We start from the raw sequence: 249,946 nt of genomic DNA, 5'->3' as shown, positions 1-249,946 counted from the left end.
AGAAGACATATCAGATGTCTTTATTTGAAAAGGTCATAGTGGATGATAGGTATGCGATGGTCAGAGAGTGATTTGGGGGGGGGAATAAAAAGCACTGGAAAGTACTTAACAAATGATTTATCCAAAAATCACCATTCTCTGGTCATTAGCAACCTATCCCTGTCATGAGCATTCCAATGATAATATAGCAGCTGCACAGCACATATGAGAAATGTCTGCGGCAAGAGAGTGGATATCTGGGGTGAAAACTGAAATGGGCTGGGATGGTGTCCCTAGCCTCTGAGGGAGGAAATCTGAGGATTCCATTGTATCATTCCTCCCAAAAAAATTCATTGAGGGTGCATTTTTTCCTTCAGGCAATGGAGGCTGACCAGGAAATCCAAGAGTCCTCAAGAATCCCAAGGGTCATCCATACAGAGGTGCCGTGTCTCTGCAGCTGCTCTGTCCCCTGGTAGATCTCAACTCCCTGACTACAACTGCCTCCAGGACTCCTTGTGGCAGGGGAGCTAGTGCTTTGCAGAAGAGATAATATAGCGCCAGGTTTCGTCAACTTTTTCCCTGAAATGCATATGGGACCAGATGAAGGATGATGTGCATATTTCCTTGGAGCTTAAGCACTGAAAACTTTGGGTGGGCTAGAGTTTATTTTACTGCCCCTCTCCTAATGCTTCAGCACTACCCCTATAGAACAGTACACAGACAGCCAGAATTCAGTCATTGAGGATTTTCAGCATGTATTCCACAGAGTCAACCTCCCCACAATCAAGTAAAAAAAAGAACGAAAGGAATTAACTGAATTCTTAAGTATCAACTTCGTAAAGTTTTATAATGATTGTGACAATGCGGATCTGGCGGAACCCAACTGAGAGTGCCAACTCAGGACAAATTGCTCAAACAGGGCAGTTACAGCCCAAGGCTGGGGTTTCTTCCACCTCTAAGGCAAACCAAACCAGCCAGACTAGGAGGACTTCGGTCTCACCCCCTGGCTAACCGCAAGTCTCACAAGCAATCTCCTTAGACACCCCAGTTTCCCAGTATTACCACCAGTGCCACTCGTTATGGGGACAAATGGTTATGAAAACCAATACCCCAGTAAAAGAAAAAGGTTCTCCTGATCCCAAAGGACCAAGCCCCAGACCCAGGTCAATATACAAGTTAGATCTTACCCACAAATCACGCTGTTGCCAATCCTTTAGAATCTAAAATCTAAAGGTTTATTCATAAAAGGAAAAAGATAGAGATGAGAGTTAGAATTGGTGAAATGGAATCAATTACATACAGTAATGGCAAAGTTCTTGGTTCAGGCTTGCAGCAGCGATGGAATAAACTGCAGGTTCAAATCAAGTCTCTGGAATACATCCCCCGCTGGGATGGGTCCTCAGTCCTTTGTTCAAAGCTTCAGCTTGTAGCAAAGTTCCTCCAGAGGTATGAAGCAGGATTGAAGACCAGATGGAGATGAGGCATCAGCCTTATATAGTCTTTTCCAGGTGTAAGAACACCTTTGTTCTTACTGTGGAAAATTACAGCAAAATGGAGTCTGGAGTCACATGGGCCAGTCCCTGCATACTTTGCTGAATTACAAGGCGTATCTGCCTTCTCTCAATGGGTCCATTGTATAGCTGATGGTCCTTAATGGGCCATCAAGCAGGCTAGGCAGAGCTAGCACCAGTTTGTCTGGGATGTCACCCAGCAGCATAGCACAAGTTTGAAACACAGACAGTATAGAGCCAATATTCATAACGTCAACTACAGAATTGATTCATACATATAGACAGCATAATCATAACCCATACACCATAACCTTGTCTTAGACACCCCATTTGACCCCCTTTACACAAGATCTGGGTGCCACTATAGGACCTTGGTTGCAACAATGATCTATATGGTCCCAGAGTATATCAATAACGTCACACCCCCAACGCAAAATTGATGCAGGAAGGGATGACACAAACATCACTGACTGCATCCCAAGAGCTCCCCATCCTTGGGTTTATCTCACTATGGCTAGTATCAGGGTTAGGCACTATGGCTTAGCTGGCTAAAGAACAACCGAAATGGTTTATCAAAATTGTGTTCAACAACATGATTGAACCTCTTTACAAACAAGGTAAAACTTGGTTAGAACAATAGTGGATTGGATCTGCTCTTGCAGCATGGTTCCTGTATGTCTCATGTGACCTTGCCAAGAGCTAAAGAAAACAGCTACTTTATCCATACAAGCTCGGGCAAATGTTTGGAACCCAATTAACATCAAATAAATGCAGATATTAATGATGTTCATAGTACAGGAATCTTGGCATTTAGCCATGAAGGCAACATGGTAGTGTGCCTTAGTTTCCCTTCTCATACAGTACATTAGGTCTGGAATGTCTTTTCTCCTGTGAAAAGTTCCAATACTGTTTACAGGCATCAACTGTGAAACATTAGTATAGCAAGGCCTTTTAACATAAAGTGTGTTCTCATGTATTCCTTTTAACATGTTCAAGGGATTTTCCAACAGATTAGGAACATTGTACATTCTTACAGTTCTTGGTAATAGCAACACATCTGTTACAAAATTACCATTAGCATTAACAACAAATCCATTGCAAGTGTCCATCTACAATCATGGTTATCATGCCACACCTTTGGCTCAATACCATTGGAGTTTGGGCATTTTAGGGTTAACCTGTGGCTTTCCTTTGCAAAATTCAGTTTTCTCTTTCCTCCTTGTCCTGCAGGATCACACCCTGATTTTTCTTGCTTAACAGAATTTACTGGCTGATGGGGTGGGCTCTCTGTGCTAACAGCTATTAGCAAGTCCTTCCCCTCCCAGCCAGACAAGTAATTTGCATTACCACAGACAGAAGCCAGTCCACCAGTTTTCATATCCTTAACTGTTATCATTTCCAAGGCTGGACTCTGTCTTAAAGAGATACCACACAAATCCAAAGAGTCTGAGGGTGAGAGTTTGCTTGCTCTCCCCTGCATCCTCAAGCATTTAGCCATAAAACTGTTCTGCTTTGAAACACCAGTAACCAAATCTGTCCTCAGACCCTGAAGCACAGACTGCTCACTTAAAGAATTAGAATGGAGACATTCCTGTTCCAACACCATTGTCTTCCCAACAAGCTGGCCACACACAGCCACTCGGTTATAGGGCTGCTCCACTTTCTTAACAGCTCTTACTCCATCTGAGACCTTCTCAAAGCTACCCTCACTGGATCTTTCGAAAGGAAAGTCAGTGGATCCATTCACAACAGAAAATTTCTGGCTGTTAGGAACTGAAACTTCCTTGATTAAATTACTCTCACACCCTTCATTTGCAGGGAACTGCTTGCACAAATTACCATGAGGATTCCTTTCCCCAGGAGCTTTTTTAAGCAGCAAATCACCCCTCACTGAAATTCTGCCCTTACCCTCTTCACCTAGGGCTTGCTCTAAAGGAACACTTTCCTGAGCAACAACAGACTTTTTCTGGGTCTTACTTACATCCAGGATCTCCTTTGGCCCATCAGGCAGATTTCTACACAATCTCCTTTCAGGCAAACCCATAGACTTCCTAGATGAAAGGTTAGAAACATTTCCCTTTCCTTTGCCACACACAAGTTTAGGAATCCTTTCCTTCTTGCTACAAGTTTCCACACCATCAGTAGGTAACACAACCAAATCACCTGCATGCTCTCCGTGTGCCCCGGCTAGGGTATTACCCTGATTAGACAGTGTTGCTACACCCTTTACCAACCACACACTAGCAATAGGCAAAATACAAGCACCAGAATTGTCTGGTCTCTGGGATTTTGCTAATACACTAACTGTATGCAACTTAGTTACAGTGCCATTCTCCCCAGCAGACACAGACTTAGGACCATTCCCTTCCTGGGCTTTAGTTGAATTCAGAACCAACTTTGAGACAACTGCACTATTCTCAACCATCACAGGCTGAAAGGCACCTTCTGTCTGCTCCACAGACAAAGAAGAGCTGGAGACACCTTTTTTACCAGACACATAGCTCGGGATTTCATTTCCCTTGTCCCAGCACACAGGGCTGTTCACAGACAACTGCTTGGAGACTGAGGTAGCTTCCTCCATAGGCAAGTCAATACCCCTGACAGACACAGGCACATTTCCTTCACTGTCACTATTCTCCACACAGGAAACAGGTAAGGTATAGGGACATTCATCTTCTCCTCTCCCTGCCTTCCCAAACTGCTGACTAGACAAAGCCATCAGCTCACAAGGCCGCCTTGGCTCCTCCAAACTTTTCCTGCCTTCCTCTCCTTTGTCCCAGCACACAGGGCTGATTACAGACAAAGACTGGGAGAGTGGGGCAGCTTCCTTACCAGGCACCTTGCCACTCCCAGCAGATAAACTGCTCTTTTTACTACACTGAGCCACTGCCAGCAAATCACAGTTACCCTTTTCAGATTCACTTTTACAAGCTGTACTAGCCACCAAAGCATCACCCATCAAAAATCCACCCTTTCCTTCCTCAGCTAGGGCTTCCACCTGACCATCCTCTTTAGTCTGCTCCAGAGAAACATTTTCCTGCCCAATAAGATTTTGCTGCTCTTGATTTAACTCCAGATTCACTTCTGAGACACTAGACCGACATTCAGAAACTTCATTTACCGACAAATAGCTCTTCTCAGACAAACCTTTGGAGCAACCCTCCCCCGGCAAATCATTGCCCACAATAGACACAGGTTTAAGATCATTCCTGTCCTGTGACTGACCACCTGGACTGAACAAAGCTTTAACATTTTCCCCAATCAAAAGATCCTTAGGCAATAACTTCCTTACCCCAGCTATAACCTCATGCTTAGCACCATTCCATTCAAGGTGGATTCTGGCTAAAGGCACACAGACAGTAAACTCATAGAGGACTACAACATTCACACTCTGATTTGGTAAATAATCTTCCTCTTTGACAAGATCTGCTTTAACAAGAGTGATGTTAGAAGTCATAATTTGCCCTACACAGCTTTTACCATTGACTTTTACATTCTCTGTGAATCTTTCATTACCACTCCCATACAGAACATTGGCACCAGCTATGGAGTCACCCTTTACTGAACACACAGTAAAAGCATTTACATAAAAGGTGGCAGAATTGGGGTACATTTGGTTACACCCAGACAACTGCTCAGAGTTATACAACATACCAACATTGTTATAAACTGGACTTTCAAGAGGATACAATTTCTGCTTTTCTTCCCTTGCTTTTTTGACTTGGAGCTGAAATCTTTGCACTTTTGCCTCAGCTTCTAGTTCCTGCAATCGAATTTCTGCCAGTCTTTGTTCATGTTCAAGTTGCAGTTTACTTGCTGCCTTTTGCTTTTCAATTGCTTCTGCCTTTTGATCACTGGCCATTAACAGATCTCTCAGTTCTTGATTTGTAGCTTTCTTTCTAAAGCTTATCCCCTTTTCTGAACACAAATCTTTCAGGGCTTTTTTGTCAAGGCCCTCATATGCTCCTTGCTCACCCATTGCAATTGCTCTTTAACCAACCAAACTCTCAATCCCAAAATTCAAATTTGGATAACGTGGGGTTCTGATCCAAAGCTTAATTGACCTGGTTCTGTGGATCCTGCCGACTACGCCACTGTGACAATGCGGATCTGGCGGAACCCAACTGAGAGTGCCAACTCAGGACAAATTGCTCAAACAGGGCAGTTACAGCCCAAGGCTGGGGTTTCTTCCACCTCTAAGGCAAACCAAACCAGCCAGACTAGGAGGACTTCGGTCTCACCCCCTGGCTAACCGCAAGTCTCACAAGCAATCTCCTTAGACACCCCAGTTTCCCAGTATTACCACCAGTGCCACTCGTTATGGGGACAAATGGTTATGAAAACCAATACCCCAGTAAAAGAAAAAGGTTCTCCTGATCCCAAAGGACCAAGCCCCAGACCCAGGTCAATATACAAGTTAGATCTTACCCACAAATCACGCTGTTGCCAATCCTTTAGAATCTAAAATCTAAAGGTTTATTCATAAAAGGAAAAAGATAGAGATGAGAGTTAGAATTGGTGAAATGGAATCAATTACATACAGTAATGGCAAAGTTCTTGGTTCAGGCTTGCAGCAGCGATGGAATAAACTGCAGGTTCAAATCAAGTCTCTGGAATACATCCCCCGCTGGGATGGGTCCTCAGTCCTTTGTTCAAAGCTTCAGCTTGTAGCAAAGTTCCTCCAGAGGTATGAAGCAGGATTGAAGACCAGATGGAGATGAGGCATCAGCCTTATATAGTCTTTTCCAGGTGTAAGAACACCTTTGTTCTTACTGTGGAAAATTACAGCAAAATGGAGTCTGGAGTCACATGGGCCAGTCCCTGCATACTTTGCTGAATTACAAGGCGTATCTGCCTTCTCTCAATGGGTCCATTGTATAGCTGATGGTCCTTAATGGGCCATCAAGCAGGCTAGGCAGAGCTAGCACCAGTTTGTCTGGGATGTCACCCAGCAGCATAGCACAAGTTTGAAACACAGACAGTATAGAGCCAATATTCATAACGTCAACTACAGAATTGATTCATACATATAGACAGCATAATCATAACCCATACACCATAACCTTGTCTTAGACACCCCATTTGACCCCCTTTACACAAGATCTGGGTGCCACTATAGGACCTTGGTTGCAACAATGATCTATATGGTCCCAGAGTATATCAATAACGTCACAATGATAAAGAAACAATACTAATAGCTTCCTAATCCATACACATTATCTTCACAGTTATACACAAGTCTAAACAAATTAGATCTAAACAGGTCAGGCCCCACAGAAACCCAGTGGGAAGTAACTCCGAGTTCCAAATGCTGAGGTTGAGTTCATCTGAGTCTGAGTTAGAGTCTTTGTTCATCAGCTCCATCCAGTCTGCTGAATCAAAAGCACTTCCCTTTTCTTGCTTGTGGAGCTTTCCAGTTGGAACCCACACAAATCTTTCTCTGCTGGGCTGTGGAAATCACTCCATCAGTCAGTTAACTAATTAACCAACCAATCAATAGTAAGTGTGTGAATGAATAACTCTGTTATAAGCAAAATACAAAACTGAGAATAGCAAAATATAGACGACTCTTTCCCCATCGCCAGCTTTAAATGAGAAAAGAGGAGGTGAACCAGACTGGTTAAGACAATTTCACTAAAACCAAACAACATTCAAGGTATAGAATTCCCCTTTCTATAACTAACACTGCCAGGGCTTCCCTGTGGGAAAATTACCAATATCATTAATTTTCTACAAAACGCTTCAGGGGTAGGCTTAAACAACCTGCTTTTTGCTTCTATGTCTGAACTTCTCCCAACTCCTGTCTCACATCAGCCCTGACTATTTGACCTCAGTAGAGTCTTAATCAAGCTACAAGGAGCCTATTGAGCATGCCCAAAACTACCACACCCAGTCCAGAAACTTCTGGGCATGGAATCTCCTAATTGTACATCTGCAAAGCAACAATGACTCGGCACAGCTCATTCCTCTGCCCCACTTGCTAGATCTCTTAAAGAGATATCTCCCTATTAGGCATGTGGGTTACAGCAACCCTGTGCATGAACTTCTTCTGGATCATTAATGTCTCTCCATTAACTTAGTAGCACGTGGTTTCCCTCACCCTTCATCCTGGAGACCAGTTATATCACACAACATGTCTACAGCAAGCTGGTCTTCAATAGCCTAGACACTGCAGTCCTATGATTGTTCCTGCATCTGGGTTTTCTACCTAGTACCACGTTCCATTCCTGCCAGCTTTAATCCTGCTAACTTTATGCACTTAAATCTCTGGTGATATGTGGTGTCTGTGAAGCATATTATATGGATAACACATTTCTCCCATTGTTTCAATCTCTTGGCTGTTCAGTGCTCACTTTTGATCTATGTCATGTTCAGGGCTTACAAACAAAGAAGTTAGATAAAAAAAAACCCCAAAGTGCTCTTGCTAGACGGTTGCAACATAACGCTATTTTATTTCTTAGAATTTAGAACAACACCACACAAGAATCCAAAAACAAGGCAAGCTGTTTCCTAAGGCAGAGAGGTAAAACTCATCTCACCTTATTCTAGACTGTCTCTTCCCATATAGTCTGACTCCAAGATGGCATGCTGCCCTACTGAGCCCCATAGCCTGAAAGCAGGACCAGGAAACCTCCCCTCCCCCTTAAAGTGATAACTTGCAATTCCAACATAGTGCTCAATATGCCACAACCTGCTGTTGCTGCCTACTGGTGTCTAGATGGATTCTAAAGTGCTAGTATTAACAATATGATTTTCTGGCTTATCTTAAACCAAAGGTAAAGGGTACCTTGCAGTGCTGCAGTTATGAATAAAGCACTTCCTTGTTTGTCCCAGGTAATGAGGACTAATAGAGCTCTTTACTGATGGATATGGATTGGTATGTGCCTTCCCAAGGGAGGCTAAGAAACAACTCCTTGAAAATGTGTGGATAAATAGTATTATAGGAATTACATTTTTTTTTACACTTTTAAGAACATCATAAAGAAAGAACTAACCAGAATTATCACCCAGAATGGAAACTTCACTCAAATCAAATAAGTGAGTTATAGGTTTAAAAGAGTTTAAAGTTACTAATCTGCACGGGAATTTGCACTTCCTGGTTCTGGTTGGGTTAAGCAAGGCATTAAAATATTGCTGGTCATGTCTACCTCAACTGTAATCAGAATACATGAGAAAGCTCAAGATTTCCTGTTCCCTCTTAGGCACAATCCTGATAACCCTTATTTGCATGAGGAAAGATTTATTCACATTAATAGAGGGTTGCAAGATTGGGCACAAGATTTCCACCCTTTTCAGACCAAAGGAGCTCATATAGTTTGGATAAATTGCATCTCCACTTTTGGTTGTTTATTTAAATGAAATGGAACCTTTAAACATTGTGGTTCTCTCCTCACTAGTCTCAAGGTCTGCCGATAGACACTGGGTATTGATATTTGGATGGAAGAAACTTACCTATTAAGTTCCTTTAAAAACTTTCTATAGTAATATTCATTAATCCTGTTGCAACATTCAGTTTTCTATGGTATGTTATTTGCTGCATAAAGGAATTGTGCCCAAGTTCCCTTGGGACCTTCACTTCCCTAAGCAGTAAAATAAGATGTGTTATTGTTTAATAATGGCATACCTAGACACTCTGAGACAAAAACGAAATGACCTGAAGCATGCAAGTGTGTATTACCCAGTAACTAAAACCATAGACTGTTTATTGGGATCATAAAACTGATACTTTATGACAATTGGTTACAATAGTATTGTATCCTCTACTAAAGTGGTTTTTATAGTAAAGTTACATACGTATCATAGAAGGGTTAAGTACAGAATGACACTTCTGGCATTGGATCACTCAAAGGTCACACATTTGAGTTCCATACTTGCCCTCAGTATAAATAAACCATGCTGATGGTGTGGTATTAGGAGCATAGCTTACAGTACCGCCAGAAGCATTGTCCTTAAGATGAGATATTACATTAACGTCGCCTATCTCTGTGGATGGTGACTACTTAGATAGGAGTTAAAGATCAAATAGCACTTTAAAAAAAAATAAAAAAAAAGAAGAAGGATATAACTATGGGGGAATTTTCAGAGAGGGTAATCTAGTTGCACAGCAGAGAACATGAACATTCAGTTCTGAGTACTCAAAACTTCAGGGGGATTTTCAAAGCCACGGGTTGCTGGTATAGAAGTTCTGAAAATTCAGCCCCTGATCTGGGAACTCAAGCTGTATGGACACTCTGACTCCAGCTGAGCACATTCCATTCACAGGTTTCGCTACCAGTTAGTGTTCAGACTCAGACACTGTTGCCCAGTGCTAAGCTGACTTCATCCATAGCTGCCCAGCCTGATACTTTTTATGGGGGGAGGGATAGCTCAGTGGTTTGAGGATTGGCTTGCTAAACCCCAGGTTGTGAGTTCAATCCTTGCAGGGGGCCAGTTAGGGATCTGGAGCAAAAATCAGTCTGGGGATTGGTTCCACTTTGAGCAGGGGGTGGGACTAGACATCCTGAGGTCCCTTCCAACCCTGGTATTCTATGATTCTAGCCACCAGCATCTTCAAAAGGCAGCTGTCACAATAGATACTGCTGTGCCCACATATTGCTAAATATAGATTGTCCCTCCCTACACTACTTTAGCCCTCAAATACTGGACAGAAAAGCAGACTGAATCTATATGTTATCACTAGGTAACAGAAAGCACCTACACAACTCAAGAAACAAAGACATCAACGATGCTAGCACTGCTTCAATGAATATAGGAAGTTAATCACATCCCTCATATTATGCCTGGTCCAGGAAAAAATGTTGCAGATAAGGAATGTACACCAGATAAAGGGCCACCATAACAGAACATTTAGCCCAAAATGATACATTACAATAAAAACACAAGTCTGTGTTGGTAACAGGGCTCCACTCACTATGCTGGCACCTCCTACTGCCCATCTTGGGGATTAACTCTACAGGTCAGTACACCCTGTCCTATTGGTGCCTCACTTATGCTCTAAGAAGCACAGTGGCCTCTTCAAGATGCAGCCCTTCATCCATGTCATGATCTGTACTCCCCTCTTCCAGGAGGGAGTATTGCAGTTCAACTGTCCCACCATTTCACCAGTAGTGACTGCAGCCAATAGTCCATCTACTTCCCCATGGCCTCTTCACTCTTGCCTCAGGGCCTCAGCCGGCAAATCTCAGCAGTCAGCCAGGAGCTCTCTGTAGCTCCTAGCAGCACTACTCTGTCCATGATGGTAGCTGCCTTCTGCCCATCAGGCACCCCATCCTCCCTCTTTAAGTTCCAAGGAGTAACTGACCCAGGTCTGCCCTGCAGCTCTTCTTATATGGGCCTGCCAGGCCCTGATTGGCTGCTCCTCTCAGCCCCACTCTAATTGACTGCCTCCAGTGCATTCTCCCTATGACTCTATTAATCCCTCAGAGGTCAGAGGTCAGTGTGGAGCCAAGGCCCCATCACAGTCAAGAACCATCATTTGCCAATAGCATCTCAGATCAGTGAACATCACAATGGCATGATGGACTTGTTATAGTCACTTCTGATCTGTGACTTTGTGGTCTTATTGGAAACCCACACCCTGAGAAAAAGGGCTGAACCAGGCCAGAGAGGCTGCGCGGATCACCAGCCAATCAGTGAAGGCCTGTGGAGAGCCAATCAGGGCAGGAGAAGAGGCAGCCAATCAGGACCAGGTTAGGACCTATATAAAGGCTGCCTAGGGGGGAAAAGTGCAGTCACTCCCTGGTTAGCAAGGGAGAAGGACTGGCTCCTGATGAAAGAAGCTACACCTTGGACAGAGCAGTGCTGGACAGGCTTGGGGGAGCAGATAGGAGCTCCGGCCCATTACCTGCCAGGCTGCAGCCCTGCTGAAGAGGGTTGAGAAGGTGTATAGGGCCAAAGAGGAAAAGGGAGACTACTGTTAGAGGGCCCCTAGGTTGGAACCTGAGTAGTGGGTGGGCCTGGGTCCCCCCCTTTGCACTGCGCCTCCTTGTTAAGAAGAGGGGCCAAGATAGACTGCAACTTGCCCCTGAGATAAGGGGCTAGACTACAGGGTTGTGATTGGCCAGTGAGGCAGGTGCAGACAGAAAGACTGCTGTTAACAACAACCCCCCTCCCCAGAAAGGGGTGAGACTAGACTAGTGGGCACTGCTGGAGGACAGTGTCCTGAAGTGGACAAAGACTGTCCTGAAGAGGGCACTGCTGAGCAGGGAGCAACACGGGTCTCAGGACAGCAGCAGAGATGATGGGCCAGACACCATGCGGCGAGGGCACTCCGCAGCAGTTGAGAGCTAACTCCCAGAGTGACCAGTAGGAGGCACCAGTGGTGGTGAGTCAAACCCTGTCACAGACCTGCATATGAGACATGGTATAGGGGAGGGGAAATGAAATAGGTTGTAACACAGTATGTTCTGTTCTTGTTGCAGGAATGCTGAGACAGGGCCAACAATGACCAGGGATGCCATCAGCATGGAACCCTACTCAACATTCTTACTCACTAGATATCTGCAGTTCACTATGGGAACCAGCCACCTTTATAATCAAGTTATTTAAAATAGTAATACTGGTCCACATTATGGCAGAATTTAAGCAGAGTGCTGTGATAAAGTATCTGTTCAGGAACTAATATGGCCATGATCACTGTAGTACCTGAATATTGTGCTGTACATCAAACAGACACTATTTTAGAAAACACATCAACCTATGCAATATAACCTTTGTGTTTCAATGACTTTCTGTACTTTGGACCTCTAACTTATATTTAAAAAGTATAATTAAAATGGAAGAAATATGAATGTAGGTGATTTTAAGCAGCTGGTAGCAATTTATTTAGAGGATTTATCAAAGGTGTTGCACCTGGTTCTGCACTGTGTGATTGTCAATGGTGCATATCAAGCAGTCAAAATTCAGTTCAAGAAACAAGTGGCATAAGCAGAATTTACTTGCTAATATTCATGTTGTTCCTCACCTGCTGTGGGACTCAAGATCTGCTCTCCCTAAGCAAGAAACTAATTTTCACTTAAGGGAAAATTAGCATAAGTGCATCAGATGAAAAGTAACATGGGCAGGAGGGTTTCAGTTTAGGAACTGGAAAGAAGCCCAGATTTTCTGGGTTTTGCTTTCCATATGAAAGCTCTGAGATGGGCATGTTAATCAGTCTAGGCCTTTTTCTGCCTAAACATACACATTATGTCATCCCAGTGAAACAATGGATTACCTTTATCAACTTGAACAGAGTTTTGCCCTTTAGCTTGACTTTAGGGAAAAGATGACAATGTAGTACACTAAGGCTGGGACTTTCAAAACTGGTCAGCACTAGCCTAACTCTGCTTACTTTGACTTCAGCGGGACCAGAGATAGACCAGTGCTGAGTGCGTCTGAAAATCCCATCTTAAGTATTCATATGTTGGGAGATGCTACTAGTATTAATGGCTTTGTGTGACTTTGTGCCTAGGTCATTCTTATCCAAATACCTAGCAAAATTAAAGAGGAGAGTCACTGTTTACAAATTTTGCTTTATAGCAAGCAGACATTGCTTGGGTCAATTATCTGGAACATGGACTTGAGGTTTTATACTGCCAATTGTCCCCATAGTATCTGAGCCTAGGACACCAGAGGCTCCATGATGGCCAATGAAATTAGTTTGCAAAATTAATCATTTTACTATTTTCCTTGAAAAATTGCATACAGGGCATTATCCATCTACCCCAAAATAAGCTAAAGCAAAATGAACTAGGACTACTAAGGGCTACTTATGTATCTAATGTGCTAAGCACATATTACGGAAGAGTTTGGGTGAGATTTTGTTGCACTTAGTACACATTACTAGGCAGCTGCACTTTTACAACATAGCAAAGAATTAGGGCTGTCACTTAATCACGGTTAACTCATGCAATTAACTCAAAAAATTAATTGTGATTAATCACACTTATAACAATACCAATTGAAATGTATTAAATATCTTTGGATGTTTTTCTACATTTTCAATATTGATTTCAATTACAACACAGAATACGAAATACACAGTGATCACTTTATATGATTATTTTTTATTACAAATAAAATGTAAACAAAAGAGATAGTATTTTTCAATTCACCTCATACAAGCACTGAAGTGCAATCTCTTCATCGTGAAAGTGTAATTTACAAATGCAGATTTTTTTTTTGGTTACATAACTGCATTCAAAAACAAAACATTGTAAAACTTTAGAGCCTATAAGTCAACTCAGTCCTACTTTGTATTCTGCCAATTTCTAAGACAAAAGGGTTTGTTTACATTGACAGGAAATACTGCTGCGTGCTTCTTATTTACAATGTCACCTGAAAGTGAGAACAGGCATTCACATAGCACCTTTGTAGCTGGCGTTGCAACGTATTTACATGCCAGATATGCTAAACATCTGCATGCCCCTTCATGCTTCGGCCACCATTCCAGAGGACATGCATCCATGCTGATCATACTCGTTAAAAAAATAATGCATCAATAAAATTTGTGACTGTACTCCTTGTGGGGAGAATTGTATGTCTCCTGCTCTGTTTTACTTGCATTCTGCATATATTTCATGTTATAGCAGTCTTGGATGATGACCCAGCACGTGTTCGTTTTAAGAACAATTTCACGGCAGATTGGACAAAACGCAAAGAAGGCAAAGAAATGTGAGATTTCTAAAAATAGCTACAGCACTCGACCCAAGGTTTAAGAATCTGGAGTGCCTTCCAAAATCTTTAAATGGGTTACCAAAGCAAAACCAAGGCTTATCTTAGTGAGACTAACAAAATACGTTTTCAGTTTCTAGGCCAAGCCATTTTGTAGGTATGATGAATTTTAAAAAAGCATTAGTCTGGTTTTTAAAAAGTTTACTGTAGCTAAACTCTGAAAGCACCATAACTTTAAATATCTTTGGCTACATCTACCCTGGGGCTGGGGTGTAATTTTCTCCTCAAGTCAACATAGTTGTGCTACCTCTCATCAAGCTAATGCCTTAAAAATAATAGTATAGCCTCGGTAGCATGGGTAGCAGTGAGTGGCTACATGGGTTAAGTGCTCCAAGTATATTCCCACAGGGTCCAGGCTGGTTTGTGCTCAGTACGGCTAGACCTTGCTGCCATTTGCCACAGCCCATGCTACTGAGGCTGCCCTGCTATTTTTCACAGGCAAGCTTGTTGAGAGCTAGCACGAGTATGCCTGCCTGAGCTGGGAATCACATCCCATGGCTCCAAGTGTACACATACCCTCTGTTTGATTTTTATCAGACTTCACAGCTCTTCTGTAGCCTAATCCTGAGATGTGCTGAACAACCATAACTCCTGTTGCCTTTTGCTGAGAATTGTGGGAAAGAAACAACTTTCAGGATCGGGCCCCCTCTTTCTTTCTTTGCACATTTCCTCTCTGACTCTTCAAAGACAGGAAGACCTAATCACTGAAAACAATTTGTTCAGGTCCAAAACTAGTGAAGATGATTTGCCTTTGTTTTCTTCTGCTCCTTATGCAAGACCCATCTGTTAATTTCATTGATGTCCATCTCGCTCAAGGTTTTCCCTGACCAGTGTTAGCACATCAGATCACATAGGTCAGAATCAAAATATGAAGAGCTTTACAAAGTGGTATTTTGAATTTACCCCTTGGACTATGGCTTCTGCTCCTCCATTGTTAGATTCTTCATGGAAACAATGAGCCAGTAATTTACAAAACTCGGTGTTCATTATTTAACTGAAATCTCTTTTCTTGTAACTAGAAGAGAGTTATTACAAGCATTCTCCATGGAGGTGAATTGCATTCATGGATGATTTAAATCACGGAAATCAAAGGGGAGATGGGAATGTCAGCAAATTGGAATTTTAACAACAATCAGAGTTAAACTTGTTAGATCAACTAGAATTTTAACTTTTCTTCACACAATGCATAGTCAACCTGTGGAACTCCTTTCCAGAGGATGTTGTGAAGGCTATAACAGGGTTCAAAAAAGAACTAGATAAATTCATGGAGAATAGGTCCATCAATGGCTATTAGCCAGGCTGGGCAGGGATGGTGTCCCTAGCCTCTGCTTGCCAGAAGCTGGGAATGGGCGATGGAATGGATCACTTGATGATTACCTGTTCTATTCATTCCCTCTGGGGCACCTGGAATTGGCCACTGTCGGAAGACCGTATACTGAGCTAGATAGACCTTTGGTCTGACCCAGTATGGCCATTCTTATGGATGGAAAGAAGGAAGGCAAAACTAAAGGAAAGAGTTCTTTAACAATGGGAAAAAATAGTTTCATTATAGACAGATCAGTTAAGTCCACAACTAATATGATTTTATTTATAATATAACTCTATTTTACTACAATGTTGAGTCCTTTAAATTATATAATTCCCACGGGGTAGGTATAGTTGAGTGACAGTATAACAGGACTGTGAAGAGAGGCTGACAAACTCTGACATAATTGCAGGTATCTTCCTGGAATCACATTACAGTGTGCACACATAGTAACCACTATGATTAAGATTGCAAAACAGTTTTGGTTACACCCATTATCATCACATGCTTCCCAAACCTTTCACCTTTTTGGTATTAAGTTTTCTATACATGGGCTCAGATTAAGCCCCCAATTTTTAAGTGGAATTCTCACTGATTTGAATAGGGAGTTCTACTTAAACACTGACCACACAATAAGGTTGTTCATTTTTTTTATTTTATTTGAGCAAATTCCCTTCAACTGCTTTTGAGTTATGAGAGGGTGGAAAAATATATATACTTTTTCTCAGCCCGGTGCTTTGACACGGCCATTAGTCAAAGCTAGCTGACGTTTGAAACTTGACATGGACGTAGAGGTCACTGAGGACTAGTGCAGTTGTTTGGCTTGAAAGAACTGGAGTAGCTTTACATAAAATATAACTGCTTGCAAACTGTATAGTGAGCATGAACAAAAGGAAGTTTTGTTGTCTGTGACAGATTGACATACCATAAATGTGTAACCAGTAATTAATGGACCCATTCCTGCTCCCATCACAGTTCATGGGAAAGTTCCCAGTGGCTTCAATGGTGCTAGATCAGGCCTCAGGAACAAATCTGTCACATTAAAGGACCTTTTGAGTTCTGTTGACAACGAGCCTGATCTTGTAAAAATGCACTACCCATGAAGAGCTGAGTCCTCAACTCCCAGCTGCTGGATCTCTATACAAGGTAAAACTATCTTGAATGGTGGGATTGCAGCAAAAAGCAAGTTCTAACTTTTTTCTTTTTTTCGGGGGTGGGGGGGGTAGGGGGGAGTGGAGTAATAATAAAAGTTTTCACCATGGTTGAAATTACAGAGAGAGTGTCTCCAAAAACTTCTGAAATACTGAGAAAACCTTCATGAATTCCACAAAGTTGCTAGTATTCTTGATGCACTAGGAAATATTGCTGATATCACAATGCACTTTTGGAAAGGAGTTACCTTGTTATAAGTGCTGTCTATTGGGAAAAGAAGTTAAGTGAAAGTCCTTTCTGCCAGTTGCTAGTGGTTTTCCAAGCTTACGTTAAAGTGTTCAAACAGTGAGCTCTAAAGCACTTTGAGGCACCCATTCCAAAAACCCTTTAGATCATTTTGGTGACTGTGATTTTTCTATATAACATTTGACTGTTCCCAACTGTTTTTGGATCAGCCATGGGAGGTAATATATTCTTGTTATTTTCTATGGCTTTTTACAGGTTTGACTCCTTTCTTCAGGCTATTTCAGCCTAATTTCTTTACTGAAGACTTTACAGACAAGACCCATCTGTTAATTTCATTGATGTCTGATGCCACCTGCTGGAGGAAATCCTGTAAGGTAGTCTGATTCCAGGGAATCTAATCAATGCTCTCTTTGATTTCAGCCTGCCTATTGGCTGCTCCTGCTAAATGCTTTATAGGTGAGTTTCTGCAGTTCCTCATAATTAAGTCCTTTTGTTGACCTAAGTGACGTTTGTTGAGAAATGTATGAAAAGGCTCATTTTTCCACCTTTCTTATGCCGAATATTTCAATTTTAATTTTAAATGGCATAGTAATATTCTTAAGAGTTTGCAGAGTTTATTTTCTTTTTCTTTAACAAGGCGCACAGGCATTGAATTGATGTCTCAAGGGCTGTTCTCTTAAATGACTTAACTCAGAAAAGGGACTTAATCATGTGACTAACTTTGGGCACCTGCTGAAGCCCAGCCCTAATTGAGTAAAGCACTTAGGTGCATAAGTACCATTGTGAATAGGTGCCTAAATCTGGGGTTTAGGTGCCTATGTCCCAGTTTTAGGTTCCACTGCGATCCACAAAACTCCTGCTGAATCCTATATGCACCTAAACTCACAGGGCACCTAAATTTCTGCCCCCGCAAACTGACCAATATTACTAGCAGAGCTAGCTGTAGCTGTGTGGTAGGTAACTCATCCCTGTAGAATTTCTTTCACTGGGTATAAAGGAGTTGTTGACCAGCTCTGTGCTGCTCTCTAGCTGCTTCCATCACTGGGTCTAGGGCAGGGGTGGCCAACCTGTGGCTCCGGAGCCACATGCGGCTCTTCGGAAGTTAATATGTAGCTCCTTGCATAGGTGCTGACTCCGCGGCTGGAGCTACAGGTGCCAACTTTCCACTGCTCAACCCCAGGCCCTGCCCCCACTCCAACCCTTCCCTCACCTTACCTGCAGGAGGGTGAATTTCACCTATTAGGAACAGTGTTCCTTTGAATATGGGGCTTGAAACCTTGAACTAATAATACATTGTCAGTAAATCCCATGACACACACACACTGAATGAATTTAATATTTTAATAAAAACATATCACACTGCTCATTATTGCCTCTGCTTACAATTAATTGTAGGTGCTGGGTTCTTTTCTATTTAATATTCTGTTACATTTTAAAAAGGAAGTTATTTTCTGCCATAATTTACCTTCATCACAGGAGGGCATTGCAGACTTTTTCTTTAGCTAAATTTCCTGTTTCAATCAATAATTTAATTTAATAATTTTTGGAGGAAGTCAAGGGTTGGGCTTATTGTTTCTCTGTTTAAAATATTTCAAATGTCATGTTAAATTACTGTAGTACAAGTTTTGGTAATTAAAGCTATAGTACAGTGTGCACCTGATCCTGCTTTCTCCCATTATTTTAAATGGGAGTTTTGCCCTAGCAGTGTAAAAGGGCCTTAATGTGGATGCACATTACATATATACTCACTTTGATACCCCTCTGTACTATCAGAGTGGTATAAAAGGTCCTTAGTATAATTGTGAAATCTGGCAATAATAGTTTATACACATGGATCATTGTGGTTTTGATCTGTCATTATCCACAAACAGAATTATTCTAGTTCCAACACACTCATTGAATTAATAGGCACAAAACCAGACCTGCACAAAACCCTGATCTCATATCATCTATCTGACATCTCTTCCTGGATGGCTCACTGTAGTGGGGCGGCTGCCCCACTCCCTGAGATTATGGGCTGCACACAGCCAATGGGAGAAGGGCTTACTGGGAGCCAATCAGGGCCCAGGTTGGAGACAGCTAATCAGGGCCCAGCTCAGCCCTATAAGAAGGCTGCTCAGGGAGAGGAGAGTCAGTCTGTCCCAGGCCTTTAAGAGGGGAAGGTCTGTCTCCAAAGCAGAGAGACTAGCACCGCGGACAGCGCAGTGCTGGCCAGGCTCAGGGAGCAAAAGGGAGTTCTAGCCTGAGGCCTGCCAGGCTGCAGGCCCTGAAGAGAAGCCCCTAGTGGGTGCAAGGGGCCGTAGGGGAAGCGGCCCAGGGAAGTGGGCAGACGGAGGGGAGAGAAGGAGGACAGCGAGGCTGCCGCTAGAGGGTCCCTGGGCTGGGACCCAGAGTAGAGGGCGGGCCTGGGTCCTCCCTTCCCCCCCTTGCAGTACATCCAGCCATTGACTGTAGGGAGCGGCCATTACAGACCACACCAGACCCCTGACAGGAGGGATTAGACTTTGGGGTGTGTGGTTGACTACAGTGACTGGGACATAGAGACTGCTGATCAACAACCCCCACCTCCCCGGAAGGGGGTGTGGAAGGACTAAGGGGCACTTTTTCTAGTATTATGAGATCACAAATTCCAAAGCTATGAAGCTATAGGCCTCAGGAAAGGGTTGAAGTTTTTGGTAAACAAGGGAATTGTTCACAAAATCATCATAAGAGTCAATCTGCTTCAAGTGCTTAAAGATCTTCAAATCAAAAGTCTGAAATACAGCATTAGTTAGTTAACTATGTTTCAGTGAAAGCTCAGGGCCAGATCCTCAGTTGGTGTTGTAGTAGGAAGAGAGCCTGAGACATAAGCCCTGGTATCTGAGACCTGAGCTAAAGTAATGGTCAAAGTTTTGCTAATATAAAGCAAAGTCAGGCTGTGAACTAGAGGCAGGCCCTGCTCACAGAATTTGTCAAGAACAGGGCTGATATTGCAGAAATATACATTCCCAAGAAGTGCTGGGCATAAGAATATATACACAAACACATTCCAGAGAGGTGGTAGCAGAACACCTCGATACCAACACATTCCCCAACGATAACAGGAACATGTTGACCCATCTTAAAGATAAAGTCAGGATGACAGCATGATGGATAGAGATGTTTTGGTTGAACCAACGTGTACAAGGTAATGGGTGGCACTTAGCCACGTTGTTTGTACTGGTGTATAAAATGGAGTCTCAAAGGGAGTGTCTTTGGCCAGCTAAGGGGGGGAATGGAAAGTTCTGCCATTCCATGAGCTGCGTCCATTGTCATGGGCATAAATGTCTTAATATCCCCGTAGAGTCTGGCAGGTGCTATTAACCGTGCTTTGTCGACAATAAACCTGGCTGGCTGCCTTCAGACCTTAACAGATCTTGTGGTTATTGGGTGGTTCATTTGAGGTCTGCTGTGCCAGCTGTCTGCGCAGAGCTGTGATGGCGCGTGCGCACCCTCCCCCCCCCATACATCTGACTACAAGTGTAAATAGGTGCAGTTCCATTTTACTTCAGTGCAAAGCACCCAGAAAGCTGCTCTAAAGCTATTTGCACATGGGAATCTTTAGGTGGCAATGTACCTAGTTCCCCTCAGCCACCCCTCCCCATTTGATTTCCATTCTATCAGTGGAGGGAGGGAGTAGATTAGGGACTGTAGTGTCTTGGGATAATTCTTCTGTCTAAGGTAAGAATATTCTTTTTGTGGTATGAGAGTATGGTACAGTACTTTTTTTATTTTATTTTTTTTATTTAATTATTTAATTAATTTTTAATTATCTCCTAGAACTGGAAGGGACCGTGAAAGGTCATCGAGTCCAGCCCCCTGCCTTCACTAGCAGGACCAAGTACTGATTTTGCCCCAGATTCCTAAAGTGGCCCCCTCAAGGATTGAACTCACAACCCTGGGTTTAGCAGGTCAATGCTCAAACCACTGAGCTATCCCTCCCCCCTCCCATCCCCCTTGTCCAGGTCAAACACGTAACATTGTACTGAGGGGATGAGTAAGAGGGGTATTGCTTCTGCAACTCACAAGCAAGGATTTTTCCATGCAGGGGATATTTTCAGGCAAGATAGGGTGACCAGTTGTCTCTCCAACAGTGTCTGCCCAAAGCTGAATTTTTCTTTGAAAAGTCTGAGCTTAAAAAACTTTTATTTAAAAAAAAAATACAAGGAGAATAGAAAATACTCTTCCCCTTGTAAATTTGTGCAATATTTTTAAAAATATTTTCTCTGTAGCTGAAACAGCTAGGAATAAAAGTAGAAATTTGGCTTGGAAATAGCCCTCACTAAGGGCTATTTGATTTGATTTGGCGGAATTAAAAATTTGATTTGATTTGGCCTAATTAGAATGCTTTGAAAAATCACAATACCGTTTCATTTTTATATTGTCCTAGGGACAGCACACTGATGAAACAATTCATACAAGAATACCTTCATGATTTGTAAAAGGCATGAAAACAGCCATTAATTTTTTATTTCAACATGTGTGCAGTTTAGATGATACAAAGCCAAAACTGAAGATGCCTGTAATTATTAAATTGCTCCATTATCTTTCTGGATACCAAAGCTAAGCTGACTGATCTATAATTCCCTGGGTTGTCCGTATTCCCCTTCTTATAGATAGTTACTATATTGTCCCTTTTCTAGTCGTAACCGATGCCTGCTCAATGTGGCACTCTGTCTCCCTCTAGCAGTGGGTAGGCCAGCTAAAGATTGGTGAGTGTGCTACAGCTTTGTCTTTTAGCTCAAGCAGTAGAGGCTCATGCATTAAGCTCAAGAGGTCCCAGGTTTGATCCCTGCTGCTGATGCCCGTGTGGGGGTCAGCATTACCTAGTTCTTAAAGATAATTGTTAATGATTCCGATCTCTTCAGCCAGTTCCTTAAGTAGTCTAGGATGTGTTTTGTCAGGCCCTGCCATCTTGAAGACATCTACCTTGTCTAAGTAATTCATAACTTCTTTCCCTCTTTTAGCTTTAGCTCCTACCTTTATGCTGATGTTCACAGTGTTAGTTGTCTGATCACTGCTAACCTTTTGGTGAAAACAAACAAAAAAGGCATTTAACACTTCGGTCACTGCTGTGTTTCCTGTTATTGTCTTTCCCTCCTCACTGAGTAATGGGCCTACCTTGGTCTTCCTGTTGCTTTTAATATATTGTAAAGTGTTTTCTTGTTACCCTTTATATTACTAGCTAGTTTAATCTTGTTTTGTGCCTTGGTCTTTCTAATTTTGTCCCTACATGCCTGTGGGCTGTAATATTGTGGTCTAATTTCGGTTGTTGTGTTTAGTGTACGGGTGCTGGGTGGTGTTGGTGACCTGTGATCTACAGGAGGTCAGACTAGATCTGGTGGTCCCTTCTGGCCTTAAACTTTATGACTCCGATTCTGAGTAGTACAGCTGGTATGCCTATACATTAGAAATTGAAGTCAATGGAACTACAAACATGCTTAAAGGTAAACGTGCTTAAACACATGCATACATTGGGGGCGTTGGGTTTGTTTTTGTTTGTTTGTTTGTTTGTTTGTTTTTGCGCTGAACTGGGGCCTTGGTCTGTATTCATTAGTTTGTCTAAAACTCAGATTCAAAATTACAGGTCAGAAAATAAGCTAATTATTCACAACGTGTACATATAGATTCAAATCGGCCTATAAGACACAAATGCAGATGACAGGACAAAAATCACCTTTTTCCTACAAATGCATTTCACAAATTGTTAATCCTACTTACTCCATAATGCAAGGCAATGATCACTTAATTACAATGCAATAAATGGCAACAGTACAGTTCAATTTATAGTGACTACAGGATTAACTCCAAAATATGTTCACAGTGCCTTAAAAAAGAGACTATTTTAAGCCAGGCTGACTCTACGGTAAAAGGAGTAGAATAGCATATGTACAGCTCAACTGGAATAGATTGATAAGTGCCAAATTTTCAGCAGGTCTCCAGAAACCCCCTCCTCCCCCAAAAATCTGTGCATGCAAACCCCAACAGTTGCATATCCTAGTAGGGTAGCTAGGAAGGCTGTGTGAAACTGGTGGAAAAACTCAAGTGAAAATTTCCACCAGTTTATTTTATTCAGTTTTCACACCCAAACTTTGCAAGATTTTGTAGCCTCTCAAAGTTTGGGGTTCTACAAAGATTAATTTGTAAAACCCATTTCAAGCTGGAAATTCTGAGCTTTCAAATTGTTGCACATTAGAGTTTTCTAAAAAGTATCACAGCAGCCATCTGTTATTATTAATTATTATTATTTGCATTATAGTAGCAGGCAAAGGCATCCAACTGAGAAGGGCTGCATTGTTCTAGGCATTGTACATGATAAGAAACAGCCGCTGCCCCCCAAAAGCCACAGTCTAAATAGACAAGAGACACACAAAACGAAAGGGGAAATAGAAGCACAAAAAAATTTAGTGATTTGATGAAGGTCACACAGCAGGTTGCTGGCAGCACAAGGATTAAAAGCCAGGTCTCCTGAGTCCCTGTCCAGTGCCCACATACATGGCCTAAATGTATTAATGGGCAATTGAGAGCTCAATCCTGAAAAAACTGTTGGATATAGTGCTTGCTACTATAAGTAGTTCCAATTAAGAGACAAAGAACTGTGTCCACATGGTAACGAAGGGTGGGGAGTTTAAATACAGTGAATGTGTGTAGCAATGTAAATTTCAGTACTTTGATGGGAAAAGTAAAGTGAGATGAAGTGTATGAATTAATAAATGGAACAGAGCAAATACAGACAAAAATTAATTTGAGTGGCAGGAGCTACCTTTGTTTACAAAATACTTTAAACAATGCTGTTACTCAAATATCAACTAAAATAACAACATAAAAGTTAAAATGAGATTACTTTGTTTTCTGAACAGCTCCCCTGGATAAACAGCAAGAAATGTAAAAAGTACTTTTAAAAATAAGGCAGTGAAACTTAATTATTTTTGGCAATTAAATTTTGCTGCTGTGGCAGGTTAATTGCCTGATCCTCACTAAACCTTGGGATCTTCTTAAATTCCTCCTGTTTCTTGAAGAAAAGCTGGGCTAGAATATGATCTGCTGTGGCATGGAAGTAGTCATCCATATCAAGGGTTTGCAGCTGTCGGAAATAAATTATTTCCATTTGAAATATGGTATTAGATCATTTTCTAAGACTATTAACAGCACAGAATATTAAAATACATTGAGTAAAAAGCCACATAGCTCTCATAAACTATCGCACATACAATAAAAAATATCAAACAATAAAAAGCATAGCACTTACAAGGCACTTTTCATCAAAGCTATTAAAATCTTAACTATTTATCGACACACTTTTTTTTTGGACTGGGAACAGAGAAAGTTCTGAGCTATGTGTTTAAGAATGTTTGTGTTCTTTGAAAACCAATAGTTTTTAATGCTAAAAATACACGTAGATTATTGAACCAGAGAGATTGAGTGTGTGAAGTTATGCACTTAAACACACACACACACAATGACTGGTTCATGAGTTGGCAATACTTAAAAGGGTAAATGTCCTATGAGATAAGGAACTAACCTAGAATAGCAGTTGCTTCCACACTCCTTTGCTGGATATCAGGATCACAGGATATGTGTAATCACAGGTCCATGGCGCCACCCATGCTCACCATCAAGCATGTTGGCCTGGTCAATTCTTGTACAGATCCCCTTTCTGTGGTGCACAGGGGCTATAGTGGCCTTTTCAGGCTAATCCACCCACAGCATGACCAGCAGACAAGCTCTCTCCCATGCGCGCGCGCACACACATACACACCAGTACATAGTTTCTCTCCTCTTTTTTCCTCTCCAATGTGGTGCTTTAGTGGTGCCTCATGAAGGCCCTTCACACCAGAAGTGAAGCTCACGGTCAGTGTAGCTGACGGTTACTGGCTGTGTAGCAAAGCATAAGGCAACCAATCATGGAATAAGTCCAATTTATGCTTCCCCTCCCCCCCACTTGCTTATAGAATAACTGCCATTATGAATTCTCACCTGGTTGCCCGTGCTGAATGCTAGAATCATAAGCAAATCCTCATCACATGTGCTTTTGATATAATGTTGTGTTCCAATGGGGAAAAATACAACATCTCCAATGCCAATGTCAAAGTCGGTGGTAATTTTAGATGAAACAATAATTCCCACCTAAACAAGAGATGCAGCAATTATTCCTTGCTGTAAAATGTTCAAATATCCAACAGTACATGCCAAGCCCACTCATCATAAGATTAATTAAGAATTACGGCTCCAATTCTGCACTGAGATCTGCTAGTGCAGACCCAATGACGTCAGTGGAGCACCAGACAGGCACAGATATCCACAGGGGAAGATTGTGGCTATTATTATTCAACTTCCCATATGGGGAAAAGGGGTTCATCAGAAGTTTCAACTTCTTTGCCTTGGCAGAAAGATTATTAACATTATGAATTTTGGAAATATGTGGGTCAGCTCACATGAAACGCAGGACCCTTAAAAAGAACCTTTAAACCTTTTTGTTTTTCAAAGGGTTGTGACCACTGCTGGACTAAATGTTTGGTACCTTCACCATCTCTTACTTCCCTTCTTTCACATCAGATCCTTTTGTTGTGTTTATCAGCTTCAGTTTAAAGAGGGTGATTTTCGATTATGATCTTATTGTATCTTTGTTTGTTTGTATTATGTCAAAACAGAGCCTCAAGCATCCTGGTAAGTCATGTTAATTAATACTAATCAGAGCAGTAAATGATTATTTGGGCCTTCCTCTTGGCATAAAATCAAGACCACCCCTTTTCCTTTCTATATCGTATTTACATGTGGTGATAGGGACATAGTGAAACATTTTCTAAATCTTGTTGCAACTAACTTCCCCTGCTTAGGACCTGTTCCTCAGCAGTGTTGAATCAACAGGATACCCTCTTATTTTGTCTATTCTCTTTCTAAGACCATAAGAATTCCTACTTGAAGCAGCTTGCTGCATTTTCTCTGAATGCAGAACAATAATGGGCTAAATTTTTCTCTCTGTTGTGGTAGTGCAACTTCTTTTTGACTTGCTAGAGCTCCATCAGCATATCTCAGAGAAAATTTAACCCTAAGAGGAAGGGTGTGGATTTTGGAGTTTTACAGTACAAACGAGAATCAGAATTTTTTCTGAAAACATTCCAATCCTGTAGTCCTAACTCAGACAAAACCCTCATTTAGTTTATGTAACAAATTACCTTTCCACAGCCACTAATGACGTAACCCATCTCGTTAGCATTGAAATGAAAATGAGGTTGCCGTAGTCCATTGCTGTATATCCTGATAGTTGCTAAGGTAAGAGAATTTTCATGCTGGAAGTCAAAATAAGCACAACAGTCAGACAACAGCCCATATGGCAACATCTTAGCTGTGTGTGACAGTGATGATGAACTCACATGCTTTGTAAATGTTACCTTACGTTTCAGCAACGAGAATGCTCTACTGAATATACGTACCATTTGCAGTGACTCACTGAAGATTTTCTCATTGTCATTTAGACCCACTCCATTTTTGCGAAAGCGAGCCCACTGAATTACTCCTCCTGAAAGTTTGAATTCTGTTGAATCTGAATGAATGATGGTTAAATGAGAATTACTAGAAAATATTCCCTTATGTTACTGGTAATTTATTGCCAGAAGATTTGCTTCTAGCTAATGTTGCTTGATTATCAACCAAGATCATGGGTACTCGCTGGGGACTGAATTTGGGACATCCAGTGCTAAAAGCATAAGCATCTACCTTTAGCTAGTTAATAGATTCCTATCCTTTGGGAAGTAGCCGCCAGTGCAGGATGCATAACACAGACTGATTAGTGGTTTATACTTGCATGGTACCCCACTCTGACACATGCAAGCAGCAGTTGTACAAACAATAAGAAATCTGAAATCAGAATTTCTTCTTGAGTTTAAACTAAAACTAGTAACTAGCAATGTATTCATTGATATTAATGGCAACAGTGAAAGCTTCTTTCCAGCACTCACCCATTAGCTGTTGGCTCAAACTTTTTATCATGAGAAGTATTTGTTCTGATAGCAATAATTTCAGCTGTCCTGAATCCTGCAAGATGCTTTGTCATTAGGAGTAGAGGGTGCGCAGCATCTCCCAGGAAATGCTCAGGACCTTGCAGGATTGAGTGCATGGTGTGTGATCATCATACAGTAGTGGCTGGATCCACTTTATACAAAATATTTTGAAGATGATAAGGTGGTGTTTTCTATACACCTTCCATAGATGGACAACTTTTCACCTTAAACCGGTCAGTCACACTGACAACATTTTCCATGTGCCTGAATCAGATAGGCCCTTATTCACAAATTGATGTTAAAATGCCTGTAGTATTCTACCTTGAGCATACTAAAAGTCCTAGGAAATTGTAATTGTTGCCTTATTTCCTTTAGGTAATTTGGACTTCTTTGTGCCTACAATGGTGTTCTCTATTCATTCCCTGGCACTGGCAGTCTAAGGAGTGCCAACGCATTCTCCAGACAGAGTTGCCTTTGGCTCATTTTGCTCTACCTCCCCTGAGGACAGAGTTCAGCTTTCCCTGGAGTGCACCAGCCAATTCCTCAGGTATATCAGGGACCCATCAAAAGAAGTTTTATTGGCAATATACAAAAAAGAGAAAACTATAAAATAAAAAAATAGTTAAATACACCCACTCCATACTACAGTGAACATCACAGACTGGCACTTTCCTTGAAGTTACAGAAGAAGAGGTTGCTTACCTTGTGCAGTAACTGGGTTTTTCAAGATGTGTGTCACTATGGATGCTTCACTTCAGGTGCTAATGCGCCTCCTGAGCCATTGATATGAGATTTTCCATTAGCAGTGTCTGTTCGGTCTGCACATGCACCCTATTCCTCCTCATGTCACACACCAAGGCTATACAGGTGAACTGCCCTCAGTTCCTTCTCTACCCGACTGTCGCATGGAAAACAGTCTGAAGCAGAGGGGAAGGAGGGCAGCTGGAGGGACGCTAGACTCAAGGTACCTGTTCCAGGGCCAGAGTCAATGGCGCCGCATGGGTTGTTGGAACCACAGAGTGGCCCGACTTGGGTTGCACTCTACTAGAATCCCTCTGCCCCGCCAACCTTGGTATTGGGGATCAACCTCTATCGGTCTTTTTCTGCTTCTTTCTTGGCACCGATGATAGAGAGCAGTGCTGAGGTTCCCTCACTGAAGCACTATTTTTCAGCACCAGGGATGATGGACAGTGCTGAGTCTCTTGAGAAGCAGGAGAGTCTTTTCTCAGTGCCAAAGAGAAGGAATGGCGCTGAGTCTCCCAAACAGTAGCCAGGGCACTCCTTTTTGCGGTAGAACTACCCGGCTCCAAGGGAGGTCAAAGTGCTGCCTCCATGATGATACGTCTGAGCTAGTCTCTCTACTCTTTTTGGTGTGGTCTTTGGTAAGTCTTTGTAGATCTTACAGCGCTCCCACACGTGAGTTTCCCCCAGACATTTAAGGCAGATGGAATGGGGGTCACTCACAGGCATAAGCTTGTAACAAGAAGCAAACGCTTAAACCTCAGAGACTGAGGCAAGCTCCGGTACTAGGCAGGGATTAATCCAGCTGAGTTAACTATTTACCTAACAACTGAAACTTAATTACTAAGAATAAAACATAACTATATACAACGAGGTTAGAAAATCCACTGAGGAGTGCTTACGAATGCAAGGGATGAGGCAGTTCCAGTGGCCATCAGGGGCAGTAAGAAGGAACTGAGGGGGCTGCAGGTCAGCGGGACCTTTTATACCTGCTCTATGAGCGTGCGACTCCAGGAGGCAACAGAGCTGAGGCGATGGATATCACTGGGGGGGGGGGGGGAGACTTTCCACTGGCGGTGCTCAGGGTGAGCGCACACCTACATTGGAATGGACATGAGCAAGCACTCAAAGAAGAACTAACCTATGCAAACTAACCCTGAACAAACAGCTATAGAAAACTGTACACAAGATAGCCAAGGCACACTCAAGGTGGACAGGCTAAGGCTCTGTCTCCTGCTGAGGCGGTTGAGAAGGAACTGAGTACAAATCACCCCCACATCCCTATGTAGCCTCAGTGTGCAGCATGAGGACGCATGCATCGGCCAAATGGACAATGCTAAAGGAAAATCTCTGATCAAGGGCTCGAGAGGGCCATACATACCTGAAGTGGAGCACCTTTAGGGGAAGGTGCATACTTGAAGAACATTGCAAAGTCAGCTGCATTTATTGCGTGGTAGAAAATGGGACTGGTTTCTGAGAGAGGCTTCCCAGAGAAGCTTTATGATCAGTTCTATACTTCAGTTATAGGTCCTAATCATTAGAGGAGTAAGGTTCTGGAACAGCCTCCCAATAGGAGTTGTGAGAGCAAACAATTGGTTTTAAGAGACAGCTAGAGAAATTTATGAGTGGGACTGTGTGATGAGGTTGCTTGCCATCGGAGGGAGGTGGGGGCAGGACATGGCAGCCCTGGGAGTTGCTACTAAAATCTCATGCTTTGGGGCTTCAGCTCGTCACCTACAGAGGTAGGAAGGAATTTCCTTCCTTCCTCTCAGTGTATTCTGGGTGGGTTTTGAGGGTGGTTTTTTTGTGTGCATGTCCTTTCTCTAAAGCATCTGAGATGGCTATACCTGGAGATGGGACACTGGATGGGATGGGTCAGTGCTCTGAGATGGCAGTGAACTTTCTCTCATCTGCTTGGCTGGCTGGTGCATCTCAGTCCCTCCTGCTCCCTGCCTGTGGCACACCATAGCTCAGTATCCTGAAGATGATAATACTTTGGTCTAGTTTCAGTTGCTGGGTTTAGTTGCTGGGTACAGTTGGTGGCCTGTGATACACAGGAGGTCAGACTAAATGATCCGGTGGTCCCTGCTGGCCTTGAACTATGATTCTATGACCTGCCTTTACATGGCATTTTTTCTGTGACATCATGTAGTATCTGCTCACTAGAGCACAAAGAACATCTTCAGTTTCAACATGTGAATTTATGCTAAACTATGGCCCTGTTTCTGTAACACAAGGCAGCCACCTTGACTGCTAGTGCAAAACATAGCTGGCATATCTGACTAGGGGATGGCGCCTCTGGTATAGCTGGACCTTCCAATAGCCTAAAGCCAGCATGGCCACTTTATATGGCACTGATATACAGTCTGTGGAAGGCATAGAGAGCTTGGTCAGGGAAAAGGGAGCATGTCTGGGGTATCAGTGGAACCTGGCCAATTCTCAGCTGAAATAATAGACCCTTGATGTATTACATAGATGCAGCTGCATTTGTGTCGTATAGGCAGATTTGAATCTATGTATACTTTTTGTTTTTGATTAAATAATTAGCTTATTTTCTGACCTGTAATTTTGAAATGGGAGTTTTTAGACAAACTAATGAATACAGACCAAGGCCCCAGTTCAGGAAAAAAACCCACAAAAAACAGCCCAATGTGTGCATGTGTTTACGTTTGTAGTTCCATTGATTTCAATTTCTAATGTATAGGCATACCAGTTGTACTACTCAGAGTCAGAATCATAGAGTTTAAGGCCAGAAGGGACCACCAGATCATCTAGTCTGACTTCCTGTATATCGCAGGCCACCAATACCACCCATCACCCATACACTAAATGCAACAACTGAAATTAGACAACATATTACAGCCCACAGGAGACTGCCTGAGGCCTCTGCTTAATATTGTCCATTTTATTAATTTACAAATTGTTTCTAGACTATTATATTACTACTTCTCCCCTCTATCACATTTAATTTTTACTCCATTTTATCAACAGAAGAACGGTCATACTGGGTCAGACCAATGGTCCACCTAGCCCGGTATACTTTCTTCCAATAGTGGCCAATCCCAGAAGATTCAAAGAGAATGAACAGGACAGGGCAATCATCAAGTGATCCATTCCATCATCCAGTCCCAGCATACGATGGTCAGAAGGCTAGACACCAAGAGCAATGGGTTGCATCCCTGACCATCTTGGCTAAAAGCCATTGATGGACCTATCCTCCATGAACTTATCTACCGGTAATTCTTTTTTGAACCTAGTTATAATTTTGGTCTTCAGAACATCCCTGACAACGAGTTCCACAGGTTGACTATGCATTGTGTGAAGAAGTACTTCCTTCAAAACAAACAGATACCCCATTTATATACCACGTTCTTAGTTTGTACCTTTGAGATTATAGAAGTATCGCCACACTAGCTTGTCTGGAGACTGCACATAGCTGGCATTCTGAACAAGCTCTACTAAGTTTGGTGGAAGGTTAATGGCTTGATCTTCTGTTTGTTTCTTGAATGTTCTAATAAAATTCACTCCACCTTGAGGCTAAAATACACACAATAAAAATGTTATGTTAGCAAATGCATGAAGCAAACAGGGAAAGTAGAGCTGCTTGATCAAGTAATGTGCTTTTCATCTTTAAGACATACTGAAAGTCTGATCTGATAACACTTGCTGCCATGCATTATCCCATATAATTCCTAGCGCTATAAATATTTTAACTTGATTTTATACTTTGTTCAAATCCTAAAGAGATTTGAAACTGAAACAAAATGTAAGTCCTCTCTCACCTGGGTAGATGCTACAAATTGTTTGCATCCTCACTATAGAATGCACAGTTTCCACCATGAGAACCTGCAGATCCCCTGGATCCAGCAGATACTATGAGCCTATATGCTGGCTCCAGAATAGCAGTGGCTTCAGGGACTCTTGCCCCACTGTGACAAGGACTAGTTCTAAGGATATGAGAGGACACTGCTATTCTGGGAGCATACAAATCCTTCCAGCCGGAGACAGGAGATCCTCCAAAAATTCATAAGGTGCATGGTTTGGCCATTTTTGATTACTTTCAGCAAGACAGAGATGTATATGCTACTGTTCAAACCTTTAATGATCTTGCTGCTATGTCTTCTGGTGTAGAGAAAAACACATCATCAACATCCAAGGTTTGAAGTTCTTCATGTGTTGTAAAAAACAGCAGGAACAAACAGTCATCTTCGCCCACATTCTTTACCCAATGCAATGTGTTTTTAGGGAAGAAAATCACTTGGCCTGCGGTAACATTGTATGTGGTTACTATGCTACCACCAGCATCAACAACACCAATCCAGGCACTACCCTGAAACACAGGCAGAGCGACAGAACACAGTCATGAAAGAAACAAACAAACATTGTTTTTTCCATAGTGAGCTCATAAATTGTATTTGCCTACATTTTAATAATTCAAAAATATATGTGACTGATAGTAGCCCACTCTGATGACAGTCCCACTCTTATTCAGGTTTTGAGAGACCAAAGCAAGAATAGTGCATTCAGCAATAAATTGTTGGAAGGCCCAATTACTTTAAGAAACACTTGATAAATTTTTTCTCTCTCTCTCTCTCTCACACACACACACACACACACACACACAAAACATTAAGTTGCTTAAACAAAGCTATGAATGTTATGATTATAGTTTAAGAAGATTCAAACTACTGGGGATAAGGATCATGTGTCTGTGAAATGTCTTGTACAATTGCTCCCCAATCCTGACTGGGGCCTGTAAGTGCTACTATGATATAAATATTAAATACTTAATAATAAAAGTATTGTTAGTATTCTAAGTATAGCCAAGAGTCAATTATTCAAAATACATAATGCTTTGTTTTCAAAATTATGTACAATCTCTAATTATTCCTCACAATACCCCATGAGTTAGTACTTTAAGTAACTTTTACTATTCCCAATTTACAGATGGAGAAATGGATAGTCAGAGGAGATAAGACAAACACTTTCAAATTTGGGTGCCTAATATTAAGCACCTAATTCATGTGCAGGCACTCAGATAAGTAGCTGAATTTTTAAAAGTGCAGAGTACACAAAATTTCCACTGACTGCAACTATTACACTTTGGTTGTAGCTGTGAGTATATAGTATGTCTGCAAATCACGCCATTTAAGAGCATAATTTCAGGCATCAAGGTTTGAAAATGTGACACACGTTAACCAGTGATAATGCCGTCATTATTATTATTTAGCATTTCTGTATAAGGCCATAGGTTGGCATGATGCTTTACTCCAAAAATTACAACAGCTGAAATTAAAATAATCAGATTGTACCTTTAGGAGAAAGCCATGTTCATTGGCATTAAAGTGCCAATGGGGGGCCCGGAGCCCTTTGCTCTTGATCCGTAATGTTCCAAAAGTCATCTTAGATCGCTGATTGTTGATGCTTGTTCCAAATTCCATTTCTTCATCACTCGGATAATCCTTTACATCATACCTAAATCTTGCCCATTGAATATCACCCCCAGGAAACTGAAATACCTAGCAAATCATAGACATAAGTTATTCTTTATAAGTATTGGACAAAGGCAAGGCCAGTGGGGAAATGAAGGGAAAATATTGAGGGAATATTTCAGAACATTACTTTATATGTAGATATGAAATTTGTGGAAAACATAGTGAATTTTTGGTGAGGCTTCTCTCTCTATGCGTTTACTACACTTTTGATGATCCCACACATACCTTTATACATCAAATTGCTATAATTTTTTTTTTTACAATGATTGATAAGGAATGGTTTTAAGGACAAAACTCTCAGAAAAATTAGTGGCTAAGAATCGCTTTATACATACATCAAACAAAAAAAGTGGAAGACCTGGGGTGAAATCTTAGCCCTACTGAAGTCAATGGAAGAACACCCACTGACTTTAGTAGGGCCAGAGTCAATCAGTGTGTATCTGCTATCAAAAACTAAACAAATATAAGGCTGACATGGCCTATCATCACCTTGACCACACTACTTTTATGCTGTACTCCCTTCCCCCTTCTCTTTCTTTGTCTTTTTAGACACTGATTCAGGAAAGCACTTAAGTACATGCTTACAATTAAGCACATGTGTAAGTACCCTTCCTAAATAGAATGTTTTCCTGAAGCAGGGTCTTAGATTGTAAACTCGTTGTGCTAGGGACTGTTCCTTCCCATTTATTTGTACTCTATCTAGAATAAATCCAGCAATTTTAAAAAGTCACCTTACATTAGGGAAGTGTATTACAGGACACTGTAATCTTGAAAACCACATTTTTTGTATGTTTGCACCTCCTATAGTTACATCTAATGCCTAACAATATCAGAACTGGAAGAAATTAGAAAAAGGCAATTTTTTGCAATTTTTTTTGTTCCTTTAATTTGTATATTTGACAGCACTATATATCAGTTTAACTGTCCACTGTCTAATCAATCATCTTCTCCTTTGTGGGGAAACCCTTAAACATGAACACGGGATCAGAAAAATCCATATAAATATACTTTTTAAGGATTTAAAAAAAGAGTCAGAACATACACTTTAACATCTGGCTCTATGAAAACTGGAGTTCTAAAATTGGTCAATTTTTAAAAATTCAATAAGTTTTGAAATACAGAGACTAAACTCTGAAGTAATCTGTTTAGTTTGTACATGAACTGCAATGCTATAAGTCCAGCAAGGTGAGTGAGGCTACTACGGCCTAAAATGAGACCATCACATTCAATTTTATTTGTGACCAAAGAATACATTTTAGCTCGGTTCTCAAGACTTCCAGTTTCAACTAAACGGCTTCTATTTGTATTCAAGCTTTCTGAAAATGTTTCACATTGTGTAATTTCACTGCTAGATTTCAAAAGCTGACTTCCTTTTAAAACTCTGTAATTTTGGTTATTTAGACATCTAATTTGTAGGTGCAAATAATGATATGTCCAAAAGATGTAAATTGCATTTTGGATTATTTATGAATCATTATCTCTTTGTGCCTGCAATTCTGGGGGCAGAAAAGGAGAGAATCAAAACAAAAAACAAAAAAACAGGCCAGTCTGAAAATTTGCCCCTAAACAATAATATTGTTTTGTAAGAAGAACAACTGCTACCTTAGATTTACCCAGATGATTCAGAAACTGGAATTTGACATCTACTCTTTTTTTGTCTGACATTGTTATTGGTGTTTTTGGAGAGGTTATTTCATGCTTTTGACTGTTTAGCTGTGTCAGAAATCCAATGTTTTTAATGTAGACCGAGGAAATAATCAGCACTCCTATGATGGTGGAGATGAAGCAGGCCAAGAGACAAACTAGAAAGATGTTCATTAGTGACCAGTGGCTCTTTCTTTCCTACAAGACATTTTAAAAAACGAAGTTATTAGTTAGCAATCAGAACAACAGTTAATGCAATGGTACCTGTGTAATCAAGACTGGATACCTTTCCTGAAGATATGCTTTTGTCAGACAAGTTAGTGGGCCCAGTATAGGAATAACTTCATGAAAATTTTTTGGCCTCTGTTATGGTCCGACTAGATGCTCTAATGGCCCCTTCACACACTTCACACAAGGGGGCTGATACCACAGACTTTATTCATGAGTTACACATGTATTCTCTCTATCTATCTATCTAGGAGTTTTCTTTAGTGCCCCTCAATGTGCAGAATAGAGCCTAGATCTCCCTTGGAATATCAATACAAGCTGCTAATTTTCACAAGAAAGTGAGATAATAAAGAAAAGCAAAAGAGCTACTGAAATTTTCACCAGTTTTACGGATTAAGCTACAAACTGCAACAAGACAGAGCATCCTTTATACATTAAGCATGGGTTGTTGTTTTTTAACTATTTAAAGGGATGATGAGATGAGATATGTTTTGTATAGTTACTTTTTTAATCCTTTGGGAAAATGTAAAGTCCTCAGTGTATTTTAACCTGGTTAGATCCTTAATGGTCACTTTTCAAATTGTACTGTTTAAGCTTTCAAACCACTGCTGCTTAAACTTCTGCTGCCCTTAACAATATAAGATAACCAACATTTTTTTAAACTTTGTCCACCCTACTCAAAAATGGAAGAGGTTAAGGTGGTCAGGTAGGCCCATTAACTGCCCAGGCTTCACCTGGAGAGGTGACAGGGAGCAGGGAATTGATAAGGAGGCTCTGCTGCTGGACAGGAACTGGAGGGGCCTGTATAAAGCACAGGTGCTAAGAGAAGAAAAGGGCTGCAGGAGAGTTGTCAGCAATCACTGCCTGGGAGAAGGGAGGTGTGCTTTAGGCTATGGAGATAGGGTGACCAGGTGTCCGGTCTTCAACCAGAACAACCCAGTCGAAAAGGGCCCTGGCAGCTCCGGTCAGCACCGCCAACCATGCTATTAAAAGTCCGGTTGGTGGTGCTGACAGTTTCAAGCGGATTGCCCCAAGGGTTGGTCCTGGGGCCGGTTTTGTTTAATATCTTTATTAATGATCTAGAGGATGGTGTGGACTGCACTCTCAGCAAGTTTGCAGATGACACTAAACTGGGAGGCGCAGTAGATACACTGGAGGGTAGGGATCGGATACAGAGGGACCTAGACAAATTAGAGGATTGGGCCAAAAAAAAAACTGATGAGGTTCAACAAGGACAAGTGCAGAGTCCTGCACTTAGGATGGAAGAATCCCATTCACTGTTACAGACTAGGGACCGAATGGCTAGGTAGCAGTTCTGCAGACAAGGACCTAGGGGTCACACTGGACGAGAAGCTGGATATGAGTCAACAGTGTGCTCTTGTTGCCAAGAAGGCTAACGGCATTTTGGGCTGTATAAGTAGGGGCATTGCCAGCAGATCGAGGAACGTGATCATTCTCCTTTATTCGACATTGGTGAGGCCTCATCTGGAGTACTGTGTCCAGTTTTGGGCCCCACACTACAAGAAGGATGTGGAAAAATTGGAAAGAGTCCAGCGGAGGGCAACAAAAATGATTAAGGGTCTGGAGCACATGACTTATGAGGAGAGGTTGAGGGAACTGGGATTGTTTAGTCTGCAGAAGAGAAGAATGAGAGGGGATTTGATAGCTGCTTTCAACTACCTGAAGGGGGGTTCCAAAGAGGATGGAGCTCGGCTGTTCTCAGTGGTGGCAGATGACAGAACAAGGAGAAATGGTCTCAAGTTGCAGTGGGGGAGGTCTAGGTTGGATATTAGGAAACACTATTTCACTAGGAGGGTGGTGAAGCACTGGAATGCGTTACCTAGGGAGGTGGTGGAATCTCCTTCCTTGGAGGTTTTTAAGGTCCGGCTTGACAAAGCCCTGGCTGGGGTGATTTAGTTGGGAATTGATCCTGCTTTGAGCAGGGGGTTGGACTAGATGACCTCCTGAGGTCCCTTCCAACCCTGATATTCTATGATTCTATGAACTTCAATATAGAAATGAATTTAGTTAAATCAGTTGAATTTGTGTGTAAACTAGCCCTAAGCCTTCTGCTATCACATCTTTGCTAAGTGAAGCGAGGCCATGGTGATTTCTTGAGTGAGTATTATGTTTGCCAATTAGCAAAGTGAAAATTAGGAAGATTTTATTTTATTTAACTCTTTATAGTATATTTGTGTACATGATTTTGCTATACCATGAAACAAGATGTTAAGCCCCAACCCTGATTCTTATTTGATAAAGTTCTAAATAATTGCAAAAGAGAAACTTACCGGTACCTCTTGCTTTGTCTGTTCTTTCATATTTGAGGAACTCTGTATTTTCTCTTCTTGCATTTCAAATCCTGGGTTCTCCATTTAAAGAAACTGGAACAGACTTTTGTAAAAAAAAAAAATCTGATTGAAAAATAATGTTAATTCTAATTTGTGCTCAGTACTTCTAGAGCTGCAGCACCAAGAGACAACTAATTTTAATGTTGCATAGAAATAGTAACGACACTTAGAATGATCTTATGTATAAACTGGTTGCAGTTCAGGAAGTCTCCTTTTCTAAACTGTCACAGGAAAGTTCTGCCTATTTCCAAATTCAGGATTGAAGTTACTCAATTCATTTCTGCATTACACAAAATCCGTGAGATGACAAGACAGTAAGACAGACAGGTTCTGTTAACTGAAGACTGTGGGGAACTAACAGTGGACAGCTCAAGCAGTAACAGCAGCATCATGGTGAGCTGGGAAGCAGTGCAAAGGCAACAAATGGTCTGCTCCTTTCCCTGTGAAGAGCAGCTTCCCCCTACTATGAGAGTCATTCCCATGATAATGATGGACGAAATATTTTGGGTAAGGACACAGTAATGAAAACAAAAGAAAAACAGTGAACAACTGTACTAGAGCACAATAAAAAATTGTCTCAATTTTCAGACACAGGCATCTGTTGGATAACAATAAAGATATTCCTGAATCATTACTATTACTTACATCGAGAAAGAAAAACTGACAGAACGATAACAAGTGGCAATGATGGCCCCGAGAAAAAAAAAAACAGTTACCTACCTCTTGTAACTGTTGTTTTTCAAGATGTGCTGCTCATGTCCATTCCAAGTAGGTGTGTGCACACCGCATGCACAGTCATCAGAAGGTTTTTCCCCTAGTAATACCCGTCAGGTTGGCTATGGAGCCCTCGGGAGTTGCGCCTTCATGGCAGTGTATGTAGGTCCCTGTTGACCCACCACCTCTTCAGTTCCTTTTTGTTGGATACTCAGAGTGGGAGGTGGGTGGGTCTTGGAATGGACATGAGCAACACATCTCAAACAACAGTTACAAGAGGTAGGTAACTGTTCTTTGAGTGGTTTCAGAGTAGCAAGTGTTTGCTTGTGTCGATTCCAAGTAGATGACTCCCAAACCTAACCTAGGAGGTGGGGTTGGAGTTCATAGAATCGCTGTTTGTAGCACCACTCTGCCGAATGCTGCATCGTCTCTGGCCTGCTGTAAAATGGTGCAGTGCAATGAAAAGGTGTGGATCAATGGCCATGTCACTGCCCTGCAGATGTCTTGAATAGGAACTGGTGCCAGGAATGCAGCTGAGGATGCCTGCGCCCTTGTGGAGTGTGACGTCAGCGCAGGGGCAGGAATCTTTGCCAAGTCATAACACACCCGAATACAGGACGTGATCCAAGAAGTGATCCTTTGGGACGAGATGGAAGCCTCTTCATCCGCTCCGCAATTGCAATGAAGAGTTGCATTGATTTTCTAAATGGCTTCATTCTTTCAATGTAGAAGGCTAATGCTCGTCTCACATCCAGGGAGTGAAGCATTCGTTCCCTGTTGCTCGCATGCGGCTTAGGAAAGAACACTGGGAGAAAAATGTCCTGGTTTGCATGGAATTGCGAAACTACCTTTGGGAGAAAGACAGGGTGTAGTCGCAACTGCACCTTGTCCTTATAGAAGACCTTATATGGGGGCTCCAAAGTTGAGGCCTTAAGCTCAGACACTCTCCTGGCTGAAGTTATAGCCACCAAGAATGCTACTTTCCAGGAAAGGTAGAGGAGGAAGCATGTTGCTAAAGGCTTGAAAAGAGGTCCCATCAGTCTGGAGAGCACCAGGTTGAGATCCCATGGGAAAATTGCCTGTCTTACTTAAGAGTACAATCTCTCTAGGCCTTTGAGGCAGTGGCCCACCATAGGATTTGCAAAAACAGAGCAACAAGCTGCACCGGCATGGAAAGCTGAGATAGCGGCCAGCGGCACCTTTACTGATGATACCGACAGACTTTACTGTTTCAGATGCAGCAAACAGTCCAGGATAAAGGGAATCGATGCCTGTAAGGGTTGAGCGTCTTTTTGTGATGTCCAAATAGAGAAACTTTTCCACTTGGCCAAATAAGTGGCCCTGGTGAATGGCTTTCTGCTACCAAGGAGGATCTCTCTAACAGGGTCTAAGCATATGAGCTCTGAAGGGTTTAGCCACAGAGTTTCCATGCCATGAAATGGAGAGACTGCAGATTGGGATGCTGGAGGTGGCTGTGGTCCTGCGTGATCAAGTCCAGGACCAGGGGCAGGGTTATTGGTGTGTCCACCAGCACATCTAGAGGGTGATGAATCAGTGTTGGCGTGGCCACGCTGGTGCTATTAAGATCATGGATGCTCGCTCCTTTCTGAACTTCACAAGGACCTTGTGTATAAGCGGGAAGTCCAGGAATGCATATAGTAGATGATCCTTTCAAGGGAGGAGAAAAGTGTCAGAGTGAGCCCAGGCTGTGATTCAGGAAGGACCAAAACTGGTGACACTTCCTGTTGTATTTTGTTACAAAGAAATCTATTTGGGGAAACCCCCACCATTGGAAGATGTTGATCACAACATCCGGGCAGAGGGACCATTCGTGATTCTGAAATGACCTGCTGAGATGATCGGCCAGTTCGTTCTGGGAACCTGGAAGGTACAATGCCTCTAGATGTATCAAATGGGTGATGCAGAAGTCCCACAGCTTGAGGACTTCCTGGCAGAGGTGAGAGGAGCGAGCACCACAGTCTGTTTATATAGAACATCGCTGTTGTGTTGTCGGTCAACACTGATACACACTGATACCAGATGGTCCTGGAATGTTTGGCAAGCAAGGCGGGCCACTCTTAGCTTCCTGACATTGATGTGCAACAAAAGTTCTGCCTGGGACCAGAGGCCCTGAGTCCTCCTAAGTGTGCCCCCCCATCCCATTGCCGACGCGTCTGTGACTAGAGACATTGAGGGGTGGGGTCTGCACACACCACTTGCCGGTTGAGCCACCTCAGGAGGGACTAAATAACCGGAGGAGGAAATGTAATTAACTTGTCTAGTTGGTCTCAGGATGGCCTGTACACTGAGGCCAACCAGGCCTGAAGAGGCTGGAGACAAAGTCTCGTGTGTTGTACTACATACGTACAAGCAGCCATGTGACCAAGCAGCCTCAGGCCCTAGGGTATCGCCTTAGGTCCTCTATGATGGCACCCATAGTTAGAAAATGGGACTTCAGAAGGAATGCTTTGGCTTGACTGGAGTCTAGGAGAGCGCCGATTAACTTTATCCTCTGGGTAAGGGTTAGAGTTGATTTCGGCACATTCAGCATTAGCCTGAGCTCTTTGAAAGTCAATCATATGAGGTTCACGTGCTGTTACACCTGGGATTTGGTACAGCCCTTGACAAGTCAGTTGTCTAGGTATGGGAAAACTTTTACCAGTCAGTTCCTCAGGTATGCATTTGGTGAACACCCGAGGGGCCACTGATAGCCCAAGGAGGAGAACCGTGAACTGATAATGGGTGTTGTTGTTGACCCCGAAGTGAAGGAATCGTCTTTGAGACGGCACAATTGACACGTGGAAGCATGCATCTTTCAAGTCGAGGGTGGCGTACCAGTCCCCCGGATCCAGGGAGGGAATAATAGAAGCCAGAGAAATCATGTGGAACTTCAGCTTTTTCACGAATTTGTTGAGGTTCTGCAGGTCCAAAACGGGTCTTAGCCCACCTTTGTCTTTTGGGATTAGGCAATATTGAGAATAGAAACCCTTGCCCCAGAACTCTTGAGGGACCTCCTCTACTGCTTCGATGTCTAGGAGCACTTGCACTTTCTGTATGAGAAGTTGCTTGTGAGAAGGGTCCCTGAAGAGGGGTACGGGGTAGGGGGGTGGGAGGGAGGAAGGGAACAGAATTGGAGAGAATATCCCAATTCTACCATGTGCAAGACCCACTGGTCTGAGGTGATCTGGGTCCAGGCCTGGCAGAAATGGGATAGATGATTCACAAAACAGGGAGAAGGATACAGGATTGCGGCTCATGCATCGCCCCTAGGCACACCTTCAAAAGTTTTGCTTGGGAGCTGAAGACTGCCTCGCCGAGCTCTGGCCCCGGTTGGAAGAGGGCTGTGGAGGCCTTCGCCTATTACTCATACCCCGGTTCCTACTATAATCTTGTCTTGACTGAGAGGGGTAAAAGCATGGTATTCTGGATGGTCTTGATCAAGGGTAAGGAACCCTTGAAGGGCCCTCAGGTGTTAGAATGTCCACCATGGGATCCGTTTCTTCTGACACCTCCTCCGCCTGGAGGCCCAGATTTTGTGCTACCCTTCTGAGTAGCTCTTGGTGGGCTCTATTGTCCATGGCTGGCAAAATGGCAGATAAGCCTGCTACTGCCTCGACCAGGGAGGAAGAGGATGATGCCCTTAGCAGCACCGCGTCCTCCTGACCCTCCGACTCAGAGTCCTCCCGCACTGATACCTCCTGCGTGGTGGCAGGTACGGTACCAGCCCTGGTCTTGGTCTCAGTGTTGGCCTCAGTGATGGAGGTTCTTGCACCATGGAGCATGACAGGGGCTCCTGCCTGTCTAAGGCGATAGATAGGGATCTGAAGCTTGGCTCCCACCTTGGTGATACACCCACAGGGTCCAGAAAGTCACTTCGTGGGCACCTGCCACTGTGGTGGCCAGGGCATCATGGGAACTTGCTGTCTGTCCTCTTGCCTCGAACAGTGGCAAGAGCAGTGCCGGCTCCATCTGGAGGTGTACGATTCCGGCTCCAATCCCAAACATGAGTCTGACCTCGGTGACCACAGTGGTGCTGAGTGGGACAGTGCCGAAGAGTGGTGCCGAGGGGAGGGCGACCAGTGCCTCATCATGGCAGGTTTACCCTTAGAAAGCACGGCTCCTCTGTGTGGTGCTGGTGCTGGGGACTGCAGGGCCCTGACCGCTATGAGGTCCCTGGCGGCCTCAAACCTGTCCGGGGTGGATGGAAGATCCAACTCCCTTATTTGGCCCTCCCGCTCTGGGGAGTCCAACAGGACCGGACTCAATGGACCTGCCTGTGAGGCCGGAGTCAATGGTGCTGGTTTCGCTGGAGTAGGGGCTGAGTGTCCTGGCACGGGACGCACTCCGTAGCCACCTTCGTGCTCCACTGCTCTGACTGTGGGCAAACGCCCCCTCTCAGCACTCTTCTGCTTTTTGTGCAGCTTTTTGTGCGGCGAGTGCGAGCAGTGCCGGGAAGCCACAGAGCTCATCTTGGGTATTGGAGAGTAGCGGTGCTGTGGGTCTCTAGACCCAGAGTTCTTGTTGGCACTGCAGCCTCCCTCACTGAGGCCGGTGCACTCCCCACCAAAGTGCTGGGCTTCAGGCCCAACACGGGCTCTGCCGGCTGGGGACGAAGAGCCAACTCCATAAAAAGTTTCAACCTAAAGTCCCTCTCCCTCTTGGTCCTTGGACGGATGCCCGTACAGATTTTACCTTATCATTTTGGTGGGCTTCCCCCAAGCACTTTAAGCAGGAGTCATAAGCGTCTACCCTGGGCATAGGCTTCTGGCAGAACCCGCACAGTTTGAAGCCTTGAGACCAAGACATGCCCTGGTCTCCGGGAAGGGGCAGGAGAATGTGGGGGGAATAAATCCCCAGAGAAATTTATCTAACTATCCTATACTAAGAACACTAAAGTCACTCTAATTAAACTATTTACAGGTACAACTAGGAAAGTCCACTAGGGGATTGCTGACCGTAGAAAGAGAGTGAAGAAGCAGCTCCAACGACCGTCAGAGGCGGTAAGAAGGAACTGAAGAGGCGGCAGGGACCTATATACACCATCATGAAAGCGCGACTCCAGGGGGCTCCACAGCCGACCCTATGGGTACTGCTAGGGGGAAAATCTTCCTATGACTGCATGCAGCGCGCACACACCTACTTGGAATCGACATGAGCAAGCACTCGAAGAAGAACTATAATTCTGCTCCAATCACATTAACCCTTTGGTATATAAGCAGTCTGCATCTTCGCTGAAGCCTGAAATTAAAAGCGTGTCTAAATTTTTGCACCAGTGTGGCCAGATCGATGCAGTGTAAATCCCTAGTGCAGATAGGCTGCAAAAAAGGAGGCTTCCACCGGTAAGTCGCATCAACACAGCATATTACATTTACATTAGTGCATCTAGGAGTGGGTGGTTGGATCGGTGTAGCTATGGCAGTTCAAAAATCCCTAATGTATTCAAACCCTGAGTATTAGGCACACCCTCCCACCCCTTAGGATGGGAGAGGATGAATGAAATTGCAAACAAAAATAATTATATTTTATTAATCACAGTTTTGTTGTTTTTTAAGGGTTTTTTTATTTATTTTTTATTCAAAGAAAAAATGCAAGGGAAAACCTCAACATTAGGGTAAAGATAATATTAACAAAATGTCAATTTCTTGTTTGGGTTTTTTTTTTAAACTTGTTTGCACTTTTAAATATAGTTATAAGAATGTGATAGCAAAAATGTTTAAAAATAAAAATTTATGCATAAAGCTAACCAGACAATTTCAACAGGTTTCCATGTTTTTAGCAGGTTTCCACCTTTGGCTCCCAAACATACCAAAGCATCATGAAAGTTTAATATCCTCAAAATATTTGCATGGACCTGTATTTAAAATTTATTTTGGTTTAATTTTATACACTTTTCTTTTGTTATGTTATGTTAATGGGAAGCAGTGGTGGTTAAAGATTGTGCTTCTAAACAGTTAACAAGAGTGAAGTTGGTATCACAAGCAAAGTAACTCTAAAAAGCTTGTTATAATTATGTTACTAACTCTTTTGCTGAAACAAACTGTTCAGCAAGGGAAAGCAATACACCTTCTCATGGAAGATTGTGAGCATCTATTTTAGCCGTTAAGCATTACATTTAGTATAAAATATTAGTAATGCACCTCAAGTGAAAATGAATGTCTATACAACAATTGCAAAAGTATAGCTTGTGTATAAAAGACTTGTTCCCTATTACATAGTAAACACTAAATTAATCTGTGTATTAAATTTGGGTTACTAAAAACAAGAGAAATGTAAAAAAAAAAAAAACTTTATTATATTAACTAACTTAGGAACAAAGACACCAGAAAATATCACACCACAAAGACACCAGAAGATATCTGTATACTGTGAAGAAATCCCCCAGCATCAAGAAAAGAAAAATGAAGTGCTGTATGAATGAGAGACTCGTCAAATACACCTTTATCTACCATATATGGACAATTAATTTAACAATTAGCTAAAAACCACTAGCTGGACCAGGATAAACTGTCATTTAATTTCAACTTGGTTACTGTGTAAAAACAACTCTATTATTGCTGTACTACTGTATTATCATTGTACTATTGCTATATTGTATCATTACTGTACAACATTTACAATGTGCATAACCTTGCTAAACTGTTTAACCAACACACAGGTAAAAATCAACACATGGATGGCAGCAAACAACATTAAGGCAAGGAAAAAACAAATTGGTAAAGAAATTAAGTTACACAGTAACTATACTTGGGTAAACAAATTTCATGTTAGTACCCATCATAATTTGGGTTACTGACACTGCATCCTAACTAAGACACGTTATTCAAAACAATCTTGCTCAGTGTCTGGATACCAATACTACATCTTGACACAGCAATATTTGATAAATTGGTTACTGTCCACTCAGTAAGTTATCTGGAAAACAACATCCATAAAATCAGCTGGATCTACGTCAACTACTTGTGTATCACGGGGCAATGCAATCCATGGAACAGAGAAGTTAGCCATTCCTGTTTCCTGCCCAGCAAAGCTTACCAGAGGGTGACAACCAGCAGTAAGGGTGACCCATAACATGAATGCACATTATTGGGTAGTAACTAATTACAAGACATTTATATATATATAAAGACCTCATTTGTAGTGCCACTACTCCAAATTTCTGTTTTACTTCTCATATACATAATACTGTGGAACACACTATAACAATGCCTATCGCAGTATTTCAAAACACTCAACCAGGTGATAACTGTAATTGCCCTATTAGGAATGTGTTTCTATCTGTGTCACCAAAGTAAAAGGTCAGAGTACAACATCAGACTGGAAAAACATGGTTATGCTTGGACATAAGGTGGTGTCATATGTACACATACATACTATACATATATACTCATATATGCTAAAAATATATATCCATATTATTCATATATATTATTTGGGAGTGCCTCTAAGGCTCAGTCATAATACTACATTCCTCAGGCATGGTCCCAGGCCCAGCATTCCCAGGCCCACCACAAAGGACTTGAAAGAATTGGATAATAAAATCTGTCTACCTGTCATACGAGGAATGTGCAGACTAAGGACAGGGGGCATGAGTGTATGGATGGTAAAATGAGGTAACCACATAACAGTGTTTAGCCCACTGGGTTATCTTCAGTCCATGCATTATGCTTTTCCGGGATGATGGGTAAACATCCTCTCCATAAAAAGACAAAAAGTGTGGGAATGTAGTAAGATGAGGCCCTGAGACATAAACCCTTGGTATCAGAGGCCCGGTATGATGCGTAACCTGTTTGTATTTGTGTATAAGAATGCATCCCTGAGTGGACGTCTTTGTCTGGCCTGGGGGCAGTGGAGAGTCCTGCCACTGATTGAGCTGGTCCATTGTCAGGGGCACATATTCATAGTATGTCCTGTAGAGTCTGCAGGGAACTATTAATGTGCTTTATTTGACAATAAACCTGCCCGGGTGCCTTCGTACCTTATTAGAGTCTGTGGTCACTGGGGGTTCTCTCAGGGTCTGCTGTGCCAGCGATCTGCAGAGCCAGGGCAGCACACAGAGGGAACACACGCACGCAGTTGACAGAGCAGAGCACCACACTACACCGGTGGCATCTGACGACAGATGGATTCCCTCCACCAGCATTTCTGGTCACCAAATTAATTCTATGTGTAACATACAAAATGGCAAAATAAGTTACTCATATAAAAAACTCAGTGGCCTAATAGTCAGATGAATGCATAGAATACTTTCCCCTTTAAAGGCTGTCAGTTCATTTCTGTCTTTGCCAGAAGCCAGTTCTTTGCTTTTGTCCATCTGGTCACTGCCGGGGTTTTTTTTTTCAACTGTCATTGGAGGATAAAGACTCAGTTAAGTCAAATTCTGACTACACCTTTTTGTGTTAATTAATATTATTGTTTGTTTAGCACTGACAAGTCCACCTGGGTTAAGAACTACAACACATTAGAGGTGATGACACCTTCTGTCCAACCTTCTGGCTACCTATTAATTTACTTTCCATGGATGAACACTTCCTTTTTCTAACCACTCCAACTACATGCTGCCCCACATGCATGAAAGGAGCTCCCATCAACATCTGCAAAGCTACCTCAGTATCATCCTTCAAACTCTCCTTTTCTCTTAGGCCACTGGTATGGCGAAGTCTCTGCCTATCATGCTGATAGTCAAAATAATCTCGTCTGTATCCATCTGTTGTCTCTTATTTTATACTTTGATTTTAAGATCTTTGGGGTAGGGACCATCTTTTTGTTCTGTATTTGTGAAGTGCCTAGCACAATGGGATCCTGGTCCACAAGCAGTGCTCCTAGACATATGGTAATACAAATAATAGTAGTATTCTGTAACCAGCTAACAAGCAGCACATTGGTTCAAGTTATCCAGGCCTCTCTCATAAAAGCTGAATCAAGTTTCAATAAAATAGTCACACAGGTTTTAATTCCAACTTCTCACGCTGGTTTCCATTAAAATTGCCCCATCTGAACAGTTAGTTTGGTCCATTTTAAGGCTATTTAGGTGCTTAAATGATACATCAAAACATCTTAACATCTCAGTAAAATAATCTTAATGTTCTAGGAAGCCATAGAGGTTAAAAGATTGTAAAGCATTGCACAGCATATAGAGAACTTACAGCATGAAAAAGCATGGCCAATTCTTCTTCAGCTATCCCTCGATGCAAGGATGATGTCTGCCAAGGGGGTTCATTGGGGGATTTTTAGGTAGCTGAGGAGCCCAATTTGTGCCCTGCAGATTTTCCCATAGAAGTGACAGGCGTGATCTTGGAGGAGACATAGTTGTTGGCTAGAGTGTTGTGCCCTTTCTGTCCTCCTTTGTTGCTTCTCTGTCTCATGAGCATGTCTGTTCTCCTTAAAGTGGGCTGTGGCTTGGTGTATCGTGTGGCACCACTGTGTTCTGGTCCACGCCGAGTCCTCTCAATTTGTTGGGTTGATGCCTCCCTTTTTAAGGTGTACTTTCAGTATGTCTTTGAAGCTGCCCTCCACGAGCCCTTCTTCCCTTACTTAACTGAGAAAAGAGTACTTGCTTCGGGAGGTGTCAGGCATAAGTACACAGGGGACAGCTCAGCAGAGTGGTATTTCATGACCTGTGCTTTTACACTGCTGATGTTGGCTGCAGAGAGAATGCTGATGTAGTGCGCCGATCTTCCCAGCTGATCCCAAGAATCCTCATGAGGCAGTGCTGCTGGAACCACTCCCGCTGCTTGAGATGTCGTCTGTAGGTTATCCAGAACTCACACACATAGGGAAGGGTGGGGATGACAACTGCCTTGTAAACCAAGATCTTGGTGCCTGTTTGCAGATCCCTATCATTGAAGACTTGTTTGAGTAGTCTTCCAAAGGATGTGCTGGCATAGCGGCTCCTGTATTCGATTTGTGTGTCAATGCTAGCTGTTTGGGAGAGGTGGCTGCAAAGGTGTGGAAAATGGTCCACATTTTCCAGGGGTTCTTTGTCAATGGTGATTTGTGGAGTACAAAGAGTAGTTTGTGCAGATGAGGGCTGGTAGAGTACCTTGTTTTTCCCGTTGTTGAGAGAGAGAGAGACCCAGGCTGTGACAGGCATCTGCAAAAAGATTTAGGGTGCTTTGCAGGTCAGCCTCAGTGTGTGCGAGGATGACACAGTCATCTGCATATCTCAGTGATGCCAATTCTTCTGATCTTAGAGTTTGTTTGGAACCATTGTAAATTGAGGAGTTGGCCATTTATACAATACTCAATCCCAATTCCGTAAGGAAGGTGGTCCTGGATGAGAATCAAGATCATGGCAAGGTACATAGAGAAGAGTGTTGGAGCTATGACACAGCCCTGCTTGATACCAGTGCGAATTAAAAATGGTTCAGTCTCTGAGCCGTTGCACAGAATGGTGCATTCCCTCATAGAATAGTCTGATGATGGAAATGAATTTCTGTGGGCAGCCAAACCTACACAGCACCTTCCATAGGGCATCACGATTGATAGAGTCAAAGGCCTTGGTTAGATTGATGAATGCCATGAGCAGTTCCTGGTGTTGCTCTCTGCACTTCTCCTCAATCTGTCATGCCACAAAGATCATGTCGGTTGTGCCTCGAGATGGCCTGAAGCCACACTGTGATTCAGGGAGAAGTTCCTTGGCAAGGGGGAGGAGGCAGTTTAGTAGGATCCAGGCAAGGATCTTCCCTGCAATGGAGAGGAGGGCAATACCTCTATAGTTTCTGCACAAAGATTTGTTCCCTTTCTTGAATATTGTAACAAAGTTGGTGTTCTTAAAGTCAGGTGGAATTTCTTCACAGGTCCAGATTTTATCAAGGAGATGGCAAAGACTGGGCTGGAGCATTGTTCCACCAGTTTTTAAAACCTCAGCTGGGATGCCGTCTGGGCCTGGTGCCTTGTGATTTTTTGTCTTGGTGATGGCATGCCAGGCTTCCTCAAAAGATGGAGGATCAGCAAGATGTTCCATTGCTGAGCATCGGGGAATGAACTCGATGGTGTCTTCAGAGACTGAATTCGTGGTTTAGTAGGCTCTCAAAGTGCTCCTTCCAGCTTTGTTTAATGGCTGCATTGTCCTTGAGGAATGTAAGGGGATTGGGTCTTTGGAGCTTAACCCATATATAGCTTTTGTCGCTTGATAGAAGCTTCTCATGCCATCTTGGTCTACAAAACTCTGGGTCTCAGAGGTCTTCTCTTGCCATCATTTGTTTCTGATGTCATGTAGCTTCCTTTGGATGTCCGCTTTGAGCAGGTGATAGGCCTCATGTTTTTGTTAATTAGAGGAATCATTTTGCTAGTTACAGAATGCATTTCTTTTCTATTGAATTAATGCTAGGATTTCTTCGTTGTTTTCATCAAACCAGTCTTGGTGCTGATCAGTGGAATAGCCTATGGTTTCAGCACATGCATTGTGAATGTTATATTTAAGCTGATCCCGGTGCTCTTGAATGTCAGTGATGTTGTCAGACAAGTTAGAGAGTTTCTTAGACAAGTGTTGCTGGAAAGTCTCACAGCAGGCTTGGTCTTTAAGTGCTTTGATGTTGCACCACTTTCACTTAGTCTTACAATTACATGAATGGTTTGAGCATGCTTTTCAATATATGGACTTTTTTGTATAATTTGCAAAACTTGAGTTATACGTTGTTGTCTATAGACAACTTCAAAGGCTTGAAGACTATTGGAACTTTTTTATAAGCAGCCTGACTGATGCTTAATATGCCTCTTTGGCAGGTCAAAGAGCTATTGTTTCTGTAGATCAAGTATTAATTCCATTCTACAGTTTCTAAAGTTGAATCCTTACAGTTCCCTGTAAGCTGCGCATTTGGGTGGCTGCCCAAGAGAGATTCAAGTGCCGCCCAATTGATTAGCAGAGCGCGTACATCTGGCAGTGTGTGTTCAGGTGCCTCTCCCCTGCTGCTTTGCAGCCACATTGCTCTGTCCTGCATCTTCTCCCAAGAACCCCCTGCTGGCTGTGCAGAGTGGTGGGGAGAGGTCAGGGGGAGCAAGGTGCTGATGTCAGGGTGTCCCCCTCCCCCCATCCCTGTATCCCATCTCTGCAGAGCAGGGGAGAGGGGACAGCCTGTCTCAGGAGGACTCGGAGCTGCTGCGGTCTGAGGTTGGAACAGTGATTGAGTGCCTTTCTTAAAGAGACAGCACATGGTTTCTGAGACATCCCCAGCAGCCAGCTCACCCAGTCTCTCTGTCTGCATGTGTGTGAGAGACAGACAGACAGACAGACACACACACACAAACTCTCTCTCTCTCCCCATGTACCCCATCTCTGCAGAGCAGGGGAGACAGGGTTCAGGACAGGTTTCAGTGAGTGCCTTAAACAGCATACGGCATCTCTCAGAAACTTCCTCAGTAGCCAGCATACAGACCGTCTCTCTCTCTCTCTCTCTCTCACACACACACACACACATACAGTCTCTTGCACACTCACCTCCCAACACATACCTGTATTATTATTGTTGTTACTTCTTGGTGTAGAAAGATGAGGCCCTGAAACATAAACTCTTGTGTCAGAGGCCCAGTCTGAGGCCTGAAGCCTGAACCAAAGTACTTCCAGGCATTGCTCCACTTAGGAAGGAAAAATCAGTTTCACACATACAGAGTGGGAGGAGACTGTCTAGGAAGGAGTACGGCAGAAAGGGATCTAGGGGTTATAGTGGACCACAAGCTAAATATGAGTCAACAATGTGATACTGTTGCAAAAAAAGCAAACATGATTCTGGGATGTATTAACAGGTGTGTTGTGAGCAAGACACGAGAAGTCATTCTTCCGCTCTACTCTGTGCTGGTTAGGCTTCAGCTGGAGTATTGTGTCCAGTTCTGGGCACCGCATTTTAAGAAAGATGTGGAGAAATTGGAGAGGGTCCAGAGAAAAGCAACAAGAATGATTAAAGGTCTTGAGAACATGACCTATGAAGGAAGGCTGAAAGAATTGGGTTTGTTTAGTTTGGAAAAGAGAAGACTAAGAGGGGACATGATAGCAGTTTTCAGGTATCTAAAAGGGTGTCATAAGGGGGGGGAGAAAACTTGTTCACCTTAGTCTCTAAGGATAGAACAAGAAGCAATGGGCTTAAACTGCAGCAAGGGAGGTTTAAGTTGGACATTAGGAAAAAGTTCCTAACTGTCAGGGTACTTAAACACTGGAATAAATTGCCTAGGGAGGTTGTGGAATCTCCATCTCTGGAGATATTTAAGAGTAGGTTAGATAAATGTCTATCAGGGATGGTCTAGACAGTATTTGGTCCTGCCATGAGGGCAGGGGACTGGACTCGATGACCTCTCGAGGTCCCTTCCAGTCCTAGAATCTATGAATTGCTAAGCAAAAGCTGGGCTGTGAGCCAGAGGCAGGCCCCACTCACAGAAGTTAGCGAAAAGAGGGTTGTTAGAAGCAGGTGCATTCACATATAAGTGCTAATAAGAGGAACTTGTGCCAAGATGGCACCTGGACAGCCCGATACGAGGACACTCCACAGAGATAACAAGGAACAGGAAGGTGCATCTTAAAGACAGGGTCAAAAGGACAGCATGATGGATAGATCTGGTTGTTTGAAACACGATCAAAGGGGGAGACAGCACCCTAATAAGCCAACGGGCTGTACCTCAGTAGGAATGAGTAATCTGTCCTGTAACTGTATAAAAGTAGGTCCTGGAGTGCACATCTTTGTCTGGCTTAGGGGGCAGTGGAAAGTCCCGCCACTGACTGAGCCGGTCCATTGTCAGGGGGCACAAATTCGTAGTATGTCTTGTAGAGTCTACGGGGAACTATTACTGTGCTTCGTTTGACAATAAACCTGGCTCGGGTGCCTTTGTATCTTACTAGAGTCTGTGGTCTTTGGGCGTTCTCCTACGGGGTCTGCCGTGTCAGCTATCTGCGCAGAGCTGGGGCAGCACACAGAGGGAACACATACGCAGCCGACTGTTAACATCAAACAAGAGCAGAGCACCACACCGCTAGCTGCTGACACCACATGGTACTTCCTGTAATGCACATATATTCTCTATAATTTTATTCTTTCAAAGTGTGTTATTTTAGTTTTTTGACGGGTCTGTGCATTTCATAATTTTTCTCTCTTACACTTACATTTAATTGTTTGAGTTCTAGTGAGTTCTAAAATGCCTAACCTGTCCTGGCTGGAGTAATTATCCTATTGTAACTTTTTAATATATATCTAGGTTTTTTGTTTCTACCGGTAGCGCACATACCTCAGTGCACATAAAATTTATTCCGCACATGGATGAAAAAATTAGAGGGAACATTGACCCTACCTGTCAATTTCCTTTTTCTTTCAGTGTTGTAGCCCTGTCAGTCCTAGGATATGAAAGAGACTAGGTGCGTGAGGTAATCTCGCTTATTGGACCAAAGTTTTGAGCTCTGAAGAAGAGCTCTATGTAGTTTGAAAACTTGGTCTGATACAAGATATTACCTCACCCAACTTCTGTCTCTCAATTTACTTTTGTAAATTTTCATTTAAGGAGATTTAGTTACCAGGAAGAAACTCATTACACAACCCTCTCCATAAAATTCAATCATCCTGAGCTACCAAACAGATTGACTGAATCAGAAATGATTTTACATAATTATTTTTTACAAGTGAGGAGGCACAATAATTACTCTCATAAAAAGTCTTCTCTGACAAATCCTCATCTTTTTAAGCATGATTCTTTATTAGGATAATTTTCCTACAAGATGCAAAGGTGGTATTTAACCAACTATAATGCTCTCTCTTTTCTCCAGGGAAAATATGTTGTAACCACATATTCTAGTCAGCTCATATGAGCTACTACTATGACTGGCGCCCACTAATCTGCATCAACATAGGGGATCTAAGATTTCTTTATCCAAAAATGTATTACTATTCCAGTGGAGAGATGTGCACAACCTGTTTGGTTGAGTCTGCTTTGGCTTCTAAATGTATAACATTTCTGATTGTAGGCACTTGTTACCCTGTGGCCCATTTTTATGGAAAACTCCTAGTGTCACTTTTCTGTAATATCAAATGCTTTGGGATTCTCATCTTGTATTCAAATACATGGAGAGTGGTTGTACATTGTTGCTTTCTATATTACTGCTTTTATTTATTTTTTTGAAAATCAGCAACAATTGGATGTGCTCACCCTGTGCCCTATTAAAGGTATACTGACTTCTAAGCTCCTCAGAGTCAAAGGACATCATTCTCCACTGCTTTAACCCTTATGGAAACATTTATACCCACACCAAATAAATGCAAAGTGTACAATGCTAAAAAAGCAAAATGGCAGTTTTACATCCACTTTGCAGATATGAATGACTGTGCAAAGCAGAGGAGAATCAGGTCAAAAACACCTTCCCTGTCTCTGTTTTTCCTTTGTCACACTATATCTATGGAAAAATGGCATATTTCCTGCTAAGTCTCGAGATCTTCAGTATAATCATCTTTGACAAAGATAGACCCTACCTAGTATCTGTATTAAGACTACTACATTATCTGGTATGGTCATTGGTGTACTTACAATGTATTGCTTTATAAAAGCTTTTACAGACAATCTTTTCCAGTAGAACAGTCCTCTCATTTATTGGACCCTGATTCTACATCCAGACATTTTACTCAATGCATTTGTGTAATCCAAACTTCTGAACACATGCAGAGAGCCAGAAGTTCTCATTTTATGACAATCACCAGACTTCTTTTTGCAAAGTAACAGATACAGTAAATTGGTATTTAAAGTCATCACAACTATAGGTTTTCCCATCTACTTACTCATTCTTAACTTGCAGGGAGCCAAGAGGGGGAAATTATTAGTTCTCTTTTCTATTACTAATCATCCTATTTTTTTCTTTTAGTATCTTACAGTTCTTCAAAGTGGCAGCTTTGAGTTTATCACAAATCTGTTGTACATATGAGACCTCACTGTACATGTGACAGGGGCTTGCTAGAAAATTCTGTTTTCATTTGGAGATACGTATGTTTCATCTGGTGTTTTATGTACAGTGAATTTAGTAATGATACAATGTTGGCTTGATAGCCTAGAAGACTGGACTAGTAACAGAACAGGTACAGCTTACAGAGCTGTTGTAAAGGCTTCCTACAAATGTCTTGTCAATATACCTCAACCCAGACCTTGAGGGACCACATATAGGGGTGTGGTGACTGCTCAGATTTCATTCCCATCCAATTCTTGTCTTTTCAGTAATAAATAAATTTAAAAAAAAAATCACATTTTAACATGGACACGAATTCACACACAACTTGACTGACACCAACTTTTTCACTGACCATTGACAGATGGCATTACTACCCTGGGACAGATTTAAGCACACAGACGCAGGTCAAAGGATTTGGGCCCAATTCATGAATCTGGTACATATCCTTTTGTGCTGCTCTACCAGTTTGATAGGGCTATAAAACAAGCAAAGTAGAAAGCTGGGAATTCCACTGTATACAGGGAATGGCTAGAGTATCTCTATCCACCTCTATCCCGATAGAACACTGTCCTCAGGAGCCTAAAAATCTTACCGCGTTATAGGTGAAACCGCATTATATCGAACTTGCTTTGATCCGCCGGAGTGCACAGCCCCATCCCCCTGGAGCACTGCTTTACCACGTTATATGCGAATTCGTGTTATATCGGGTCACATTGTATCTGGGTAGAGGTGTACTTCTATTCTCTGATGGAAGGGCCCATTGGGGCCATAAGGAGCTGGGTTGTAAGATGCAGCAACACTGAGATTCCTAGATCAGGGAACTACAAGAATGGCATACCCTTTCTTGGGTCCTGTGTGAAGCAGAGCTTGGCTGGACTTAGGAATTAGGGCCGCCTTATACTTTTATTACCAATATACCAAGTCAGCCCCTCCCCCACTTTCCAACCAGCTATTTCAATTATGCAGGACTAGTATAAAAAGCAGAACCATGAAGGCTGGCACTGGAAGGATCTTGTTGGAACCACAGGCATTTATATATATTGTGTGTCAATTAAAATGTGTAAAAGCTATGCTTTATCCCATATGTTAAGTGGCTTATTCTTTACTTCCACTCACAGATACTCCACTTTACTTAATAATCAGACATCTTTCTTTACTGATTTGGGTTTAGACTTTACAGGCTAACTGAGAAAACGTGGACAAAAAGTATGCACTTGATATCAATAAAGTGTATATATAGTGAATCATAACTGCTGACAATATTTTTAATCAAAATTCTGCAAATGACAAATACCAAACAATGTTTTCATGTGAGCTGTAGATGTAAAATAGTATTTGTTAACACTTAGCCACAAGCATGTACATAGTGGTGAAGAGACATAATGAGCCCCTATCTAATTAATTAAAAATATATTTATTTCATTACCAATTTACCAATATATATCTTTAGAGACCAAATCAGCTCTTTTCTAGGAAGTATGCAACAGGCATAATTTAAATACAGAATTCCCACATCCTGGCACTTGAAAAATTTCATGCTTGTTTTATTTTTAATTTCAAACATCATTGCACCAGGCTTCAAGTGACAAACTAGCTTTTCCTTGAATGATCTATTTAACACTGCTCTAGCCTGAAGAACTGATGCAGCATTCTGGAACTTTTAAATGCATTCTTTTGGTTCTTTTCAAGCTTCTTTACTGACTTGGTTTGAGGGGATTTTATACAACTGTATTAGTACAAAAAGGTAAACTGACCTTTAGCGATTAATCTCTCAACTGACAAAGTGCATGGAAGAAAATGCACAGCTATGCAAATGCATGCTTAAAAAGGACTACTTTTCAAAGTTAGGTGATATTATTTTATGGCACTTCTATCCAAAGAAATAGGTCACAGCTAGACTCATTTGGCCTCTTGAGGAACTTTGGTATTTCATCCTATAAATCTGTCATGATATTGTCTTACTGTAACTAGAAATAATGGTTGAAAGGGGATTACATGACTTGTATTAGAGAAATGCCTGAGAAGGGTTTCTAGAGTTAGCAAATTCAGTAATCTGAAGGCTTTGCTCCTGACTATAATCATGTCAAAATAAAGTTCTATCAGAAAGCAATGATCCCAGAGCTTTTTTGTAATATTGTTGCAAAGCCTTCCTGTTTGCGTAAGTTTATAAGTTTCACTCTTCAGTTTCCTTATTTCTATCAATTTTGTAGCAGAGTGTGGGGGATGTAATGGGGCTGCTGAATGTGGCGTAGCATTTTGAGTTTCTGAATTTTATTTATAGACCACAGAGCCTTTTCCTTGATGGTTGCTCAAGTTATTTTAATAAAATAAATATTCTTTATAGTATCGGTCTTTCCAGATAATATTAGATTTTACTAGATTCTATATGTATTACTCATACATTTTGGAGTTTTCACCTCAATGCTAAAAAAAAAAAAAGTGTAGAAATCCTGTATGGTACTTTTAAAATAACACACTTTTCTCAAATTTATAAAAATAAAAATATATTTGACCTATGAAACTGCTCTCAAAGAAAAGTTAATGGTTATTATACAGGTACTAATATTTTAAATTATATAGACTGCTCAGTTTCCAACACGGTATTTCTTATTTGTAGATTTTTTTCCTTTCCATCTTCTTGATGATAATCTTTCTGATCTTGTTTGCCACTGGTATCATCAACTAGGCCTTTGAGCCGGGACAAATGGTGTAAAGCCCTATATTTAAAACAAAACAAAACAAATACCCCACTCTTATCGATAAGTATATATTATGATTTAAGTTACGTATATTTAACAGAAATGGCAGTACTTCATTAACACCACTTAATCAGTTTTGAGGCATCTCTTTAATACATATTGACATGTAAAACTGAAAACAAATTAAACATTTTGTTAAATGCTGATTTAAAGGGACAATTCAACTGTAGACATACTTTCATGACACTGCATTTCTTCATTTTTTCTACAGATGTCTATTTTTCCTATTTATAACTGTTAAAAGCAAGAAAGGACGACATTTTAGTCTGCATTATATAAAAAAACCTCAGCTTCTTCTAAGATCAATGATTTTGCCTAGCGACATACTTAATACTTTAAATTTTATAAATCTGAATTGCCAACTTCTGGCTTGATCTTATTTCCATTTTAGTCAATGAGTTTTAATGGAGAAGACTGGTCCTTTCTTTTCATTACTTATTTAAGAGAATGAGATAGTTTATAAAAAAAGAACTGCAGGGTGATGTGTGGGATGGTGGTGGGGGTCTCCACCAAGTATGGCATGCAACTCTTTGTAAAAGGGACAGATCTGTGGCTTGGCACCATATTGTTGGCCTCCCTGGCCTTGTGACACGTCTGCTGATGTTTCTTTGCTTTCTCATAGCACTGCTGCTAATCCCTGTTGTACCCTTTCTTCTGCATGCTCTGTGCTATCTGCTAGTAGATGTTCACATTTATACTGCTGTTCCGTAGCTGTGCCTGCACAGCCTCTTCTACACACAGGCCCAGGAGATCCGGTCAACTCCAAGTTGGAGCATGTAGCCAGCATGGTTAGCTGGGCAGTTGCGCACAACAATGGAGAGCTACCAGGTGTGCCAAGTTGGGCAATTAGGAAAAGGCATTTCAAAAATGTGCAGGGCTTGAAAGGCAGGGAAGTGGGATGCCTTCCGGTCACTGTGACCCCGGGGGGTGGAGTTCACAATTGTGACCAGAGTGGTCAGTTTCAGGCATTGTGGGACAGCTGCCGGAGGACTGATAGGGTCAACATAGGTAATGCAGTGTCTATATTCACGCCGTGTCAACCCCAGTACATTGACCATAGCTCAGTTGCCACTTGGGGAGATGGCGTTACTATGTCAGCATAATGGAGTGCTTACTTCAGTGGGAGACAAATTTAAGCATGCACAAATGCACAACTAGGTCCATGCAAGGAGGCTTACATTGCTCTAACTTTGTAGTGTAGACCAGGCTTTGGTCTAAAAGTCAAATTAGGATGCTAAAGTAGTGCACTATGTTAGGAAATTATTTCTGTACCTAAGTTATATTTTCACTTTTTACATTTTACTTTTATTTAACATTTAACAGTGAAGATGGACAGTTTGTCGAAACAGAATTATACTCTAGCAGTTATTAAGTTAAAATGATTCTATTATGAAGTCTGTTTTTTCCATTCTGCCTTTTGGCGTTCAAGAGGTTTCCAACCAATTTATGAGCATTTATTTAAATGGGACTCGTGTTTATTTCATGCACAGAAAATGTTTTCTCAAGTAAGCTATTCATTATGATGCTTCCCTGTCATGCAGCAATGAAGATTTCCCACACAAATTGTTTTCTGGAAGGACCAACTCTATGGTTACTCTTGATGCAACAGTATGCTTCAACACACACATCATCAAATTACATTGGCTACTTTTCCTACCACACTGCATTACAAGTTCATATCTAATTTTTCTGCCCACGATTCCCTCCAAGTTTCTTTCTTCAACCCATCGAAAGTTATACTCTAACATGGCTATTCCACTTTTTTAAAAACTGTTTTCTAGGTGGAATCACTTTTTTAAAAATTTCCTTGTCCCATATTTCTAACTTCTCCAAGTTTTTATTACTTCAGTTTTCACCTGCAAATTTTATAAGACTCCCAGAAGAAATAATGTAAATATTATGATAAAACCCTACAGCAGCTCACTAGATACTCCTTAGATCCATAAATTGCTATGTATTTTTAGTATTTACAATTAACTTGTGTTTATACATCAGCTAGTTTCCAATCCATGTGATAATTCTCATATCCAAACTAATTTATATTATTTTTCCAAGCAAGACTTTGAGACAGGAGAAATTAATTATGCGGAGTAAGAGAATTAGTACACTTACCTTCGAAGGGACTTAGTAATAGGGATCACGACATTGTCACATTGCTTTAATTCAGAAACTGCTTCTTCTGAAAGCTTAAAAAAGAAATCTGTCAAATATAAACAAATGACTAACAGGACAGATATGAATAGTTTACATTTATATAGCATCTTTCACCCCATAGGGTCTCTGACAACTTTACAAATTATACACATACTATAAGGATCAGCTTGTTCGCCACTGAATCGAGCTTTGTGGGTGAAGTAGAAGAGTTTAACACATAGCAACATAACAGAGTCTTCAATACCTGTTCCTAATTTGCATCAAATTCACTTGAAACCGCAGAAAAATTAAGGTAGCAAAATGTAATTGCCTAATTCAAAATAGGGTAAGCATAGTATGGATAAAATTCCTTGCCCTGGTGAAAATTGCCATGTCTGTTAAGGAGTGGTCAAGATATTTTTGTTAGAACACATTATGCATGCAAGACAGCATCTCTAGCAGCACAGTGCACAACTGCTGGCCTCATTGGAAAAGTGTTTTAATTCACCTTCTGAATTAAACACTACTTGTAGCACATGTTCTTTGAAGTCTTCCATCCAGTTACTGACCTGCTCCAACATGGCTTTGGGAGATAGGACAGGATACTAGCATAACGTGACAGGCACACGGTAAGTAACAAGTAGGTAAAGAATTTCTTAAACAGATTTTATTAAAACATTTTGTTTCTGTAATATAGGACAATTAAATGCATTTGAGCATGACTTTTCTTCATCTAAATATATGCTTAGAGGCTTTCCACCTTTCTGATGCGATTATAAAAAAGCAAATCCAAATATTAGGTAATGTATCCCTTTAATCTGAAATGCCATGTTTCTCATGGAAATCCTTCTTTTCTTCCTGTGCCTAAGAAGATACTGTATAGGGTGAAATTTTCCTATTATATTCAAAATCATAGAATCATAGAATATCAGGGTTGGAAGGGACCTCGGGAGGTCATCTAGTCCAACCCCCTGCTCAAATTCCCAACTAAATCATCCCAGCCAGGGCTTTGTCAAGCCGGACCTTAAAAACCTCCAAGGAAGGAGATTCCACCACCTCCCTAGGCAACCCATTCCAGTGATTCACCACCCTCCTAGTGAAAAAGTTTTTTCCTAATATCCAACCTAAACCTCCCTCACTGCAACTTGAGACCATTACTCCTTGTTCTGTCATCTGGTACCACTGAGAATAGTCTAGATCCATCCTCTTTGGAACCCCCTTTCAGGTAGTTGAAAGCAGCTATCAAATCCCCCCTCGTTCTTCCTTTCTGCAGACTAAACAATCCCAGTTCCCTCAGCCTCTCCTAGTAAGTCATGTGCTCCAGCCCCCTAATCATTTTTGTTGCCCTCCGCTGGACTCTTTCCAATTTTTCCACATCCTTCTTGTAGTGTGGGGCCCAAAACTGGACTCACTACTCCAGATGAGGTCTCATCAATGTCGAATAGAGGGGAATGATCACGTCCCTCGATCTGCTGGCAATGCCCCTACTTATACAGCCCAAATTGCCATTAGCCTTCTTGGCAACAAGGGCACACTGTTGACTCATATCCAGCTTCTCGTCCACTGTAACCCCTAGGTCCTTTTCTGCAGAACTGCTTCCTAGCCATTCGGTCCCTAGTCTGTAACAGTGAATGGGATTCTTCCGTCCTAAGTGCAGGACTCTGCACTTGTCCTTGTTGAACCTCATCAGGTTTCTTTTGGCCCAATCCTCTAATTTGTCTAGGTCCCTCTGTATCCTATCCCTACCCTCCAGCGTATCTACCACTCCTCCCAGTTTAGTGTCATCTGCAAACTTGCTGAGTGCAGTCCATGCCATCCTCCAGATCATTAATGGCAAATGGCAAAAGATACCTCATGTTGGCTTACATGTTCAGTCTACAAAGCAGTGTGTTTGAGTTAAACAGATCGAATTACTAGCCTTGCACTAAAAATGATGGAGACCCCCTTCAGAGGCACTGTAGTAGCTAGCACGAAGTTTTGAAGACAACTGGTGAGAGGAAGTATTCTGGTTTCATGTAACTGAGGAAAAGAGAACTCTCAAACTACTAAAGGTCTGAGAAAGAGTCTGAAGCAGGGAAGGATGCACAGATGATTCGCATACAGTTGTGTGTAAGCTGAAACAGCGAAGAACACTTAAAAATATTAATACACAAAGATATTAAACATTCTAGATCTAAAGCAGACATTTGAATTCTAGAACCAATTAAATGTATGAACAGACCAATAGATGAGTGAAAGCTTGATTAAAAAGAAACAAATTTAGAGCTAGATAAAGGATAGAATAAAATATCTCCAGATACCTAGCCCTGTTCTCTTAAATACAGTATACCATCTATCCAATCTAATATGAAAGAAACCAAAAGATGAGAGTGGGACAGGAAGTTGGACATAATCTTGCAGTCTGATGTGGCAGAAAGAGTCAGTAAGAAATTATGGACTACATGTAAAGAGTCACATCAAAAACATGACAGTTTTTGTCCATATGGTTTGGGTGGTGACCACATTTGGAATATTAATTTCTGAATATCTCTTTATAAAAGATATTTTGATAAATCAAAGTTCACTAAAGAGGTAAAAATAAAAAAAGGGTGTGGGGGGGAGAAACTGACTTCGACCCCAATTTAGGAACACGCTTAAGAACATCCTAATTCAATAAAGCACTTAGGCACGTGCTTAGTGATAAATACGTGCTTAAGTCCCTTTGATTTCAATAGGTTTAAACATGTGTTTAAGTGCTTTCCTGAACTGGGGCCTTTATGGGAAAAGGATTAAAAGCAGACCACCAAAAAATTTTGAATGGGAGTGTGTACCCCTTTGGAAATCTTAAATATAGTCTGTGGACCCCCAGGGGTCTGCAGAACACGGGTTGAAAACCATGGTAATAATATGTACAATATGCCTAACGTTTAACAAAGGAAGGGCATATTTTCACTCTTCAGATATTTGTACCCTGTTAACACCACGGAGGAGAGAGAAAGAGAGAATGATGTAGGGTGGTCCAAGGGACTACGAGTAGTGGTTTGAAATTAAGGGGGAATTGTAGGCTGAATACTGAGTATCAGGAAAAAAACTTCCTAACATGGAGCTCCATTAGGTTCTCTCAACACAACTGGTACAAGTTCCACCACTTGCGACAGAGTTACAGTAGACTGGATAAAACAGTAGAAAACTGGGAATAATACTACACTGTCAAATATATGAACCAGAAGACAAAACAGGTCTTTATCTCCAATTTGAATGAATATGGGTAACTGTGCTCACATCTTTGTAGGCTGGTTCTTACAAGTACAGTCCCACAGAAAACTTAGACAGGATAGTAATATCAATAAGACCCAATATCAAGAAGAAACTGCTTACTTTTTTAAATTCATCATTTTGTTCAGCAGTTTTATTCTTGTTAAAGCTTTCATGAACTGCTTGTAGGTTGAACAACATTAGCTTTAAAGCTTCAACTGGCCCATGGTGGTTACCTCCAGAAAATGTATTTTCCTAAAACCAAAAAGCAGAAAGATTTTAGATCTTGCAATGAAACAAGAGCTGTAACATTTTAAAAATCAGACCTGCTACTTTTAATTTTTCTTTAGGACAATTTGATAGTTGTGACCTATGTGGATTTTCCACTACTTTTTTGTCAGACTATATAGAAATAGCATATAGAGGGCCTCATTCCCAACTACATCAATTTTATGGCACTGTAGCCCATGGAACCAACGTAGGTACAGTGCAGTAGACCTTGAGTAACAGAGGGTATGTCTACATTGCAGCTGGCCCGGGTTTGCAGGGACTGGCCAAGGGGCTGTTTAATTGTGGTGTAGGTATTTGGATTTGGGATGGAACCCAGGCTCTGGGACCCTCCCACCTTGTGGGGTACCACAGCCCGAGCACCAGCTGGAACCTGAACATTTAGACACTGATTAAACAGCCCCATAGCACAAGCCTACTGACATGTGCCAGCCACGGGTGTGTAATTGCAGTGTAGACATTCCCAAAAGGCAGAATCAGGTCTAGAAATGATAAAGTAATACAGGAATTGCTCTGACAGCAAGTTGGTATCGAGATCATGCTTTTAGTGTGTCTTGTCTTTATTTGATAGATGTAAGTTACACTAATAATGAACATAGCTGGGCACACAAAAATTCTTAACTCCAAATATTAATTTTAATAAAAATATGATAAGTCCAGAACCAAACTCAATCCCACATTCACCCATAACATGCACAGCATATGTTTCCCAACATTTGGAAAGTAAACACCTTGGAAAAGAGTTATTTAGAACCTGAACTGTGAATTTCCACATTTTCTAACTGTGAATGTTTAATTTTAGAAGGGACATCAGTAGCTTAAGAACAATCACCTCTGTTTGAAAATTATTTGCCTACTTTTGTTAACAAGTAACACTTCCGATTACTATAGTTGAAAGATGAGAGGAATTTTTTTTTAAATTGTGATTTATAAGGGAAAGCTATGAAACTTAACTAGAGAGTGATCTTTGCATGGATTTTTTCCACACAATAGATGCGATAAAAACAAAAAATATATAGGAATGACAGAGTAGGTTGCAACTGGCCTGGGAATGGCAAAACATGTGAAAGGAAGCATACAGTCAAATACACCTCTACCCCGATATAACGCGACCCGATATAACACGAATTCGGATATAACGTGGTAAAGCAGCGCTCCGGGGGGCAGGGCTGTGCACTCCGGCGGCTCAAACCAAGTTTGATATATCGCAGTTTCGCCTATAACGCAGTAAGATTTTTTGGCTCCCGAGGACAGCATTATATCGAGGTAGAGGTGTATAGTAAAAATCTTAAATGAATCAAACTGTACCATAGAATCTCTATGGGAAGAAATTCCATGTTTGAGTAATAGAAGTTTAGCAGTAGGAATATCTACTGACCATATGATTATCCTCTCAGTATTCTTGTCCAGCATGCATCTTCAAGTCTTGAGTTTTCCCTTCAGCCTCCTCTCGCCTTCCCTTCATCATCTGCTCAAATCCCCTTCTAAACTCAACCATTATTTCTAGCTGCACCACCAAACCTAAGATCCTCTCTTCCATCAAATCTATCAAGGGACACTTCATACAAACGAATCACCTTTCAGGCACCCTCTCCAGAATGATGTACATCCTGCAGCTTCCACACCAACCTGTCTTCATTGTTTCTTCCATTCTTTAGGTCTTTGTAGCTGTCATTGCCTCCTAAGCTCCCATAAACAACAAGCAGAACAAAAAAACCACACACAAACTAGACACACCGTCCCCCAAACTCCCACAACTCCCCCGTTTTCACAGCTCCATTTGATGGTTCCTGTGCCTCTGGTTAGCCAGTTGGCTGCCTTTATACGTCTGTATATGTTTGTTGAGAGAACCATGTTTTTATGTGTGTGTGGAGAGAAGCAAAGCATTAGATCACAGCTAAACCTTGATTGGGGGTAGGGCTTGCCTAGCCATGATCTAATGCTCTGCTTCTCTCAACACACTGCCCCCTACCAAACTTTACAAACTGAAAACAAACTACCGAGCAAACACATACTCTCAAGAACTCATTCACTGCCCCTAAGGACCAGGGGCTTGGTCTCCTTTTTCCTACAACAGATCTCCACTCAAACTACCATTTTCACAATTGTTTGCTGGCTCCTGTGCTGCTGCTCCTTTGGAGGAACCATGCAAATGAGTATATGTTAATCAACTCCAGCCAATTTGCCCTTTGAAATTCAGCAAGGGGAGGTGAAGAGTAAAAAGCAGAAGAAAGGAGTAAATGTGATTTGGAATATCGCTTGGAAGTATTTGAAATTGAGGGGAGGTGTGAATGCTGGATCAATTATCCAAAGAGGATCGGGAGAATGTTACCTCATATGTAGATAAGGAGGTGGTGAAGATGAGTTGTCACCTCATATGTAGAGGAGGAGGTGGAGGTGATCGAGAGGACTAAAAGTGTTGAGACTTATCCAGGAAACGGGTTTCAAGGCTAATAAAGAGAAAGCCCAACTAGAGCAGAGGAAAGTGAATTATTTGGGGGGGTGACCTTAGGGGACCAAGGAATTCAGATAGATCCACAAAAGGTGAAATCATTAATGAATTTACCAAGGCCAGAGGATTCTCATGCGTTGAGGGTGATGTTAGGTGGGTTTAACTATTTAAGAAAACACATCTGGAATTTTGCCACTATAACTTGACCCTTGTGGCGTTTACTAAAAAAATAAAGTAGAATGGGAGTGGGTGCCTGAATAAGAAAAAGCTTTCTGTAATTTAAAACAAGCTTTGATGCAAGCTCCAGCATTGAAATTCTCAGAAATAAACAAGCCATTTGTGATTACGCTGGCAGCAACCCAACGAAGTCTAGCAGCGGTATTGCTGCAAGAAACTGACAGGAAGTTAATACCGGTAGCATATGAGCCTAGATTAACCCCTACGGAGCAGCAGTTTGGGATCCGTGAAAGAGAATGTTTAGCTGCTGTGTGGGCCATTGAAGCTTTTGCTTTGACTATTGGCACAGTCCCTATTATAATACAAACAGCTCACTCTCCCCGAAGTATATTTTAATCAGGAAAACTGCAGGGGAAAGGAATATCATATACCAGGATGGCCCAATGGACCATGATGTTAACTAGCATAGATGTTACTTATGAGAATAACAAACAAGCAATGGTGTTACCATATGCTCTCCCGATGGAAGGAGAGGTGCATGAATGCCCACTTCCAGAAACTGAACCAAAGTTAGTTGAAGAAGCGCCCCCAGTAGAAGAGGAGGAAGAGGGTACCCAGAAGAGGAAGAGGAGGTATCAGTTACCCAGTGGGTATGGGAGTTACCAATAGAACATAAGAAAATGGAATTTAAACTGACACCATTGAAAAAGCCAGAGACTAGGTGGATTCTCGTGTGGCTCAAGACAGTAGATTATGGAAAATCGGAGATAGAGTAATATATTTGAAATGAACATCGAAAAATCAGGTCCTGGAGTCTAAATAGGTCGGACCATTTACCATGATGAATAAAATTTCACATACTGTAGTGCAGATTAAAAGGGAAAGTGGGTCCACACATCACAATTAAAGTTATGGCCTAAAAATTAAATAATGTTCCTTTCTTTTAGTTTATTTTACAGAGGGAAAGGAATGCCCAATTGCACTGGAAATTATCCTGTACGGACCTTGGATTTGGAGTGAGAATGCGGTGCTACAATTTTTGTAATGGGTTTATTGCTTATGCCTCCTTTGCATTTTGTGCTTAGTAGAAGAATTGTGCTGTGTGCATTATATTTTAGGAAGAAAAAAAATATACTGGAGCTCAAGCGAAGATAGAAGAGGTTAGTGTAAGTATTTAGAATAATACGGCCGGAAGCATCGGACATTATTCCTATGGAATAAGGGCCATGGCTTCAATATTGAGGATCCTCATAATTCAAAAAGGGTGGAAATATGGTTTTTGGCGGTTATGTTTTTTAAATATTTGGGGATAGGTTGGGTTTTTTATGTTTATTAATCAGATACCAGTAAACAAGATGATTACCTGTTCAGTTCATTCCCCCTGGGGCACCTGGCATTGGCCACTGTCGGAAGACAGGATACTGGGCTAGATGGACCTTTGGTCTGACCTAGTAGGGCCATTCTTATGTACAAGAGGAAATACAATACATAACTAACCTGTGGAACTCAACTGATTGACAAAAGCTATTACTGAGGCTAAGAGATTAGTAGAATCAGATATTTATATGGAGACCACCACTATTTAGTTACATCAGATAGGAAAAACGTTAAAATATAGGATAGAAAATTCAAGCAACTAATGAAACAATTACTATTACCAAAAGAGGTTAAGACCAACTGCTATTTATTTGCAATTCTTGATCAGAGGGGTCAGAAAGTAGGGTTCAATCATTAAAATTATGTGACTATTTAAAGTCATTACAATTTTTCCTTTTGCTGTTAACTCATTATTAAAGCTAGAACAGAAACCAATTTACAAGTGTTCCTCATGCTACTATTTATTGGGCTTATGTACTTTTAATGCCCATGTTAGCACATGCACTAGAAACAACTTACAGAACTGTAAAGGGTTATGATTTCCTTTAAGACTACTATAAGCAAGAAATATTACAAAACAGGCAAAATTCAGCTTAACCTACCTGATTGTCATTATTTAAACAGTCTTCAAGGAATTCATTTACAATGTTAGCCTTGGGTGATTGTAGAGCGTTCTCATCTTCCTCACAGTGTACAGGCACTGGAGGTTTGCTAAACAAAAAGTTAAACATGCAATTGAAAGTATGAAACAGCTTTACAAACTCAAATTGCTATAAAATACATTCACATGTCATTGGAACTAATGTTTCATATGCTTATAAAATATATAGATAACAAAAAGCTGGGAGAGGTTGCAGAGGACAGGATTAGAATGATGCTGATAAATTGGAGAATTGCTCTGAAACCAACAAGATGAAATTAAATAAAGACAAATGCAAAGTACTACACTTAAGGAAAAAAAATCAAATGCAAAATATAAAGTGGGAAATAACTGGCTAGGCAGCAGCACTGCAGAAAAGAATTTGTGGGTTAGTGGGTCACAATTTGAAATTTAGTCAACAGCATGATGCTGGGGTGTATTAACAGAGGTATGGTACATAAGACACAGAAGATAACTGTTCCGCTCTACTTGGCACTGGTGAGCCCTTCAGATGGAGTACTATGTCCACTTTCGGGCACCACACTAAGAAAAACAATGAAACTGGAGATAGTACAGAGGAGAACAACAAAAGTGCTAAAATGTTTCAAAGACATGATCTAGGAGGAAAGGTTGAAAGAATTGGGCACGTTTAGTCTAGAGGAGAAGAGGCTGGGGTGGGGAACATGATAAGTTTTCAAATATATAAAAAGTTGTTTTAAAGATGACCATGATCAATTGTTCTCCATGTCCATTGAGGGTAGGACAAGAAGTAATTGGCTTAGTTTGCAGCATGGGAGATTTAGGTTAAATATTAGGAAAAAAATCTTTCTAAACAGCTAAGCAAGGGAATACGTTACTTAAGGAGGTTGTGGAATCCCCATCATTGAAGGTTTTCAAAAACAGGTTAGACAAACCCTCAGGGATGGTCTAGGTACACTTAACCCTGCCTCAGCGTGTGGGGATGGAGTAGATGACCTCTTCAGGTCCCTTCCAGCCCTACATTTCTATGCTCCCATGCCTACCCTAGCCAAAATGTGATTCAACACAAGTTCAATTCCACCACTGGTACTGACAGGTGAGCCCTGTCTGCACCACTTTCCACCACTGGTGATTAAGTTCCACTTTTTCTGTGTAGACAAGACCTTCATAGTCATTTTAAAAAAGGAGGGGGTGTAGTGGGAAGGAAGATGAGATATTAACATTTTTTACTATAGCTTTCCACTATACCAAATTCGGTCTGCTCCCTATATTTGGAACAATACTCATCTACCAATGCACCAAGAATCTTCGCTCTCCTCTTTCAAATAACTCATCAAAACATCCTATTTACACCACGGACTCTTTTCCTGTGTTAGCTAATCCTCCCCCCTTGACTTCATTTTCAAATCAGAACATTTAAGGTTACTTTCCCTTTCAGCGTAGGTCACATTATTTGGTCCCATAGAAGACAATCCTTTTCTGTCAGACAAGTGGGATTTTACATCCAGGACTATTCCAAACACCCAGTTCAAGAATCTAAACCCATCTCTGAAGCTGCCCAGGAGCCTCCACAGCTATCAACTTCCCCCCCCTAAACAAATGAATAATGTGTCAGTGTGTTCCCTTACATCAAAACTTTTCTTGCACTAACAAAATTTACAAAAATAGTGATACAGAAATATATCAAAGTGGTTTTAGTGAAAATAGAAACCTGATAATTGATAATATGATTGAACAGGAGACAGTAATGTACCACCTAATATGATAAAATATCTTCTAAAAACACTCCCTTCTCTTTCCTTAGCATTTATATGTGAGCAAATCATGCTGATCTAAAATGATCTGTAGCGGTGGTTCTCAACCTGCGGGCCGCTTGCAGCCCAATCAGCACACAGCTGCGGTCCATGTGACATCCTCAGGGCCATACATGTTATATATAAAAGAGAGAACCACTGATCTACAGCATACACACCACATTGCCTAAGTACGATGTGATACACTTTCAAGAACAAATTGTTCTAATGTTTATTTTTGTTTACTCACAAAGCAACTGGAACATTTTCCCAGGATCTTTCTGCTTCCAGTATATCTACTGTGCAAGGGCTGCCATCATTTTTCAGAGCACTTGATAAATTCTCAACAGAAGACTCTAGAGTTCTCTTTGCCTTCAAGATAAGCAACTCAATCTGGTCATCTAAAAACAAACAAACAAACAAAAAAACCCCACAACACAGTATCACCAGTTACTATACACCAAGATTCTTCAAGTCAGCAATTTCACTTTCATTATTACATGATACTGTTCAGACTTATTCTAAATAATTTGTAAGACCCTGGAAATAGCCGGTCCTCTTTCACAGACAGCCTCTTAATATGGAACTATGAGACTAACTCTAGGCATCTATTTTTAAAAATCTTGTCATATGATTTTATAAAACATAAATAGGTCTCCATTCCAAGCTCTAAGTCCCCAGAAAAGTCTCAAATACAGTGGACTGCTCTTCCCAACATCCCAGAAGATAAAATAACCTCTACAGTAAACAAAAACTCTTTAGCCTTCAACCCACCTCAACACTTGGGGAAAAGAGAATTCCAAAGTTGAGTATCCCTCACAAAGAATGCCCTGACAACTGTCTCATGTTTATAGTGGGGGACCTCCAGCATCAGTGCCTCTGCTGATCTTTATTGTGGCTGTAGGGCAGGGGTCGGCAACCTCTGGCACGCAGCTCACCAGATGAGCACCCTGGCGGGCCAGGCTGGTTTGTTTACCTGCCGCGACCGCAGGTTCAGCCGATTGTGGCTCCCACTGGCCATGGTTCGCCCCTCCCGGCCAATGGGGGTAGCGGGAAGCTGCAGCCAGCACATCCCTTGGCCTGCGCCGCTTCCCGCAGCCCCCATTGGCCTGGAGTGGCAAACCGCGGCCAGTGGGAGCCGCGATCCGCCGAACCTGCAGATGCGGCTGGTACACAAACTGGCCCGGCCTGGCAGGGTGCTTACCCTGGCGAGCCGCGTGCCAGAGGTTGCCGACCCCTGCTGTGGGGCATATCATTGTTCAATTGCATATCTGTGTCAGATGTGAATTGAAGGGAATATTAACATAGCCACAGCCTTTCCAGGCAGTCAGATGTTTCCTTCCATAACTCACTTATAGAATACAACATTCAAGATTCCTTAACTTTATAAAGCACTCTGATATTAAGATCATCTAATCAAATCTATGTTAATATTGAGGGTTCTCAAATGGCTGGCAAATAGGTGAGTTTTCCTCTTCATAGTGTTACATAATAGGTATTTCAAGAAGTTCTGCTTACGCACACACCATATGTAATTACATACAAAAATTGCATTAATTAGGTTGCAAAGTCAAGCACTCGAAAATTAGGAAGGGACAGATTTACGTTTTCACGTGCAACCCTAATTCAACTACCTGTCCAGCCAGCCTCTGGACTGAGTGAGGTAGGGGTCCTGTGAAAAAAAATAATATGTGATAATATAATTAAAAATAAATATACACCAAGGGGTGCAAACTAAAGTTATGCAGGCATCTGTAAATGACATTTCCGAACTTCTGAGTGCTTGACTTTGTCATCTAAAATAATAGGTTTAATTAGATTTTATATGAATTTCCTAGGGGTATTTTTTTTTAAATAAATCCAATCCCAACCATACATCAACACTGCAGCACAGACTTTTACCCCTTGAGCTACATGACTAACCACATTAGCTAGCAACAGGAAAAAGCTGTTGGGCTGCTGGCACCACATGCTGGGGGATTTATGAATGGAGTCCAGATCAGCAAGCTGCTCCCGACCCTGGGAATTGAAAGAGCACCCACTCCACATGATGCTCCCAGGGAGGATCAGAAACTGGACACAAACTGGCTATGGGGTAAGCTTGGCTTTCTCATCCCCTAAGGAGTTGAGGGAGCTACAGCGCCACGTTGTGCCACCTGCAGGGATAGGGCGCTGAGTCCTTCTCCCCATATCGCACAAGTGGGCACAGTAATGTCCAGCTCTCTCCATTCTCTCCTGCTACAGTGGCTCACAGGTATTCTCAGTGCAGTATCTGCTGCTGCTGTTTTGGGAGAAACTGGCAGAGGCTGGTCACAAAGGCAAACCAGCTAGAAGCGTGAAGTCAAGGTGCATAAGTTAAAACAGTGTTAACCCCGTATAGGTACTCTCATTTAGGAGTAAAGTGCCCTTTGTTCACTCTAACTTAGAGAATGTTAATATTATGGACTCTACAGCGGCACAGCTATAGTGCTGCAGCTGTGCTGCAGTAGCACCATAGTGTAGACACTTTCTAGACCACCAGGTTTTTCTGTCTCTATAGTAAATCCACCCCCTCAAGAGGCGTTAGCTAGGCTGATTCAAGAATATTTATAGTGTATCATCGAAGTCCTCCAATAATAATTATAATTAATGGAGATATCCTATCTCCTAGAACTGGAAAGGACCTTGAAAGGTCATCGAGTCCAGCCCCCTGCCTTCACTAGCAGGACCAAGTACTGATTTTGCCCCAGATCCCTAAGTGGGGCTCCCTCAAGCATTGAACTCACAACCCTGGGTTAGCAGGCTAATGCTCAAACCACTGAGCTATCCCTCCCCCCCTAAATACTCAGGAGCATGGATTTTTCACCACTCCCCCATGTAGGATAGGTGTGAATAGTCTTACTGTGCAGCGGTTCACTCTGCGCAATATAGCAGGAGCATGTTCGGTCATGTGTGACTAAAAGAGTAACATTTTGCATTTAACATTCTCAAGAAACATTCAAAACAAATCATGTGTAATGCAGTTACCTCTGAATGGCTGTTTGGACTGTCTTGAGAGAACATTGCCAGGTTGGAAGTCTGTACTTGGTCTGACATATCGGCAATTTCCTGTTACTTCACTGTCACCTGTTGGCTCCAGATAACTATTTTGTTCAAAAGAATTGCAGTCTAATTTATTCACAATGTGTTTTTTTTTCATACTCTCACACATTTGTGAAGAGGAAAATTCATCTTGCATGTTCAATGTTTGAATAAAACTTTGATTAGCTGAATCACATAAAAGGTTATGACTCTTTAGCCAGATTGGGTACTTGAAATCAGGAATACTACTTATCCCTGACACATTCAAGTCAGACTTATGGCTAGTAAGCCACCTTGGATAATTCTTGACAGAAATGGACTCAGACTGTTGTTGAAAAAGGCAATCCCCTGCATTTTCTTTAGAAAATATAGAATTGTATTTGAGAGATTTATACACATTGTGTTTCTCTTTGTCAACGTCTCTGTAATGATTTCGATTATCCACAGCGTTGCCATTGTCTTGGAAATCAAAGTCTTTTTCAACATCAAATGAAGAAGTCTGATAAGGATAGAAGGCAGGTTTTTTCAGTGACTTCCTAATCCACTTGCCACTTTGAAGCCCTGACCCAGAAGGACTCTTGTGGATAAAAGGCAGTGATCCATCTGCTGGAAATGCTAGTAGATCATCTGTGGTGAGACTAATCAAGTCTGGGTCACAAACAGTTTGTCTTATAAAAGGTGAGGCAATGGAGTTGAGTTTTACTTGCTGGTTAAAGTCCTCCAAAGCTGAAAAACAAAGAGACTGTTATATATTTTCCTAAATTTAAAAAATGCATTAAAACCATATATTTAAAAAAACCTATAATAGATACATTTTTACATTACAGTTCTTTTACTAAATTACAATGTGAATATTGTATACTGATGTTTCAAAGCATCACAGTCTATCAATTCTGACTCCACTTCTCTCAAAATATTGGTGGCAAAAATGAACAAAATAAAATCATTTAAAACTTTTGTCTTAAAAGTCCCCATGAGTCAAGATACTCGTGTTATGCCTGTGGAACTGTAGAGGGGGATGGTTATGGGGAAAATCTAGCATCTTCTTTCTGCTGTTTATATGATTCATAAAACCAAAATGGTGCACCATTCAGAGAAGTGTTTTGACTATAAATAGCCGCATATTTCAGACATCACCTGGATTGGAGGCATTATGGATCTAGAGCTTCATTTTGTTTGATGCCCAGGAAGATGCAGCTTGGCAGGGGGAGGGGAACCTGGGGGAGTTCTCAGTGAGATACAGTTTATACACCCCAATGCAAACATCACCAGAAAGTTGGTCACAGAGCAGAGGGCTAAAAACAATGAAAATACCGCTAAAATATTGATACCAAGAAGTTCTCAAACTCCTAGAAGGAAGGGGATCTAAGCTGCCATCTTTGTTTCACTGCAGAGGCATAAACTCTGATACAAAGTGGTATGGACAAACCTTCCTTTCCCCAACAGCAGTGCATTCCTCTAAAATGGTAACCTAGGATAAGGATAGGGTATACAAATCATCCTCTACCCAGAACTTGTTCATATGCAAGATCCAAAATGGAACTACTACTACTAACTGTTCTCCCTGTAGGATGTTGAATCCCCATGCTTATAAAGGTGGGCCTCCCAATGCAAACCCCTAGAAACAAATCTTGGCATATATTAGCAATAAATATTCCTGTTAGTATTTTTAGGACGTTAAAGTTGTGTCAGTTAAATACTCACTTTCTTCCTAAAACCACTTAATTACTTGGCTTGCATTCCAACTCTAATTTCTGCTCAGGCATCCCACAGTCACTTCTGTGCCTGACTACAATTTGGGTCACAAATATAAGCCCCCTCCCAAAAAAAAGTTAAATCAAAAGCTTGCAGCCTACCTATCCCCAAAAGAAGCTCTTGGGAAGAGCTTTCCTAATTATCTTTTTTGTAGTCACACAGACAAGTCTGCAATTTGAACTCTATTTGTGTTAGCTGTTTAAAGAAGATGGCAATAAGGATTTTTTCATATTTGTATAGCACTCTATAAACTAAAACAAAGATCCTTAGCCAGAAGGGAACTTTTTTTTTTTCTTAAGTTTGCTCAACTACATAACCTCCCCCTGTCTTCTGTCAGAAATACTATTAATCACCCAGGGCTTGTCTATACTTATAGCTCTGCTACAGCATTTAGTGAAGACACTACCTCACCATTGGGAGAGCTTCTTCACCTGCCTGAGAGGCAGTAGCTATGTTGATGGGAGAGAGGCTCTCCTGTCAACATAGGTCAGTCTACACTGGGAGTTCAGTCGGTATAACTGTGTCACTCAGGGGTGTGGAAAATACAGCGCTGGGGTGGGGATGAAAGGCTCAGGGCTGGGGCAGAGGATTGGGATGCAGGGGGTATGAGGGATCCAGCTGGGGGTGCAGGCTCTGGGGTGGGGCCAGGGAGGAAGGGCTCAGGGCTGGGACAGAGGGTTGGGTGCTGGGGATGAGGGCTCTGGCTGGGGGTGCAGGCTCTGGGGTGGGGCCGGGGATGAGGAGTTTGGGGTGCAGGAGGGTGCTCCAGGGCTACGGTGGGGAGAGAGAGGACTCCCCCCAGCCCTCTCTTCCCTCAGTAGCACCCGAGCTCGGGGGAGGGGGAGTAGGAGAGGCCCCTCTCCCTGCTGCAGCAGCTCCGAGGCTGGGGCCACAGGATAGGTGCCCCTCTCCTGGCAGGTCCAGGCCAGGGGTGGGTTCGGGCCGGGGAGGGGTGCTTCGGCCAGTCCAGGCACAGCAGAGTTGGGACCGGGGGAGGGCTGTCCCGGCCGAGGCAGGTTGGAGACCGGGCTAGGTTGGGGCCAGCTGCAGCAGGTCCCTCAGGCGGGTTCCCTAAGTGTCTGCATGGCGCTAAGAAGGCTGCTGCGCAGCCGCGCAGCTTACAGGGAACTTAGATAACAGCGTAAGTTTGTACTGTGGACCAGGGCTGAGTACTCTATTTTCAAAGAATTGCATTCGTATATAAACATGAATTACACAGATTTTAGGTACACACGTGCACAGCTGTCCATTTTGCCCATAATACATTTCAAATGATGATTTACAGGGCGCACAGAACTCATAGGATGCTGAAACCTTTTCAGCAATTAGCTTTTTAATTTTAAAGTTTTATTGGGACACAGAATACAGCTAACTCCAATAGAGAGCGTCCAAGTTGCTATCATATGTAAATTGTAGCTGTTATCACAACATTATGTAGCACCACAAGTGCACATGGAGTTTCACAGACATAAGACAGTCTCTGCCTCCCCCCCAAAAAAATCTTACTATTTGAATACTGTAGGATCTAGCATCAGCAAAAGAAACAGAGGTGTCCAATTTTAGGGCATGCCTTCCTTCAAGGTTAGGCATTTTGCTAATCCATCCGTAATATTTCAGGCTGAATAGTGACTATACATGAATATTAAAGCTGATTCCCTGTCTACCCCGAAGTGCAGCAAGTATATTAGAAGAGAAAAGTAGAATTGAAAGGACAAGACAATAGCCTGCAGCTACAGAATGTCAGCCTGTGATTATACTAGAACTCAGAAGCTATGCAGGGTCAGAATTCAGTCTTTTAGAAGAGATTTATAAAATTGAGATTCTGATGCCATCATTAAAGTGTATTCTACCTTCCTAGCCAAATTTCATTTTAGGTATTTTTACTACCTAAAATCTTCCAGCAGTTTCAACTGCATAATGTGTTAATCTACTGTATTAAACACATCCAGTCTGGCAAATGTAGAACGTGCAGACATATGCTCAGTAGAGCACCACCAATGAGGCTCAGTGCCGAATTGGGGGCTCAGTTTGTAAAGTGCTTTCAGTATCCAAGGGAAAGAGAAAATATTTTCACTGAACAGAAAAAGTTGTTTTTAAACAAGCACTAGAATCACAAAGCTATTAAACAAAACTATCAGCCTTATCTAACCATAAACAAACTGCATGCCACTAAAACAGTTTCTCTAATTACCACCACCAGAAACTCTAGTCAGAAACACCTGGAGATGTTTCTGACTAGAGTTTCTGGTGGTGGTAATTAGAGTTAACTTGAGTTTATTGGCACTCAATTAACTAACACAGCTGTAAAGACTAATGCAAAACTTCTACAAACATTTGTTCCTAGTCATGGTGCAGCCAAAAACTCTAGTTCAGATAAAGCAACAAGTAAACCCCAACTATCTGAACTGATAATACCACCAGCATCTAAGAGGTGCTCAGGCAAATTAGTTTTATATAATTCTGATATTACTCTAGGAACAGAAATTGAATCCTTGTCAAGATCCAAGTTTAGGCACTGATTTACATTATTACGTTCTATACATGCACATCATATATTGTGTAGATGATTTATATTTAATCAGCTGCAGAGCAGTAAGATTATTCCTGTACCTATGTCTGTGTCATCAGCCCACTATCCACAAATCTATTTCCCCACAGTGATTTATCCTAACATTCTTAACCTCTGATTAGCTCCAAACATCAGTTACTCATTAAGTTGTTCTACCATATTTTTTTTTCCTCTTTTCCCCCCCAAATGTAGAATTTTCCATAAAATTACACCTGCTTAAGATCCAGGACATGCAATATTCACTGTGGTATCACTGACAGGTTTTCTATTTTTAAAATAGCATTTAAGTCCATTGTGTCAGTGACATTTGCCATCTGATAAGGATACTTTTCAGCTTTTCAACAAAACTCAACACTAGTTTTTGGCTAAGAGCTCAATCTCTCAGATCTCAAAAACATATTTTCTGGGGTCCCCAGAAAGATATTTTGATTTCCATTAAGCTCACCACTGTTGGACTGATAGTAACTAAAGGCACTACAGATCAACGGATACACGACAGTAGACCCAATAACTTCATTTTAAAAAAAGTGAGAGCTTCAATCCTACAAACATACACACCCTCACTTTAAGAATGAGTAATCCCATTGACTTCAGTGGTATTACTCACATTCTCAGTTTTAAGCAGGCAAGTAAGTGATGCAGGATTGGGATCTAAAACAGTGTTTTCATATATAATGTGTGGCATATATAGAACAGTGGTTTTATTCACTCCCATGGTAAGACCTGCACTATATTTATGTATATGGCAATAACAGCTATTCCAAATATAGAGTTTAAGGCCAAAATGGACCACTAGATCATGTAGTTAGTGCCTGTATATATTACAGACCACCACCACACTAAACCTAACAACTAAAATTAGACCAAAATTCTGTAGCCCCTTTATAATCCACCACTCCAGCAGTATTCTACCTTTTACTTATATTTGCTTATGATTTCAAATCTTGTTTTATTTACAAAAGTTTCATTTAATCTTTAATATGAAAGTAAGAGGTAAACAGCACAGTATGGAAGTGCAGTTTCACCCCAGCCCAGTTTGCAGTCCAGGAGATCAGGTTCCTTTACACACCTAAAAACTTCTACAGATAGGAGATGAAACTGAGGAAGTGTAGTTAGCAGACTTCTTCCACTTCCACCATAGATCTCTAATTTCAAATTTAGATGGTTTTATTTTTAAAAGACTAAATATAAAAACTCATTTTTACTGAAGACTAACTATTACAGAGAATGAGAAGCATCACTATCTAAGCACCATTCATTACACAATATATGCTTACAATTTGTTATGTAGCAAATATTCATTAAATCAAATAGATTTCATCTACAAAACAAGTAATTAAGTTATTGATCAGTGTTAAGACTTTTGACAGATTTCAAATCCCAAAAAGGAATTAAAAATATTAAGTCTCAATAAGATATCTATAGCCATACATAACAAAACAAGAACAGACTGAAAATTGTAAAAGATGACAGAACCAGTTCATGAGATGTTCTCTTTAGGGATATGTCAAAATATTAAACAAAACCACAATTTAAGCTTCATTTACAGGAAACATACCGTATTTTTGTACAGAAGCAAACTTTGCTGACTTATCTTTAGGAGTACTCTGACCTATGCAGATTTTTCCAGTGCTTACTTCTGAAGACATAAGACTTTGGTCAAAATCTTCAATATAAGCCTCCAAAGCCTGAGATGCAGAGTTGTATACCTTGTCTTTGTATTGAATTGAGCTGTTTGAGTAACTACTGTTAAGGCTGCAGCTTGCTAGGAGAGAAGACACAGTAGATTCAGGCGAGTAAATGCTGTCTTTTTCAAACGAGCATGCCATGGCTTTTATCCAAATGACTAATGGAATCTCCTCTCATCTTTCTGAAGAGTCTAAGTAAAGAAATACAAATATAAGCAATATATAACCTGTACTGAGATATCCTCTCATACACTTTACTTCCAAATATCTGTATTTAATTTTATCAAGCATCTGTATGTTTATTACCAGTAAGAGTTTCACCAATTTTGATAGTTGCACTATTTAAAAGCCAACAGATTCCATTCAGCAATTTTAAGCTTTTATTCAGCTAAAAGCCAGACATTCAATGTAGCTCTTGACCTCAGAGCTTTAAAAAATAAAAAAAGTTTATGATTTATACATGTATGAGTAGGCAATATCAGAAAAACAAAAGCATTCAGAGCACAAAACAAAAAAGTCTGCATCTGGACAAAGAAAAGTGAAAGAATCTGAGTGTTCATATCCAAAAGGCACCTTGCATGCTGTACGGCCACCACACTGTTAAACTAGCTTTTTCTGTTTTTTAATAGTATAAGCAAGTGGTTCAGTTGAATATACCACAGTGATAAAAGCACTGTCGTTGCAGAAATTCAAGAACAGTTTAGATGCAATAGCACTGGGAATGGTGTATTAAAGACCCCTGCCAACTACAGGTGTGGGTGACACTGGACAGGCTCTAAGAGCTTTTAAGGTCCTCCGTCCTACCTATGCAATTAAGATCAAGCCAATTTATCACAATTCCATGGACTGACATTTACTGAAGGGTCATAAACACAGACTAGCACTAAATGCTGAAGCTGGGATTTTCAAAGACGCCGAAAGGAATTAAATCCCATGTGAAATAGGCACCTCGCTTCCTTTAGGCTTCTTTGAAAACCACAGCCTCGCCCAAGCTGGCGCCTCACACGAGAGGCAGGGCTGTTGCCCAGCCCCGACCCCCACCGCCCCCAGAGACCTTCCGCCCCGCTGCCCGCTTCGCACCTCGCTCCGGCCGGGGAGGCTACAATGCTGAGCCCCAGTGGGGGGCTTGGACACCCCGCGGGGGCTCTAAGGCACGCATACCCAGCCGGGACAGTCAGCAGCGACATCTACTCTCCTCAGCACCCCAGAGCCGCCGTTGCCGCCCGCTAGTTTAAAGTACAACGACACTTCTTTCAAAATGGCGCTTGGCTAGTCACTGCGCAGGAGCACCCGGTCGCGCTCCTTCCTGGGAGTTGTAGTTTACCTCCTCCGTCTGAGCCAGCTGGGGACTACAACTCCCAGAATGCCCAGCGGGCCGTTGCCATACATCGCCGCGGTAGGCGCACGCTGCTGTGATGCAGAGAGCTGAGCTGGACTCTGGGTGCCCTGCTCCTGTGTGCCAGGAAAAGGATCCACTCCTCGCTTAAATCCCTCCTGAAAACTTACATCTTCAATGATGTCTGTAATAGAGGACCCAATAATATGTTATTTGTCTATCCACCCATCAAGCCGAGCCACTAAAATGTGCCTACATGCCTAGATCACCCCACTGGCTGCACTGAGTAACCCTCCTCTTTCTTCATCCCACCGCCATGTCCCCGTTGCTGTCCGTGCAGATTATGTACCTCTCTCTCCAGGGCCTTATATGGCCCTCATCGCAGTAACAGTGATTGCGATACCATCGGAGCACCCGCGCACACCTGCCAGGGGCGTGAAAGGTGTTGCCGCGGGAAGGGTTTGCAGCAACGCCTTTGCTTTCCTCTACCCCGCTTGCGCTAGTGTGAGGAGCGGACCCCGCCAGCCAGGCCTGGGCTGGGCGGCGAAGTGGTGCAGCAGGGAGGTGTTATGTCTGACAGACCCTGCCTGGCTGCTGTGGGCGAGGCTGAGCTCCCTTGTCTCTTGCCTGCCCGCGGTTTGTGCCCGTGGGTCGCTCCGGCCGGAGGGTGCGGGCTGACCCCGCGGCGCACACAGTGGGCGTGGCTAGGCAGAGCTGGCGGGTGGGTTCCTAGCGAAGCGCGCGCGATACCCATCCCGCGTCAGCCAGCGCCGGGCTGAGCTCCGCGTGCGGGCCGCTCGGGGAAGGGACGGGAGCTGAGCGGCTCAGTCCGCCTCTCCGCTGCGGCGGCTGCATGGAGCTCCCGGAGGAGGAGGAGGAGGAACTGGATTGGCTTTGCCCGGAGCCTGGCGGTCCTTGGAACCATGCGGCGCCCGGGAGAGACTCCGCCACCACGCTCGGAGCACAATGTAAATGCGGGCCCCGCGGGCCGCCTCACACCGAGCACGGGCGGGGGGCTGGAGCTGTTGCCGGCGGGGAGAATCTGGAGCCCGCCGGGCGGCCAAGTCAGACAGACGTCGAGAGCTGGGGCCTGGATACGAGTGTTTGTCCCGCCCGGAACTGAGCGACTCCCCCAGGGATCCGTTCTGCCCCCTAGCAGCGTTCCCCCGGCGCCCCCCTGGTTCCCCCCCTTTCCCCCTCCTCCCTGTTTCTCCCTCCGTGTCCCCCCTGTCTCCGCACAGCGCCCCTCCTATCTCCCCCTCAATGCCCCCCCCCATCAGATTTTGGGGCTAGTTCAAATGTGGAGCTTGTCAGAAGTCGACTAACTTTTTTTTATATAATTTTGATGGATAATAACAATGCTTATTTTTAAGCATTTTCTTAGGTTTTAGCAATTTTTAAATTTTCACATTTGGGGGATTTTTTGGGGGGGGGCTATAACAATGTGGGCTGTGACCGAGAATAATATTTAATGAAAGTAGACTGAGTGAGATTTAAAAAGTTAAAGCTTTGTAACAGTTAAAACACACATTGCCAACATCACCTGTCAAAATATATAAAGTAAATATTCTCAAATCACACACTAGTAAGTTCTCAAACAGAAATGTTGTTACTTTGCCTGTCTGTACATTTCAGTTATTATCAATGGAAATATTTTTGTTGGTTTATGTGTGTATGGGGAAATCAGTATTTACCTACACAAATGTAATGCCTCCAAACCTATTTAAATGTTGACAGTGTAGCTGAACTCAGGCATCATATTTGCTTGTAAAACACCACATCTGCTTGAAGATAATATAAATAATATTAGCTAGAAAATGGTGCTGCTCCCAGTGCTCAGTCCTGTTTCACATTAGGAACATGCAAAAAACCAATTCATTGAAATTAGAAACCTTGGCTTGAAGCAGTTAAATGTTGCACGTTTCAGCACATTCTCATATAACTTAAAGTGCATTCCCTTTCGTCTAAAGAAAACAAAACAGAAGTTTCCAGAAGGGGGGAAATCTGATATTTTTTGCGTATTAAAATGTAGCTTAGTACACTTTTTTCTTAAATGTTCCTAAGAAAATTTTCATCTTTGGGTCAAGAACCAGCATAACTGATTTAAACTTTAAGAAATATTTTTTTTGAAATTATATAGTATGGGCCTTGCTATATAATTTAAAAATATATTTCTATAAAGTTTGCTCTTTGCACTTGACAGCATTTTTGCTCTCTGGTTGATGATCGGTTGCATCGCTCATGGGCTGCTAGTAGGTGGAGTTCATGTGTGCATTCTTTCATAAACAGGTTTATTTATTTAAACCTGTAGCAGCAGAAAAGCTGAAATTGTAGAGATACTAGGCAGGTGTATTCTCAGAAAGAGGTAGGAAGTATGTTTGGTGTTGTCACTTTTTTGTGCCCACCCACTGGATGCTTCTAAATAGAGCAGGAAAATTCTTATACATTTTCTAGCATTAATTAAAATAAACCAAGGCATACAATATAAAGGGTGCTGTATCAAAAATATAACTTAATAAAATTATGCAGTAAAAAAGAACCGAGGTGGCACTGGCCATCTAAAAGAGGTCTTCAGGATGTAGTCAGCAGTATCTTTTACTGATACCAATCCACTGTGCCAATTGGCTTCTGACCGAATTAATGTACAGTTTATAAACTCTCTACTTTGCCACACAGTGCTTGGTTTCCAAGCATAGTTTTCATGTGTGAGACCGTTTGCTGCATTATTGACAAGGGTAAGAAGGATGTTATCATCTCTAAACTTGGTTGTATATTTTCATTGCAGCAGGTCATGACAAGACTGTGCCATCAGGAAATACAGCGCACAGGGTAATTGTGCATACTGACCTGGACTGCTTTTATGCACAAGTAGAAATGATCCATAATCCTGAATTAAGAGACAAACCTTTAGGTAAATTTATATGTTGCTGTTTATTGCTGTTTGGTTTATGTTTATGTGGTTGGGCAAGACAAAAATACTTTTTTTACTCATACTCTGGTCTTTCATAGTTTACTTCATTTGGTTGTAAGGTTCATTTGAGCTTAAAGCTGTTGGTACTATTGCATGTGAATTTACTAATCAATGGAAAAAAGAGTGAAGTAAATATTTTTTAATGATTTTTATACTAATGCAGATGTGCCCATGTATAGATCAGGTTGCATGATAAGGGTCAAAAGTAGTGAGAATACCTTTTAATAAGTGAAAAATGAATATGGCATTTAAGAAAAAATATTTTATTACCATAAAATGTTCTAAGAATATGAGCAAGGGTCCTGCTTCCTTCAGTCTTGCACAATAAAATTAGTGTGTATTTCTTCTTAAAAACAGTATTAAATTTTTTACTGATTGAGGGATTTGCATTACAGGCTTTGATAGCAAAGTGTAAATCAGTGGCATAGAAGTACTGTAATAAACAAGTGACTCCTTAAAATGTGTTATGATTTTCTACCTTTGTTTCCAGGTGTTCAGCAGAAATACTTGGTTGTTACCTGTAACTATGAAGCCAGGAGACTTGGACTTCAGAAATGTATGTCTGTCAAAGATGCTAAAGAAAAATGCCCAGAGCTAGTGCTAGTTAATGGAGAGGACTTGACACGATACAGAGAAATGTCATACAAGGTTACAGGTACAGGTTAACAGTTTTTTAATAGTGGGAAATAAGTACTGTACATATACTTATTATGGTAAAAATATTTTCCTGCATAAACATTTCTGATTTTATATGAGCTTTAGAAAATTGTCATAAGGCTTGTAGGGGATGCCATCTCTGTCTCTGATTCCATCAGATTTCACAAACTAAGCAGTTGGGCTCAGTCATTATCTAGATTAGAGGTGCATGCTGGATTCAGCCAATTTGGTGAATTTAAATGGCCTGCATGACTGTCATAACTATAAAGGGAAGGGTAACAGCTGTCCTGTGTACAGTACTATAAAATCCCTCCTGGCCAGAGACTCCAAAATCCTTTTCCCTGTAAAGGGTTAAGAAGCTCAGGTAACCTGGCTGGCATCTGACCTAAAGGACCAATAAGGGGACAAGATACTTTCAAATCTTGGGGGGGGGAAGGCTTTTTGTTTGTGTTCTTTGTTTGGTTGTGTGTTCGTTCTCGGGACTGAGAGGGACCAGACATCAATCCAGGTTCTCCACATCTTTCTAAACAAGTCTTTCCTATTTCAAACTTGTAAGTAAATAGCCAGGCAAGGCGTGTTAGTTTTCCTTTGTTTTCTCAACTTGTAAATGTACCTTTTACTAGAGTGTTTATCTTTGTTTGCTGTACTTTGAACCTGAGACTAGAGGGGAGTCCTCTGAGCTCTTTAAGTTTGATTACCCTGTAAGGTTAATTTCCATACTGATTTTACAGAGATGATTTTTATCTTTTTCTTTAATTAAAAGCTTTCTTTTTAGAACCTGATTGATTTTTCCTTGTTTTAAGATCCAAGGGGTTTGGATCTTGATTCACCAGGAGTTGGTGGGAGGAAGGAGGGGGGATGGTTAATTTCTCCCTGTTGTAGATCCCAGGGGGGTTGGAACTGTATTCACCAGGAGTTGGTGGGAGGAAGGAGGGGGAATGGTTAATTTCTCCTTGTTTTAAAATCCAAGGGGTTTGGATCTGTATTCACCAGGGAATTGGTGAAGGTTTTTCAAGGCTTCCCAGGGAGGGAAAATTGATGGTGGCAGCAAAACCAGAGCTAAGCTGGTAGTTAAGCTTAGAAGTTTTCATGCAGGCCTCTACATTTGTACCCTAAAGTTCAAAGTGGGGATCCAGCCTTGACAATGACATACTAGGACTCTGCAGAATCTTTAATGTTAATATTTTTCAAATGAAAGGTAAGTTTCAAGGCATCATGGCTGCAGAGAGAACCTTCCAAAAATGAACTGAGGGGAAACTGATGTCATGACATCTGCCTGAGACTGCAGATAGCCTGAGTCAGTGACTCAGAAGTATGAACTCCCCTGTCCCTTGTTAATCTTCTTCAAGGGGTTGATAATGAAGTCCACAGGATTGGGAATTTGGAGTTGCTGCAGGGAAAGAATTACAGAAGTTAAAAACTTGAAAACTCACAAAGAGAAGAGGGAAAGGAGCAGAGAAAGGAAGTAAATCAAACGGCAAAATAGCAGTGGCCTACAGGGAAGCAGATTTTTCTCATTGAGTGCTGAAGAGAGAATAAGGTATTGAATAAATACATTTTAGTATTACCTTGCGGCTATATTCTCCTCTTGAGTTCTGTGCAAATTTCTCATTTAGTTAAGTGGGAAATCCACTGTGGATTGTAGAGAATATGAAGTCCCAAGTTTACATTATTACACTAAGTGGTTATTGTCACAATTTCAGATCAACTGCACCTCTGACTCCCTGTGTAGTTTGCTCAAGGGATGTTCCCTTAAGTATCAGGGATCTAGCCACCACCTCTTTCCAGACCGGGACCTGCATCCCTCTCCCTCCAGACCTGACATAGGCTGCAGCATCCTGCAATTCACTGTGATTATTCCCACAGGTCTTCCCTAACTCAGCTCTCTCTCAAGGGCTAAGACAGTGACTTACCAGAGACCAAACAGCCATATGCAAAGCACAGTACATTTATTTTAGGACAAAAATATTACAGAGAAAACATAATAAAACAATAACAAGTCTAAACGCATACTTTAGCTTACTAGAGATACCCCCATTCTCCTTATGGAGACTCCATGCCATTCCAGGGTGCAATCCAGACTAGTAAGGGGTGTCACCTCCTGCCTTGCAACCTTGGGTGCCTCACAATGCTTTGCTGCTTAGGTCCCACAAACAGCCCTGTAGCATGTAGGTAACACCCTTCGTGTCTGTGTAGCTGCTGTCCTGGTCCAGCAACTCTGACCCCAGCAGCCTGTCAGCAATATGCCAGCTACACTCTAGCTTCCAGCAGCCTTGGTTACCACTTACAGAGTGACACCAACACACTTCCAGTCCCGGATTTTCCCCAGAAACTTGTGTTCTGTAATGCCCAGCCCTCTCCTGGACAGTTCAGATACTAGAGATCTGTTGCCCCTGTAAGGGATCAATGTACGACAGTATGGTACTTTAGAGTTACTAAACAATTCAGTTTAAAGATATCACTGGATTAGTTTTGATTAAATAATAAAACAAGTTTATTTAATTTCAAAGAGAGGGTTTAAGTGAGTACAAGTATAAGGTACACCTCTACCCCGATATAACGGTGTCCTCAGGAGCCAAAAAATCTTACTGCGTTTTATAGGTGAAACCGCGTTATATCGAACTTGCTTTGATCCGCCGGAGTGCGCAGCCCCGCCCCCTTCCTCCCCCCTCCCCCCGGAGCACTGCTTTACCGCGTTGTATCCGAATTCATGTTATATCGGGTCGCGTTATATCGGGGTAGAGGTATATTGAAATCACAAATGGCTACAAAAGAAATAAAGCTTAAATGCTTTCTAATAACTAAAACTTAACAAACTAGACATGGTTCAAGGTGAAATCCTTACCACATGTTCCCAGCAACTGGGCTGAACAAATTCTCAGGTCAGAACCCCGCCCAAAGGCTGGTTACTTTGCCTTCTGAAAGAGCGAGAGAGAGAGAGGGATAGAGAGTACCTGGGGTGTTTTTCAACCTCCCTTTTATAGTCCAGTCACCCTTTGAAATGCATTTTCCTGTGGGTTACACCTAGATAAAGTTCCTTCCAGTTCTGAGGATGGAGACATGGGGTCTTGTGGTGAAAGAGGTTCCATGTTTGTTAAAATACAAATCCATCTGTTTCTGCCCCCCTCTGCTGCCAAAGAATGGCCACTTGACCAGGAATTGCCAATTGACTTTGATGACACAGGGCTAGAAGCATCAGTTTGTCCTTCATCTTCAAGAAACTGATTTACTCACTCCCCAGACTTGTGCAGTAAACACATTTCAGTCAAAACTTCATCTTAGGTTCATAACTTTACATATAATGTTACTACATGTTTTTCACCATGACATTATTGACCAACAAGTTATTAGTTTTCAAGTGATACCTCACAAGGCATATTTTGTACAAAGATTATTTCAGTGGTGTATAGGCAGTGAATACAGGGGTGCATTTGGTCACAGACCCTATTGGGTTCCAGTCTTTCAAACACTTAAGGAGGGTCTCCTTCTTGGTTAAAGAGTCATGTCAATTTGTTGGATCAAAAGCAGGGCTTGGTTTGAACCAGTATATGCAATTCATCATGGGGTTGGTTCCTTTCTGTAAGAATTTACCCGTCCCAGAGTCTAGTAATTATGCCCCCCCAGCAATTTTAGATCCTGGATGTAGCTCGGTAACCTTCCCCCACCAGCCAGCATACAGTCCCTGGCTCACTGAGATACAGTTGAGACAAGGTGGGTGAGGTGTAATATCTCTTACTCAGACCAGCGTCTGGTAGTGAGAGAGACAAGTTTACACAGAGCTTTTCTTCAGATCACCTTGTCTCCCTAATGTTCTGGAACCAACACGGCTACAGCAACAGTGCATACAACAATGAGAGATACAGTTAACATTTATAAAGTGGATACAGTAGTCTAAAGATATGCCTGTTTGTCATACCTGTTCCAGTTATGAACTTTGCTTTTTTCCATAGAGCTATTGGAAGAATTCAGTCCACTGGTAGAAAGACTTGGATTTGATGAAAATTTTGTGGATATCACAGAGTTGGTAAAGAAGAGACTAGCACAGCTGCAGAGAGATGGCTGTTCCAAAGTGTCTGTGTCTGGTCATGTGTATAATAATCAAAGTGAGTGGTTATTCCCTATTTTGCTAAAATATTGTATTAAGTATTGTTAGAATTTAGTACAAAAAGTATCTTGATAATTGAATTTATTAAACTTTCAAAACTGCATGAAAACACATTTCCTATTCAATACAGCAGGGGTCGGCAACCTTTCAGAAGTAGTGTGCTGAATCTTCATTTAATCACTCTAATTTAGGGTTCCCTGTGCCAGTAATACATTTTAACGTTTTTAGGAGGTCTTTCTATAAGTCTATAAAATATAACTAAACTATTGTTGTATGTAAAATAAATAAGGTATTTAAAATGTTTAAGAAGCTTGATTTAAAATTTAAATTAAAATGCAGAGCCCCCCGGACCGGTGGCCAGGACCTGGGCAGTGTGAGTGCCACTGAAAATCAGCTCGCGTGCCGCCTTCGGCACGCGTGCCATAGGTTGCTTACCCCTGAAATACAGTATTGTCTGGAAAACTTTTATTTTCCCTGTGGTTAGACTACCAGGAACTGACTTGCAATATACTATAATTTCACATGAGAATCTCATTCTTTTGAGTGGAATGTGTACCTTCGTATATTAATGTCAGTGGAAGTTGGGCATGCACAGTGAGTTGGGAGACTAGATTCTTTTGTTTATGTGGTCTTCAAAAAAGACAGTTAAATGTAGAATTAAATATCTTGTTTGATTGAGCTTGAAGTCACAGCTTTCATGTTAGCTTATGAAAATTTAGTTTTAAGTGTGTGGCTACTGTGTGTCGGCTAATTGAAATTTTCATCCAAAATATCCTTAACGTATAACGAAAAACAGAGCAAAGTTTTGCTATACGGGATGCCTGCGTGGGAGACTTATACTGAAGTCACTGGGGGCTGACTGTAGAACTTGGACTGATTCATATTCTCCACTGGGATCCTTGTAGCTCACAAGTGCCCACAGTTGGCATAGCAAGATTTATATTCATTTCATAAATGAAGGAAACGAGCAGTTGATTTTTACCAGACCAGATGTTAATATCAACTGTTGCTATAATTTTTAATACAGTTCTGAGAAAGAACTGCCTTAATAAGATCTCATTTCATTAACATTCACACTTGAGTAACAGAGATGGACACCTTCCAGTTATCTTAATTAAACGAATGTTGTACTCCTAAATCTCTAATTTGTTTACTTTTTCCTTTGGTTATATTGAGGCAAGAGTCTGTTACATGATGATATTTAAATATTCTTCTTTGACATCTCTTAAAGATTTATAGAGTGCATTCATCCTTAAAGTGCTTTCCAAACATTAAGTAATTCTCACCATAATTCTGTGATGCTAGAGTATTACCCTTTTAATTTTAGAGAGGAAGTAACTGAGGTACAAAGAGGTTAAATACTTACTCCATGGCAGTACCAGACAGAGAACCCAATAGTCCTTACATTCAGCCCTTTGATCTACACAGTAGACCACACTCTTTTCCATAAAGTTTTTAATGGGTTATAAGCATAAGAATCTTCTTATTAGTGAATGGACCTGTAGTGATGTGAGTGGTCATTGTATGCTGAGAAGTGACCACCTCTTTTTTGTCTTCACAGCTGTCAATTTACATGATGTTATGCATATAAGACTTGTCATTGGATCTCAGATTGCAGCAGAGATGAGGGAAGCCATGTACAATAGATTGGGTCTTACAGGCTGTGCAGGAGTGGCCTCTAACAAATTATTATCTAAACTAGTATCTGGCACCTTCAAACCAAATCAACAAACAGTTCTTCTACCTGAAAGCTGTCAGGACCTAGTAGGCAGCCTTGATCACATCAGAAAAGTGCCTGGTAAGATATTGGTGCCACAATCTTTCATATAGACATTGTGAGAATTCATAATTTTAATATACACCCTAAACTTTTAAAACTGAGAGAATTTTAAAATCTGGGTTTTTTTGTATTTATATTTACTTTTTGCATTTTACTCAAACTAGTCAATGAAACTCTACTAGTTTGTACTTCTGTTCTCCAGTCCATGTCACTTTTGGTTTTGCGGTAACACAAAAGCGTTTGGGTTGCAAATACCTAAAAAGAATGTATAAATCTCAGACTGTTTTCATTGAAACCCAAACATTGATATTGACATACATACTTTTGGGGGGGAAAAAATTTTTTTGCTCAGTCCTAAAATGTGGGTCTCAATTACCTGAAACTGTTGCTTCAAAGAACTTCCAGTTCTATAATTAAAATGGTTATATTTGATAACGTCTAGTTTTATATGGCAAGACCTTATAAATATAATTTATAGGGGAAAAGTATTTTAGTTTATTAACCAAATAATAAATTAGTTTTTAGTATTTTATGTAATATATAAATTATAAATACAACTTGCTAAGCATATCTTAATCTTTTAAATGACTTTCCTGTGTACTGTATTATTTTGTAAAGAAATTTTACTCACGTTATCACACACCTTTTTCATCTAGGGATTGGCTATAAAACTACCAAGCGCCTAGAGTTGCTGGGTCTCAGAAGTGTGCGTGATCTCCAGACCTTTTCACCTGTAATACTAGAAAAGGAACTAGGAGTTTCAATTGCTCAGCACATTCAAAAGCTCAGCTATGGAGAGGATGACTCCCCTGTGGCCTCCTCAGGACCTCCTCAGGTACAAATGACATATGAAAATAGTTTTTCAGAATGAGAAAGATTGCACTCTTTGAGTACAGTTTTGCTGAGCTAGCTGAAATCCAGTGAGAATGAACAAAGCAGTTGTCATACTGGATCAGACCAGTAGTCCATCTATTCTGGGATCCGGTCTCTGACAATGGTCAGTACTAGCTGTTTTAGAGTAAGGTACACGAAATCCTACAGTTATGGGATATCCTGCCACCCAGGAAAGTGGTTGTTGTTTTTTTTTTTTTTTCTGTTTTTCCCCAACTCCCCCATAGCTAGAGGTTGGCTTATGCTGTAAAACATGGCAGTTCATATTCCTTCTAAAATTATTTTAATTTTATTTATATTTACTATTATAACTCAGGATATTTTTGTTACCTCTATTAATGTCTGATCCTTTTTTGAATCCTGCTGAGCTCTAGGCTTAATGGTATTTTGTGGCTATGAGTTCCATAGGTTAATATGTGAATTATGTGGAAAAGCGATTCCCTTTTATATCTTTTGAATTTGCTTGGTCACTTGGTAATACACAAAATTAAAAGGACTATTGCATTTCTTACAGTCCCTTAGTGATGAAGATTCTTTTAAAAAATGTTCATCAGAAGTGGAAGTTAAAAGGAAAATTGAAGAACTACTTGCTAACCTTTTAGACAGGTGACTGTCTTCATTTGTTCTTATTGCTGACTGATTTTGTGACCTGAAAGAACGTTGGGCATATGTAAGGTTTGTCTCATATTTTGCAGAGCATACTGTGGGCTCTCCTATCTTCAGAATGCTGCCCCTCAACCCCACCTGCCTCTCTAACTACTTCCTCATTACCTTCTGCCCTTTATCTCTGAACTTGTGAAATGTGCCCTCTACAACTGTTGCCTCAAATTCTGCTCCTGCAACTGTATCCTGCTCCTCTCCCCAAGTCTGGCTTTCACCCTCTCCACTGCAACTGTTCTCACCAATGTCTGTAAGCTCTTCCATTCTTAACTCCTCAACCTTTCTGTTGCTTTTGATACAGCTGATCATGCTTTCTAATGGCCTTGTCTTCCTTTTAGCTTTCATGATTCTGACAGCTCCTCATTCTCCTACATCTCTGATCATCCTGCGTTGTATCTTTTTGTGTGTCCCCTCCAGTCTTTCTTCTATTCTCTTGGTGATTTCATAGGCCTCCTCTTTTTCTCTCTCTACCCTGTCCCTGAGTGATCTTATCCACTTGCATGGTTTCAGTTACTATTGTTATGCTTCTGTCTCACATCTTCTTCTCCACTTCTGACTGCTTCCCTTGGTTTGACCTTGCATCTCAGCCGGTTTCTCTGACATCTCTTTAATGTTGTGCCATCAACTTAAGCTTAACGTGGCCAAAACTGAACTCCTTATCTTGCCTTCTACTTTTCTGCACAACCACAGACAACACCATCATCATTCTTGTTACAGGCTTATAACCTTGGGGTCATCTTCAACTCTTCCCTGTCCATTACCACTCACATTCAGGCAGTATCCAAATTCTGCTTCTCCCACATAATCATCAAGATACTTCCATTTCTTTTTGTACAGACAGGAAGAATTAATTCATTCCCCTTATCTCCTGTCTTGATTACTGTAGCTACCACAAGTATGTCTACACTTCAGTGTAAGCTCAGGGTTTGAATTCAGGCTCAGGCCTAACTCGCTTTCCATCTAGACACAAATTGTGCTAACCCAGGGCTTGGATCCAGGGTTCCAGGACACCACAGGGGTGGAGGATGTTAGCCTTCCACTCTGCCAGGTAGAATTGTTCCCTTCAATGTATTTTCTAGTACGGTCATTCTCAACCTCTTACATACCAGGACTGCCTTTTAATACTGGGACCTTACTACCACTTAGCAATATGGGATGGACAAGATGGTTGCATCTCTAGGTTGAGAACTATATTCTAGTACTTCTAGCAGTCCATGTCTAAAAATCTCAAGCAATGGGGCTTCCACCACTTTCTTTATTAATGCAGAGATTTTTTTCCTTAAGTGAATAAAACAGTAATTTTTTTTCTATAAATCTTCAACTGTGTGCAATACAAAACAAAAACTATTTATTGAAACAATTTGTAAAAAATGTGAAGAAATAAATAGAGGTGAGTTAGGAAGAAATTTCAAGTCAGACTTGAAATTAGACGAAGGTTTCTGACCGTCAGAGGGGTGAAATATTGGAACGGCCTTCCGAGGGAAACGGTGGGGGCGACGGACCTGTCTGGTTTTAAGATAAAGTTAGATAAGTTTATGGAGGGAATGGTTTAATGGTAAAACATAGTAGTCAAGGAAAGCCAAGCAATGGTGGGTAAATAGTATAATGGCTAACGGGGTCGGGCTGGAGACTCTTGCCTATATGCTCGGGGTCTTACTGATCGCCACATTTGGGGTCGGGAAGGAATTTTCCTCCAGGGCAGATTGGCTGAGCCTCTGGAGGTTTTTCGCCTTCCTCCGCAGCATGGGGCAGGGATCTCTAGCAGGAGGGTCTCTGCCGATTGCAGTCACTAAAAACAGGATTGGGGACTTCAACAGCAGAGTCCAGGGAAGGGGTAGGGACGGTTTTATGGCCTGCAGCATGCAGGGGGTCAGACCAGATGATCATAATGGTCCCTTCTGACCTTAAAGTCTATGAGTCTATGAGGAAGCACTAGATGGTATCAATTGGGGAAAATGAGGCAGGAAAGAAATTAAAGCTAAAGCTTCTTATGTTCTATACTATTACCATTATTTTGTTTCACTTTCTTGATGGATTAAAAAAGATATACATTACTTACTTTCAAAGCAATTGGATCAAGTATTTGTAAAGCAGCAGTAATGTTAATTGCACTGCACACTTTAATTTTCTTCAGAATATCTAAAGATGGAAGAAAGCCACATACAATAAGATTAACCATCCGTAAATTTTCATCAACTAATAAATGGTTTAGTCGGGAGAGTCGTCAGTGTCCTATTCCCTCTCATGTCATTCAGAAATTTGGGACAGGTAAGCGCTTTTCTGAAGTTTTGTTTTCAGAAAGTATTTGGTCAGTTGTTACTTTGGTGCACAATATGTTGTTTGAAATTTTAACCAGGGTCTCTCTAACTGTAGAGATGCCCAAGTATTTGGCACATTCATAGGAACAGTGAAATGATACTTCCTTCTCGGAAAGAAGGTTTATCAGTCTATTAATTTTAGTATCAATAAAGTTGCAGGTATTAAGCATAACCTTTGTTTTGCTTTGTTACTTTAAATCTAGGTTTCTGAACAATGTTTCATATACTTCAAATTAAAAAAAAAAAAAAGTATTACATTGATTTTATGTGATAGATGTACCTCAGTGAAACCATGTTAAAAATACAGGACTTCCTGGCAGGAATAACTTTTATTTAATAAGTAACAAAGTTGTTAACTCAGCCTTAGGGTGAGCAGACAGCAAATGTGAAAAATCAGGATGGGGTGGGGAGTAATAGGAGCCTATATAAGAAAAAGACCCCAAAATCGGGACATCTGACTCAGCCTTGCAAGATTGTTATGGGAGTTTACTAACCCAGGCACAAAATATGCTTGCCTGCCTTTTACCCTGATGTTGAAAAATTAATTAAATGTAACTCATCACTGTCCAAAAACAAAAGAGAGAGAAATTGCATGCAAGGGATGAGTGAGTGAAAGGAATTTTGTATGGCTATAAGATTTCAGGATCTTTCTGAATCACTCCTTATCCAACAGTGTGTGACGTATACAGTCTTCCTCCTCCTGAAGCCAGGGTTTGTCCATCCTAAATAGAGATCACAGTCTTTCATTTGCCACTTCATATGGAGTTTATCTTATCCCCATATTTGACCAATCACTTCACTACTATTCAGTATCATTATGTTTTCTCTAAGTATAGGGTTTAATAAAATACTGTAATCATAGATTTCACCTCTGAATCCAGTCTAGACTGGAAGAGACCAAAAGTTATTGCCATCTGATATGTCCACACTCTCCTGCGTAAAGTAAATAAGTGGTCTCGGTCTAGATATTTGTTGTCAGATAGCCATATCACACAAATTGTCGTTGTCATTAATTGGATCCGTTTGAAGACGATTTAATAGAAATGGAGAGTGAGCTACTCTCAGTTGTATAGAAAGGCCTTTTCCATTTGCAGGATGTTAGTTTAATTGTGTTTGTTTAAATTGACCACTTTTCCAATATCACATCACTTCTCAACAGAGATGGCAGGACAGAACAGGAGAGCTTGTACCATTAATGTCTATGCTATAGAGATTCTGTGGGCATGTCTCTAGGGTTGTCAGTCTGGCACTTCTTGCAATCATAACATTCATTTCAGAAAACCTTTTTAAGTGTCAAAAACTGTAAATTTAACAGCCTCTTTATTTTCAGATGATCAAATAAATGCTGCCTTACTTGGCATAGCTGTAGTTAAAATCCCTCACGTTTCCTAAGAACTGAGATTTTTCAGTGTATTGACCAATTAGGGCAGGGGTCTCAAACTCAAATGACCATGAGGAACACATGAGGACTAGTACATTGGCCCGAGGGCCGCATTACTGACACCTCCCGCCGCCGCCGCCCTCCACCCCTTCCATGAGGCCCCGCCCCTGCCCTGCCTCTTCCCACCCCTGCCCTGCCCCCATTCCAACCACTTCCCCGAAATCCCCACCCCAACTCTGCCCCCTCCCTGCCCCAAGGGGGTTCAGGAGGGGTGTGGGGTGTGGTGGGGGCTCAGGGCAGGGAGTTGGGGTGTGGGGTGCAGGATCTGGCTCGGTGAGCCTGCCCTGCCCCCGCAAGAGGCTGGAACGTGGGGAGGGGGGGCGGAGGGGCTGTGTGTTTCTGTTGCTTGAGGCAGTGCCGCCAGCAGTTCCCATTGGCCCCGGTTCCCTGTTCCCGGCCAATTGGAGCTGCTGGGGGCGCTGCCTGAAGCAACAGCCACACACAGCCCCTCCGCCCCCCCTTTCCCATGTTCCAGCCTCTTCCCGGAGCTGCGCAGGGCAGACAGGCAGGCAGGGAGCATGCCCTGCTCCTGGTGCACGTCCAGCCGGAGCCGCTCTGGTAAAGACAGGAGAGGGCGGGGGGGCTGTGAGGGGCTCGCGGGCCACAGAAAATGGAGACCCCTGAATTAGGGTAAATGCCAACTTATTTTGCATTAGTGCAAAGTGTTGAAAGTCCAGACTCTCTCATGCACAAACCTTAATTCCATTTAGCCCCTTATAGAAAGGTTTAAATTAATTCTGCTGTTTGTTTCCATTTCATGTTCAGGAAACTATGATGTTGTGGACCCACTGGTTGGTATCCTTATGAAATTGTTTAGAAAGATGATAAAAGTGGAGATGCCATTTCATCTTACCCTTCTGAGTGTCTGCTTCTCAAATCTTAAAGCTCTGCCTAGCCTCACCAAAGGATCCATAGGATTTTATTTAACTCGGTTGTCACCCCCTTCAAGTTCTGGCAAAGTAAGTTGAAGATTATTAAAAACTTATTTTTTAAGTTTTATAAAAAGATTTTTAAAAAAAAAAATTTATAAAAAGATTATTAAAAAATCAATCAAATCAAGTGCATTAAATTCAGACTGAGACTAATATATATATAAATACACTCTAGTATCCTTAATGATTTTTAAATACTTTAAGAAGTTTTATAGTCCCAAATATCATCTAGGTAGTAAAAATGAAGAACTCTGTGGGCTCTCCTGAGTACAAGCTATTTACAAGATGTGTTTATGCTATCCTTCTTTGGGATAGCATAAACAAAGGATACTTCTTTGTTTTCAATTGCCATGTCTTGAATGGGACAATACTAGGCAATGAAAGTTTATTACTGTCAGAAAGAGAGATGAGCTTGTGGAGCCAAGGTTTTCAGAAGTGGATGCCTAAAATTAGGTTTCCCACAGACTTTAATGGGAGCTCTTCTGCCTGCTCAGCACGTCTGAAAAATCTGTCCACTTAATTAGATGCCTAAATATGAAGTTAAGAGCCTGATTTTTCAGCATCCATTTTTGAAAACCTCAGTGCTTCTGTAATGTGTGATCTATAGGTCATGGTGGAACTGAAGTGACCTAAATATTTCTTTCCCTCATAAAATATCTTTAACTGTTTAGCTTGAATTAAATCTTGTTAAAGTGCCCTTAATTTACCTTTGTGTACTTAGAATCATAGAATATCAGAGTTGGAAGGGACCTCAAGAGGTCATCTAGTCCAACCCCCTGCTCAAAGCAGGACCAATTCCCAGCTAAATCATCCCAGCCAGGGCTTTGTCAAGCCGGGCCTTAAAAACCTCCAAGGAAGGAGACTCCACCACCTCCCTAGGTAACGCATTCCAGTGTTTCACCACCCTCCTAGTGAAATAGTTTTTCCTGATATCCAACCTGGACCTCCCCCACTGCAACTTGAGACCATTGCTCCTTGTTCTGTCATCTGCCACCACTGAGAACAGCCGAGCTCCATCCTCTTTGGAACCCCCCTTCAGGTAGTTGAAGGCTGCTATCAAATCCCCCCTCATTCTTCTCTTCTGGAGACTAAACAATCCCAGTTCCCTCAGCCTCTTCTCATAAGTCATGTGCTCCAGACCCCTAATCATTTTTGTTGCCCTCCGCTGGACTCTTTCCAATTTTTCCACATCCTTCTTGTAGTGTGGGGCCCAAAACTGGACACAGTATTCCAGATGAGGCCTCACCAATGTCGAATAAAGGGGAACGATCACGTTCCTCGATCTGCTGGCAATGCCCCTACTTATACAGCCCAAAATGCCGTTAGCCTTCTTGGCAACAAGAGCACACTGTTGACTCATATCCAGCTTCTCGTCCACTGTGACCCCTAGGTCCTTTTCTGCAGAACTGCTACCTAGCCATTCGGTCCCTAGTCTGTAGCAGTGCATGGGATTCTTCCGTCCTAAGTGCAGGACTCTGCACTTGTCCTTGTTGAACCTCATCAGGTTTTTTTCGGCCCAATCCTCTAATTTGTCTAGGTCCCTCTGTATCCGATCCCTACCCTCTAGTGTATCTACCACGCCTCCTAATTTAGTGTCCTCTGCAAACTTGCTGAGAGTGCAGTCCACACCATCCTCCAGATCATTAATAAAGATATTAAACAAAACCGGCCCCAGGACCGACCCTTGGGGCACTCCGCTTGAAACCGGCTGCCAACTAGACATGGAGCCATTGATCACTACCCGTTGAGCCCGACGATCTAGCCAGCTTTCTATCCACCTTACAGTCCATTCATCCAGCCCATACTTCTTTAACTTGGCGGCAAGAATACTGTGGGAGACCGTATCAAAAGCTTTGCTAAAGTCAAGGAATAACACATCCACTGCTTTCCCCTCATCCACAGAGCCAGTTATCTCATCATAGAAGACAATTAGGTTAGTCAGGCACGACTTCCCCTTCGTGAATCCATGCTGACTGTTCCTGATCACTTTCCTCTCCTCTAAATGTTTCATAATTGATTCCTTGAGGACCTGCTCCATGATTTTTCCAGGGACTGACTTAGCTATAAGTGTGTCTTCAAACACTGGAGTGCTTTACTTTCCATATGCTTTTAATTCCTAGACTGAACAGGGTGAGTTAAGGGTAGGATTTCATCTTCAAATCTCACTTATATCATTTAAATCAACTATGATGTGTTACTTTAATATAGATTTTTTTTTTTTTTTTTAATGGAAATATAGGGAAGTTGACAAAAACCATGGTTGAAATCCTGGCCTCATTGAAGACACTAGTAAAACTCACACTGATTTCAGTGGGGCTAGCACTTCACCCCAGATGTCTATATTTTTTAATTCTTAGTATTTGTGAGTCACTGTACTGTTTATCATTTAAGATCTACTTTGTATTTAGAAACTTGAGGTTAAATTATCAAAATTATGGTCCTTGGTTACATACAAGTAATCATGACTACATGTCACACATTTATACAGGCAAACAGACACTTGTCTATAATTATCAGTATTTGGTATGCAATTACTCCCTTAGGTGAGATGTGCAAAGTTTATATCTTTGTTCTTGGTTCTCTCCTTTTTTCACGGCACATTTGTCCATAGCTGACCACTTTCCTTCCACAATATGTCATACAACCTATATGCAGACATTCAGCTCTGATACCTCCCTATCCTGACTTCTCAGGTGTCCATGCTCACATATCTTATCTTTTCTCTGATAATTACTTGTACACACAGGCTCATTCTTTTTTTCTGGGTGCAACATAATTTGGTTTGAAAGTTTTTCCCTTTTAAATTTTCTTTAGGTGCTAACTTTAATGATACAGTCTGTAAATAAGTATTTAGGCATATTGAAAGACTTTGATTAGCTGGGCTGCCAGACGGTACGATGAGATGCCCAGTTTAATGTTGCTTTTGAAATTACTTGTTTTACAACCCCAGCAAAACTCTTTAAATATCTGGTCTGTTATCTATCTCTAAGTACTGTGCTGAATAGAAAAATCTTTGTTGCCAGATGATTCAGTGGTAACTTTTTTTGTATGTGGAAGTAGGATTTAAGGGATCACTATTAATAAAATTGTATTTATGACAGATATCCTTTTAATCAGTTAATATTTTTCATATGCACTATGTAGCTAAATAATATATTTTGTGCTGCAGAAAATGGAAGGTGTTCCACAAGACCAGGTGAACTCCTGCAGTTTTGTACCAGATGGAAGAATTAGAAATACAAGAACTAGAGAATCTTCACTAGAAACCAAAAGCTGCGCAGAAGAACATGGAATTCCTGTTTCCCCAATTCATTTGCCTCCTGCTGGCATTGACCAGGAGGTCTTCAGTCAGCTTCCAGAAGACATTAAAGAGGAAATTATTTCTGACAAAACTGGGCAAAGGATCCATACAAAGAATGTTTTGAGTCAGCCATTACCTTTTTCTAAAGGAGCACTACCATTTTTTGCACAAGAACAAATGCACACTACCCCGAATTCCAGAAGAGCAGATCATAGTATCAGCAGTCTGGTATGCAGTGAACATTTCCAATCTACCAGTGAGCTGGAGACAGCCATGGTACACAGGCCTAATCCTAATTGTATTCTCAGTCTACAGGATCCTCCTGAGTACCCTGAAAGTGCACTAATAGATGACTGTATGGAACAAATACCTAAGGAATCACTGAATTTCAATAGCACTGATTCAATTGTATTGAATATGCAAAGTCAACATTTTCTTCAGCCCCATAGTTCAGACAGACAAGAGCAGCCCATTGGAGCAGCCTCTCAGGATAAAGGTCAGAGAGAGCAAGCGTCAGGAGAAGGAAGAATTGTATTTCCTCCTAATGTTGACCCAAATATCTTTTCTGAACTACCTGCTGAAGTGCAAAAGGAACTACTGGCTGATTGGAAGAATCTAAAACCTGTTTCCAAAATGCATATGAATAAACCTTCTGAAAAGCTAAAAACAAACAAAGGAAAAAAGACTCTGGTGAACACAGCACCGCATTCTAACAGTTTATTAAGGTATTTTAAACCAAAATGATTATATACATAATACAGAGATGACTGGTGTAAAACATTTGTGATAAAATAAGGAGGTAATACAATCATATTCATGCATTAAAGAAATGCACTATTTTAAAGTGTAATGCGACAAAATAGCATACAAAAAGGAACAGACCATCTCAACAATAGTGTAAAACTATTGATAATTCCTTTAAAAAGTGATTAATACTATATATTCTTGTGTTAAACTAGCAGATTAATGTTTTATTTAGTCCAAAGAGAGTCACAAGGGAGACTTACTTCCCCTAAAATGCACATTAGGTGTGATTGAATCCTCCAGTTGTTACTACACGTACTAAAACATTGCAATCCAGTTTGAAACACTTACACTTGTTCTTGTATCAACCAAATGGCATCCGTTAGGGCATGGATGTTCTTGCTGTTAAAACATTTTTTTAAACTCAAAATACAGAAAATACTGACTTGGATGGTGGGGCTTGTGAAACTAATGGAATATAGAGAAAAAAGTACTGCTTTCTTAGTAGTTACAGTCCCTAACTGCTAGAGGTAAAACACATCGGTAATGTGAGCAGAGCATCATGTACAGCCAGTTCTAACTCACAAATAGGCTTTTACTATTTGTAGTTGGAATAGCCACCAAGACAGTTGTCAGCATTTCCAGCCACTGATTAGGCTAGGCTCCAGTTTGGCAAGATACTTAAGAACGGAACTACTTTACTGATTTACCTCAATATGGATTTAGGAATACAGATGCTCCCCAGGTTACGCAAACCTGACTTACAGAAATCCGGATTTACGGAAAAAGTTCCATAAGCTTTTTTTGCATAATTGTTGAAGTATAATTTTAAAAAAATCTTGGCCAATGAAGACTGATTACAAAATTGATGTTTAAATGTTAGCTAATTATTCTTGCAAAGTAACTTGTAATAAACGCATTTACAGTTGTTAATACCTTGCCTGTTTTATTCAAGATAAAATAACTTTGAGATGTACTAATCTAATGAGATATTTTATTATTAAAATGCCAATGCTTTTAATTCTAGGGCAAAATCAAATTATGCTTAAATTCTAAATACTGACTAGTTCCTGAGAGGAACATACTAATTGACAATTGCTATATAACAAAATTCTCACAATAACTTTACACAGTAAATGAAGTGAAAGTGTGTTACAGAACACATCACTGTATCTTTAGGTTACAATGAAGTCTGACTCTATTTTATGTGTTTTGATGGCAACTCGGGCTCTGATTTAAAAAAAAAAAAAAAAAGCAGTTTTCTTTAAAAATAGCAAACTGTACTGTTATGCTTAGTCATTATTTCTGCTATGAACAGAAGTACATGAAATTAAACTACACATTTACATTCTCTATATACAGCACACTTACAATATTAAAGATCTCAAATTCTTTAATTTTAAAATGAACTTAGGAGACAGCTGCATATGATTTATATGTATACAACTTTCCTCTTATGTTTGGCATTGGTGTATAATTCTTTAGCATCTTTATTCCAGACCTTGCTTCAGTGATTAGATTTATGCGGGTAGTAAGCAATGCTATCTCCACCACTGACTGTAGGAGCATTCCTCCCCGTTCTGGCTGGATAAACACAATTAGTTTGGAATGTTCTGGATTCCTGTAAGAAAGGAAACCGAAGCTTTAAAATAAAATACATATTTATCCAACAATGAGAATTCTGGAGAGGAATAAATCTTTGAATATGATCTACAAAATGTATGTCCTGAAATATCCTCTCTATTAAAGTGAAGGGATGTAGCATATACAGAGTTAATAGAAAATGAGCTTCAGCAAACCAGTGTAGCACATGCAAGTCTCATGTGATGGTGCTCTCAATCACAATGTCAGAAGAAGCAGGTCTGAGCCACAAAGTTGGGATCTACAATCAAATCCAAAGTGTCCCCAAAGTACAACTAGTACCACAGAAATTCACATATATGTCAAAACCAGATCAGTTTTAATTTTTGTAGGTAGAAGGTTACTGTATTTCAGAGACCTTGCTTTATATAAGACATTAATACTTATTTCGGCAAGGGTGAACACACATCCATAAGGGTTTTTATGACCCTGGATGCAAGATGGAGATGGGGGGCATTTTTGATAGCCCACACTGACAGCTAAGTGAGCAAAAACCAGAATTAAAAATGAAGAATCTATTGATTAAACAAGTTAGTCATGTTGACTTGAATGTAGTTTTTAAAAAGGAAACATCTCTTTCCCCAAATGATACATCCACCTTTACCCCGATATAACGCTGTCCTCGGGAGCCAAAAAATCTTACCACGTTATAGGTGAAACCGCATTATATCGAACTTGCTTTGATCTGCTGGAGTGTGCAGCCCCGCCCCCCTGGAGCGCTGCTTTACCGCGTTCTATCCGAATTCGGGTTATATCGGGTCGCGTTCTATCTGGGTAGAGGTGTATATTGATAACTCTATAAAGTTTTTTGTATTGTATTTCTAGCAATTACATTCTAGGCTAGATTTCAAAAAGATATCTACTGATTTTGCAAACAATTGCCCTAAATGCAGATTTCTAATAGAGCACGTATGTTTTGACAGGAATGCCTATTAAAACCACCTTTTGAGATTTGATGCTTTATGTCCAAGACCATAAGGGGTGGCAGTATTTCAGGGCAGAAGAGTCACTCAGCTGGCAAACATCAATAATTAGTAAATACAACTGGGGGAGAGGGGAAGGAAGCTATGCTTGGTGTGTGTTGCACCTTAACTGCAGTGGTCTTCACAAGGCCACTGTCATGCTGTATTATGTCAGACATAGTGGGAGATAGTGCTTGAAAAATGTACTTATTCAGTGATCAAACCAAGTACCCAATGTGTAAAACACCTTATGCTGCCATCACCCAAATGCCACACCCACACAAAGGAATGAGGACTAAAACAGAAATACCAGGAGTACTTGTGGCACCTTAGAGACTAACAAATTTATTAGAGCATAAGCTTTTGTGGGCTACAGCCCACTTCTTCGGATGCATATAGAATGGAACATATATTGAGGAGATATATATACACACATACAGAGAGCATGAACAGGTGGGAGTTGTCTTACCAACTCTGAGAGGCCAATTAAGTAAGAGAAAAAAAACTTTTGAAGTGATAATCAAGATAGACAGTTTGATAAGAAGTGAGAATACTTACAAGGGGAGATAGATTCAATGTTTGTAATGGCTCAGCCATTCCCAGTCCTTATTCAATCCTAAGTTGATTGTATCTAGTTTGCATATCAATTCCAGCTCAGCAGTCTCTTTTTGGAGTCTGTTTTTGATACAATCAATATATGTTCCATTCTATATGCATCCAAAGAAGTAGGCTGTAGCCCACAAAAGCTTATGCTCTAATAAATTTGTTAGTCTCTAAGGTGCCACAAGTACTCCTGTTCTTTTTGCGGATACAGACTAACATGGCTGCTACTCTAAAACAGAAATAATACAGTTGTGCCCTGCTTTTTGTGTGTGCACAGTATTTACTTGTAGCATTTAATCAACTTTCTATTTAAATTTTTTTTTTTACGTAACAGTGGTTCCTACAAAGATGGAATGGCTGGACCTGTTACTTGCCCTCTCTAGCCTCCCAGCTGATATGTGGCCAAATGGGTGTGTGAGGAAAAACTGACTCAAAGAAACACTCTAAAGGGAACTGTTAGTCATCTTTATTTTGTTATACCCAAGGTCTGCCACACAGTCTGTTTTTCAGTGCTTCCTCGATGCATGACGGTACCGGCCGCTATGGAAGATGGACCGCAAAGGAAACAGATTGTGCTCTTTATTCTGTACAAGCCAGCCTCAATGTTAGTAGTCCCAAAAAGCTATTTTCTGCTTTTTTTAGTACTAGAAATATTGAATGCTAATTTTCCTGTTTTAGTAGAGGACTTTAAATTTTGTTAAATGGAGGCCTCCTTTATACTTAAAGGCTAACCAAACATTTTTTGTTTCCTTTGCAATTCACCTTTAACAGGTAAGAGCTGATCCTCCTCTTCAGAGACTGTTTATCACATATTTTGTGTTCCTAACTTTTAGTGAGATTGGCACTAGATCTAAAATCAGAAGTGGGCCAAACAGATGCTGCTGTGCTAGTACAATGCAATACCAAATCAATCACTAGGTTGTCCACAGTATCTGAGTTTGGCATATCTGAAATATCAGCACAGCCTCCAGTTAAATTTCAAACAAAAGCTCAGAGGAGTGGTCTAATTGTTTTTTATTTTATCCAATGTACAAAGTGTGTCTGTGCAAGCTTCCCCCGACTGCCCCTCTAATGTGCCTCTCCCCCGAAGCAGAGGGATCTCGTTTGACGTTCTTCTCTGTCCATTCAATCCTTGGCATCTCTGAGGCTGTCACCAGTGGTACAATTAAAAGTATTCATTGTAATATGAACCCTTGTCGACTGAGAAATGAGCAGAGATTGTTGAAGCCATTAGATGGTAATATTTTTAGTCACTGTCAACATTCATACATTATACTATAATGCAATGTTTTTCAAAGTGTGGGTTGGGTCGCGGCATGTAAGGCACTGGGTCGCCTTTCTCTGGTCAGCATCGCCGACTGAGACGTTAAAAGTCCCATTGGCGGTGCTGCTCAGCTAAGGCAGGCTAGTGCCTACCTTTTCCGACATCGGGCTGCACCCTGGAAGCGGCCAGCAGCGGGTCCGGCTTTTGGGCCGGGGGACCACGGGGCTCCGCGCGCTGCCCCTGCCCCGAGCACCGGCTCCGCACTCCTATTGGCCGGGAACTAGCCAATGGGAATTGGAGGGGGGTGCCTGCGGGTGAGAGTCAGACCTGCTGCTGTCTGCTTCTGGGCGCGGCGCAGTCCGTGGTGCCAGGACAGTCAGGAAGCCTGCCTCTGCACCCCGGCTGCACTGCTGAGCAGGAGACACCAGAGGTAAGTCCGCACCCCAATCCCCTGCCCCAGTCCTGAGCCCCCCAAAACCTGGAACCCCTTCCTGCACCCCAAACTCCTCATCCCTGGCCCCAGAGCCCTGATCCCCTCCCTCACCCCAACCCTCTGCCCCAGCCCTGAGGCCCCCCCACAAACCCAGAGCCCCTTCTGCACCCCAAACCCCTCATCCTCGGCCCCACCCCAGATCCTGCACCCCCTCCTATACCCCAGCCCTGAGCCCTCCAAACCCGTAGTCCCTCCTGCACCCCAAACCCCTCATCCCTGGCCCCACCCCAGACCCTGCACCCCCAACCCAGAGCCCTGACCCCCTCCCACATCCTAGCCCAGAGCCCCCTCCCATTCCCTGAGGCCCCCATTCCCAGCCCCACTCCACAGCCTTCACCCCTGCAGCCCAACCCTCTGCCCCAGCCATGAGCCCCTCCCACACTCCAAACCCCTCATCCCCAGCGCCGTTGGGTCATGGGCATCAACAGTTTTCTTCAACTGGGTACCCAGAAAAAAAGTTTGAAAACCACAGCTATAATGGATCACAAGCTGCAGATAAGTCAATAATGTTTGGAATTGCAATATGTCTAATATTCTGGAGTATATTAACAAGAGTGTTGTATGTAAGACATGGGAGGAAATTGTCCTGCTCTGCTTGGCACTGGTGATGCCTCCGCTAGAGTACTGTGTCTAATTTGGGTGCCACACTTTAGGAAAGATGTGGATAAATTGGAGAGAGTCCAGAGGAGAGCAACAAAAATGACAAAAGGTTTTGAAAACCTGACCTATGAGGAAAGGTGAATAAAACTGGGCATGTTTAGTCTTGAGAAAGGAAGAGTGAAGGGGGCCTTGAAAACAGTCTTCAGATACGCTGAGGGCTGCTATAAAGAGGATGGTGATGAATTGTTTTCCATGTCCGGTGAATGTAGAACAAACAGTAATGAGCTTAATCGTCAGCAAGGGAGATTTAGTTTATATATTAGGAAAAACTTTCTAACTATAAAGATAGTTAAGCACTGGAAAAGGCTTCCAATGCAGGTTGTGGAATTCCCATAACCAGCAGTTTTTAAAAACAGGCCAGACAAACGTGTTAGGGATGGTCTAGGTAATTTATCCTGCCTCAATGCAGGCGGCTGGACAAGATGACCTCTTGAGGTCCCTTCCAGCCCTACATTTCTGATACTGGACACCTAGAGGTGAATGTTTCCATATCTAATCAGGAAACACAAAGTTAAAACCTGTAGTAAAAGCTTTATATAAAATTACTGTATTACCTGGTCAGTTGTTTCTAACAGCTTATAGGATTGTAATGCTTTGTTCCACTTGGCTCAGAATTCAGGAAGATACATACAAGGCACATTCTTAATTATCCCTTCTCCACGGTATCTAGATTTTGTACAAAAAGAAACATCTAAAAGTTATTAAATCATGTTATGAACTGGAAGAAATAACTTTACAATATTAAATTGTCATTGTATGGGCAAGCCATGTTACAACTAGGGACAGCATGGAGATGACATTCAATTAAAAAAGCAAGTGAATTATTCTACACCTGATTTATTCTTTTTCCCAAATAGCATTACATTCTTAATACCATAAAAGATTTTTTTAAATTTTTTTTACAAAACTATTAGGTTGGATCCTGTAGTTTAAATATACATTTCCTTTACTGTATTCATCCATTAACTTACCTTTCTAAATCTTTTAACTGTTTTTAAATGGATATTTTTAGCCAAATTAGGATTTTCATTTCACTTTGACAGGTATTTGATCATAAATCTCCTCCAGAACATATGAACAGCTCATGCGGATATCAATGGGAGGCATATATACGGCAAGTGCTATACTAGAAACTCAGATGTCATTGCTAAAACTTCTAGCAACTATTTACTTATAAATATTTTCGATGAGTATTTGCTATTAAAATATAAATTAAATAGCATAATGACATACATCTGCACAAAGGTAAATGATGAAGTGCTAAAGAGTCATAAGACTAGGTTGGACATTAGGAAAAAGTTCCTAACTGTCAGGGTGGTTAAACACTGGAATAAATTGCCTAGGGAGGTTGTGGAATCTCCATCTCTGGAGATATTTACCGTAAGAGTAGGTTAGATAAATGTCTATCAGGGATGGTCTAGACAGTATTGGGTCCTGCCATGCGGGCAGGGGACTGGACTCGATGACCTCTCGAGGTCCCTTCCACTCATAGATTCATAGATTCTAGAAGAGTAATAAAAATAACATTTTAAAAAGTACACAATTGAAAGGAGCAAAACTATATTTAAAATGGATTACAAGGAAAGGAGTGCAATTCAGGGAATTACCGCAGCAGATAAAACAAATTTGTGAATTGCTATGAGACTTTTTGACACATTGTTTTTGGGGGTGTATGTAAAATATTTCACTGAATCAAGTCTATCAGTGAGTATATCAGATAGAGGGGAGCTGCCCTGTCTAGGCATTGGGATGCCTGTGCCTTTAAGAACCCAGCCCTAGGAAGCCTGTGCTGAGACCTAGTCTGTCCTGTGAGAGAGGAAATAAAAAAGCCCCTCTGCCCTTAACCCTGTTTTTGCACACATGGCAGGTAGCTTATCCCATCAGGGTAACTGTCACTCCCCTCTCTGTCCCTCCCCATGCAGGGGTTTTGCCACCCTCTGGCAGCCCCTCACCCCTGGGTTTAACCCTGCCTGCAACTCCCCCTCTGATTTTGCCTCTCTCCTGCCCCTGCCTCCAGCTGCTTGACCCCCCTGGCCAGTTAATTTCTGCCCCCTGCTCAAACCCTGCCCACCCACTCACCCTCCCCCCCTCCGATTTGCCCCCTTTAATCCCTGTTAAGAGCAGGCAGCAGAATCTGATTCCTAGTGAGGGCAGCAGCTTCAGCAGATGTTACTGAGCATGCTCAGTTGGTGTGCTCCCGCACTGTAGAACATAAGCAGCAAATTCTGTCAGAGAGAAGTTTCTGACACTACAAGCAAATTAGCACAAAATAACACAACCTGCAACTGCTAAAGAAACCCCTAAAACTGTCAGTTATAAATAGCCCAGTTGGGCTGGAAAACCACAGTCAATACAAAAGAAGTTTACAAAATCACAAGAGACAGCCCTCATGAAGCCAGTAGGTTAATTTGTTATTAGTCATGTTTCATTTGGGCAGCGTGTGATGACCTCTAGTGGTGTGAAAACCATAAAGGTATCTTTCTCCAAACTAGGAAATGAGAGATTTAGGGAAATATATTTCTCTCCCAAGTATCAATTATGAAGAAGACATCATTGGAATAAAGATTTAGATTGTTGGCACATTACAGTACATTGTCAGAATGTCTTCCTTGTTAGGTCTTGTTGCTGCAACATGTCATTGATAGTAATGTGTATCTTCAACTAGTGCTAACTTTCTTATTTTTGACTCCCTACAGCTACAGATCGTCTGTTACATTAATTTCAAAAGGCTAAATGAGAGGTCTAGGCAAATTGTTTTCTCTCCCTTGAACATAAGAACGGCCATACCAAAGGTCCATCTAGCCCAGTACCCTGTCTTCTGACCATGGCCAATACTGGGTGCTTCGGAGGGAATGAATAAATCAGGTGGTCAGGTGATCCATCCCGTCACCCATTCCCAGCTTCTGGCAAACAGAGGCTAAGGACTCCATCCCTGCCCATCCTGGCTAATAGACATTGATGGACCTATCCTCCAGGAACTTATCTAGATCTGTTTTGAACCCTGTTATAAGCTTGGCCTTCCCAACATCCTCAGGCAAAGAGTTCCACAGGTTGACTGCATTGTGTGAAGAAATACTTTCTTTTGTTTGTTTTAAATCAGCTGCCTATTAATTTCATTTGGTGACCCCCTAGTTCATGTGTTATGAGTAAATAACACTTCCTTATTTACTTTCTCCACACCAATCATGATTTTATAGACCTCTATCATATTCCCCCCCCTTAGTCATCTGTTTTCCAAGCTGAAAAGTCCCAGTCTTATTAATCGCTCCTCATATGGAAGCTTTTCCATATCCCAATCATTTTTGTGGCCCTTTTCTGTACCTTTTCCAATTCCAATATATCTATTTTGAAATGGGGCGACCACATCCACACAAAGTATTCAAGATGTGGGCATACCATGAATTTATATAGAGGCAATAAAATATTTTTTATCTTATTATCTATCACTTTCCTAATGATTTCCAACATTCGGTTAGCTTTTTTGACTGCTGCTGCACATTGAGTTGATGTTTTCAGAGAACTATCCACAATCACTCCAAGATCTCTTTCTTCAGTGGTAACGGCTAGTTTAGACCCCATCATTTTATATGTAGAGTTGGGATTAGGTTTTCCAATGTGCAATACTTTGCATTTATCAACATTGAATTTCAACTGCCATTTTATTGCCCAGTTGTCAGTTTTCCTAGATCCCTTTGTAACTCTTCTCAGTCTACTTTGGACTTAACTATCTTAAATAGTTTTATATCATCTGCAAATGTTTCCACTTCACTATTTACCCCTTTTCCAGATCATTTGTAATATGTTGAACAGTACTGGTCCCAGTACAGATCCCATGGGGGACACCACTATTTACCTTTCTCCTTTTTGAAAACTTACCATTTATTCCTACCCTTTGTTTCCTATCTTTTAACCAGTTACTGATCCATGAGAAGACCTTCCCTCTTATCCAATGACAGCTTATTTTGCTTAAGAGCCTTTGGTGAGGGCCTAGTCAAAGGCTTTCTGAAAAAAATCTAAGTACACTATATTCACTGGATCCCCCTTGTCCACATGCTTGTTGATCCCCTCAAAGAATTGATCTCCCTTTACAAAAACCATGCTGACTCTTCCCCAACAAATCATGTTCAACTTTGTCTGATAATTTTGTTCTTTACTATAGTTTCAACCTATTTGCCCGGTACTGAAGTTAGGCTTGCTGGCCTGTAATTTCTGGGATCACCTCTGGAGCCTTTTAAAAAAATTGGCATTACATTAGCTAACCTCCCATCATCTGGCACAGAAGCTGAATTAAATTATAGGTTACATACCACAGTTAGTATTTCTGCAATTTCACATTTGAGTTCCCTTTGTGTCTGAATACTTTTAGCTCTATGTCTATTTTGGGGTTTTCTATCGCCTCCATCACCATAGAGCTTTAAGCACTTCTCAGGTTAATTAGATCTGCATAGAAGGCCTTTAAAAAACTCCATGAAGTTGAGTTATGGGGATATATTCAGTGATTATTTGTAGTGAACGTTTGGTGGTTCTTAAGAGACCCATGATAAAATTCTACTGAACTGTGATAGACTTCACTTCTTGGGTTCTGTTAAATCATCCCTTCTACAGACAATTTATTACTGTGATATATACAAATAAGCAGAGCAAATGTGTCTACTTTCAAATGAATCAGGGCGTACAAAAAAGCAAGAAACTTAAAAAAAATAAATAAATCCTAAGGCAGGATACTCCACTGCCACCCCAGTCCATTTCCAACAATGCTGTAACCAAGCAGAACTCTGGTGTACTGTTAACACAGACAATATAGTTTTCAAATAGGTAGTATAAAAGTTCCCAGTATACAAAGCTAATATGTTTGTTTTCCTAATGATGTTGCCTCCTTCCTCTGTTATGGTTACAATGATAAAGTATGTGTGTTTAAATCAGGAGTGGAGGAGGGAAGAGGAAATCAGTAGACTAAATTAATTAACAGCTTCTCCCTTTCTCTCTGTAAGCATATGCACTGTGGGTTATAGAGGATCCATTGGGGACACATTTTTCTGGCAATACATCACCAGTATACATCCCTGACCGTGTAGCGGTTTGGTTATCCACGCTGCATGTGAACTGAAAGCTGTAAGGAAAATTGTGTTCCAACATGTATAATAAGCTCTTTATGTTCATTCATAACTTTACTTTTTAATCCTTTTTTCATGTAGCAAAATTCACAAAAAAAGTGGATTTTTGAGTGTTATAAACCGCCAGCCAACACCCCATCTTCTATTGCGACACTTTATATTTCAGAGGATGCAAAATAATAGATTTTAAGATGACCATGAGGAAAATATAATCCCAATATATTACTATTGAATGTAATGCCTATGGCTGCAAATTGTTCAGCATCCTCTCCCTCCTCCCCACTAACTGATGGCCCTGTTAGAGTCCTGGCTATGAACTGCGTAATTATGGCTGCTCCCGGATGCATTCTTTGATCTGGGTGGACTTGGTAATGCTACAGCATTCTACGGTCCTTCAAGCATCGGGCACTCTGGCTACTCTAGGAAGAGTTTTACAATCACTCGTTCAGCTTGCTACAGCCAGGGGTGCGGGAGCAATTTCTATAGTGCGTGTGCGGATGATGGAAACCATGTCCTGTATTTAGTGTCTGCTAGTACTACTTCCAGCCGGGGGTGCAGCGGCACCCCCAGTTCCAGCACTGCCTCCAACTCCTGAGACACTAGCTTCCTTGGCTCCTCTCTATGGTCCATTTGCCGTTGGCAGCCGCGCAGGGCCTCTCAATGGTTGCTCTGGCCTTTCTGCAGCCGACTCCGTGGTCTACAGCTTGGCCGCTCTGGCCCCCCTAGAACGCGCTCTATGACCCCGTTCGGGAGCCGATGACACCGGGTTCCAAGGCTCAGTTACGGAAGCGGCTGCCCGGCGAGTAGGCAGCTGCGCGCGCAGCTCGGGCTCCAGACTCCGAGGAGAGCGCGGCGGTCGCCATCGCTAGGGGGTCCCGGCCCCGGCCGTGTCCGGGCACCATAGCGCCGCTGCGGCGAGGCCCTGTCCCGCTGCCGCGTCGGGCCCCGGGTCCGGTGCATGGAGAGACGGGGAAGGATGGACTGCCCTGCGCTGCCCCCCGGCTGGAAGAAGGAGGAGGTGATCCGCAAGTCGGGCCTCAGCGCCGGCAAGAGCGATGTCTACTACTTCAGGTACCGCCCGGGCGACACCCGCCGCCCCTCCCGACGGGCCTGCCGGGACAGGCCCCCTCTTCTTCCCCCCACCTCTCCCGGGACCGGGCTCCCCCCCCCTCGCTGCCCGCCACCGGGGCACCCCTCCTGGCACATCCTTCCTCCTTCCCCGGACAGGCCCTCCCCGCCACCGGGGCGGCACGCTCCTCCTCCCCCCTCTCCACTCCCACGGGCTCTCCGCGCCATGCAGCTGACTCGGGCGTCGTGCCCCCAGCCACATCCCCCCACGGAGGAGATGCAACTCCCAGTATTGGCTTCAGCACTAATCCTACCAGGCAGTGCTCCCACGGGGGCCAGGGTCTGTCAGACAGACCCCCTCTGCCACTTCCGGGTCCGGGACCCCCTATGCGGCCCCCTTCCCTCCCCACCCGCCAAACAGGGCCAGAACACCACCACTCAGACTTGCACTTGCCCTTCCTCCGACATACTGTCCCCATTCCCTCTCCCCCCCGACATGTACACATCCACGGGAACAGGACACTTTCACATTCTCACACGTCATTGGGAAGAACTGAAAGCCCGTGACTTGTTAAAAAACATATATTCAAGAAGTCACGTTCAGGCAGCCATGTCTTTGATCTGCAGATAATTAGTTTGGGGAAAGTTGACAGGTTGTTCTCCTGCCTGTTTTGGCCTGCAGAAAGCACTGCTTGCTTAAGTCACAGCACCTGTCTTCCCCTCAACTACAACTTCTTCCTGTTGGTCAAACGAAGAGCTTGGATTGATCAGGCCTGAATTAGTGCCAACTTGGGACATATCATTTTACACTCCTCCCTCTTATGTATATATTCTTATCTGAATTCTGTGTACCTGCATTTGCAAATTCAGACTTTATATTACAGGTGTGGTGGGCATGCACAGGCTGTTAACAGTGCAGATATTTAACTAGAGAAATCATCAAGCTTTGTTTCTGAAGCAGGAGTATTGTAAATTTGAATTCTGAAGCAAGGGCTTGGAGAGCTTGTACTGCAAGTGCAGCTATCAGCTGCAGTTTACGGTTGCAGTCCTGCAGTGCACTCCTTGCGGATGGACTAGTTGCAGCACCCCCATTGACTTCCATATGGAAGAGCCCGTGTGCTCATGCAACATCCCATTAAAGTCAGTCATGGTTTGTCCCCAACAGCTTATTGCAGAATCAGGTTCTAAAACACTTATAAATCTTTGACGCTAAATGAGCCCCTGAGCAATAGGTGTTGCTTGTAAAAGGTGCAAGCTGAATTGCTCTTGATTTTTTCCTTTTGGGAAAATGAAATTAAATGGAATGCTCACAGCTGTGCCAAGAGAAACACGTCATAAACTTGGATCTCTTATTTTAAAACCAGTATTTTTAAACTTAGATTAAATACTGTTCACAAGTGAGTTTTTTTCATTCTAGCAAAATGTTGATCAGTTTACTTGTTTTTACTCTCGATTCTAAAGTTGCTGAACTCCTTGAAGAGTTCACTTTTAGGCAAGCAAATTGAAACACTGTTGTAAATTGAGTATGTGAAAACATGGGTGTTAGATGGACAGTTTCTGTAACTATATTCGATACTACTGTTACAATTGCGACAATAATACAAAAAACCTTTCATTTTACTCTAATTCTTTGTAGGTGTCTCATTAGAGGCACTGAAAAACAACTTAGTTCTTTTCTCAAAAGAGAAAGGAAACAACTATAAGTCTTGGTGCATTGGCGTGTAGAACATACAGTCAGTCACAAGTCCCCACTGCTCTATGTTAAAGGAAACTCCCTTCTGTTATGGCCAACCTCTTACCCAGAGCGCTTCTATTTATGGCTGTCTCTAATGAGTCAAACCTGAAGGCCTCTCCCTAACTTTAAAGTAGTGTTTTGGGGCAGGGCTGACTCTCTTCTCTTAGCCCGGCTAAGGGCTTAGCCTTTTCACTGTCCTATTGGGGGCAGTTTATTTGTCAATTTATTTAGAAGCCAGTTTTTATTAGCATTGCACATAGGGTCATTTGACCCATCATGTGTTGCCACTAAACAAAAGAAGCATCTATACATGTGGAAGGGGGAGCACTGATTTCCATTAGCATTTTAAATAAATCTTATTGGAAACCTCTTTATAAAGGAGTTTCATTTGCCATTGTTCTTGTGTTACTGTCTTTGTCTGATTTGAGCTACTAACCGTACGCTAATATGGTGGCAGATGATTGGATCACGATCAGCTTTTCCTTGCTGTAGTACCACCTTATTGTGAAGCCAATCTGAAAGCTTAAACTTGAGGCCCTCAATGTGATTCTTATTTTCTAAGTCAGTCCTTGTTGATTGTGGGCCTGGAGATGCACTTTACATGTAAAGTCACTGTTTGCAGATTTAAATGCCAGATTTTGCTTAAAATGAACATTTATTCTGGACAGTATTATTTTAATAGGAGCATTTGATTCAGAACAACTAAGTGATTACAGATATATCCTCAAACAACCATTTGGAAAAACACTACTTAAACAGTTTACTCCTATGTAACTGTTTCTATCTTGCCAGAACTCTGGGGATCTTAATATGCTCAATTTTCTGTATTTTAGGTCCCTGGTTAAAATAGGGGGAGGACAAAACAGTTTAATTGAAATAAGCATTATGGCCAAGCTCTGCAAAGGTATCCATTGATTTCAGTGGAAGTTAGGAGCCTAAATACCTATGTTCATCTGGGCCCATACTACCAGTTTTTCACCCTGATTCTGCAGTGAGCTGTGTGTGACCTCATTGTGGCTCTGTGGTGAGCTCACTGCAGAACTGGGGGCTTGTTTGTTTTTTCTAAAGGCAAGAAAAAACAGGAAAAAGTTTTAAAGCAATTTCAGTAGCATAACCAACTAAGTAAATGATGGTGGCTAAGCAGAACTCTTACAGGATCGCAATATGTTGTAATCAATATGATATACATCTTGAAATCCACTTTGGTACAGTATTGCATTACAGACTTTTAATATCAAATTCACACAACATGGTTTGGTAATTTGTTGGTCATGTGAACAAGCTGATAATACAGTGTAGACCCCTCGAGCACTTTTGTGTGGGACAGTGTCTGCCTTTCTTGTAGATTTATGCCAGTTAGTCCTACTGATTTAATTTATAACTTCTATAATCCAACTACTTATTTAAAATATGGGTGGGCTGGAAATACTGCTTAAGAAATACTGTACCAGATGAAAATGTAGTTTTAATTTTCATTAGTTGTGCACTGTGGTCCATATCTCAATAACAAAAAGTTTTTTGCTTATGCTGGAAGCCATAATAAGAAACTCTGGGTTTTAAAAAATATATATTAAAGATGAAGAGGATTATAATCTGGTTTTTAACCTAAAAAGTCTGCCTTTTTTATCTGGGAAAGAATTAAGAGTAAATGGTTCAAATTTTAGGACTCGTTCCAGCATCGTCAGCACTTAGGCAGATCTTCTGCCAAACCACCACAAAATTGAAATAAAAAATTTGCCAGGCAACTCGTGGCTTGCAATTTGGTGATTTCATTATACATGTCAGGGCATTAAAAATTGAGCAATTATTTATGTCAGGAGGAATAGTTTGTATTCAGTCACTTGCTATATGACCTTCAATAAATCATTTAACGTCTCTGTACCTCAGTTTCCCCATCTCTAATAGTACCAGTCATATAGGGATGTTTGGATAGCTAATATTTATAAAGTGCTTTATAATAATCAGATGGATGGCACTAATGAAGTGCTAAAGTATAATTATATTAAAAATATGGGGGGGAAACAGGATTATTATTATTATTATTATTAATAAGAAAAATAAGTAGCCTGCCTTCACTTAGTGCCGCTTTGTATATGAATACAATGTTGTTTTTGTTTTAATCTGTGGATTTATAAGACATTGATTTGAAAAGTAAAGGGAAATAGTAATGAGAATACAGGTCATGCACAGTAGATTCCATATTCTCGGCTCTGATCTTGCAGATGGTTACAGTGGGATGTATAGCACTCGCACTTACATTACACACATTCTTAACTGTATTCCTTTGGAAGTCAAGAGGACTACTCACGCAAAATATATAAAAAGTTTGTAGTAGTGTTTAGCACATTGTGCAGCGTTTGTCTAGGAAATGTAACTTTGTCTAATTCCATTCAGTTTCAGCTGTGAGGCAAATGTCAGTAATACCATATTTAAAGTGAAAGAAAATCCAGTAAGGTAAATCAGCATGGGCCAAATACATTTAAACAGCCTATGACTCTAGGGTTCTTCAGTGATGCTTTCCTCAGGGCAGCTCAGAACTAGCTACTGTTACCCCTCTGCCTTAGAGAGAGTGAGCTTTGCTGGAAATTAGACTGCATCAGCTCCATTCCACACCAGTCTTGACTGCTTCACCAGCAAAATCCTCAAGACTCTGCCAATCTTAACTTTGTCTTGCTGGTAACCATCGGTCAACCCCAGTGCCTGAGTTCCCCAGAGACATCTCTCTGTAGTGTCCCGTCCCGCTTAAAGAGACAGTGTACACACCCGCCTGCTAGGTTAGCTGAGAACTTACTCTATACGTCAATATAGTATCAGTGACATGGCTAATAGTAAAACTAAAAATAACTTTATTAATACAGGACAGAGATTTAAGTGATGCTAAGCAAGAGAAAAAGAGACAGGTATGATTCCAACAAAACAAAACACGCTTTCTAGTGACTAAAACTTACTAAAATTAAGTTACCATTTTTGTGTAAGCAGTTTTCTCATTTACATCAGATTACCAGCAACTCTAGCACTCCAGGTCAGAGGATCCTATTTTCACAGAATCAGAGGGTGCTGTCCCCTTTTGTTCCCTAAGTGATAGATAACTAAGGAGTTCCCTTTTCTTCCTCTTGTAATTCAGAAAACCTTTGAAATGTATTCTTTGAAAAATAAACCCTGACAAAGTTCCTCTCCCCTGGTGCTTGTTTTTCGGGGTGCAGGAGCCAAACCCCCTTTTTATCTGTCTGATCAATTCGCTTTCTTGATTGGCTTGAATACTTTGTTAACTTAGATGCAAATGTACTTCCCTTGTCTCCAGTTTGCAAAGCTGGACTCAGACAGGTAAATCCACATTCTTTTGTCTAAGGAAGGCTTGTTTATCAAGTCTGCCCCCAAAACATATTTTAGGAACATATATCCAGCACACATTCATAACTCTTCACACATTATCTCTGTGTACATCACACGTGATATTTGTGAGCAGCATGTCACCAGTTTTTTATATACCTACTCAATACATTTATTTTAGGGTATAGTAATATTGTATACAGCAGTTGATTCAACTGCTTATTCTTTGGTGTTCAGACCCTCTGTTCTCCCCTGTGGTATCTGGACTCTGATTGTCACCTCTTCTTAAAGGAATGAATGAATACATTGCTAATGATGGCAATTGGGTATGAAGTGATTTTTATCATGCCTTTTACAGTTGTATTTAATCTGATCTTTTAAATCTAAATTAACTATTGTATAAAAGATAACAAACTTTCAGGATTTGGCTGTAGCCAAGTAAGATTAATGTTTGATTAGATACTGAAAAGTGACTTTTATTCGATAGATCTGTTCCCTTTGTGCATTGAAAGCCAGATCTTATTTTAATGACAAAAATAAGTTTTGTACTGTTTTTTTCCTCCTTTTAGCAAAACAGAGCCAGAACAAGTGTGGAAATGTGAGCTGCATTCTAGTCTCTCGTGTATCATCAGCAGAATTGTCTACTTTCATTTTCAATGAGTTATGTTTGTGCAAACCATTGAAAGAAATGGGTTTGCACAGGTATCGCTCATGGCATAATTTGATGATTATGGCCGTGCACAGGTGTCACTGAGGGCCTAGTTTGGCCTGCAGAGACTTTAATTGTGATGATACATTGGAATAAAAAATGCTGCTCTTTTGTAGATAAAGGTTATAGGCTGATGTTCAGGGAGGAAAAAAAATCTGTTGGTAAACTGAACCTCTTTGATACAGAAATCATTATGACAAGAAACATGGCATCAGAGAGAAATTTTGGAAACCTGAGATGCCATTTTCAGAGTAAACCCACACTTTAAATTTTTAATTCCATATTTCAGGTTGCTATCTGTAATATGTATATGTTTTAATATGCACATATCCATGGATAAATATATTAGTTATTAAATGTTTGAGATTTGATTAAAAATAAGAAATATTTGAAATAAAGCAAAAGATTGTCCTGCTCTATTGAAACAAAGTAACCGCCTCTCCTTCATTAGACATGTTTATTCACTCTACAGTGCTAAAAAGTGCAAATGGCATTTGACAGTTAAAAGAATACATGAATTCAATTTGTGGTTATATTGCCAATACCATAAACTAGATTGTAAGTTTATATCATGGTGGATGGGGTGGATAATTACATCAGTACCTAAAAAAGAAACAGGTCTTTTCTTGAATAGCTTTGTAACAGATAATCATAGACTTCCTTTGATTCTACAAATTTGTGGTAGGAGATCTTTCTTTCTTTTTTAAATAAAAGCTTGTTGAAAGTGAAATTATGGGGGAATTTCATCGTTGTTGGACATGTGGCTCCCCAGAGTGTGTGTGTGTGTGTACGCGTGCATGCATGTATGTATATTTTGCTTATGTGCCTCATCTGAAATCCAAACACAGCAATAAAAATGACTCTGCACTCATCTACACTATATATTGCTGTGTCGATTTGGGATATGACTTTGTTTTTATTTTTAAACCCAATATAGCTATATGAACCCTAATATGGATGCAGTTTTATCTGTATAACTGTGCTTATATGGTAAACTTTATAGTGGTTTGAGGCACTGAATCCACACTAGGAGGATTTTGCCAAAATATTTAGACAGCAAAACCATCCTAGGGTATGTCTACACTACGGGATTAATCCGAATTTAGATAATTCGGATTTGAGAAACAGGTTGTATAAAGTCGAAATGAGTGCGGCCACACTAGCACAGTAATTCGGTGGTGTGCGTCCAAGTACCGGGGCTAGCGTCGATTTCTGCACCGTTGCACTGTGGGTAGCAATTCCATAGCTATCCCATAGTTCCCGCAGTCTCCCGCGCCCATTGGGATTGTGGGTTAAGATCCCAGTGCCTGATGGGACAAAAAACATCGTCGCAGGTGGTTCTGGGTACAGCCTCACTTCCTCCCTCCCTCCCTCCCTGCATGAAAGCAACGGACGGCAGACAACCATTTTCGCGCCTTTTTTCCTGGGTGGGTGAACACTGCAGACTCCATACCACGGCAAGCATGGAGCCCGCTGAGGTCAAGACAGCACTCATGAATATTGTAAACACCTCGCGCGTTCTCGTGGAGTTTATGCTCAGCCAGGACCAGAAAAACGAGGAGAGGAGGCAGCGGCGGCGGCAGCGCAGCAACAAGCATGATGAGGACATGGACACGGACACAGAATTCAGTGAAACCACAGGCCCCGGTGCTTTGGAGATAATGTTGTTAATGGGGCAGATTCTATCCATGGAACGCCGATTCTGGGCAAGGGAAACAAGCACAGACTGGTGGGACCGCATAGTGTTGCAGGTCTGGGACGATTCCCAGTGGCTGCGGAACTTTCGCATGCGTAAGGGCACTTTCATGGAACTTTGTGACTTGCTGTCCCCTGCCCTGAAACGCCAGAATACCAAGATGAGAGCAGCCCTCACAGTTGAGAAGCGCGTGGCGATAGCCCTGTGGAAGCTTGCAACGCCAGACAGCTACCGGTCAGTCGGGAATCAATTTGGAGTGGGCAAATCTACTGTGGGGGCTGCTGTGATGCAAGTAGCCAAAGCAATCACTCAGGTGCTGCTACGAAAGTTAGTGACTCTGGGAAATGTGCAGGCTATAGTGGATGGTTTTGCTGCAATGGGATTCCCTAACTGTGGTGGGGCAATAGACGGAACCCATATCCCTATCTTGGCACCGGAGCACCAAGCCACCGAGTACATAAACCGCAAGGGGTACTTTTCAATGGTGCTGCAAGCACTTGTGGATCACAAGGGACGTTTCACCAACATCAACGCGGTCTGGGCGGGAAGGGTTCATGATGCTCGCGTCTTCAGGAACACTACTCTGTTTAAAGGGCTGCAGCAAGGGACTTACTTTCCGGACCAGAAAATAACCGTTGGGGATGTTGAAATGCCCATAGTTATTCTTGGGGACCCAGCCTACCCCTTAATGCCATGGCTTATGAAGCCATACACAGGCAGCCTGGACAGGAGTCAGGAGCTGTTTAACTACAGGCTAAGCAAGTGCAGAATGGTGGTAGAATGTGCATTTGGCCGTTTAAAAGGTCGCTGGCGTTCATTATTGACTCGCTCTGACCTCAGCCAAAGAAATCTCCCCATTGTTATTTCTGCTTGCTGTGTGCTCCACAATCTCTGTGAAAGTAAGGGGGAGACCTTTATGGCGGGGTGGGAGGCTGAGGCAAATCGCCTGGCTGTTGATTACGTGCAGCCAGACACCAGGGCGATTAGAAGATCACACCATGAAGCGCTGTGCATCAGAGAAGCTTTGAAAACCAGTTTCATGGCTGGCCAGGCTACCGTGTGAAATATCTGTTTGTTTCACCTTCATGAAAACCCTCCCCCTTTACTGACTGATTTTCTGTAAGGAACCCACCCTGCCCCTTCCCCCAGCTTTCTTTCAAACCAAATAAAGTCACTATCATTTAAAAATCATTTATTCTTTATTAATAGATTAGAAAAAGAGGGAGGGAACCCGGGTGGTATTTGGGAGGAGGATTGCTGGGAAGGAAAAAGCCACAAAGAAAAGGTTAAAAAAATGACAGCCTTTTGCTTGGGCTGTCTACTGGGGTGGAATGGGAAGGTGTACGGAGCCTCCCCCCCCCCCCCCCGCGTTCTTACACGTCTGGGTGAGGAGGATACGGAACATGGGGAGGGGGAGGGGGAGGGTGGAACAGGGGCTGAAGCGGCAGTCTGTTTTCCAGCAGCCGTTCCTGAACCTCCACCAGACGCCGGAGCAGCCCCAGCGTTGCATCCTTCATCCTCTGGTCTTCCTGCCGCCATCTCTCATCTCGATCGTCCCTCCTCTCCTCACGTTGGTCCCTCCTCTCCTCACGTTGGTCCCTCCTCTCCTCACGTTCACTGACTTCTTTCCTATACTTTGAAACTGTTTCCTTCCACTCATTCAGATGAGCTCTGTCACTCCTGCTGGATTGCATAATTTCAGAAAACATCTCGTCTCGCGTCTTCTTCTTACGACGCCTTATCTGTGATAACCTTCGGGATGGAGGAGGGAGGCTTGAGGAATTTGCAGCTGCTGTAGGGAGGGGAAAAAAGAGAGAATTGTTTTAAAAGCTACATTTTGCAGAACAATGCTTATACTCTTTCACGGTGACCAACACTGTTCACATTACATAGCACATGTGATTTCTGTGCAAGGTCGCATTTTGCCTCTTAATGCTGAGTGCCTGTGGCTTTGCTGCTAGAGATCACAGGTCTGGGCAACAGAATTCGGCTTGCATGCGGCCATGGTAAGCTTCTGCGCCGTATTTTCCCACATACCAAGCATAGCTTGTAGAGTGCTGCAGAAGCCTGGCCAATCTCAGCCAGTTGGGGGGGGGGGGGGCAGTGTGGTGGGGCTTGTCTGGGCCCCTTCAGGCAAGTAGAGTGCTGCGGTTTTTCTGTTAACATTCAGCAGCACCAGAAAACAAACTAACCCCCCCCCCTCGCCATGAATTCTCTGGGATGATCACGATACCCCTCCCCCCACCGCGTGGCTGGTATCAGGGAAGATCCCTGCAGGCACCAAACTACCCCCCCCCGCCACCGCCCCCCCCCCCTCGCCATGAATTCTCTGGGATGATCACGGTACCCTCCCCCCACCGCGTGGCTGGTATCAGGGAAGATCCCTGCAGGCACCAAACTACCCCCCCCCCCCCCGCCGCCGACCCCCCCCCTCGCCATGAATTCTCTGGGATGATCACGGTACCCTCCCCCCACCGCGTGGCTGGTAACAGGGAAGATCCCTGCTAGCCAAACGCGAAAAACTCAGGGCCAATTTCCCATCTGCGCTTGGCTAACTGCAGGGAAGGATTTATTTTCCGCCACAGGCAAACAGCCCAGTAGGAACGGCCACCTCTGTCCCCTTAATTAAGTTCCCGTATTTCAACCAGGTTACCAGGAGTGATATCACTCTCCTGAGGATTACACAACAAGATAAAGAACGGATGTTGCTTGAATGCCAGCAAACACCGGGACCATACGCTGCCAGGCTTTGTCAGGCAATGATACCAGATTACTTGCTGCAAGCATGGCGTGGTCAAGTGTCCTACCATGGAGGAGGGAATAAAGATGCGCTGCCCAGAAACCTTCTGGCAAGGCTTTCGGAGTACCTCCAGGAGAGCTTCATTGAGATGTCCCTGGAGGATTTCCGCTCCATCCCCAGACACGTTAACAGACTTTTCCAGTAGCTACAGACTTTTCCAGTAGCTGAACTGACCGCGAATGCAAAGTCAGGCAAAGTAATCATTAAAAACCGTTTGCTTTTAAAACAAGTTTTATATTTTAAAAGGTAAACTCACCTGAGGTCCCTTCCATGGGGTCAGAGTCTTGGGTACTGGCTTGGGAGGGTACTTCAGTCGGGGTGATAAAAGATCCTGGCTGTTGGGGAGAAGGGAGTGCTGTGTGCTCTCTGCAAGCTCATCCTCCTCCTCCTCTACCCCATCGGCAGAATCCTCAGGCGTCGAGACTATCCCCGACCCAGAATCCACGAACAAAGGTGGGGGGTAGTGGTGGCAGCCCCCCCTTAGAATTGCATGCAGCTCGGCGTAGTAGCGGCATGTCTGCGGCTCTGACCCGGAGCGACCGTTTGCCTCCTTTGTTTTTTGATAGGCTTGTCTGAGCTCCTTGACCTTCACGCGGCACTGCTCAGAGTCCCTATTGTGGCCTCTCTCCATCATGCCTTGGAAATTTTTTCAAAAGTTTTTGCATTTCGTCTTTTAGAACGAAGTTCTGCAAGCACTGAATCCTCTCCCCATACAGCGATCAGATCCAGTACCTCCCTCACGGTCCATGCTGGTGCTCTTTTTCGATTATCAGCCTGCATGGTTACCTGTGCTGATGAGGTATCTGTGGTCACCTGTGCTCTCCACGCTGGGCAAACAGGAAATGAAGTTCAAATGTTCGCGGGGCTTTTCCTGTCTACCTGGCCAGTGCATCCGAGTTCAGATTGCTGTCCAGAGCGGTCACAATGATGCACTGTGGGATAGCTCCCGGAGGCCAATACCATCGAATTGCGGCCACACTAACCCTAATTCGAATTGCTAAAATCGATTTTGGCGCTACTCCGCTCGTTGGGGTGGAGTACAGAAATCGATTTAAAGGGCCCTTTACATCGAATTAAATAGCGTCGTTGTGTGGACGGTTACAGGGTTAATTCGAATTAAAGCTGATAAATCCGAATTAAAGTCGTAGTGTAGACCAGGCCCTAGTGTAGAAAGGGCCTTACATTTTTCTACATATTAAGAAGTTACTTTAAAAACTGAACAGTTTGTTGTCCACTAAAATTGAAAAGTAGCTTTTGTTTCTTGAAAGAAAATGTAAACAAATCAAGATCAAGTAGTGGCTTTACTTACCCTGCTATTGTTTTGAAAGTAGCACTTTGAGATTAACAATCTCTTTAATAGATTCCAATAGGCTTTTTAAGGGCACGTCTTCACTGGCAACATCAAAGCGAACGTGGTTTGTGTAGTCGCAGCATAGCGCTGGTGCTCTAAAAAACTCACTTCCATGAGGGGCATGGCTACCAGCGCTGGGGGCATGGCTACACTGGCACTTTACAGCACTGAAATTTGCAGCGGTCAGGGGTGTGTGTTTTTCACACCCTTGAGCGAGAAAGTTGCAGTGCTGTAGAGTGCCAGTGTAGACAAGCCCTAAGTGCAACTACAAAAGCTGGACCAGTATAGGTACCATTGCTTTGACACTATTTTGGTACATAGGTAGATAGACATTGCTTTGACACTACTTCTGGATGTTTGTTTTGTGGTTTGATACTAAAGCAAATATTTAGGTGTTCCAACAACATTCGGATTAGCATGATTCTGTGCTCTTCCAAACAATAGATAGTTCAACAGCTTTGCATATCTCTTTAATAGACTTACTTGCGTAATTACTCTTAGTTTGTTTACTATTAGCTAAGTCCCCAGTCCTGCAAATGGTACTGACCCCTGTATTCTCAGGGAACCCTATTCGAGTCACTGGGGCTCCACAGAGGTGCAGAGATCCACCTGCATGGAACAAATTGTAGCATTGGGGGCTAAATATATGTAATTTGTCTCCTACCCCATCTGTTTGGCTAAAAGTGCCAGCTTCCACCACCTGTGAACTTCTTTCCTCTGCTCCTGTCTATCTCTTTTCCACACTGTTCCCAATTCACTGAATGACTTCCTTTTTCCATTTTATCAAGCCACCACTACCATCTCATTCTTCATATCTGTTCTAAAACTCTCTATTTCTCTTTTGAATCCTATAAACTCACATCTTATTTAAAAAAAACAACAACAAACCTGTATCTTAACATCTGGATTTCTAGTATTTTCTGTTTTCTTAAAGACCTTTCTGTTTTGAAAGAAGTTATATAATGTACAGTGATACACATTGTTAATGCTAAGCAAACAATAGGTAATTGTTACTGGGATTTTCTTTAAAGTTTATTTAAGAAATTATATTTTGATTCTGGTGGATTGGTCAATCTTTCTTAACTTAGGAGCAGCAGCAGCAGGCATTAGAATTTACTTACCCATGTTACCTGACCAAAAGTTTCTAGCAGCAGTTCTGCTACCCCTGTAGAGATGCATAATATTAGGTTCAAGTGGCCTCTGGGTTTTCTGTCACATTATTTAGCTTTAACATCCAGTCTTCCTTTTGTTGTCTGTCCATTGAGGGATAAATGTCACCAAGGAGGCTTCATCTTTCACGAGACTGAACAATTAGACATCAGGTTGCTCTTGATCCAAATTGGGCTGTGCAGCAGGACTATATACTACTTAGGCAGATTCAATAAATATTCAGAAAGTGTGAACGGCACATGTGCAGTCCTGACAGTAGTAGCTGTGAGGCGATGGAGAATGGTCAGTTGCCCTGTGGGGATGGCAGATGCACAAGGAACTGTTAGAGCTTTGAGCATGACCAATGCACATGAAATCTTTGGAGTCTGTAGCTATTAAACTCTTAAAGTCTCTACTGAATGTGAACTGCAATTTTTTTATCAAAGGCTTATAACCTGGTGAAAGTTGGATGGATTTTCATAGGGACAGCACTGGCACAAAGACCAGATTACAAGTCCCTGCAGCAGAGGATGGGGATGCTAGAACTGTTCAAATAAGATTGCCTCAAGCTGAATTTTTTTAGAAGATTTCAGCCAAAATAGTTCAGCCATTTCTGAGAACAAAGCTAGTGAATAATATGTTGTTTTGCCCATAAATTCTGGCAGACACCCAATGTCAAAAATTTCAGCCCAAATGGTTTAATAGTTGGCATAGTTATAAGCAACTGAAAACAGGGTCTTAAAATGGGAAGTTGTTGGGCAACCTTAATAATTTTGTAATGTACATCTTGAGTCTTGGGGGTCAAATAGACTAACCACCCTGTATATTACTGAATTTCACGTCACTGTGAAATTTTAAATTGTACTATTGCTTGGCAGGTCATTAGATTATTGGGGAGGAGATGAGAAAATAGCTCTGAAAGACATATCTGTATTTACATAATTTGCATTTTAGAGGCCTGTATTGTTTTATAGTAACTTTAACCCTCCCAGTTGATTCGAGGTGTTTAAAACTTCATTTTGAAGTAGTGTATATTAACATCCAGCCATTCAGTTTGTAGGGGAAAATATCTTCACCTTTCAGTCTAGTGTAAGTCAATTCTAGACTTCATAATATTAGTGAAAATGTTATTTTAGATGTTATTCCAGGTAAAAATTCTTTATTTTGTGCATTTTAATTGGTCATGTTGATATACTGTGTGTTGTGTTGAATATACTGTGTCTAAAATTATGGGTAAATTTAGAACACTTCAAGTGTTAGTGTATATATCAAACCTGAGATAATGAAGTTTTTATTTAAATAGTAATGCAGCAAATGCAATGTTTATTCGGTATAGAAAAACTTTATTGAACACTGACTTCAGTTATGCCTTTTTTCTTCTTAAGATATAAACATTGTTTCCTTAATTTGCTTTTTTAGTAAAAGTACGCTTCTGAATATTGGAGAACTCTTGTTTGTTTGTTTGTTGGTGCACATTAGTTGAATAGTTTATTTGATGTTTTTTCTGTCTCTTGTATAAACTTGAATTTGGTATTTTGCATACACTGGGCTTCATGTTTCTGTATAATTTAATTTAATCTTGGAAATCCAAATTCTCTGTTTTTGGGACACACTTTAATTTAATAAAATACTAATGCTTCCTCCCTGCCCCAGTATCCTAATATAAGTCATGCATTATGACTTCTGGTTGCATGAATGAAGTCACTGTAAAATCATAGAATGTTTATGATGTCTGCATAAAGGCAAATTGTATTAGTTCTCTTCCTAGCTGTGTAAGTTCTCTTTAACTATTTTAGGAAGCTATGTTTAACTTTCCCACATATGGAGATCTATTTAACAATTGTGAACCTAGTATGTCTCATTTTGAGCCTTTATGTCCTGATTTCAGAATAGCAGCCGTGTTAGTCTGTATCCGCAAAAAGAAGAACAGGAGTACTTATGGCACCTTAGAGACTAACAAATTTATTAGAGCATAAGCTTTCGTGGACTACAGCCCACTTCTTCGGATGCATATAGAATGGAACATATATTGAGGATATATATATACACACATACAGAGAGCATAAACAGGTGGGAGTTGTCTTACCAACTCTGAGAGGAGTTCTTTATGTCCTGAGCATATCTAAAAGTTCTAAGGAATCTTCTGATAATTCAATGTTCCATTAACTGTGAGACTGTTTACATATGCCCAATACCACATACATTCTTTGCTGCTCTGAAGAGTGGGACATATGTGCTAATTATCTCACTTATGTTTCAAAAACTGTAAACGTTTTTGAAAGGTAGATTCCTGGTGTCACAAACTACTGTGGGATAGCCATTAATCACTTTCCACTACTTATAGCTACAATGGTAGGCTTTTCATAATATGAATTAGCAAAGGTATGTGGTATTGGGAAACCTTGGAAAGCTATCTTTTCAATCAATTTTTAAATAATTTTTCAACAACACATTACTAGCATATATTTCAAACAAGGAACTTTCCAATGGCCTTTGAGCCATCTGAACAACCATGGGATCTCTATAAAACTTTTATTATATTGTACTTTTCAGCATATGCTGCTGTAAATTGGGAACAACTCCACTGAAGTCAGTGTATTTACACTCATATGAAAAAGGTGCAAGTGAGAGGCAGGCTGGTCCAGTGGTTAGAGTGCTAGCCTGGGACTTGGGAGATACAGATTCAATTCACTGCTTTGCTGCTGTCTTCCTATCACTTAGGCCCAGATTTTTAAACGTATGTAGGCATTGCTGTGCTCTGCATTGCTGTGCCTAGCTGACTTTAGGAGCCTATGTGTCATTTTCAAAAGAGACTCAGGTACTTAGGAGCCTTTTTAAAATGAGGCTGAGGGGTTCTCTACATGGGGAAGTTACTGCACAGTGAGTAGGGTTTGAATTTAAAATGCACTAGGTACTCCATACTATCTCCCTGTTCGACCACCCTTACTGCACACTAAGAGCGTTTGTGCACATTAGCTCTTTGGAAGTGCCTGAGGGCATTTTTAGTGTGCAGTGTGTCCACATGGGGAGTGTACAGGATTCCCGAGGTGTAGCCTGGGACTGGTGTGCCCCTTAACTCTCCATCTTGGGCTGTCTCTCACAATGCTTTGCTAGCAACAAGCAACAAACCCCTCTAGGTGCTGTTATCACTCAGCACAACCACATATGGAGCCCCATACCCAACTAGATTGCATGAATGCTCCCAGAGCCACTCATGAATCACACAGAGAAAGCCACCAGCCAAATCCCCCCAGCTCTCAGCCTTGTACCTCAGGAATATACTGTATCATTTTGCATGGCTCAAGACCCTTTCTTGAGCAATGCAAGTTTATTAATTGGTTCACCACTTCATCAATGGAAAGTGGATATATACCAGCCTTTGTAAACCTGAGCAGATTTACTGAGCACTTCAGCCAAAGTCACTGGTAAAGATAAACAGTAAAACAAATGTATTGATTAAAAAAGGTAGATTTTAAGTGATAATAAGTGATAGTTACCAAATAAACAAAATAAGCACACAATCTAAATCCTAAACCTGTAAGACACTAGGCGATTTTTAGGTCAAGCAGTTTACTCACCCCACTTGATGTTACAGTTCATAGTACACAGGTTTCACCCTTGAAACCTGAGCCAGTCTCCTCTGTTGCAGTCTTCAGTCTTCTGAGTGTCCTTGTTGCTTGCAGTGTAGGTGGAGGGAGGAAAAAAGGCCAAAGGGGATCATAACCTTTCCCCTGATACCTCAAAGGGCATGCTTGATATTGCATATAACAGTTGTATATAGATTAGGAATATGGGGGGTTACAGGGTGCTTCCCTGAAGTATAGAGTGTCACAGGGAGGTAATGTGGAGTTGCTAAATGTATACCTTGGCTCACTTCTAGGAATGCGCTCAGGCAGTTTAGCTTGATAGACCTCTAGAGTGCATTAATCTTATGCACACACAGGCACATTTTGTGGGCAGTAAGAGTGTCCACACTGCTGGGGGCGTTGTCCCCATGTAGACAAGCTCTTAGGCTCCTAAGTCAGTTAGGTGTTGCAATGCCTAAGTACCTTTAAAAAAAATCGTTCAAGTCTCCATCTGTAAAATGGGGATAATACATTAAAAAGTGTGGGACCTTTGGTTGCTATGTTAATGGGGCTGGGTAATTACCAAAGATAAATATCAGAATCGGTTTATCCTGTGCGTATAGGTCTTTCTGACAGCAGCAGAAGACAGAAGCTCTGAAATGTGAATGTAAAAGCATAGAAGCTGCTACAAGAGCTGTATTACCTGGGACCAATCTAACTTCTTAAAGTTGTCTAGGTTAGGGGATTCTCAAACTTTTTCTTTCTTAGCCCTCCCCCTTCCATCCCCCCCCCACCCCCCCAACATGCTGTAAAAACTCCATGGTCCGCCTGTGCCACAACAACCACTTTTTTTCCTGCATATCCAGTAGATTAAAAGCCAGGGCTGGCATTGCGGGTAGCAAGCAGGGCAATCGCCTGGGGTCCCATGCCTCCGGGGCCCCCACAAAGCTAAGTTGCTCGGGCTTCGGCTTCAGCCCAAGGCACTGGGGCTCAGGCTTTGGCTTCAGCCCCAGTCCTAAGTGAGTCTAATGCTGGCCCTGCTCTCTGGCTTATTTTGGCAGACACCCTGAAACCTGCTTGTGGGCCCTGGACCCCTGTTTGAGAACCACTGGTCTAGGTTAGGTTGATAGTTTCCCTTAACACCTTTCTTTCAAGCAAAACAGCTTGTTATGCACTTTACTGGACTTCACACTCCAGAACTTTTTATTAGGTGTCTGGAGAATAGATTTTGTATGCCTCCACTGCACACCCTTCAGGTACTGATCAATATTTGATAATAGGCTCATTTGAAAATCCCAGCCTAAGGGAGCCAGGCACATTACTCCCATTGAGTTTCACATTTCTTTAGACTCCTTTTGAAAATCTCAGCCCTGTTGGTAAAAGGAAGAGGCAAAGTGCCTCATCTGATTCAGAAAGAGGGAAGTGAGCTTGGCAAGTTATGTTGCTTACGATTTCTAGTCAGATTTTATATTTTGGGAGGGATGGGGACTAACTCTTCTGGCTTTTGTGTGTTGGACTTATCCTCAGAACACATCTTCATCTCTCCTTTTAGTGGTATGTTTGTAGAAAGAATAACACTTGAAGGTTCTGTAGGGATATGGAGTATTAGATCCTGCTTATGAAATAGAAACTTAAAGCCTCCATTTCTTTAAGTGTCTTCCTCAGCCTCAAATAGTCCCCCGTGGTGCGTTCCAGCAAAAATCTAACTGTATCATTTGTTCCCACATGAAGGACAATTGGTGGATTCTTTCCTGCTCCTATTAGGATCTTCTTCAGCTTCAGGTCCACATCCCTTATCTTAGCTCTCGGCAGACAGTACGCCCTTCTGTTCTCTGGATCAACTCAGGAGACGGGCCTCTCCATTTTTCTGAGCAGGGAGTCCCCAGTCTCACAGACCTGCCTCTTCCTGGTGTTGATGTGGGTATGATTCTCTGGCCTTCCCTCTACTGTTTTTTTTTTTCCTGGTTGTAAGTCCTCTTGTCTTTTGTTCTCATTTGCAATCTTCTGAGAGTCATCCTTGATCCTCTTGGGGCTCTAAACTCTGGGTGTCTCCATTGATTCTTTCCCTCTTCTTGTAAGACTAGCCACTCTTCTCTTCTTCTTCCTTGAACTCCCGTCTTCTGTTACTGCCTGCTCTGCCCCTTCTTCATTTTCCATCTCAGCAAACCTGTTTCTGAGTTCTATTTCTCCTTCACTAGCCAGTCTTTTTCTCTGCCTGGTTCTTGAAGTCACATGCTTCCTCTGGCCACTTACCTCATCCAGCAGTCTACCCTCCCAGTTCTCCAGTCCAGCTTGCATCGGTGAGTCTTGAGTTTTCTCTTCAGCCTCTTCTTGCCTTCCCTCTATCTGCTTAAATCCCTTTTGAAACTCAACCATGGTTTCTACCTGTGTCTCCAAACCTCGGATCTTTTCTTCCATCAGCTCTTCAGGCAGCACTTCATACAAACGAAGCACATTTCAGATACCCACTCCAGGATAATGTGCACTGTAGCTTCCACATCCAGTCATCTTCACTGACTCTTCCATTCCTTGGGTCACTACCACTGCTGCCTCTGTAGCTGTCCTCGCCTTTCCTCCTAAGCGCCTGTCAAGGAGAAAAAAGAAAACACACATACGCACATCCCCACCCCCAAATTCCCAATCAGACTCCCCTGTTTCCAGCTCTGTTTGCTGGCTCATGTGTTGCTGCTCCCATTTCTTGAAAATGTTTGAGATTTTGAAACTTGGTGGTTGAGAGAGACACCTCCCGCCAGTATAGCATATAGCACAGTGATTAGGGCACTCACCTAGGATATGGGATACCTGTGACGCTTCCCGGGGTAGCCAGGGCTGTGAGGCACCTTGCTACCACCTGCCCTCAGCATGAGGAAACATTATCTGTACTTGCTGGGGGTCAGCTCCCCAACTCCACAGGCAACACAAGAACTTTGCTCTAGGCCTCTCAAGCCTGCTGTCTCCCTTGGAGTGTCTAGCCCCCGTTCTGCTGGACACTCCCAGTATTCACAGATCTGCTGCTTCCAGAGAAACAGATATGTTTTTGTTGAAATCAAGTATAAGGTTATTTAACAAAGCATAGAGATTCAATTACTAGCAAGTAGAAGTATTGGAAACATATGGTTACACATGAAATAATATCATAACATACATTCTAAAAGCTAAACTTAATTAACTAGATACTCTGAATGTTCTGTGAAGTAATGCTCATCCTTGCAGGATTTTACGGTCGGGTTTGGCTCTGATCCTCCTTTCATAAGACAAGTACACTGTCATCTTGCCTCCTAGGTGAAGGATTCTGTGTGTGTTTCCGTGCATCCCCAGACATACCCAAACAATCCTTTGTCTTTAGTCATAAACAGGCCAAATAAACTAGTTTGTTTCATCCTGTGAATTTCCTCTTTTATAGATTTCACAAACTTTTCTTTTGCCTGTGACTCATTTTGCAAATAGGATGACATTGTGAGACACACATGACCAGACAGGGAGATTAACATCTGTTACCTTCTGCCTGAAAGGAACATGTCTCCTATTGACCTGCTTTATCTCCAAGACCTTAAGAACCTTCAGTATAGATACATAACTCCTTATATATTATCAATATATACATTTTGCAGTGATTATGGTGACAGTGGGCTACTGGTTCTTGCTAGAGACCTCACATGCCGCCTGTTGGTGAACGATTATGCATATATCTGACCCAGAGAGTCCCCATAAAACTCTATGCAGCCCTGGTGCCCTCTGCCAGTTGGCACCAAGAGGTCCCTGGGTCATGTCACTGCTCTGCCTGATTTAGAACCTGGGTTAGGTGCGTGCCCAAACCACTAGATTATTGGCTTCTGGGGTCAGTGGCTGCGTGTTTCTGGTTTTGACCAGAAATACCATCCTAAAATTGAGAAACCTTTCTGATGAAGTTTAATTGAAATTAATACATTTGCGCAAAATGTTCTGGTTTTGAAGATTCAGAATTTTCCATTGGAAAAAATGTTCTGGCAAAAAATCCCCAGCTATCTGTACAAGAGAATAAAGGTGACACAGAAAAAATGGAAAAAATAAGTGTTTCACCTAATTTTTTTGCAAAGCGCATATAGGTTTTCTGGATTCTTTTGTAAGGTTGATAGCTACTCACTGAATCCATTTGTTCATCCCCAACTTTAATAACATCGGTTAAAATGTCTATACATATGCACTAAAAATCTATAAAGCTATTAATTATTAAAAGCATGGTTTTGGAACAGAGAATATAGACTTTGATTGCAGGGTTGTTGCTAGTTTTTCTCTTCTGAGTGTCACTTTCATGTTTGTGAATAAAGCTGGGAGAGCAATTCACAACAAAATGACTTATCCAGCAAATTCACCTCTCTTCGTTTAGTCTGGGGTACGCAACCTATGGCACACGTGCCGAAGGTGGCACACAAGCTGATTTTCAATGGCACTCACATTGCCCGGGTCCTGGCCACCAGTCCAGGGGGCTCTGCATTTTAATTTAATTTTAAATAAAGTTTCTTAAACATTTTAAAAACCTTATTTACTTTACATACAATAGTTTAGTTATATATTATAGATTTATAGAAAGAGACCTTCTAAAAATGTTATAATGTATTACTGGCACGCCTAACCTTAAATCAGAGCGAATAAATGAAGACTCGGCACATCACTTCTGAAACGTTGCCGACCTCTGGTTTAGTCAGAAAACAGGAAATTTGGCAAACCTTTGTACGCAGAAATTTGCTCACATGGTCAAAGTGTCAAATAGTTTACGTCTTTAACGTGAAAGTTTGTTGCCATATAAGCAACTTGCTTTTGTGTCTGATCTTTGATGCAGTATTTTTTCCCACTGATTGAACTTAGAGCAATGACAGCCAGCCCTAGAACTAAAAATGTAGGAAGTTATTTTGTTTTCTGTTCACATGTTAGCTTGGATTTTTTTGTCTATGTTGCTGGTAGTTTACCAAAGCTAGAAGATGTCCTCATTTTTTCCTGCACCCACATTTATGATTGGCTTCACATTGTAATGTCTTTTTTCCCTATTGAGCAGTGCTTCCACTCGTCCTTTCTGTTAATTCTGTCTCTCCATAAGGCTGTATTATTTCAGATAATACCCATTTTCCTATATTTGTCTTATTTAGCTATTCCTTTGCAGTATACATATTCTACAGTGCTGAATATCTTGTCAAAAATGATTTTGAAAGAACAAACCGCTTTAGGCAACTTCTGAAGTGCTTTGTTTTTGTTAGTTTCCAGTGCAAAGCAGTCTGTCTGAAAATATCACCATGTTCTCAGTTAATTTAATTTGTGCATTTCAGTATCCTGGTGGCTCCTGTTTTTCACTGTATCATTGTTCAATAAGAATGCTATATTGGCACCACATATGACACTTGATGATTGCTTTGATCTAGTAAGAATATTTTATCCATGTTTCACAGCTATGCTGTGAGGAAGTCACAAGTTACTGTGTCATAGACCAGGAGTTTGTTTATAGTCTCTTAATACCTTGTTTCTGCCACACTTCTAAGCCTTATTAAGGCAGACTAATTTTTTCTAAGTTGACTTTCTTTCAGTGAATAATGGCTTGGCCTGTGGTCTTGAAAAGAGGTGCATTTGGGCAAAATCTTGTGCCCACTGGAGCTCCATTTAAGATGGTGGAGAGCTGCATGGGTGCAGGAGTCCATCTGTGTGCACCTTATTGAAAGTTAAGGGCTGTAGGTAGGAGAAAAAGAAAGTTCTGTAGCATTCAGAAATAACATTGTTTTAGGATGATGGTAAACCAAATGTTTGCAGATGGTGCTCAAAAGAGCAGGTGGGAATAGGGTAGAGTTGATAATTCATCAGCCAAATGGGGCAAATGGAACAATTCTAATTAAAGCCTCAGACAAAATATTGCTACAAATAGCATCATTTCATTTACTATGGTACATGCTGGTCCAAAGCTGTAACTATTCGCTTCATATCATACATCATTTATGTTGCTGCTTACTTGCTTACTGCTCAGTTTTTTCTCCACCCTTTGATACCAGCATTAGTGAGTGAATTATGTATATGGCGCCATGCTGTATTATATCCTATTTTTATACATTTGTATCAGTCTAATGGCATTGGAGATTTGAGATGGTTGGTGCATTAATGATTGGGTTTAATGGATGGTCAGTTGAAGCCTAGTCTACTGCCCTACATCTTGTACAGACCAAGTGACTTCCTGCAGTTGGACAGAATCTAATCTCTCATTGCGGGCATTTTATACTTAACTAGAGTAGCTGAAGCAATCATTTAGTTTGAATTTCCATTTAAAGATACCTTCCAAGCCGATAGTGCATACTTGTGTCCATCAGCCTGAAACATAGGTTAGAACGCTGAGCAAAGGATGGGACTGGATTTTAGATGAGCGATGATACCTCGGCTCAATTGCCTAATACATGCGTAAATACACCATAATGAACATGATGCATGGAATAAAGATATGGAAGCTTCTTAAAGTATCGATTTAAAAAGGTATGAAACCTGTTCTAAGAAGTCAAAGCTGTATCATTTCGTAAAACAAAACATACTAAAGTGTTTTCTTCTTTTTAGTCCAAGTGGTAAGAAGTTCAGAAGCAAGCCTCAGTTGGCAAGATACCTGGGAAACACTGTTGATCTCAGCAGTTTTGACTTCAGAACGGGAAAGATGATGCCCAGTAAATTACAGAAGAACAAACAGAGACTAAGGAATGATTCTCTCAATCAAAATAAGGTTTGTTAGTAAATACACTGTGTTTGAGTGTATCTATGCTACTTCAGATCCTAAAATTGCCCTTTCCTCTAGAGCATTTAGCAATTTTTCTGCATAAAGCGGCCTGCTGCTCAGGGTTGTGTGTGTCTGTGTATATTTATCTTTTTAGTTGTCATGGAGGTGTAGATTTTTTTTTTTTGATAGAGACAATATTCTGCTACTACAAGGAACAACCAAGGTGAGGCTAAACCTGGAACATCAAATTTAAACAATAATTCAAGAGTTGGCCTCTGTGTGTGATTGAAAACAAATTTCAGTGGTGTTCATCTGATGACAGATAAGGCTTAAAGCACATTTCTAAATTAGACCTGTTAAGTTAGTTTGTGTCAAGAGATGATCCTGTTCACTTGTCCAGCTTTTGCCCTTGTTATGTTCATCTTCCTGTTCTGAGCTAAAATGTTTAATATTTTTTCATATGTGCCAGGAAGCTTGTCTTTTGAGGCAGTTACATAATATTTATACAAATGTTGGTGTCTTTTAAAATTATGCATCCAAAAGAAGCAATTTTTTTAAAGATGGGGGTCTATGAAACGAGACCGCATCAGGCTTTTTTATTAATAGGAAAATATACTCCTTTTCTGGATAGGGGTTAGGAGAGAAAAAAGGAGGGGTGGGGGGGCTAACGTACAGACAGGCAAAGATAATAGATGCAGCATGTTAGGAAAATGACCAATAAAGCCATGGCTGCTGACACCTAGATACCATAGTGACCGATGCAGTAAGGATGTTTATACTGTAAGGATTCTCTCCAAAAGTTGTCTGTTGGGTTTTTAAAACAAGTTGCAATGTTTTCATTTAAATTGGCAATTATATATTTGGACAGTGCATGAAAATGCATAATAAGCTGCATCTGGTTTCCAGGACATGAATTCGAAAGATTAAATTAATGGCAGATGACAGAAGGCATGGACCACACCGTTCATGCTGATCTTTTACATTTAATGTATGCGTTTAAAAAAAAAAAAAAAAAACACCACTCCACAGACATCACTTTTTTGGAAGGGCAAGTAATAGAGGAGTAGTACCAGGAAACTAATTCAGTGAGTTATTGCAGAATTTTATATATAAAAGTCTGGGCCACATTCTGATATTTACAATAGTGCAAATTGCAAGTAATATTCTTGAAATCACAGAAACTATCCTGGGTTTACAGCAGTGTAAGTGAGATCAGAATCTACCCTACTGTTTGTTCAGTTTCTTAGGCAAATATTATTTGTTAAGATCCTATGCTGTTTAAAATCTGTACTTTGTGGGCTACTAGATTATTTCTTCAGTAGTTATTTCAGTAAAAAGGACTTTAAATTTAATCTTGAAGTTTGCTATTTGTGAGTTCTAACGCACAGTTGTTAGAGCAGAGAGATATGTGGTGTTCATCTTCTAGTAAACCTTGCAACTGAATTCTTATACAATACCTCTAACACATTTACCTGGTCATATTTGTGCATACATTTATTCACACATACTGTACTACATGTTAGTCTTGTACAAACAGTTTACCATGAGTGGTTTCTAAATCATTTGCCTCTGTTTAACATTTTTTTGCAAAGGACAAAGTATAAAATTGCAGCTAAGCTGTCTTTCTCAACCATATTGAGGCAGTTAAATATATAGCCATCAATGGCTATTAGCCAGGATGGACAGGAATGGTGTCCCTAGCCTCTGTTTGACAAAAGCTGGAAATGGGCGACGGGATGAATCACTTGATGATTGCCTGTTCTGTTCATTCCCACTGGGGCACCTGGCATTGGCCACTGTTGGAAGACCGGATATTGGGCTAGATGGACCTTTGGTCTGACCCAATATGGCCGCTCTTATGTTCTATGTTCTTATATACAGATGGTAATGGAAAAATTCTGTTTAAAAAAAATAATTTTCCTCTGCCATCATTAATTGAACATATTAGTTAAGTTTTATGATATCTTTAACTTGAAACCAGCATGTAGATATTGCAAATAAGTTTTCTTCTTCTTTGTGCTGTTAGCATTTATGGGTCACTTACAATCTGTCATCTGGTCTTCTACACAAACTGCAAGGCATCCTGGTTAGATATCAGTGCACTTACTGAACTTGCAGAATTAACCATAAAACCCTTTTGATTGATGGGCTTTGTCGGGGGTAGGGAGGAAGGAGGAGTTTTGCTTCAATCTTACAGTAATCTTTTCAAATAATTTGTAATGCCTTTAATTTGGACATTTTAACTATTTAAAACTATTTTGCTGGTTTGAGAGGCTCCCGAAGAGAGAACGGAATAGGAGATTCAGAGTAGTTTTGAATAAGAACTAATAAACACAGTTGTTTGCCGTTACTGTTATGCTGTAAAAATGCCTTCCACGACCCTTTCAAATTGGTGGTTGGCTTTATTTTGAAAGAAAAGTGTATTAGACTACTTTCTAACCAAACATATGTAATGAGTGACTTAAGGATCATCTGGTTGGAAAGGCTTGGAAATAATATTGTGGGAACTTTCTAAATCATACTCCGTATGAAGTAGGAAAAGTGGATGGCCTTCTGGAAAACATTTCTGCTAGCATTGAAATATTATATAAAGAAGAATACATTTGGAGGGACATATATGTGGCACAACGAGGCCTGACAGATTATGTAATACCTTAGTTCCTAGAAGGGCAAAGGGACTTTATTTGGAGAGAGCTGCTTTTAAAGGATGTTAATCAAGCAGCAGCAGAACTTGGCAGAGAAGTCTTTGACCTTTAAACCCATTCTGATTAAGAATATTGAGCTTTCTTTAACAAGTATATTGGTAACTGAATACCATAACTTACTTTGTTTCTTAAATGAAGTGATGTTTATTAGACCGTTTATAGACATTTCATTACATTTTACATTGTGTCCTTTATCATGAAGGATTCCAAAGTGCTTTAAGAATTTAGACTATGTGAATTACAGAGGTGCTACTTCATCCACCACTAGGATGCAACTATTGGAGCATAATCCAACACCATGAAATGAACTATGGATGAATGCTAGTTTATGGTTTCATTAAAAATTCTCAGTTTGCATTCTGAAAATCAACCGCACACTGTACTGCATAATTATAATTAATTATGATTTTCTGAACATCCAGAAGTATGCAGGGAGCTGCATCAAAACAAGTAAAGCTGAGTTCCCTGTTTACTGTTTAGGGGACTGACCCAAAGCCCACTGAAATCAGTGGGAGACCTTAGGCACTTCCTCGATAGCCCACTGAAGTCAGTGGAAAGTACAGATATGGCATTAGAAGTGAGAATAATAAGGACACAAAAAGCAGGCTAGGACGAGGGTAAGGGCATGGTTACAGAATACTTTTACATTGATTCACTCGTCGCTTGAACAGTTCGACAGACTCCTGCTAGCTGTCAGACTAAACCTCCTAGAAAGTGGTTGATATGGAAGAGCCTGGGAACTTTCCAGGGCCATGGCACCACAGAAATTTGAAGCCCAGATCATCCCTGGCTGACTTCAGGCTAGTTAGGTGTCTGGTAAATCTTATGTTCCCCCATAGTTAATACTTGTTTCGCATTTCTCTGCAACTATAAGGTCTAAAAGCTTTTTAAAAAATGAAATCTTAACAACTCCAGAATTTGATTGCTTAAGCTCTTGCATTCCCCAGGGAAAGCTTCCTATTCACTGCTTTTAAGTGTATGTGTGGATTCTATACGAATTATCACATACACAAACTACAATAGCTTGTTATTTGCCTCTTAGTAGTGTACTAGAGTATCACAGTTTGTTTTGTTTATCCCTCTCCTGAGTGACTATAGAAAGATATCTAAAGAAACATGTCTTTAAAATAAAAGTTGAAACTAGAATGAGATGAAAGATTACACAGTACTTGCACAGTATATTTCATTTCACTGAATAATTTGAGGGAAACACTCAAAAAAAACCCCTCAATTTGCATGCACAAAATGTCTTGAACACACAACTCAAAATGTCTGTTATTTATTTGTTTGCTTATTTTTAAGTGTCCCTGGTTGTTTATAATGTAAAAGTTCTAAAATTTCAAAGTTTGTTGGGTTTAAAAGTCTCTGGAGATAATGCCAAAAGACTTGATATTGTCTCAGAAAAGCTCTGGAAGACTGGTGTTCATGTCTATGTTGAAAGTGCTTGTGGAATATAATACGCTTAGAAATGATGGGGCCAAATTCATCCATTATCTTAACTCCATTGACTTCAGTGCATGCTTTAGATCTGTGTCATTTGTGAAAAAATTGGTGACAACACAGTATTTTTAAAATAAAAAAATCCCCGTTTTTGATGGAAACATTTATATTCATTAGCCTAACACAAGTTACTCTTATTGGATGCAAGGCAATCTCAAAACGTCTGATTTCTTTGCCTGCTAGCAAATTAGAGGTACATAATGTAAGAACATTGTTGCATTTTGGTGGCCCTCATTGTTCAAAGCTGCTTTACTGTATTAACAAATGCACAACAATATTTCAGACTTCAGCAAAAGCAACCTAATGCCCTCAGTCCACCATGAAAATTCCCAGCCCTTCCCTGTTGGAAACATCTTCAAAATGAGATTTGCAAGTTACCATGTGTTAATTTGTTACCATTCATTGGGCTACTACTTAGGGCATGTCTGCACCAAAACACTAAGCAAAGTTGAGGCATATCAATTAAAGGTGTGAAGTCAGTGCACCTAAATTAAAAATGTTAACCCATGTGTGGGTGCTGTAATTATTTTGCTGCGACTTAATCCTTCTCCAAGAGGAGACCACTTTATTCCTGAGTGAGAGCATGGGGAGGGCGAGGGGGGGGGGGGGAGGGGGCAAGAGGGTAATGACTTCCTACTTGTAAACACAGGATGTCCTTATATGCAATGCATGGACATCCAAACCTGCCAGATTACTGTAGCTCTGGCCTTGTGAAAGTGAACAAGCAATTTTGAGATCTAGTTCTACAGTTTGAAAACTGATTGCTCAATAGGATGTGAGCAATAAATGACACACTCGTGAATGTTTTCAAAAGGAATCCAGTAAAGCTCTATGGGTCTGACATGTCATTGGCAGCAATATTTAGAGGATTCATTATTATAACACATGGCACTAATACAGGCAAGGAGATCACAGTCTGTAAAAATCCCTTCTACACAGGGAGAAGATTTCTCAAAGTAGACGCTGTTTAATTGCAAACAAAGGCATAACATGATTCAGTTAGAAGCTCAGAGACACATTCAGACTAAAAATAAGAAATTTTTGTAGAATAAGAGCTATAGACTTGTTAGGGGTGCTGGTCAGGCCTTTAAGTAGAGCAGCTGGTATCCAACCCAGGCCTTCAAAGGTTCTGGATCCATGTTCCTTACTGAAGGAAATATGACTCAGGAATTGTAACTCAATATCAGTTTCTATTTTATAAATTTGATTAAAACTCTAAAACTAAAGTTTAATCAAGAAAACCTATCACCAGAGCTAACCTTAATAATATTAAACAAAAATAAAACACTATGAAACTATCAAATCAAACAAGTTAATATTGGAGGTAAATTATCAGAGGAGTACAAAAATAATCCCCATATAAATTCTAAGGAGTTTAAGAATGTGGCTTTAGTTGAGATTTATAACCAAACAAAAGAACTTCACCAAATCAATTATTATCTATAATTCGCATCTGGTTAAGTATGTATATACTTACATTGAACCTTATATTGAAACCAGTTATTCACTTCTATCTGATCTATAACCTCAGAGCCAATTATAAAGCTTCCTTCTTACATGATTTTCCTCCCTTCCAGAACAGATACTATAAATACAATCTTTAACAGAACATTCTTGATAAGCACAAGTTTAACAATTATTATTTATCAGAAATTACAAATGACAATATAAAGTCTCTCAAGACTTTTTAAAACACAGAACATACTTTATGGGAAAATATTTAGGGCTGTTTAATCCTGGGGAGCTTCATTTTTTTCCAGCGCCTATCCTGTGTGGCTTTATTAGGTGTCAGCACAGATGTGTGTGCATCCAGCCACACTTTCACTTTTACACCCTGAAAAAGGCTGGGATGTTCTTAGTAGGGTCAGTGTTTTCTGGAAATTGGCAATATTGCTGCGTTTTTTCCCTGAAATTACCTTTCATTTCTGGAATCATCGATTCCTTAAGATTTTCTACCTTGTGCTTCAGGCATTTGAGCCGTTTCCTACCAATGTCTAAATGATTAAACATGAGGATAGTGTTAAAGAATTCAGCAAAGATATGTTCCATATGGATGGAGGGAAGTTATTTTGTACAATTTGCAGCAAAGTTCTTGATCAAGTTAAAAAGGACTGCATAGTCAACCACATTAAAGGTCCATGTCATGTTGCAGCAACAGAAAAACAGAAAACGAAGGGCAGAGAGTGGCGAAGTGAGAGTAGCGAAGACACATTTCACAATTACTGGTGTGCTTGCATGACAAAATGAAAATCAGAAATACAGGGAAAAGGTAGTACCAAGAATGGGTGGAGGTCTGTTGCAGTGCAAACATCCCACTAGAAAAACTAGACAATCCCCAAATGAGAGAATTCCTAAACAAGAACATATGAAATGGGGCCTGTATCCCGCAAGGAAGTACACTGAGATGAGTCCATCTTCCCCACGTCTTTGAACTAAACAAGCAACAACTGATTGTTGAATTGAAGGATGAGCATGCAGCTATAATTGTGGATGAATATACAGACAGCCTACACCAGTATGTTGCAAATGTTCTAATAGAGCTGATGCAGGTTTCAGAAGATTTCCCAGCTGCTACCAAGCTCATAGAAACAGTAGAGTTAGAACATGTTAAACTACTCTACAGTTGCACAAGCTGTTATAAAGACCCTTGTACACCATGAAATTGACTTTTTGAATGTAGTGGCTTATGTGACAGTAAATGCAGAGTACATGTAAAAGTCATTCAAAGACAGTTTAAATGGCATTTTAAACAACTGCATTCATGTGCCTGCTGGGCACACATTACAGCTTTACTAGGTGATTGCTGGTGCCATTTGTATACGGAAGTGGACCGTCTGTGCTCTAACAAAAAAGCTGTTCTTATCGACCTTGGAGTTGAAAGTCCGACATTACCACTAGAACCAGTTGAAACAAGATGGACTACTTGGTTTAAAGCTGTAGATTAAAGCCGTAGACTATCACTGCCATCATGTGGAGTACTACAAGGGGTTCATTGCTTGGGAAATTGAATTGGAGGAACGACTGCCGTTTTAGAGGAGCTAAGTGTTTTATTGCAGAGTGAATTGCTTGTGGCAAATTTAATTTGTATTGAAGCAGACGTAACTCCACTTGTTCTTACACCACTTAAGTTTGAATCACGGTCGACATTACCAACAGAAGTGTACAACGTTGCATCTGATCTGCTGGCAATACTTCAGTACAGAAGACAGACTGCACTGTACAATCTCAAGCGTCAAGTTTTTCAGAGTGGTGCAGAGAAATTGCAGGGGTATTTAAATACAAACAGGCAGCATATAGATTTTTTTCGTGATGTGAGAATCTTTGATCTCAAGCAAGTTTGTGTACTCTCCTGCAACTTCAGTGACTATGAAGAGAATATGGCGCTGCGGAGTTCTGTACCTGAGGGTGAGCGAGCAGTTTACTTGAACATTGTAAATTAACTTCCTAATACCAATGACATTTGTCTCTTCAGTTTTTGGAAAAGCATGGACAAACGTTTGCCAAGACTTAGCCAGATTGCTCATGTTGTTTTGGCAATCCAGTGCAATTCAGTTGATGCTGAACACAGTTTCTCCAATCTTGAACAAGTGCTAACCCCGCAACATTACTGTATGTGATTGGAAAGTATGAAGATGTATGCACAAATGAGTTTTAATTTATCCTAAGCGTGTGTCAGTGAATATTTGTATGCTGATATATGTGATATACAGATATTTGCAATAAAATGTTAGTTTAAGCAGAAATGTATTTTTTATTGCAAATTTCCCCTTGCTGTTAGATTGTTGCATAAAACAATAATCCAACTTTCATTTTAATTGTATAGTCTTGTGTGGCAAGAATTTTGTTTTGTATTTATACTGATGATCACTTAATACATTTTTTTAATGTTCTAAAACTGACAATTTTGGTTTTTGAAAAAAATTGTCTGTAAATGTAATGTAGGTTACCGCATTTTTGTGCTGTAAATGATTACATATTGCTCAGGTTTGTCGATTACCTGTGTGTTTGGGGGTTTTTTTGTATTAATTTAATGCATATCCAAAATTTCTGAAATAAAAAGTTTTGAAAATCTGAAATTACTCTGTTATCATGGACGAAAACACTGGCCATAGTTCTTAAGTATGTGGAGTGTGTTAGCCAGCAATTCATAAAATATTTGGTATTTTCTGTATCTCAGAAGTTTTTTTCAACCTGTGACCACTTCCAAAATATCAAGCATAGGACCACATGTGAGAAAACTAGCATACTCTTATCTGGATCATGTATCCTAAAAATATGTGATGCAAATACCTGAGCACAACAGAGCCAGTCGTGCAAACATTCATTTATCAGTAAAATAAAAATAAGTTCACACTTATGATACATTTTTATGTCCATTTTCTCCTGAGCTAATCTAAAACCAGGGCAGTTTTTTTCATTCTTCTTGGAAACAAGATTTTACAGTAAGTATCGTAGTTTGGAACTAGATTATAGGTTAAACAGCTTATCTTCTAAAATCTCCATATTGATAGAGAAGTTACTTAAAGCACACCAAGATGAAACCCATTCAAAATATAAATTTTTTAAAAATCTAGATGGTATTGATATACAAACAAGCTATTTTCACAGTAGTGAGGGTAATTAGCTATTAGAACAGTTTATTAGGGTTGTGAGGGTTTCTTTGTCAATTAATGTCATTTACTCTAAGATTTAAATTGTTTCTGAAAGAGATGCTCTAACTCAATTAAAGTTATGAAGATCCTTGATGCAGGATATACTATGATCTGTGTTTATGTAGGAGGTTCAATTAGATCATATTGGTCCATTTTGGTCTTAAGATCTGTGAATTTCTGAATAATACTTTTGTTTATTAGAACCCTAAATTACTTGTTTTGAATATTGGAAGGCTTAATTTGTCTTTAGCTTTCTGACAATAGCTCACTTTAGCAACAAGTCATTTAAATAAATAACATATTTTCCAATAAGGAAAAGTGGGCTCTCATGCTGCTTTATTTCTCCACGGCATAGAAACTTCTAAACCTCACTTTTTTCTTTAGAATAAGTGAGTTGGTTGAAAGGTTAGCTATCCAAGAACTCATTAGTGCAGTAACAACAAATTCTTTCACAAATCAGTAAAAATGGGTTAATCCAACAGCAATCTGTTATACGGTCTTTGCTAATCCTTTTTTTTTTTTTTTTTTTAAACAGGGTAAACCAGACTTAAATACGACACTACCAATCAGACAAACAGCATCCATTTTCAAACAGCCAGTAACCAAAGTTACCAACCATCCTAGCAATAAAGTAAGATCAGATCCACAACGAGTGACTGAACAGCCACGACAGGTAAGAAGGTCATCAGTTCCCTGTTGTTACCATTCAGAAAATGGTATTGTGACCTGAGATCTAATTGGCTTTGGTTTAAATTGAAGACAGAATAATTTGCATTCCAGGGGAGATTTATAGCCTTAATGTGATTTCTATTAAGTATCTCTTCTTTTTATTAAACGAAGTGTAGTGGAGAAGAAACTGAAAAGGCTTGATTCCATGCATGTTAAAATAAGTGTGTAGGAGGCTAACTCTTTAATCCGTACCTTCATTCATGGTTCTACAATTAGAGAATTTCACTTAGTTATAACACTTTTTAAAAACATATCCCTGTATTTTGACATGAAGCATCAAACTTCATTGTGTTGTCCTCCTTACAGCATTTGTTTCTAAAAAGTTCAGTTTTATAAAGGGGAGGGGATAGAACATACCTTTGTAAAAGGCATTTTACTGGAAGAAAGCTTTACATAAAACATTAAAAAATGCTGTTTTGTGTCTCTTAAATTCATTAAATCCCCTTTAAGGAGACTTTTGATGAATGCTCATTTTCAGAAAATAGTAGAGTATATTATTATAAACTCTGTTTTGTACAGGATTTCATTTAGATCCCTTTCTTTATACTGATGTTTGATCCTCTCTTCACACCAAAGGGGTCTTCATTTGAAAAGAAATGAACAAATGCAAGAACTATCACAAGGAACTCCCTGTTAGCTAATTATTAGTGCTCTGTATATGTGAGTGAGATTTAAAAACAGTACCTGAAGGATCAATGTAATCTTATTTATCAAGTTCCTATAAGGTTGCTACCATCAAATTAAGATGCCTTATACATTGGCTGTTTAAGAAGAAAGTACTACAGCACTTATTTATGTATTCGGGACACTCTCATGGCCCCTTTCTTATTATAGAACAGAGGTTAAGTTCTGGGGACAAACATGCTTTTAACATTCATTCCATATGAAATCCAGACTACTTCTATCAGCATTGCTCCCTCAAGGTTCCTGTGTGCAGATCTTTTAAGAAATAGTTTTGACCTATCACACATGATTGGGCTTTGTTTTCTTAAAGAATCTACCTAAAGAATTTGGATCCTACATCCTGTGTAGTGTTTCTTCCTCTTCAGGTGAGCCAGAAAAGAAGAAATTTGGAGCCATATTGGATCATCTTGTTATAGAGGTCTTTCAGCAAGATTTGAAGGTCTCGACTTGCCTCACTGTTGGTCCCACGAGGTTCAGCAGGGGCCATGTAAGTGTATCACATCCAGATCTAAAAGATACATAACTGCATGGGTCTACAGCCTCTTATCACCACGTATTCTTTGGGTTTCCCTTGAGCGACTACACTTCCAGTGCCAGGCTTTTCCTTTCAGTGTGGCTGCTGCACCACTAATATTCACCAAACTGGGTGGCAGTTATAGCACCTTCATTCTAGAGAAATGGATCTCTGCCAGTTCATACCTTGATGACTGACTCAAAACCCTTCCCTGGTTGTCTGCTCCCCTACCTCCCATAAATTTAGTGATTGAGGTCTTCTACAATTAGTCCCTTGATCTTTATGTGAAAGAGAGAGTAATCTCTCCTCCTAAAGATTCCCATTATAGATGACTTTCAATACTCAATTGGGCAAGGTCTTTGCCTTCTAAGAGAGGGTTTAATAAATTAAGAAGATGGAATGAGATCTAAAGCTAAGCAACACCTGCTATATTGGACATCCTGGTTACTTTTGAACAGATTCCAGTCTCATCTTTTAAGCATCACTTCTTGGTAAGAGGACACACTGAATAAAATCACTAAACAAAATGTTGGTGTTCTGAGCAGAAGAGGTTTCTATAAAGATCGGTGACATTTTGTTTTTGTTTTTGGAGAGTTGGGTTTGAAATGGTTAACACCCCTCTTTTCCCCCTCACCCCCACCCCGTTTCCCTATTTAGTGCTGATTTTAGACCAGAATTTTAGGGCTGTTGTTAACTTAAAGCAGTGTTCTTGTTTTCTCCAATGCACTTCATCTCTTTGGAATGGTCACATAGATCCCAAGAACCTGGAGACGTCACTCTTTTTTGTAAATTTGACTTCTAAAGCACAAGCTGATGTGGCTTCAGCTTGTCTGCAATTTCTCTGGGTCTTTAAAGGCACTGATTCTAGCTTTTTCTTCTGTTCAGTAAAGCTCATGTGGTTCTGGGTAGTGCAGAGTTAACAGTATGCAGAAAATCCAAAAAGCTTAAAATTCATAGTGTTGCAATTGCTTGACTAACCCTGTGATATGTAAACTCACTAATCTGGATTGGTGGGGTACAGTAACAAAAAATTACCCTTTTCACAATTGCCAACATAATTGATTTGAGGGAACCAACCATGGAAGTGAAATTCAGCTCAAAGATATTTCCCACCATAGTATTTGTATTCCTTTCCAGCCTGTCTGTTATTAGATTTTTCAAACAATACATTTGGATTGTTGTAAAAGTCCCTGCTGGAAAATTTTATAAACAGTACATTTTTTTATTATGGTGCAGTAAACAAAGAAGTTAATTTAAAGTATCTAGTATACAAACTTTCTTCCAAACTATGTCTAGAGACTTTCCTGGTACAACAACTTAGAAGAAGAAGAAGAAGAAGAAGAAAAAAGGAAGGAAGGAAATAATCTGGAATCCTAAAACCCTCTTTAAAACCTAGGGATGGGTTTTCTTGGTTGAAATATTATGCAGATAGAAGCAGACTCTCCCAGCACTTCCCAATTAACCTCCAGATAAACTGTGTTAGAGACTGAGTTTATAAAGACTTTCCTGTGCTTTGTGTTTCAGGAAAGTCGCAATTCAAAACAGACAATAGATGACTTATTATTTACATTGTAACAAATATCAGTGCAATAATTTGACAATTGATTATATGCTTTTCATATAGGACATCTAAATCTCTTAGAAATTAGTCTCCTCCATGGAAAAATAATCTGTCACGTGATGATGATAGAAGTCTTTTTTTGTATATAAATTGCCAAATGGTCCAGAGGGATTTTAACTCACTGTGTGCAATTGCACATCTGCAATCACTTGCATATGTGTGTATGCATATGATAGGTTTTATCCCAATTGTGCTTTTGAATCTATTTGCACACTCAAATTCTGTAATTATGCACATTCTACTGAGTACAGAAGAAGTCCAATGGAGTGCTTAGGCCCTGCTTACTTTCCATAAAGCAGGGATTTGGTTCCCTGTTAGGATCTTTTACAGGACAAAATAATGAGGCAGGATTGGATACTGACAGTTCAATTAGACTCTGAGAGAACACCAGGGTTTCCCAACATTTCATATTATAGAGCATCTCTTAGTAGTGAGGCAATCTCATGATTACTCTTTCCAAATCAAAGTGAATTCCTCCCACATACAATCAGTTTCCCCGCCAAACAAAATCCGTTCCACACTTTCCCCCACATACACATTCAAAATAAACTCCCACTGCTGTTGATGTTTCTACCCCCATGAGACCCAAACGGGTACAGTTTTCCCCCATGCTAAAACTCAAGTTCAATCAACCTACTACCTTCAGGTGTCCTGGTTTCTCTATGCCTACTTGCCTCACTATTCCCCTACCCCAAATCTCCCTTTAGGTACCTGACTTTTTTTTTCTAGGTACCTTGGTCTGGCCTCCTTTCTCTTATCTACTTTTTTACCCCCATCTACCTCCCTTCTCACAATAGAAGTTGAAACCAGATTTTGCCAACATTCCTTCTCAGCCTGACTTTTCATGTGGTGGTCTCAATGGCTTCTTTCTGTGGTAGCTATCCCCTTAGTAATCCCAGTAGTTTCTTTGTCATGTGATAGCCTCTCTGGTGGCTCCCTAGGTGGTGTTGCAGTGAGATTTCGGGCAGCAGCTCCTTCAGGTAGCAGATCTCTCTGATGGTAGCTCCTCCATGACCTTGTAGCAGCAGCTTCCTCCTTTTATGGAGCAACAGACCCTAGTGGCATCTGTGGTTCTATGCTTTTAGCTGTCAGGGCAGCAGCTGCACACAAAGGATGGAGCCAGGATCATCATGAGGCTGCGCAGCTCGTCATGTGCCACTGAAAAAGGCTTTTAGACCACAGTTCAGGAACATCTGGAAAACATCCAACCCTTAAGTTCTTGGTTCTCTATCTTACTTGCTCATCAAGAAGCAGGAATTCACACGAGGGTGTGAGAAGGTAGAGCTGCACATCCAGGGTTCCCAGATCTGTGTTGTATCCTTAAGTGGGGACTGAGTCTATTTATTGAAGACTGAACCTTGCTGACAAACTACCTTTCTTCCCCCCCCCACTGCTGAACCAGTGAATGCACTTCCAACTTCTATGAATTGTTTTAAAATCTTCAAACAACTTTTTTTTTTTTCATACACTGACACCAACCAATCCAAAGGTACTTTGCTAAAACTATATTTGTCATCAAAGCACAGTGGTGTGTTTACCCGCGTGCTGCCAAACTTCAAGTCTGTCTCATTCACACAGTCCTCTTGTAGCTATTTCACTCTCTTCCTAAATTACTCACATACCCAAAACCTGTTTTGGGGTCTCATTGAGGTGGCTCAAAGTAGTAAAGTTACTCCTTTGATTTTTATTTTTTACTACTTGCATTTTGTAGCATTTTGTTTCCCTTCTTGCAGGCTTCATTTTCTTGCCTGTTTCATTACATTGACCAGAAACCCTCAGTCTTCCAGTCATTGCTGCTTATCTTACTGCTTCAGAGTTGTACTGCACTCAGATTTGGCTGAGGTTAAGCAGTCAACCTTGGACTGCTACCCAGAATCACTGTGTGGATGAAAAATGTCAGAATAGCTATTGACTTCAAGAGCAGTTTCATCAGTAAAAAGCAGAAAGCCTGTTTCCTCATCATTGCTGAAAGCTAGTATGATTTTGCTTAATGTCAGGAAACTGCACCTTCTCCCAACTACTGCTCTCTCCCTTCTCATCCAAAAGGACACCAGATGTGGTAGTACTCTATACTGTGGCAGTACTCTCTACCCCGCCACATACTTCCTTTTGAACCTGGAGTAGGGGTTCCCAGAAAGAAAAATAATACAGACCAGTGGAGACCCAAGAGCTAGACCTCAAGTCTACAGGCAATAAGTTAGCCAATCAGTTGCTTAAGTTAGTACTGCTGCCTATTCAGTATTTCACATCTGACTGTAGAATATTCAATGACATGTCAAACCAAAACTCCTTTCTTCTTCATGGATTTCAGTATCCCTGCCCTATAAGTGTCTGCTCTGTTTCAATCTCAAGAGGTTACTGCTCCAAGGTATAATCAAAAGCTGTACTATTTGTGAAGCACATGTTCTCTCCTTGAAAACACAGGACTCCTTGGTGCTAACTAGCCTGAACTTTTTGACCTCCAGGGCATGCTACAAAGTCCACCTGTTTCTTCCCCCAAAAGCTTGAACACAAGTCTCACTTAGTGAATAGGGATTTTTATGTAGTGGATATTTTGAGACTTGACCAGTTATCTGCTGGAATTACATGAGTGTAGTGCCTTTAAATATAAGAAAGCCTAGGGCAAATATTTTGTTTGTATAATTCAGGATGGATTGATTTAAATCAAAACTAGTTGAATCACTGATTTTAATAATGATTTAACTCAACAAGCAGAAAACCTAGATTTAAATAATAGATTTTAATCATATTGTGCATTTGTACTTTTTAGGTATTTTCCTAAAGAAAGGTTGAGACTCATTAATTGGTAACTATTAAAACATGTTGATTTTGCAAAATCAACATAGCATTTACACTAAATTTGGTGCTTTCTTTTGCTAATCAGGAGGATACACCATACACATACATACACGCTCTTTAAGTAATTATATATCATAGTTATTCAAATTCCTAGTTTTTACATTTTTATTATGTTAGAAAATGGTGAATGATGTATTCCTTATTAACTAGGTGATTAATTTTTTTACTTGTGATTATTGTGTCAAGCCCAAGTTGGATAGAAATTCAAATTCCCTTAAAATGCACCAAAACAGCATTTTGGTTTTATGCAATAAAAATATTAACTTAAACATTTTTTTCTTATTCAAACACTTATCAAAACATGTTTTGCAGTTAAAACTGATTAAAGGAAGTATTTGTAGTTAGTGAAATTAACTGATTTGTGGTCACCATGTCCTTCAGGATTTTAGAACTAGTCGATCATACTCTCTCACACCTAAATGTTATTCATAGATTGGGAAAAAGAGAGCAAGCTTTCCTGCCTTTAACTCCCAGTTTGTTTCTGAACTTTGAATGAACTAGTCATTGAACTGAAATAGGTTAATAAACTGAAATGAAGAAAATATTCTCTCTGCAGCTGCAGAAAAGGCTACTGCTATCTAACGCTGGTTTAGCACTTCAGCAAACTCTGGTTCCAGGTGCTTGGTCAGTGACTTTCTCTTTGTGGATTGACTTTCTTTGAAACTTGGGAGCAAACATGTAATGCTTATACTATTTTTTGTATTTAAATAATTTAAATAGATCATAATAAGTTATCAATTTCAAATTTATTTTAAATATTTTTTTAAAAAATAAACCTCTTTAATTTAAATAAAAATCTGTTTTACATAAAATCTGATTTTTAATGTTTTAAAATATTTTTTTATCTATGCTGGTATAATTTGAGATAAGTGCTAATCACATTTGTCTTGCCAGTGTTTCAGCTCGGAGCCTTCACATTTCATTTGGCTTAAATAATCCATGAGAATCTCTGGACTTTTGAACATACACAGCTTGTTCACACAGTCTAACCAGAAAAAGATCCTCTACCATGGGAATTAAGGAATCAGATGATATATCCCAGCTGATGTCTTAGATCCTCCCAAAATGAAATTCCGAAAGGGGTTGACTCTTTTCACTTCACCCACTTTCCTCGGGATAATCCTGAGCAATAGATGGGCCTTGTAACATTCCCTAAGGGTCAGATGTGCTCACTGAAATGAGATTTGAACTCTGACTCTGCAACTAAGCAGGAAAAGTAGTACAGAATAGGATGTAGTGGCTGATCCTGAGTTGAATAATGTATTAAATTAAAACCATTGGATGTATTTATATTGTTATGAGCTGGGTGAATCCTTGTTGTGGTTGAGTTAAAACCTAATTCAATCTGATATGTGAACACACCCTTAATTTGAAGAGAGAGTTTCAGGGGCCACACCAAAAATAAGGCCTAATAGAGTCTGCCCAGAAACTAGTACGATGTTTTGTCTCAGAGAGAGAGAACGAACAGTGAGAGAAAGAGGGAGAAGCAAGAAAGTCAAGCAGAAGCCTGTGGGCTCAGTACGATTTTGGGAAAAGCTAGAAAGAGATTTTGCATCTGTTGGCTAAAGAGATTTAGAGCTGTGAGCTAAAAAAATTGCTCCTTTTGTTCTCAGTTTCTCCTGCATTTGGAGAAGCAGGACTTTTTTACATTCCTTATAAATATATGATTGCATCAAACAGAATACCGGACTTCCATTTTCCAACTGAAAATGTTCCAGGGCATAGGCGCAGACTCCGCGGGTACTCAAGGGAAAAAAATGGTGGGTGCTGAGTGCCCACTGGCAGCCCCCCGAGCAGCTCCTTCTGCTCCCCCCCAGTGCCTCCCACCCGCCGGCGGCCCCGCCGATCAGTGCCTCCTGCCTGCCATGGATTAGCTGTTCCACGGCGTGCAGGAGGCGCTGGGGGGTATGGGGTGGGACATGCTCGGGGAGGGGCTGGGAAGATGTGGGGCAGGAAGAGGCAGAGGTAGGGCCTTGAGGGAAGGGGTGGAGTGGGGGTGGGGCCTGGGGCAGAGCCAGGGGTCAAGCATCATCCCACCCTCCATGGCACATTAGAAAGTCGGTGCCTCTGTCCCAGGGCCCTGAAATTTGACTAGCTGCTCAGATCAAAAAGGGGCATCAGTATTAGGCCCCAAACTACTACTTTAAAAGTTGAATACATGGGACAGTAACAAGGATGTCCGTATCTTTTGTACCGACTGCTGCTCTTGGATGTAAAAAAAAAAAAACCCCAAAGCAAATGGAAGGCAGGTTATGAAGTAACAATTTACACCCCCAATCCTGCAAATTGCTTCAACCAGGCAGAATCCCGTTGATGACATTGAGACACTGAATAGACGCAGGGGTTTAGAGTAACTTGCACAATTAATGTCTGAAAGGTTAAATTAAAAACCTTATTTGCACTTAATATAAATCATACCAAAGGATTTGTTTTTGACAAATAGCTAATTAATGGGACTATTTTAGTGGAGTGTCTTTAAGTGTGTTAAAGTAGCTCTTTAAATTAGTTGTTCCCTTAAAAATACAAGCACTTTCAACTACATCTGCAGGTACCTCCTTTAATAGATATAGAAATCATGAGTCATACATTTATTGTATAGGGATTCAATTTGGACACTCCTGTATTCTTCACTAAACATTACAAAGTGGAAATCTTATCTTGCTGGAAAGGTCCTAGGAGGCTTCGGATCTTTCCTTATATTTATTCGTATTTACTTCCAGCTTTTTCCAAGCACTGGAATATATATATTGTAGAGGAATAGTCCTTCTTTTCAGGGGGATAGAGTAGATGACCTACTTTTTTAAAATTATTGTTAGAGATTTCTTTCTTAGAGATTTCTGACCTCTGGATTGGTGGATGTCAGCAAATGAGAACAGGACAATATTTCATCAACTGGAAACTTGTGTTCTGATAGCTTAAATGGCCACAGATTTGAAGCTGAGAATGCTCCATCTGGAAGTGAATATTTAGTGCTTTTTCTTTATCAGTGAGCATCTACTTTGGAAATTGTACACTTAGAGCTGACACTCTGTTTGTTGTATGTTCATTAGTAAAATCTTGTAAATGGTTTTGGCAGATGGTACCTAAGGATTATATTGTAACAATTTTCCAAAGCCATTTTCTGATAAGATTTTTTTTAAACAACTCTCAAAAACTGATAATATATACGAACAGAGCACAAGTATCCCTAAGAGCTTACTGTAAAGGTGTGAGTTGCCTATTCTGTTTTTCCCTTGGATTGTTGGATTGTTAACTCTTAAGAAGTTGGAGAAAGAAGGGCCTCCCCGCCTCTTCCACGCAGAGTTCCTGTTTCCATCTAAACCTTTTGTGGAGACTCTAAATCATGTATTGAACTTCTTGATTTAATACAGTATTGAACAACTTCACAGATTTTGTGATACTTGGTCAAATATGTCTTATTAATCACAGAATACATACACGCATAAAGTTTGACTTGGTTGTAGGGATGTTATTTTCATGACATTTCCTTGTGCAGTTTTATTTCAGAAGTGCAGGTCTCCTCGACCCCCTTTTTACAGATGGGGAACTGAGGAACAGGGAGACAAAGCGATTTGCCCAAGGTCACATGGGAACTCTGTGGCAGAGCAGGGAATTGAACCTGGCTCTCCTGTATCTCAGGCCAGTGCCCCAACCAACTGGTCCCTCTTTCCTCTCTATTAAACTGTATAGTAACTATGGGGGTGGGGGGAGGAGAATCTAAATTTCTAACTATTAATGCAAGGAATATCAGGAAGAGAAATCATTTCTGTAGCTGTCACCACAGAAGAAGGATTAAAGTGTAGCTTTTCAGTAATTAAGCTGTAAACTATCTTATGCTTTACATTCGAATAAGTAAGATAGCCCTGTACTCTTAGGGCCCAATCCTGCACAATATAACTCCTGTAGGCAGTCCTGTTGACTTCCATGCGAGTATTTCCAATGCTGAGGGTTTGCAAGATTTGAGAGTATGTCTATACTGCAGTTAAAAACCCGTGATGGGCCCATGCCAGCAGACTCAGGCTTGCTGGGCTCAGGCTTGTAGGCTGTTTAATTGTGGTGTAGACTTTCAGGCTTGGGCTGGAGATGGGGTTCTAGGACCCTGTGAGGTGGGAGGATCCTAGAGCCCAGGCTCCAGCCAGTACCCAAGCATCTATGCCACATTTCAACTGCTCCTTAGCCTGAGCCCTGCAAGCCTGAGCCAGCTGATAGTGTCCAATTGCAGTGTAGACATATCCTGAGACCCTTAGTCTTTTTGTGCTCTGGGCTACTTGTTCTAACTGGATGGGCAATCTCTTATTAGCAAAGTGATTCCAATGCTTAGATACCTTTTTAAAAGTAACACTTAATATGAGGAATGACATGGAAAAGGCCAGTGCAGTCATGTTACTCTTTGTAGTCATTTTGGGGCAACTGTGTAAAACAGGCTGTTTCCATTTATTGCACTAAGGAAAATTGGCAGCTCATAGCACTTTGTATTCAGTGGTTACAGTAATAGGGAGCCTAATCTATCAGAGGATCTGCACAGAGATTTAGACATTCCAACACTGAGCATTACAGCACCTAACTGTTAGGTGCCGAGAAAATCACAGGAACAACACTGTGATCCACAAAGCAGACCAAGGCGCCTAGCTTGCTATACATAGAATAGGAAGAAATAGATGCCTTAGAATGCTATCCACAAGAGGAAGCACACTAGTCACAGAGCTGCCTAAGCTAGCAAAAGGGAGATGCTGATCAGAGGCTGTTTGCTAAGCCCCACTTCTCTCTCAAAGAGAGGCTCATAAGTCTGTGGTGCAGGGAGGCGCCTATCTCTGCTTAGCAATCCACAAACAAGAGCCAGCCACCTGGAGTCCAGCATCTTAGATACCTAAAGCATTCCCTGCAGGAATGAGTTAAGTGCCTACCTGGCTCCACACAAAACAGGAAGCTGGTGTGTGTGGCCACCGTACACTTTAAGCCCAGTGCTTAGAACGCTCACCTGGAATGTGAGAGAGCAAGGTTCAATTCTCCCCTCTCTGCCAGAGGGAGAGAAAGATTTGAATAGGAGTCTCCCACCTCTCAGGAGAGTGCTCTAATTGCTGGTAATCTGATGTAGGCTTCCTTAATCTCTCCTGTTGAATCTGTTCCTCTGTGGATAAATAATGAAAGAGTGATTGGAGCAGAGGGACTGTTTTCACAGTCTCGCTTTCTTGGCCCGGTGTCTGTTCCACTATGAATAAATACTCAGTCATTGGTCCAGAGAGAGACATGATCCAAATTTTTTTCTTGGAAAAGTGAAAGAATATTGGGAAGGCAAAGTTATTTTATGATTTGCCAAACAAAAGACTTCACTTAAAAAAATCCAAATAATCTAATTGTACAAGTGCAAAGGATCACCAACGGAAACCTGGCAAGGAAATAAAGTTCTACCCATCCTTGCAACTGTGGCTTCACATTCCCTCATTACTTCTCCCACCAGAGAAGAAGAGTAGCTTAGAGCTGACGAGTCAGGAGACAGTGGGCTGAATTTCTGGCTCTGCCACAGATTCCTGTGTCACTTTGGGCAAGTCACTTAATCTCTTTCCTTCAATTCCCACTCTGTAAAAGAATACTTCCTTATTTCCCTGGAGTGCTGGGAGAATGACCAAAGAATGTACGCCACACTAACAGGATGAGGGACTGTATTCGGAGAAACGGTGACTCTGAAAAGGACTTGAATCGTGGTGGATAATCAGCTGAACATGAGCTCCCAGTGTGAGGCTGTGGCTAATGTGGCTAGTGTAGAAATAGAGGTATATTGAGTCAGAGTAGGGAGGTTATTTTACCTTTGTATTTGGCACTGGTACAACAGCTACTGGAATCTTGTCTGGTGTTGGTGTTCACAATACAAGAAGGTTGTTGATGAATTGGAGAGGGTTCAGAAAAGAGCCACGAGAATGATTAAAGTTTTGGTAAACATGCCTTTTAGCAAAAGTTTCATGGAGCTCACTCTATTTAGCTTGTTAAGTAGAAGGCTAAGAGGTGACTTGATCAGTCTACAACTACCTACATTTGATAACTACCCAAATTTGATAATAGAGGGTTTTTTTAATTAGCAGAAAGAGATATAACAAGATCCCATGACTGGAAGTTGAAGCTAGATAAATCCAGACTAGAAATAAGGGGCAAATTTGTAATGTTGAGGGTTTATAACCATTGGAACAACTCACTAAGGGTTGTGGTGGATTCTCTATCACTGGCAATTTTTCCACTGGATATTTTTCAAAAAGACATGATTTTAGTTCAATCCATAGCTATTGGACTTGAAGCAGAAAATAATTCAGGGAAGTCCTATGTCCTGTGTTAAGCAGGAAGTCAGACTAGAATGATTTATCTATTTTAAGTATTTATATAGTCCCTATCACCATAGTATCTGAGCACCTCACAGTTCTTAAAGTATTTATCCTCATAACATCCCAGTGAGGTAGGGAAGTACTATTAATCTCCCCTGGGCACTGGGCTTCCAACTCCAAGTTCTTTGCATATCCCTGCTCTTCAGATATCCATTCTGGAGCACCCATGTTTCTCCCAGTGCATCCACACAACCATGTATCCCCTATTACCTAACCTTCCTCCCTGGCACCTCATGGTCTATGTGAGGAGTAGAGTGTGTGATTTGGGGAAGCAAGCTGGTGGCATCAGAGAACAGTAGTATCTGATGGTACATCTACTCTACAAAGAAAGCCCATCACACCAAGTCTTAGAGCCCTGGTCAGTTGACTCGAGCTCACACGGCTTGGGCTGCAGGACTAAAAATATCAGTGTAGACATTCTTACTCCGACTCTCATCAGGTTTCAGAGCCAAGGCTCCAGCCCAAGTCTGAATGTCTACACTGATATTTTGAGCCCTACAGGCTGAACCCTGGCAGCCCACGTAAGTTGACCCAAGCTCTGAGACTCGGCACTGCAGGTTTTTCTTTGCAGTATAGACATACCCTGTGGTGTAATCTCTGCGAGTGGAGATGGAAGTTCTTGGGTCTTGAGTGTTTAGCTAGAGTAACAGGGCACAATTTTTGAAAAGGAGCATTTTCAAAAGTTTCCTTTGCAGAAATTGGTAGTTATTTTACTAAAATAACTCATTTGTCCTCAGAAGAGTTATTGTGCCAAACTGAGACTAAAATCAATGATGAAACTGAATTAGAAGGATTTAAATTCTTTTTCACTGCTTAGGCATATCTCAATGTACTCTTAGTTATAGAGTTGCTACTTACACTTTCATAGTAACTAAAACATGGATTTCTTCAGTGTTCTAGAATTTTAAAGGCATTGTCACTTTATCCAAAGAGTGATATTGGTTCTTATAGGAAATCTATTATGCTTCTTTGGAATACAATGTTATAATGATAGAGAGTGGCAAATAATATACATGAAAGACTCAGGATGTTAAGTGTATACAGTTAAAAAAAAAAAGATGCAAGGGAAATAATCTGTCTCTTCAACTACCATCAAGGTACAGTAACAGTATAACTTAAGGGAGGGAAATATAACTTAAAGAGGGAATCTATTTCAGAAAAGAGTAGGACAGCAAACCCCTGGCCTGAAAATGAGGAAAGGAAAGCTTCAGCTAGAAATACGAGTTCAGAAATTGGGTGAGAGTTCACAGGAAGAATTTTAGGATTCAGATTAAGTGTTCCTAGTTGTATGAGCAAATGAGGAGTGACAGATATTAAAGGAAATTCTTGAGTCATAGCGATGTCCAAGAACAGGTTAGAACAATCTGTCAGTGGAACTATTGTAGTCAAATAGTCCTACAATCAACACGTATGTTGGGTCAAACTGGATGATTCAAAGGTCTTATTCAGTTAAGATCCAATTTGTAAAACAATCATGAATATTTTGTTGTCCAGTTAAGAGGTGTTGGGTGACTATTGTAGAAAGTTAATCTCTTTTTACTTCCAACATTCAGAGTAGGTAAATTATTGTTCACCCACTGATCCAGATGTCATGATGGAACAAGCACAAGATTTCCCACAGCAATTGCTTGTCACATTTTCCTGTCAGTGCTTTAAAACAGTTGACATTATCATTAACCTTTTCCTCCCCCAGATAGTGCCCTCCATCCCTGAGAAAATGGTTTCTCTTTAATGATTCTTGTTCAGAAGTTTATTGTATTTCAATATGAACTTGATTGTTTTTTTTTTTTTAATGAAGGAAGCCTGAATATATTGAGTACACTCATTAATTCCAAAGATAGGTGGTGGATGAAGGAGGGGGAAAATCAAATGTTATAGCCACTAATCCCTTACTGTTTGTGCTCTATATCGGAGATCCCAACTAAGTAGTACATTACTAACTTGCCAAGAATGAAGGCAATGACTAATTTTAATTAAAATGGAACTTATTCCTACCTGCTTTCAGTGTTCAGAGGTGGTAGCTGTGGAGACTGTATGTCCAATTGTGCAGTGCTCTATCGTAACCGGAGTGTAGGCTACTCATACATGCATGAACTAAGAAGACCACAGTGAGTGGACATGTTGCCTCTAGCCAATTTTTGGGGAATTTTTAGGTTTTTTTTTAATGAACTTCACTAATATGGCTGGTTTGGTATTGTATTAAGAACTCAGAAATACTGGCAGGAGAAGCCTAAGAGTATGTGTATGCTGTGTTTTTAAAAACTCTCAGCAGCGAGACTAAAAGCCTGGGTCTACAGTCTTGGGCTTGTGCTATGGTGCTAAAAATAGCAGTGTAGACTTTACTGGAATGTGGACTCTGAAGCTTAAGCAGGGGGTGGGCTTCAGAACCCGAGCTCCAGCCTAAGCCTCAACATCCACACTGCTGTTTTTAGTGCCAGCTCTGTGAGCCTGAGTCCATAGACCCGGGCTCTGAGACTCGGTACCGCAGATTTTAAAACGCAATGTAGACGTATCCTAAAAGGCATAACATTGGTAGATAGAAGTAGAAAGAAGGAATCTGTATCCTTCTGTAGGAGTATCTTAGGCCACTAATCCATTTTTTTTGCCTGACAAACAGGTGGCAGAGGTAGAGAAAGTGGACTTAATTTGAATTACGTATCAGATAACTTTTTAAATTAGAAAATACTAAGGGTTTGATCCCACTCCCATGAAAGTTAGTGACAAAGCTCCTATCAGTGGATGGGATAATCAGTGGAAGAATAATCATGCCCCAGTCTTTATGTAGTAAGTCGTGTGGATATTAAAAATATTACTCCTTTTTATTTAATAGGGTGCAATTGTAGGCCACCAGTTATCACTTTCCTTGTTTAAGTGTCCTACGTGTTTTATTGTGAATAAACTCTATGCTAATATAAGCATGATTCTGTTTGTGCTATGCTTCCAAATATATTTTTCTTTGCTAACAAGCAATCTCACTTTCCATCTTTCAGCTTTTCTGGGAGAAGAGGCTACAAGGCCTAAGTGCATCTGATGTAAGTGAACAAATTATAAAATCCATGGAGCTACCTAAAGGTCTTCAAGGTACTGTATGCCTTTAGTAACTACGCTATGCCTAGTAAGCAGAATGTATAAAAAAAAGATCATGTTAGCTTTTCAGATATTCTTAAGCTGTTATAGTGTGTATCTCCAACTTTGATTTACTTTAGTAGCCCTCAGATCTTGACATGTGCTTGCTGGCAGAAACACCTGTCTCCTCAAAAGGGTTTTCTTTTTTATCAAGTTACTAACTTAATTAATATAAAGAACATTTCAGAGTTGTACTCTTTTCTTGGCACAAATGCAATTGATGTGAAATTCAATAAGTTATAGGTCACAGTTAGTAACTGTTTATTCTATCACATTGGAGACATCTATAGGAATTTGAAAGAGTTGTGAAAGACTTCATTACTACTTGCCAGCATTGGCTTCGTTCCTTGTGGCACTGAAGTAAAGAGAATTGAGATACTTGTATAGATTAATGTTAAAAGCTACAAAGAGAAATTGTATTTCAAGACCAAATGTTACATTAATAAGTGTACTCGAAGACAAGATAATTGCTGAAGAAGGAACCCAGATCATTAAATTGCTTGACCTTCTTTGAGGAAACTGTAGCCAATTTGTAAGTTAGCACTTTACAAATAGCAAATATAGTAGATATTTTGGGTTTTTTTTTTTTTTTTTTTTTACTATATATTAAAATTGCATTAACAGGATTTCAAAGTCATTTGTTAAATTCATAGTCATTATTGCCATTAGATATGTGGTCTTAAAGTGTATGCTCATACATCTGGATGACATCTTATACATAGGAGAAAGTCTGCCATTTAAACTCATACATACCTTGTGTACCTTGTGTAGCCATCTGGTTAAATAAATTAATTGTGCTGTAATTTATATTTTAGGAGTTGGCCCAGGCAACAATGATGAGACCCTCTTATCTGCTGTCGCCAGTGCTTTGCACACCAGTTCTGCACCAATCACAGGGCAACTCTCTGCTGCAGTGGAAAAGAACCCAGCAGTGTGGCTCAATACATCTCAGCCCCTTTGCAAAGCATTCATTGTTACGGATGAGGACATTAGGTAAGGGAGTTGAGACATGAAATTTTCAGTAAAATGTACATTTTTGTATACTGAGCTTGCTCTTCATATCTAATGAAAAAACAGAGCATATTCCAAAACATTAAACAGAATCATGTACTTCCCCATTTGAACCTGTTAAGTGTATCTGTTAAACTACAGAATAAACTGGTTGTTTCCTAAATATATTTGTATTTAACAGAATCAAGAAAAACGCTCTTATGGCTAGAGTGCTAGCCCGAGCCTTGGCAGACCTGGGTTCAAATCCCTGCTCTGCCACAGACTTCCTCTGTGACCTTGGACAAGTCATTTTGTCACACTGTACCTCAGTTCCCTGTCTGTTAAGTGGGGATAATAGCACTTCCCTACCTGAAAACTATGAGGCATTCAGATACCATGGAACTGGGGCCTCAAATAAGTACCTTGGATAGATTTTCATCGATAAATTTGTTTGTAAAACATGAATACCCATTTTTCTATATGGTTTTTGAGCCACAGAGGATCTGAGCTCTATTTTAGCCACCATTTAGCTTTTTGTGATATATAAACTAGGCAGGACTGCAAAAGCTGGAGTCTGGGTCCTTTTGCTGGCAAGCTCTTCACTTTGTAGCCTTGCACTCCAGTTTTTCTGATTGACAGAGCTGGGAATCAAATCCAAGAGTTTGGGCTCCCAGTTTTGTGCTCTAACCACTTTAAGCATTTCAACTTAGAATCATAGAATCATAGAATATCAGAGTTGGAAGGGACCTCAAGAGGTCATCTAGTCCAACCCCCTGCTCAAAGCAGGACCAATTCCCAGCTAAATCATCCCAGCCAGGGCTTTGTCAAGCCGGGCCTTAAAAACCTCCAAGGAAGGAGACTCCACCACCTCCCTAGGTAACGCATTCCAGTGTTTCACCACCCTCCTAGTGAAATAGTTTTTCCTGATATCCAACCTGGACCTCCCCCACCGCAACTTGAGACCATTGCTCCTTGTTCTGTCATCTGCCACCACTGAGAACAGCCGAGCTCCATCCTCTTTGGAACCCCCCTTCAGGTAGTTGAAGGCTGCTATCAAATCCCCCCTCATTCTTCTCTTCTGGAGACTAAACAATCCCAGTTCTCTCAGCCTCTCCTCATAAGTCATGTGCTCCAGACCCCTAATCATTTTTGTTGCCCTCCGCTGGACTCTTTCCAATTTTTCCACATTTTTCTGAACATTTCTTCCATCAGTTAAGATGTCTCCTGAATATGTTGAGTAGGGTAGTATAAAACTGATATTTTTTTTTCTTAGGAATGATTCATTAATGATTAATTATTCTATTCACTGTCATGCTTTTAATTTCCAAAACAGAGAACAAATATTACGTTCATATAATCTGCATGAGATGTCATTGCCTTTGTTCTGTAGCAGGGATTGGCAACCTTTGGCACGCGGCCCGTCAGGGAAATCCGCTGGCGGGCTGGGATGGTTTGTTTACCTGCAGTGTCCGTAGGTTCAGCCGATCACAGCTCCCACTGGCCGCAGTTCGCTGTACCAGGCCAATGGGGGCTGTGGGAAGCGGCTGAGGGATGTGCTGAGTGAGAGAGACTAAATGACATGCTGAAGTCCTCCCAGGGAGCTGGTTTCAAAGCCAGCATGGGGAACTGGAGTTCCTGACTTTTATGTCCATGATCCAGAGCTCTAGCCCAGGATGTTTTCGGGTTTTTTTTTTGTTTGTTTTTTTACCCTTTAAGGAACATCAACTTAAAAAATAAGACTTCTCTCTGAAAATATTTTACCTGTTATTGTTACAATTAGCACCTAAAATCATACTATAACAGTAAAACTGAAGGACTGGGAGAAGATTTTTTTCTGTTTACTTGTCACATTTAACAGCATTTTATTCATAGTAGGGCAGTTTTTCCCGTATGGTCAGTGTGTGAGGTGTGTGTGTTTTTTTTGTTTGTTTGTTTTTGTTTTGTTTTTTTTTAACTTAACAAAGGAGACGATACACTTCTTAGAACAAAATTATAAAATCACAACAATTGGCCATGAGGATTCAGGGGCAGCGGCAAGTGTAGTAATTGAAATTACTTCTAACTCAACAGTGTCCCTTTTGACTGTTCACTACCAAGCACAGAACGCTTTCTTGCCCATTTGTGTAGGATTATTTTAACTAAACTTTGTTTTTCATTTCTGGCAGTAATAAACTTCACACAAAGACCATGTAAGAAACTAAAACAGTGTAAAAGGTAGCATCCTAATATAGCTTCTCTATTATAACATGGCAAAAAAAAGGTAATAATTCTAAAAACCACAAATTCCATTGAAAACTTAAGGGATGGAGAGAAAAAGCTTTGCTCACACCTGATCAGAGGCAAGTAATGGCTATGAATTTTGCAGACAGAGCATAACAGTGCCTCCACAGAGTAAAATTATTGCCAATTTGAGCCTTGGGTAACTCTTTGTTAGGATAATTACCACCATTACAAATTTATTAGAGGCTATTTACCAGTTATTAGAGCCTACAGAAATTGTAAACACTTGTGTAGAGGTGGAATATCCATCCTTATTGTATGTTAGGATGAAGAATATACTGTTTTGTGTGTTTGGGGTGGGGTGAGGGTTGTAAATCAAAAACTGGTCTCAAATGAAAAGGCACTAATTTTGTGGGACATCTTTTGTGCTTCTGCTATAACAGCAGCTAACTGCTATTTCTAGAGCTGTGTACATTTTTGCTGACAGAACAGATACAGCAGTGCTGGTACATAAACAAGAAAGTAAATCAAATGGAGCTGTATTGACCTTTGCAGTGTGGAAAAAGTGAGGGGGGAAATCATAGAGGAAGTTCAAACAACACTGTAGTGTGGTCATGTACAGTTATTTGGGCCAACATTTGCTTAAAAGAACACTTTATTTTGTGTTCTTCTCTGTATCTATAGAATAAAGTGTATAAATGTAACAACATGCTAGGCCCATTGTATAAAAAGCTAGATAGTTGATTGTTTTGTTTTCTTGTACAATCTATTTAAAGTATGTTCAGAGTTTGAAACTGTTGATCTTGGATTGCTCTGTTATTTAGGCGTGACATGGTTTCTTGCTGTAACACAGGGGTTGGCAACCTTTCAGAAATGGGGTGCCAAGTCTTCATGTATTCAGTCTGATTTAAGGTTTCGCATGCCAGTAATACATTTTAACATTTTTTAGAAGGTCTCTTTCTATAAGTCTATAATATATAACTAAACTATTGATATATGTAAAGTAAATAAGGTTTTTAAAATGTTTGAGAAGCTTCATTTAAAATTAAATTAAAATGCAGAGCCCTCCTGACCGATGGCCAGGACCTGGGCAGTGTGAGTGCCACTGAAAATCAGCTTGCGTGCTGCCTTTGGCACATGTGCCATAGGTTGCCTATCCCTGCTGTAACATATTTGCTACAGTTAAAATTAGTATAACTTAATTGTAATTTGATTTTCGGAAGGTTTGGCTTCTTCATATTCCCCCAGCCATTCACATTCTTACAGTTTATGTTCTTCAGTGTAATACTTTCCTACCTCCTCTGCCCACCAAATACATATACAAGTAGCAGTGTTGTGTGGTTCTAGTTAAGAAAAATAGCCGCCAGAACATCTGTTCAATGACCTATGTGTCCTGTCTTGCTCCACAAAAGCTCCTAGGGTGAAATTCTTGCTCCATTGAAGAATGGCAAAACTCCCTTTGACTTCAGTAGAGCCAGTATTTTGCCTCCAACCTGTACTCTCTTTCTTTCTTTCTTCTTTTTTTAAAGAGGAATTCATTGAAACTGGGAAAGATATTTATTTAATAACAGGCAACCTCACATTTTATTTGATCCAAAGAGAGAAATGCAGCCATATTCGAAACTCAATCCAAAATCCTTAAATTAAAAACATAAAGTATCACTTACAAAAGCATTTCAAAGTAGTTATATAACATCTTTAGAATTCAGGACTAAACATTTTTCAGCTTGACTGGGAAATTTTGCAGCAAGAATGTCAAGTAACTTAAAGTCAGGGTTTTTACTTTTTCTTCCTGGTGGAAGAGAGGTTTAATTATGAATAATTGCAAGCTGCTTATGTGTAATTAATATTTCATAGGTTTCAGAGTAGCAGCCGTGTTAGTCTGTATCCGCAAAAAGAAGAACAGGAGTACTTGTGGCACCTTAGAGACTAACAAATTTATTAGAGCATAAGCTTTCGTGGACTACAGCCCACTTATATGCATCCGAAGAAGTGGGCTGTAGTCCACGAAAGCTTATGCTCTAATAAATTTGTTAGTCTCTAAGGTGCCACAAGTACTCCTGTAATATTTCATATAATCACCAGCAGAGGGCACTTTTGCATTGCTGTTCTGCTTTTCCATCTGTACAAAGTACTGATCTTTAAGAAAAAGCTAACTTACTTTGGTAAGTTAAGTTGGCAATTTCCATAAAAGTTTTAATAAATTGGTTTTGAATCCCTGTGTTGCTGCTGTGTTGCTCACCTGTAAGTGCTCGATGTGTATTAAGTCAGCAACTTTATTGTATAATGGATTAACTCAACTCTCATGGCTTTCAAACTATTTGATTAAATCAACAAGCTCTTTGCCATTCCTCGCGATTAAGTCAAGTTGAATCTGTAACTTTTCTGAATGGTTCAACAGACGTTTCAGCTCCGTTAACACTTCTGTGTTTGGCATAATTTTCATTTGCTCCTCCACAAAACGGAAGTAAAAAGTAATATACTGTGCATGGTGTTCAGTAGCAGCATACCAGCTTCCGCATCTTCACTTACCTGGGTTAGGGGGCAATTTTATAGGAAGATTTGAACCCACAGCCTGGACTGTGATTTGCACATTGCTCTTTAAAACACAGTTTTCTGCTCAGACAATGTTTAAACACCTTTTTGACTGTTGCCTATTAGCTTGTCAACATCTAGTAAACTGGGCCTCCAGATATCACTAGCATTACAGGTAAGATGAACTGAGTTAGGCATTAATCTCTGAAGCAGTTGATTATAGGATGCGTTATCAGAGAGAAATGCACTGATACCATTGAAATCCACCTCAAAGGTATTCAAGCACTTGCAATAGTTTATGCAATGATGTTGTAATTAACAGACTGTAGGTAAATTGGATCAGCGAGGACAGCTTTCAATTCCAAGTCAGATGTGTCTTCATCATTTAGGCCTTGCAAAACAAATAAAATATGTAACACAACTGATCTTGGGTACCAGTTGATAGGTCAGTGGCCATGGACAAGCATCTAGGCTGCTTCACCATACTCTCCTGCTTGTGACACTTTAGGTCACAGCTGAGTTGATGAAGGAATTACTCCATCATTTGCTACATTCTTTCTGAAGAATTCCCATAGGTTTTGGTTGTCCAGTTTTTTAGGAGGGATATTTAGGAGGGTGCAAATAAACACCTCTGTTAGTCAAATTAGGGAGTTACATGTTTCTGTGTTTTCAGTGGAATTTTGAAACAAGAAAATCCCAATTTTTTTTTTCTTCCCAAGTAAAGCATTTGCTTCACTTTGGGTTTGTGCCTTTCTCTTTTGGCAAATGCCTGTCAAGACACTTTTTGGTAGTCATCTACAATAGGTACAGAAGAGCTGACCTGCATCAGTGTATAAAACTCTTGGTTGATACTGCTTCACATGATTGGTGCAGACACCTTTTTAGCCTTTTAGAGACATCCATTTTCTTGTGTTTCCCACCTAGATTGCATTTAGATCTATTCACAATACAACTCTCTATGCTACACATGCATACAGCACTCTATGGTGTACAGGCTGTACAGTTTGCTAAGGTATTTTTTTTGCATGAAATACATTATATACATTTTCATCTTTAGAGAATATTGAAAAATCACGTTTTGGGGGTATTTTCACGATTTCCATGCACTCTGTGAAATCATGACTTACACCAGGTCTTACGTGTGAGTAATCAATTCTCAGGCCAGCCACGTCTATGGGTGCTACAGCAGCACAGTTACGGCCACTGTTGCGCCCTAGTGTAGGCAGCAGTGGAAGGGATTTTTCCATCACTGTAGGTAATCCACCTTTCCCAGTGGCGGGATTCTTCTGTCGACTAGCTGTATCTACTCCAGGGGATAGGTAGGCATAGCTACGGCGCTCAGAGATGTGAATTTTTCACACGCTTGAGCGCCAGAGCTATGCTGACCTAATTTTAATGTGTAGACCAGGCCTGAGTCAAGATGCTAGAGAGAATTATGAAAATTAGGGTAAAAAGACAGTTTTGCCTCTGCTTTTACATCAGCTTTTCTACTGACCTCTGCTGCTTTGTTTTGTTCTCCTTTTGCTCCCCGTGGAAGAGAGGGGACGTACTTTGGGGAGTGCTAGGGATTGCAGCTGTTCAGCTGAGCAGCTCCAGTGACATCCTCACAGGTCTCCTGCTTCCATGTTCGGTTGAGGCAGATTTCTTAGTATCTTTGCCGCCACCGCAAATGGAAACAAAGGCACTGGATCCTCTGTAGAGCCATCTAGCCCACATTTCTCATGGTTCAGATTGGCTTCTACCTTTGACAAGCTCCAGTGATTTTTAGGTATACATTTTTTGTGCAAATGCTTTCCTGCTGAAAAGATGATCTTGTCAAAACTGAAAGTTTTCACAGAAAAATGTCAGTTCTGATGCAAAATTACAGTTTTCTTGTGGGGAAACGTCAAAAAGAAATTTGTTTCAGAGAAACACTTTGGAATTTAAATGAGAAATTCCTTTCATTTTGACTTAAAATGTCATTTTCAATTTGAAAAAACAAAGCAAAACAAAATGACATTTTGATTTTAGTGTCAGTTTGAAACTAACATTCTTGTTTTGAATCTGTTCAAAAGTTCACATGGGAAAATGAAAATTTTTCACATAAGAAATTTTAACTGGAAAATGCGGGGAGAAAGTAGAGAAAAATACAGTCTTCAGGGATCAGAACTGCTTAAGTGAGAACACTTCCTAAGCCAGGCTGTGGTTATAAGGCATAGAGTGCCATCATCAGAGGATCTGGACAGGCACTGGACTCTGAATGATTCTGCTCTGATTTATAGCAGTGAAAATCTGAAGGAAATGGAACTACACCAATGTAAAATTAGTGTAAGAGAAACTAACTGGGCTGTATCTCCTGAATTTCCTGACCTATGCTTTGGAGAGCTAGTTCATATTGCCTGCACTTTGCTTAAAAATAAATCACATTAATTAGTATTGTTACTGTACCCAACACTGTTAAAGTCCAACCTAATATGATGTGCTGAGCAGAAAGATATTGAATCAAGTTTTAACAAGACCTTCTTTCACCGACAGTGTGAACTTGACATAAAACGTGAAATGAAGCTTATTGCATCTTAAACTTGTCTAACATTGTATCCAGATGCAGGTTGTGGCTTAATAAAGTGCCTAGGTTAATGCAGAGTGAGATCTTCATGCCAGGGCCAGAGCAACGTAAAGGGTCTTAAAAGCCCCATATCTATCCAGGGAAAGAATCCCCTGGTTCAGGCTCTGCAGAAGACAGACAAAAGACTGCCTTTTGAGTAACGCCTCAGGAACTGATGGTGGGGCGGAGTCCAGAAGGGGCATGCTAGGGGTGGGGCCACAGTACTGAAGCCCATAAGGCAGTATAGGGAGCAGGGCTGGCTCCAGCATTTCTGCTGCTGCAAGCAAAAAAAAAAAAAGCCGCGATCGTGATCGGCGGCAGCAATTGGAAAAATAAATAAATAAAAAGCCGCGATCAGCGGCGGCAGTTCAGCGGCAGGTCCTTCGCTCCTAGAGGGAGTGAGGGACCTGCTGCCCCCGAATTGCCGCAGGTGCCGCCCCTCTCCCTTGGCCGCCCCAAGCACCTGCTTGTTAAGCTGGTGCCTGGAGCCAACCCTGGTAGGGAGGTTTCTGTAACTTAGACCCCCAGGACTGTCTAATTTATGCTGGTGGCTCCTCCAGCCTCCAGGAGCAGCCCAGGATCAGGAGGGGATAGACACTTTAGTGTCACCCTCCCCCTGGGCTAAGAGTTCTATGCTGTGGCTCTAAGAGATCTGTTTAAATTGGGTTTTGTAACATTCTCTTAAAATTTGCAAAACTCTACAAGGCACACAACAGAATTTCATCCAATTTGTTTTAAAATATTTATTTCTAATAGATGTAAGTTGTCTGTGTATTGGTGGCTTGTTTTCTTAAATGAAACTGAAATTAACACAGCTGTCTGTTTAGCAGCTTCTTCTGTAGCATCAAACCGCTTTTTGAACTAACATTTTTATCTGAAGTCAGAATAGAACTTGAAATAGTTTTGATTAGAAAAAGTGTCCAGATAAAAGCTATACTTTTAAAATCTTGCCTGTTGTGCTAGCACTTCAGTTTATTCAGTTCTGATCATATAAAATTTAAAAAAGTCACTGTACTGTTTTGTTGCATTATACTCAGGTTGAATAATTAAACAAGACCAGTCAATTGTAAGTGTGTTTTTTCACTTTATCGTTTCCAGCTGTGGTGATTGGATTCATGACCTGTCAGGGGAATGTTTGAATATTAACCCACTTTCATCTAAATTTAAAACTCCAGTAACTATCTTTAAATTGGGTTTTATACAATCCTCTTAACACTTGCAAAACTTAGATTTGGGGTCTTAATTATGTTGATTCTCTTTTAACTTTTGCTCAGAACAAGTTAGATGGGTAATAAAATATATTTTATGGGGTTTAGTAAACTAGTGGCTATTTTAAAAATGTTTTCAGGTGTGGAGTGACATTTAGAACCTAGAGGAATTTTCCCATCAACTATAACTCTCTAAAGTAGAGTTCATATTTGTGGACTAAAAGTTTGAACTGTCATCTCAAAAAACATGATTTCTGTAGTGCTTTTAACATCTACTTTAGAAACAAATACTTGGAAGGTGCTTTACACTTGCTGTGGAAGAATTTATATATACACCTCTACCCCGACATAACACTGTCCTCGGGAGCAAAAAAATCTTACCGCGTTATAGGTGAAACTGCATTATATCGAACTTGCTTTGATCCGCTGGAGCGTACAGCCCCGCCCCCCCCCGGAGCGCTGCTTTACCGCGTTATATCCGAATTGGTGTTGTATCGGGTCGCGTTATATCGCGGTAGAGGTGTACTGGTAAAACCTCAGAAAAAATAATGTAGTCTGGCAGAGCACTTATAGTTCTTTCCTCTGTTCCATATTGTGATAAAGTAGGTTGTGTATTATTGTGCCACAACTGATGAGCCCTGAGAACCTATGCAATTATGTTTTTGAGTGATGGGTCTGTGAGAGCTAAATTGGTGGCTGAATATTTACAGTACACACAAAGAAATCCAAAAAATCCTTTTACCTGGTGCTGTGAAAGTCAGTTGTGTAGTAGGAATCATTACTTCAGCTTTAAAATGTTTCTGTTCAGACTAAATACCCTAGCAAAACCTTTTCTTCTGAGTGAAGGTTAGGCAAATGTTTTAGTCCTATGTTAATATACACACAGGATTGCTATTGTTTCAAATGTTTGTCACTCTGTTTTTGAAACAGAAAGCAAGAAGAACGGGTGCAACAGGTGCGTAAAAAACTGGAGGAGGCACTTATGGCAGACATCTTGTCGCGGGCTGCTGATACAACAAAAGATATGGATGTGGAATTGGACAATGGAGATGATGCATAAGAAAATGATCAGGTAAAGCCAGAACTCCGGGTGGTTTTTCTATGAGATAGGAAAACTTTGTAGTTATTAGCAGTGTTGATCTTAACAGCCGTTCATCTTAACACTGTCACCGAGTCACCCAGTGGGCACTTACATCTCACTCAAAAGCTGAGCCCTGTTTCATCCCATACAAGTATGAAGGAACATACATTGTGGCTGACAACATACTAAATTGCTACCTCTACATGCATGCTAAAACACAGAATATCAGAAATATGCTGTCTAGGCTACCAGTGCAACAGAAGAGGAAAATGTGACTCTTTGGCCCAGTCCTGAAAACCCTTACTCATGCAAATAGTCTGTTTGAATAGAAAGTGGGTATTGATGCAAAACAGTGGTCAAATTCTGCAGCTCAAGGGCTGTGCACCTTTTCAAGAGCCTTCAGAAGTGTAGCAAGCAGGCAGGATTTAGACCCTCTCTTTTCAGAGCTATCTTGAGAATTAGCTTTTCCATATCCAGTCTAATAGAAATGACACACTATCCCCACAAAACATGTGGCCTAAAAAAAATCTGCAGCTAAACACCTGCGGCTGGCCTGTCTCTTCTGATTTGGGCCTTTTAATTGTGGTATAGACGTTTGGGCTCAGGCTTGGGGGTCCCAAGGGTCGCAGAACCTGGAGTGCAGCCCAAGCCCGAACATGTACACCTGAGGTAAACAGCCCTGTAGCCCAAGCCATGAAATCCTAAGTCAGCCAACATGAGGCAGCCACGGGTGTTTAACTGCAATGTAGACAAACCCACAGTGACTCTCTATTTCCCTCCACCCCACTGCTCTCAGCTTGGCAGATAAGTTCAGTTAGAGCAATCCCACTAGGCTGTACACTGTATCTGCAGTGTACACATGCAACCCTCTATGGAAGGAAAGTTATACCTGCTCTACTTAAGAATGGAAACTTTGTTTCTGCTGTTAACTTCTTTCCTCAAAATGGTCCCATCCATCCTAAACGTTCTTCTCTAGAGCATATACCAAAATAGTTTCCTTCACTTTTCCAAAGGAGAAGCACTCCCATTTCTTTGGTCCAAAATAGCTTGAATTTATTGCTTTACATGCAAGGTTGTTACTAAGTTGATCTGTACAAGTATTTGCTAAACCCTTTTAGAAATAATTATCCAGAAGGATGTCAATTCCCATGTTCCTATTGAGCTAAAATTCTGAAAGTTGGTACTCATTCACTATGGGATCTTGAGTACAGGAAACAATCCAAACTTTGAGATGTGAGCTTTCCTTAAAAAGTAAGCAGAAGAATAACTTAAAAGAATGTAGTCTTGTGTGAGATGGTCACATTGGCTCTGAGCCCTCCAATTTGGAGAAATTTAAAATCAGTCAATTTCATTTCATGGAGTTTAGTCAAAAAAGTTGTTGAGGCATATTAATACACTTGCTGATGTAGACACTGACAGTCATGCCCACCCAAAGGAGAGACTGCTGTCAAGTAGTTCAACATGTAGCTTAGGAAGTGATCATATTTATTTAAAACTAAAAATCCAAAGTGAACTAGATGGGGTGTGGCATATAGACACTGAGCCACTTCAATGATCTAGTAAACCATTTGAGGACTAGTGGATGGAATTGTTCTGGGAGAGGAAATCATTAACGTTAGAACCATGCTCACATCTGCACGGTAGATCTTGATGTCAACATTCTGCTCTCCTTCGTTCACAGTTCTCCTACTCATCAGTGGAGTGTGTGTGCATGTTGCCCTAAGCTTGCACAAAGGCAGACAATTATGTAAAAATGTTATAAAATTGTAGGTTTTAACAGTATCTATTATTTACTTATAATATTTTGAGCAGCTAGCACAATGTTGGTGCTACATAAATATGAATTTGATTTGGATTGTGTGAGGGGACACTTATCTGGTTGGTCTGCATAATAGACTAGTGGCTGTCCTGCTGCTCTCCAATGCATTGAAATCTTCCTAACTAGCTCAGGGTACAAATATTTGCCATTGAATTTGCAGTCCCTGTCAGTTGTCGCTGTTAATAAGTTTCCATGTAGTGAGACCTTAATTATGTATATTCTAGAGGGTCGACAAATGTAAGAACTTTAGCATTCTTTATATATGCAAAACTTCAAAGTTATAGAGTTAAGAAACAAATAGGTTAGTAGTATGAAATGTCTATTGTCTAACAAATAATTATTTTGAAATGGATATTAATGAGGTTATAACATAGACCTATTGTGTTTTATAGTGATGTTCCTTATTTTCATTAGTTAATTCTGCAGAAATTTGTCTTATTTAAACTTAATAATAGACCTTTTTGTAGTTTTCTTCGAACAGCCATTTTAACTGCAGACTTAAGTAGGATTTTTGAATAAGTGATCAGTTTGTGTATATGGTTGGTTGCTTAAAAACTTTAAACTGGAAGAAAAAGTGCTATTGAGATTAACTTTTATATATTATGTAATATATATAAAAATGGAAGATATTTATAAAAAAAAAAGAAAAATTAGGTTAAGGAGCAATTCACTAAATGCCATAGAAATGCAGGTCACATTTAAGAGTATATTCATAAACAGTTTATAAAGGGTTCAATGTTATAAACATGTTATATATGTGAGTAAAGTTAGATGGTTATAAGTGCATCAGTTTAAGGTGGTTATAAGTAACTTATTGACCTATTGGACTGTAACAGTTGATTAACCATTTATTAAAACATCAATTATTTATTAGCCTTTTGTCAAGTATTTATAAGTGGGCCCTTAATGTGAAATGTGACTGAAACATAGCTATATGTTTCAACAAAGTTGTTCTGATTTAAATTGCGATCAACCTATCATTTCTCCAAATAAATAGTTTTACTTTTGATTTATTTATCCCTCTCTCTAACTTACAGGTACTTTAACTGACTTGTCCTAGGAGGAATTTCCTAAAAAAAACAAAGGCACTTTCTCCTTCGGTCTTTCATTGTAAGAAGAAATGGACCCATGCACATTTATATAGCTTTCTAATAGCATTAAAACCAATGCCTTTTTAGACTCCTATTTTTGATGTATATATCTTATTTGAAAAACAAACTTTATTTTGTGTCCTACGACTTAAAATAGTCTTTTTTAAAATATCAAACTGTACCCTTAAACTAAAGCTGAGCTTTTGACGCTAGGTTGCAAACCTACTGGAATTATATTGCCTGTACTTAATATTTGTTTTTCCTGTGGTTTATAATAATGATGGATCAGGAGAAAAAGGATGGATCAGGAGAATTAAAGATTATTGTGACTCAATGTATATAAACAGATTTTTATACTGCTGTTGAGTGAAAACACCTGTACATTCTTCCATCATCACTGTAAAGATAAATAAATGATTATATTCAGAGCGACTGGAAATTGTTCTGTTATGGGGTAGAGCAAGCAATGAACTTGTGTCCCTGCACCCAGTTCCAGTGCCTATTTGCCTCCTTGTTCTCTCAGCTGAGACTGGTAGGCTGTGGAAAGGCATATATGTCCAAATGTGCTTTTGTTGCCCAAAGCAGGGCCTGTGGGAAATTTGTCTGAACCGGCTGCTGGATTTTCACCTGAAAGGAAATATAGCTAAAGTACAACAGACTAAATTTCTTCTGAGAAAGGACAGAAAAAACAAGTAGCCAACATGGCTTCACAAGGTCCTGCTTTGCAAGGACAGAGGTTAAATATAAACTAACTGTAACGGAAAAGGGTGAGCAGCAACAGCGTCCTCGGTGCAATACAAAATACAGCAGGTGTCACAGTGCCTGACTTATAAGGAGTCCGGTGGCACCTTAAAGACTAACAGATTTATTTGGGCATAAGCTTTCGTGGGTAAAAACCTCACTTCTTCAGATGCATAGAGTGAAAGTTACAGATGCAGGCATTATATACTGACACATGGAGAGAAGGGAGTTAAATTTGCAAATGAATTTTAGTTCTGCTGTTTCTCTTCAAACAGACTTCCAAGAGAAACAGCAGAAATAAAATTCATTTGCAAATTTAACACCATTAATCTGGGCTTGAATAGGGACTGGGAGTGGCTGGCTCATTACAGAAGCAGCTCTTCCTCTCCTGGAATTGACACCTCCTCATCTATTATTGGGAGTGGACTACATCCACCCTGATCCTGTCAACACTGGTTCTCCACTTGAGAAGTAACTCCCTTCTCTCCATGTGTCAGTATATAATGTCTGCATCTGTAACTTTCACTCTATGCATCTGAAGAAGTGAGGTTTTTACCCACGAAAGCTTATGCCCAAATAAATCTGTTAGTCTTTAAGGTGCCACCAGACTCCTTGTTGTTTTTTAGATACAGACTAACACGTCTACCCCCTGATACTTGCCTGACTTATGACATTTACAATCTAAGTAGACAAATTGCAAGGACTTCTAATGATCGATGTAACAGCGTTTCTTACTTAAGTGGATTAACTTTGGGAACTTTGTCTTAGTTCTGATTAATCAATCCAAGGGAATGGGTCGTTCCCCCTCCCGCCCCCCTTCTTGACTAGGGTACTAAGCTGCCCAAAGAAAGCCAGAACTGTTTGAAGGTCAAAATGAATCAATTGCCTTCTCGCTTCCCTGGCTTCTTTATAGCTGTCTGCTGGCAACTGCTACGCACCTGTTGTCCAAGCTGGAAGAGTTCTTTTACTTAGTGTCTCTTTATGCTTAAGATAATGCACATGGGGTCAGCAGTGTTTTACATGAGCAATCCCACTAAGTTTCTGGGGGTCTGGTGGAGACCAGTGCTCAGCGGCCCTGTTCCTGGCTTTGTTTCCTCCTGCGTTGCAGAGCCTTTTCCTGTTCAACTTTAGAAGGAACCTCCTGGGGTCAGAAGACACGGAGAAAAGTGTCATGGATACAGCAGCTTCCTTTAATCTCTTTCCTCCCACCCAAACTGTCCTATTTGCTCAGAAGGATGATTGGGACAAGAGATTTGGGGCCTACTTCTAACCTACACGCCTCTGAGATCAGAACCAGGCCCTAGTCAGAACCTCATCAGTCTGAGCGCTGTTAAATCTGATTACTAAGGCCTTGGCTACACTTGGGAATTCACAGCGCTGCCGTGGCAGCGCTGTGAAGCGCGAGTGTAGTCGCACCGCCAGCGCTGTGAGAGCTCTCTCGCAGCGCTGTATGTACTCCACCTCTCCGAGGGGAGTAGCTTGCAGCGCTGTGAGCGAGCGTGCAGCGCTGCAGGCGCTGATTACACTGGCGCTTTACAGCGCTGCACTTGCTGCGCTCAGGGGGAGGGGGCATTTTCACACCCCTGAGCGCAGCAAGTTGCAGCGCTGTACAGCGCCAGGGTAGCCAAGGCCTAAGATTTCTTTGCAAGAGGTGAAAATATGCTGTTCTACATAGAAACTTTTTATGTAAGATATAAGACTTGATCTGCTAGTTTTAGGAGATGATCTTAAATTCCACCATTTCTAATGCAGTTTTTTTGGTTTCTAGATTGCTTTTATTGAGCAAGAAGCTCATAAAAATCCTACAGGAATCCAATCCAGGCTTAGTTCTGTGCTGCTGTGCAATGTGTTCTCATTATAGAGACTAAAATATAAAGTCATGATATGCACTCATGTGAACAGTGAAAGTAAATGAAATAAAACCAGCACAGGGATGACTTTAAGGAAACTATCCCAACTAAATGTGTTTAATGTAAGACCTAAATGCAGATGCAGCTCATTCAGAAGGAAGGTTATTCTTAATAGTAATTGTTTAACTAATGGTTTATGGCTTGTTTATGCTACTGCTAACACTTATTGAATGCTTCCAGTGGCTGATGCCTTGCATTCCAGACCTTTTTACTTAAAACTGGGAGGTGGAGGGTTTTCTTCTCCAACTTATGACAGATACTGTAATGTTACTTAAACTGACAGGGAAAGGATTGTAGGATGCAGTCAGGGCTCTTCCCAAATGCTAATAATAGTATGCATTAAAGTTTATGCTATGGTTCATTTGACTTGTGTGTGGGGCCCACTGCCCTTTGTTTTCTTCATTCTAGCATTTTCAAATCAGCAGTGCCACGTTGTCACTAGAGGTGGTCAGAAAACTGGGGTGTTAAACTTTGGTCAAAACGGAAAACTTTTCAGCAGCTGAAAACTAGCCAGTGTTTGGGCAGTGGTGGTGGTTTAAATAAAAAAATTGAGGTAAACAGACATTTTCCATGAAAACTGATTTTTTGATTAAATGAAAAATTTCTAACAAAAAAGAGTTTTGACTGAAAACTGTCATCCAGCTTAGTGGCCTACGGATCAGCTTTATGGCACTTTCCAGGTAAGGCTCTCAAAGCACTTCACAAAAGGTTATCTTCCCCGGGGGAAACTGAAGCATAGTGAAAGGTAAAGTGACTTGTCTAAGGCCATACAGTAAGTTGGTGAAAGAATTTGGAACAGAATGCAGTTCCCCTGCTCCTAGCTTAACAAGTGGAGCTGCTTTGTCTCTCCTGGACAACTCAGTCCTCTTCCTCTAGTGGAAAATTGTGACCGTGGTGCTTGGAGGGGCCACACTGAGAATGCTCAATCAGGGCAACTGCAAAGACTAGGGCAAAGAATTCCCCAAACTGGGGATGACAGGATCCCCAGGGTGCAACCTGGGTTGTGGGATCACTGAGCCCTTCAAACCCACCAACCTGGGCTACCTCTCACACTATGATGCTGTTGGCAAGCTACAAACCTCTGCAGGTATTGCACTTACACAGACATCCACAGGTGGGGTTGCACCCAACTGACATATATGAATGCTCTCCCAGCCACTCATGAACCAACAATTGGGAGGCTCCAGCCAATTCCGCACAGCTCCCCAGCCTTGCTCCCCCGAACTGTACCGTCTTGCACTGGTCAGTAGCCTGACGAGTGTTAGTTCACTATCCAATCTGCCTCTCCTTGATGTGGAGAGGACACACACTAGCCTTTGTAAATTGAGCTCAGATTTCCCAAGCACTTCAAACAAAACACACTGTTTTAGGTAAACAATAAAACATATATTAACTACAGAAAGGTAGATTTTAAGTGATTATAAGTAGCAATTGCAGAGATCAAAGTTGGTTACCTATGAAATAAAAATATATTTGCAGTCTGAGTTCTATAAACGAAACAGGTTTTGAATCAAGCAATGTCTCACCCTAAAAGATGGTACAAACAGGTCCCAGATCTTAAATACACTGTCTGGAACTGCCTTCTAGCTCGGGACCACCGTCCCCTGTTCAAAGTCTTTGTCCTCAAGACATATTTCCAGGTGTTAAGTTGTGGGGGGAGTCAGGCCAAGTCATAATGTCTCTTTTCCTCTTTTATAGTTTCTTTCAGCTTGCTGGAAAGATCTTTTGCAGTGCCATGGGTCAAGCAGTCTCCATCGTATACATGCTCTCTCTGAGAAGTCTCCACTGTATACAGTTCATGGGATAATGGATTTTTTTCTTGATGGGTGTTGATGAGCCATTAACGTTGTCTGGCTACTCCATTGTTGTCCTAAAAGGCTGGTTGCTGGTGTTCCCAACCGCCCAACATATTTCAGTAACACACACATAGCAAAACTTAATACATTCACATACAATGATAGCCAACCTCAACCAAGCTTCACAATCATCATTGTTGTGTACAGTATTAAATTGTTTGTTTAAAACTTATACTGTGTGTGTGTGTGTGTATATATATATATATATATAGTCTATGGTGAAAAAAATTTCCCTGGAACCTAACCCCCCACCCCCCATTTACATTAATTCTTATGGGGAAATTCGCTTAACATCGTTTTGCTTAAAGTAGCATTTTTCAGGAACATAACTACAGCATTAAGCGAGGAGTTACTGTATAGACATATCCTTACAGGAGTATCTTGTTTTCTCCCAGTACTCAGTGACAAAGTATGGCATTAACGCTTGTTGCTTGTCTTGGATGTTTATAACAGAAGAGTGGTGTGTGGCACAGAAGAGCACAAGCTGTATCTTCAGCATGCTACATTGTTACATAAATCACCTTCTTTTATGAAGTACTTTGCTGGTGTTCAAGCTTCTTGTAGAAGTTACAGTACTACTTTTGTGAGACAATAGCGCTTCCATGATTTGCTCACTCGCCACAAATTGTGTGATAAGATAATTTGAGCAATAATTGCTTCCCCTCACAGCCCCCAAGAGAGAAATAGCTCAAGAATAAACAACAAGGCCCCAGACTGAGTTGCTGATTCACAAACAGTTTACCATTTAGCAAGAAAAGGTAATGATTTGAAATATTCCATCAATGATACTTCTAATTACAGCAGCTTGTGTAATTGTAGAAATTAGAGCTGGAAAGATCTCTTAGGTCATCTTGTCCCACTGCCAATATAAGCTTGTTTCCTGCTATATTCTTCCTATCATCTATCCAGGTACTTACATGACCTTCATAATGTTTCTTGCAGTAGTGAAGATTAAATTGGAATTTCCATGTAATTCCTCTCATCACCCCTTTTAGTTTTATTGGATTGGTCATAACTTTGTCAAATGCTTTTTGGACCAGAACTTTCTATAGATGGTCTCAGCCTAAAAGGGATTTTTTAAAGTCTGAGCAGAATTGACTTAAGTCATTTCTGGGGTAGTTAATTAAAAACCCATGAATGTGCTTTTCGTACAAGCAATTGTGTAACAAAATGTGCCATCACAAATTGACTCAATGACTGTTAAAGGAGTCAACCAATCCTTAATTAAAGAACTTGAAATCCACAGCCTGCAATGATCTCCATCCACCATAACCCCTCTCTGACAGAAGGTTGTGCAAATAAATAGGCCTTGCAGAGTACTTTTAAGGTTAGACTTAGAGCTAAGGGGAAATTTAAAAAAAATATGGGGTGGATTGTTTTTAATTTCCCTAAAATATCTTTTGGATTTTAAAAACTGTTTTGATTACAATTTTCAGTTTTATCAAAAACTTTTAATTTTTCATTTTCTTCACGAAAAACTAGCAAATTCAGCCCAAAACGAAAAATGTCAGTGCCAACTGGTAGCACTGAAAATCATGATTTTTCATTTTGGCTGAAAGGCCATTTTTCATTTAAAAAAAAACTTAGAAACTTTTTTCAATCAGTTCTGGTCACACTGTCAGCTCATCGAGGGGGAGTGAGTTTAATTCTGGAGGTGTTCAACACCTCACCTGGGGCTGCCTGGAATGCTAAACTGCACTATACTGGTCAGCCACTATGTGACACTGTGTATAAATATCCTTATTTAAAACTAACAGCCATGCCTGGCAGAGCATTAAAGGTTTTATGTGGCGTTTCCAACACTCCAAGATTGCCCTGGAGTCCCCAAGAATTAAAAAAAAAATCTTTCATTAGAGATTGTCATGTGATGAAATCTCCAGGAATATGTACAACCAAAATTGGCAACCCTAATTTTACGATGAACTACATCTGGTGTGTATAAACAAGCTCTGCAGCCAGCCCATATCTGGTACAGAAACATGACAGACCACAATTAGTTTTCCTGTTGAATATTTAAGTGCTGTTACTGCTGAGTTGGGAAGTCCTCAGAGAGAAATCTTAGGATAGGCCTACATGCCAAAAAAAATAAAATAAAAAAAGTGCTCTCTTCCATCAAGTTACCTCAAGAAGTATATTACTGTAGGAGTGGTAAGGCAGCTTTAGAATCATGTTAGGCTAAAAAAGCACCTCTCTTACATGTAGACAGGGCTTTGGTGACTCTTACTGGAGTTGCATAACCCTTTTAAGATGTTAAATAGTAGGGCTATGCTAAACTGATTCCATGAAAAATCCCATAACCTTACTTTGATGTGACTCCCACCTATCAGGAGAGTAAGTCTCTCTCCTTTCCATAAATGCTCGTGGTAAGAGAGATGAAGGAGGTACATCTACACTGTAGCTGGAGATGTAATGTCCAGCTTGGGTAGACAGATGGAGATTAGCTTTGATCAAGTTAGCGCGCTAAAAATAGCAATATAGCCAGGGCAGCATGGGCTAGCTGCCGAGTACTGTCCATCTGAGACCCTAGGCTAGTTCTCAGGCAGCTAGCCCATGTCACTGCCCACACCACCTTGGCCACACAGCTATTTTAGTGTGCTAGTTTGATCAAAACTAGGGCGTATGCATCTATTCCACCTAAGATGGAAATTGCACCTCCGTTGCAGCATAGACGTACCCTTAAAGGACCTAGACCTTTGTTGGCCCTTTGCACATGAGGGATTTTACCCCTGTACAGAGGATTATAATTCCCACTGTTGTCAATCCAGCCCTTTTTCTTTAGCACTGATTATACCTAAATTGCTACCAGAGGTACTCATTTCATAGAGAAATGACTTACTTATATTGCACACATTGTTTGGTATTGAACATTTTGGTAATATGATTTTGTAAAGTATAAGTGATGTTAACTCATCTCTAATTCCTTCTAAAGGTAGAACTGGTGTTTCATCTTAATCACTTTGCCACTTCCTCCAGTCTCTTTTCCAATCCCGATGAAGGATTGCTACATAAAGTGGACCTTAAAAAGTCCCTTTATGAAATCCAGAGACTTAATGTGCTGCGAATATTTTGTCAGGTTCTTCAACAAAGCGGGATCAAAATAGTTGTGTGCATGTTCTGCCCATAGCTCTTCCTTAATCAAATGATTCTAGGAGGTGAAATTGTAGCTTATTCAATGTGAGCTGTGAGGTGACAGCATCTAGCCTGACATGGCCCCCACATCTCAGAATTTGTAGAGCAATTGCTTGGAGATTGCTTACATTGTCTGCACCAAGCAGAACTGTCTTAACATTCAGCCTCCCAGGAAACTGGAGCATGGTCTAAGTCAGGTACTCAAGGCCATCTCTGTATGTGTCAAATGAAATATTTATAGTGTGCTTTGTAAACAGAGGGTGTGACAAGCTGTGAAATATCTGTACTCTTTTTTATTAATGAACCGCATGCGTGTGTGTGTGTGTGTGTGTGTTTTAAATGATGGGTTCCTTGCTATGGAGTTAGATCTAAAGGGATTATTAAAACAGCCATGCAGGAAAGGTTAAAAAAATGAGCTAGTTATGACACATCCCAACAAACACAATTGCCAGATTTATATCTGTGAAGATGCAACTCAGCCCAATCCAGGTGACAGAGCAGTTTTGCCAAGGCGGAGAAGAAAGAGGTGAAAGGGAACTCTAACTGACCAGAGGACCCCCGGGCCTAGAAAAGGACAGGGCTTGAACCTAGTGTCTAGAGGCTGCCCAAGGAAGTGGGAACTGACAGGCTGGCAAGCAGTCACACAGAGAGCATGCTGTGAGCAGGACAGTCTGCTTCTCCCAGCTGGGCTGAGGGCAATCTACAAAAGCTGTCAAGGAAAGATTAAGGTGTAAGTAAGACCCAAGTATTTTGTCGTTCCCCCCTCCCCCGCCCTTTCCCCTATGTGCTTTTATGCTTGAGAGAGTACATGAAGGATGCTTTGTTTTAAAAAAATGGTTTTTGAATCACTTTACCCACCTCACCGGTCATAGGTCCCCATGAAGGGAAAGGGCTTACAGGTGTCCAGCTGAGTTGGGTCTGCCATATTAACTTGGTTGGGAAATGGTGGGGGCTGATGGCAGGGACTTAGGCCTAGCGTGGCTGAACTGCCGAGTCTGCTCAGAGTGAGGTGCAGGAAGGCAGGCCTGTGGCCGAAGGGGTGCAACTCAAGAGGATCCAGAGTGCAGTTGGCCCTTTTACCATCACAAAGTGTCAATATTTTGGTGCCAATATACATATGTGGGTGTATGGGTCTCTGTGTGTATCCTGCTTATAGAAAAGGAGACTCTCATGATTTCATTTGGCACATTCAAAAAAACCCAAAGATGACCGTGAGGGCTTATGGCAGGAGCGGTCCCTGAAGTGCAACCAGAACAAAATCAGATACTGCATATAAATAGAAAGATGGTTCTGCCTTTGTGATCTCAGGAAAGTGGGATTACATTTCTCAGAGAGTAGACTCCTCCATAAACACAACTCTCCTATCTCTCACTCTGTTTGAGGGGGTTGGTGATTAGGTTAAAAAGCCAACTTGAGAAAAGCTCAGATGCAGAACGTATCACTGCCATCCAGAGAAAAGTGCATTAACAAGTTTAGGTAATGGGAAGGTCACCTGAAGTCATCTTTGACCTTGAATGTGTGTGGATTAACTACTGAGAACCCTACAAACTATATTTTATTTTACCACTCATGTTCTAACTGTAGTTTTATTTTTTCCGTATAAAGACATCAGAGCTGCAATTTAAGGAGAGATGCTCCTTGTTTTGGCAGATGAATAAGCACTGTTTTTGCACCATCTATTTCTTTGTAAAATTCAGGTTGAAAAATAGGGTGAAATAATGTAGGAGAGTCTTTTTTCTAGAACTAAAACACTTAGTGTGAAATGCTAGTATAATACCAACAGACCCTGGTCGTCGGCAGGCAGATTCGAACCTGGGATCCCTGGAGCTTAGTGCATGAGCCTCTACAGTATAGCTAAAAGCCATGTTGCTATTATTAGCTAAGGCTGTAGAGCAGACTCATTTTATCTCTCTCTCTATGTGGTCTTGGTGCCACTAGATGGGACAGAACACCACACCCAGCAGGTGTGTGGGTTACACTAGCTCCATTGTTGTCAATGGGAGTTTTTGCCATTGACCTTGGTGAGGCTAGTATTTCATCTTTAATTTGTATTCCTAGAATTTTCCCCCCATGTTCTATGTAAAAGTTGATAACTTCTCCAAGAAGTTTAAAAAGAAATTTCTAACTTCAATGAGCTGGCATTGGTTGCATCTTTAATGCTTTTTTTTTTTTTTTGAGTGTTGCTGCATTCAGACTCTAGGCAAACTTTTAAATAATAATGGACCAAATTCACCACTGACAGCTCCATTGACATGTAATTCCTGAAATCAATGGAGTTGCATCCATTTATGCCAGTGGTGAATTTGGCTCAATCATTACATTCAACATAAGGCTCTTGCAACAGCTAATGAGGGTTGTGGCATTGGATATTCAGTGCTGGGGAAGGCCTTTATCTGCCAGCTGGCTGATTGCCAGCATTGCTACTGGTCTTCTAGCTGGTTATCAGTAAACAGCCCAGGTAAGGTGGTATCCAGCCACCTGGAAAATTTTGGCCCATGTTATTCTCCCTAGGTCTGCACATGGAGGGAATATCTCTGTGTGGATCTCCTCATTTCTGCACACAAGGGGAAGAGGGAGGGAAACCAGCAGTTTCCAGGGCATCGGTCTCACATCTTCCCCACAGTTCCATTGCTTTCAGAAGACACTCTGTATGTCCAGTGTCCCTGTGAGAAAAGGGACTGGTGAACCAGAGGGAGAAGTGGATGGGCAGTGGTGGTAAGGGTGTACATTGGGTCACTGCTTCCAGCTCCATGCAGCTTAAGCAGCAAAGATAATAAATCAGGGCTCTGTGCTCTCTTTTCTGCAGAGTTCCTTCTAGTTTTCTAGGAGCCATCATGGCCCGGGGAAATCCCTTACAAGGAAGCCTGGGTCCATTGGAGCTATGTTGTCAGGGCCCCAAGGAATAGGATGCCAGGGTCAGAACTTGTGTGGAGGCACAGGGCTTTTACAAGGATGGGCCACAGATCCGCATCCTGATAAAAGAATGGGGGAGAAGCTCTGAAAGGGGCTCCCTGGGAGTCCCTGCAGGTGGGTTTATGATGCAAGGGACAAAAATATCTCTCTCCACCCCCTGGCTTTAACCTGAAAACAGTCTGTTTTCTACCTAAAAGGATCATTATGAATAAATTTCCTAGTCCTCATTGTCTATTGCTCCTGCTTGTATCTCCACCAGCCATGAACATTCCATTGGCTCCTACAGAATGTTGGGACATTCCTGATCCATTCTGCAGCCCTACTGGGATATACAGAAGTAGTCAAGTGGCTAATAGCAGGAAACTGAGATGTTTTTTAAGATTCATAATAGGTTCCCAAGTTGCTCACATACTTTAGAGCAGGATTATCTTGCACAGCCACAGGTATTGAAAAATAGACTGGCATATTTGGCTCAGATTTCCTCTTATCATAGATTTTCACATTGATTTCAACTTTCCCCCCCTCTCATCTAATTCCCCCTTTTTGAAGATGGAAACTTTACCGTAGAGGAGATTGTATAGAAAAATAAAATGATTAAAGAGAGGAGAGAGCCTCTAGAGGTCAGTATAGCTCAAACAATGGGCAGCCTCTGAAAATCAGTAATGAGACCTGTTAACATTTCAATAATAACTTTATCCCTGTTTCATCCTAATGAGGAAGTAGTCTTGTTGTCTTATACTGATAAGAATATTTCCCTTGATAGTGAATTCTCCTGGTATAAATTTTAAACATCTGGAATCAAAGGCAGATCTAATTTGAGATTTAGGATCATTGTATGTATGTCAAATACGCTGCTTGTCACTTTTTTTCTCTGGATTGTTTAGATCGCCATTGGCTGGCTGTGATCTGGTAGCCCATCAAGACCCTTCCAGCTATCTGCATTCAGAACTCTGATTTCACAATGCTACAGCCCTTCTACATTTCATTGGTGCTAAGCTGTTCAAGTAATTGGAATCAGGTTTTAAAAATCAGGCACTGAGGCCTTGTTCACTTGCAAGGTGTCTGAATGGTGGTCAGAAGATGACAGTAAAATGAAATATCTAGATGCTAATGGGCTTATAACCATTGTATACAGCATGTTCTGATGAACATCTGTCTAGCTAGAATTATTTTCAGTTTGATTAGTGAGTCTGCTGTGATGTAATGAGCACTATAACTGAGCAAATAACTCAAGACAGACCATTTATTAAACAAAATTCACCTTTTTTTCTGTTCACAAGTTTACACAAGCAGCTTACAATTTTCTTATTTGTTATTTTGAACTATCCACCAAATATTGGTTTAGCTGAAGTTTGTTCGTGAATAATTCATTGAGCATATTTGATATGCAAAATTTTAGCTGAGTTTTGTAGCTTTGATTGAACACAATGGCACATGGTACTTTTATATTCCCTGATTGGATGAGTGTAACTCTTTTGAATGAAGTCTCGTGTTTACAATTTCATAATTTGCCTCTCACATATATTTGCCAGTGGCATTGAAGAACCACTGTTTCCATGATCATTTTTTTGCCAATAAATGAATATACTAAAATTTAAGTGACCACACAAGGGTCATGAGCATTGCCAAAGTGAATTAATTTAGATATTTAATAAACACAGTAGTGTTTTTGCACAATTTGGCCTACCCTACTGGTTACTAGGGAACATCACTCCTGTTGTATGGCAGGTGCATTTGTTTTGCTGCTTGTGTGAGTGTTTTGGAATCAACACCACACATTTATTATTTAGCCCTTGGGAGAAAGTGCACTGTGTATAGCTATTAACGCTTGAGTTTTGAATGATAGGTTGCAAGCAATAGCCATGACTGTGTACTGCCTTTCTCAGATGACCTGACAGAGTTAGACAAATCTGGATTTGATAACCTGTTGAATGGTGTGATAATATCAGCACAATACAGCTTCGGTGATTGAAGAACATATTAGATACTTCTTAATTACACTGATTTCAGTGAAATGCTTAAATGCTGCAGCAGAGGGAGCAGTGGGAAAGGTCTAGCTAAGGTATCTTTACCATAATATCTGAGAACAATCTTTTAATGTAGTTATCCTTGCAACACTGTTGTGAGGTAGGAAATTTTTATATCCCCATTTTACACATGGGAAACCGAGGCACAAACAGGAAAAATTTCAAAAGTGCCTGGGTCTCTTAGGAATCAAAGTCCCCTCAACTTTCGATGAGATGTAGGCTCTTAGGTGCCTCTGTCACCTTTGAAAATTAGATTTAGGCACCTAAGTCACTTAGGGTGAAATTTTCAAAAGTGTCTAAGTGACTTAGGGCCCTAAGTTCAATTGAAAGTCAATAGGACATAGGCTTCTACAGGCCTGTTTTTTTCAAGGGCATGTAGGTGCCCAAAGAAGCAGATAGGTGCCTTGTGGAATTTTCAGAAGAACAGCTTACATACTTTTGAAAATCCTACTAGGTGCAGCTCTCCTTTTACAGATGCCAAAATATTTTTGAAAATTTGTCGCTAAGTGCTTAAGTCGCTTCTGAAAATTTTACCCAGAGACACTAAGGCCCAGATCCTCAAAGGTATTTGAGCACTTAACTCTTATTGAAATCAAAGAGTTAGGTTCCTAAGTATCTTTGACTTGCCCAAGCCTGTGGCAGCTCCCCCAAGACACAGGATAGCACTCTAACCATGCTGGACCATGCTCCTCAGCCAGACAATGAAGCACAATGGTCTTTTGTGATTAATGTAGATGGTCATGTAGGTTAAGAGTAGCATGTATTCAATAGCATAAGCAGAGCATATTAAAAGGTGCATGTTTACTAATATGTATTTCCAGCACACCTTTTATTGTAGTTCATGGGACAAATGCACCACAATTTTATTCTATTTGTTTCTGAGGGAAGTGGATGGTGTTGTGGTAAAATCACAGGAGTATGAATCAGGAGAGTTGGACTCTGGTCCCAGTTCCCCACAGACTCAGTTGGGACCTTGGGCATATCACTTAAGACTGGATATTTAGAAACAGCCTCCAATACTGCAGACACATCTGTGCACCTGCACCAACCATACACACTAGTTCAGACGTCTAAACACCTGACCTCACCCTAATGCATTGATCTTTCAAACACTTGTGTGCTTACTGAAACTTACATAGGAGTTGTCGAATTCTCAACACACATACATGCTTAACTTTGTCTTGTGGGGTAAGGTCTTAAGTTGTTGGAGGAGTGGGGCCTAAATGGGTGCACATGCAGGAACAACATATTTCACTTCAACTTTGGGGGCCAGGATGAGGCCTAGCTAAAATCAAGGCCTTTATCTGTCCATGTCTGTTTCCTTGTCTCTGAAATGGGGATAATAATATCTACCTAACATGGCATTGAGGGCAAGTTTATCAATGGAAGTAGAGTGCTTTGAGAGGGACAGTGGAAAGATTTAGTGAAATGGGGGCTATAGCAGGTGCAGCTAAGGTGTTGGGGGCTGTGAGGGGATGTATTTCAGGGCTCCTGAGATGTGTGTGGGGGGGCTGCCAGGATAAGTGGGGGCTGATGGGGTACATGGGGTGTGGGAGAGGCATTTAGTGGTCTCTGTGTGTGATGGGGTATATCGGCAGGGGAACTTTAGGGAAGGTGCCCCGTCATGCCCATACTTCCATAGCACACAGGACCCCAAAATTCTTTAATCTAAACCTGGTCTGATTTAAAGCCCATTAAAGTCAACAGGAGTCTTTCCATTGATTTCAATCTGCTTTTGATCAGGCCTTTATAAAGCATGTTTGATCCAAACCACTTCTAGTTGTTTTTTTTTCCTTTAGCCAAATCAAAGCCTTTTACAAAGAGCCACGGCCTATGCCTTGTGCAATAATCGGAGTTCTCCTCCAGCCTTGAGCCCTGCCTTCTCGCATTACTTCCTTCACAGCCAGTGCTATCCATGTTTTATATCTCCAACGACTGAAGAAGTAAGCCACCAGGGGGCAATGATAATAGCAATAAACATAGAGTAATTATTCTCACATTAGGTCCAAAGTATAATAACAAAATGTAATAATTAACATTCTAAACCATAAACTGATCATATAAATGCCCAGTGCCTTACCCGCAGAATTTCTAATAAGAATGATGAACAAGATTTATGCAGATTGTAATAGGTTCACTGGCATGTCTGACTGGGAGAAGCTTTCGCCCCCATAGCACATCTGTGCAACTGCAAGAGTTATTTTCACATTGATTTCAATGGAAACCGCTGAGTGCTCAGAAATTTTGAAAGTCAGGACACTTATTTAGGCACCTACATAAAGATGTAGGAGCCTCAACTTGTACCTAAGCCAAGATTTTCAAAAGGGACAAGCAATTTTGGGTGATCAACTTGAGATGCATAATTTTTAGTGGATGGGTGCTTAATTCTTTCTGAAACTCAGGTCCCTTAACCAGGGCCAGATTTTCAAAGGTTTTTAGGTGACTAAGGTTGCCTCCCATACAACAGTTCAAATGGGGAGAAGCCTGTGGATGACTACAGCACCTCCCAAATCCACACATGAGGGGTAGGGAGCAGATGGTCCTAGTGATGAGGGTCTGTAGCAACGATCTTCTTTAATGTGCTTTTTAGTGTCTGATTTAAGTGGTCTACCAATCCATCTGTTTGGGGACAGAAATTCGGAGAGAACTTCACAACTCTTTTAGTACCTGGGACAGAAAGCTGGTTCCCTGATCTGCTGAAGGTCTCTGTTGGTAGGCTGTCGTCTCTGTGTGGGGTAAGGTGGCTAGACAGCAAGTGTGAAAAATCGGGATGGGGGTGGGAGGTAATAGGAGCCTATATAAGAAAAAGACCCAAAAATCGGGACTGTCCCTATAAAATCGGGACATCTGGTCACCCTAAGCTCTGGGGCTGAGGTAATGGTGTTTTAGCCCTCCAGCCCAGGCACACATCAGTCCTACCCCTTCTGGGGTGTTAAGGACCAAAGGAAATTAGGAACAACAACAAAAACCCACAACTCAAAACTGGGTCTGATGAACCTTTGGTGGTACCCCACCCTTCTATTCAGGGGTTGTCTCTAAACACCCTGTGCTTCTACTGATCCCCCAGGGACTGGTCATCCCTTCTAGCAGAGACTTATTGGGCCAATCAACTAGCTCAGTTTCTAGACTGCAACCAGGGTTCTCTCCAATCAAGAGAAGCAGAACTCTGCTCTCCTTGCTGGTCAGCCCTGAAATGTGCCAGGTCTCCTTGCTCTTTTTAACTCCCCTCTCCATACCAGACATTTGGTGCAGTTGGGGCCACAGGCTTTCCTTAACCCTCTCGTTGCCAGTGTGGGGCGTATATGTCCCATCACAGATTTATAATAAAATCCTTGCAGTTTTAAAAAGCTAGAGGTGCTTTCGTTATTAACATAGCTAAGGATATTGGTTTCTTCATGATATTTTTAATCCTTTAAAAACATTTGTCCAGTTTAATCTAAATGTATAAAATAACATTAGTGAAATTACACGGGTATAAACCTGGAGAAATGCAGTGATGAATCACTCCCTTGTTGTTTCCTGTTGTATGGAAAGGACGTGTGCAGCCACCACTTCCCACATTGTGATGGTCCTTGACAGAGCACATTCATAAGAGCTTCATACCACACATTAATTCAGAAGACATTCCAGTAAATACATTAGAGTGTTGGTTACCTTCCCAGAAAATGAGTATAATTTGGGTAATACCTAGTATCGTTGTCATGGACTACAATTTTTTTTACTAGCGCACAAAACATTCATTGTATCTGGACACCTTCCCAAATCTTTAAGAGTCTACTATTATCCACAGCTGCAGACCTGGCCTGGGTTATATAAACTCTGCCCTAGTTCTTAGTGCACTGTAGTGGTGCTGAAGTAGGAATGCTGAAGCAAAATGGAATACATTGTCTGCTTATTCATTTGCATGTTACGACCCTGAATGTTCTTCTGGCCAAAACCAATTTTAGGCCCTAGGTGCGCCTCTCTTTTCAGAGCTCCCATAATCTAGAATGACCTAAAATCATAGACTGGCCTGATCTTACATCCTGGTTGTGGAATTTAAGAGGAAGCAACTCCCTACCCAATCCCTCTTTCCAGGAGTCGGACCAGGACAGAGTGGGGTTCATGGCTTAGGGTATGTCTGTGCTGCAATATGAGGTGCTACGCTGTCTATGCTGCAGCACAAGTAGACACACCCAAGATGGCTTTAATCTGGCTAGGTCAGGTAACAACAGCGGTGAAGCTGGTGCAGCATGGCTAAGCTACCCCAATATGTAACCAGTCTCCCATGCTGCTACGGCTTCACTGCTGTTGGTTTCCCCAAGCTAGCTAGATTAAAGCTAGATTGCGCTGCAATCACACACACCCCCAAATGCCAGGTTTACAAGCCCCATCCTGGGCCTGAACAGGTTAAAAGGCAATACTGGACCCAGGTAACCCCGCCCCTCCATACCTGCCAAGCATTCTCTGGCTGCGAGGAGTGGGTTAAAAAGAGCTGAGAAGCCCAGGCACCCAGTGGTGGATAGGCTGCAGGAGGGAGGAATCCTCCTCCAAGAAGCTAGACAGAAAGTGAAGCTTGAGAAGTGACCCTAGAACAGGTCAGGTCCCTCACCAAAGCCTTCTCCAACCACGCCCCTTTGAGAAATTGCAGGGCCCTGGTTGTAAGACTATGGGGCCATGCCTCACATCTATAGGTAGGAAGTAGCCCAGGGAAGCAACTGAGACTCACTGCAGGGAGGAATCTACCAGTGTCACTTCCCACAGGGTCCTGGGCTGGGACCCATTGGAAAGGGAGGGCCTGGGTCCAACTACCAAACCCCCTTAGGAATCTAGACACAGATGTGGGTGGAAAGCCAAGGTCCCTTAAGATCAGGAACAGGTACTTCTGCCACCCTGACTGAGAGGCGTGGCCAGAATTTGCTGCCTGGCCTTCTGAGCTTCTTATTGCACATACCCTTAATCCCCCTCTGTAAACATATACACACCTACTATTGCTTGGACAGCACCATGCTGCTGTGCACAGGCCAGTGGACTAGGAGTCAAGATACCAGAGTTCTCTTCCCACCTTTGTCACTGACCTGCTGTGTAATCTTGAGCTTACCCACTTCACCTCTCTGTGTCTCAATTTGGATAATGATCCCTTTTTTCCTTTGGTAGAGCGTTGAGATTTATGGATGAAAAGCCCTTGACAAGGCAGCCACAGTTCTTTTCTACATGCTTTACAAGTTGAGAAATAACCTCTTTTAATATGTGGATAATGATGAAACAACCATCTCATGTATGTCTTTGTCTGAGGTGTGAGAAAAATATTTATGAAATGTTTTGCTACTCAACCAGCTGACAGAGAATAACTGTTAATATCTAATCCTTTATGGACTGCTGTAGTAGCTGCCATATGAGTGAGGCTTAAAACAGAAGTATTGATTCTTGCCTCAGATTGGACAGATTTTGGTCTAGGAACAATTGTATTGACAGATACTTGTCTCAGGAGACCTTCAGTAGTAAAGAATAAGTACTTGTCTCCTCTTTTCAACTATGACCTCTCCTGAAAGAGTTCTAAATAAGAGTGAATGCAGGGAGATTTTGCACATTCATATCTTATCCAATTAACTGATGACCTTTTACTTAGTAAGTGAGCATTATTCCTTCTAACCTCTGGGATTTCTATGTAATTCGGGGTCATCAATCCAAATGATTGCAATTCCAGAACCTCTGGCAGTGTCTGCTAAAGTGATAAGGGTGACCTGTTTATCAGGTATCAACCTAATGGCAGTTTTTGCTCCCTAACATCTGCCAACCAAGCTCAAATTATTACTTAAGTCCATAATTGTTTGCCCTTGTGTTTAAATAGTTTTTAGTGAGGAGCAGCACTCGAGCCTGATGGCGTCGTGTCAGAGCTCACAAGGCAAGCATGGCAGGGCTGAGAAAGCAGCTGGACAAATGATTGTTAAGGAACACCTGGGTATTGCAGGAATTGGCCCAGTCAGTGGTATTCGTTCCTATATTCCCTCTAAGCCAGTTCCTTTGAACCAACATCCCAGCATGGTATTGGTATTAAAAGGTTCTCTGTTGCTGGAGGTGTTGTCTTTCAGATGATCCTGACCCCTTCTAGCCATTAAAGACTCAAAAGTGCTTTTTGTAAAAGCAGATGTGTACATCCTACTTTCCTGACCGAACTCCAATTCTAAATTCCTCTCACAGTGAGAAAAGAATCCCGTATTCCTCTTCACTTGCTTTCACTTCTGCTGTGTGGTGTTTCTGCCCTATTAAACAGCTGCGGTACGTCATTCCAGCAATGCCTGCACTTCAGTGGTGGGGGAAAGTGAACCCTATACATCATTATCTACTTTAAAGGGCTATTATTATAGTAGTAATAATAATGTTTAGCTTTAATAAATAATATTTAGCAGTTTTCGTCTTTATCTTCAAAATACCCCTGTAGTGATGAGCATAAAAACCTAGATAGAATAGAGAAATTAAATAGCATCTAAATCAGAATTAGGACTCAGTTCTTGGCTCTCAGACCTGTACTCAAACCACCTGCAGCTTAATGAAAGTACCATTTATAAAGGACTTATGTTTCTGCTTTTCTCTTTCTTCCTGTAGAAAATTTAGAGTAGCATGATATTAATTTGCCTTTCATTTGAGAAACCCTATTTTAATAGTGAGGCTGATGAAACAAAAAATATACAGTCGGACAGCATCATTATGTGGTTCAAAAACTTTTGGGTTGTTGTTAGTTTATGATTTGTGGTGCTGTACAGATAAGTAAGAAGACATTGAATGTAAGGGCTCATTGACACTTAGAAATGTACCAAAATAACTATGTCAGAATAATTATTCCATATTAGATATTTCACTATAAACTCCCCTTTGGACAATCTTATTCCAATGAGCCTTACTTCTGGTATAGCTTAATCCAATTCCAAATCAGAAAAAGGAATTCTTATTCCTGAATAAGGGTACTTTTGCTGGATCACGGTTCAGGTGAGTCAAAAGAAGAATTCTGCCACCTGGCTTGGGTAGTTGAAAGGTTCAAGACAAAGGGTATATCATTGTCTTTTATATTCTAAAGGGGTTTTTAAAGTTATTCCTATAGAGTCTTTCAAAATTCTATAGAACCCTATTAAATTCAGTAGGAATTTTCCATAAAGTTTGTTTCTGATTCATATTTATTTAAAAATATCTGACGTATGAGTTGGAGTAGATAATACAGGGAACTGGTTAGGAACAGAGGCAAAAATAGACTCTTTTTTTGAAAAAATTTCTCATGCATAAATTGATGTGAAAAAGTTTCCTTGATTTAGATATTTTTTCTTTTAAGGAACAACTGTTCAGTTTCAGGAATTATTTTGCTTCTTATTGTTCCCATTTGTGGTTTTAGAACACATTTTTGGTAGGTTGAAGTTTTTTTCCTCCAGACTTAGTTAACTGATTGTTAAAATGACGTTATTCCTGTCTTCCAAGCGTGGGGCTTAATTGATAATGCTAAAGTTTCTCTCTTCTTCTTTTTCTCAAACACTTGAGAAAATCTGGGCAGTTCTAAAGAACTTTATAATCTTTTTACATCATACTTATTATTCATAAGACTTCCCCACTGAATGGGAAGAAAGGCCATTTTTGCAGCTGTGAAGGATTTTAGACTACAGAGGAACGGAAAATGGAAGGTGAGTGGATATAGAAGTTAGATCAGAAAAATGTAAACCAGCAAATAATAGGCTATTCTGTACGTGTCCTATTTAACAGGTGAATAAATAAGATGTGATAGGGAATATACAAAAATCAGAAAGTTTAATTTAGATGTAGATGGATGTTAATGACTCAAGTTATTTTCAGAGAGGGGCTATAACAACTTCAGTTTTGCCTTAGAAAGCTATGTGATGTGCAAATTATAGGGTTTATATTGCTTAATAATAAGAAGAAGGAAGTTGTAAATCAGACCATTAGCATCCTAAATAACTCAATTTTGATGATCTTAAAATTATGTAACCTCCATTGAAGTCACCCAGAGTTTTGGGTGCCCAAAGCGCAGGAAAGTGCCTGTACCAATGTAACCCACACACCTCCTGGTTGTGGTGCTCTGTCCTCTCTAGTGGCACCGAGACCATTTAGAGATTAATGAGTGTGCTACAGCCTTAGCTAAGAGCCAGGTAGCTTTTAGCTCATGTAGTAGAGGCTCAAGCATTTAGTTCCAGAGATCACAGGTTTGATCCCGCCCGCTGAAGACCAGCATCTGTTAGTATTACAAGTGGGGGCTCGTCCAGGATATCAACTGGGAAGTCTCTGAAGCTTGGGATGTGCTCCCTCAGCTGGGAGAAGTATGTAACCCACTTACCCACACACCTCCTGGGTGTGGTGCTCTGTCCCCTCTAGTGGTACACTTAATGAGTCTGCTACAGCCTTACCTAAGAGCCCTGGGACTTTTGGCTCAAGCATTTAGCTCCATAGGTCCCAGGTTTGATCCTACCCGCCGATGACCAGAGTCTGTTAGTGATACATCAGCACACAAGAATCACTGAAAATTCTGTGTTTGTTGCAGAGACATAAATTAAACTTATTATTTAAGCAGTGAAATAAATCACAAGTATAATGGGCCAAATTCAGAACTGAGCTACACAGAGGCTAAGCCCCATTTCTTTCCCTTGTGTATTTACAGGAAGCTCAATATAAAGTTTTCAGAGTTGGTCCAGCTAATCCAGTTAGCCCAGTAATCCAGCACTCATAAACTACAATTAGTAATTGGATTTGTTTCCATCTTCCAGTTTTTTAAAACTATGATCTGGGGTAATAAAGATGGAAAAATCCAAGCCCCTATACCCCATCAGGCACACCTAATTTTGGGAAAACAGTGATCATGTCTATGTTTCTCTCTGATTATAGCAGCTGCCTGAGGGATATAGAGACCAAGGGTTGCCAAGCCACTCATCTCCACTGCCCTCAGGTTTTCTCAGCCTAAAGTTGAGCTGAGTGGCAAGAAACTAACATGTGTCAAGAGATGATCATATCTATTACACACACAAAAATTCTTCTCAGTCATTCATCTCTGGGCCACAATCTACATTCAGGAAGTGAGAGATTGCTGTCAGTTTCATATAGCACTTTGCACTGCTTTGTTTGCTTAACATGTCCCTTCTTTGAAATTTACAAGCTGGATGCTCCAAACCTCTCTGTATTTGCATCTAGTTATAATGCTCTTTTCCCCCCAGAATAGCTTTGTCTTATCCCTTTTACCATTCACACCTGGTTTCACTCTTTGTAAAGTTCTTTCACGAAGGGAGCTTTGTGAGTGATAATCTGCACAGCTACTATTTTACATATTTCCTATTTATTTATAAGGTGGAGAGGAGAATACTGTTTCACAATACAAACCGCTTCAGTCTACTAAGGCCAAATTCTGCTCCCAGGTACACGTCCAGAGCTGCCATCAAGTCTGATAGGAAATGTGTGTGTGCAACCAAGGCATGAATCCAGCCCTAAATTAGAGAGTTGCATTGAGTGCATTTTATTAAGGAGACCTTGGAATTCTTGTTCTTTTCAGTTTTATACTTGAAGTTCATGACCAGGAAAATTATTGGGCAATAACTGTAGAATTATGAAAATGAAACTATCTTCTCCAACTGGCTTATTTTACAGTGTGGCTGAGTGGCTAGCAAAGCTTAACTTTTATAAGGTTATAAGTTTTAAAGTACTCTACAACTTTTCTAAAAGTTATAATGTTTTATAAAACTAAAGGAGGGTAATGAGAAAAGTTTTTCTCCCCAGGGGTAACTACTCTGAATACAAGAAACATCTGATTAGCTAACTAAGACATGATCTTGATCCCATTTGAGTTAAAAGGGCATTTTGCCATTTTCTTTTATAGGAACAGGATTGGGCCCTTAATTTCCCATCTCATACAACTATAAACTCTAATAAGTCCTCAAATCCACAGCTCTTGGTGTAGCTGAGAATCAGGTCCATTGCAGGCAGCTATAACTGTCAGGTTATCTAGGTCATCCCCATTCCATAATCTAGTAGATTCCACTGTCAGGAAGTTTCCCCCCTATAGTTAATATACATTTTTTTTCTTAATTTTATCCCATTACTTCTAGTTATGCCCCCTTGTAGCATCTATCATTGCTGTCTTTCTTTTCGCCAAGCAATCTCTCTCTCCTCTAGTCCTAAATCCTCTTTCTTATGTTAGGCCCCATTACTAGGGAAATGTGCCCCTCTTCCTTTCAAAATTAATCTTTCCCAGTCTTCTTTCTGGTGCTAGTAGTTTTTACTCCTGATCGGGGCTGGATTAATGTTTTGTGGGCCCTGGTGCCCGGACTGTGGCCCCGCCTACGCTCTGCTCTGAGGTCCTGCCCCTGCTTGGCCTCTTCGCCTCAAGGCCCAGCCCGCCACTCACATAGGGGAGAGGGAGTAGAGAGGAGTGAGCAGGGGACAATGTGGGGGAAGGGGTAGAGCGGAGCGAGCAGTGGGTGGAGCCTTGGGGGAAGAGGCCGAGTGGTGGCAGGGCCTTGAGGTGGAGCATGGGGGGTGGAGCCACAGTCTAGGTGCTGGGGCACCTTCTGAGAGTGAGCCTGGTGCCATTGTAAACTCAGGGTATGTCTACACTACGAAATTAGGTCGAATTTATAGAAGCTGGTTTTATAGAAATCGGTTTTATACAGTCGATTGTGTGTGTCCCCACATTAAATGCTCTAAGTGCATTAAGTCGGCGGACCGCGTCCACAGTACCAAGGCTAGCGTCGACTTCCGGAGCGTTGCACTGTGGGTAGCTATCCCACAGTTCCCACAGTCTCCGCCGCCCATTGGAATTCTGGGTTGAGATCCCAATGCCTGATCATGCAAAACAGTGTCGCGGTGGGTTCTGGGTACATGTCGTCAGGCCCCTCCCCCTCCGTCAGAGCAACAGCAGACAATCTATTCGCGTCTTTTTACCTGGGTTACCTGTGCAGACAACATACCACGGCAAGCATGGAGCCCGCTCAGCTCAGCTCAGCTCATCGTCACCATATGTCATCTGGATGCCAGCAGATGTGGTACTGCATTGCTACACAGCAGCAGCCCCTTGCCTTTTGGCAGTAGATGGTGTATTGCGACTGGTATCCGTCATCGTCATATTCCAGTTCAATCAGAGGCACCTGGGCAGACATGCTTTGTCTCCTGGAGACTCAGTCCTGCTGGCAGTCCTACTGAACCGTCTTGACGATGATGGCTAGCAGTCGTAGTACAGTATCTTCTGCCAAGCTCCCAGAAGATGCCGAGGGCTATCAGTCATGCTGCACCGTCTGCTGCCAGCTTAAGATGCAAAAAATAGATGGACCAGATTTGTTCTGTATTCATTTGCTTCCCCCTCCCTCCGTGAAATCAACGGTCTGCTAAACCCAGGGTTTTGAGTTCAATCTTCGGGGGGGCCATTCTGTGTGACAGTTGTTTGTGTTTCTCCCTGATGCACAGCCACCTTTGTTGATTTTAATTCCCTGTACCTGTACGCCATGTCGTCACTCGCCCCTCCCTCCCTCCATCAGACAATAGTTTCGCGCCTTTTTTCAGACCAGACGCCATAGCACTGGGATCATGGAGCCCGCTCAGATCACCGCAGCAATTATGAGCACTATGAACAGCATGTGCATTGTCCTGGAGTATATGCAGAGCCAGGACATGCCAAAGCAAAACCAGGACCAGCCGATGAGGCGATTGCAGCGTGGCGACAAGGGTGATGAGGAAATTGACATGGACATAGACCTCACACAAGGTACGGGCCCCAGCAATGTGCAAATCATGGTGTTACTGGGGCAGGTTCATGCCGTGGAACGCCGATTCTGGGCCCGGGAAACAAGCACAGACTGGTGGGACCGCATCATGTTGCAGGTGTGGGACGATTCCCAGTGGCTGCGAAACTTTCGCATGCATAAGGGCACTTTCATGGAACTTTGTGACTTGCTTTCCCCTGTCCTGAAGCACCAGAATACCAGGATGAGAGCAGCCTTCACAGTTGAGAAGCGAGTGGCGATAGCCCTGTGGAAACTTGCAATGCCAGACAGCTACCGGTCAGTCGGGAATCAATTTGGAGTGGGCAAATCTACTGTAGGGGCTGCTGTGATCCAAGTTGCCAGGGCAATCAAAGACCTGCTAATATCAAGGGTAGTGACTCTGGGAAACGTGTAGGTCATAGTGGATGGCTTTGCTGCAATGGGATTCCCAAACTGTGGTGGGGTGATAGATGGAACCCATATCCCTCTCTTGTCACTGGAGCACCAAGCCACCGAGTACATAAACCACACGGGGTACTTTCAATGCTGCTGCAAGCCCTGGTGGATCACAAGGGACGTTTCACCAACATCAACGTGGGATGGCCAGGAAAGGTACATGATGCTCGCGTCTTCAGGCACTCTGGTCTGTTTCGAAAGCTGGAGGAAGGGACTTTCTTCCCGGACCAGAAAATAACCGTTGGGGATGTTGAAATGCCTATCGTGATCCTTGGGGACCCAGCCTACCCCTTAATGCCATGGCTCGTGAAGCCGTACACAGGCAGCCTGGACAGTAGTCAGGACCTGTTCAACTACAGGCTGAGCAAGTGCCGAATGGTGGTGGAATGTGCATTTGGACGTTTAAAAGCGTGCTGGCGCAGCTTACTGACTCGCTCTACCTCAGCGAAAACAATATCCCCATTGTTATTGCTGCTTGCTGTGCGCTCCACAATATCTGTGAGAGTAAGGGGGAGACATTTATGGCGGGGTGGGAGGTTGAGGCACATCGCCTGGCCGCTGATTACGCGCAGCCAGACACCAGGGCGGTTAAAAGAGTACAGCAGGGCGCGGTGCGCATCAGAGAAACTTTGAAAACGAGTTTTGTGACTGGCCAGCCATCGGTGTGAAACTTCTGTTTGTTTCTCCTTGATGAACCCTCCGCTCCCCCCCACCCGGTTCACTCTACTTCCCTGTAAACCAACCACCCCACCCTCCCCTCCCCACTTGGAGCACCGCTTGCAGAGGCAATAAAGTCATTGTTACTTCACATTCATGCATTCTTTATGAATTCATCACACAACTAGGGGGATAATTGCCAAGGTAGCCCGGGAGGGGTGGGGGAGGAGGGAAGGAAAAGGACACACTGCAGTTTAAAACTTTAAAACTTTAACACTTATTGAAGGCCAGTCTTCCGATGCTCCGGCAATCATCTGGGGTGGAGTGACTGGGTGGATGGAGGCCCCTCCACCGTGTTCTTGGGCATCTGGGTGAGGAGGCAATGGGACTTGGGGAGGAGGGCTGTTGGTTACACAGGGGCTGTAGCAGCGGTCTCTGCTCCTGCTGCCTTTCCTGCAGCTCAACCATACACTGGAGCATATCAGTTTGATGCTCCAGCAGCCGGAGCATCGACTCTTGCCTTCTATCAGCAAGCTGACGCCACCTATCATCTTCAGCCCGCCACTTGCTCTGTTCATCCCGCGATTCAGCCCGCCACCTCTCCTCTCGTTCATACTGTGCTTTTCTGTAGTCTGACATTGACTGCCTCCATGCATTCTACTGTGCTCTTTCAGCGTGGGAGGACATCTGGAGCTCCTTGAACATATCATCCCGAGTCCGTCGTTTTCTCCTTCTAATCTTCGCTAGCATCTGCGAAGGAGAAACATTTGCAGCTGGTGGAGGAGAAGGGAGAGGTGGTTAAAAAAGACACATTTTAGAGAACAATGGGTACACTCTTTCACGTTAAATTTTGCTGTTCACATTACACAGCACATGTGCTTTCGTTACAAGGTCGCATTTTTCCTCTTATATTGAGGGCCTGCCGGTTTGGTGTGAGAGATCACTCACACAGTGCCAGGCAACAGAATTCGGCTTGCAGGCAGCCATGGTAAGCCACTGTCTTTTGGCTTTTTTAACCTTCATAACATGTGGGAATGGTTTCAAACAGCAGCGCCGTCATTTCCCATACCAAGGACCCATTGGGTTGGCCATTTAAAATGGGTTTGCAATGTAAAAGGAGGGGCTGGGGTTTCCGGGTTAACATGCAGCACAAACCCAACTACCCCCCCGCACACACACACACACACAATTCTCTGGGATGATCATTTCACCCCTCCCCCCCCCACCGCGTGGCTAACAGCGGGGAACATTTCTGTTCAGCCGAGCAGGAACGGGCACCTCTGAATGCCCCCTTAATAAAATCACCCCATTTCAACCAGGTGACCATGAATGATATCACTCTCCTGAGGATAACAAAGAGAGATAAGGAATGGATGTTGTCTGCATGCCAGCAAACACCGGGACCATACGCTGCCATGCTTTGTTATGCAATGATTCCAGACTACGTGCTACTGGCCTGGCGTGGTAAAGTGTCCTACCATGGCAGACGGGATAAGGCAGCCCTCCCCAGAAACCTTTTGCAAAGGCTTTGGGAGTACATGAAGGAGGGCTTTCTGGAGCTGTCCCTGGAGGATTTCCGCTCCATCCCCATACACGTTAACAGACTTTTCCAGTAGCTGTACTGGCCGCGATTGCCAGGGCAAATTAATCATTAATCATTAAACACGCTTTCTTTTAAACCATGTGTAATATTTACAAAGGTACACTCACCACAGGTCCCTTGTGTGCCCTCAGGGTCTGGGAGCACGCCTTGGGTGAGTTCGGGGGTTACTGGTTCCAGGTCCAGGGTGATAAACATATCCTGGCTGTTGGGGAAACCGGTTTCTCCGCTTCCTTGCTGTGAGCTATCTTCATTGTCTTCATCATCATCATCATCTTCCGCGTACCCCGAACCCGCTTCCCTGTTGCGTGTTTCTCCATTGACGGAGTCAAAGCACACGGTTGGGGTAGTGGTGGCTGCACCCCCTACAATGGCATGCAGCTCCGCGTAGAAGTGGCATGTTTGTGGCTCTGCCCTAGACCTTCCGTTTGCCTCTCTGGCTTTGTGGTAGGCTTGCCTTAGCTCCTTAATTTTCACGTGGCACTGCTGTGCGTCCCTGTTATGGCCTCTGTCCTTCATGGCCTTTGAGACTTTTTCTAATATTTTGACAGTTGAATAAGGACTGGGAATGGCTGGGCCATTACAAACATTGATTCTATCTCCCCTTGTAAGTATGCTCACACTTCTTATCAAACTGTCTGTACTGGGCTATCTTGATTATCACTTCAAAAGTTTTTTTTCTCTTAATTAATTGGCCTCTCAGAGTTGGTAAGACAACTCCCACCTGTTTATGCTCTCTGTATGTGTGTATATATATCTCCTCAATATATGTTCCATTCTATATGCATCCAAAGAAGTGGGCTGTAGTCCACGAAAGCTTATGCTCTAATAAATTTGTTAGTCTCTAAGGTGCCACAAGTACTCCTGTTCTTCTTTTTTCTAATATTTTGTCATTTCGTTTACTGCTTCAGAGTTCAGCTATCACTGATTCGTCTCCCCATATAGTGAGCAGATCCCGTACCTCCCGTTCGGTCCATGCTGGGACTCTTTTGCGATCCTGGGACTCCATCATGGTCACCTGTGCTCTCCACGCTGGGCAAACAGGAAATGAAATTCAAAAGTTCGCGGGGCTTTTCCTGTCTACCTGGTCAGTGCATCTGAGTTGAGAGTGCTGTCCAGAGCGGTCACAATGAAGCACTGTGGGATAGCTCCCGGAGGCCAATAACGTTGAATTCCGTCCACACTACCCCAAATGCGACCTGCAAAGTCTGATTTTAGCGCTAATCCCCTCATTGGAGGTGGAGTAAAGAAACCGGTTTAAAGGGCCCTATAAGTCAAAAGAAAGAGCTTCGTCGTGTGGACGTGTCCAAGCTTAATTCGATTTAACGCTGCTAAAGTCGACCTAAACTCGTAGTGTAGACCAGGCCTCAGTACTGCTCCTTATACATCCTTGAAATGATATTACTCAAGCTATGGCTACACTAGCGAGAGATTACAGTGGCACAGCTCTGCTGCTGTAAGCTCTCTAGTGCAGAGGTTCTCAAACTTTTTTTTTCACGGACCACTTGAAAATTGCTGAGGGTCTCGGTGGACCGCTTAATGATCTTTCCAAATGTTGTTTGTATCGTTAGCTAACCATTGTAAAGCAGTTTGGATAAAAGTGCTATATAAAAAAAACTTAATAATAATTAACTTTTTTTGTTCTACAAATAAAAGCACACAACTCATATTTTAATATCAGTAGTCTTACCTTTCTAATGTGATGGATGTACCCTCTCTCCCCCGCCACATCTGAGGCTGGGAAGGAGGGCCATCTCTTCCCGGCAGCTGCAGCCCTGGAGCTGGGGAAAGTCGCCTCTTTCTCTGGTCATCACATCCCTGCATGTCCCAAATTCCCCCCACCCCCTCTTCTCACCCCACTTCCTCCTCCCACCTACCCCCTAGTTCCCCCAAGGCCACCACCTCACCTTACATGAGTGTCTTCTCCAGGGTCCAGGCACCTAATTAGTGGAGCCACGCCTGTGCAGCTCCACTAATTAGGAGGGTGGCCCTTCATTCTCTCATGTGCAGCTACCCAGGCATGCACCTTAGAAGGAACTATCCACAGACCACCTGAATGGAGCTTGTGGACCACTGGTGGTCCACAGACCACAGTTTGAGAACCTCTGTTCTAGTGGAGCCAGTTTAAGCTGGTCTAAGCTGACAGGAGAGAGCTCTTCCCTTGGCTTAATTACTTCACTCCCCTGAGTGGCAGTAGCTATGTTGGTGGGAGAAGCTCTCCCACCGACATAGCATTGTCCACACCGGTGCTTAAGTCAGCATAAATTATGTTGCTCATGTTGATTTAAACTGTAGTGTAGCCATAGCCTCACTCACTGTAGGGGAAAGAGTATTTCAGTTACTGTGAGTGTAAGAGGATAAGATTTTGGGGTACAATCTGAATATCTTGGTGCCAGATTCTGCTCTCAAGTATAGCCATACAACCTCACTGGCTTGAATAGAGTTGTACTGATGTTAATGAGAGCAGAAATGTGCTTTTTATCTTTAAGTGGCAACTACGCTGAAGGTAAAGTGTTGAGCAACCTTTTGAAAAGTTGAGTGTCTTGAGTAAATGTTCACACTTTGTGTTTCTTCAGAACCTTCTATCTCAGACTATGAAAGCACTCTACAAACTTTCATTGGTTTTCATATAATTTCTGTGAGCTAGGTTGGAGTTACTATCCATTTTTCTCAGATGAAGAAAACAGAGGCACAGAATTGTAACAGCTACATTTTCAAAGACGGCCTTTAAATTTGGATGACTATCCTTAGAGACAATGGGCCTGATTGTCAGAGGTGCTGAGCAGCCAAAACTTCCATTTACTAAACTGGAATTTTAGCTCTTCTGAAATGGGGAGGCCCAAAGTATCTCCAGTTGAGCACTCAGAATTATTGGCTTCTGTTGAAAACTCTGGTCTAAGCAAATTGCTCAAGCTCACACAAGAAGTCTCTGGCAGAGCTGGGAATAGGACCCAAATATTCTAATGTACAGTGGTATTTTAGCCACAAGCTCGTTATTCCTCCCCCATATGTATGAGCTGTATTCCAACTAATAAAACATTCTCCTTTCTTGTTATGTAAATGTGCAGCATATCCATAATGGGGATAAACAGAAATTATTTTGAACACAATGTGTTTGATGCATTTTTTTCTTGTAAGCTTTTCTTCAGTCCTTCCAGTCAAGGGTAGGGGCCTCGGCAGAGACAGATGCATCCCGGAGATGAATGCCTGGCTCCAAGGATGGTGTCGCCAGGAGGACTTCGGCTTCCTTGACCAGGGGATGCTGTTCCAGGAAGAAGGACTGCTAAACAGAGATCGGGTCCACCTATCGAGGGAGAGGACAAGCATATTTGGCTACAGACTGGCTAACCTAGTGAGGAGGGCTTTAAACTAGATTCAACGGGAGCAGGTGACCAAAGTCCACAGGTAAGTCAAAAACATGGCGACCTGGGAGAAGGGTGGCAGCATGGGCTGTTATAGCAGAAATAAGGGAGAGACAAGACAGAACTGGGAGTGGGGTTGGAAATCAAATCAGTATCTTAGATGTCTGTATACTAATGAGAGAAGTATGGGGAATAAGCAGGAAGAACTCGAAATGCTAGTAAATAAACACATCTATGACCTAGTTGGCATCACGGAAACTTGGTGGGACAGTATGCATGACTGGAATATTGGTATAGAAGGGCACAGCTTGCTCAGGAAGGACAGGCAGGGGAAAAAGGGAGGAAGTGTTGCCTTATATATTACAAATGTATACACTTGGACTGAGGTTGAGATAGAAATAAGAGACAGACTTATTGAAAGTCTCCGGGTAAGGATAAAAGGGGTAAAAAACAAGGGTGATGTCATGGTAGGGGTCCACCAAACCAGGAAGAAGAGGTGGATGAGATTTTTTTTAAACAACTAACAAAATCATCCAAAGCACAGGACTTGGTGGTGATGGGGGACTTCAACTACCCAGACATCTGTTGGGAAAATAACACAGCAGGGCACAGATCCAACAAGTTCTTGGAATGTATTGGGGACAATTTTTTATTTCAGAAGCTGGACAAAACTACTAGAGGGGAGACTGTTCTAGATTTGATTTTGACAAATAGGGAAGAACTGGTTGAGAATTTGAAAGTGGAAGGCAACTTGGGTGCAAGTGATCATGAAATGGTAGAGTTCATGATTCTAAGGAATGGTAGGAGGGAGAACAGCACAATAAAGACAATGGATTTCAAGGAGGCAGATTTTTGCAAACTCGGGGAGTTGGTAGGTAAAAGCCCATGGGAAGCAAGTCTAAAGGGAAAAACAATTGAAGACAGTTGGCAATTTTTCAGAGAGACATTATTAAGAGCACAAGAGCAAACTATCCCACTGCGTAGAAAAGATAGGAAGTATGGCAAGAGACCACCCTGGCTTAACCAAGAGATCATCAATAATCTAACATTTAAAAAAGAGTCCTACAAAAAGTGGAAACTCGGTCAAACTACAAAGGATGAATATAAACAAATAATACAAGTACATAGGGACAAAATTAGAAAAGCCAAGGCACAAAACGAGATCAAACTAGCTAGGGACATAAAAGGAAACAAGAAAACATTCTACAAGTACATTAGAAGCAAGAGGAAGACCAAGAACAGGGTAGTCCTGTTACTCAATGTGGGGGGAAAGACAATAACAGAAAATGTGGAAATGGTAGAGGTGCTTAATGACTTCTTTGTTTCAATTTTCATCAAGAAGGTTGGTGGCGATGGAATATCTAAAATAGTGAATGCCAGTGAAAATGAGGTAAGATCAGAGTTTAAAATAGGGAAAGAACAAGTCAAAATTACTTAGACAAGTTAGATGTCTTCAAATGACCAGGGCCTGATGAAATACATCCTAGAATACTCAAGGGGCTGTCTGAGGAGATATCTGAGCCATTAGCAATTATCTTTGAAAAGTCATGGAAGACAGGAGACATTCCAGAAGACTGGAAAAGGGCAAATATATTGCCCATCTATAAAAAAGAGAAATAAGGATAACCCGGGGAATTACAGACCAGTCAGCTTAACTTCTGTACACGGAAAGATAATGGAGCAAATAATTAAGCAATTAATTTGCAAACACCTAGAAGATACTAAGGTCATAAATAACAGCATGGATTTGTCAAGAACAAACTGTGTCAAACCAACCTGATAGCTTTCTTTGACAGGGTAACAAGCCTTGTGGATGGGGGGAAGTGGTAGATGTGGTATATCTTGACTTTAGTACGGCTTTTGATACGGTCTCGCATGACCTTCTCATAAACAAACTAGGGAAATACAACCTAGATGAAGCTTCTGTAAGGAGGCTGCATAACTAGTTGGAAAATTGTTCCCAGAGAGTAGTTATCAGTGGTTCATAGTCATGCTGGAAGGGCGTAATGAGTGGGTCCCGCAGGGATCGGTTCTGGGTCTGGTTCTGTTCAATATCTTCATCAATGATTTAGATAATGACATAGAGAGTACACTTATAAAGTTTGTGGATGATACCAAGTTGGGAGGGGTTGCAAGTGCTTTGGAAGATAGGATTACAATTCAAAATGATCTGGACAAACTGGAGAGATGGTCTGAAGTAAATAGGATGAAATTCAATAAGGACAAATGCAAAGTACTCCACTTAGGAAGGAACAATCAGTTGCACACTTACAAAATGGGAAATAACTGCCTAGGAAGGAGTACTGCGAAAAGGGATCTGGGGGTCATAGTGGATCACAAGCTAAATATGAGTCAACAGTGTAATGCTGTTGCAAAAAAAGCAAACATCATTCTGGGATGTATTAGCAGGAGTATTGTAAGCAAGACACAAGAAGTAATTCTTCCACTCTAGTCCGCGCTGATTAGGCCTCAACTAGAGTATTGTGTCCAGTTCTGGGCGCCACATTTTAGGAAAGATGTGGACAAATTGGAGAAAGTCCAGAGAAGAGCAACAAAAATGATTAAAGGTCTAGAAAACATGACCTGTGAGGGAAGACTGAAAAAAATGGGTTTGTTTAGTCTGGAGAAGAGAAGACTGAGAGGGGACATGATAACAGTTTTCAAGTACATAAAAGGTTGTTACAAGGAGGAGGGAGAAAAATTGTTCTTCTTAACCTCTGAGGATAGGACAAGAAGCAATGGGCTTAAATTGCAGCAAGGGTGGTTTAGGTTGGACATTAGGAAACTGTCAGGGTGGTTAAGCACTGGAATAAATTGTCTAGGGAGGTGGTAGAATCTCCATTATTGGGGATTTTTAAGAACAGGTTGGACAAACAACTGTCAGGAATGGTCTAGATAATACTTAGTCCTGCTGTGAGTGCAGGGGACTGGACTAGGTGACCTCTCAAGGTCCCTTCCAGTTCTATGATTCTATGTGACTGCATTTGAGGCCATGCAGAATAGTAATATCAGAAATGCCCTTGCCATCAGCAAGGGCAAGGTGCTGCAGCATCAGGTCTCATCAGATGATATTTTGGTGGACAGTTGAGTCATTCGTTCCACCAGCTATTCTGAATCAGGAGTGGCAAGGCAAATGGGACCAGACTTTCCAGCCAGAGGAGGAAAGAGAAGGAGAACCAGGCACTTGTCTGGCCAACACTGGAGAGAGGCAGATCACAGGAACCTAGGGGGAATGGAAAAGCTGAGTTTAGCCAGCATAAAGAAGTCTTTCACTTGAGAGAGAAGACCAGCAAAAAAAGAACCTAGGCTAAGATACAAGATAGAACAGAGTTTCAGAGGGAGAGTGGAGCTAGCTAAAGCCAGAAGGAACTCAGGTTAGGATTCAGATAGACAAGGAAAAATTGCAGCCAGTGAAAGCCCATGAGTTCTAAAGACACTTGCAAGGGTATTGATTGGTATTTAAAATAATGATAATCAATTTAGGCAAACAGTAAAATTAGCCTTTGAAAGAGCTGGTAGACTGCTTTTTATTTATTTTTTTAAAGATATATATACTCTTACTCAAGTTGGGTCTCACAGCCAACTACTTCCCAACAGTAGTTGCACAGGCATGCATTCTGTAGAACAATGTGGTGTTGCTAGATAAGATAGCAGGGAAGAAGCTATTTTCTGATTTAAAGATAGTTTATCTCCCTTGATAGTTTTCATGGCAGTTCTAAAAAATGTTCAGCATAACCAATAGAATATGGATTGTATAGGGACAGATAAAACAGGTTGAAGTTCACAAACATGCAAGCCATACTTGGATTTCTTCAGATGTTGTCTGGGACCCATTGCCATATTTTTTCTGATTAAATTAGTGTTCCAAAATAATTGTGGGGCAGATGAAGAAGGAGCAGTGGAAAGACATATATAAGCCACTGCAGTATTTCTGCTTTTTTGACATGTCTTGTGTTTGGTGTCCATTGAAATTGAAAGGCCAGAGAGGCAGACATGCAATATGTCTTTATATCCTTGATATCCTTATGTTTGCACCAAATGCATTATCAAAGTTAGATTGATAACAATCCTCAGACCCCGATTCTAGGATTCAGTCAAGCTCTACGTGGTGAGATCAGGGGAGGTGACATTAAGACACGTTTCTGTCCCATCCCCTTTCCCAAACCTGGGGGGCAGACAGCTGTCAGTTTGTTCCTCGGTCCAATTTAGAGCAGCTTCGGGACTGCTATAAGTTGCAGTGGCAGCAACAAGCCCCAAAGGGCTGTTCTGCTCGAGCAAGATAGCCAGAGCTATATGCTTCATGAGGAACTCCAGCCACCATCCTTCATGCCCCATAATATCCCCTATAGTGGAGGTAAGGGGTGCCAAAAACAGGTAAAATAGAATTTGCTATACCAGCTTTACCTCACGTAAGGATTTGCCCCGTTTAAACAATATTTCTGTCCCTACCAGAGCAGCACAAAGGATCTGGCTCTGAATTTTTTTAAAAAAAGAAAGTGAGGAACAATGCACACAGTGCCATTTTGAGGCATTAACTGAAGATATTTTACCTGTCAGAAAATTTTCAAGAAAGAAAGAAACAACACATTATGCTACCATGGGTATGATGACAACTTGTTAGTGCAGGTCAAACCTTTGTGTTCATTCAAAAGGGCAAAGCTTACAGTTATGAAATGTTTCTTCAATATCCCTGTCTATAGCTGGCTGCCAATCATGCTGACTAGCTAAGGCTTTCCTACCTGGATGGTTTTCACAAAGTTTTTTTAAAAACTCATGAAAATTCCTTTTCAGAAGACTGGTTCTAATGCCCCACAAGAGGCATCTTTCCCATCTGTTGAAAGATTACCCTTCCTGTAACATCTCATCTCCTGAGTAAATGTATATATGTGCTTGTCCACTCAGTTGATGTCAGTGTAGAAAGTCAGATAACTTACTATTCAAGCGGGCCTTGTGGATTTACTTGACCCACCGATAATAGGTCAATCTGGCAAGTATTCAGACTGGTAGCTCTGACAAAATTATTTTGGTGTCAGGGCTTTTAGAACAACTTCCAAGGATGACAAGTATCAGTAGATTCCGTAAGAATATACAGAGGATCCAAGATAGTCACAGATTGAGGGTTTTGTTTTTTAAAAAAAACACACCACATGGGCTTTGTACATTTTATTTCATATTCAACTGACTATTTTAAGTCAGCTTCCATATTTTTGTAGTAAACACCATCATTTCCCCCCATTTTGTATTAATCTGGAAGATCTTGCTGAATCTCTTTCACTGATGACTGGAAGTACTGAATGACACCATATAGTAATTTCTTATAAATATATGCTTATGGTGGCACAATCTTTGGACTTTTCATTTACTATTAATTTGTGACACAGCAGTGTGAGCCCCACTTTCAAGACATTCTACTGCAGATCCAAGTGTGAAATTCAGAGAAGGATTGGAGAGGAGTTGGATGGATTGTAGAAGGTGGCAACATTGAAGTCGGTGGGGTTTCACTTGGAGGAGGGAGGGGATGAGAACGGCGCAGGAGGAGCAGATAGCTTGATGTCGCCACCACATTACCTAAGGGTAGACTTGGGGCAGGGGGTGATCTGTATTTCAGAAACATGTAGCTAGTGTTCACTCAGTCCCTACCCCATATCTGAGACTAGATTTACCCCTGTTATACCAAGTCAGGTTCCCTTAAAACTCATGCCGGCTAATTTACTTTTCAGTAGGGAAAATAAGGATCTCCCTCACTAGGAATATCATTCCCTGCAGCACATTCTGTTGTGCAGGAAGACTAAAGTCACAAAGGATAATCAGAAAGATTATTAACTCTAGTGGACAGTAAGTAAGGTAAATTCTAGGCCAAAAGCATGTAGTGGGAAGTCTGTCTAACACACTGTTTATGTACCTAAGGATTTAAGACTCCTGAACTGGCTGTTCTATTAATTTATTATGAATAACATTGTATGCTTAATGACAAATGCTATTTCTAATACTCCAGTATTTAAGTAATATTTCAACATTTTATAAATAGGATGCCAATCTAAGCTAATCTATCTATGGTGTTTATAGGGCACCAAACATCATATTTTCTAAATGCCACGCCTTGAACCATACACCTTTGCAATATAGCCATGTCTCTTATTGTACACTGCATAACTAAAAAGTTGATTTGTATACATTCGTCTTTTCCATGCATTCCCTCATCTGCTCTTTACCAGAGGATATTTTACAAGTTCTTTCTTACCTCCAAATTGTTCAGTCTTCCCCTCCCCCACATATCTTTTCTAATGGAAGACAGTTAGAAAAGGAGTTCAGTATGTCAGCCATTGTTTGAGTCGCCATTGATTTCATTCTCTGCTTTGTTTGTTAATGGTCCTAATTTCTCCTTAGCAGAGCTGGAAAACATAAGCAGAAAAAAAGTTTAAATGTAGGAAATTAAAACTAACAATTGCCTTAAATATAGGTCAAGCCTTCCTCATAATTTGTTGTTTTTCTCAAGTAGAGGCTTAGTGATATTAAATAAACTTGCGTGCTATTGATGAAAGTGGAAAATTAGCCCTGGTTGACAGTTGTTTGGTTTATTAAAATGTGTTGTCGTTTTTTTGTTTGTTTTTGTTCTCTCAGTTTCCGATTTGGACTAGAAAATAAGGTCCTGATTCTCTTCTCAATCATTTCCCTGTCGCTGTGGGGGCACAAGTGTACCTCAGTCCTTTTTATTTGGTGCCTGTGGCACATAGTCTCCTGGGGGTTGTAATATGTTGGTCTAATTTTGGTTGTTGGGTTAGTGTGCAGGTGCTGAGTGATGTTGGTGGCCTGTGAGATACAGAAGCCCAGATTAAATGATCTAGTGGTCCTTCTGGCCTTAAACTCTGACTCTTGGTTATCATTGGTATAACTCAGTGACTTCAGTGCAGTTACTCCTGATTTTCACCAATGTGAGAGGAGAAATTAGACTCTAAACTATGTACCAAATAAGGGCCTGATCTTACATTGGTTTAAGTCAATGGCTACAGAGCCGTAACTAAGCATTTTAGTGCCTGGGAGGAGCAATCATATTTGCTAGAGGCGACACCCAGTTAGCTGGGTAGTTATCCAAAGTGAGAGCACCAAAGCACACCCAAGACTTTAGTCCTTTGCCACAGCACAGCCGCTATAAGGGAAGCTCTCTCTACCCACCCCTGCCCTGCTCCCCGAGCCAGGCTGCATGTGCACGGGTGGATGCTCCCCAGGCCGGGCAGGCGGCACAGCTCCGAGCTGCATCCTGACATGCACTTGCCTCTTCCCCGAAGGAGCTTGGCATCGGCCAGTGACACCCCCTGGAGCTGCCCCTGCCCATGCAGCCTGGCTGCCATGAGATGCTCCCCAGTACTCATTCCCCTTGGGCACTTGCCTCTTAGCAGCCTAGTCACACCCCGCTCATCACCCAGGAACCTGCCATTGCAGCCAGGTCCCTCTCCCAACACTCCCTGTGTGCAGAGTAGAACTGCTCCTTGCTCCCCTTGGTTGCCCTGCCTCTGGCCCATGGCTGCCAGGCTCGCAGTCACACAGCCCGAGCTCTGAGCTCCGCCACGCGAGCCGGTGTGCTGGGGACAGGCGGCTGCTGGCAGGGTGGACTCACTCTCACTAGCTCCGGAAACCAAGGCTGTGAGAACAGAGCAACCCTTAAGGTTACTATATTTCAAGTTCCCAAATAGAGGACACTGCCAGGGGGAGGGGGAGGAGGAGTTGCAGGGGGCGTTTGGGGGGTGCTGGATGGGTTTCTGTGTACTGGGAGGGATATTTGGGGGGTGCTGAAGGGGGTATTTGGAGGGTAGTAGAGGGAGTACCTGCGGCTGGGGTACCCACTGAAGGTGGGCTGCCGATGCTGTGGGGAGGGAGGGATGGGACAGTTTAATGGGGGAGGCCCAGCTGCTGCTGCTGCTGAGGGACGCTGCATGCGGGGCTCCCATTTCTTCCCATTCCCCTAGCCCCTTCTCTTCCCCATCCCTTCCTCACTGCCCCCTTCCTCATCTCCTCCCTCCCTTTCCCCACCTTATCCCCTTTCCTCTCTCCACTGTCCCCTGCCCCATTTCCCTATTCCCTTCTCTTCCTCACTGCCTCCTCCCCCAAGGGGAACTCATCGTTGTACAGAAAACAGGATGGTGGCCATATAGGGCACTCAGCCTATGTAGAAGTGGATTGGCACTAGGACCCAGGAGGTGGTGTCCAGCTGCAAAGGCAGCGAGCACGCAGCAGGAGAAGCAGCTCTGGAACACCCCCTCTGTTCTCAGTTTGGGCCTCTGTTGGGGGAGGGGGGAGCAATGCCCCCCCAGCTACGCCCACGGACTCCGGCTAACCCTGATGGGCCCAATCCTGTGGAGAGGGCTGATGCTGCTGGGTCCGATCCTGCGCTGCCCCCTTTTTGCGCCCCGCTGCCTGCTTTGTGCCCTGGTCGGCTGCCCCTCTCGCCCCACCCTAGTTACAGCCCTGAATGGCTAAGCTCTCATTGACCTCAATGTAGGCAGGATCAAACCCTAAACTACTGCAATCTGAAGATCACACATGCCTTCCCAACCTCTCACTGTTTAATTTTGTATTGCTGCAGGCATAGCCAGACCTAGATAATTCCTTCTTTCTGAGCCAAATTGTGCCATTTAAGCACTGGCTTATGTTGGGCGGGGGGGGGGGGGGGGGGGGAGGGGCAGTGTACTGCCTTGGGAAGGACTGCACTTGATTTATCTCTCACTGAACAACCTGGCCCATTGTGTAAGCTGAGCAGAAGAGTTCAGGGGAGGAGCCAAGCCATAGCTCCACCTCCTCATTTTTCATGCAATTGTGATTGTGGGCAGGGACTATAATTTTCATTGGCCCTGGCACAAAGCACACAGGGCTAGGGAGGTTTTTGAGCTCTCAAGTGATGTGAGCAAAAGCCAGCTGTTACAGACATGTTTGATGTCTGTGTATATGTAAATAGTTAAGGTGACAGTAGATGGATATGCAGTATAGTTCCTGGATTTTGTAGGACCAAAAATATCTATCCAAATCCCACTGAGGTCAATAGCAATGCTTCCATTGACTTCAGTGAGGTCAGGATTTCATGCAGAGAAAGAAATCTTCTCTTGATATTGTTATTCTTAAATGTATATGTTAACTTAACTATAAGACTGTGTCGATTGAAAGATGAGGAGAGTCAGAACAAGGTGATATATTTGAAGGAGGAACTCATTTTTTAAAATCTTACCTTTCAATTGAAACCATGTGGGAGCCTTGGATGGTGACACAGGTGGCAAATCTGATTCTGTTCATTCTGACTTAACCAACTTATCTCAAAAGGATTACATACTGAGCTGGATAAAGAAGGTTTAGTAAGATCACAGGGGAGTGTTTGAGAGGAGTAGGGGAGACAGTGAATATTCAGTTTAATTATATTAGTCCTGTCCCTCAGACTGTGGGAGGTTAGCACACTGGTTAAACACTTCAGAAACTTTCTTTCATTAAGGCATGTAACTTTCTCTGTAAAGATGCTCTGGGATTTAAGGACTGGAGTGCAGGCATGAAATGGGGCTACAGATCATTAACAGAAGTTATTTTCTAGAAATGAGACTTTGCAAAGAATAAATGAAAAGCATGATCTATGCTCACGATAATTCACTTGGATCCCACATGTTTTGGGGTGTCCTCAAGGCTTCTTTATTGTGTGGTATTGAATAGCAATGATCAGGGCCGGCTCCAGGCACCAGCCGACCAAGCACATGCTTGGGGCGGCACCTGGTAAGGGGCGGCCAATCTTGGGGTGGCGGGGGGGCGCTCAGGGTTTTTTTGGGGGGGTTCGGTCCGGCGGCGCTGGGGGTGGGTTGTTTTTGTTTCGTCGGCTGGGCATGCGGGGGGTACTGGGGGGTGGGATTCGGTGGCGGCACTCCTCGGTGGGGGAGTGGCGGCATGGCGGGGCGCTCCGCGGGGGAGGGGGTGTGTTCGGCAGCACGGCTTGGCGGTGGGGGTGTTTGGCGGTGCGGCGCTCGGCGGGAGGTGTGTGTGGCAGCGGGGGGGTTTGGCAGCATGGCGCTTGGCGGGTGGTTCAGTAGCGCGGCATGGTGCTCTGCGGGGGGGTGTTCGACGGCGCTCGGTGGGAGGGTTCGGTGGCGCGGCAATCGACACCGCTCCATGGGGAGGTGTGTTCGGTGGCGCTCCGCGGGGTCTGGCGGGTTCGGCGGTGCTCCGCGGGGGGTGGGTGTTCAGCTGCGCAGCGCTTCGCGGGGGGCTGGGGGTTTGGCAGCGCGGCGCTCCACGGGGAGTTGGGGGGGGTCGGCGTCACGGCGCTTCGCGGGGGGGGGGTGCTCGGCGGCGCTCTGCGGGGGCGGGGTGGCGTTGCGGTGCTGAGGGTGTATGTTATGGAGGGCGGCACTCTTTTTTTTTGCTTGGGGTGGCAAAAAACTTAGAGCGGGCCCTGGCAATGATTAATACAGTACAGATGTCAGGATCTAAGCTGGCACCTGCTGTGATTGCCTAGCAACCCAATGAGCTTGGCTAGGTACAATAAACCCTCACTAAGTGACTGTGCTCCCTGATTGTACAGGATGCCCAACAGATCACCATTTAAGACTTGTAGCTCCAGCAGCATAGTGGCTGCTCAATGTGATTTATGCCTGCAGCTGTGCTAGACCTGCTTTTCATAGAATATCAGGGTTGGAAGGGACCTCAAGAGGTCATCTAGTCCAACCCCCATAAGGGCTTTTTATCCAGCCCTTGCTAACGTATGCCTGCTCCTGTCCTTACCTTCCTCAGAACTTCTGGCTCTGACCATTGGCTTGTCTCCTGACAAACCATCTGGTTCTGCCCTCCGATTCTGCTCCAGCCACTGGGTCGCATCACTTACTCCCTGGTGTGTGACAGGAGAGGGGTACAGGATTTCATGCAGAGCAAAATCTACAAATTAGTACTTTTAATCCCTGTTAGAAATCTAGCCACTGTACTCTGAATGCACAAAAAGAGGGGCAGGAAAATTGGCACAATGTTTTACAATAATCAAGTTGACTTGAATTAATAAAGGGGAATAAGAATAGCAGCATCAGCTTTATTAGGAATAGATTTGTGCAATGAAGTAAAATGAAAGTCTAGCTATTTTTTAAAGCAGTGTAAGATATAAACTAGTCCTAGGTGAACTTCTAGTAACTTTTTTTTAAAGAAATCATTGTGTTTCCACAGTAATTTGAAGAAGGCTGCCATCTTTTCTTTTTTTCCTGAGAAAGATCACAATCTAAACCTAAAACAGGGTAGTTTGATTATAATGATGATAGTTCCTATCTTTGGAGAAACTGGGCCATTATGCCATAACATCGCTAACAGTGCTCCAAATATTGAACAAAAATATTTCATATCCTCAGATTCTGACAAAGTAAGTGTACATGCTAACAATGTTTGCCTGTTAGAAAGCATTGATATGTCTAGAAAAAGTATTAACTGGGTTTTACTGACTCACTAAGGCAGTTGGCTTGGATTTAAAGGAAATTGAAGGGATTATTTAGAGAGAGCCTAGGATGTGAGCTGAGCAGCCCTGAGGGAGGAACCCTAGAAGCAGGCTAGCCTAGGAAGATTTCACTTTTTCATGGTTGATTTTTTTTTTTGTCAATAAATCAAACCCCAGAGAGGGGAGAGCGCTTTGGTGACCTGCTCTCAAAGTCCAATCAAAAGACACCTGCTCATGCCAACCTATACTAATGGACCAGATTTTAATTATAACTCTACTGAAGTCAGTGGAATTATCTGGGATTTAAACTGGTGTTAAAGAAATATTTTTTCCGCTCATTTTCACTCACAGGTGACTGGCACCTTTAAGAGGGAGCAGGCTCCAGTGCGCTTGAGACTAACTGTTTACTGAACAATTGGGCTTAAGGGAAGACATCTGGGCCCTATAAAGGGAGTGACCACAGTCGAGGAAGCTTTTGGGAGAGTTGCTGAAAGGGTTCCTGGAGGAAACAATAGGGAAAGCTGTTGGAGGTGTGGCTGAGAATCCAGACACGCAGTCCCAAGGAGGGATGGATGTGGCTAGAGTGAGCTGAGGGGAGAAACTGAGCAGAGCCCAGGAAGGCTGGAAATGGGATTTAGTGTAAAAGCATGGAGCCAGACACACTCAGGGAGGAGGATCTGTGCCCAGTCGCAGACTCAGATGCAAGGGGCAGAAGAGACTTTAGTTTGAGTTTGGCTTTGTTGTATTTATTTTACGTTGGACATATGCCTGGGAATTTCTGAAGGGAAATTGAGTCAGGATGATGCAGAGTCACAGTTGGCCAGCAGCAGGCACTACAGGGTAGGTGTGCCCTATTGCACCCACACAAAGACTAAGAACCAAATTCTACCCTTGTATCTGCATAGATAATTCCCACTGATGTCACTTTGTTACTTAGCATGGGATAAACAAGGAATTAAAAAGACACCAGTGACAGGTATAAGTAATTTTAAATAATCAAGAAATGCAATAACTTGTTACAAACCACTTGCACCCACATACCACAATAACAGGTATATTAACATAGTAATCTGGAATACAAACTCATTTGTAAACACCTGTATAGGAGAACCTATTTTGTAATCATATATTAGTCACTCAACAATTGCTATTGATTACTAAGGTAATTACAAATGATTTCAATATACTGTGTTACTGAAATCTTGCTCTGTAGAGGACAATTATAAATGAATGACTTATTTTGTCAGAATGAGTCATTAGAACATTGTTTTTTGTTTTGATTTACTAAATTATCAAATGCAGCTGCAGAATGTGAACAGGAGTAAATGGAGCATTTACAGCTAATCTAGGATTGCACTGCATGATACTGGGTTTGAAATGGCCTCAATAATACAGGACAAACTGACACTAATTAAAAGAAATCTGAAAATAGAGCCCAGGAGACACTTCAGTGCTCTGCTGCTGGTGCCCTACATCAGCAACAGTGCTGATGTGTTGTATTAGGAACAAATCCACAGCATGATTAGCTGGACCAGGCAGTGAGGAGATATATAAGTCAAAAGAAAGAGGAATATTTCCATTAAGCCCACTGCTCTATGAATGAGGTAGCCCTGTGCCCTCAACATGACTGCATCTTTGGGGAAGGACTGGAGCTTTGGCCCCTCCCCTGAGCACACCCGTACCCTAGCGAGCCTTTGAAATGCTGCACTCAGTGCTGAAACTCTTGTACAGGACCCTGAAATTCAGCTCCTTCCTGTGTGGAACAAAAGCTACTGGTTCTAACTTCCATGGCTGCCTTGGTAGGTGCTGGATTTACATCTTAAAGTGGAATATCGTCCCCTTCCCTCCCCCCCCGCCCCCGAGCACTGAATGGGACATTTAGTTGAACCTGATACACCTAACCATACAATGCAGTTTTAATTCTGGCATTTCCTTACTTGACTTTGAAAACACAACATTCAAAAGGAATCTTATAATGTAGCTTTCTATAACTTTATATAGGTTTAGGAGATTATGTAGTAAGATGGTGGGCAGATGGAGTGACTCATGTTTGCATACCCAGTATTCAAAAGCGTAGCAGTTAAAGGCCCAGTGCATGAACAGTAACAGCATCAGGATAGTCATCATGAAAAATATAAGCAGGCAGATTCAGAAATGAAACAGATAAAAACACTAATTAAAAAAGGATAGGAATGGCAGATCCCATATGGAGAACTATAGAGCAATGCAAGAGAGGATCAAAGAGACAGAACATTGATTCTTCAGTGAAAATACGATGTAGGCTTCAAAGGTATCTAAATTAAATTGTGTTGTGGTTTAAGAGATGAAAGTGCAGAATCCTATTTAAATCAACACAGTCATATCTATAAACCACCTTCTTCCCTCTGGGATGAACCACCACAATTTCAAGTTTAACATCCTAACAAAGAATAAAGCCAGAAACATTTAGCCTATTACAAACATACATGCTCATCAGCTTCGTTATGAACAAACCAAACATTTTGTATGAACAAATTTTTCCCACTTTGAAATTTGTCTTCCTACAGAGAGTGGCATACCAGTAACTTCTACTATTCCCTTTGGGGCTGAGGTCCCATCTTGCAATATGATCCATGTGAGTGGGCTCCTGTGCCCATCTGGAGCCCAAACAACTTCAATAATGAATCTTGCTGAAAATAGAGGTGTTGGGTAAGCCAAAAAGGACAAGATACAAGATCAAAGTAGTGGTTCCTTTTATTCGGTTTCATTTGTTTTCTCTCTGGGTGCCTGTTCCTAATTTTGTGTATAGTGTGAAGAAACAACCCTGTTTTAAAGACACATAGGGTGAAATCTTGACCCCATTGAAGTCAATGGCAAAGCTCTCATGGACTTCAGTGGAGTCAGGCTTTAACCCATAATCCTTTTGTTGACTGAGTCTATGCTATGTGTCTGAGCATTCTAGGATTTGCCTTATGACTCAGAGATGCAAAATAAAATATATAAATGATGCACCGAAAGATACTTGTAATTTTCAAGATTGTGTGTTGCTTTATGATTACTTGAGTCACTAGCACCTATTACAGATTTTTGTTGCTGTAGGAAAAATTTTTTTGATGACGCATCCTTTGAACTTAGTACCCCAAGCACTTATTGTGGGGTACATTTTCAAAGCAATGTAGAAAGATTTACTTTAGAATCTCCCACTAAAGCATTAGTTTGATGTGTGAAACTGTAACACTTAGATAATGTAGCCCTCAGTGGTACCTTTTGAAAGAAGTTGTGGAGAACTGGGAAATACTTGCATTTTTTACGAATATCATAAGCCCCATAGTGTATCTGTGATATTACCTGGCCTGAATGCACAGAGTTAGATCAAAAGAGGATGTCAACGAAAACAGGCAATAAAGGTAAAACAACAGCCTAGATAAGGAATGTCTCCTCAAACACAATAGCCATGAAGCGAGACTCTTCAGTTCCAACTTTGGGAACAGGGCCTTCTTGCCAAGACTGAGAATCTGGAGATCAAAAGATACTGATCTGTTAAAGGATGTGCCCTACAGAGAAGGAGGAGATCTGAGTGAGTCAGGGGTCTGCACTTCAGCAAGAAGGCTGCAACTTGGTCCCCAAGAGAACAGGGAAACCCAAGGCTAAATCATGCCTATCTAGAGGCTGGAGGAGAATGCAAAGCATAGATAAGATAGTTTGCACATAACTTTGTTATTTTAAATGCATTTTTCTTAGTGATGTGTACCTTTTGGCAAAATAAATCATACTTTGTTCTGAGGAAGCTGCCTCTGTGTCACTGCATACTATTACTGTCCACAGACTCCTGAGAGGAAATTTACAGGTGGCAAGCCCATTGGACCAGCTAGGGAATATGGTTGGCAGCCAGACCAGTGTAACCCAGAAACGGAGTCACAGAGTGGTTGGATTGCAGAATCCCACCGCAAAGAGAAGAGGAGGCACGGCTCTGTCCCTTAAAAGGACTGCAGTCATGGGGACTGGCAAACGTCCTCGGGGGGGGGGGGGGGGCAGCCTACCCAGGAGCTGACAGAAAATGCAATTTCTTCACACAATGGATCCAGGAGCTCAGCTGGTGTAATTTATCATTCATCCACTGAAGTCAATAGAAGTATGATCATGTACACCAACTAAGGATCTGGCCCCCAGTGTTGAAGATCTTACTCAGTCCTTTCTTTATACAGACAAAATTACCATTGAAATCATAAAGAGAAGTACTGGTTAAAAACTGAGTTAGGACTTTAGGATTTCACCAGTCAGAAGAGGTATTATGAGCATAACTTCCAATACTCTGTATTAAAAACTAGAGATTGGTTTGAACCAAAATCTGGAAATGCTGTACCAAAATGAGGGAATGGGATTGGAACAGGATAGGAATTTCTTAGCTGGCCTGTTTCTAAAATGGGCCAAACCAAGGCCCCTATTCTGAACACCGTGGGGTTTGAAATCCAGATCTGAATGTACTTTCCGAGTTGCGACTTAGATAGAATTTGTATTTATACTAGTGGACCTGAGAGCAGACCGGCCAAAAATCTGTGTCTAACAGGTAATAACTTGTATTTAACATTTGGACAAAGGATCCCAATGTGCATTGTAAACACAACAACCACTTTACCTGGCTCTGGTGTGGAACACAGCAGCTGCCTAAAAGCACAAAGCATCACATGTACAAGATGTGAAGAAGAATCTTGCCACGTAATGAAATTGCAGGGGCACTTTAGAATTAAATTTCCTCAGTTAGAATCTGGCTAGGACACCAACACAGAGAACTTCTGAGAAAAGTGTGATGGAATCTTTAGTGATAATTATCAGAGGGATAGCCGTGTTAGTCTGGATCTGTAAAAAGCAACAGAGTCCTGTGACACCTTTAAGACTAACAGATGTATTGGAGCATAAGCATGTGTCTGACGAAGTGGGTATCCACCCACGAAAGCTTATGCTCCAATACATCTGTTAGTCTTAAAGGTGCCACAGGACTCTCTGTTGCTTTTTATTGACAGTAAAGCCTTTCGTTTGGGATCCAAAAAAAAGCACCTATGGTAACACATGACTCTTTACCTTGAATCACAAGGAAGCATTAGTTTAGTACTGAACGATTCACCTATGTGAAATACCAACGCCATTTTTCTACAGCACATTGGTTTTCCTTGGAGGAAAGCACTGAGTAGGCCTGACTTTCCTTAGCTGGTGAGAGCAGACATTCATAGAGCAAGGTGGGATGCTGCAGGCATGAAATGTACGTCATTAAGGCTCCTCCTGGGATGCTTATTCATTCGGTAATGAGTTTCTTTTATTCCTAGCTTTTACATGACAAGCTTCTAATCAGTTGGGTAGCTATCAAAAAGGAAACGAGGATAAATGAGTAATGAGATTATGCCATTTAGAACAATTTATTTGAAATACACTTACAAAGCCTTATCAGACGTAAAAAGTCATTGAGCTCATCCCTACCCTGGGTGGTAACTCCTTGCTCCTGAATCTCATTAGCAACAAGTTTAGCTTTAGCTTTAAGTTTAATGTGGACTGGATTTTATCTTCCACATTATGTTTTAATCTCTCACCTGCTAAATTTATGTTGCTACATTACACTTGTAAATCCTTGCTTGTCACAACATGAGTGATTTACACCCCTCTTTCAAGGATTTCCCTACATACCGCCAGTGTCTTTTGTATTTTTCATCACAGGAGCAGAAGTAATAGAGTGTTGTGATTTTAAATGAGGCTAAAATATTGTTTTGTGATAAGCATCCATTTATTCTTTTCTAGCTTACTTGGTAAGCTTTCCAGAATTGGAAATGTTGAGGTAATGCTGTTTTAAATTCCTAAGAGAAGAAACATTTCCTTAACATAAAACACTGTTTTTTCTGTCTGTGTGAGTGACTGGGTTTGGGTCAAAGACTTGGAACATTAATTTCACTTTAGACTAGACTCTTAAAGGACATGTTAATTTTTCACTATGATGGGGGCACAGTGAAAGGCTGGTATTGGCCTGGAAGGGCAATGGCCTATTGCTGTGGTGTTGGTTGTCTAGTGAGGGCCCAGACCTGGCTTCATTTGGGCCTCATATTGTCTTCACTGGAGAAATGGTCTGAAATAAATAGGATGGAACTCAATAAAGACAAATGCTACACTTAGGAAGGCATAATTGATTGCTCAAATACAAAATGGGAAATGATTGCCTAGGAAGGAGTACTGCAGAAAAAGACCTGTGGGCTATAGTTGATCACAAACTAAATGTGGCAAAAATGTAAATACTGTTGCAAAAAAAAAGCAAATATTCTAGGATGTATCAGCAGGATTTTTGTAAGCAACACACGTGAAGTAATTCTTTTAATCTATTTAGCACGAATAAGAACAGGTTAGACAAATACCTGTCAGGGATGGCCTAATACTTAGTCCTGTCTCAGTGCAGGGGACTGGACTAGATGATTTGTTGAGGTCCCTTCCAGTCCTACATTTCTATGACTCTGTGATTCACTGGGGGAGGGGGCATGAAGGGGAGGTCCATAATTTTCAATCTGAAACCAAGGAGGTAGAGATGATTAATTGCCCTTGGCTCCTTTTCCAAAGTTCTAGATTTCCCCTCAACTCTACCCAGCCACTATCTGACATGTCTGCCTGCTGGGCAACCTTTCCCCCATGCCCAACTTTTTTTCTCCTAATCCTCTCCTCCCTCATTCTTTGACAACCTATAGTGGAGACTGAAACAAATCAGCACCTGAATAATGGGTATCTGACCTGAGCTACTTTCAAAGCTCAATTAATGCTCCTCTTCAATGGGCAGAAAAGGACAAGATATGGCTCACGCCCGTGCCATGCTACATAAATCAGCATCTCCTGCCCTTGCTGTTTCTGGGAACAAGAATCCCAGGTCAGCATCTGACACCAATCCCTCCAGGGAGCCCCCTAAGGACACACAGGCTACTAGAGTTGAAGTGTCATGATCTTCACCCCATGGCAGGAGCAGAGGCTAAAGTGGCAGGAGCAGGTTTTCAGTCCCCAGGAGGGGTCCAGCATCGAGAAGCACCATCTTCCTCCCCACCCATCAGAAGGTCAGGGCCCGGGGGTCCTGAATAACAGCAGGCAGCTAGATGGGAATAGTGGGCACTTACTTTCTAAGTTTATATTAATATAACAATACCATGCTCTTATATGACACTTTTCATCAGTAGATCAATATCATTGTCCCCATTTTATAGATGGGGAAACTGAGGCTCAGAAAGATGAAGTGACTTGCCCAAGGTCACCCAGCAAACTAGTGGTAGAACCAGGAATAGAACCCAGGTCTCCTGAGGCCCAGGCCAGTGCTTTAGCCATTAGGAAATACTGCCTCTCCTTTTTTTATTTTTCACTCTTTCCTTATATATAGTCTATATTTGATTATAGCCTTATCTCCTCCTCCCCCTTCACTTGTCACTGGATTCTTAGGCCCTAAATCCTGCAACTGATTATAGCAGAGCACAGCAGTTCATTCACATGGATCACAACACAGGATCAGGGCATTAGACTGTAAACTCTTCAGGGCAGGGACATGGATCCAGCACTTCATCTCTATTTAGCAAATCATTTAAGTGCATCCCTTTAGCCACATACGAAAGATCTGCTAAAGTAAGTGTGAGCTTTGGTGCTTTGCGGAACTGAAGACCAGGGATTGTATTTATACATCAATTAGCACACTGGAGCCCTTTCCAGATTGGCACCTATGGTTTATACGAGACTATTTAATAAGTCACAAAATTCATGACTTCTGTGACCCATGTGAAACAGCTGACCTTAACTATACCCAAATTGTGGGTAAAAAGTAACTGTATAGTCTTCATTTCCCTTATTTTGTGGGATGACTAAAGGATTAGAAAAACTGCCTTAGGCCACGTCTACACACTTATGTTGGTAAAACTTATGTCACTCAGGGGTATGAAAAAATACCCCCTGAGTGACATAAGTTTCACTAGCATAAGTGGTAGTGTGCACAGTGGTATGTCGGTGGGACAGCTTCTCCTGCTGACATAGCTACTGCCGCTCATTGGGAGTGGTTTAATTATGTCGATGGGAAAGCTTTCTCCCATTGGCATAGAGAAGCTACACGAGAGATCTTACAGTAGTGCAGCTGCATCAGTACAGCTTTGTAATGTAGACGTAGCCTTAGATCAGGACTTCTCAAACTTCATTACACTGTGACCCCCTTCTGACAACAAAAATTTACTTCCCAACCCCAGGAGGGGGGGACCAAAGCCTGAGCCCGCCTGAGTCCCACTCACCTGGGGGGCGGGACAAAGCCAAAGCCTGGACTCCACCGCCTCGGGTGGGGAAGAGGTCAAAGCCGAAGCTCAAAGGCTTCAGCCCCAGCCAGGGGGCCTGTCACCTGAGCCCTGCCGTCCAGGGCTGAATCCCTTGGGCTTCAACCCTGGGTGGTGGGGCTCAGGCTTTAGCCCTGAGCCCCTGCAAGTCTAAGTCGGCCCTGGCAACCCCATTAAAATGGGGTCGTGACCCACTTTGGGGTCCTAACCCACAATATGAGAACCGCTGCCTTAGAGTGATAGACTCAAGGAGCTCAATCTATTTAGCTTAACAAAGAGAAGGCTCAGGGGTGACTTGATGACAGTCTATAAGTACCTTCATGGGGAACAAATATTTGATAATGGGTTCTTGAATCTAGCAGAGAAAGGGATAACATGATCCAATGGCTGAAAGTTGAAGCTAGAAATAAGGCATTGGAACAATTTACTAAGGGTGAAGTCTCCTGCCCTGGCAATTTTTTAAAATCAAGGTGGGCTTTTTTTTTGTGTGTGGTAAGGATATGCTCTAGTTCAAAAGGAATTATATTGGGGAAGTTCTATGACCTGTGTTATACAGGAGATCAGACTAGATGATCACAGTGGTCCCTTTTGGCCTCAGAATCTATGACTTAAATAATAGAATGGATTTTACCTAAGTGTACAGAGTCTTAATTTTTTTTGGTTTTGGGACTAGAAAACAACTGTTCACATGTCTATGAGAATTGACACGATAAACATCACAGCTCCACAAGAGTCAGTCTGGGAAAAGCACAGATACATTAAAAATGTAATTAGACACTTTTAAACATGCATATTATTTAGCCAATGAGTCTAGTTGTTCCTTTTGGAGCTCTTAGGGTTTAATTATGCAAACAACATTTATTTATTCAATTTTAAAATAATGTTATTTACCAAAAATGACAGTAACAGGCCCCTTCAGAGTTCATTGTATAAATCTTAATTCAGCCACTTGGATTATTAATGAGCCATTAGGCAGAAACTTTTGGTGAGTCTATTAACAATTCATAAAATGCTGCTGTTATTATATATCGTGTATGCTTTTTAAAAAAGCATCCAAAATTGTGCCAGGCTCCTTACGATATATATAACACCAGGTCCAAGACCAGAGATTACATCTGTTTACCTACAAGACTCAATGTAGCAGCAGCATAATAGTGGAGTTGGGCTGGAGAGATGGAAAATCACAGTAGCCACAGCAATAAAAGCTATGCTGTCATAAATTGGTATGTGCATAGTATGCTTGACAAAGCCCTGGCTGGGATGATTTAGTTGGGAATTGGTCCTGCTTTGAGCAGGGGGTTGGACTAGATGACCTCCTGAGGTCCCTTCCAACCCAGATATTCTATGATTCTATGATTCTATGTTGAATTAGGATTTCCGTAGTTTAATGTCCAGAGATGATAGAGGTATAAAATAGGTATCTCCTAAAATAAAAATGCCATGGTTGACTTTCTTCTAGCCACTGAGTCAGAAGGTGGTTTATAGGGCGCACTGGAATGATGATACAATGCATATTGTGTCTGAGCTGGCATCCCACTGAAGACAACAAGAGTTTGGATGTGCAGTGATGGAGGATTGGGGACACTGTGGAAAGAGGGTTTGGCATGGGGCCCAGATGATAGCATGAAACAGCGGACACAAAGGAGAGCATCTCCACAATCTGGACATGAGTAGGTTGTGGCTTTGATAAAAAACAAAAACAACAATTATAATGAGGAATATAACGGAGCATCAGCCAAAGGGGCAAGCCTTGGTTTTTCTGGGGAAAGAATAAGAAATTGAGGAAAAGATAAGAGAGACCGGATTTTTTTTTAACCCCCTCCCCTTCCTCAGACTCCAAACTATGGACGGCCCCAGTACTATACCTTTGATGTCCTAGGCTAAATGCCTAGCAATCAGCATAGTCCTTTAGAAACATGGACTGAAGATCTGCATGACAAACTGGTTGAAATGAGGGCTCCCAGGGAAACCTCTGTAACAAAGCTGGGCAATTTGGTGGCTCAGATAGGTAATCCGAATAAGATGGTAGAGTAGAAGGACAATAACCCAAGTGGTAAACCATCTGCGAGTCGAAGAGGAAGCCACAAATGGAACTTCTGCCTTGCTGTACTTGAAAACCAGACATTTTTGCAAAGACAGGAAAAAGTTCTTCAGAATCCAGTGAGAACCAAAATATCTGAATTCAGGCCTTTTTCACAGGTGGCCTGAAGTACTCAAATCAATAGCCATTGTCTTCAGTGTAATCCCACATCTCTTTGAGCTGAGCACAGAGGAAAACTCCAGTTACCAAGAAGAGAAATTACAGAATTCTATCTAGGCAGAGCACCAGTTTGAGGGCTCTTATTGCTTCTGAAAAGACAGTGTACTAAAAGCTGTCTGATCCAAAGGGACTATGTCTACACTGGAGGACCCAGAATTATTTTTCCCAGAGTGGTCCCACTCATGCAAGTTCAGGAAAAGGATTTGAAAGTGATCATAAAAGATTTGCCATAGAAGGGAATTGAAGTAGCTGTACTGAATCCAGCCAACCTGCCAGGCCGGCACAAAAGCAAATCCTGCTTTGGAGCCAAGTCAGCAGCCAACAAGCTACTAGTGGAAATTAAAATTAAGCAATCTGAGGACTTGGACACTGACCTGTGCTACTGGAAGGACCTTGCCACTTTTGGCTGCAGAGTTTACGTTGCCTTCCAGTTCAATATTAAATACTTTTCTTGGGATATGAACTTCATCTATTTCCTGATGCTTTGTTGCCCAAAACTAATGTTAGTCATTTCTGATTAATTCTGGTTAATAGGCTCTTTAGGCCAGGCTGACTATGGTGTCAAAGAAGAGGCCTCAAGCATTAATTGGACTTATTAAATCAGGAAAGAGAAAAGAGAAGTGTCCATGCATCCTTACACCAAGGCAATATGGAAAGGGGCCGAGCCCACTTATAAACAAGAAAGAATAAAAGAACATTGTAGAAGCGCCTGTAGAGAGAAGAAAGAAAAGTGAAGGTTTCAAAACTCATGAGAGTTTGATTTCCCTTCATACTGCCCCATCTTAGGCAGCCTCCAGACCACAGGATATTTCAGCTGTAAGAATTTGTCATGTAAAGAAGTGTGATTAAATAACAAATAACAAGACTGGGACTCCCAGTGTCACATCTTGAGATTGTTTTGTGGCTTTGCTGCTTCTCCCTTCAAAGGCAGAGTGCCTCAGCAGGGTCAGCACAAGAGCTGCTGTAAGAGACTGTTGTTTGTCAGAGTCATTTATTCGCAATTTCAATCAATCACACCTTCCTTCGGAGGGAAGGTAACCGGTGAGTTTATCATCTTCCTGTCACTTTTGTAAATCCTGAGGAGAGCTTCCTCACTGTACTCTGTTATTACCCAATATAAGTATATTATGGAGAGAGTACCGTATGTCTCCCAGTTGGAGCAGGGAACTCGGACGGGCTCCTAGGATCTGTTCCATCTCTGCTTTGATGTATGGGCTTGAGCAATTTACAGTACAGACTGGCTTCCATCAAAGTAAATAGAAAACTCCATTGACTTAAGTGGTATGGGATCAAGTCCTTAATATCAATCAGATGGCTAATTTACTTTTCAGTAAAACAGATCTACTAATTACCTACTTCACAGGGATGCTGCAAGACTCAAATGAAAGGCACTATGCATATAGTAGAAGTAGTAGTATTTTGTTATATTATTTTTAGGGGCTATATATTTCAAGTTAGATAATTTTAATTGTCATGTTGTATGCATCTTACATGCTAACACAAATGAGCCAAATTCTGCCCTCAGTTACACCCATGGTAACCCATTGTAATCAATAAATGATGGATGTAACTGAAGGAATAATATTTCTGTGACTTTACTATTTTTTAAAGCATTTCACTTTATTTCATTTTAGGGAGATGCAACTCAGTGTAGTGGTGGAGCACTCGGACCTCTTGATGGTGGGGGGGGGCATGTGACCACTCCATGCATTGTCTCTGGGATGGGGACGGGGAGACATGGGGAACACTGAAACTTGCCTGCTGACTTTAACTGGACTTTTGCTGGTAGCTGGAGCAGAGCTATTCACAGGTGACAAGCCCCATCTCCTAGGGTGTCTGGCCAGTGGGCTGCCTGGGGAAGGCCGGCGAGGCTGCAGTCGGGAGTGGTCTTGCCTGTGGGTATGAGTCTGGGAGCTACGGTGGAAGAGAGCCTAGGCCGGGGAGCCAAGGGAGGAGGAGGGGAGCTCAGTACACCGGCTGTTACACCGGCTGCTTCGGTGGAGAATGCAGAGGGGAAGGCACTGAGTTGTTAGGAGTAAAGCGGGACTGAGCCCACCCAGCCCACTCCACCCAGAGGTGGCAGGGGACTGGGTGGGCTCTTTCCTACCACATCAGCACTTCAGGGAGCAGGGCCAAATGGGAGGCAGAAATCTGGGGGGGAAGGGAGCACGTGGCCACACGTGCACCCCCCCATGCATCGCCTCTGACCTGTATTTACACTCCGTTCCTCAGGCCACATTTACTTGGGCCTGATCCAAAGTCCCCTAAAATCAGTAAGAATCTTTCTATTGACTTCAATGGGCTGTGAATCAGACTATTTGGCCCAGATCCTCACAGGTATTTGGGTTCTTAACTTCCACTGAAATCACAGAGCCTATATGCCTGTGAGGATCTGGGCCTTTGCGACTGCCCAATCCCTGTTAACCCAGGCCCACTGCAGTTTGTCCTCAAAAAGGAATTCACCTTCCCCCGTATGCCTTTCTGTGGAGTGGCCCTTTAAATTTGGCAGAGACCAGCAGCTGCAGCCCTACAGTGGCCATTTTGCAACTAGTTGCTGTGACTCCTCCTCTTTTAGCTGGTAAGTACTCTCAATTCCTGTGGTTTCCATTTCTTATTGCTGAGTAGATGGTACATTCTCCAGGCAGCTGCATTACAGATTTTAGTGCCATATACAATTCTAAACCTTATAAGAGCAATCACATATTGGGTCTGATTCCAGTCTGAGTTATACATTGCACCACTCCATTGATTTCAGTAAAGTGACCCCTTATGTATACTGCTGTGAAATCAGAATAAGGGTTTCAGGTAGGGCTACAGGCTCTGATCCACAAGGTACTTGTTTTCCTAATCCCAGGATTTAGGCACCCAAATCTCAGGTACTGGCACTTAAGTCCCAATTTTAGGCTTCACTGCAATCCACAAAACTCCTTCCAAATGCTATAGGTGCCTACATTTTCAGAGTAGAAGTTCCCTAGGTTTTTGTGTTTCTGCCTCTGGGCATGCCCACTGCTGCCTCATTCTGGATGCCTATCTCCCACCCCAGAGTGATTCACAAAGTGGGGGAAGATGTGTTTGCTTGCCTAAGTCATGTTCAGGGCCACCTACTGGATCAGGGTCCCATTCAAAACCTTGCTGCCGGAGGAAGAGGTGGGGGCACTCACCTTATAACTTAGCCCAGTGGTTAGAGCATTCACCTGGGATGTGGGAGACCTAGGGTTGATTCTTCCCTCTGCCAGAGGAGGAGAAGGGAGACCCTGTTCAAATCCTACCTCTGAGTGGGCTAACTACTGAGCTATGAGATGTTCTGATGTGGCACTCCCTTAATTTCTCCTGTTCAAGTTGTTCCACTGTGGATGAATAAGGAAAATGATTGGAGCGGGGGGACTGGATTCTGGGTCTTCCACTTCCCAAGTGGGTACCCTAACCACCAGCCTACAGAGTCATTCTCTCTAAGTTCATGGATCATTAAGATGAAACTGGTGCCTATCTCTGAGAGAGGATTAAGGCTTAAGAAACACCCCTGTAATGGGCATCTCCCATTGTCTGGCTTAGGTGGCTCCCTGCCTAACATGCTGGCTTTTGTTGATCACATTCTAAGGCACCTAGGAGCCTAGACCCCTAACTCAGGCTTTGGGGATCATTGTTGTTCTTGTGACTTTTTTTTAAGGCACCTAAAAGCGATGCTCAGTGTTGCAATGTCTAAGTAACTTTGTGGATCAGGACTGTGGTTACTGTGGTAATGAGGGTGGTATAAGAACCTAAGGAGAACAGAATAGAATAGGATGCTTTCCACAGAAAATCCCTCTTCTGTTTTCTAGTTGGGGGAAAGTTTTCTGTATCTGTAACCCACCCTACAAGCCTGTGAATCTTTGCCCTCTAGTAGCTGGTCCCTATAGGAGGATAAGAGTCTACTACAGCTGCTAGATAACAAAATTGTTCCCTTAGCTTAGCTGAGAGAGAATAATGCTTTTAGTGCTGAAGCCTTCCAAGCAAAGGGTCATTATATAAACTTTGTTCATCTTGATTCCTGGGAAGAAATGTTTTGCTACTTGATTAACACATAGAGAGGGTCTAAAACTACATCCAGAAACATTTTACCCTTTTAAGTACCAATATTCTCAGTCCACTTCCATCCAGAAACATTTTACCCTTTTAAGTACCAATATTCTCAGTCCACTTCCTAGAGGACAAGTATTCATACATTTTCAAAAAGTAGAGCTGCACTGCTATATGTAGCTGAGAGGCTACCAGGCCAAGCAGTATATAGACATGGCAACTGGACTTCTTCCTAGACTAGATCCCTCCAGGTTGGGACTGTCATTCAAACATTAGTGTTCCAGCCTGAGGGAGTTTTTGTGACTACTAAGTATTCAGGACTCTTGTTCTGTGGATAACGGAGGAGTTCAATCTCCAAAGCTGTTGGGTTGGCACCTTTCACCAGCAAGCACTCAGACATGGCTCTTTTCTTGTTAATACATGATTCTGCTAGCAATTCTGTAGTTATTTATTTATTTGCTGCTGCTGCTGCTTTTAACTGCAGACAATATACTGCTGCCTGGGTGTTAGATGTTATTTAATTGACACTGAAATTTGTCTCATCAGAGGAATAAAAAGCAACCTTTTCCTGTTGCGAGCTAAGCAATAAAGCTGACATTGGCACATAGTGCCAACAGGGGGGACTCAATTGTCCTGTGATGCCCACAGAAATCTTAACTGCAGTTTGAAGACAATGGCGACCAACTTTTAGTTGGAGGCAATGTAGTCTGGTGAACATGGCATTTGACTGAAAGGGGTACTGGGGTCCAATTCTCTGCTCAGCCACTCATCTTGTGACCTTAGCCAAGTTATTTAACACCGTGCTGCTTCTGTTTCTCTTCCCACCTTTTGACATGTCAATTTCGTCTGTAAACTCTTTGGGGCAGGATCACTCTCTTCCTGTATTTTTGTACAGTGCCTAGCACAATGGAGCTCCAATTGAGACTGTGGACATTACGCAACACTGTAGTATAAATAATAATTTAGGTGCTGATGTCCTCATTTTAATATGGTAATGTGGAATCTACACACCCCACCTAGGAGCCTCAGTTTGAAATTTGTGCCTGCAATGGTTACCTGAGTGGCTCCAGGATCACACTACCCCTTTAGAGGGAGATGAGTTTTCTCTGTGTGTATGTAGTTACATGTTTAAAACATGGATTTATTTCCAAATTCTTTCTGTGCCTAGTTAAACTTCAAAATTCTTGATAGTTAAAAAATGCTTTTAAAAAAACAAACAAACAACCCATGAAGCACAAGAACATCAACAATTCTTCCTGCATGGAAATGAACAGTTTGTAATGATGCCCTTTTGTTGCATTCTATTGTACTGTTGCGTATTAATCCTTATTTCCTGTACTAGAGAAGACTAATGATGCATTGTTTACTCAACACCCGGTACTATGTAGCTTATTATATAATAGAGTGTTTTGGTCATTTGTATTTTGACTCCATATTTTCTTTAGACTTAAAACTTTGGAGTATTGTTTTTTAAAAATGATACAGTTGCAAGCTCCTCCATGATAAGAACTGATCATAATTGTCCAATCTAAACTCAGAACTGCTGCTAGCAATGAGAAAAACATTGCTCGTTTTAGTTTGTTTTCCTAAGCCAAACGTGACTGTGAATTTAAATTTTGCAAATCATATTCAGCCTCGACATCAACAAAAATGGAACACAGTCATTACTTGTAAACTTGCCAATATGTCATGCTCCTTATTTGCACTTCTTATTTCATCTTTCCTTGTGCTACACTAGAATACTGTGCTCTGACCTGAAAGAATAGCTAATACAGTCAAGAAATCAATAATAAACTGCATGTTGTCTCTTGTGCCTTCACTGACTGCTTCTGAAAATCAGTGCTCTGTCCATTCTTTCATTTGGGAGCCTGGTTTTCCTGACTGGCATGTGTCTCAAGAATGTACACACCTGCTCTGACAGTTCCCAATTCCCTTTTTCTGCAGCATATAAGAACATGCCCCAATGAATGTGGTCTGCTGAGGGGTCTTTGTAGGATCCAGTCTACAAACCAATAGCAGGTGCAAAACCTTATTATTTTCAAAGTAGCAATCAGCCTTGGAAACACAAAAACAGCCCATTTCTTCGAGTTCATTTTTGCCTCAAGTTATTGTGGATCAACCTATCATGTAAACAGCTCTATTTGGAGGAGATGAAATGACAGGAAGCCCAAAAAGGTATAGGATGAGAAAGTATTTTGATAAATTACAAAGAGCAACAGTATTAGAAGTTTGTAGCTCAGTTGAGAGAGGTTGTAGAGGAAAGGACTATCTGAGTGTTTTCCTGAAGTAAGAATACCATTTCCAAAGCCTTTTTCCAGTCCATATTATCAATTTCCAAATCTGTCTCAGTCCTTGCATCCTTTGCTCCTGCTTCCATGTCACAAAGTATCTGTGGAGAAACATGTGGGCCCCATTTGGACTTCCTCCATTAAATACGTTTTCCCTTCCTTCAGTTCTACCATCTTCCTTGCTAAACCATCCTGCTCTTCCTCTGAGTCTTAGCCTAACTTTGTAGAATTATTCTTTGTGAATAAATCACTCCAAAAAATCTACTCTTTTTGGTGTGTGCATTGGAGTTCAGTTGTCAATCCTCAGCATCTCATTCTTCAGGTCTGGACACCATCTCAAACTGAACAGAATACACCACCACCTCTCCATTCCCCATAGTCCTTTCCTACACATCTCCCTTCTAAATCAGTCTCAACAATTCCTCCATCTATCTTGTCATCCAAGCTTGCTCCCACTGTCATTTTCACCCACTTACTCTCTCTTTCCTCAACACATCTGGCCTGTTTTGGTTTTATACCATGCACAATGGTATGCTAGTAGGTGGTCATGACAGGGTCTCCAGGGTGCAACCTGGACTGTGGGACCACTGATCATTTCAAACCCACCAACCTGGGCTACCTCTCATATTATGATGCTGATGTCAAGCTACAAACCTCTGATAGACACTGCACTTACACACACATCCACGGGCAGGGGCACACTCACCTGTATTATATCATTGATCTCCTAACCACTCATGAAGCATCAATTGGGAGGTTTCAGCCAACTCCCAACAGCTCCCCCGCCTTGCACCCCAGAAATGTACCGTCTTGCACTGGGGGAGAGAGGCCAAGTGATAATGTCACTTCCCCTATTTTATAGTCTCTTCCAGTTTGCTGGAAAGATCTTTGCTGTGACGTGGGGATCAGGCAGTCCCCATTGGTGAAGCAGTCTCCATTGCATACATGCTCTCTCTGAGAAGTCTCTGAGATGGCTGTTGGCGGAGTGGATTCCCTTTAATGCAGTGGTCCCCAAACTTTTTATCCAGAGTGGGGCACACAGACAGGTGTAAGAGTGCCGAGGCTGGGGCCATAGCTGGGGGCAGAGGTGGGAGCGGAGCCTTGGCCAGGGTTTGAGGGCGGCAGCCGGGCCCCTGGGTGCGGGGCTACGGCCAGGAGCGGAGCTGGGTGGTGCTCCCTCCCTGCCTGCCGGGGCCCCAGACGCATCCCTGTTGGGGGGTGGCGCACCACAGTTTGGGGACCTCTGCTTTAATGGGCCATCAGCATACCAGGCTGGTCCTTTGTTGCAATTGAAAAGTTGGCTGTGGGCATTTCCCAACATAAGAATGTTCATACTGGGTTAGACCAAAGGTCCATCTGGACCTGTATCCTGTCTTCCGACAGTGGCCAATACCAGGTGCCCCAGAGGGAATGAACAAAACAGGCAATCAAGTGATCTATCCCCTGTTGCCCATTCCCAGCTTCTGGCAAACCTCACGACATATTTCAATAGCACATATAGCAATGCTTCATAACTTGACTTACAATGATAGTAAATACAATCCAACAAGATATTATTGTTTAACAGATCAAGACTCCTCGTAAGGTATGCATTGTACAAAACATTTCATAATCCTATCACCATGGTCAATATGAGGATTCCAGGGTGCTACTTTGAGGTACAGACTGTCTTAGTGGGCTAGAGTAGTTTGGAAGCTCCTTCAGGCAGGGACCTTATTTTTATTTACAATTTCTGTCAAAAGTGAGTTTATCAGAGAGGTTGGGGAATAGGTTTCAGGAGGTTGGGGGTGTTGCAAATTCTGTTGCTTTCTCCTGACGAACATTCCCTCCTTCACGACAGATGAACCCTTGTCACACAGTCCACTCCACCCCTCTAGTGCCTGTATTTCACCTCACTCTCCTACAGTTTATCTAAAGTGGTGCTGTGAAAATGTCTGATGCTCTGAGCATGTAATTCCCCACAGGGACTCTGTCCACTGGCTCACTGTGACCTTCTGTATCAAGTTTTTCTCTCCTGAATTGTTTTTTTGTGAACCAAAAATAAATAAAAAATTTGTCTGGGTCAATTGAAATGCTTTGTTTTTATTTGTTTGACTATAATTAGCTTAAATTTTGAAACAGTTGTTTTAGAACCAGAATTTTTCATTTAGAAAATGTCAAAACTGAACATTTGGACCATTTTGAAACTTAAAAAAAAAAAAGTTCAAGTCGAAACGTTTGCTGAAATCAACCCATTCCTTTTGGTTTCAATGAATGGCATTTTCTGACATTTCATTGAAAAATTCCCAACCAGCTCTAGTCCTGCCAGGGGAGTAAAGATCTGCTGGGTTGCTCTCACTTTCCTTAGAGTTGGAACTTTCCCCAGACATCACCAGGGCATTGGTATTGGTGGTTCCTCATTTTGGGAATCTACTCTGTCTTGCAGGCCATCAAGACTCAAGTTTGGTGACATTCAGGACAGAGTCTAGGACTTTTTTTATTTTCCCCATTCTGATGATTGATATTTGTAAAAATTGAGGACTTTTGCAAATAAGAAAAACGGAGAGGGAGTCTGTTAGATTCTGTTGATCCATAACTGATTATTTGTCTTTGGAAATGGTTGTCAATATACATGGCTAAGTAAAGACAATCTAATTTTGCCTATATACATTTATACTACATGGTTCCATCAGCTAGATTGGATGGTCTTATGGTGAAAATATAGGACTAAAAAGCAGGAGATACATGTTCTATTTAGATTCTGTCTGAGTCTCTTAACCTTTCTACACCCAACTTACTTTGTCTCTAAAGTGTGGATAAGATTCCCCTGTGTCACAAAGCTATTGTGAGGTTTCATTCATTAATATTTGCAATGTGCTCACATATTACAGTGCCGAGAGCCATTGATGTGTCTATAAACCAAAATGTCTACCTTTTTCTGTAATAAAATGTTGCATTTCTTTGAAGCTAAAGGAGGAGGACAGTGACAGAAACTCATGTACTGTATTTCAAATTCCAAAATGCATGAATGTTCCTGCTTGCCGGGGACATCTATCAGGCAAAACAGCAAATACTGCAGGAGATATTTTGCTCTAGCCTGTATCCAGATTGGACTATGCCCCATAATGGCTTCCAGGCCTGTGCTCAAATGGGATGTAAAGAAAGGGGAGGAATGTACCAATGTGGCAAGGCAGGTAGAGTATAGAAGCAAGCTACACAAGAATAAAATGGGATGGAGTATTGCAGGACACAGCTGATTGGGTCATGCCAAATCATGCAAAGTTCTTTCAATGCTGATTTTGATTTTAAATAAATATGCAATATTTGGAGCCTAATTTTTCTCAACTGTCACTTTAACTTTATTCAGGATCTATTGAATTATATGCAGCTGGAAATATACATAGTGGTAGAAAAAAATTGGCTGAATATTGCAAAATACTGCAAAAATATTCACATTTGTGTATACACAGTCAAATAACCACAAATTCCTTTGAATGTTATTTGCAACACTTTTTATTTAATTTCCATGAATATGGAAAAGAAATTTTTTTTTTTCAGAAGAGTGGTTTATGGGAAGAAAAATGTGCACAACTAGTTGTGCAAATATATATGTTCACATTTGTATGTTGAAAATCTTGAAAGCTCTTTTTAGGTTTGAATGTCTTACAGTCAGAGATCATGAACAATACATTGTGACTTGGGTAGTCGTCAATCATATATCAAGAATAGTGAATCATGAATAATTGAGGTAACAATCATGGCAAACAATCAAAGGCTGAAATATGTTCACATAAACCATCCATCTAAGAGTTTGAAGTGTGAACAAATTCAGAAAAATCAGTCTGTCTGCAGATAATTTGCTAACAGAACAAATGGTGAAATTAATTAAACAATAGTTCTAAAAAGTTTGTCTGACTCCAGGCATCAGCGTGAACACTGCATGAGAGCATGGCTCGCTATGTGTAGCTGGCTCCACAGTCTGGGCAGAATGGGGTTTGTAGCCAACTCCCTCCAAACATCCGTGTCTCAGATCTCTCATGCTCCATGAGGCCCTGTTTTGCACGTAGAATACTGTATTTGTATTTGTGTATGCAAAACTCATGAGAAAAGGGCCCTCTTCTTTATTTTAAGCAAAGATACCAAGGATCAAATTTGAGCCACTCTTTCCATATAAGCAGAAAAAGAATGGTATCCTTGACAGCTGAATCTGTGGCTGGGGCATTTTGGAGGATGGGTTTTGATGTCATATGATAGGCATCTTCAAGTACATTCACTTCTGACTCAACATCTCATGCAAATTATTCCTGCCTCTCTGAAGAGACTAGATACAGGTTCAAATCATAATGATGTTTTGCACTTTAAATTATAACAGTTGGCACAGGATCTTAATTTAATACCTATAGCTGGAGAAAAATGTGGAATGCAATAAACATCTATTACATTGTAGGTAAATGGAGTAAATAATTTAAAATGAATAATGAGTAGCCACCTTTTCTCTCTCTCTATGCGGAATGCCCACAAAGTAGACCTTAATTTCTCTATTGTATTTGTTAATCAAATTTTACTCAACACATTTTTCCCCTACTAAGGACTGATTGCAAACAGCCCACAGCGAGTATTCAATATTCAACAGGTGAGCGGGATTGGCTAGTTGTACGGCAGTGATTGTGGAGTGATTCCATCCCTGATTGGACAAGCATACCTTACAGTCAACAAATGGGCTTCCAAAAGCTACTGAGGATTTGATTCTTTCAGGAAAGGGCAGCAGTGTAGGGAGCAGAAGCAGCAGATGAACTTAATTAAGGGAGTTTCGAACACTTCACTTTTCTCTTTTGGTTAAGTCAGGTCTTGCCTGATGCGTCCTAGACAACTTAGGCTACTGTAAGGTTTATTATCGGAATGCAGAGTTTACATTTTTTTCTTATCATTTATTCAGATTAATTTGTGTGTGTGTGTACACTCCTCATTGTGAAAGGGGGCTGTGATATCTTTCTCTGTCTTATTGAATTGCTTATATTCAAGTGTTCAAACAAGATAGTTTTGGTATCCTGTTCCTTTGCTGTCATGTTTTGTCCCATCCCCGATGAAACATGCCAAGTGCATCACTTTCACTGACTGGTAACCTTCTGTTACTGACAGAAAGTTATTATATGTGCATGGGTGATCTTAGTTGCAAAGGTCAAGCTTAGATACTTAGGTGGCTCATTTCATTGTCTTTAAGCCAGGACCTGCCAAGGCTCTTGGAGATCTGTCCCCCTGTTGTGTCATGCAATGTCCTATGCTATGTCAAATACCTGTGAGTATGTGAGCTTAAAATTCACTTTTTGTGGGCATTCAAGAGAGTGAAACTTAATCAGATGCATGTAGGTGCATGCACAGCTGAAGTCAATTCATTTTTAAAATCAAGAGAATGGAAAATTTTCCATGGTATTCATGCAGCTCCACTCTTAAATATGTAAATATACCAATTAGAGACCTGAGTCTGAAGTAAGAATGCAGCCCTAATTTGTACTTGTAAATCAATGAGAGAAAGAGATTTAAAGGGATGTTTTTAACTATTTGTGCATCCTGTTGATAGCAGAACTTTAGTAAATTAAGCTGTGTAAATAACATTGCTAGTATTCCTGTAACATGTTTTATTGTCTTCTTTTTATTCATATACTATACATAAAAGTGCCCAGCCCACTAATGATCCTTCCAGCCTGTAAGCTTTCCCTAGGGCACATGAACTATATAATATATAAATAGCTTATGTATAGGCATGATAAAAATAACTCGGAAAAAGTAAAAACTGCTCAGCCGTACTGTTCTGGTACAAGTCTATTTTGTCCCTAAAATATTATGCATTACTTCAGAATTTGTTTTAAAGTCTCCTGTTGGTGACATGAGAGCACAGAGGCTATTTCTGCTTTCCCATCTGACTCCTACCTGCATTACTACTTTTAGTTTCTGATTGCTTTTAAGACTATTTGGGGCTGACTTTCTGCCTCTGATGATTTGCATTAAATGCCCAAGGCGTTTGATGGCAAAGTGCTTACCTACAAGCAGTTTTCCATAGCTAAGGATTCCTTTCTCCACCTCAACAATGCATGGTCCAGGTAAAATGAGCCCTTGTGTACTGTATGCCTGTAATAATAGAGTCACACACCTTAAGTGGGCCTCCTAAGGCTTCCGTTGACCATGATGGGAAAAGACTGGTTTAAATGATGATATTTATGAGTGTTAAGGCTTGATTCAGTATTGACTGGGGTTAGTGGAAAGACACCCACTAGCTGCAGGGGGCTTCGGATTAGTGCTTTACTTATGCCTGATGAAAAAGTAGAGGAAGGACCTCAAGACTGATGGTGTGGAAGCCCAAATGGAGCTGGAGAATGGGTGGGCAATAATTTTCACAGGGGGCCACTCCATGAATTCTAGTAAGTCATCACGGGCTGCACATTTCTACTATATTAATGAATTTTTTTTAATTCTACCCCTCCACTGCAGTGCCACATAATAAAATAGTTCACACAAAAACTGAGGGTGCAGGAGGAGGTGTGGGGTCTGGGAGGGAGTTTGGTGCAGGAGGGGGCTCCAGGCTGGGGCAGGGGATTGGGGTCCAGGAGGGGGTGCAGGGTCTGGGAGAGAGTTTGGGTGCAGGAAGGGGTTCTGACCTGGGGCACGGGGTTGAGATGCGGGAGGGGGTGTGAGGTGCAGGCTCTGGCTGGGAGGCGCTTACTACAGGCGGCTTCTGGCTGGCGGCGCAGCAGGGCTCAGGCAGGCTGCCTACCTGCTGTGGCCCCACGCCGCTCCCAGAAGTGGCCGGCTGCTGGCACATCTCTGTGCGCTGCCCGTGCCCACAAGCACCGCCTCTGCAGCTCCTATTGGCTGGTTTCTGGCCAATGGGAGCTGTGAGGACGGTGCTGGGGGCAGAGGCAGTGTGTGGAGCTGCCTCCCGCCCACACCAGGGGTGCAAAGAGACATGCCAGCAGCAGCCGGCCACTTCCGGGAGCGGTGTGGGGCCACGGGAGGCAGGCAGCCTGCCTGAGCGTCCCACTGCGCCGCAGGACTTTTAGCAGCCCAGAGATCACAAGGAAAGAAATGTTAGTCATGGTGGGCTGGACAGAAATGTTAGACGGGCCAGATCCAGCCCACAGGCCATATTTTGCCCATCCCTGAGCTAGCGGATACTGCACAACATAGAATCATTAGACTGGAAGGGACCTCAGGAGGTCATCTAGTCTAGTCTCCTGCAGTCATGGCAGGGGACTGGATATGATAGTACAGTAGTTAACACCACTAAAGAAAACCTAGCTCTTATCAACTAAATGGATCTCTGGAATATGCAGCACAATGTTTTCACAATCTGTGCACTGGTAAAATCCCAAGGAATTGATGCTGGATATGCCAGCCCTTTGTTTTAAATGGAAATAGATGGCTGTGAAGGAATGAAACCATTAAATATTTTCTTAATAGCCTCCAGGGGAGCAGTTTTCTCTCTGCATACATTTTCACACTGCTGTTCAGATGCCAGAACTCCCATACACTTTCCCCCCACTGCCGACATCAAAGCTTTCCTTGTTTTTTACTCTGAAAATCAGGTCCTGCTGCTGGCAGGGAGCACAGAAGTGGGAAGTGCTGCGCTTAGGGCCTTTTCCTCCTGTTTCTCAAAAGGTGTGGTAGCCCCTCTGTGAGTTGTGGGATCTGCTTGATTGGAAGAACACAAACTGGGGATAGGGAAGGTCCTTGGGGACTAGGTTTTCTCAGTTATGTTTGTCCAATTGAGGAATGGAATCACTCCACAATCACTGCTGTACAACCATCCCCACATAAACTAATTTTGCTGGAGTCAGTTTTAACTTTAGCACTCCCCGCTTCCCCATATTTCAGAACTTCCTCACAGGAAGTTTCAAGGGCCAATGGCTGGTGTGAAAGGCCCTGTGGTTTCTTGGCTACATTAGCAGAGGTATGCCAGGCAGCTGGCTGGGGTGGGGAGTAACAGGCACAGGGTCTCCTGGCTGGATGGCCCTAGTCTCTAGCAAATTTGGGGGGCGGATCCCCGTTTTAGAAAAGCCCACTTCCTTGAGGGAACATCCTTAAGAAGAATCTCAGGGCATTCTACCCGGTAGGTGGACTATTCTCACATAGGGGACCCTCTGTTCCTACTGAAACTGCAATGGAGTGGCATGGGTGTTCTTACAATGGCATTTGACTTGGGAAATATCCACCGCAGAAACTTTCTTGGAGCCATATTTTCTATTGAGCAAGGCCACAGTGAATCTTTGTTTTTCTGTTTCTCTGAACTACTCATGCAGTACGGACTGCCCCAGAGCACCTTATAAAGCTCTCCATATTAATGTGTTATACTGTGCTGATTTCCATTGATCTGACACAAGAAGTCACCGTTTTTTCACCACTTATGTATTCTGCCTTATTTCTAATTTGAAAGAATGTAACTTTCAAGTCCATTTATTTGATATGATTTATTAAGAAAGTACATCAGTTTCACCAAACTAATTATCATAGGCAAATGACTTGTCATAAAATTAATGTACCTAGTAAGAAAAAAGTTATTATTTAAATTCATTGATTCCTCTTTCTTTGTCTGTAATTACTTCTAGATATGTGAATGAATACAATTAGTGAGGCAAAGTAAAAAGAAAAGTGAATTTGATTAATATTTTCTTCTTCACAATGACCCCTCTTCCTGCAACCTTTACTCTTATGACAAAAGGTGGTGGGAGATTAGACCCTTATCATTAATTTTTTTTCTTTTTAGAGGAAATTTAAAAAGATACCATCAACAGAAATCTATTTAAAAAAAAAAGAGTTCAAAGAAGTTTCTTTCTGTTACTAATAGAGCTGCTTGGAAAATGATTTGTATGTGAAAAATTTGAACAAAAATGAAAAAAATGTTGAGTGGAAAGTTTTGACTTTTCAAGCCAGTGCAGAGAGCTTGTAAGAGGCCTATGCAGCACTGCTCACGTCCCACTCAAATGGTGCTGAGCATAATTTCACCCACCAACTGTATGCTGAATCGCAGCAAATCCATTAGAGAAAATTTAATCGTCTTTGTGGATAGTCCTCAGACAGACAAAGGCTGAAGTTCATTGAGTATGTTCTTTGTTATAAATTATTCACCCAGCAGTAATTTACCAAGAGTCAGATTCTCAGCCAGTGTAATTTGCTGATCTCTACTGGCTGAAGATCTCTCCCATAGTGTTGGAGGTACACTTAAGATTAAAAGTCTTAAGGTAAACAGTGATATACTCTGTCAAAGTAAAATATGAACATTTTGGGAATGGTTCCTTTAGAGAAGTTGTCTAAAAAGAAGGTCAAGTATCAAATGTCCCACCAATAAACTATTCTCAATGAGGGAATCTGACACACCAGGCGTTAGCTGGAATCTGACACACCAGGCATCATGTTCAGTAAACGTGGGAATCTGCTTCAGAATTTGGGCACAAAATTCCAAGCAAATGCAGTAATAAAGCAAGCTTTGGTTTTACAGCTGAGTCTGCCTACATTATTATCCTCCATACATTGCAATGTTTACAGCATTATCTTTTTCTGCATCCTGTAACTATGATAAAAATCATTTAAAGCTAAGTGAGACGCTGTTTAAAACATTACATTAATGCAAGTTATGCTGGGAAAAGTCAATGTTTACTCAGGTGAACTCACGTAGAGTTACATCTACTGTAGAAATAAATGCATTATGTCAGGAGTGGATTGGTGCTCTCCTGTGCCAGTAGCTGAATTTAAGCTCACCATGGGTAACCATTGAGATAAACAGAATTCTGGCATTACCAAATCTGGTGGGTGCTAGAACAATTTTGATAGTGGGGATGCTGAGAGCCATTGAGCCAAACCTTATATATAATGGAAACTACTTAAATCCAGGGGTTTCCATTATGCAGCTGCGCCCTTGCATTAGAGTAGGGCCCTTGAGCTTGAGGGTACAATTGTCCCCCCTTTGTTTCCTTCTCGTCAGCCCTAAGTATCTACATGGGGCCTGATCCAGTGGTCATTGAAGTCAATGGAAATCGTTCCTTGATTTCAGAGGTTATTGGCTTCAGCAACTAACTACTTCAGATAAAAAAGCCCCATTTCTCTGACCATTTTAGGATATATTTTCTCATAGGGAAGTGGCTTAATTGCACCATTTGATATAATTCAGATAAAGCCCTAGTATATAACCTGTGAAATCCCAGTGACTTCAGTACAAAAGTGTAAATGGGGGCAGAAGTTTGCTCATGATCAGTACACATTCTCCTTCCATGTCACCTCTCTTGCAATCATGTGCCACCCTTACATTTGGTTCCCTGGGCATAGAAGTCAGGATGTTCAGCACTGATTCTTCTCTGCACGTAGAGCCACAGGGGCAGAGTCTACAAGTTAGCAACATAGGACTAAGTAGTTCATTTTTAAATGGCTCCCCTGCAAATACCTGGGATTATTAAAATAGTGGGTGGCACAAAAGGGTGTGATGTTAATCATCATGCTGCATTATCTTTGAGAACATTTATAGGGCTAGATTCAGCCTAGCCAATGGAAGTCAGTGTTGACCCCTGTAGGGGTCCCAGCTGTAGAAAATATGCTGGGAGGAAGGGAGGTTGCGGCAATGCAAAGTACTGTAACTGCAATCTCACCTCTATAGAAAAGGGCCAGCACTGATCACAATGTGAGTGATGCTGTCTGGGGAAAGGGTGTGGCCAGCGTGATTGGTTGATATACTAATTTGGTACCTCCTCCTCCTCTGGAGGTCTCATGAAACTGCCTCCACCTGATAGAAATGTTGAGGGTAGGTGGCAGCTGCAGAACTGCTGTCCCTGTGGTTGTGTAAATACACGTTCGTGTTCTGGAGCTAGGTTGGCAGAGTGGAAGGTTCATTTACATCTCCCTTTGCCAGCATGCGTGAATCTAGCTTATATAGGCGCAGTCAATACTGTTAACATCATTGATACAATGAATATCTAAACAGCTAGAAAGAGTAATTTGGAGGAGACTTTCACACCACCATCCCCTTATTAACAATGCATCGTAGCTGTTTGTGTACAGAGTGAGAATTTGTTTAATTGTAGGCACGTGAGGCACCTGAATATCTCATAGCAATGCTATAATTTGGTATTTGTTTTCACTCTTGGAGGAGTAAACATGTTATAGGAAAACTGATAATACTCAGATGCTGCCAGCCTATGTACATTGTGGTGAGTTGATGGGATTCCTCTCTAATCTTGTGGCCAGACATGTCACTGCCATATCCCAGAATTCTGGGGTATCACTAGCTAGAAACAAGGGTTTTTTTTCCCAGAAGAATTTTACCAGGAACATCCTATATATCTTTCACACAGAATTCCCATATACATTGCTGTAAATAAGACTTCATTGAAGTCCCTTATATTTAATATCATGACTATGTAATCAAGCTTCCCTCTTCTCATGGGAAAGTCTTCTTGCTAGCATACCTGTAAACCGGCTGGGCCCGAATGTCGGACACAATTTGTGACAGAGACCTCCAAAAAAGGGCACAAAAGTGGTTCATGCAGGAAATTTAAAACACTGTAGGATTCATCCCTTTAGTGGAAATAACACTACCAGATTCTGCCATCCTTACAATATTTACTTCAGTGGGAATATTTGTGGAATAAGGAGCTATGAAACATGAGTAAGAGTTTCAGAGTCTGGCCCTAAGAAGACAAGAGACTTATGAAGTATGGGGGATAGGGGTGAAAACAGGTTAGAGGATATTGTATGCGCATCAATAACAGCCACCAGGACCACACAAGTAACTCTTTAGATCGGGGTAGGCAACCTATGGCACGTGTGCCAAAGGCGGCACGCAAGCTGATTTTCAGTGGCACTCACTCAGAGCCAGGGGCTCTGCATTTTAATTTAATTTTAAATGAAGCTTCTTAAACATTTTAAAAACCTTATTTACTTTACATACAACAATAGTTTAGTTATATATTATAGACTTATAGAAAGAGACCTTTTAAAAACGTTAAAATGTATTACTGGCATGCGAAATCTTAAATCAGAGTGAATAAATGAAGACTCGGCACACCACTTCTGAAAGGTTGCCGACCCCTGCTTTAGATGCTGAACAACTAGGGCCTGATTCTCACATAAGTTAAGATAAATAGATTTTAACGCTAGAAGGGACCATGATGATTATCCAATCTAAGTGCCCCCTCCATAACACAAGCCACAGAATTTCACCACATGGATCCTGCATCAAGCCAACAACTGTTGGTAGTATATATTTTGGAAAGATATCCAGCCTTGATTTAAAGAGTTCAAGTGATGGAGAATCTGCCACATCCCTAGGTAAGGGATTGGTTAACCCAAGTGGTCAACCAATTCCATTGGTTAACTTCCTCACTGATAAAAGAATGTGCTTTATTTCTAATGTTAATTTGTCCACCTTCATCTTCCAGCCATTGAATGTCATTATACCTTATTCTACTTGATTAAAGAGCCATCTACCATCAGAAATCTCTTCCCCATATAAGTACTTCTAGACCATAATTAAGGATACGATTCTGTCATGCAGGTCACGGATTCCGTGACTTTCCAGGACCTCCGAGACTTCTTCCACAGCAGCAGGGCTGGAGCAGCTGTCAGCTCTGGAGCCGCCAGATCAGCGGCCCCAGGGCTGAAGCAGTGGCTAGGGTTGGGTTTTTGATGAAAAACCTGAGCGTTACAATTTATCTTCCTCTCTCGCTAGTTAGATGCGACTAGAGAGCCATTCCCAATGAAAACTTTGTTGAAACTGATATATCTTTGCAAAACATTTCAACTGTGATGAAAAAACGTATGGGGTTGAAAACGTTCTGACCAGCCCTACTCTTAATCTCCTCTTGGATCAACTAAAAAAGATTAAGTATCAGAGGGGTAGCCGTGTTAGTCTGAATCTGTAAAAAGCAACAGAGGGTCCTGTGGCACCTTTGAGACTAACAGAAGTACTGGGAGCATAAGCTTTCGTGGGTAAGAACCTCACTTCTTCAGATGCAAGTAATGGAGTTATCTCCACACTGATATATACCTGCCTCTGGAGATTTCCATTACTTGCATCTGAAGAAGTGAGGTTCTTACCCACGAAAGCTTATGCTCCCAGTACTTCTGTTAGTCTCAAAGGTGCCACAGGACCCTCTGTTGCTTTTTAAAAAAGATTAAGCATCTTATGCTTCTTATTATAAAGCATGTTTTCCAGACCTCGAATCATCCTTGTAGTTTTTTTTTTCAATCCTTTCTGATTTTTCAACAATTGTTTTGCAGTATGGAAACCAGGACAGGATCCATTATTCCAGTAATGGTCTCACTAATGGTCTATACAGATGTATGTGTATTTTACACATACTTTAATGCCCCTTTACCCTGCCAGAGTTGTGTAAAGAGAGTTTGTGTAAAAGGAGAAGCAAACCCCTAGTTCATTGTGCAATTTCTTGGGTAATCTGCTCCAAACTACTTTCATCAATGTCCCCCTGTAGCAAGGTGGTTACCCCGCTCCTGCCTGGAAGGGTTTAAAACAGCCCTGGCAGAGGGCTGGGGCAAAGGGAAAAGCTACTGGGCTGATTGGGGAAGTAGCCACAGCTGGGCCACGCCCCAATCAGGCCACAGCTGGCCTGTATAAAGAGGCTGGGAGCCAGGAGCTCAGAGTCTCTCTCTGCCTTCAGAGAGAGAAGGGCCTGGCTGCAGGGAGCTAGACAGGGTACCTGTAGTGGAGTAGGGCTGGGAAAAGGCTGGGGAGCGCCAGCCTGGATAGCCCCAGGCTGTGGCCTTGTAATAGGCCAAGAGGTACTGGGGGTTGCAGAGGGCAGCCCAGGGCTAGGCCAAGGCAGCAGGTCCAAACCCCCCTTGTCAGTGATGAGTGGCCTATACTGCAGTCTGCCCCAGGGAGCGGGGGCTAGTTGGTGACTGGCAGTGGCCTAGTGCTGAGGCAAGGTGGGGATAGTGGGTGGGGTTCCCCTGGGAGGGGAGACCTAGTATGGGGTACTGCCAAGGGGCAGCACCCAGAGCAAGGGGCACCGGGGTCCAGAGAAGAGGACAAGGCGGATCACTGGCCTGCAAAGGGCGCTCCAGAGGCTGGTGAGCTAATTCCCTGGACGACCAGCAGGAGGTGCTGCAGGGATGAGTCCAGAACCTCTTACACCCCCTAAGCCAGAAGATGAAACAACCATAGAAAAGGGATGTTTTTAAAAGCAGTTCATAACATTACTCAATCTCTGATTCTCAGTTTTGCAACTGAAAAGTTCATCTGCATAATTTATCAATTAGCCTGAAAAGCTACCAAATGTGTGTTGTTTCAGTACCTTTGAGCTGTAAACAATTAAGTTAAAATACAGATGGTGGTATTCAGGTTTTTTTCAGTGCAGTCTGCTCAGACCAATATTTGAGCTCTGCACCAATGCAACACAGTGCTTGCAAAGCTGTTTGTGGGAACTAATGAATATAAATGGTAAAGCTAGATGTGCATAATAAATTCCTACAGTTCGGCGCTTGGAGCGCAGGTGTCTTTTTAGTATGCACTAGACATCAAAGGATCCCTGGAAAGCTAGCTGCCTAATCCAGTTTAGCATGTGTGAAGAACATATTATGGTTCATCATTAAAAATAATAAACCTTTGAAAGTGACCATAAATAAAAATATCCTTACATGAAACTCCTGATTTGCTAAGCAGAACCACAAGAGCCATAAGACAAAATTGTTTACAGATAACAGGCCCAACTCTGCTTCCCATTGAAGTCAATGGCAATACTGCTACTTGCATCAGATAGAGCAGGACTGGCCACAAAAGTTAATAATACACCGTCAATAATATTAAAAAATGGATGCTGGCATGGGTAAGCCAGTATATGTGGCTACAACTCAGTTTCAGCTGATGAGACTGTTAACTTCTGCTGGGCCTCTATGTTTCTTCTATTCTTTTGAGACAGCAGCAGCTGTGTTTCAAGATCAGATTGTTCCATTTTATATAAGGGGATTGTCTAGGTAATGTAGAGGCATTTACTTTATATAATGACCTGTATGCTAAAATCTGTTGTATAAATTCAGCCTGAAAATTAGATTGACAGACATGATACTGACAAGTGACAATAAAATCAAACCTTTGGTGAGGTTAAGCTATCAGCTTAGATATCAGCTGCAACTGAATTCAAGCTTCCTTCAGCCAAAAGCAGTGTGACCAGTTCTTCAGTTATATCTATATAGCCCCATTGATGTGTAAAATGTTGAACTAGTATAGAAGACAGCAAGGAAGGTAATAGAAATACTAGGGTATATATGTTAGCTGATCAGTGAAAAACACTTAACCAGAGAGTCTAAGGCAGTGTTTCTCAAACTGTGGTCTATGGATCACCAATTTGCATGTGGTCTGTGGAGCTGCTTCTGTCACAACTGAGTAGGGTGACCAGATGTCCCGTTTTTAAAGGGACAGTCCCTTTTTTGGGGACTTTTTCTTATATAGGTGCCTATTCTCCCCCCCCATTTTTTCACAGTTGCTATCTGGTAACCCTAAAACTGAGGATATGACCCTCTTCAAGTGGTGATGCTTCCTGCTCCTAGTTTTTAACCCACTGGAAAGTCTCTGTACTGAGCATGGCTGCTTCATACCTGTCATACGTCTGATGTTTCTTTGGTGTGTAATTGTGGTTACATTTGCTGATGACGTAATGATTTGGCTTGGGAATTACCATAGCACTAAGCGTTGGCCTGACTGCTCCTATTTCAAGTCAGTTTTTAAAAGTCCTCTCCTCCTACAAGGATTGCAAAATCTATCATGTTTACTTGCTCACATGGTATAAAGTGACCTTTGTTCCCTCTGCTGAGGGGAAAAAGAACAGGAGTACTTGTGGCACCTTAGAGACTATCAAATTTATTAGAGCATAAGCTTTCGTGGACTACAGCCCAATGCATCCGAAGAAGTGAGCTGTAGTCCACAAAAGCTTATGCTCTAATAAATGTGTTAGTCTCTAAGGTGCCACAAGTACTCCTGTTCTTTTTGCAGATACAGACTAACACGGCTGCTACTCTGAAATCTGCTGAGGGGCTGATCCAAAAGTAAGTGAAGCTAATAGGAGTCTTTCCACCAACTTTGAGGGGCTTTGGATCCAGCCCTAAGTGATGTTGAAACCAAAGGCTGAGCCATATGTAAGTCTCCTCTTTAAAATTTGTCCCAAACTCCACACGTCTTGGTGTTTTCCAGGCTTTACTCTCACTTCAGTTTCCCTAAACTTTCCTAGCCTCAGTTCAGCTGCTGGTTCAGCCTCCATGTGCATCTCTTCCGCATCTCAAGGCTTTTACAACCTCACCATTTTTTTTTCTGTTACCCCGCTCACAGGGCCGGCTCCAGGCACCAGCCGACCAAGCACGTGCTTGTGGCGACAGCTTACAAGGGGCGGCCAACTTTGGGGTGGCGGGGGGCGCTTGCGGTGTTTTTGTTTTTTTTGTTCGGTGGGGCAGCGCTCGAGGTGTTTTTGTTCGTTTGTTTTTGTTTCGGGCGGGCAGCGCGGGGGTGTTTCGGTGGCGCGGCGCTGGGGAGGGGGTTAGGCGGCCTGGCATGGCGCTCGGGGGTTTTGGCGGCCCGGCCCAGTGCTGGGGGGGTAAAGGGGGGGTCGGCGGCGCGGCGCTTCGGGGGGGATTTCGGCGGCGCGGCGCTCGGGGAAGGGGTGTTGGGCGGCATGGCACGGCGTGGCACGGCGCTGGGGGGGGTTGGGAGGCGCGGCGCTCGGGGGTTTCGGCGGCACGGCATGGTGCTGGGGGGGGTTCAGCAGCGCGGCGCTCGGGGGCGGGGTTCGGCGGCCCGGCGTGGCGCTGGGGGGCGGGGGTGTTACGACGGGGAAGCGCTGCCGTTAGAGCTGGCCCTGCCTGCTCAGCTCTGTCTCTCCCGCATGCCTGCTAGTGTTGAGTGATTGAGTTAATGTAATCGATCCACTAAATGATTTTTAACTATAAACCCCTTCTTCCCCCAAGTAACTTCAAGCATTTCCCCACATTTTTGAATCTGTGCTAGTTCATACAGTAAATCTAAAGGCTAAATATTGAGTTCCATCTGCTCCTCCTTGGTAAAGATCTAAAGATCTTCATATAGGCCGCTTTTCCTCAAATGATAAATCTACAGTAAAGGAGTAGATTTTCCACTTAAAATGAATAATGATTTGCCAAAATTAAATTTAAATAAATATTTCTTTAAACAGAGTTGTAATCTGTCCCTCTACACCAAAATATGTTTTGATACAGCTCTTACATTATAGTAATTGCAATCTATGAATTTCAAATGCCAACTTGGTACTTTGCCAGTTTCATGCTAGAAAGAGATTCAGGGAAGGTTGATAGCCAAAATACTGAACAGGAACAGTGCAATATAGTGCACAAATGCTTGGAAAGAGCACTTGATTGCATTCAATGACACTGTCAAAAATCCCTTATTCCCAAAATTCAGCCACTACCTAGAAAATGCAGGGGCTTCTCACATTCTGGCACATACACATAGGTGCAGGGCTCACACACCACCGGGGGGCAGGTACGCCCAGATGCCAGCTCACATGAGGGACAAGGAGATGTGTGTGGGGGGGAGGATCTCTAACCTAAGATCTGTGAGCCAGGTTCTGGAGGGGGCTTGCCTAAGTGAGGGGCTGAGGGGCCCCAGATCATGATACACACATGGGAGGGGAATTTGGGGCTGACAGGTGCCTCTGCCCCTATTCTTCCCCACTCCCCCATCACTGACATCCATGTCGCCTTTCCCAATGTCCCAGGCCTCTCCTCACACTCTCCTTAGTCCCCATCCCCTAACCCCTCTTCTCTATTCCCATCTAGTCTTCCACCTCCTAATCACACTCCCCGCAGTGAGCATTTGCTCGTGTAGATTTTTCTCCACAAAAACCAGTTGCAGCACCTTCTCACTATTCTGCTGTCCTCAGATTACATTTCTGCAGAATAAGAATCCCCCTCTTTGACAGAGGCAGATTGGAACAATACACCTACTTTTTAAAAAAAAACTTCAAATCCAGCTGAACTCAGAGTGCTCGGGGTAGTGCTCAATGACTGTAACACATGCTTGGAGACACCCAGGTCCTGTGACGCAGAGGTAGTTTTCAGAGCGTTAGCCTCTCTCTGCACATGCTCACTGTAATCCATTAGGTGGGAGACGAGGCATGTGAGTCTTAGCTTGCCTAGCTGGAGAAGCAAACTCTTTTTGAAACAACATTTTAATTGGATTTCCCTCAAAGGCTGGTGAGTACCACACACTCTGTTGGGGTAACCCTTGAGACTCAGACCCTGATACAATGATCTGAGCCCTGGTTTGATCTCTGTCAGCAAAAAATGTGTCAACTTTAAGAAAAGCTGTCTTTTCCGTGTGGGGTGTATCTCATGAATTAAATGGCCCCAAATTTGGATCACTTACGGTACCCCATATCCCCACGAGATATACCAAATTTCAACAAAATTTGAAAAACCATATGGATTTCAGAGCACTTAGAACAGTCAAGCTTTAAACAGAAAGCTGACCTTAACCTTAACTATAGCAGAGATGTCGCTCTGCTATGATGCTCTAGATTTTTTTCTCCTCCATAGGTATTGGTCCTCACATAACTACATTAAGCATGTGAATTAAAAGTTCAGCATCTTCATGAGTTGCTCTGCCTGTGCCTGAAAGAAGGTGAAGTACCACAAGAAATGAGAGATGCCAACATCATCACTCTCTATAAAAACAAGGGTGGCAGAAGCAACTAACAACTGTCTTAGCATTTCCCTTCTTAGTATTATGGGAAAAGCTTTTGCCCGAGTTGTCCTGAACAGACTTCAGACCCTGGCAGACAGAATCTGTCCTGAATCACAGTGCGGCTTCAGAGTTGAAAGGTCTACTATAGACATGATCTTCTCGCTAAGACAAGTACAAGAGAAATACAGAGAACAAAAAAAGCCCCTCTACATAGCCTTCATCGATCTCACAAAAGCTTTTGACTTTGTCAGTAGAAGTGAAAAGAAGAACAGGAGTACTTGTGGCACCTTAGAGACTAACAGATTTATTAGAGCATAAGCTTTCGTGGACTACAGCCCACTTCTTCGGATGAAGTGGACT

General features: G+C 41.7%; 4 protein-coding genes and 2 long non-coding RNA genes across 34 annotated transcripts; 2 read left to right on the top strand and 4 right to left on the bottom strand.

Annotated features, from left to right (window-relative positions):
- Positions 1-23,667: 23,667 nt before the first annotated feature.
- Positions 23,668-50,594, bottom strand: LOC101935274 (uncharacterized). Of its 6 annotated transcripts, none has more exons than XM_065598546.1 (11): positions 50,548-50,594; positions 46,073-46,437; positions 37,324-37,426; positions 34,763-35,002; positions 32,978-33,184; positions 31,762-31,995; positions 31,049-31,202; positions 26,358-26,467; positions 26,100-26,213; positions 24,901-25,050; positions 23,668-24,007 (listed from the first exon to the last, which is right to left on the bottom strand). In XM_065598546.1, exons 3-11 carry the CDS (start codon positions 37,405-37,407, stop codon positions 23,843-23,845), a joined length of 1,458 nt encoding a protein of 485 aa, XP_065454618.1. In that variant the 5' UTR covers positions 37,408-37,426; positions 46,073-46,437; positions 50,548-50,594; the 3' UTR covers positions 23,668-23,842.
- Positions 50,595-55,255: 4,661 nt separating this feature from the next.
- C6H18orf54 (chromosome 6 C18orf54 homolog) lies at positions 55,256-80,021 on the bottom strand. 21 transcript variants are annotated; one of them, XM_065598750.1, is made up of 10 exons: positions 79,594-79,843; positions 79,233-79,428; positions 77,779-78,099; positions 71,843-72,622; positions 69,087-69,237; positions 67,027-67,135; positions 62,254-62,385; positions 58,876-58,949; positions 56,940-56,997; positions 55,256-56,721 (listed from the first exon to the last, which is right to left on the bottom strand). In XM_065598750.1, exons 3-9 carry the CDS (start codon positions 78,047-78,049, stop codon positions 56,988-56,990), a joined length of 1,527 nt encoding a protein of 508 aa, XP_065454822.1. In that variant the 5' UTR covers positions 78,050-78,099; positions 79,233-79,428; positions 79,594-79,843; the 3' UTR covers positions 55,256-56,721; positions 56,940-56,987. The 21 variants fall into 21 exon arrangements, 19 of the variants coding, with proteins under 19 accessions (XP_065454822.1, XP_065454815.1, XP_065454823.1 ...); XM_065598743.1 differs by lacking the exon at positions 56,940-56,997 and having other exon boundaries at positions 79,594-80,021; XM_065598751.1 differs by lacking the exon at positions 79,233-79,428 and having other exon boundaries at positions 79,594-79,745.
- Positions 79,949-99,977, top strand: POLI (DNA polymerase iota). 4 transcript variants are annotated; one of them, XM_065598737.1, is made up of 10 exons: positions 79,949-79,965; positions 82,030-82,155; positions 82,706-82,870; positions 86,823-86,975; positions 88,539-88,775; positions 89,414-89,592; positions 90,163-90,254; positions 92,443-92,576; positions 94,833-95,026; positions 98,169-99,977. In XM_065598737.1, exons 2-10 carry the CDS (start codon positions 82,119-82,121, stop codon positions 99,042-99,044), a joined length of 2,067 nt encoding a protein of 688 aa, XP_065454809.1. In that variant the 5' UTR covers positions 79,949-79,965; positions 82,030-82,118; the 3' UTR covers positions 99,045-99,977. The 4 variants fall into 4 exon arrangements, with proteins under 4 accessions (XP_065454809.1, XP_065454808.1, XP_065454807.1 ...); XM_065598736.1 differs by having other exon boundaries at positions 79,953-80,212; positions 82,033-82,155; XM_065598735.1 differs by having other exon boundaries at positions 79,964-80,212.
- LOC122173753 (uncharacterized) lies at positions 98,989-106,164 on the bottom strand. The gene is made up of 3 exons (XR_010602104.1): positions 106,047-106,164; positions 105,222-105,333; positions 98,989-100,665 (listed from the first exon to the last, which is right to left on the bottom strand). It is a non-coding gene; the product is annotated as an uncharacterized LOC122173753 (long non-coding RNA).
- Positions 106,165-110,402: 4,238 nt separating this feature from the next.
- Positions 110,403-172,615, top strand: MBD2 (methyl-CpG binding domain protein 2). The gene is made up of 7 exons (XM_008166034.4): positions 110,403-110,852; positions 133,747-133,906; positions 143,293-143,430; positions 158,526-158,616; positions 159,477-159,654; positions 169,129-169,270; positions 172,136-172,615. Exons 1-6 carry the CDS (start codon positions 110,740-110,742, stop codon positions 169,256-169,258), a joined length of 810 nt encoding a protein of 269 aa, XP_008164256.1. The 5' UTR covers positions 110,403-110,739; the 3' UTR covers positions 169,259-169,270; positions 172,136-172,615.
- LOC135984203 (uncharacterized) lies at positions 119,923-121,446 on the bottom strand. The gene is made up of 2 exons (XR_010602101.1): positions 121,376-121,446; positions 119,923-120,111 (listed from the first exon to the last, which is right to left on the bottom strand). It is a non-coding gene; the product is annotated as an uncharacterized LOC135984203 (long non-coding RNA).
- Positions 172,616-249,946: the final 77,331 nt, after the last annotated feature.

The sequence above is a fragment of the Chrysemys picta genome, chromosome 6 (assembly GCF_011386835.1).
Source record: "Chrysemys picta bellii isolate R12L10 chromosome 6, ASM1138683v2, whole genome shotgun sequence".
Classification (NCBI taxonomy): Eukaryota; Metazoa; Chordata; order Testudines; family Emydidae; genus Chrysemys; species Chrysemys picta.
Note: the sequence above shows the minus strand (reverse complement) of the source record. Positions and strands in the feature narration are given on the sequence as shown.

Excerpts from the sequence above, each read along its gene's own strand:
- LOC101935274 (XM_065598546.1), bottom strand. The coding sequence starts at position 37,407 with ATGGAGAACCCAGGATTTGAAATGCAAGAAGAGAAAATACAGAGTTCC. Across the intron at positions 33,185-34,762 it reads ATCATCTGGGTAAATCTAAG|GTATTTCAGTTTCCTGGGGG; the intron begins GTAGCAGTTGTT and ends ATGATTTGCTAG. Across the intron at positions 31,996-32,977 it reads AACATGGCTTTCTCCTAAAG|GGTAGTGCCTGGATTGGTGT; the intron begins GTACAATCTGAT and ends CCTGTGTTTCAG.
- C6H18orf54 (XM_065598743.1), bottom strand. The coding sequence starts at position 78,049 with ATGGCATGCTCGTTTGAAAAAGACAGCATTTACTCGCCTGAATCTACT. Across the intron at positions 69,238-71,842 it reads GTCCAAACAGCCATTCAGAG|ATGACCAGATTGAGTTGCTT; the intron begins GTAACTGCATTA and ends GTTTGTTTTTAG. Across the intron at positions 56,722-58,875 it reads ATTACTAAGTCCCTTCGAAG|GGCTTTACACCATTTGTCCC; the intron begins GTAAGTGTACTA and ends TTTTAAATATAG.
- POLI (XM_065598735.1), top strand. The coding sequence starts at position 80,098 with ATGGAGCTCCCGGAGGAGGAGGAGGAGGAACTGGATTGGCTTTGCCCG. Across the intron at positions 86,976-88,538 it reads TCATGTGTATAATAATCAAA|CTGTCAATTTACATGATGTT; the intron begins GTGAGTGGTTAT and ends TTGTCTTCACAG. Across the intron at positions 92,577-94,832 it reads CATTCAGAAATTTGGGACAG|GAAACTATGATGTTGTGGAC; the intron begins GTAAGCGCTTTT and ends TTTCATGTTCAG.
- MBD2 (XM_008166034.4), top strand. The coding sequence starts at position 110,740 with ATGGAGAGACGGGGAAGGATGGACTGCCCTGCGCTGCCCCCCGGCTGG. Across the intron at positions 143,431-158,525 it reads TGACTGAACAGCCACGACAG|CTTTTCTGGGAGAAGAGGCT; the intron begins GTAAGAAGGTCA and ends TCCATCTTTCAG. Across the intron at positions 159,655-169,128 it reads GTTACGGATGAGGACATTAG|AAAGCAAGAAGAACGGGTGC; the intron begins GTAAGGGAGTTG and ends TTTTTGAAACAG.